This window comes from Pinus tabuliformis, chromosome X (genome assembly GCF_031772625.1).
Source record: "Pinus tabuliformis cultivar Carrire ecotype Pingquan chromosome X, CPIR1, whole genome shotgun sequence".
Taxonomy (NCBI): domain Eukaryota; kingdom Viridiplantae; phylum Streptophyta; class Pinopsida; order Pinales; family Pinaceae; genus Pinus; species Pinus tabuliformis.
In genome coordinates, this window is record NC_142308.1 from 76,755,543 (window position 1) to 77,018,534 (window position 262,992).

A 262,992-nucleotide genomic window follows, 5' to 3' on the forward strand; every position below is an offset into this window, starting at 1 on the left:
GTACAGTAGTGCAACTTCAGGTTTAAGTCATATACAAAAACTTACGACCCTTTCTAAATACATGAAAGGGTCTATAAATACTTGATTAAAACTAACTAACTATGAAACTAAAATCCTACTTAATTGGTACAACTTGATTCGGAATATCTTCCTCATGGCAATCTGGCAGTCGGCAGCATGATTCATCACTTAGGTTGTTTGCCTTTAGACCTGAGCTGGCATATTGCGAGCATTGGTTCCACTTCTGGTGGTCGGTTGAGACGAGAATTGAGTTGGCCAGCATAGGTGGCATCTTGTATATCGGGAATGATACACCCGATTGCATTTGTGAGGCACTTGAGGGCGGCTCTCTGGCTGTATGGTTTGACTAAGAACAACCAATAGGTGTCCCATGTCAAACTGTTAATTCCTGTGATTAATCTCCCATTTTTCTCCAGCTCTTGATAACATGACTGCTCCAATGTTTTATCCAATAGCAATTTACCTGGGGTACATTGAGAGATCATGTTAGATAAGTAGAGAGTATCATTAATCAATTCAACCAAATTACTTGTAGTTAACTTGCATCTGTAAACTGCTCTCTCTGCTTTCATTAACTGGGACTCCCATTCCATAAATAATATCTCTTTATGCGATTCTAGGATTTTTGGCAAATTAGCTGCCTGTCCCTCATCAGTGTCTTGCCACTGAAGAAAATTAGTCAAGGTCTCATCGGCCTGCTCCAAGTCTGTTCTAGCATCAACCGATTTATCACTTATTGATGTTGTTAAGTCACATAAAGGTTCTTCTTGGGCAATTTGTTGACATAACAGCCTTATCTGTGTCACCAATGCCTTGTTTATCTGTAATGCCTCTGCTCTAAATTCAGCTAGCTGTGGAAGATTCTTGGTTTTCTCTATTTGGGCTAATAGTTGAGCAATTTGCTCATCTTTCGATTTCACCATTTGTTCGTTCATTGCTTTTAGTTTTGCCAATGCTTCCGACAACTCTTTCTGCTTTTGAACTGCACTCGAATCAATTCTCTGTTTCTCTTCCTGCAATTGTTTATTCAATTGATTATTTATTTGTTGTTGTGTAAACAATTGTCGTTCTGCTTGTTCTGCCTTCTGTTGTGCCTCCAATAGTTGTGCTTGTAGCAAAGTGATTTCCTGGTCCTTTCCTTTTAATAGATTACTAACTTCTGATGCCTTGTCTATGGTGGCTGCTGAATAGGCTCCAGCATATTGGGACAGTTTCGTTAGGTCATTAGAAGGATCAAACCCCTCCTTCCAAACCACGTTGCCCGTCATTTTTTGTTCAGGGAATAGGGAAGGTTGATCAGTCCTTCTCCTTTTTCGTTGTCGTTTTACTACAACCTTGTGCTTTGGGCTGTAAAAGACATCCAATGGAGGAATTTCTTCTACTTGCAAAACAATCTGATCGGAGGGATCCTTAGGAATTATTTCTATTCCTGTAGAACTGGGTAGGCCGCTGGTTCCACTTGGAACCTGTTTAGGTGTTGTCTCCTATGTGTCAGCTACTTTTGATGTTTCGGCTTCCTTCGAGCTCTCAAGATTGCTTATGATTGAGTCGAATTTCTGCCATTCCTGGAGCAATTTCGGGTCAATCTGGGCATCTACATTCACCTTTGTGCTGCTCTGTTCCTGCTCTTTTCCCTGGGTTTCCTCTTGCTCTTTTCTCTGCACTTCTTCCTGCTCTTTTGCATGCACTTCCTCCTGCTCTTTTGATGTAGCAGGAGGTTCCTTAGTGAGTCGCTGCTCAGGCTCGCTTGATTCTGTCATTGGGGTCGTTGCTAACAGATCTAGAGGCAGAGTTTGCAACCTCTGTTCTCTAAGTCTGTTAAATTCAACTAACCCGTCATCCTGATATTTCATTCTGGCCAGCGATTTAACTTGGAATATTGACTCGGCTGAGGAGAACAGGTCATCAAACATATCTTCTTTATGATCAAATTTAGTTAATTTTGCCTGTTCAAGTGCATTGTAGGCGACTTTGTTTGGATCAAATCGCCTATTAGGAAGAGTGGCTAGACTTAGTGCCTTGATTTTATCAGCTTCTTTCTCTGCATGTTTAAAGTCATGCAGAGCGTAGACACTGCATCTTAGAGGAAAAGGAGGCCAAACCTGCTTCTTTTTGCTCTTTAGAGTCTGTGTAACTCCTTCGGATGTAATCTGATATGTTATCTCCCTGGCTAACAGTTTATCATGTATGTACAAAGGGAGGACATGAGGTTTGGCTTGGCTGCTGAAAACTCTTACATAGGTGAATTTTTCTTCTCCGAACCATCTTCCTACGGATTTCAAGTCAACCCCCGCTTGGTAGGAAATCTTAGGAGCAGGTTTATCAAAAATGGAATAGTGAATGGGTAACATAAAACCGTTGCAAACTTGATATAAATGGTGCTTATAGTGAGCTTTCCATAACTTCTGATGGTACATATGAATGGGCATGGGGTCTTGTGGAGTCCATCTCCAACCAAGCACAGGAAATTCAGAATTAAAACACAGGGTGTCCAAGATATAGGCACTATAGTAGAATGGGGGAATGACCCTTTTAGTAAAGCGGGATTTGTTTCTAAATTCAAGGACTGCGGTTGCTAGCTTATCAGACAATATAGTTGCCCAATCCATTATTTCACTATTACATGCTACCTCCATCAAAGGAACCATTTCTATAGTGAAGTTTGCGGAATTATGTAACCCCCACAATCTAAACATCATTATCCCGGCATAACAATAAGGAGAACACAAAGAATCGATAGAGTACTTACCCGAAGACTCATGCTTGTGTTTTGTTGGGTTTTGCCTCCAATCCCGAATGGGTTCGGATTCAATTTCGTTCTCATTTCTGAATTTCTCCAAGAAGGCCTTCTTGTACTTCTTTTCCGGTATAGGCAAATGGTACATTTGCCTCAAATCATCAGGTTGAAATGAACCGAAGACTCTCCCATCCATGGTACAAAATGTTCTGTTTGTGATTGGGATTTCTTCAATTGCCCACTTCACCACATCAGTATATGGGAGAATTTGTTCCCGGGCTGCTATCCGATGAAGGAAAGAGTCGGCTAAATCCTTTAGAGTAGCATCAGATTTCTGAGTCGTGTCTGTTGTGGCCTGCACTGTTGTTACCTCAGGCTCTTCGGCCTCAATTAAATTATAGGTGCTTAGCCAAGTAGTTTTGCCGAGTCCTAGACATGTAGTGTCGGATATCAGTCCTTTTCTGTTTGTTCCTGGATCAGCAGTGGGTTGCCCTGTAGCTGGCGAAGCGGAAGCTGTTGCGGTCTTCTTAGATTTCTTCCCCATTCTGCTTGAATTTACTGCTTCGGAAGAGCTCTGCACAGGAGTGAAAATGAATGTAATGTGGAGAATGAGATACATCAATCAATGGATAATGAGGATTTAAATTAAGGTGGCCACGAATGCGATCTCCGAAGAGATTTTAGACTTACTGTTTCATTAAATGGCCGTTTAAACCTGGCAATCCTTTAAATGCTCATTATGTCGTTTATTGGCCAAATGATTCACTTAAGCATGGCTTCGATGTTCTGGTGGTTGAGTGCAAGTGAATCGCTATCGGGAAAAGAAAGGCCATTAATACTAAATAACCATAAAATATCCCGGCTTTACCAATCTTTTTTGAAATCTACGCTTTTAGCTTTATCGCAATCAGCAATCGGGGGAAAGCTTAAATTGTTATATTGGTTCCTTTCGGAATCCCCGATTGCCGATAGCGATATCGCCAAGTCGCATCAGGAGTTTTTAAATGAGGGCTTTGAAATGCATGCATGGTACATCTCCGATCGCCGATAGCGATATCGCATCGCATCGGAGCGAAAAGGGGCTTTTGTTATGATAGCTTGCCATTGTCGATATCCAATAACCATTCGTGTATTGTCGCATCGGGGAAAACTTAGTGGGCCTTTTGTTATGTATCCTTTGTTATTGCGATATGCAATCTTACGATCGCTTTATCGCAATAATAAGGGATTATTCATTTTTTATTATAAGACCACTTATGTGATTTATCAAAAGGTTTATAATATTTTATTTATTTTCGGACCTTTTGAAAAATACTAAGTTGATACCAATTTAATTCTAAAAGGGACCCATTTCATATTATAGTTATGAAAATAAAATTTGTATGAAATGGGGGGTTGTTGTAGAGCACAACAGAAACATGCATGTGAATGCACCCCAGTTGTATATGGATTTTGGTGGAAGGCTATGATACCATGCAGATGTGCGAATGTCCAAGGTACATGGAAACAATCTACATGCTACATCATCATACCGTACCTCAAGGGTCTGCAGCTGCAGGTAGAATTTTTCCAAATGGTCTTCTGGGTTCAGTGTGTTGTCAGGGTTGAACTTGATGTTCATTTTCTCCGCTCGCTTTGGCATCTTGTGCAAAGAACCCGGAAGACCTAATGGTTCCTGATTCATCTATTACAGATTTTGGTCAGCCATCTCTTCTTCTTCTTCGTCCTCCTCCTCTTCTTTAGAATTTGATGGTTCTAGCTCTGAGTTTGTTGGTTTGTCTTCGCTTCTGCCTCTCCGTTGCCTTCCCCTTTGCCTCTTGTACCAGAGTCTGATCCCAAGATCACAAGGGTGTCTCATCCCCTTGTTAGAAGACCAGAGGTTCCTCTCCATCTTCAATAGCTTCTGCTAGACCTTCAAGTGTGGCAACAATTGATTCTTCCACTAACGATACAACAACCCCTATGGGAGTGTCTTTTGGCTTCCTTGATGCATATGGAAGATGTTGTATGCCAAGATCAATCCGACTGTTTTCACGAACTAGTGGGTAACAAGATGGACAGAGTGAAGGTGATGATATGGAATTTCATGTTCAGTCTTAGGAGGTGAGAAGTAAACAACTGCAGAGTCGCGCGTAGATAATGGGGAGTGTGAGTTATTGCCTTGACCAGATGGTTGATGAGTGAGTGTGAGAGGACTTATAGCCATATACAATTGGAAGCCCTCCTTCTAGCACCAAAAATGTTGACGGTGTTATCACTCAGGTTGCTCCCCAAAGTTGTAATAAAGGGAATACGGCCGAGGTAACCACAGACCAATATTTTAGATACAGATTCTAGCCAATCTGCATCCAGAGAGGGCTCTCTCTTTATGATTTAGCTTTGTTTTGAAAGTGTTAGGCTAGTTATGAAGTTCAAGGGATTTGTTTTGTGTTTGGATGGTGGAATCCAATAGAACAGTGAGGTAAACTGAATAGTTCAGTCCATTGGGCATGATGGAGTTAAAGAAGGATGGCTTTCTAGATTAAGTTTCTCAACAAAGGGTGGTATCACAGAGCAAGGTGGTCAAACATGGAACAAAATTAGGCTGAAATTAGATGGAATGAACTCAAATGGCTGAAGGGCAGTTAAGAATCCTTCAGTATATCGAAAGAGGGAAAATGGATGATTACTGTTAGGGAGAAATTAAGAATTCCTTAGCAAATAGTCAAAATGTAAGAACCAGGATGCAGGAGCAATTAAGAATTCACTGCTTATACTAATTCTGAGGAAAACACAGAGAATAATAAAGACTGAAAACAGAGTGCAGTCAAGAAAATTCTGGATTAGTCTTTTTCTTTATTATTGAGATCATGAAACATAGATGATATAATAAACGTAGAAAATAGTAAAACACAAGTTAGAAGGGACTTATTGATCCATAAGATGATTCAAGAATTCTGTAACAGGTCCTTAGCATCAATTCCTCATCCAGTAGGCCAGAAAAAATAGGTTCCAACAGCCTTTTATTCCAGAAATTTCAGTATTTACAGTCAAGAGCTATGAATCCCCACCAACCAACCCCAAATACTTCGTTTGGGGGCGTATTTATACAAAATATCAAAATATCTTACAAAAAATCTGAAGGAGATAATATCTAGTGATGATCAGCCCCATTTTAACAAAAAGATAGAGACAAACGGTCTCAGAAACAGGGAAACAATAAATTGATGTTGTGCTGGTCATTCTTTCTTTATTGGATGTACCGGAGATAGGCTCTACGAGTCGGTTTACAGCTGTCTTCCACTGATACTCTACACTGGTTGCTTCGTCATTGCCGGACATCCTTTGACCCTGATCAAATATACTTTGACATGCTTGAGCCTCATTTATCTCTGTTTACCTTTATCACGGAAAAATAGACCAAAATGTACGTCTTACCCAAGAGGAATTTACAGGATCCCCAACATGTCTTCCCACCATTGTTGCTCTGTCAATTTATGCCTCTGAAGTTTGCTCAAGGTTTCATCAGCTTCTGTGTATCTGATAAAATTAGGCTGGAGCTGAAGCAGATGTTTTACTTCATGTTCAATATAAAATAAGCTCTCCAAATTATCATAGAGACTTTGGCCTGAGGGGAGTGCTTTTACTCTTGAAGCACTTGTTGATGAATTAACTTGATCAACAGCATATGTGTTCAACTTATGTACATAATCTGCGTGTTTCATAAGCCGGTCATTATTTCCTAAAAGACTTGGTAGCCCCTTTTTCTGCAAAACTGTAAACCTTTCCATGAAAGAATTAATTTCTGCTTGCATATCCTGGCATCTTTTTTCCAAATTCTACATTAAAGTTCTCTTGGTTAGAACCTTTTTGATTTCCAAAATGGTGCTTGTTCTATTTGGGATGCAACGCTGTTCCAGTTGTTCTTTATTTCTGTAATTCAAAAAATGTATGAGCCAATTGGCTTGATCAAGCATTTGTCCTAATAAAGCTCTTGATTTTTGAATTTCTCCATGTGCTACACTCACTAAATCGACATGCTCATAAATAGTTTGGATAGATGGCCAAACATCACTAAGGGATTGATTGATGTTGGTCCAAAGAATTCCTTTGATTTCTGCCAGAGGCTTATCCAAAGTGAGATCCTTCTCTAGTGTTCTCACTTTATTTTCTAATGTTTTAACCTCTCTTATTTTCTCTGCCACACTTAATTTGGATTTATCATAGCTCTTTTCTACTTTTGCCAATTTTTCCTTTACCTGTTTTAGCTCTGACACTTGGAGTCTCAATTCTTCCGTGGCCTTTATCAATTCTTCTGTGCTCATATTTGTAATGCTGCCAGGTGCTGGTGTTGTTGTTTCTGTACTTGTAATTACTTCTGATGTAGGTGCTGGGACATTTGGAGCTAATGCTAATGCAATTGTTGAGGGGACTGCAGTTGTGACTGTAGGAATTACCTCAGGTGGCTGGGAGGTCGACTCTCCCTGCTTCTCTCTTAATGCTTTTTCCAGTGCCTGCTCTGTATCGATTAATCTTTCATTGAGTTTCATGAGCAGGTCCATCATGTCTTCCTCTGATTTCTGCTGCACAACTTTTGCAGTTTGTGGATGCATGGAAGGGGGCAGTTTCAGCTGCTTCCTCAAGGTAGCAATGTCCTCTTCTTTCTTCTTTATAAGTGCCTTTATGCCTTCAGCATCTTTGGGAACATGTCCCAGTTCAATGATTATTTCTTCTAAAGATTTGATCCTGTTGTCCTTGGCTAGAGAAGAGGCTTTCTCCAACTGTAATTAAGCAGAGGTATTGTCCAAGGAGCTTTGCAACTGATGGGCCAACGTTGCCTTGTCAGCTAGTGTAGAATAAACCATTTCTCCGTCTGTTTATGAAGTTCAATTTGGTCCATTGGATGAATATCTTTCGCTAGAACCTCCAAGTTTATTCTGATGAAATCTGCTGCTGACTGGGGTTGTTGTACCTTTGGCTTAAAATAACTCATTATCATTTTACCCTGTTTGATGTCATATGCAGACATTAATCTTTGCTGGTTTGAAGGGGCCCTTTTTAAGTATTGATTGTACATTTGAATCCTTACAGGCTCATTTTTAGCCTTAATTTCTGTGAAAGTTCGTTTAATGTCTGAGGATTGTTTACTTTATGGCCTAGTGGATGATACCTCTACACTGTGCTGCCTTTCTAGCTCCTGTTTGTGTGAGCTAGTTGATGTATCCACCACTGGGGAAGTCTGCTGGCTGACTACCCTCTCACCTCTTAGACTGTCAATTGTTTCTTCAATAATTTTCTCTTCTGACAGAGGATTTAGCCTTTGTCTCTTTGCTCCTAGCTGCTCAACAGGTCCACTAATAGGTGTGGCTTCTTCTCTGTCTCTTTTCTTGCCTTTTTCCTCATTTAGAGGAGTTTGTAAAGCTGGGATTTCAGCTGCCTTAGATTGGGCTGGAGAAATTTGTACTTGTTCCTGTTCTCTAGACCCCCCTGGCTGATCCGTCATTATTGGCTATTCTGATGTTTCCACCTCTTTGCCCTTTGAAGTCCCTGTGATTGATGTGCTGGTTCTCTGTGCAAGCTGCTGAGAAGTTCCAGCAGAGGATGTCCCAACTCTTGATTGTTGAGGCCACTTGAAAGATACATGTCCAAAAGAGTCCAGGTCAAGGGTTTTTTCAAGATCTTTCATAGCTTTTTCCATCTTTTCTTGTTCACTAACTTCCTCTACTAATGTCCCTTCTACCCATTCTTCTTGATTTGCATATTGTTCAAGTTCTGGGATACTATGATGTACATAAACTGATAGCCTATTTCTCACCCTTCTATCACTTATGAAACTACATAGGTCATATGGCACCCACTGAAAACTCTTCTTGAATTTAAGGTGTTCTTCTAAGATATTTTCATCATCTTTCCACGCATCCCTAGAATTGATGACATAAGGGCCTAACTGATTTCTGATTCTTAGCTGAGCCTCCTTATTTACATTACAAAAGTGGTTTAGGTCTACATAAATGAGCTGCCTGAAATATTCTAATGCAAATAACCTCATAGGCACATATCTAGGCAACTTGAATGGGCATAGTTCACATCCATATATTCTGATTTCGGTGTGATTCTGGTAGAGGTACCAGTCACCTATCCTGTATTGTGTGGACAGCTGTAAAATATTCTTCATATCACCAGTAATTCTAGGAGGAGGAGCTCCTATCAACAGAGTGGAGGTTGGGTGTACAAATAAGTCAATGAATTTACTATAGGTATAAGGGGAGTCACAGTCATGGAAAACTGAGCTCCAAAAGATCATAGACCTCCAATTTCCCTTTGAGTCCAGTTTCCTGATGGGAAATGGAAAGCTGTCTGGCTGATAATATAACAACAAATGGTATATATAAGAAGTGTATTTGAAAACTCCTTATCTATCCAAATTCAAGACTTGGTCATGGATTTTGTTGGCTATAAAAGTGGCATAGTCATATTTGACAACAGGGGGTTGTCCTGGAGTAAAGATAGATAATAGAACCAGGGTGATATCATCCACAAACTCACTAGATCTAAATCCCAAGATCAAGGATATCATGTCAAGAAGGAGTTTTCCAGTCTCAGTGAAAAAGGCGCGCAAATAAGGAGGAGGGCCTGTAGGCTGGTGCTTTGGTGACATGAACATCTGGGCAATGCGAGTTACCTCTGAGTTGGGCAATTGGGAAGCTTTTTTCAAGCAAGAATCCTATGGAAAGGCAAGCAAGGGGCTCAATGGAATGGAAATGTATCATCTCATTGATGGATTCAGCAGTTATGGAAAAAAGGACAGTTTGGGAAGGTGACATAACTGCTCTGTGGACAGGGTCATAGCTGGCACAGCATTGGTGAATGATATCTGGGAAAACATGGACTGAGAGAAGAAAGTACATGCGAAGGTTTGATTCCCATAGTCCAAAAATGTCAGAGTTGCTTAGATGACTATTTCTGATTTGGCAGAAGGTCTGGAGATGATTGTTGTCACCAGTTAAGTCCTTTATTTGGAAATATCTGTCAGCCAAGGGTAGATAATTCAAGTCTTTATGAGGTGCATTCATGGGCGCGATGTTCAGGGCTATGGGGGCTTCCATGTTTGGTTCTTGTGTATTCAAACAGGAATTTGGGATTTCTGTGGAGAATTGGACTAAACAGCAGTTTTAGGAGTCTTTTTACGGATTAAACAGACTGATTTGAACTCAAAGTTGGCTTTTTTCAGGTAGAATTCTCTGTGGAAAAGTGAAATTGGAGGTATGTAGGGTAAACACGGATAAATACCTGGATTCCAGAGGTATAACTGTGAATTTGCAAGTCAAATAGCGGACTGCCGAACACGACGTTGGACTTTCTTGGCCGGGTGATGGGCTAACTACTCGAATAGTAGACCGGACGTGATTTGCATGGAGCACAGTTCACAGAAAATCGGGACGAAAATGACATTTTATCATTTATTTAGAGAAAATCAATTTGGCGGGTATTTTTGGCATTTAATGAGCGAATGATGTCAGCATGACGAGACATGTCGTCGCGTAGTGGAGGGTACGGGACGGTGATGTGGTGGGTGGTCAATGGGAGGGTGGTAAGTGGTTTACCCCAGACTGCTTATGGGCTAAAGCGGTTTTGGACGGGAGGGCCGCGAGCAGTGCGGGAGAGCGACACGTGTCCTGGTACGGGCGACGATACCACTAATCTCTCAGGCGATAAAGTGCAGCGGCGGAGGGGGTCGCGATACAGATCTCGGCCGTTGGATCTCGGGTCGTTGATCTGACGTTTGGTGCTTTATGAACAAGGCAGAAGTTTAATGCGTGGGGCTGATCAAAATTAACGTTAATTAATGATATCGGGCGCAACTTGATTGGTTCGCGGGGTGTTATAGACATTTTTGGGCACTACAACCCCAAGCATGAAATATCCATAAACCAAGGGCTCCTAAGTCCCTAAAAGTGTTTTTCTAACCCCTAAAGGAACAAGGTCAACTGATTACAGCTTCTCCCAGAAGTTCTCCATGAAAAACTGCTCAGAACTGGTCAAAACAGGATCATTTCAGCTGCTCCATAGGCAAAGTGCATTGCATCTCACCTAAATACTCTGTGTGGGTGCGTTTCATTTCAAAAAGCCCTTCTATGGGGTGTGATGGGCGAGAAGTGACAAATGGCAGTGTCATTCCGCGAGGTGGAGAGGCATGGAATCTTCCAGAAACTTCTCCTGTGACACTTGCCTCTCTGAATTTGACCAAGGATGAGTAAGAGATCATCAATCTCCAAGTGGAAGCAAGAACTATCAGAGGGAAGACACTAATCAAATCACAAGCTGACTCATCTCCCTTATAGATATCTATATATGGATCCCTCATCCCAGAGATCCAGGGGCTGGAATTTTGCATATTGTAAGGAATTGTTGTTGGTTTCTTGAGACAACATCAAAATGTTGGGTGATCTAAGCTTTGTATGAGGTGAAGAGGGGCTTACTTGCTGAGAGGATGATGCTGGGTCAGAACAACTGGTTGTAACTCCCTTGGCTTTTTCTTTTTTTATCAATAAAAGCTATTCAAGTTTTCCTCCATACTCTTGTGTCATTTATGTTTTATGCATTTGTATGGTCAATTTACATCTGATCCTAGATTGTTTATGATTATAGATCCATGTTCTTGTATAGTGCTATGCTACTGTGATCTTACAGGTACTCTGTGAAGCTGAGCGTACAAGGGAGCAAGTAGCGAAAGACTATTAAGAGAGAGAGGAATCGAACTAGGAGATTAGTGCAAGACAGAGGTTAGTCTTCTTTGTTCTTCTCTCATCTATATTTCATAAAGGAAAAATGAAAGTAGCTTTACTTTGTTTGTTTCTAAGGTAGCTATCACACCTTAGTGGGATAAGCAGTTCTGTGTAGACACTTTTCCCTGTAACAAATTGGCAACTCCGCTGGGGACGAGTTAGTTTGTTTGTTTATCTTCCTTGTTGTTTATTTTATAAACTTACAGACGGAGCCTGAAGTCGAGCCAGGTAGCTTTCGAACTGCATTTTCTATGCAAATGCAAAGTAGATAAATGTCGCTTCAGTCAATCTCCAGGATTTTTTTATGACTTAAACAACTGATTCACAAACTCTCTAATTGCCCTTGTGGTAGCTCTTAGAGCCTCCTTAGATCTACCCCTGATTGTTGCATTACTGATTACCATTTGCTCGGCCAAAACCCATGAACTGAACTGCAAACTGTGACCTGGAACCCAAGCAAAGTCTCGTCTCTGGCCCAGCGCAGGTGCTGTTCTGTGAATCTGAAATTCAGCGCACTTCCCGAGTGTAGTAGGTGCGCTGCATTTCAAGTTCCCTGTGTTACAGGTGTGCTGATCAGACTAGGCATTGTTCAATTTTGGTTTCTGTGATTCATTCTTTTCAGTTCTATTCATGAATTTTGCTGCCTGTAATCAGTATATCTCTGTTTGAAACCCCTTTTCCTTGCTGTTATTCCGCCTCCATTGTACAAAAGAACTGTAAATGTTTTTGTGTATTTGTTGAGTCATTTTCAGTTCTCCTTTGCAAAAAGTAACGTAATTGTACTGTCGTCCTTTGATTTGAAACTGTCGCAAGTGTCATTTTCAGTCACATGAAAGAGTTTGGTTGCTATTGATAGTCGATTACCCTGTTACTATTGTATTTGGTCTGAATTTTTAGTTTTTTCTAGTGTCGAAAGCAAGTATTCATTTCCAAATCATGAAGTGTTGCGATTGTCTCCATTTTTTATTTTGAAAAGAAACTTGTTAATAATTGTCGCTTGAAAAGTAATTCAGATTTGTGCATCAACTTTCTTTTTACCATTCACATACTAAGAAAGCCGAAAACAAATACATGCATGAGCATTTGCATTTAGACTGTTTGATTGTTTTGATTTAGGACAGTGCATTTAGAGTGTGCTCTTTGCTCTTTGTGAAAGAATATTGTCTCTCTTTCCTTAGTAGCTAGGATTTTCATTGCACAAAGAAGATAAAAGATTGTTTATCATTTTATATTGTATTTTAGGAATTATACATCTACATCTCGCGGTGAACCTGAAAGGCAAATTTCTTAAACAAGATCAACTATAAAATAAATTCAATGAATCTAACAACGCTTTGGAACCTAACGCACAACATTTAGAAGTCTAGGCTAGAGACATATTCCGGCGTCATAAAGCCTGGTAACTGTTGTTCTCACTGATGGTTGGGTGATTCCTCCACTTTGAGACGATAAGTTCCAGTATGGACTTGTGCTCCCACGTACCATCGAGTATATTTTGGGAGACCATAATAGGCTTAATCCTTTATCCATAGGAAGCCGTGTCTGCCGCCCTATCGATCGCAATGCACTGAACACATCATTCGGGAAGATTGACTGCCGTACAGTAAAAAGTATTCTGCAGTTTTGCGATTGGTTTGGTAATCCCTCTACCTAGATTTCCAGAGCAGTCCCTTTCATTCCTTTTCAGACTCCTTAATGGAAAAGGTCCTCTGAGCACTTGTCACTTCAGGCTCATTAAAAGTCGAAGGCGACTAGAGTCATCTTTTGTTTTTTCTTGACTCTTAAAAATTGAAAAAACAAGTTGTGTCAAAGCGTCTAAAATTTATTTTAAACAGAATAATCATCACCCTTTCCTACGTTGATCTTAGGTTGAGAAAATGAAACCCACCAACCAAGGAATTCCCCTTGGAGGAAATCCTAGTCCCTTCTCCTCTTGGGGAGATTTTGGTGCACCCCATATGGCCACGTTGTCGCTTCCAGGATTGACAATCGGCTTGCCCGTATGGCTCTTCTCAACCTCTCTCGTTCAGAACACTGCAATTCCTGAACAATCGAGTCAGCAACTAGACGAATCCAGAGTTACCCACCAACCGTCTACTTCCTCCAATTATTCCTCTCCTCCTTCTTCTTCGCTTGATGGGGTTGGTAAAGCCAAAAATCAAGTACCTGAGAAGAAGAAGGAAAAGAAGAAGAAAGAGAAGAAGAAGAAGGAGCCAAAAGCGAAAGGGGGCAACCAAGCGTCATCTAGTGAAAATCCACACACTGCACCAACCAGGCCTAAATCGCCATGTGTCATTTGCAAAGGAGACCACTATCATAGAGATTGTCCTTGCATCCCTCGGATCTTAAGGGACTGGTCTCCTTATTTTCACAACCCGGTGTCGTCAACCTCTAATGATCATGTTGAAAACACACCGTCGACTAGTGAAAGTGAAGCCCCAGGACAAAAAGGAAAAATATAGATTTCCTTGTAAACTGTGCAAAGGCGATCATGCCGTCCACCGTTGTCCCTTCTTAGACGAGGCTAAAAGAGTTTTGGACGATCATCCGGTTTCACCGTTACAACTCCTCTTGGATATAAAAAACTCTTGCCGAGTCCGTCACTAGTTGAAAATCCGGCTGACCCGCCGAGGTGGTCGGCTGAAGCATCTATCATTGAAGACAAACCATTTGAACCCATACCAGACGAAAGTCAAAAGGTCGAGGCGGCAGTTGACCCGGTCTTGCCTTCAGAGGTTGCATCTTCAAATGATACAATCACAGAAGAGAATAAGGATGACACCGTCCAAATTCTTTTCGTAAGCACAGACTCCGATGAACATGGGGGCAATTTACCCATTCCTTTACCGCAGGAAGGAAGTTCATCAGAGTCGTACTTGGCCGTCTATTCGGTCCCGCCTCCAAGCAACCTAGTTGTCTCCTTCGACTAGAATCAACTAGGCAGACCCCGTTTACCGGCTAGTGTACCATTCCGAATTATTGCTCAAATATATAGAATGGTTATGGATGGTACCATCATAGATGAAGGGGCTTCTGTGAGTATCCTTTCCTCGACTGCTTGGAAAGAGCTTGGTTCACCATCGCTTTTGCCTGAGATGAGAAACCTAACAAGCTTTGACAAAGGAACCAGTCGACCGTTAGGGATCCTTCCCAATGTGCCCATAACATTGAGAGGGAAAACCATTCACATGAACGTAATGGTAGTTCAAGGACCCCTGGATTATAATCTACTCCTTGGATGAGACTATATTTATTGCATGGGAGCGATTGTCTCCTCACTCTTTAGAGTAATGTGTTTTCCGCACGAAGGAAGAGTGGTCAAGCTCGTAGAACAGCTTTCATTTCCTGGATCACGCGGAGCAAATAGTCATATGCCATCCCTGAATGGTCTTTTCACACAAAGAATGTCTCATCAATCTCCAATCCGTCCACCTGATGAGTGCGAGTAATTCAGTGGACATGACTGAAACCCAGGGGGCATGCACCCTGGTCTGCTTCGGCAGGAAAACTTCGGGTATAGGATAGGTTTCCGCAAGAGATATATGACTAGACTGTACTCCCGTCCGTGATTGGAAGAGGGGGTTAGACTGGAACAAGATTTCCTCGTCAAAGTTATGTGAGTGGAGTCGTCTCTGCCACTCGCCTTTGTCTATTTCGGTAGACATCGCCGAGGAAGTGTTTTGTTTGCGCTGTGAACAAAACAATCTTTGGTAACCTGAAAGAGGTATACCTTTCTTGATAAAACAAATGTTTTTTCGATAGAACAAAAGGTGACCTTGAAGCTTTATTTTATACCTGGGGGCATGCAAACCTTTTGGCATGCAAGCGAAGAGCGACTATTTATTTTTTAAAATTTGTAGGTCCTCTAACCCTTTAAACTCGTAGGATTGGTCGTTTCCTAACTTGCATAAAGAAAGGATGTGGGGCAAAACTCTAAAAATTTCCGTTTTTAAATGGGACATTCTTACTATACGACTGGATCAATCGAGCAGTTTTAGCACATATTTCAAGCTCGTTAAAAAATAAACTTAAGTCATGAGCAAATGTTTCTCCCCGCATTTAAGCTCATTAAAAAATGAACTATTTCCCGGTAAAAGACCATCGTGAATGTAGTACTTCAGCCTTTAAAAGCCTTGGTCGTGTTCTCATCATCACCTCCACTCTGTATTGGCCGATCATTCACCTCCATTTGATTGTTTACCCCTTTTTAGGATCAGTTGCGAAGAGTGATCTCACTAGCCATCCTTGTAACACTGTCGTGATTGGAAAATTCCAAACCTTACCTGGAATCAGCTGCTACCCAATTTTATCACTCGTTCCTCAAGAGACGAGTCTCCTTTAAGCTCTTTTCAACTGACTCGTAAAATATGAAAAGATGGCCGAGCCATTAGCCTCTCCAGCTCGTTAAAGGGACCAGAAGTGCTATCCCTCCTCTAAATTTTAATCTTTTTGGACCTGAGGGATTATTACACAAAAAGATCGAGCGCTTGTTTTGTTCGGCACGTTAAAAGTATCAAAAATTCATCCCTTCTGTATTGTTTTATACTTTTTCGGACTTAAGGGATTAGATGACGAAAAAGGAATTTTGGAGTTTCCTTTACGTTCCTTTTCAGACTCTCTAAAATTGAAAAGGACCGAGTTATCTTTGTCGTTAAACTCGTTAAAACTTAATAGCGACAAACTTGTCCATAGCAGACAAGAACGAGTTTCACTATCGCTAGGCTCGTTAAAACATAGCGATGGGTTTGCCCGAAGGGAAAATTATAGAACAAGCACATGTTATCCTCCTCAAGCTTGACAAAAATAAAGAGGTACTGGTCAGCAATGACTGGGGAAAAATTGGGAAGAAAACTTGAAGAAACTTTGTTGGTAGCAAGTCGCTCTTGAACATGACACTTTCACTCCGCATCCAAGTCGGGTTGGGTTGTTTCATTCACCGGTCACATCACCATGGTCCCATCACACCATCCACATTTGGGGTTAATGCTACCAATCCATCACGTTAGTGTCGCCGATATGTTCAAGAGAAGTCATTCAGAGAATTCACCTGTGTCTCACCCGCTACAATACATTTACGCTCCATTCTTTCATGACCGCCACCCTGAACCTTATGTCATCAGATCATTTTCACCTCCATTAAAATCATTTGCTCTGTTCCGTGTCATTGATGTGGGATTCATTAAGGCCCTCCTGTGACGGATCGCTTCTTGTCGACATCAGCTCATTATCCAAGAAGTCGATCTAGGAACACCCCGTTCAGTACTTTGAAGCTTGCATGCCTCGATGGCAAGTTTCTCACTTCCGGCGATAGGTTTACATCAATGGCCTTCGATCGAAAGATTTTGCGTGGTGTTCGACGCCAAGTCCTTTATTCACACCACGTTAATTGTACTGCAGTACCTTGAGGGTCATTATCATTATCGGTGATTCCTCTCGCGCCTATTAACAACTTACATCATTGGCTGGTAATCAGGCGATGTCTTTCCATGTTCGACTCCAGAACATCTCTCACATGGATAGACTTGTACTTCGAGTGAAGATCGAACGAGATTGAAGACCCCGGATCTAGTTTCATCCATCTGGGCTGCGATATATATTCAGGGAAATAAAGACATCAAATGTACATTGCTGCACAGATAATCATCCAATCAAAGGGATGATGGCTCTACCAGAATCATCAGTCTACACTCAGACGATTGTCTGTCCTATGTACATGAAAATGAATTTATAAAGTTGAGCATGGGAATGCCCGCCTCAGCTAGATCATGAAAATATTATGAAGATAATGTATTGTATTGTATCTTATTACAGGTCTCCTCCTAGATTGAAAGAACTTCGGATCCTCATAATAAAGCATTTCACCCGAAATCAAAAGATTAACGACCTCATGCTTTAGGGGGCAACTGTTATAGACATTTTTGGGCACTACAACCCCAAGCATGAAATGTCCATAAACCAAGGGCTCCTCAGTCCCTAAAAGTGTTGTTCTAACCCCTAAAGGAACAAGGTCAACTGATTACAGCTTCTCCCAGAAGTTCTCCATGAAAAACTGCTCAGAACTGGTCAAAACAGGATCATTTCAGCGGCTCCATAGGCAAAGTGCGTTGCATCTCACCTAAATACTCTGTGTGGGTGCGTTGCATTTCAAAAAGCCCTTCTATGGTGTGCGATGGGCGAGAAGTGACAAATGGCAGTGTCATTCCGCGAGGTGGAGAGGCATGGAATCTTCCAGAAACTTCTCCTGTGACACTTGCCTCTCTGAATTTGACCAAGGATGAGTAAGAGATCATCAATCTCCAAGTGGAAGCAAGAACTATCAGAGGGAAGACACTAATCAAATCACAAGCTGACTCATCTCCCTTATAGATATCTATATATGGATCCCTCATCCCAAAGATCCAGGGGCTGGAATTTTGCATATTTTAAGGAATTATTGTTGGTTTCTTGAGACAACATCAGAGTGTTGGGTGATCTAAGCTTTGTATGAGCTGAAGAGGGGCTTACTTGCTGAGAGGATGATGCTGGGTCAGAACAACTGGTTGTAACTCCCTTGGCTTTTTCTTGTTTATCAATAAAAGATATTCAAGTTTTCCTCCATACTCTTGTGTCATTTATGTTTTATGCATTTGCATGGTCAATTTACATCTGATCCTAGATTGTTTATGATTATAGATCCATGTTCTTGTATAGTGCTATGCTACTGTGATCTTACAGGTACTCTGTGAAGTTGAGCTTACAAGGGAGCAAGTAGCAAAAGACTATCAAGAGAGAGAGGAATCGAACTAGGAGATTAGCGCAAGACAGAGGTTGGTCTTCTTTGTTCTTCTCTCATCTATATTTCATAAAGGAAAAACGAAAGTAGCTTTACTTTGTTTGTTTCTAAGGTAGCTATCACACCTTAGTGGGATAAGCAGTTCTGTGTAGACACTTTTCCCTGTAACACGGGGTTTTGGTTTTAGTTATTAATCAACCAAATGTTAATTAATCCTTTAAATGGCGCGGTGGTAAGGGTTATTAAAAGGTTTCAGATAAACCTCTAATTCCCGATTTGTATAGTACTAAGGTTTATAATAAAACCGGGGCCGGATATTAATATTAGGGATTATATTATATATACATATAATACGGGGAAGGGGAAGAATCATAAGGGATTTATATAATAATGTTAACAGTTAATATGAGAAATGATATAAAAACAAGCGCTAAGTTATAAAGTTTAACAACTTAGGCTTAAGGGAAAAAAAGTTTTCCATGTGATTGTGTACAATTACCTGAGTAAAAAGGGTTTTACTTAGGCTTTTTATGAAATGGAATGGAGTGATTTGGTGATATTAAGCAGATCTCAATATCTCTGGGGAGAGATTAATAAGTAATATGGGAAAGGGATGAGGGGGAATTAGTCATGCTTTGCTTGAGTTGCTTCAAAAATATAAAACTACAATAGTGCCTGTGATAGAGGTAAGATTATCATTCTGAGAGACAAAATCAACCACAAGTCTCTTTCTGCAACCTCAAAACTGCCTACCCAGCCCACTGTACCTAACATTTTTTCTCCTTTTTCTTTGGGTGCACTTAGACTGACCAACCCTCATCAATTTTTCTTTTCTTTGCATGATAAGCCTATTTAGATCTGCACTTGTTTCTTCCAAGGGCTCAGATTAAACTGTTGAGCTCCTTTGTTTCTCTACCTATCTATTTATCTACCAAGTTTAAACAGTTTGGACAAATTTTTATTCTCTATCTCTAAAACAGGAAATTCAAACATGAACTGGCCAAGATTAAGCTATTTGACCATTCATAAACTATGATAAAAAAAAGTTCAACAAGCTGTATATGATGCTTAATTTACAGAGAAATGAAATAGTAGTGGCATTTGGACTTGCACACTTTCCTGGTCCTTTCTATTTGGGGTTCACTTCTTTTCATTTTTTTTTTTTGACCATTTATCTTTTCACCCTTTGATTTTTATTTTAGGGTATACCCTCTTTACATTTTTTTAAATTTTTTATTTTTTGAGAATATGAAAAACCTTTGAAATAAGAAAAGGTAGGTACATATTGTGGAGCTAATCGAGTCAATCATGAAATATGACACCTATTGTTATAGGAGCATAACACTGGCTCCACTTGGGCATGGCTTTCCTGGTGGAAAGTCAAGAACAGCAGGTCAGATGGCCTTGTCCATAACTTTGATTGTGCTCTGAAATCTTCCTTTGCTTGAAAGTATAAAACTGTACAAAGGATCATGTAAAATATACACATTTTCTTGAGCTAATTTTAAATAACTGTAGACTGTCTTCTTCTACACCCTGTGATTAACTGAAAATGAAGCAGAGTGGAAATGGTGAAATTCCTTTCTTGTCTTTCAAGATTTTCTGCACTTTCCTTCCTATTCTTATTGTTGTAACAAACTGCAGAAACTGAACTTCCTTATGTACAAGTTAGAGTCAGGATATATTAACAAACTGGATCAAAATAATGTTTCAGCATTCGACCATTAACTGGCCCTTCTTCTGTTTCTGAACCATCCAGGCTTTTCAGAAAGTAATTATTGTTGCCTTATGAAGCCTGGATAATAAAAGGTCCCTTCCATAGAAAGTCAAACTTCCCATGTTTTCCTTTATCTTCTCTCCTGGAATCCCATTTCAAAACTTTGTCCCCTAAGTAAAAATATTCTACCTTGGTCCTCTTGTCAAATATTTTCTTGATTTTTTCTTGTAATACTTGGGATCTTTGGTATACTTCTTCTCTGGTCTGCTGCAAGTGGATGGTCTGATTTATCCTTCTTTGAATGTCATTGGGTTGTACCTGAGCTTCTTGCAGTAATTTCATTACAAGGACTCCTAAAGATGAAGGAAATGCAGCCTCCATACCATAGACTAATTCATAAGGGCTAGTCCCAATGGATCTCTTGGTGATTCATCTGTCTGCTCATAGTGCATTGGTAAGTTTCTTGTGCCAGTTTTTCTTGTTTTCTTCCAATACTTTCTTAATAATATTGATCAGACTTTTATTGGAGGACTGTTATGAAACCAGCTCAAGAAAAGATAGAAAAGATAGATCAACGCCTTAGAATTCAGCCTCTTCGAGGGGGCAACCTCCTTTACATTACATAAATGAATAATTCTTGGATGATACAAATGACAAAACCTCATTTCTATATATAGGAGTCTAAGGAGTCACAATATAATCCAGCCGACCTAACAATAATAATATAAAGCCACAAAAATAACAATAGAGGGATTCTATGGGGCACAGAAATAACAATATGGGGGTAATAGGGGCACAACAATATAAATAAGGGGTATAACTACAATAGTAATGGGGTAATCACTAGTATTATAGGGACCCAACATGCCCCTCTCCTTCAAAAAAGTGTTGTCCTCAACGCTTGAGTAGTTCTGGATACTTCTGCATAAAATTCTCATCCTCCCATGTGGAATCTTCAGCGGATAAGTTCTTCCACTTGATAAGATACTCTGAAATTGATCGATTTCGTAGCTGTCGAGTTCTTGTTTCTGTGACTGCTTCCGGTTCCAATATAATTTTTCCTTCCTCGTCAAGTTCTGGCAATATTGTTTGAATTGGGAGCTTGTCACCTATAACCTTCTTTAAACATGAAACATGGAAAACTGGGTGCAATCGAGAAGCTGCAGGAAGCTCCAATTTGTATGCCATAGTACCAATCTTTTGCAACACCTTGTACGGACCATAATACTTTGGTGATAATTTATTATCCTTCTTAGCTTGCTTTAGGGACATTTTCTTATATGGTTGTAGCCGTAGGAATACCCAATCACCTACATCAAAACTTCTTTCACTGCGATGTTGATCTGCCTGTTGTTTCATTCTATTTGGTGCCAACACGAGGTTATCCTTTAAGAGTTGGAGGACTTGTTGTTGATGTTCGATGTGATGTTCCACTGCCTGAACCTTAGAATTTTCTCTTAAATATGATGTGATGGATGGTGGTTGATACCCATAAAGTGCCATAAATGGGGTCATTTTTGTTGCTGTATGGAAGGAAGTGTTATACCACCATTCAGCCAGAGGCAACCATTTGACCCATTGTGTCTGTTTATCAGATACAAAGCAACGAAGATATCCTTCCAAACATTTGTTTACTATCTCAGTTTTCCCATCAGATTGAGGATGATAAGATGAGCTATGAGCTAACTGAGTACCAAGACAAGAAAATAATTCTGTCCAAAAATTTCCAGTGAAAATGGGATCTCTGTCACTTACAATAATCTTTGGGTTTCCATGTAGCTTTTGAACTGTTTCCATAAATGCAGTAGAAACTGTACTGGCTTTAAATGGATGTGATAATGCACAAAAGTGTGCATACTTGGTAAGTCTGTCAACTACCACCATGATGACACTCTTTCCCTCAGACTTGGGTAAACCTGTGATAAAATCCATTGAAACCTCCTCCCAACGTTGGCTTGGAATGGATAAAGGTTGTAATAGACCCGGTGTCTTAATTGTTTCAACTTTATTTTGCTGGCAAACCAAACATTCCGCCACAAACTTTTGAATATCTGATTTAAGGCCATCCCAAAAAAATTCCTTCTTAACCCTGTGGTAAGTTTTTAAAAATCCTGAGTGCCCTCCTAAGGGAGAAGTGTGCAATTCCATAAGAATCTTTTGTTTTAGCTGGGAATTCTTACAGAGGTATAAGCGATCTTTGTACCATAACGAATCATTTTGCCAGCTAAATGTATCAGAAGTACTGGAATCTTGTTGTAGCTTTCGAATAAGTGCCCACACTTCTTCGTCATTCTTCCATTCCTCCCTTGCTTCGTTTATCCAATCTGGTTGGATAATAGAAATGGCACACAACAATGCTTCCACATCCTCATCCTTTCTTGAGAGTGCATCTGCCACCACATTTTGCTTCCCTTTTTTGTAGATGATTTCAAAGTCATAACCCAACATCTTTGTGACCCACTTTTGTTGCTCTTCAGAGGATAATCTTTGTTCTAAAAAGTATTTAAGGCTATCATGATCCGTTTTTACCTTGAAGTGTCTTCCCATTAGGTAGGGTCGCCATTTCTTAAGTGCATGGAGTATTGCCAACATTTCCTTCTCATAAATAGCTTTGCTTAAAAACTTTCCCTTGATTGGACGACTTTCAAAAGCAATGGGTCTTTCATCTTGCATTAGAACAGCACCAATTCCATTTCCTGAAGCATCACATTCCACAATAAAGGTTTTTGTGAAGTCCAGTGTAGCTAAGACCGGTGCTTGGCACATTGCCTCTTTAAGATGTTCAAAGGCCTTTGTTGCTTCCGGAGTCCATGAAAATGAATCTTTCTTCAATAATGTTGTTAGAGGTGCTGCTATTCTCCCATAATTCTTAACAAACTTGCGATAATACCCTGTCAACCCAAGAAATCCTCGCAGATGCTTTATGGATGTGGGGATTTTCCATTCCTTAATGGCTTTAATTTTGCTAGGGTCTACCTTAACTCCTTCATGAGATACAATATGACCCAAATATTCCACCTCCTGGACTCCAAAGAAACATTTGGATCTTTTTGCATATAATTGTTTCTCCTCCAATAGTTGTAGCACCCTGTCAACATGTTCAACATGATCCTTCCAAGACTTGCTGTAGATTAGTATATCATCAAAAAATACTAACACAAATTTTCTAAGGAATGGTTTGAAAATTGAATTCATCAAACCTTGAAATGTTGAAGGTGCATTGGTAAGGCCAAAAGGCATGACCAAAAATTCATAATGACCCTCATGAGTTCTAAATGCCGTTTTCGGAATGTCTTCAATCTTCATTCTGATTTGATGATATCCCGAACGAAGATCCAACTTGGTGAAGTAAATTGATCCATGCAATTCATCCAGTAATTCATCAATGACAGGAATGGGGAACTTATCTTTAATAGTGAGCTTGTTGAGCTCCCTATAATCCGGACACATGCGCCATGATCCATCCTTCTTGTGCACCAATACTACTGGAGCTGAGAAAGAACTTTGACTCGGTTGAATTATACCAGCCTCTAGCATTTCTGCAACCATACGTTCAATTTCACTTTTTTGGACATAGGGATATCTGTACGGCCTGATGTTTGGAGGAACACTTCCTGGAATCAGATGAATAGCATGATCATGATCACGCATAGGTGGGAGACCTTTTGGAGTCTCAAATACCTTGGAATGATTGTCCAGGACTTTTTGGAGATCTGGAGAAATAGATGATTCCAATGTGGAAACATCTAGCGAACATAATTGTGCAATTACACCTCTTTGCTCCTTTTTTAGAAGCTTTTTCATGCCATTAGAGCTGATTATCTTTCCTGGTTTCCCTGCAATACCCCTTAATTCAACTTCCTTTCCTTCCGTAGAAAATTTGATGAAAAGTTCTTGAAAATTAAAAGCTATTGTACCCAAGGATTGTAGCCATTGGACTCCTAGTACAACATCAGCACCTCCCATTGGAATGGAAAGCATTGGGCTAGTCAATACATATTCTCCCATGGATAGCTTGATATTATGGCACTTTCCAGAGCAATTTATTGTTCCTCCATTTGCAATCATCACTTGACACTCTGGTGCTGGATATAGGAAGCAATTCAATTCTTTTGCTACCCTACAATGAATAAAATTGTGGGTGCTTCCTGAATCAATCAACACTATTACCTTTTTCTTCTTGATTTGTCCTTCTATCTTGATGGTTTGAGGAGTGGTAATTCCCGCCAATGCATTACAAGATATGGTCGGATTTATTTGTTCTTCATCTAGGCTTTGTTCCTGGAGTATATCCTCTTCTTTTGACCTTTCTTGCTCCTTTTCTTCTTCCTCTTCACAATCTATGTAGAATAATTTCTTCTCAGCACACTTATGACCTTTAGTGTATTTGCTATCACAACTGTAACAAAGCCCTTTTGCTCTTTTTTCTTCCAATTGTTGTGGTGTCAACCTTATAGGTTGTGGAAGACTAGGGGCAACAAAACTTCCGTCTTTATAGTTGTGAGTGGTATGCTTCCTGGTTGCCATAATTTTGCTTTCCATTTTTCTTGCTAACCTGAATGCCTTCTCTAATGAATCAGGTTCCCAAAGGCGAACATCATGTTGGATATTATCCTTTAAAGACCCTATGAACACATCAATCCTATGCTCCTCTGGAATATCTTTTACCCTTATGTTCAATTTTTGGAACTCCTCAATGTGCTCCATTATTGAACCCTTTTGTTTGAGACTTATCAATTGGCTAAAAAAAGTGTTGCTTTTTGTATCCTCATAATGTGCTATCAATTCTTCCGTAAAAATTGCCCAAGTGATAAATTGTTTACGAGAGCAAAGCCATTGATACCATACAAACTGATTTGGTTCCAAATATAAAGTTGCCATACGTACCTTTTGTGTGTTTTGCACATTATTGAGATCGAAGAATTGCTCCATCTGTAATATCCATGTGGCGGGATCCTTGCCATCAAACTTCCTCATATCGATTTTTGGAATATGGTGAGTCTTTGATCCAACATTAGCATCTATGGAATCATGATTAACATTTTTTTTATTCTCATCATGAGTTTCCTTTAGTACCCTTTCACCCTTAGTGCCCATTTCTTGTAGCAACTTATTCACATTTACCTTCAATTTGTCCATGTCTGTCTTCAAATCTATCTTCAAATCATCCATCTTAGCTTCCACGTCAATCATCTTAGATTCCACGCCATTTATCTTAGATTCCACGCCACTTATCTTAGCTTCTGTTAGCTTTTGTGAGCGTGACATTTGTTGCACTTGTTCTTGTAATTTTGATATATCGTGTAGCATTTCTTCCTCTTCTTCATGATTCATGCTAGAGCTTTCAAGTTCCTTACTAGGTGTTTGCATTTTATTTCCTCGGGGCATCAGTTACCGATAATAATGCTTTACTATGCCCTTTGAATTCCGTTAAACCAAGCTTACACAAAAATTTAAAAAAAAAACTACACACCTTTTTTCACTTTATAGAAGCCTGATATTGAATTTGATGTATCTCTATAATTTTGGATCATCCAGTTCTAAAATTGCTACCTGTAGTAGCCTTCTGTGTCCTCTTTCCAATGCCACAAGTCTGAGCCAATTTGGATTCTCCAAGGAAGAGTTATGTGAAATCTCCCATAGTGACTTGCTTTTAGACTGGTTCAGTAGAGCGAACTTGTACGACGTGCCATGAGTCACTGTTTCAACCTTTGAATATGAAACACACATAAAAGAAACTACAGTCCGTCCTCTTTCTGTACCTTCTTACGAAATTTCAATCTGATCCCCAGAGAGAAAGTTATGACGATTTTCCCCAGGTCACCTGTTTTGAATGTAATTCAGGAGTCTGTAAAAAGACCAACTTCTTTAGCTCATATCTCCGCAAATATCGCGCGAAAAGCTCTGAAATTCGGACCCAAGGTTCAGTGCGATTTCTTCTCAAATGAGTTTTTTTTGTGACTTCTGAAACATCACAGAAAAAATGTTATAGCGAAAATTCCACGATGACCTGTTTGGAGCAGCGAAACCCTAGAATCCAAAGCTCTGATACCAAATGTTATGAAACTAGCTCAAGAAAAGATAGAAAAGATAGATCAACGCCTTAGAATTCAGCCTCTTCGAGGGGGCAACCTCCTTTACATTACATAAATAAACAATTCTTGGATGATACAAATGACAAAACCTCCTTTCTATATATAGGATTCTAAGGAGTCACAACATAATCCAGCCGACCTAACAATAATAATATAAAGCCACAGAAATAACAATAGAGGGATTCTATGGGGCACAGAAATAACAATATGGGGGTAATAGGGGCACAACAATATAAATAAGGGGTATAACTACAATAGTAATGGGGTAATCACTAGTATTATAGGGACCCAACAAGGACTCAGCTAGACCATTACCTTGAGGGTAATAGGTTGTGGAATGGCCTAAGGTGATGTGATACTTGTGACAGAAACTGATCATTTTCTTGGATTTGAAAGCAACAGCATTGTCAGTTATAATCTTTTCAGGACAGCCAAATCTGGACAAGATGTTGTTTTCTAGGAATCCTATGATCACTGAATCATTGGCTTGTCTACAAGGGATGGCTTCTATCCATTTGGTGAAATAATTTGTGGCAGTGAGGATCCATTTATGTTGGCCTGAGGAGGGAGGATGGATTTCCCCGATGAAGTCCAAACCCCATTGTTGAAATGGTTTTTCAGTGGAAATTGGTCTAAGGGGTAGAGGTAAAAGTTTCCTCTTTCCTTCAAAAATTTGGCATTTATGGCAAGCAGTGACAAACTTCTTGACATCAGTAAACAAGGTTGGCCAGTAAAATCCAGCCCTTAGGATTTTATCTGCAGTTGATTTCCAGTACAGATGTCCACCATAGTCCCCTACATGAAATTCTTTGAGTACCTTATCAGCTTCGTCTTTTATTAAATAGTTCAATAGAATACCTTCATGATTTTTCCAAAAAAGAGCACCATCTAAAATACAAAACTTTGAAGCCTTCATTTTTAAAAACCTCTTCTTTGTTCTGGATAACCCTGGAGGAGCCTGCAGGTTTAATAATACATGAGTTATATCAACATACCAAGGTGATTTTAAGAAGGCCTGACTGATTTGTGGAGTCGCCATCTCCTGTTCATTATCTAATTCATTGATATCCAGGGCTTGGAAATTAGTTTCAATCATGAGTTTAGCCAATCCCTGTCCTTTTATAAGCTTTGTAGATTTTATTTCAATATCATACTCCAATATAGTAGCAATCCATTTACCTCTCTTGCCTTCAATCCCCTCTTGGGTCAGGATATCTTTGACAACAGCATTTGGTACATAGGCTATTATATGGGAGTATAATATGTAGACTCTGAAGTCTTTGATGGCTTTCACAAGTGCATAAGCCTGTTTTTCCATGATTGGGTATTTTAGTGGTGCATCTCTGAGTGCTTTACTAAAGAAGGCTATGGGTTTTTCACATCCTTGATCATCTTTCTGTAGTAAAACAACAGCAATAGTGTGTTCAGATGCAAATGAAAATATTATGAAGTCTCTGTCAAATTTTGGGCTTGTAAGGACTGGTGTTTTAGTCAAAGCCATTTTAATTTCTTCAAATGCTTGTTTAGCTTCTAATGTCCATTTAACCTTGGAATCCTTTTTCAACATATTGTTCAGCAATCTGATTAATTCAGCCAAATTAGGTATGAATCTTCTTAGAAATTTAATTTTTCCGAGGCAAGCTTGAAGTTCTTTGATATTTCTGGGGTGGGGTATTTGTAAAATGGCTTCTATTCTATCAGGATCAATTTTGATGCCATCTTTGAAAATGATATGGCCTAACAGACGGTGTTGGACACACCAACATTTAGGGGATCACCCCAGTATGAAGTCCCAACTAGACCTCACACCATTTGGTGTGGGAGTCCCATCTGGTATGATGGTTCAGTTGCCATTATCTTAAAGATTTGCGTCAACTCTTGCTTGTCAACACAGGGGAGCATTCTGCTTTGTCTTCGAGTAGTGAGGTTCGCATGCCTGGTGATTTCTAGTGTACTTCTGTCAATGGTTCTTTCATTATAGAGGGAGAGGGTGGGAGTGAGTCCCAAGTCGGATGGGAGGAAGACCCAACTATATTAGGAACACACAACACAACAGGATGCGCAAATCTTCCAGAAGAGCGATGCACATGGATGCGGCAGTTACAACACACAAGGAAAGATAACACATACAACACACAACGGAGGAGTCCACGCGAGTGTGATGGTTGTTATAGCAAGTTTACGTGAAAGCTCCGTCTGATGTCTGAGGAGGCAACCAACATGGGCAGGACAGTGTTAACAGTTCATACAACACATTTTCATTAATATATATGTATTACAACAATTGAATGAGTTCAAGTGTTAAACACAGGTTAAAGAAACATGCATTACAAGTGTTCAAGATCATTCTTACAACAGTTACAATACATGTGTGAAAACGTGTTGGCCTGTTAGTAGGCTTCTGAATTAAACGAAAGATCCAAGACGCATCATTACATCATACATCACTAACCCTATGGGTGGAGCATTGGAACCACTACTTACTCCTCAAAGAAAAGATTACAGACTCTTAAGTCTATGTCAGAGGAGCTGAGGCAAAAATTCATTTGAATGTACAAATGAGGGGGTATTTATAGCCAAGGGTGAAACTGACCCTTGTGGTTATTCGACTTCCCTCATCACTATTTCATGACTCTTCATATGACAAGTGGGTCTCTTGGACGTCCACGTTATATTACATTGATTGACATTATGGCCCATAGTAGAGATGTGGACGACAAGACACAACAAGACAGTGTTTGTACATTTGTGTTGCTGTTGGTGTGCATGTTGAGCTGTAGTGTTGTTGGGTGATGTATATCGTCATGGTGTGTCCAAACTTCACCTCCGCATGGCAAAGTGTGTGCAGTCCTCGATGGTCGTTGGGTTCACTTGATGTTGTGTTTCCACGTTGCTCCTTACTTACATGTTGGCATGCTTGACAAGTTCACCTGTTCACGAAAATTTCATGCTCGTCTATCTATCCATCTGCGAACACATCCTTGCATGTTCGTCCGTCCATCCGTCCATGAACATATCTTTGCATGATCCTCCATTCGTGAGCAAATCTCTTTGCATGCATCATTTGTTAGTCCATTGGAAAACATGTCATTCTGCATGTACTCCCTTTGTTCATCCCATCTGTTGTCACGCCATGTTTGTTTGTGTACCTGTATCGACAGTCACTCATGAAGAGACGACATTAAATACATAAACCTCCTAGTCTACCATGATGCATGATCATTTCGGATGCAGGTCACCGAGAGAGCAGACAAGGTTGCGAGTTGCGAGCTGGGATGGAGGCTCCAGGAATTGCTGGTGAAAACTATGCAGAAGTCACTAGGTGACGGAGACAGCCAATCTAGATCGATAGTGATTGTCCACGGGGTTTGGCTCAGTTGGAGGGAAAAATTGTGCAGATTTTTAGACGAGCAATTCGAGTTGCAGGAAAGCTGGGCAGACAAAATCTGTACAATTTTTTGAAGGAGCAAGTAGTGGGAGCCTGGAAGCCTGGAGGGAACTGGTAGTTGGCTCTTGGGACATTGGCAGGAAGAACTATGCAATTCCTAGAGGGAACTAGCAGTCAGCTGCTAGAGCTTGGTAGCAAAACTGCGCAATTCCTGGAGGGAACTGGCAGTCAGCTATTGGCAGGACAAACTGTGCTGATGCTAGAAGGCTAGCCTGCTGGTCACCTCTGTGTAGTTTCTGAGATGAGTGGATTGTTGGGAAGCAAAGGGCTTGTTCATGAAATCTACGCAATTTTCCGGGTGAGTAGCCGGTTGGCTAATTGGTGGGCTGGCTGGAAAAACTACACAATTTTCTGAGGGAGATAGGGATGGACATTGGGTGTCTGTCCAACCTATCTACATAATTTCCTTAGTTAGCGAAGCCGCCAAGGTCTGTAGCCTCTATGCAATTTTTGAGGGGAATCAGTCCCGGGGTGACTGTTGGTCAAATTCTCCAGTTGACCAGCAAGAAAGTTGATTGATCAACTTGTGGGTAGCGCAGCTTGAAAAGGCTTGCTTGGGGCTTCTCTATTGTTCTAGTGACAATCGATTAAGTCAATGGAAGGGTGAAGGTCCAACTGTCAGAGAGGAATCTGGTCATCAGAACTTCAACAAAACAACTAAGTGTGTGAGTGGGTGAAGAGGTGCATACACATACTTGCAAACACAAACTTACATGACTTGACGACGAGACAACTCAAACCATCCAAACACACATGCTCAACATGACTGACCAATGGTGTGAGCGACAAGCCTGACACTTGTGATTTATCGTTGGATGACTACGACGACGCTTGCGCGACAGTGTATATGACTCCATGTGTGAGCGAGACAGATGTTTACATAGTGAACACAACATGTACACACGAAGTGAAGACCTTGTGCATGACCAGAACATGGTCACAAGCATAACATTGACATCAACATGCAAAATTTATTTGTCGAACGATCAAGCAAGGTTGGGGCGAAGACTCACATGATCTCACTGGGTGAACTCAAGTGCATGCAGACATCAAGTAAACTCTCAAAGGAGGCTCCGAAATTGGATGTAGGCCAAAATTTTGGAGGGTGTTGTAGTGGCTACAACATGTAGATGATCAGCTCTGAGGCACTGAAAAGGAACTCTTGTTTGTGGTACATTCTTTGAACAAGTTTAGGCATTACATCACTAGTTATCAAACTTTTTTTCACACTGACTATGCAGCCATTAAGTATTTAGTTAATAAGCCCGATGTCAATGCTAGGATAATTAGATGGTTGTTGTTATTGCAACAATTTGATTTGACTATTATTGACAAACCAGGAAAAGAGAATGTGGTTGTATATTTCTTGTCAATATTAGCCTTGCCTGCAAAAAATACAGAAATAGTAGATGATCAGCTCCCAGATTAACATCTCTTTTTCCATCTCCGTGCTCTCTCCTTGGTTCGTTCATATAGCCAACTACTTGGTTACTAGGAGGTTCCCTCCTAATCTATCCTCCAAGGAGAAAAGAAAGATTGTTAGGAAAAGTGCCCCATTCACTTGGATTGGGGAAAATAAATTCAAGTTGGGACCAGATCAGATCTTGAGGAGATGTGTGAGGGAAGAGGAGGTCTTTGACATCCTCTCAACATGCCATGATGGACCTTGTGGAGGCCATTTTTTCTAAGAGAACAACCTTAAAGATTCTACAAGCAGGATATTGATGGCCCACTCTACATTAAGATGAAAAAAGATACACCACTAGGTGTGATCAATGCCATAGGATGGGTAATCCTACACCTAAGGATGAAATGAATTTACAAACTTACTTGACTCTAAAGCCATTTGAGAAATGGGGCATGGACTTCATTGGGCTCATTGATCCCTCATCAAAATAGAAGAAGTATATCATTTGTGCATTGATTACTTGACTAAATAGGCTGAAACAAACTTAGTTAAGGAAACAACTGAGCAGAAGATAGTTGAGTTTCTGAGGGGGAACATCTTCTACAAGTTTGGTTTTCCAAGAGAGTTGGTCATTGGTCAAGGAACACGGTTCACATCAAATTTTATCGAAGATCTCATGAAGCAACACCACATCAAGCACAGGACATCCACTGCCTATCACCCTTAGGTAAATGGGCAAGTCGAGGTCAAAAAAGAGCATTGGAGAAAATTCTAACCAAGGTTGTTAGCAGTAGCAGAAAGGATTGTGCAAGAAGCCTTGTAGAATCCACTTGGGCCTACAACACCACTTGGAAGACCACCACTGGATTTACCCCATTTGAACTAGTTTATGGGACGAAGGCCCTAGTGTCCTTTGAATTTGAATGCAATACCTTAAGGATGGGAGCTCAATTAGACTTGGACCTCACTATAACACAACAAGCGAGGCTACTCCAACTCAATGGTTTAGATGAATTCAGGCTGCAACCTCTCCTACACACTAGGGTAATCTAGCTACAAAGAAATATTTGGCATGACAAACACATTAGGGAGAGGACATTTCAAGAAGGTGATTGTGCCATGTTGTATGATTCTAGATTTAAGTATTTTAAAGGAAAATTAATGACAAGATGGTTAGGTCCTTACCTGGTGGAAAGATGTCATGATAATGGGTCTGTCCAAATCAGAACAATTGATGAGGAAGGTATTCCCTTGCTTGTTAGATATGTGAAGAAGATAATGAAATATTTCAAACAGAAATTTCCAATCAACTTCATCTTCCGAGAATTGAAAAGTGAGATTACGGAAGCGTTGCCAAAATTGTGCAATAGATTCATCGGGTGCTTTATGTAATTCCAAGATTTTGCGATTGAGTGATTCACAGTGAAAATGAAAGAAATCACGACCTAACTCTCTGATCATGTGATTGAAAGAGTAAATAGAGGATGTGGGCAATGTGAGACACCATTTCTTAGCGTGCCATCTAAACATCTAAGCAAACAACCCACAGGCAATGTCGTCTGAGGGGACTTCATTCTTGTCACAGAAACCTAAAAATGAAACTATGTGTCTTAACAAAGCTATTATGCCTTCACCATCATAGATAACTTGTGACAAGTAATCGATGACATCCTCCGACACTTTGAAATCATGAGCATGAGAAAAACATGTCGGAGTTGACATTGCAATGTAATTCATGAATGATGTGCAAAGATTCAAAACAGACTTTGAAGGCTCGGCTTGTCATCTGCCCTCCTTCTAGCGCCAGAAATGTTGATGGTACTAGACCCACCAACATTCAAGGGGATGTCCCTAATAAGAAGTCCAAACTAGTCATAAGACTGTTTGGAGTAGGAGTCCCAACAATGGGTGGTATATATGAGAGTCATATGTGAGTCATATGTACTTATCACAACCATGTATCTACTCCATGAAGCATTGTATATGTTTGGCACTTCATTGTACATCATTGTAGTTCAGAGTGACACAATGGATATGTTGCTACAATGGAAAAGAGAGTGTGGTTGCAGCTTCAATACATGCTTAGGAGGAGCATGTTCACTATTGTAGATTACATGGCACTGGCTAGATACATGTTGGCAATGGAGTTCCTTGTTCTACATGCTTATCTTGTAGGGGGAGTACTTCTCTAATCCAACACATTATTGGCATTGTTCTTTAGTGTTGGTATGGCCCTTTTCCATTGATGTCAAAGGGGGAGAGAATTTGGATTGTATGGAGATAAACCTCAGATGTTGGAGATTAGGTTAAGGTTGACATCAATGCCAAAGGGGGAGCTTGTTAGCATTATAGTGTTGGCATTGATGTTAACAGGGTCATGGTGTTGCTTGTCATATGTCTTATGTCAACATGATGATGTTGGTAGTCCTCCTCATGGTGTGTGATGAGTGTTGGATTGTTATAATGAACAACTTGTTGGTATTGTTGGTTGGCATTGATGTCAACATGGTTATGACATGACCTAGTGTAGTATGAGTGCGGGAATTAATGTAGGGACTAGAGGTTGAGAAGAGATGGCTATAGGGCATGTTATGTTGGTTTGTTATAGGTTGATGATGCTACTACAAGTGTTGGAGATGTTGATACAGGTGTTGGAGGTGTTGGACATGTTGTTGTTGTTGTTAAAGGAGTTAGAGGTATTGGTCTTGTTGAGGAGTTTGGCAGACTAGGGTTTGCATGTCACTAACTTGTTGCAGAGGTTCTTGACCTATGTCATCCATTGCAGATCATGTCACATAGGTTTGGAGGTGTTTTTAGGAGTTGATGAAGGTGTCCAAGAAGTTTGGCAGAGTTCTGAGTTGAGTAGAGTGAGTTTTCTCTATCGTTTGCCCCAGTTGCATGGAGAGAGGCTCATGCATGCAGCTGGAAGGCTCTAGCTGAAATTTCGCAGGCTTATGAATGCAGATGCAACTGAGATATGGTAGTTCTATGGGTGCAGCTGAGGCATAAAGCAAGTTTCCCTTCACATTCCTCACGCACATCAGGTATGTTATGTGTTTTTCTAGCTTGTCTTATTCAGAACTTTTCATGTAAAGGTTGGAAAAGATCGAGGAGATTATAGAAAGTGGTTAAACTTGAGAATATCCATCATTAAGTGGAGAGAGTGGCTTGATCAAGTAACATAATTGAATCCTGATCAAATCAAGCATATGTACATAGTTTGTGGAGCTCAATAGTTATATTGAGTTGAGAACCTCAGTGCATCTATATATTGGAGAGAGCTCAAAGATAGTTTTGTTGGATGCATTATGAGTGGAGTGAGTGTGAGAGAGGAGGATTGTGTTTAACCTGTGTGAGGGTTGTTATGCAAATTTTCTAAAGCAGTTTGTAGGTGTAGTTGCATATAGTAGGAGTATGTTTCAACCAACATTTTGTGTAGTGAAAAAGGAGATGAATTAGAGTTTGATTGCAAATTTGTTTGGTGTTTGGTAGTAGCTAGTTTATTCTCCAATTTGTGGGTTGTGTGCAATAGTTGTTCGTGAGTAGTTTTTCTATTGCAAAGAGGGTTTTTGTTGATGCATTTATCATATCATTTTATGCAATGTTTGTATTAATTTATTTTATTTTGGAGTTTTAATTTGTGCCTTGAAGAGATTGTTGTTGTGGTGTTCATGTTGAACAGTTATTGGTTCCAATAAGAAAATGTATGAAACGAGAACCACATAGAAGAGAGGAGTTAAAGGACTCTGGTGAAATCAATATAGGGATAAATTTTCTCCATCAAATGGTAGTTGTATAGTTCGGATGAAACTGGGTGAGGCTCGTTGGCCGTGGTGGCTTCCAGCATATAGGAGTCTGTAGAGTTGTATGATAGTTCAGGAGTAAATGGGCGAGGATCATTGGTCGTGGTGGTTTCTAATGGATGGTTGTCCATAAATCTATGTGAGAAAGAGATCTCCATTTGATAGTAGCCAGTTGAATCTCTATGTAAATAATTTGTTTGACATAATAAAGTATTTTGAGTAGCAAAACAACAACAAGGGTGGTTTTTTCCTGGAGGAGTGTTTTCCACCAGAAATACTTGTGTCCCTTGTGTTGAATCTTTTCATGATTTCTAGTTTATATTTGATGCTCTGGTATCCCTTTATGTGTTTGAGTTATGCATGGTTTAATGAATAATTAATTTGGAGAAAATTTTGTAAGTGTCATCACTACTGATTCGCCCTCCCCCCCCCCCCAGTAGTGATCTAGTTTCCAACAGGGTTTCCATGTTATCACTTAATTCCATTACTAAATCTGGCAGTATTTGTATAGAGGTTTCTCTAGGAAAAATTTTAAATATTAATTGAAATATCGAGAAGTCTCAATAATTATAGCTAATGAAAATGTTGCAAAACCATACTACTGCATTTGCATGGAAATACATCGATATGCAAGGCATAAATCCTAATACATGTATGCATCACATTTATATATAGGAGAATGCTAGGCCTATCAAGCAACCTCAAAGGTACAAGAATCTTAGGTTAAGAGAAAAGGTACAGGAGGAATTACAAAAGGTGTTAAATGTAAGTTTCATACATCCAATTTTTTATAGCTAGTGGGTTTCACCATTGGTAATTGTGCCTAAAAAGAATGACAAGTGGCGAGTCTGCATAGACTATCAAGAGTTGAACAGAGCTAATTTGAAAGATCATTTCCCTCTACCCTTCATTGGTCAAGTTTTAGATTCCTTAACAAGAAAAATTATTTCTCTTTTCTTGATGGTTTTAATGGATGCAATAAAAAACATATTACATTAAAATATCAAGATAAGATGGCATTACAAAGTATTACCCTTTGGATTATGGGGAACATATGCATACAAAGTATTACCCTTTGGATTATGTAATGCTCCTACCACTTTTTAAAGAGAATTCTTAGGTATCTTTTTAAATTTAATTCATGATTTTGTAGAAGTATACATGAATGATTTTACCGTCTATGGTAATACTTTTGAAGAAGCCTTGGAAAATTTGGAAAAATTTCTTTGTAGATGTTAAGAAACTAATCTCTCTTTGAGTCATAAAAAATTTCACATGTTATTAAATGAAGGAATTGTTTTAGGGCATCATATTTCAGGTGCAAGGATTTAAGTTGACTCAACCAATATTGAAGTAATTTCTAAACTCTTAGTACATAAAACTCAAATATATGTAAGAAGTTTTCTTGGATATGTTGGCTATTGTAAAAATATTCATAGAAAAATTTACAAAAAAAGCCTCGCCACCCTTTAAATTACTTGTCGAAGATAGTGAATTCTGTTGGAATCATTCATGTCAACTTGCTTTTGAAACGTTGGAACAAAATCTTTCTGAAGAACCTAATTTGAGGGGACCTAATTGGTCTCTTCCATTTCATATTTCTATGGATGCTTCAGACACTACATTGGGAGTTGTCTTAGGGTAGAAAGAATGCCAAAATCCTTATGATATTTACTATGTAAGTAAAAATTTGACTCTTGCATATTTAAATTACATTGCAATGGAAAAGGAGTGTGTTGCAATAGTTCAGGCCATTAACAAGTTCCAAAATTATATTACTAGGTACGAAACCTTTTTCCATGCTAGTCATTTTTCCATTCAGTATCTAATGAATAAATATATAACTAATGGTAGAGTTCCTAGATGGCTCTTGTTGTTACAAGAATTTGATATTACCATATTGGATAAACCTAGGAAGGAAAATATTGTTCCTAATTTTCTCTCTAGGATCCAAAATGTAAATGAATTAGTTCTTGTAAATGATATCTTTCCCGATGAACATCTATTTTCAATTTCTACTAAAACCCCTTGGTATGTAGATATTTCTAATTTTTTGGCCATGGGGAATCTACCTCAATGATTATCACCAAAAGATAAACAAAGAGTTATCAGACTCAGTGCCTCATACTCTTGGATAGATGGAGAACTCTTTTTAACTTGATCTCATAATCAGGAGATGTGTAAGGGAAGATGAGGTATTGGACATATTGAAAGCATGTCATGATGAACCATGTGGAGGAAATTTTGTTCACAAGAGAACTGTATATAAAGTCCTTTCCGATTATTATTGACTTACCATTTTTAGGGATGTTGAGAATTATGTCATAAGTTGTGATAGTTGTCAGAGAATGGGTTGACCAATTCAATCAGATGAGATGCCTCTACAACCTTAGGCACTCATAGATCCATTTGAACAACGGACTCTAGATTTTGTAGGACCTGTTAGAGTCGATCTTGTCAGTGCTCCGACAGAGATCAAACATGCTCTTACAAATTGATTTTAAGGTGTCAAGGTCAAATTTTATCATTTCAGTGAGTCTTCAAACAAAATTTAGTCACTAGGTACTAGGTCTAGGGTTTGCTTTTACTCCGGTCAAAGTTGTCCAAATTTCAGTCCATGTCATCGTTCAGCTGAGTGTACCATCATTCAGAGGGTTTTCATTATCATGTCAAGTTCCACTGGGTCATTTTACACCTTGTTCATGCTTCAGTTGCACCTAGGTAAGGTCATTTCCCTCTCCTAGGGTTTTGAAGGCAATTTCTCTTGGACGGTCAAATCATCGGAAAAACTTGTATCCTAATGTTCATACACCTTCCCCTATCCTTAAAGTACCTTATCAAACACTTCCCATCACTGAGATCCCCCAAATTCCTAATTTTCGCACAAACCCTAGTTTCTTGCTACAACTTGGCAATTTTCTAGGTTGGACCTGTGTTTTGCCTTTTTGGACCCCTTCCCCTCACTAAATATTTGAAATTCCACTTTCCCCTGCTTCTTAACATCCCTCCCTACTTCCAAGAATTCAGAAGCCGCTTATACCCTTCATCTCGCTTCATTTCGATAAATCCCTTGTTCCACACATCGGGATAGGTTTCACTCAAATGATGTTTCTGAGAAATAAAAGATGAATTTTTGAAAACTGAGAGAGGTTTTTGTCCAAAACATGCCAAGGAAGAAAAACCTCCTTCACTTTTTACACAGGTGTCATGGTTTTGGAGAAATGTCAAAAATACAATCGCCTCGGGAGAATTGATGCACCTCTGAAGTGACCTTGGGAAAATCAATTTTTCTCCTAGCTCAGTTGGCCAAATGACTTGCTTGATGAGCCAAATGATAACTAGACACAAAGAGATTTCCAATGAGCTATCATGAGCTCAATTTGGAGTTGAGGAAGGCATTCAAAAGTTGACTGTAACAGCACTCTGCCTTTAGGCAGCCTCATTTGGCACATTTTGACCAGTCTTGGGAGATTTGATTTTTGACAGAGAAAATGAACTCCAAATTGAAAAATTCCAGTTGGGTTGGAAATTAGACTCAAATAAATTTCCAACGAGGTATCTTGTGGCCAATTTTGACATAGGGAAGGCCTCCAAAAGTCACCTGGAAAAGGGCGCGATGCACATAGAGAGCGCGGCGCACAGGGAGAAAATTTCCAGTGTAAATTTACACTGGCGCGACGCACATGGAAGGCGCGTGCATAGAGCTGCCAAGGCTGATTTTGCTCAGAATTTGCAACCAATTGCCTTCAATCCCTTGAATTTTCCAGGTGGGGTCAATCTCTCAGTGTTTCATCCATTTTTATGTTAGTATGATGATAGTTCATGGCGGCTTATGGTTGCACAAAAACTCTTAAACCCTACCACCTAAAAACACCAAAGCCATTGTTGCTAGGGTTGCAAAATTGTGGTGTTGATGCCAAGGCTCCTCTTTCACCTCTCATCTTTTCCCTCCTCTCCATTTTTCCCTATCCTCCCTTTCTCATTTTTCCTATTATCCCTACCCTAAAACACTACCAAACCCTATTCTCTTTCCCCTCCTCTTATTTGTCAAATATACACCCCAAAACCCTACCTTATCAAAACCCCAAAACCCTACCCTATCAAATCCCCAAACCCTCCTATATATCCCTAAACAAAACTTCTCCCCATGACCCCTATTCCCATCATATTATCCCCCTCCTAACACTCCCTTTTTTCATTGTTCCCCTTGGTGGCAGATATCACAAACAACACCTAGCTTCACACCATCATCAAAGGGCAGCCTAAATACAGTACACACAGCAGTCATGGCATCACAGCATTCATCAGAGTATGAGATGGAGACACAAAGTGACTCATCCTCGGAAGAGCAGGCTCCCAGGAGACATCACAAGAGTGGCAAACATGTTAGGGATGAGCCCACTACCCTCACTGAATTACAAGCATGCCCTCTTGCCATGTCATGTTTCCAGCACCTAGCATGTTTTGAATTTTGTCAAAGGGTGGCTAATGTTAGAGTTCATCATGATTTGGCCCATCTTTTTGTGCTTCACCTACATGGAGGTTAGTCTATCTTGGCCGGGGTCACCTTCACATTGACACCCAAAACTATCTCAGTGGCAACAGGCATACCAAATGTTGGAGAACAGTGGCATAAGAAGAAGAAGGTGGATAGGCAACACTATGAGCCTTACATTAAGGCCAAATTCTTGAGTCAGCTCACAAGAGTCTTTCCATTCAGATATTTGAAATATGAGTATGGTCCACTCATGATATTGATCATGAAGTACTTCAATTGTGAATTATGAGTGCAAAGGCCCGGATAAGGAGCTTGAAGGCAAAATTGAGCAAAACAACAAAAGAGGTAAAAGAGCAAGATCGGCTTCGAATCTTGGCTGAAGCTTCTGTGGCCCAGCATAGTGCCTCTTAGAGAACCTCCAGCCCAAATTTCAAGAAATTTGGGGCAATTTTGGTCACATGGTAATTTTTTTGTCAAAACACAAGTTTTTTCTCAGTGGTGCGGCGCTAAAAATTGGGAGCTCCAAATGAAGAATGGTTTGCATTTTTAGATTTAGCATGAAAAATCACGACTATTGGTGCTTGGACAAGAAATTTGGGCAAGATCTGAGTCTCCAGGAGGTCAAAAACACCCAAAAAATGACCTCTCTGCCCCTATTTTGACACACAGGAAGCAATCTTGGGAGAATGAATATTTGGAGGGGAAAATGAGCACCAAATTCAAAAATTCCACTTGGTTTGGAAAGTAGACAGGACGGGCTTTCCAACAAGAACACTTAGGCACATTTTGGACTCCTGTAAGTGCCTCAAAATAGGCTCCAAAGTGGCGCGGCACATATAGAAAATGGCACGGCGCATATAGGAAAGAAGGCCAATTTCACCACCGTTTCGCGAAATTTCGATTCGCGACTTTCTCCTAGTGGGCCCACTCATCTACATTTCACTTTTTCAGCACCTAAGGCAGCATTTAAAGTATTTTCACTCCAGATTGGTTTCTATCCAAGTGGTGAAGGAAGGCGAACAGTCACCTCAAGCCATTTGTCATGTTTGTAACGCTGCACCTGTAGCTAATGGTTGGCTTTCCACATCCATTTTGTAATGATTCGAGTAACTCCCCAGCCCTTGGGAGTTCTATCTCTTCATGGCACATTCTATATATTGTATGCAAACTATTTGCAAAGGGTTGGTTGGCTTGTAACTTCTAGGAGACTGTGGGAAAGAAACTCTGTTTCTTCACTGTATATTTTTGACAGAGAATTAATGAAAGGCAGCGGCTCTGTTTCATGAGATTCATGTGGTTGTGAGTGTAGTAAATGTGTCTCTTATGTTTCATATGTATTTTGTAATGTTCATGGTTCAATTCATATTCATTTCTAGTGAAATTTTCTGAGTTAGCTAAGGTAGAATTCAATTTTATTGTTCTGCCTGTGGGAAAATTTCATGTTCAGTGTTCTTCTTCTGTTGAAAAGGATTCATGTACTTATGCCCTTTTCACTCTCCTAAGAAATCTCTCCATCCTGCGTTATTTCGAACTAAATCACTACACTTTCCGCCTATCTTGCCTCACGGAGTAATTTGTGCCTTTGTATTAAATTCTCTGTTCATTGCTGTTTGTTGGTCCCATAACATACTAGAAGCTCAGTCATTCATAAAAATGGTTTCTTGTATCCATATTCACTTACTAGCCTAAGATAAATATTTCACTGTAAGTCATCTCAGACTGTTTCGTTTATCCATTCACTGAGCGTGACTCGGAGAGAGCCCTCTCCTGTTCTAGTAGGGCTAGCTACCAGACTGAGCATGGTTTGTGGTTACCCTAAATTTTGCCTTCCTTAAGCCTAAGGCAGATTTAGGTGCTAACATAGTGGCGACTCCACTGGGGACAAAAATGGTTTGCTTGTAGATTGTCTTGCCCCAGTACATATCTCAAGTTCAGAGCTGATTGTTGATGGTGAACAGCAATCAGACATAAGAAGGCTGAAATCATTCACCTGGCGACTCCATTCACTGAAGAATCCAGCAATCGATGCTTCATGGTGACTCCACTGCAGAGAGATCAGTACCTTCGAGATTTTCAAGATGGAACGCGTTGCAATAAGATACGCTCCCATGAGCCAAGATCACATTCCAGGCTTTCCAAATAAGATTCCGAAAGTAGATTGGTCAAGGAATTTGCCTACGTTTAAAGATGATGGTAAGAAGGACATTGCTTTACATCTAGTTCGATTTCACATGCATATTCGCAAGTTGAAGGTTGATTTTCCTGAAGATTTCTTAATGAAGATATTCATGGCCACTCTAGAAGGTGAAGCCCAATCTTGGTATGAAAGTTTGTTGCCTGCTTGTATTTACTGTTTAAAGGATTTTCATGCCATGTTCATTGAAAGATATCAAGAATCTTATCCATCATTAAATCTAGTTCATGACTATTACAAACATGCTTCTACTTTTATTGAACACCTTGAAAAATACTATGAGGATGATAATTTTATGGATGATGAGATCATGGAAGCCTTGTACGAGAATCCATTTTAGCAACATGAAGAGAAACTAAAGGAGTCCCATCAAGATGCTCAGGAAACATTGCAGCAGAAGCAAGATTGTAGTATGGTGGAAGATGAAGGAATTTTTCATCTTGACAGTCAACAGGAATTACACGAAATGGATCAGCAGTCTGAGGAAAATTTGTACACTCCTCCACTTGAAAATATTGAAGAAAATCATTGTTCGTGCAAGAGAAAATGAAAAGCCATATCTCCTTTGTCTGAAGATGAAATAGATCAACTCTTGAACAATCATGTTCCAGCTCAAGTTAACACAAATCTACAGTGTGCACCCGGTCAAGAAGGTGATGGTGGAAATTTTTCCTCTTCTGAAAAGGACGACAGTCCTGTGGGTAGCTTTATAGATTAGCAGGCTGAAGATTTCCATACGGCTAGAAATGATGAAAGAAGAAGTTCTGTTTTAGATCTCGTGGAAATAAAAGATGATATGCAAGAAAATGATGTTCCAATCTCAGATAATGGGGATGATAAATCAGATCAAGAGACAGATGGTGAGGAGGAAAAAGAGAGTTGCATGGTTGAGGCTACCTCAAATGGAGAAAACAGAGGTACAGACCTAACTGACCTTATCTCACCAGAACTGGACCTTCATGAGGAGGTAGCTCATTCCCTCTATGAACAGCGAGATGAGATCTTTGTTCAAGTAAGTGAAAAAGCTCTGGGTGAATTTATGGTAGATGATATAAATCCCTTGTTCCACACATCGGGATAGGTTTCACTCAAATGATGTTTCTGAGAAATAAAAGATGAATTTTTTAAAACTGAGAGAGGTTTTGGTCCAAAACATGCCAAGGAAGAAAAACCTCTTTCACTTTTTACACAGGTTTCATGTTTTTGGAGAAATATCAAAAATACAATCTCCTCGGGAGAATTGATGCACCTCTGAAGTGACCTTGGGAAAATCAAGTTTTATCCTAGCTCGGTTGGCCAAATGACTTGCTTGATGAGCCAAATGATAACTAGACACAAATATATTTCCAATGAGCTATCATGAGCTCAATTTGGAGTTGAGGAAGGCATTCAAAAGTTGACTGTAACAGCACTCTGCCTTTAGGCAGCCTCATTTGGCACATTTTGACCAGTCTTGGGAGATTTGATTTTTGACAGGGAAAATGAACTCCAAATTGAAACATTCCAGTTAGGTTAGAAAGTAGACTCAAATACCTTTCCAAAGAGCTATCTTTTGCCCAATTTGGACACCGGGAAGGCCTCCAAAAGTCACCTGGAAAAGGGCACGACGCACATAGAGAGCGCGGCGCACTGGGAGAAAATTTCCAGTGTAAATTTACACTGGCGCGGCGCACATGGAAGGCGCAGCGCATAGAGCTGCCAAGGCTGATTTTGCTCAGAATTTGCAACCAATTGCCTTCAATCCCTTGAATTTTCCAGGTGGGGTCAATCTCTCAGTGTTTCATCCATTTTTATGTTAGTATGATGATAGTTCATGGCGGCTTATGGTTGCACAAAAACTCTTAAACCCTACCACCTAAAAACACCAAAGCCATTGTTGCTAGGGTTGCAAAATTGTGGTGTTGATGCCAAGGCTCCTCTTTCACTTCTCATATTTTCCCTCCTCTCCATTTTTCCCTATCCTCCCTTTCTCATTTTTCCTATTATCCCTACCCCAAAAACACTACCAAACCCTATTCTCTTTCCCCTCCTCTTATTTGTCAAATATACACCCCAAAACCCTACCTTAGCAAAACCCCAAAACCCTACCCTATAAAATCCCCAAACCCTCCTATATATCCCTAAACAAAACTTCTCCCCATGACCCATATTCCCATCATATTATCCCCCTCCTAACACTCCCTTTCTTCATTGTTCCCCTTGGTGGCAGATATCACAAACAACACCTAGCTTCACACCATCATCAAAGGGCAGCCTAAATACAGTACACACGGAAGTCATGGCATCACAACATTCATCATAGTATGATATGGAGACACAAAGTGACTCATCCTCGGAAGAGCAGGCTCCCAAGAGACATCACAAGAGTGGCAAACATGTTAGGGATGAGCCCACTACCCTCACTGAATTACAAGCATGCCCTCTTGCCATGTCATGTTTCCAGCACCTAGCATGTTTTGAATTTTGTCAAAGGGTGGATAATGTTAGAGTTCATCATGAGTTGGCCCGTCTTTTTGTGCTTCACCTACATGGAGGTTAGTCTATCTTGGCTGGGGTCACCTTCACATTGACACCCGAAATTATCTCAGTGGCAACAGGCATACCAAATGTTGGAGAACAGTGGCATAAGAAGAAGAAGGCGGATAGGCAACACTATGAGCCTTACATTAAGGCCAAATTCTTGAGTCAACTCACAAGAGTCTTTCCATTCAGATATTTGAAAGATGAGTATGCTCCACTCATGAAATTGATCATGAAGTACTTCAGTTGTGAGGTATGAGTGCAAAGGCCCGGATAAGGAGCTTGAAGGCAAAATTGAGCAAAGCAACAAAAGAGGAAAAAGAGGAAAAAGAGCAAGATCGGCTTCGAATCTTGGCTGAAGCTTCTGTGGCCTAGCATAGTGCCTCTTAGAGAACCTCCAGCCCAAATTTCAAGAAATTTGGGGCAATTTTGGTCACATGGTAATTTTTTGGTCAAAACACAGGTTTTTTCTCCCTGTGGCACGGCGCTAAAAATTGGGAGCTCCAAATGAAGAATGGTTTGCATTTTTGGATTCATCATGAAAAATCATGACTACTGGTGCTTGGACAAGAAATTTGGGCAAGATCTGAGTCTCCAGGAGGTCAAAAACACTCAAAAAATGACCTCTCTGCCCCTATTTTGACACACAGGAAGCAATCTTGGGAGAATGAAGATTTGGAGGGGAAAATGAGCACCAAATTCAGAAATTCCACTTGGGTTGGAAAGTAGACAGGACAGGCTTTCGAATAAGCACATTTGGGCACATTTTTGACTCCTACAAGTGCCTCAAAACTAGCTCCAAAGTGGAGCGGTGCATATAGAAAATGGCACGGCGCATAGAGGAAAAAAGGCCAATTTCACCTCCGTTTCGTGAAATTTCGATTCACGACTTTCTCCAAGTGGGCCCGCTCATCTACATTTCACTTTTTCGGCACCTAAGGCAGCATTTAAAGTATTTTCACTCCAGATTGGTTTCTATCCAAGTGGCGAAGGAAGGCAAACAGTCACCCAAGCCATTTGTCATGTTTGTAACGCTGCACCTGTAGCTAATGGTTGGCTTTCTACCTCCATTTTGTAATGATTCAAGTAACTCCCCAGCCCTTGGGTGTTCTATCTCTTCATGGCACATTCTATATATTGTATGAAAACTATTTGCAAAGGGTTGGTTGGCTTGTAACTTCTGGGAGACTGTGGGAAAGAAACTCTGTTTCTTCACTGTATATTTTTGACAGAGAATTAGTGAAAGGCAGCAGCTCTGTTTCATGAGATTCATGTGGTTGTGTGTGTAGTAAATGTGTCTATTATGTTTCATATGTATTTTTTAATGTTCATAGTTCAATTCATATTCATTTCCAGTAAAATTTTCTGAGTTAGCTAAGGTAAAATTCAATTTTATTGCTCTGCTTGTGGGAAAATTTCATGTTCAGTGTTCTTCTTATGTTGAAAAGGATTCATGTACTTATGCCCTTTTCACTCTCCTAAGAAATCTCTCCATTCCACGTTATTTCGAACTAAATCGCTACACTTTCCGCCTGTCTTGCCTCACGGAGTAATCTGTGCCTTTGTATTAAATTCTTTGTTCATTGCTGTTCGTTGGTCCCATAACATCCCAGAAGCTCAGTCATGCATAAAAATTATTTCTTGTATCCATATTCACTTACTAGCCTGAGATAAATATTTCACTATAAGTCATCTTAGACCATTTCGTTTATCCATTCACTGAGCATGACTCGGAGAGAGCCCTCTCCTGTTCTGGTAGGGCTAGCTACCAGACTGAGCGTGGTTTGTGGTTACCCTAAATTTTGCCTTCCTTCAGCCTAAGGCAGATTTAGGTGCTAACATGACCAATAGCTCCAATGTTTAAGAAAAAAAGGGTATATTTTTGTCTGTATTGATTATGTTACAAAATGGATAGAAGTTAAACCTTTAATTTGTGCCACTGAAAATGATGTTTTTAATTTCTTAATAGATGCCATATTTACTCATTTTGGTGTCCTAGGAGAAACTATTACAAATCAAGGTGCTCAGTTTACAACAGATTGTTGAATAGTACAAGATCAAATACATAAAGTATTCTCTGTATCATATACAAGCCAATGGACAAGTGGAATCAAATAAACCAAATTCTTAAAGCAATTTTGACTAAGACAATACATTTGCATCACAATTATTGGGTATACAAGCTTCCATAGGCACTCTAGGCATACCGGATAACATGGAAGAATGTTATGGGACATACATCTTATGAGCTTGTATATATAAAGCAAGTTTTTCTTCCTATAGAATTTGAAATCAAGACCTATAGAACAACAACAAGATAGGGATTAGATCTTTATGAGCCTAGGCATTGCAACAATAATGCTGCAACTCCTAGGGCTACCAGCTTTACTTATCAACTCGGGGTTCATACAAACTTGGAGGTGACAGTGTTATATGCACAAGTAGAAGTGAAGGTCCTGCCTGTTGTCACTGTTTGTCTGGCAAGAGACCCCAGGGGTTCCAAGCCAAACTTCTATAGGGTCAGAAGAAGCTTAATTCTTTGATGGAAGGAGATCAAACCTATTCTAAGAGAGAGCTACTCTATTGCAATAATGAAGAAAACAGCATGAAATGCTAAACTTACACCATAACCTAACTAACCAATTAAACAGCTATGCTAAGAAGAATTGCTAAATTAACACTAACCTAATGCTAATTATCTAAGTTGCAGAAGTAAAGAGCATCAAAACTAGACTAAGGTGTAACAAAGAAACTTAGGCTAAATCGGGTTTCAAGCAGAAAAAGCAATCGGAGGTCGAAATCAGTGAAAGGAGGACGTGAGGGAGCAACAGTGCATAAGAACCATTGGATCAGTCGGGTGAAAGGCAAATGAATGGCGGAGATTAGATCATAGGAGGTTATGTAGATAGATGGGTGAATAGGGTTAACTAACAGGATGAACGGTGGAGATCTTATCATGAAGGCTTAAGTGAATGGATGGACGAAGAAGGGAACAAAGCAGATGAATGGCGGAGATTGTGTCGCAAGGGACTAGGTGAGAGGATGGACGAACGATGTTAACAGGAGATGAATGGCCGAGATCTAATCGCGCAGGTGAAGTCAAGAGATGGTCAAACGAGGCTAACAGGAGCGATGAACGGATGCGATCTTGTCACGCAGATGAAGTCAAGAGTTGGACGACGGAGATCATATCGCGGGGAAAAGAAACATGCGGAAATGAGGGAGCGGGTTTCTAAGGTGGTAAGTAGTTTCTCGCGCGCCCTTCAAGCTGTAAGCAGTTTTTGGGAATTTCACGCGATTAGCCTTACTGCGTGACACGTATCATAAGAAAACCACTTTTCTCACGTGATCTCGGGCAGATAACGTTCGTGCACTAATCCGTGTGAGATTGTGCAATAGCCATTGGAACAAGCGGGGCTGATCAATAGTGGAGATCAGCCAAGCTAGTTGGTGATTGAGTGAAGCAACAACCGTCGGATCAGGCAAGGCAGATTGACGATGGGGGTTTAAAGTGCTTAAAGGTGTGGAGGTGATGTGATGGTCGTCGGATCAGGAGAGGCAAATCGACGGTGGGGACTTAAAGTTCATAAAGTGAGTGGTGGACTCCATGCGAGGAAACAGTTGGAGAAAATAGTGAATCGGACAGTGATTGTGAAGGTTTGTTGGTGATCGGACGGCGAGGAAGCGATGCATGAGGAATGTGGTGGAGGCGGTTTCAAATGAAAATGGCAGAGAAAACCAGTGCGGGTGAACAAGCAATTGCATTAAACATCGAACTCCATAGCCCATGCGAGAATCAGAGACTGTTATTTTGGGGTTGCTGAAGGGACTCTTCCTCAAGTCATGGTCCCAGAGGGAGGAGATGAGGCCGAGACACCTGTGCACAACCTGATAGTGATCTTTTTCCTCTAACTAATCTGTGAACTGAAAAAACACAAATGGAAGTAAACTTAAAGCCAATGCAGCTACTAAAGAAAATGAACAGAAACAGGAAGCTATTTAAACAAATGAACAAAACCAGAAAGCTACTTAAACAAATGAATAAGAACCAGAAAACTACTTGAGCAAATGAACAGAAAACCATGAAACTACTTAAGCAGATAAACAGAATAGAACTCTATGCTAGCATATATGTACAATGAAGAGGATCTTTGGCTGCTTGGGTCGGGCCCTAACCCAAGAGCTTCAACCCTTGAAGTTAACTCAGAGCTGGCTTAAACAGAACTCATTCTTATTAGAAAAACCATGGATTACAGAGCAAACTGTCACAAGTCTTTGCAGCTAAGAAATAAAATAGAGTTTTACAATAAAAATTTGAATCCTACTGAGGTCCTAAGCCTCTCTATTTATACAGATCAAGTCTCTAATGACTTCCTTCCCATTAGGGAGGCTTGGCCTCCAACTCAAGAAAAACTGGTTGTTGTCCCTTTCACTTGCTTGGTTGTCTTCTAGTCTTCAAAGTGATGGTGTTTGCACTCTGAGCTGATGGAGGAATATTCGAATAGAGGGGTAGTGAATGAGGAGGATTTACCTCCTATAATTATTCTCCCTTGTCCCATTCGAGTGTTTACCAAGGTCTTTTCCATAGTTCTTTGCTTTCATCCTTTATACCTGCATTTCCCCTTACTTTTATCTTATTCCTGCATTATACCACAAAGCCACAAAGCCAAATATCCAACTCTAACTCATTTCATAAACAAAATATAATCAAGAGTATGTAATAAGTTGTCAGAATAGTTGGTTTGACTAAGCTATGAGGTGAATTAAGGCCAATTAAGGCCCATATAATTACTCAATGATGAGGCTCATCATCACCCCCATACTGAAAGTGTTGCTCATCCTCTGAGCAACTTAGTCAATTTCCATGTCCTTCATGGCTCTAGTAGCCTCTCTGACATCCCATTCTTCTGGTGTGGTCTCTTCTTCTTGTTTATAGAAGCCTGCTTTCCTTTCTACTTCTTCCCACTTCCTCGGTTCCTCTTCTTCTTTTCTCCCTTCTAGCATCCCTGGCAATAGTGGTGGGTTGAATTTTAGGCCTATCCAATTGACCTTCAACATTTGCATTGATTTCTTATACATAGGTGTCCTGTTGAGTGCCTCTCTCAAGCTTTGAGGGAAGTGATATTCTCTGATCTTCAAGTTGTGTGGCAGTGTTTCATCTCCTTTAGCAGGCATGTATATTATCATCTCTTAGTAGCCTAATCATATCCTCAAAATGTGAAATTGCTTGCCCTTGGGTAGAAAGATATCTAAGTGCCAACTGAGGATCATTTGCAATTAGATTATGGGTGTTGAATAGGGCCATGGGATTTGATTGCTTGGCTCTAATGAAAAGAGGTTCATTTTTCTCTCTGGCCAAGATTCTTTCATCTTTGTAGCCCTTGACTTCTCATGGTTCATCCATGATGCCAAAGCCATTAATTGTAGATCTCCTAGCTCTGCATTAAGATCCCAAATATTCATGTCTGTGAGGGCCATGTTGTGCAAGTAAAACTCAGTCATTGTGGCCCTATCATCTAGTGAACTTTGATAACAAAGATCAATAAACTGACTGCAATGTTGAAATGGCATGGTGCTCCTTTGTGCTAGTGTTTTAATCTGAAATTGCATCCATTGTTCTATGAGGTAAAGAGTATAGAATTTAGCTGGCATCCTTCACTGGATGGCCTCCAAGGAGGGGCTGGCCATACATGCTAGTTGGTTTTCCTTTTCCTACAATTGTCCTCTCTATTTTTCTTATCTTCTTCCTTTTGCTGTTCTTTCTCATCTCCATCAATTTTTTCCTTTGTTTCCTCCTCTTGTTTCAACATCATCCTCCTTGTCTTCTTTCAGCATGTTCCTCTGTATTAGTTTCTTATTTTTTCATCTCATCCCATCTAGCTTTGTATCTTCTTCTTGTTTTGCCTCCTCCTCACTGACAGAAGGACTAACATCACAGATGAGGGTTTTGATGTCATCCTCTGCTGGTAAGTCTCTGAAGACTGGCCATTTTATTGGGATCTTGAGGTTTTGGAGGGCATCCTTAATGAGGATTCTGATCAAAACAAGGTGAGCCAATTGTTGGGAATTCCCTTCCTTTACTTTGTTTCTGGAGTCTATTAGTGATTGCATCAAAAAATAGGGTATGTTGAGTCTTTGGTGAACTGGTGTTTCTACCCCAAGTTTCAATTCTTCAAGCATTCTCAAATGGTTGTCATAACAATACTGTATCTATGGACTCTTGGATTCTTCTTTTGACTTATTAAAGAATTTCCTTTTTGCCACCTTTTTACTTATAAACCAACTACCTCTTAACCTTTACAACTTTTGATCAAATGATGCATATGAGTGAGTGAGTAGGATACTTACCTGTGGTCTAGATGCCATGTTGCAGTTTTCAAAGATTAGAGGTGTTGTTGATGGTCATTCTTTTTCCTCCTATGTTGTCTGCTGATGGTTTATTAGCTTTTGAAGGTGTCTGTCACTGAAGATCTGATGTTGTTGTTGTTGTTGTGGAGTTCTTGGATCTGATGTTGTTTCTGCTGTGAAGCTCCTAGATTTGATGTTGTTGCTGCTGTGGAGCTCTTGGATTTGATGCTGATGCTGCTATGGAGCTCCTGGATTACCACTTGCAAATGTTTGGTGTCTTCCTTAGAATTTCTTGATCATGTTGCTGGCTGGTGTTGTGAGGATGTTGTAATGAATGGACAGAGGGAGTAGGAGTGTGTGTGGATGTGGGGATGATGGTGATGGATGAGGTGATTGGTTAGAAAACACAATCTTCACCTGAATTGAAGCAATGAAGTGAAAAACAATGGAATTGATGGAGGGATGCATGGTAAGGAGTGGAGGAGATGAATATATGTGAGGTAGGGTTCCCTTTGGATCTTCGCTTTGCTCCTTTCTTGTCTTTCTCACCCACCTGCAAATAACCATTATTTTTTTTCTTTTATTATTACATTAAAAAAAAACAAACAAACAAAAAAAAAAACAAAAACAAAAACAAAAAACAAAAAACACCTAGGCTACCTCAGAGAGGTTTTCACCCTAGATATCTGCCCTGGGCACCTCAAGGAAGGTTTTCACCCAGGGATCTTCTTACTCTTTTTCATTTTTCTCATCCTCGGGCCGCCTCATGAGGTTTTCAACCCAAAGATGGGACTCAGGCGCCTCATGAAGGTTTTCACTTGAATCCTTATTCTTTTGTTTTTTCCTTTCTCAGTGACCCGATGAGGGAGGAGTTGGAACTTGCTCTACCATCATCACTGTCTTATTGATAATGTCAATGAACTCTTGTTATGATAAAGGCCTCTTGTACATTTTCAATCTATGTCCATTAACTAGCAATGGAATGGCTTCTTCATCAATAGTTCTGGTTTGCACTGAAACATTGTCATGGCATCTTTCCACCACATAAGGTCCGAGCCATCTTGTCCTTAGCTTGCCCTTGAAGTCTTTATACCTTGAATCATATAGCAATTCCCAGTCTCCCTCTTGAAATTTAATCTCCTTGATGTGCTTGTCATGCCAGATCTTCCTCTAAAGTTGTACTATCTCTGTATGTAGGAGAGCCTGCATTCTAAATTCATCCAAGCCATTCAACTGGAACAACCTTTCTTTATGTGCATGACTGAGATCCAAATCTAGTTGGGTTGCCATCCTCAATGTGTTATATTCAAACTCAATGGACAGCAAATCCTTGTTCCCATAGACCAGCTCATAGGGTGTAAGTCCAGTGATGGTCTTCCATGTTGTATTATGGGCCCAGGTGGCCTCAACTAGTCTCTCTGCCCAATCCTTCCTGTTGTTGCTCACTACCTTGGTCAAGATGTTCTCCAGTGCCCTATTGGTCACCTCCACTTGCCCATTAGCTTGTGGATGATAAGGAGTGGAGGTCCTATGCTTGATTTTATGATGGCTGAGCAGTTCTTCAATCATGTTGGAGGTAAACTGGCTGCCTTGGTCTGTGACTAGCTCTCTAGGGTACCCAAATTTGTAGAATATATTCTCCCTTAGGAACTCAGCCACCTTCTCTTCTATTGCTGCCTTAATTGCCTTAGTTTCAGCCCACTTAGTCAAATAATCAGTGCACACAATGATGTGTTGTTTTTGCTTTAAAGGAGGGTTGATAGGCCCAATGAAGTCCATGCCCCACTTGTCAAATGGCTCGAAATTCACTTGAGGTTGTAGGGGCATTTCATCTCTAGGAGTAGGCTTTCCCATCCTCTGGCACCGATCACACTGACTAATATACTTTTTCACGTCTTGATGAAGTGTAAGCCAATAATAGTCTGCTTGAAACACTTTGAATGTTGTCCTCTTTGCTGCAAAGTGACCTCCACAAGGCCCATCATGACAGGTCAGAAGGATGTCAAATACTTCCTCTTCCCTTACACACCTTCTTAAGATTTGATTTGGGCCAAGTAGGAATAGATTGCCCCCAATCCAGGTGAAGGGGGCGCTCTTTCTAACTATCTTTCTCTTTTCTTTGGAGGGCAAGTTTGGTGGGAACTGTGCTAATACCAGATAGTTTTCTATATCATCAAACCATGGGGAGAGAACTGAAATAGCAATCAAATGCTCATCTAGTAACTGGTCATCCACCATTCCTTCTTCACCTGCAGGCAGATTCATTCTATATAGAAAGTCAGCAACAACATTTTCCTTACCAGGCTTATCAACAATAGTTAGATCAAACTGCTGTAATAAAAGAAACCATCTTATGATTCTAGGATTCACATCTAGTTTATTCATTAGATATTTGATTGCAACATGATCAGTATGCACAAATGTTTGATAACTTGTAATGTAATGCCTAAATTTTTTCAATGAATGCACAATAACCAGGAGTTCCTTTTTAGTCACAGTATAGTTTAGCTCAGTCTTGGATAGGTTCTTACTGATAAAATAGATCGCATAGGGCAATTTCTCCCCTTCCTGACCTAAGGCTGCTCTTATGGCTTTGTGTGAGGCATCAACATGAATATGAAAAGGGAGGGCCCACTTTGGGCCTCTAAGGATTGCTGCAGTGGTTAACTTACCCTTTAAAATGTCTATGGCCTCTTGACAGCTCTTTGACCATATAAACTCAGAATCTTTGGCCAACAACCCAAACAAAGGAGAGGCCAACTTGCTAAAGTCCTTTATGAACCTTCGGTAGTATCCAACTAACCCTAAGAAACTCCTGACATCTCTCTACTTTTGTGGAGGTGGGACCCTTTGGATGATTGCTATTTTTTTTGGGTCCACCTGCAGTCCTTGCTGAGATATTGAATGACCTAGCACAATCCCTTCAGTGATTAAGAATTCACATTTTTCTAGACTGAGAGACAGATTCATTTCAATTCATTTGTGTAATACTTTGCCTAGGTTAATCAGGGCTTCTTGGAAATCACAACCATAAGGTGTAAAATCATCCATATAGATTTCTATTGCATCATGTACTAATTCAGCAAAAATACTCAAGACTACTCTCTGGAAGGTGGCAGGAGCATTGCATAGGCCAAAAGGAAGGACTCTATAGGCAAAAGTACCCCAAGGACAGGTGAATGTGGTCTTATCCTGGTCTTCTGGCCAGATTTGGATTTGGTTATACCCACTAAATCCATCTAGGAAAGAAAAGAATTTCTTCCCTGCCAGGCCATCTAGCACTTGGTCAATGAAGGATAGGGGAAAATGATCCTTATTTGTGGCTCTATTCAACTCCATAATATCGACACAAATCCTCCACTTACCATTTTTCTTTGGAACTAGCACTAAAGGAGAGACCCACTCACTGTCTGAGATAGGGTAAATGAATCCTGCATCTAGCAGTTTTTGCAGTTCTTCTTTGACTATGTCTTTAAGAGCTTGATTCATCCTCCTTTGTGGTTTCCTAACTGGCTTGCAACCTTTTTTTATGTATATGTGGTGAGTACACACTGAGGGGTGTTTTCCCTTCATTTCTTTATAACTCCAAGCGAAGGCTTCTAGGTTCTTTCTCAACATGTGGCACAACTTTTCCTCTTCTAAACCAGAAAGAGATGGATTAATGTTCAAAGTCTTCTCTGGGCCAAATTCTATGGTTTTGACACGGAGTGGGTTGGAATTGGCCAAGCATAAGTCAATTGGATGATTGTTCTAGGTTTCCCTTACTTATTCTTCTAATGGTAGTGAACTAGGAGTTGGGCTTTAGAGCAGGTGTTCAATTAAGTAATCCTCATATTGTTGTCCTCCTCCTATGATTGCTTCCAAAGTATAAATTTGGGCATAATAACCCTCATCTTCTTCCTCCTCCTCCAACCAAAGGTAAATCATGCTCTAGAGAAGGTTGAGCAGGAGGGTATAGGACTAATTGTTTGGACATATGCCCATTCTTGATGGTCATATTCCTAACTCTACAGCTAATGTAAGCATCAGTTGTGGCCAACCATGGCCTCCAAAGGATGAGAGGGTAACTAGTAAGCTTAGCCTTAGGCTGGAGAACTAGGAAATTTGCAGGGTACTCCCAAGAGTCAATGGAGACCATCACATCCTCCACAATTCCCTCAGGGGTGACTGTGGAATGGTTTGCAAGTTGCAGAACTATTGTGGTCTTCCTCAATGACCCTTGGAGGTTGAGCTTGAGCATGGTGTCCTTGGTCATCACATTAATGGCAGCCCCAAGATCAATCAGAGTGTGTGGGACAATGGTGCCATTGATGTGCACATCTACTACAGGGCTTCCAGGGTCCAAATATTTTGGACATATTACCTACCCCAGCATTAAGTCAGACAACTGCCCAATGATATTAATGGTAGGGGAATCCATTTTTCTTCTTCTTGGATGCTTGAAACACTTCTCCTTAATCAATTTATTGTAAATGGGAACATCTTTGATTACTTGGAGAAGGGGGATCTTTACACATATATTTTTTAATTCTCCCAGAAGTTCGGTTTCTTCCGAGGGTAGACTGGAGTGGTTGGGTTAATCTCTCAGGAAAGGGTGGATTTACTTTAAGGTTGCTTTCCTGTTTTTCTTCCTCAACCTCCCTATGTGGAGAGGGAGGTTGGTTATCAGGGAGAATTCTCCCAGATCTTAGGTTGATCTCCTGGATTTCTACAGCATAAGCTGGGTATGATGTCTCTCCACTGTATGCTTGTTGAGTCTTCCTAATGTTTGGGTTCGGATTTGGCTGGGTAGGCATCTGGGGTTGTTTGGGTGGAGAAAAGTGCAGGAGTTGTGGTTGGGTAGGTGGTGGAGGCAATAGGGCTGGAACATTGTTGAATTGGGGCCTCCACCCCTGGTGTGGGGTATTCCACTGATGTTGTGATTGAACATAAGGTTGAAATGATTGGCTGGCTGGCTAGGATTGATACTGAGATGCATAGGACCAAGGAGGGGGTGTAGACCAGGAAGGATGAGCAAGGGGTCCCTAAGAAGGTATAGTTGTGGTTTGGTTGGGGTTGTAATATGCACGGACTAACCCTTGCATACCTTGTTGGTATGGCCTAGGCCCAGGAGGTCTTCTTTGGTTGATGTAGCAAAGCTTCTTAGTGACCCCTTCAGCTCCTTGATATACAACTTTGAGTCCAAGTAAAGAAGGGCAGTTCTCTGTGGAGAGGTTTTCTTCATAGACTAAGAAAATCCTAATACAGTTCAATGGACATTCATTCCTAGGATGCCTCCTGGTGCATCTAGGACAAAAGATGGCCAAGGCTCTCTCTGCTTCCTCTTGCTTCCTTTTGATGTTCATGGTGTCTAATTGCAAGGCAAGGGTTTGCATCATGTCACTTTTTAAATATTCTATCATATTTCCAATTTCACCCTTGATGGATAAGTTGGAGGATGATGTACTGGCTATAGGTTGACTACCCCTACCCTTTTTCCCGACTACCCTAAAATGGTTTCTAAAGACAGTCTTAATATCCTCATAGGTTAATTGGTAGACATATCCTCCTACTATCATATTTAAGGTATCTAGAAGATCCTCCCTTACTCCTCTAAGTAGGACCAACTTTAGTGACTCAGGGTCAAGTGTGCACCTGGCCCTTTTGTAACTGAGCTGGAATCTTTCTTCATAGCCTTCTAGGGATTCATCCTGGCCTATGGTCATCCTAAAAATATCTTCTTTAGTATCCTTTGACCTACAGTAGTCCCTATATTTGTTGTTAAAATTTTATTGCATCTGAGCCCAAGTTGTGATGCTATCTCCAAGTAAACCCATGAACCAGCGCAATGTTGCATCCTTGAGGGTAGATGGGAATAGTTTTAACTTTTTCTCATCATATGTATAGTCATAGGTTCAACATATAAAACAAACTCAAATAGGAAAGTGTCAGGGTCCTTTGTGGTCAGGCCATGGAAATGAGGTAGAGCAGAGGGGCTTATATTCTTCATCTTAGTGTCCCCATTGGTTTCCTTGAGGGGGAAGGCACTCTCAATTATCTCTCTATCTCCTCTGTCATTTTGGTTTCCAGCCATTAGTTCAGTAGGAATGGGTTCTTCCTCTTCTTCTTCCCTTGTAGGTTCTTCAAATATGTAAGGTTCCTCACCTAAAGGTTCTTCCACTTCACAGTCATTGAAGAAGAGAGAAGGTTGACTATTGGATGCAGTGGGGGTATTTGTCAAGAATTTACCTGAATTGTCCCTATTCCTACGAGGCATGAAAGGAAATGTTTTTGGGTTGGTTTTTGTAAGATTTTGTTAAAGCTAGAAAGTACTTGCAGAATGAAATTGCTGATAATGACAAATGAAAGAAAGGAAGCTAGATTACTTTTGCAGAAATAAACTAATGGAGGAAAATTGAAGACTAGAAGTAGAAGAAAAGAAGTTTGGAGACTAGAAAATAGAAGAAAGCAATAATTACTTCTACTTAGACACCTCCCTGACAACGATGCCAAAAAGTGATGAGCCTAGGTATTGCAACAATAATGTTGCAGCTCCCAGGGCTACCAGCTTTACTTATCAACTCGAGTTTCGTACAAACTTGGAGGTGACAGTTCTATATGCACAAGTAGAAGTGAAGGTCCTGCCTGTTGTCACTATTTGTCTAGCAAGAGACCCCAGGGGTTCCAAGCCAAACTTCTATAGGGTCAAAAGAAGCTTAATTATTTGATGGAAGGAGAGAAAACCTATTCTAAGAGAGAGCTACTCTACTGTAGTAATGAAGAAAACATCATGAAATGCTAAACTTACACCATAACCTAACTAAATAATTAAATAGCTATGCTAAGAAGAATTACTAAATTAACACTAACCTAATGCTAATTATCTAAGTTGCAGAAGTAAAGAGCATCAAAACTAGACTAAGGTGTAACAAATAAACTTAGGCTAAATCGGGTTTCAAGCGGAAAAAGCAATCGAAGGTCGAAATCAGTGAAAGGAGGATGTGAGGGAGCAACAGTGAATAAGAACTGTTGGATCAGTCGGGTGAAAGGCAAATGAACGGTGGAAATTGGATCGCAGGAGGTTACATGGATAAATGGGCGAATAGGGTTAACTAACAGGATGAACGGTGGAGATCTTATTGCAAAGGCTTAAGTGAATGGATGGACGAAGAAGGAAACAAAGCAGATGAACAACGGAGATCGTGTCACGAGGGATTAGGTGAGTGGATGGACGAACGAGGTTAATAGGAGATGAATGGGCGAGATCTAATCGCGTGGGTGAAGTCAAGAGATGGACGGACGAGGCTAACAGGAGCGATGAATGGCTGTGATCTTATCGTGCGGGTGAAGTCAAGAGATGGACGACGGAGATCATATCATGGGGAAAAGCATTGTGCGAAAATGAGGGAGAGGGTTTCTAAGGCGGTAAGTAGTTTCTCGTGCGCCCTTCAAGCTATAAGCAATATTTGGGAATTTCACACAATTAGCCTTACTGCCTAACACGTAGCACAAGAAAACCACTTTTCTTGCATGCTTTTGGGCAGATAACGTTCATGCACTAATCCGCGCAAGATTGTGTGATATCCGTTAGATCAGGCGATGAAGATCAACCAAGCTAGTTGGCGATCGGGTGAAGCGACAACCGTCATATCAGGCAAGGCAAATTGACGATGGGGGTTTAAAGCGCTTAAAGTTGTGGAGGTGACACGATGGCCATCGGATTAGGTGAGGCAGATCGACGGTGGGGACTTAAATTTCATAAAGTGAGTGGTGGACTCCACGCGAGGCAGCAGTTAGAGAAAATAGTGAATCGGACGGTGATTGTGAAGGTTTGTTGGTGATCGGACGATGAGGAAGCGATGCATGAGGAACATGCTAGAGGCGGTTTCAAATGAAAATGACAGAGAAAACCAGTGCAGGTGAACAAACATCTGCATTAAACAGTGAACTCCATAGCCCATGCGAGAAACAGAGACTATGTTTTTGGGGTTGCTGAAGGGTCTCTTCCTCAAGTCATGGTCCCAGAGGGAGGAGATGAGGCTGAGACACCTGTGCAGAACCTGATAGTGATATTTTTCCTCTAACTAACCTGTGAACGGAAAAAAAAAAACAAAAAAACAAAAAAAACAAAAAATAAAAAAAAAAAAAATAAAAAAAAAAAAAAAAAAAAAAAAAATGGAAGTAAACTTAAAGCCAATGCAGCTACTTAAACAAATGAACAGAAACAGGAAGCTTTTCAAACAAATGAACAGAACCAGAAAGCTACTTAAACAAATGAATCAGAACTAAAAAACTACTTGAGCAAATGAACAGAAAACCATGAAACTACTTAAGCAGATAAACAGAACAAAACTCTATGCTAGCAAATATGTATAATGAAGAGGAGCTTTGGCTGCTTGGGTCGGGCTGTTTAGTCAATTTAGTATGTCCTAAATTGCTACATTAATTATCAATCCGGGAGTCGTAAACTGATGAAGTGTGACGCACTGTATGTGCAAGACAACCTCTTTCTTACTTTTTTCAATTTTATTTTGTTTTGGGGTTTTGTCTTTGTTTGTCTCCTATTGTCAATGGAAATCCTATTCCTAAGTTTTAAGAATACTTTAGAAGGAAAGTATGGATATAGATTCAAGACAAGGTTTTATGTCCCTTATGATAACTTCCAGAGCTTAACACTTCAAAGGATCTCAAAACATACTAGTGATAAAATGAGTACTTGAACAGGAATGTAAATGTGCAGCTATTAAAATCAAACAAATGATGAAATATTGATCATGAAATCACTGTCTTTGCTGCTCATCTAAATACAGAAATGAAAATTAAACTATTGCACTCAAACAAACCAAAAATTGCAGACTAATGAAAGTAAGATCAATTGACTTCACTTATAATCCGATAGCTCGCCAAGTAGCTTTTCGGGGTTAAGCCATGGCTCCGGAGATAATGTCAATAACATGAAGAATTGATGTCTAAATTACTTACTTGCAAATGAAAGTAAAATCAAGTCACTTCACTTATAATCCGATAGCTCACCAAGTAGCTTTTCGGGGTTAAGCCATGGCTCTAGAGATAACGTCAATAACATGAAGAACCTGATATCTAAATTACCTACTTGCAAATGAAAGTAAAATCAAGTCACTTCACTTATAATCTGATAGCTCGCCAAGTAGCTTTTCGGGGTTAAGCCATGGCTCTGGAGATAATGTCAATAACATGAAGAACTTGATATCTAATTGCAGAGATGAAAGTAAAATCAAATAACTTCACTCATAATTCGATAGCTCGCCAAGTAACTTTTCGGGGTTAAGCTATGGCTCTAGAGATAACGTCAAATGACATGAAGAATTTGATATCTAAACTAACTAACAACAGCAAATAAATAAGACTGAAATCAAAGCATAACTGAAATTGAAAAGCTAAGAAAACAAAGTCAGCAGAGAGGCCAATCACATGTCACTATTTGATGCAAAAATTATATGAAAACGCTCGAGCGTAACCTATCCTGAAACACACTGATCAATGTTAGCAAAAATATAAAGTGCTGGAAAATCATGTACAGGAATGAAACGTTAACATCATAAATGAATTAGGAAATATATACACAGATGAACAAGCTATGAAATATTTACAATGGAAATAAGAAAACAATACATGAAGACTTTACAGAAATAAAGAAACAAAACCTCAGCCAGCAGGGGCCCTCTGCACAGCCTTGGTTAATACGTTGTCAATCTGAAATTACGCTCACACAGTCATAAGAAACAGAGTCTTTATATTGCAAAACAGAGGAAGTATCCTCTTGTTACAACAGCAGGACTAATGCTACGACAACAGTATATATAAACTAACAGCAAGACTATATCAAGACTAGCTACATGCGTTTGCAAACGCGTTATTTATAGAGGAAATTACATAATTGTTTTTTCTATGAAAAACCTTCAGCAGAGGACACGTAAAAAGACAGAACCCGTGAGCTTAGCGTCTTGGTTGCCATGATCATTCAATCTACAAAAGGTGGATGTTGGATTTGTGTCGTGGAGACGGTCTATAGCTGTCAAAAGGGATCCACGGATCTAGGAATGATCTCGGACCTTTCACATGCTAAAAACAGAAACCTGTTTGCTGTAGGACTCCTTATTTGACCGTCGTTTGACCAAGGCTTTCCTTTACGAATTTGGTTGAACAGATAGGACCTGGTCCATGTCCAGCTCATTCCTAAACTGCCCACGTGCCTCGTTTTACTTGCCGACACCTGTAACCTAGAGATCAATAAAAACAGCTGCGGAATCACGAGTCAACTGCGGAAAGTGGCTGCATTCCGCAGCTGATGAACAAAATCTAAGTCAAATAGCAAACACAAAAATATAGTTAGAAAACCACTTAAATGCACTCTTATAATCAATATGTAATGATCTTTGATAGCTTATGAGGCACTGGTGAGGGGGAAAAGGTCTAGGAAAGTATGTAGAAGAGAGGTAGTTTTAGGGCTTAACATGGGCCCTAACCGAAGAGCTTCAACCCTCTAAGTTAACTCAGAGTTGGCTTAAACATAACTCATTCTTATTAGAAAAACCATGGATTACAGAGCAAACTGTCACAAGTCTTTGCAGCTCAGAAATAAACAAAGTTTTAGAATAGAAGTTTGAATCCTACTGAGGTCCTAAGCCTCTCTATTTATACATCTAAAGTCTCTCACGACTTCCTTCCCATTAGGGAGGCTTGGCCTCCAATTCAAGAAAAATTGGTTGTTGTCCCTTTCACTTGCTTGGTTGTCTTCTAGTCTTCAAAGTGATGGTTGTTTGCACTCCAAGCTGATGGAGGAATATTCGAATGGAGGGGTAGTGAATGAGGAGGATTTACCTCCTATAATTATTCTCCCTTGTCCCATTCGAGTGTTTACCAAGGTCTTTGCCATAGTTCTTTTCTTTCATCCTTTATACCTGCATTTCCCCTTGCTTTTATCTTTTATTCCTGCATTATATGCACATTAGACCACAAAGCCAAATATCCAACTCTAACTCATTTCATAAACAAAATATAATCAAAAGTATGTAATAAGTTGTGAGAATAGTTGGTTTGACTAAGCTATGAGGTGAATTAAGGCCAATTAGGGCCCATATAATTACTCAATGATGAGGCTCATCAGACCTCTCAGAGGCATAAAATCAAAGGTTGGTGCAACTTAATGAACTGGATAAAATTTGCCAAGACGTAATTCAGAAAAATTGATGCCATCCAACAACAAAGGGAAAAATGGCATGATAATTTCATCAATTTGAAGAAATTCAAGTCAGGTGATTGAGCTCTCTTATTTGATCTCAATTTAAATATTTTAAAGGGAAGTTCCAAACACACTGGTTACGGGCATATGAAATTAAGACAATTCATGACAACGGAAAAGTCAAAACCATTGATGAGGAAGATATATATTTTCTTGTATAGATTAAAATTATATCAAAATCCTTTAACAAGAGAAGAATTTATTCAAAATTTGCTTCGGCATCTAGGGATGGAGTTTACAAATGAGAAAAATTATCCTCCTCTTCCTAACTCGGCTTAATTTTTCATCCAATAATAATAATAATAAAATATAAATAAATAAAGTTGTGAAAACCAGGATATTGGCACAACTATACAAAATAAATAAATGAAGCAAAAACCATAATGATGGCACAACTATACAAAAAAAAAAGTTTGAAAACCAATTTACAGCAAATGGAATTGCCCTTTTCTTCAAGCATGTATTCCAAAGTTTTCTATTTCAATATTCAACATTTTTGGCATTTACAATTCTTTTTAGATTTCAATAATATTGCAGTAGTTGACAACATTATTCAAGGAGTCCAAGGATTAAGTTCTCAAAGTTTCAAGTACTTTAAGGATCAACTTTAAAAGATTTTAATACAAAGAAGAAAGTTTTAATGATTTTTAGACTTTTCATATCTATGGATATTTTCCGTAGCTACTGAAAGTTCTTGAGCCTGTTATATCTCTTAAAATTAGCTTGGAAAATGGGTTTCATAAATTTTATCATGAAGATCCATTGTCTTTCTCTTATAATATTGATCAAAGACAAGTTCAACATGTTTTCTAGAAGGTATAAAGCATCAACATCAATGTTTTCCACTTCATTGACATTCAACAACCCTACTTCAAGAATCAACAAATCATCAAAATCCAGTCAAAGGTAACACAAAGGTAATGAATTTTGAATTATTTTTATTAAATGGAATATAGAACTTATAAAATATGATGATTAATGATTATATAGGATGGATCTGATTTTCCCTCACCATTTCCACCTAAAGCATCGAAGCTTCGAACCCATTTCACCATTCCACCACCTTTACGTTCCATTTTTTGTCATTCCTTCTCATCACTCCTTTTCCATGTTACCCTATAATTGGTGACATAAGAGTAAAATTTGAAGGCGTAGAGTTCTTCAACACCGAGTGATGGCATCGGTAGTAAAATATGAGCCCCTCGGGATTGAATTTTTGAAGGCTTATTTAAAGTGAAAAAGGAGTTTTGAAAAAGTTAGGTGGTTTAAGTTTATAGAAAGTTTCAAGGATATTATATATAAGTAATTAGAGCATTTGTCACAACATTTGATGGAATCTAAGCAGAGATTAGAGATGTGCGGCTCAAGGTGACATAATATTTCTTGGTAGAAGCGACAAAATTTCCCAAAACTAGTGAAAATTGGTTCAAGAATCAAAAGATCAAAGATGTCACATGGAAGAACTTTCTCATAAACCCTGAGATGGTTGTGAACTTGCGTAAGGGTATACCTACATGTGCAATAAAGAAAAAATGGAGAGATATTATGTTTGTTCTTTGGAAATATGCCACCTGTGAGGGCATTTGTGGATTGGTACTCTTTTATCATGTTTTTCTGAGTCTTATTGCATTTTCAAAAAGGCCATGGAATAAATCTACCATATTATCTCCTCAACAGTGTTAAAAAGATGGCTTTTAACATTCAGCGTAGCTCAAGAAACATAGATAGGTGTCTATATCATTTTAGACTAGTAATAATTTTGATTAAGGCTGAGGTATGTCAAGAGTGGATAATTGGGATGCATTCATTGTCAAAAGTTTCTTCAAAGAAGTCTCCAAGACTTCTCAAGAGGTAGAGGTTTGAAGCACAAAGAAGAAATGAGCTAGGGCGAGGGTTTCAACGATGGAAAATCCAAACCCTAAGCCTATAGTTCCTAATTCTCTGGTTTTTGAGCCTTTAGTTCCTGAGTCTATGGTTTCTAATAAGAAGAAAGGAAATAAAAAAAAATTAAGCCCAAAATGACAAGAAGCTAAGGCACAATAAAAAAGATAGAAGAAGAAAACAAGGAAATTGGAGAAGAAAAGTGTAAAAGGGGCAAAGACAAATAAAACCCTTGCAAAGAAACCCCAACACAATAAAACTACAAAGATCACAAAAGAGGAAACTATAGTAAAGAAGGTTCCAAAAATCATAGATGAACCTCAAAAAAATGACTCGCAATATGACTAAGAGATTGAAGGAGAAAGGTAACAATGAAGTGATTGAAGTTGATGAGTATGATGGAGAAAGTAACAACCCACTAATAAATGTCTCTTCAAAAGACAACAAGAAGAGATGAAAAGTATTTGAATCAGTGTTATCCACAACCCCTGAGCCAAGACATAATAGTCCATAAATTGATGAAGCACAACAAAATTTTATGAGTATATTGATGCTCTTGAAAAACACACATAGTTTAATCAGATAACATCTCCTTTTTATAGTCCATTTCCATCTCCTACTTATAGTCCACCATTTGATTTCCATGAGGAAAAAGATACAATAGAGAAGTTGAAAGAAGAAATAAAAGAGCTAGAAGTTCTCAAATGAGACATTAAAAGTGAAAATAAAGTTCTGAAAATCCAGAAGGAGAAAATGTTGAAAAGAATGCAATTTTGGTATGATAAGAATATGAAGTTGAAGAAAGCCAATAAAAAGCTTCAAGGAAAAGTGAAGAATTTAAATGTCAGGATCTTGTTAAGGAAGCCAAAATGGTCTATTGTGATGAGAAAGCAAAAAGCTTCAAGGAATAACTTGGATATCCTAATCCAATCAATAAAGACCACAATGTAGCAAGGATGAACTTCAAAAATTTTGCAATTTTGTGAGTGTATGAGGACATGCAAGATCCTTGTCATGGGTGAACTGTAAAGCCTAAAAATGGAGTATTTTTGTCACTTTGTCATCATTAGTTTTGTCTATTTTATTCCTAGAAGCATGCCATGTCCATCATTCCATATTACAATGTTATCATTTTGGTAAAAAATCATGTCTAAGCCACAAAGGTTGCAAATTGGAGAAACCTAAAATAAACATGTCCATTCTTCTATAGTTTTATATTTCTTTGCAAAAATAGTTTAAAATTTTGCAGTTATAAAAACTAACACATTATGCAGTTGGTCTGTAGGTTTTAACCCTGTATAGAAATTACCTGCAAAATAATTCTTAAAACAAGAAATATAGAATGGCGAGAACATAAAACATATATACACAGAGATTTTCCCCTGGATCCAAAAACTGAGACTACTAGATTGATTTTTCATTATATTCCTTTCAATGTTACAATACATATATATACATGTCAAAGCATTCATAAACCCCAATCCACTAACCCTGGATTAGAACATAACTGAAGTTACCTTCATCGGATCTAAAAATATCATGGGCAAAAAACCATCATGCTCAAAATCATGTGCAAAAACCATGCACAAAACCATGGGTAGGTTTGCCCAACTATTATTGGGTCTGCATATTTTTTTTTTTCGAGACCCCATAACGCGTGGAAAGAATATAACACACACCCAACATGGTCCTTAATTTTGTAGTTGAATCACAAATTTCACATGGTTGCAAACATGGTTCAACAAAAGTGTAGGTTAGAGTACGTGGCAAAAGGAAATCTTAAACTCTTCCACTTGTTGAAGTTAACTAAGTGCCTACCATATCAGCATAGAAACGAGGTCAACGATATAGTCAAGTGATGGCAAAGTAACTACGTGATCATAGAGCACACGAGTTGGAATGGGACTATTGGTGCCAACTATGGATCGAATCCACAGAGATCCCATGATTTTATATAAGAAATTCATGTGTACAACCATGGATTTCTCACATGTTTGACAACTCCATCTCATAAGATCCACCAAATATGATATTGTTATTTTGTTCTAAAAGCATGCATTAAAGTCTCAACGAATTTTGTCTTAAGGCTATATAAATATCTAGAGCTCCAAAGATGGAAGGACACATAAGTCTGGTTGTAAACAATTTGACATTAATATAAACTCTATTTGTTGGTCTATCAATTCTCGTGTGATGTGTTGTTACTTTGTGAATGATTTTATAATTGTGGCTATAGCAACTTGATTTTACCGATTTACTTTAGCACGCGCAACCAAGACAGGAAGGCCTCCCTATGTTAGGGAAGCACGTTGCCCTTTTTTTTTACTTGCCTTATTTAGTCATAAATAGATTCTGATTTTAAAAGTGTGGCAAAGCATTTTTAGTTACTGTTAATTTATATTATAATGTTTCAGTTTGCTTATAGTTTGGTTTGATTACTTATTGCATTCAATTGATTTGTTCAGTTTGCTTATGATTTGGCTTACTTATGGTTTGAATATCAACCGTGGTGTATGCTATTCATATGAACCATCTGATTGAATAGAAATATGTTCATCTTCAATTGCAGACCATTAAACTTTATAATTGGTTTATGACAAATCTTTACATGGTTATGAGGCTTTAAAAATGTCTAGAACTATGACTGGATTGAATTAGTCAAATTGCAATTGTTTTATGTAGATTAGAATTTGCTTTCATGTTGAATTTCAATAGATAAAATTAGAGACTAGACCCTTCACATACTGTGCATTACACTTCACAAGTTTACCATCTCAAATTGATGATTTAAATGTAATAGAATTCTAGCACAATTGAATTAAATGGAAACTTGCATGTATAAGCCTAATTTGTACTTTGAATGATATAACAATGATTTCATAAGCGATATTATATGCTTACTTGCATTTATTGATTAATAGCAAGAAAATGAGGAAAATGGTATCAAAGTTGTAGAATGCTTATATCAACCCAATTACATGGATGGGCATGTGACGAAAAAGATATCAGGACAAAATATTGAGTTAGGGGAAGGAATTTGGAAGTACCCCACTAACCCAATATTGCATAGGGGTGTTTGTGTACAATATAAGAGGGATCCCCCACTTTCATTACTTCTTTATGAATATCTAATATTTGATTTATATCTTCATTCTTTACTTTTATTCTTTCATTATTATCTCTCTTTACCTAAACGAGTGAAAATATTTTGTATTCTCATCAGCTTTGTCAATCATAAGTGTAGGCTAATATGGATACCAACTTTTAGGTTTAAAAGGATGCCCCTTTTCCCTCTTAGAATCACTTTTTGCTTGAGATCAAGGTTATTGTGGATGGTTTATTTGACAACAAAAATGACACCTAAATGTTGTATTTTCATAATCCAAGATTTGAATCCATTTAAAATTTGCCTATTTTAGGGGCATCATATTTGGAAGACCTTTACTAAGATTAATCTCTGAGAATAAGTGAAAAGTCTCTGTTGAGTATGCTAGATATCTGACTTTAAAAATCTGCCCCAAAGCATTTCCAATATCTTTAAAGACTAGAAGATGCCAAAAAGGAAGAGGGATATTTGGAAGTCAAACCCATGTTGACATTTTGGATACTACCATAATGGAGGGGTCAAATTTTGGAAACCATGGGATAACGAAGAGTCCCACTCTTCCTCAAAACTAAGGCCCCTCAATTTTTTTTGTAATCATCATGAGTATTACATTAAACGACAAATAAACCTTTGGAACACAAAAAAAATCTCACAATGTTTAGGCTAGTTGGAACATGTTGACGAGTGAAATTCCATTGACCATGGCTAAAGCCTATTAAACCAATAGATAATTGCAACATATTTAAAGATTGAAAATTATAGTTCATTTAACTTTGTATACTTAAACCTCCAAAGCTAGCATATTGTCCAATTTATCTACAATATATGAACTTTGGATGATAGGATGGTGTGCTATTATAGGAGATACCTTGGATTGAAAGAAACAAGATTAGATGAAGGAACCCATGATCACATTGCTCCTCCAACAAGCATTGTTGAGTCAAATTATAGCCTTATAATTTGATTAACATAAATCATCAACTCGGGCAGGTAAGCTTGTGAGATGCATGCAAAGTATATGTAGACCTAACACTTTAAGTGTTGATTAATCTAACTAGCCAATCACACAAACCAATGACTCTTTCCTACATCAATCACTTAGCAACAAAGAATATAGAGTGGATCAAACTCCCCTCTACAACTCTTAATATTGTTGATGATGATATGGAAAAGATATAAAAATCAACTTACAACAAATTCGGAAATTCAATCAACATGAGAAATCAAATCTTCATTAACTGAATTCCACACATGAACAAAAAACTAATTCATTTAATCCAGTGCTGTTGATATATTAGAAAGAGTGCATTAGCTATAAAAATGAATTATTGCTACATAACAGAAATAAAAAATATATAAACTAAACTATGGGAGTTGTGAGCAAAGGGGGCCCTCCCTTACTCACAACCCCTTCAAATTAGAAGAGCTTGCTCACTGCAATAGACAAAACATATATCTTTATATTAATCTGAAAATTCAGTCGAGTACAATCTGATACACAGTATGTGCTGAAACCAACCCAACACTCTAACAACCCCTATCATTGAAACTAGGACAAAATTTATACATTTACAAAGCCCATATATGGCTCGAAATAAAGGAGACTACTAATCTAAGCCTTCAGCTAACAGATCTATTAAAAATATTGATTTTAGCCATACTGGTTCTAATCCATGACTGAAAGCATGGATTAGACAAAACTCGTTACATGGCTGTAGCTTTTCCTTCAAACGACCAATGAGAGAAGGCTTCTGAATCTGGGCAGTGTTGTTGGCAGATCTGAAAAAGCCAATAGGATACAACCATATATGATATTTTCCCCGCAAAACCCATGTTCCCTTTTGACTTAGATATTCATGGAACATGGCTAACCACTGATGTTGCTGCAAAAAATCTGGGCAGTTACAGGAAACCCGTGATTGTAGGAAATCCGGAGTGTTTGCAGGAAATAGAATCGCACAGCTGTCTGCAAGAATTATGGGTCTGTTTCCGAATCAAAGCAAATCTGCACAGGAACTCGAGATTAGCTGGCATGGCGATAAAATAAAGAACAACTAGCCAAGGAATACTCAAAGTTAAGGTAAAAGACACCTTTTAGTATTAATTTGCATACCTTCAGCCTATGACACCCTTTTGGCAAAAACATAAGTATTATAACTTAAATAAGCATAGTAGGGGTTAAAGATAGTTAAAATGGGAGAGGGAACGTATAGAAAAAGGTGTCAAAATTGGGCAAAACCAAGCCCCAACATCTTCCCCACACCTAACTCATTACATGCCCCTTATGCAAGCAAAACTGTTGCGTCTTCCCAAAAAGAAACAAAAAAGAAACCATTCCTTATCCTGAGCTGCATCTAATGCAACCAAGTGATTTTCTACCTCCGCCAACTGGTTCAATTGGTTACCACTGGATTCTAGAGGAATTTTACCCTTGTACAGTTTGTTCTTCTTTTTCAGATGGTCAATCTTAGCCTGCTTCTTTTTCATAATTCGGGCTGTTTTCTGGACCCACTCTTCATGCTCTTTTTGGATACACAGGTTGATCTCCTTCAAGGTCTCGTTTTCCTTTCTCAGATATCTCTCCGAAATAGTGAGCTCGAGGATGCTTTCTTCCAATTCCTGCAGAGATCGTCTCTTCTGAGTGGTCACTTCCCCTTCCTGATGTCCTTGGAGAGATTGAGGGGATCTGAGGTCCTCCACTGCTTGTTGTTCCCCCTCTGTGTTATTCCCGCTTTCATGCAGCGGGGATTCTTGAAAGGACATTGCTTCCTCACCAATAAACTCAGCTGACTCGATCTTCTCTTTACCTTTGGGTGGGTCGTGATGTTTCTCCTTTTTCTTATCCAATGTCTCGGGCAATACTTCTACATCCGCAATATATTTTATTGCCAACTCAACAACCTGGCTTCTGGTGAATCTTTTTGCTAAGGTGGAAGTTTCATTCTTTGACTTAGGCTATTTGCCCACAATCTCCCTTGTCACCACCACTTCCTCATCTTTTTTTACTTCCTTCATCTGTAGCCCAAGGGTCTGAGGCTTCTTCTTCTTCTTTGGTTTTTCTTAAGGTTTCTTCTCAGTGGGGTTCGGAGAGTTGAGGTCGTCCCACTTTTCCTTCTTTACCAGTGGCCTCTGAGTCTGTGACTTTTTCTTCTCTTTTTCCACTGGTTTTTCTGTTGTAGACTTTGAAGGATCAGTTTTTTTCTCCTCTTCTTTCCCTTTTATTTGTATCCCATGCTTTTGCGGCGTTTTCCTCGGTTTTTCTGCCGGTGCTTCCTCCATGGAATCTGAGGAATCAGAATCCTCATTCTCTAGAAAGTAGTTTTTGGCCAAGAACTCCTCCCATGTCCGCTTTTTCTCTTTCAAAACCTCCACCAAGATCATTTTCACTAGCTCATGGTGGTAGAGGTTTTCCTCTAAATTGGCCCCCCTTTCCTTGGCAGCCGTCGACATCTTCATTAGTGACATCCTCAAGTAATAGGGCAAATTTAACGGCTTGTCATGGAAATGGGCGAGGAGCTGAATATGAAACAGGAATGCAAGCTCGAAGTGACCTTCACACGTGATGTATTTCTACAGGAAAAATAACAAGTTCTGGTACTTACTCTTCAAGAACTCCTATGAGATTCCCTTAGTCCAGTCGAGGTCCAAATTCTCTCTGTGGAGGAAGGGTGCGCATAAACTCTTGTTGAAATGCTAGTTCTTGAACCAACATTCTCCCAACTATGAAATCCCACATGCTCGCGCTACCAAACCCTCGGTCAACCTAAATTGAACATCCCCAACTTGAGCCTTATCATCGTTCAGGTTCAGGGCGAAAGATTTTGTCACCTCCGAGTTGTGGCCACTGAATCGCTGGAAAAATGGTAGCCACCCTACTCTTTCCAATCTCGCCTTGTTGCGAGGGTCGACCTCCAGCAACTCAGGCCCTTGCGGCTCAAAGCAGATGAGGGCATGTAGTTTTGACATGGTGAAAGACTGGAAGACAGGGCGTATGCACTTCTTTGGAAATATCGGCTTAAGATTTGTAACAGACTCGTGCGACAAGGGAGGGCTTATTATAGAAGGTGATTGCAAAGCACGGGATTTTCGAGAGACAGGTCGTGATCATGATTGTCATCATGATCCGACCTATAGGAAGATATGGGGAGTAAGTATAATGGTCGTGTCAGAATCATGGAGATCAGGTGAGGAGATGGAGTCATAATGCACCAGATTGCGGTTGTGTTTTGCCACAAGGGTGACCATAACCGAAAAATCATGCAAATATTAAAAATAAAAATGTTAATTACCCTTTACCTCAAGTGTTATGTTGCCAGCTATACTTTACCTTTATACCTTCCAATGGTCCAGTACTTCGGATGACGCGTGCATGTCCTTGAGATGATAACCCACCTAATAGTTCAATCAGATATATGATTTCACAATTTATGACATCGACTAGTATTTAAAAATCTGTCAATACTTTCTAAATAATTTTGAATTAATGCTCTGTCTATGCTTTTTGTTTTCAGAAAACTAGGGTGCCGCTGCAGGAAATGGAACCGAGACTGCTGAGCTTTCTGTAGGAAATGGAACCGCAACTATTGAGTGTTCTAGAAAATCGAACCACGACTTTCAAAACTTCTGCATGAAATCGGACCATGACTTGCAGAACTTCTACAATAAATTGAACCATGACTTGCGGAACTTCTGCAGGAAATCAAACCACCAACTAACACTTCTCCCTCACTTGTGTACAATTCACTGCACATGAATAAAAGGTGCTGATGTCGAATGTGCAATAAGCTCATTGGATTACCGCCATTAAGGTCAGTTGTTAACCAATGCGAGGCCCATCACCTTTAATGAGAGCGAGGACCAAGGTACCTTGATGCATCCTGTCGAACTCCCCTCTAGGATCCAACAATCAAGGAGCCATAGTGATTCTCCATTGCTGCTGGTGAGATAACTTGTCATTAGGGCATACAAGCTTCAAGGCATCATAAGGCTCTGATATTGCACCCAGATAACTTGCTGATGTCGATGGGCCAAGATTGTTGGAAGGAGGGCCTTAAGAAATCCCACATTAGTCCAACATGAGCGATCTAGATTTAACTCAAAAAAAAATTTTATTGAGAGAACCTACTGACCTGTAATTTTAACGAGCCCAAGGAAGTCCATGCTCACCATATTTCATTTTTAGAGAGTCTGAAATACTTGGAAAAGAAGACTACAGGGGGCTCCTTTTCTGTAATTAGTCCATTGGACCTGGAAAAAGGAATATACTTATACCCAATAGACATTCCTCTCATGTTTTGCCGAGCATAAGGAGGAACAGAGTGAGCTCATTGTGTCAACAGGAAATCAGGAAGAGATAGTGGAAGGAATGATTCCTTCTCTCACCATCTCCAACTCTTGTTTTCTTCACAATTTCTTCCACAAATTCCTCCCTAGATTGGGGTTTTTGATATAACTTGAGTCTGTGCCCATTCACCAAGAAGGTAACACTCCCATCATCAATGGTTTTAACCTGAATAGATCCATTATCAAAGACTTTCTCAATTTCATGGGGGCCCAACCAATGTGCGTTAAATTTTCCTTTAAAGTTCTTAAATTTTGAATCATACAACAATGCCCAGTCTCCCTCTTTGAACTGCTTCTTTTTAATGTATTTGTCATGGCATTTAGCCCATTGTTGCTTAATCAAGTTGGTATGATGAAAAGCATCTTGCCTAATTTAATCCAACTCATTGAGCTGTAGCATTCTTTGCTGCTGAGCTTCATCAAGGTTTATACCCAAATCTGCTGCCATCTTAAAAGTTTTGATCAAAATTCAATGGGCAATAAAACTTGATTTCCATACACCAATTCAACGGAGAAAAGATAGTGGTATTTCTCCATGTAATCTGGTAGGCACACAATGCTTCAAGAAGTCGGTCAGACCAATCCTTCTTATGTAATTGCACCGTCTTGGTAAGGATTGTCTCCAACACATTATTTGTTGATTCCACCTGCCCATTGGCCTGTGGATGATAAGGGGTGGACTTTTGGTGAGTAATATGATATTTCTGCACAATTCCTTGCATAAGCTTTGATACAAACTGAGTACCTTGATCAGTGACTATTTCCCTAGGTACCCCAAATCTTGCAAAAATATCAGAAAAAAAGAAAATCTACCGTTGTTTTCTCTGTTTCTCTCGGTAATGCTCTTACCTCCACCCATTTCCTAACATAATCAATACAAACTAAAATATACTTCTTACCTTTAGACATATGGTTGATGGGACCTACAAAATCAAGAACCCACCTCTCAAAAGGTTCTATGAGAACCTATGGCTACAAAGGCATCTCATCTGAATGTACAGGTCGCCCCATTCTTTGGCAGGTGTCACAATTCCGGACATATTCCCTTGCATCTTTGAAAAGACTTGGCCAATAGTAACCTAAGTGAAGGATCTTCTAAGCTGTCCACTTGTTTGCAAAATGTCCTCCACATGGTTCATCGTGACAGGTTCTCAAAATGTCATAGATCTCATCTTCCCAGAATACCTGCGGATAATCAAATCAAGTCCAGTGAAAAAAATATCTCCCTTAATCTAGGAGTAATCATCACTTTTTCTAATAATTCTCTTTTTCTGATTAGATGAAAAATAAGGAGGCAACTTTCCTGTAGCAAGGTAATTGGCCATGTCTACAAACCAAGGTGTTTTAACAAAAATAGCAAACAAATTTTCGTCAGGAAAGCTATCATTAACAGGAACATCCTCACTTGGATGGTTGAGTCTAGATAAAAAAATGAGCTACCTGATTTTCCTTTGCAGGCCTATCCAATACCGTGATGTCAAATTCTTGCAACAACAAAAGCCACCTAGTAATCTTGCCATTAGTAACTGGTTTATTCATGAGATATCGAATGGCAGAGTGATCGGTGTGTACAAAAACTTCACAGCCTGTGATGTAATGTCTAAACTTATTAATAGCATAAATCGCAGCGAGGAATTCTTTTTCAGTTACTGTATAATTCAGTTCTACAAGAGTTAAGTTTTACTAACATAATAAATAACATGGGTTATAGGATCCTCCTTTTGTCCCAATACTTCTCCTATGGTTGAATCAAAGGCGTCAGTGGAAATATGAAAAGACAATTTCCAATTTGGGCCTCTCAAGACTAGTGCTGAAGAAAGTTTTTCCTTGAGTGTATCAAATGCAGCTTGACACTCATCATCCCAATGAAATTCAGCTTCTTTAGTCAACAATTTAAATAATGGAGAGGCTACTTTTGTAAAATTTTCAACAAACCTTCTATAGTAGCCTGCATGTCCAAGAAAACTTCGGACTCCCTTCTGATTGGTTGGTGGGGTAGCTTTGCAATGACTTCAATCTTTGTCGGATCAACTTTAATTCCTGCAACAGAAACATGATGACCCAAAACAATACCTTCATTCATAATCATAAAACAATTTTCATTACTTAATGAGAGGTTAGTTTCTCTACATCTTTGCAAAAATTTCTCAAGATTCTATAAAGCTTCTTCAAAAGTATCACCCATGACTATAAAGTCATCCATATAAACTTCTACGCAATCATGCAAAAGATCAAGAAAATTCCAAGGACCGCCTGCGGGAATGTGGTTGGTGCGTTGCATAGACCAAATGGTAGTACCCTATATGCATATGTGCCTCAGGGACATGTGAATGTAGTCTTTTCCTAGTCTTCCAGAGCTATCCTAATCTGATTGTACCCGCTGAACCCATCTAGGAAGGAAAAAAACCTTTTTGCCGCTAAAGTGTCGAGCACTTGGTCTATAAAAGGCAAGGGAAAGTGATCTTTCAAGGTGGTCTTGTTTAGTTCCCTATAATCCACACACACTCACCATTTACCATTCATTTTTGGGACAATAGCCAATGGAGATACCCACTAGCTATCCTACATTTAACAATTTCTACAGTTCATCGTTCACAATCTCCCTTAAAGCGGGGTTCATCCTCCTTTGTGGTTGTCTCACGGTCCTGACTTTCTCTTCTATATAAATATGATGAATGCATGTGTCCGGGTGAATGCCTCTCACATCTGTATATTCCCAAGCAAAAGTATCTGAAAAGGTTTTCAATGCTTGAATTAACTGTTTTTCTTGTTCAGGGGTTAAGGCAGAATTAATATTCAAACGTTTTTCAGGAAAAAATTCAACCACCTTACTCTCCCATTCAGTCATGGAATATGCAAGAAATGCATATAATAAGGCTAAATGTAATTTAGTCGCTGTACTATATTCATGAAAATCTTGCAGATTAGTAATGAAATCTAAATTATGACTAGACTGCCCTTCTTCTTGCTGCAAAAAATCAGGATTAGAAATACAACAATTAATCAATTTTTCTTCTGAATTTTCTTTAAGGCTCATGGCTTGGGCGATTGTCAAAACTGGTTGGGCACATTCTGAATCATGCTCTTCTTCTTCAACCCAATGTGTATTTTCTGATCTCAAGAGAGGTTGAGCAGGGGGGGGGGGATACAAATTAATGTGCTTTATTTCAGTCCCACGAGTGATGGTCATATTTCCGGACCTACACCCTATATAAGCATCTATCGCGGCTAACCACAGTCTCCCCAAGATCAACAGATGACCTCCTAAGTTAGTTTTGGGTTGAAGAACATAAAAATCTGCAGGGTACTTCCAGGAATCTAATGAGATGACAATGTCTTCTAATACCCCCTCTGGCTTTACCTTAGACCTATCTGCTAATTCTAACATGGTAGGAGTAGGAAATAAGTCAAAGGTTCCTATTATAGATAAGGTCTACATAGTCATTACATTAATGGTTGCACCTAAATCAATTAAAGTACTTTTTATAGGTTATCCATTAATAAAGGTGGTAACCACGGGGATTCTAGGATCTACATATTTTTTAGTAACAAATCCGATAGACATTAAACTTGCAAGCTTTCTACGTACTTGAATTGTAGAGAGTTCTTTCTTTTGTCTTCCTGGTCTCTTGATACATAGCTCCCTTACTGCTTTAGCATAGATTAGGATATCTTTAATTGCCTGCAACAATGGGATCTTAATGCATACATTTCTTAATTCAGACACAAGATCGAACTCAGGTTGTTTTAGTCTCATTTCCAACCTCTCTAGAAAAGGAGGTTGGATTGTATGGGATGAGGAAGGTTCTTGTGGCCTTGAAGTAGGTTGTTTTGTTGGTTCAAGTGTGGTTTCAACTTCAAGCATTTCTAGAGTGTCTTCCTCTACAATCTCTTCAATTCTTCCAGGCTGATTCACCACTTTTCTTGACCTCAGCTAGATTTCCTGCAGCGACACAGGAAATTCCTGTAACACAGGAACATAAATTTCCTGCAATGACTGTGGTGCAATACAGTAGGTAGGAAAAGTGGGATAGGTGACCAATCCAATGTTGTGAGCAGATTGGATGGTTTTATTATTGGGGTTAGACACTGGCTGGGTAGGAAGTTGCATAGGACGAGGTTGATTTGGTGGGGCAGGCAACTGAAGCTGTTGTTGTTGAGGTTGAATCATTTGTTGTTGTGTGGGTTGCGGAGGATAAAAGTTTTGAGAAGGAAAATTCTGAGTGGTAGGGTAAGAAAAGTTCCCTTGCCAAGGCTGTTGTGGAGGCCAGGTTTTCCAGGGCATTGGAATATTCCACATTTGATTTTGATTATAAGGAACTTGAAAATGCGACTGAGCCATACCTATAGCATGTGGTTGCCATGGTCTTTGAGGTGCCATTGCATAAAGTGCGTTGACAACTCCTTGATCTGCTAGATATGTTGCTTTGATTTCAGGAAGTGAAGGGCATTGATCAGTAGAGTGTTCTGCTTCACAGATTCAACATATCTCTATGCTATCTGTAGGACATTCCCTCAAGGCATGCTTCTTCCTGCATTTCGAACAGAACACAACCAGGGCTTTTTCTAGTTCCTCCTATTTTTCCTATTTCTTCTTAACCTGCAAAACATCCAATTGAGAAGATAATGTGCTAAGAATATCAGTCTTAAAATTTTCAAATAAATTACCCATTTCAGCTCTGGTTACTCCAGCTCCAACAACTGACTTGACAAGCCTGGAAGCAATATCTCTTGTTCCTCCTCCAACTTTAGAATTTCCTCTTGAATATCGATGACATATCTCACATACTTCATCATAGCCCAACTTTGATATGTCACCTCCTCCCATCAGATTCAAAATCTCTAGAGATTCTAGTCTGATTGCTCTGAGCAAAATTGTTCTTTTAGTATCCTTGCTCAGTTGATTCATTTTAGACCTCTACAGATTGTACTGAAATATCTCCACCAAGTCCTCAAGACTCTCCCCCTCCTTCTGAGTCATGCCAAATATCTCTTCTTTGAGGTCCCTAGTCTTGCAATAATCTTGATACTTTCTTAAGAATACCTTTTTCATTTCCTCCCAAGTGGTAATGGAGTTTGAAGCCAACCCCATAAACCACCTGAGAGCTGCATCCTTCAATGTTGCAAGAAATAATTTCAGCTTCTGAGCATTGGAAGAATAGTCCTAGCTCCTGCATAACACATCGAACTCAAATAGAAAGGCATCAGGGTCTTCACTAGGAACTCCATGAAAGTTAGGCATTGCTGAAGGAGGAATATTCTTCATCTGAGTAGCTCCACTAGCCTCCCTGATAGGGAATTCGAATGTGACTAGTTCTTCTTCCTTCTCATCGTACCCATCTATGTGACCAGTCCCCTCTTCATGAGCCATTATGGACCAAAAGGAAGTGGGGGCTTTGTAGACTGCAGATCCTGCAGAATCAATGGTTTGGATTTATGGTCTTGGACAGGCTTGCCAAGGAATTCCTTTTCAGTCTAACCACTGAGCAGAGATGTTGTTTTCCTTGTGATAGGAGATTCAAAATGGGCAGCAACAAAATATTTTCCTGTAGAAGCTGCTTCAGTAGAAGCAGGAATATGTTCTGGGCTCTTTTCAGGACCACAGACCTCCTGACCGGACTCTTCTTCTCTTGCTACCTTATATCTTGCAGACTTATTTTTCCTTGCCAGTGTATTAGTAAATGAAGTGGTGCTCACACCACCACAAAAGACATGTGTAGATGTTGGACCCAATCATCTACTATGAAAAAAATTCAAAATAAACTACTTACCAAACAATCAGGACACGACTTTGGCGAATTTCTGACCTCCTCCGGTGCGTGGGCTTTGCCCTTCGTCTTACCACTTCGACTCCCCCAGTCCTGAAAAATTCCAAACAATGCATGTAATACAAAAACACTTCAGTATTATCCCTTTAGCACCTCCCCGACAACGGCGCCAAAATGTTGAGTCAAATTATAGCCTTATAATTTGATTAACATAAATCATCAACTCGGGTAGGTAAGCTTGTGAGATGCATGCAAAGTATATGCAGGCCTAACACTGTAAGTGCTGATTAATCTAACTAGCCAATCACACAAACCAATGACTCTTTCCTGCATCAATCACTTAGCAACAAAGGCTATAGAGTGGATCAAACTTCCCTCTACAGCTCTTAAGATTGTTGATGATGATTAAGAAAAGATATAGAAATCAACTTACAACAAATTCAGAAATTCAATCAACATGAGAAATCAAATCTTCATTAACTGAATTCCACACATGAACAAAAAACTAATTCATTTAATCCAGTGCTGCTGATATATTAGAAAGAGTGCATTAGCTGTAAAAATGAATTATTTCTACATAACAGAAATAAAATGCATAAAAACTAAACTATGGGAGTTGTGAGCAAAGGGGGCCCTCCCTTACTCACAACCCCTTCAAATTAGAAGAGCTTGCTCACTGCAATAGACAGAACATATATCTTTATATTAATCTAAAAATATAGTCGAGTACAATCTGATACACAGTTTGTGCTGAAACCAACCCAACACTCTAACAACCCCTATCATCGAAACTAAGACATAATTTATACATTTACAAAGCCCATATATGGCTCGAAATAAAGGAGACTACTAATCTAAGCCTTCAACTAACAGATATGTTACAAAATATCGATTTTAGCCATACTGGGTCTAATCCATGACTGAAAGCATGGATTAGACGAAACTCGTTACATGGCTGTAGCTTTTCCTTCAAACGACCAACGAGAGAAGGCTTCTGAATCTGGGCAGTGTTGTTGGCAGATTTGAAAAGGCCAATAGGATAGCAACCATATATGATATATTCCCCGCAAAACCCATGTTCCCGTTTGACTTAGATATTCATGGAACATGGCTAACCGTTGATGTTGCTACAGGAAATCTAGGCGGTTACAGGAAATCCGCGACTGCAGGAAATCCAGAGTGTTTGCAGGAAATAGAATTGCACAACTGTCTGTAGGAATTATGGGCCTGTTTCCAAATCAAAGCAAATCTGCATAGGAACTCAAGATTAGTTGGCATGGCGATAAAATAAATAACATCTAGCTAAGGAATTCTCAAAGTTAAGGTAAAAGACACTTTTTAGTATTAATTCACATACCTTTAGCCTACGACACCCTTTTGGGAAAAACATAAGTATTATAACCGAAATAGGCATAGTAGGGGTTAAAGATAATCAAAATGGGAGAGGGAAAGTATAGAAAAAGGTGTCAAAATTGGGCAAAACCAAGCCCCAACAAGCATTGTGCTAAAATAAGAGTGAAATATTTGTAGATGTTGTAGTCAATCATCTAAGAAGACTTCTTTAGTTATTTACCCTTGTATATAAGGCATTGTTGAATAAAGGGTATCCCTTGACCAAGTCTTAGATTGTGTATATTGTTTGCCACCTAATAGGAATCACTTACCCACAACAATTTCAATTTCCCGTTGAGGGACTTGACTATAATATGATATGTTATAGAGATTTTCGAGCTCACCTTGCATAACTCCACGCTGAGCATATATTGATGCTAGATCCATAACTTGTAGCCATTAAATATGATAAAATCTCCCTAGGGTCAACTCAAATTTGTTTAAATCTACTCAGATTTGGAAGTATAACATCTTTCGTTTTCTCGACCTTCACTTCCACAACTTCCCCTTCCTTCCATGGTCTATTGTAAACCCTGAGAGCCAAAGCATTGATGGCCTTTGCTTGCTTCCATTTATGATGTTATACTTTCCCAAAAATGATAACAATATATTAAGATGATTTTCCATAGATAAGTTTTTCTTGACTTTCATAGTTAGTCACTTGGCCAACAATTACTTATTGTTGACCGCGAGAGGGGATTCATTTGAGCATTTTCCCTTAATTCAGTGAGTGTCTACGTCTTCATTTACCTTTCAACATTCAATATACATGGCATAAATTCTACAAAACCACTTAATAAATATAAAATTTAATTGGAAAACTAAAATTTACCAAAGAAAATTTTACTAAACAATTAAGTTAAAAGTAACTTAAGGTGAAGTTATTACCAAGTTTCTTGATTTAGTTGGTTGATAAAGTGGAAGTGCCTGTACTCACCAATATTCAAATCCCTCTCGACAAATATTCCTGGCTTAGGTCAGAAATCTATACACCATAGGTGTAGGGTTAAGAATTTCAAATCTAATTAACCCATAAAATTTTATAACCCATTTGTCAAATGTTTTAGACATTTCAATGAACTTTTTTTAATAGGTGTTGAGATCATATGCGATAGGAAAATTACCTTTTGGTCAAAAATTTCGCTGTCAAATTCTATTTGTATAGAGTTGAAGACATTTATTATGATTGAAACTAAGTTCAAACCCCAAGAATTTTGAATAAACGCATCCCAAGCACATCAGTAATAAATAAATAAATCCATAGAAGGCCGTTATAATGAGGACAAAAATCTAAAAATATTGGCGGGAATGCACATTCTCAATTTGTATCGGTCAAAGGCGTACTGTCACGCATGCAACACGTGGAAGTTGTTCTTAAATCCCACAAAAAGAGAAAATCAATATTTAATTTCTCTTCAAAAACGACAGTGACGTGGACGGTCAAACCAAAATTTAGGTTTTTGACCTGTAAACATACGTCGAAAACAAATCGTACCGCTTTTCCGTTTTCCATATATTCATCAATCTAAAAAGACTTCCTTTCTATTCCACTAAGTCATATATATACATTTTATATACCCCCGGACAACTGCAATTATTGCTCACTTGCTTCGGCATCAGCATATCTGTATCTTCATCTGACCGCGTTTAATGTGCATGGATAAAAAATCTCTCATGTCCTGGTCAACAACACAGGAAAAGATTATATCTGCAGGTATGGATGTATACACAATGTATATATATGTTTTTTTACAGTATCTGCACAGAGATGGTGGCTGTCTTCTTTTGCTTTTTAAATTTTTTTGGGTTGTCTAAGTGTTTTGTATGTGTTGGGTTGCAGTTCAAAATAAAAGGTGAAGCATGAAATACCTGTAAAGCACATGGGTTCTGCAGATGTGGGGTTTGCAGCATTTTCAATAGTTGAGCGGAACAGCGGCGCAGGTTCGAATCGCAGTAGAAGTTGAAAGGGTACTTGTATAAGTAAATAGTTAGTTGGTCAGGAAGTAAATAGCATTGTTGATGATCGGCTCCCCAAGGCGATGAAGGAGATGAAGATCAGGGAGAATGCAGATGATAAGGGTTCTTCCTGCAAAAAATTTGATGTGGGCTTTTTGTCTCCCTTCTACTTCTTTTTCTTTTTAACAGGCGGAGCTACCGAGGAATGGGGGGGTTTGACAATGTAGGTTTTTTTGCAGGAAATAGTGCCATCAGTTGTGGAGGGAAATGGTACTGAAGCAGGCCATGTAATTTCCACAACCATAGGTGGTCGAGATGGGCAGCCTAAGCAAGTAAGTATAGCTTTTATACCGAGTTCTGAGATTTGTTTTATGATTTTGAGCAGAATCGAAATGGTTATCCAGAGTAACTCAGTCATAAGCAGAAATAAAGGCAAGTTAATAACTCAATGCTCAACCAGAATGGAACAAAACGTAATCTTGAACTTATAAGATAATACCAAATAGGCAGTATAAACCCAAATCGGAGCCTTGCTTATGATATTCAGTACCGCGTTGATAATAGCACAAACCCATCTGAACCTGAGTCTGATATGCACCTCAAGGTTGTCAAATTTGAGGTTGAATAGTTTGAAGTCTACTATTTGGTGGGTTGATCATTTGTGCAAACTTGTGCAGTTATATGCATCCAAGAGCTTCCCAACCTGGAAATGCAGATTAGATGGATGTCTAGATGGGTCTATGTTAATGCCCATATTCAATACACCCAATGCACCAATGCATTGTCTAGATTCAATGTAGATTACATAGATGGTCTCACATATGGAGAGTTTATGAATCATCCCTACCCTTACCCTTACTTGGACTGTAGAATGCACCCTGTGTCTCTGGGTGCAACAAGAATGCAAACCTAATTATGAAGTGGGAATGGATAACTTGAGAACAAAGTCATGTTTGACTAAATCAAAACTCAAAATGGATATTAAGCTAACAAATGTAACTCCGTGCTGATTAGGTGGCCACGTTTTGACCATGACCTGGGAAGTATTAGAGTATGAATTGGGCTTTGGTTATGGTGAAGTTGAATTAAAATTTTGTTGTTTGTTTTCTGAACTTGCAGACCATAAGTTACATGGCAGAGCGTGTGGTCGGTAGCGGGTCTTTTGGAATTGTGTTTCAGGTATGTTGGTTGACTTGGCATAGATACATTAGGTGGAGATATGTATTGATGATACACAGAGTTTAGGCTATTGCTAGTCACTTACTTATTATTAATAATTAGCTATATTTCTGGGTAAGACATAGACTAGCACATATTTGAAGAGACATATTGTTTCTTTTCCTCATACTTCTGCTGTGTGTTCGTATCTTTTATGAATTTGTCTGGGTTCTATACTTTCATACTTGTCAGCTACCTACTGTTATTTCATCCAAACATTCTATTTTTTGGGGGTTGGGATTTAGGGGAGTTGTCATTGAAAACCAATGAGTAACGGATCTACACTGAAGTTATTTTTGTTAACCAGGCTAAATGCCTGGAGACAGGCGAGAGTGTGGCTATCAAAAAAGTGTTGCAAGATAAACGGTATAAAAACAGAGAGTTGCAGATGATGCGTTTTCTAGACCATCCAAATGTGGTTTCCTTGAAGCACTGTTTCTTTTCTACAACCAACAGGGATGAGTTGTATCTGAATCTGGTGTTAGAGTATGTGCCAGAGACTGTTTACAAGGTTGAGAGGCATTATGGTAGGACGAATCACCAGATGCCTGTCCTTTATACAAAGCTCTATACTTATCAGGTGAGTAAATGGTATCCTGCTTTTGTGTAATATTTATTCTACTGTTAGTGGGATTCTTTTTTGATGAAAAGGTTAATTTGTTTCAGCTCTGCAGAGCATTGGCTTATATCCATGGTGGTTTTGGTATATGTCATAGAGACATCAAGCCACAAAATCTTCTGGTATTTTTCTCCCTGTGAACTCTTCTAAGTCTTATTTGTGCTTTTAAATTTTTTCCCATAGGAAACTAATTTGGTTTGTTAGTGTGTGGGTGCCAAATGGTTTTGATGATGTTTGGGTAGAGTTAGAATTACTCATATAAAATAGGTTTGGACTGTATTAGTTAATGTACATGTCCAGGCATGTTTGATACTCTTTGATTATTAGAAAAGCATTTGGTTTATGTTTCTTGAATCTCATCAATTATTTTGGCGACATGCACTTTTTCAACAGGTCAATCCTCACACCCACCAGCTTAAAATATGTGACTTCGGCAGCGCAAAAGTTCTGGTGAGTAAGCAGAGATATGATAGGTAGTTAAAAATATTAGGCTAATGAACTTTTCAGATATCTGGAATTGATACTTTAGTACTAGATTAAAGTAATAAAAGAGGCCTTCGGTTCCATCATCCCTTTCCCCCTTATATGTTTTATTGGAGTGTGATAGCCTATGCTGGTAAGTTGAGCGAGGATCTACTCCGTTGGTTTCTCATAGGTTAGTTTACATGTTAATGTGAAGAATAGGTATCCAATCCTTGGCATGTTCCATCTTAACTGGCAAGTCGTTATTATGGATTTTCACATGCAATTTTATTGATTCAACCTCAAATTAGAATCTAAGCACAAGTAGATCTGAAAAGTAACATTAGGGAACAGTGATCCTGTTTCACATCGTCTGATAAGTATTCGTTAATTTAATTTAATTTAAATAAATTTCATTAATTTTGTCACAGGAACTTCATATACTGGCTTGTTAACTTTTTCAAGCTACTTTAGGAGACACTTGAAGAGATGATCAAAACCTATTGCTTTTTTACAAATTCATTTTGGAGCTTCCAAGCAGAAAATTGACGATTGAAGTTAACTGAACAAGTTTTAGTCCATCTAGCAGTAGGAAGTTGTCTTTACCAAAGTTTTTATGGAGGAGTAGCAACTCTTCCGTTTAGCAGCAAGAAAAAGCTAAACCTGAGGTTTAGATACAGATTTTCTGGAAATACATTGCATCTACAGCTACTTCTAATGAATGACTCATTTTCACAACACAGTTCCTAATAAAATCAATTTATCTGTTACAGGTTAAGGGTGAACCAAACATATCTTACATTTGCTCAAGGTATTATTGAGCTCCTGAGCTCATATTTGGAGCCACAGAATATACCACGGCAATTGATATGTGGTCGGCAGGTTGTGTCCTAGCTGAGCTTCTTCTGGGTCAGGTTAGGGACATGGATCTTACTTCCTAATGACTGAAAACTTAACTTATCTGGTCAAACGAAAAAGTTTGTAAGTGCTTTTATCTTTGTTCAATTCTTATTTATATTTGTGTTATATTTTTGAATCTTTGCAGCCTCTGTTTCCTGGTGAGAGTGCAGTAGACCAGCTTGTGGAGATCATTAAGGTGAAATTTATATCTTTATGGAATATATGTTCCGCCTTTTCCAATGTGCCATATAAACCTTGACTCTTTATAATGCGTGGACTTTCCAAGAATATGGATAAAGGGTCTCACTTTTATATGTTTATCCAGATCCTTGGGACCCCAACTCGAGAGGAAATTAAATGTATGAATCCCAATTATACAGAGTTCAAGTTCCCCCATATAAAAGCTCACCCTTGGCACAAGGTCAGTATAATTCTTATACATGCAATTTCGTTGACTTTTGAACATGAAAGGGGTAAAAGAATAAATATATTTGCTCTTGTAGGTTTTTCACAAGCGAGTGCCAGCAGACGCAATTGATCTTATCTCTAGGCTGCTTCAGTACTCACCAAATCTACGTTGTGCCCCTGTAAGTGGCTACAATCAAATTTGAGTTTTCAAGGAAAGTAAAATGTTTGGATAGTGTGGTGCTCTCAGTTTTGATTGTCCAAGTTATGTAACAGTTGATCCTTGACCTAATTTTATGACGAACTTTGTTTGAATGCAGTTGGAAGCTTGTGTGCATCCATTTTTTGATGAACTCCGCGATCCTAACACTCGACTGCCAAATGGGCATCCTTTGCCTGCTCTTTTTGACTTCAAGCCAGAGGGTACTACCAACAGCCTAGTTTCCTACTCATGTTTTCTAATTTTTGAATATGTTGAACTGATGTTGTATGTGAGTATGTTTTTCTTTCAGGTTTTCTTTCCTTATATTCATCATGGCAATTTGTACATACTATCATATATGTTTGTCTTGCAGAATTAAAGGGCGCCACCCTTGAGCTTCTTCGGAAGTTGATTCCAGAGCATGCAAGGAGGCAATGTCCACATCTTGGCCTTTAGATATTGTTGCATATTGGTTATGGTGAAATTCTGGTATCCTTTTTATCCTTAAGCTTAAGGAGCGCGAGAATTTTTGATGGCTAGCAAGTGGTGTTCACAGATTGGGGTTCAGAAAGGAAACAGAGCATTTTAAAGTAATGAGATCATTTATCCTTTCATTGGATTGGTTATACTCGAAAATTGCAGATTGGTTTTGCAATCAGTCTAACTATAACACCAAATCCCACAAAGAGTGCAGCCTCTATGTATTAAATTAATGCGAAAGTAGATATTTTTACAACAATTTTTTTAGGTTCTAGCTGGGATCTGGACTTGTAGACAAAGGCACATAAAGCACATTTCAGTTTGAGATTCACTTATGGGTGGTTGGTCCCAATACATTTTTGCCCTAGTTTGAGAAACTGATACATTAAGCTTCATCTCACACTCCCACAAAAGTTATGCATGTTTTTTACTGAGCAGCTATTAGCCTATTCAGTATATCTAGAACGAATCGAAGGTGAAGGCATATTGATGTAGCCGGCGAGTTCGAAGTATAGAAAAACGACATTGGATCTTGGCAGTTTCAATGACAAGTATGTGAGATACCTTATTCCTTGCTATACAAATGTAATGGGCCATTGTTCATCTTCGTTATATGTGTTGTAAATTGTAATGTATTTAGGTCTTCGGGCTTTCTCTGTAATTTTGTAGCAAGTATTACATTTGATCTCTTTGTTTGTGCATTTTATTGCAATGTTATTTGACCATTTTGTTTAAATAGGTTCATGTTATTCTGAGTTACCATTACAATGTACTAAGTAGAGTTACGGTGTGACAAAATGAACTTGGTTATCCCTGAATTCACAACGTCTATATTTAGTAATAAGAATATGATAAGAAAAATGAACATCCTTGCAACAAATTTGTATGAATGTGTATTTGCATTTCTAGGTTTAATTGGCTTGTTGGCTCATAACAAAGCAAATGAATGCATTGGCAATAGTAATGTTTTAGGTCTTGAGCTAGGCAACATGTCAACTGACATATAAGACCTCCCTTGGGTGCACGTCCACTCTACCCATCTGGGTAAGCCTTGTGACATAGCCAAGGATAAAATGCACTTTGCCTATATGCAGACACAGCCTCATGGGCCCGCTGAAAGAGAGTATAAGAAGTCACTAGAAGAGGGTATAAGAAGCCTATCTACACTAAGAAAGTGAGCTGCTCACTTAAAAGAAGGCTTGGAAGAGCTCCAACTCTAATGAAAATTTGTAGAAAGGTACTTAACGTTTGAATTTCCTCTCTTCTACTTGAAAGAAACAAGTTGTAGTCCAACTACTTTAGCATCAACGCTAACAAACTCGTTTATTGCAAGTTGAGGCCAAATTGCAAACTAAACCTCTCGAGACATCCTCATGAGCCCATTGGGAGAGAGAAGATGAGAAACCTATATATCCTAGAACGATGGTTTTCTCACTTAAAAGGAAATCTTGAAGGAGCTCCAACTCTAATGAAAAGATGTAGGAAGGTACACGTCTATCTAGCAATGCCCGAATTTCCTCTTTTACTTGGAAGAAAAGTTATAGTCCAATCACTATAGCATCAATATTAGCAAATGCCTTGTTTATCTAGAAAAGTATTTTAAGTCAAGACCAAATTGCAAATTAACCTTTTTATGAAAGTATGGATGCCAAAGGCTTATAATTTGCTTCAACAGTTAGAAAATGTACAGTATCTTGGATGTCAAGGGTTATAATTGCAAATGCCTTGTTTATCTAGAAAAGTATTTTAAGTCGAGACCAAATTGCAAATTAACCTTTTTATGAAAGTATGGATGCCAAAGGCTTATAATTTGCTTCAACAGTTAGGAAAGGGACAGTATCTTGGATGTCAAGGGTTATAATTGCAAATGCCTTGTTTATCTAGAAAAGTATTTTAAGTCAAGACCAAATTGCAAATTAACCTTTTTATGAAAGTATGGATGCCAAAGGCTTATAATTTGCTTCAACAGTTAGAAAAGGAACAGTATCTTGGATGTCAAGGGTTATAATGACAAGAAAAGGTACAGTATCTTGGATGTTAAGGGTTATAATTGCAAATGCCTTGTTTATCTAGAAAAGTATTTTAAGTCAAGACCAAATTGCAAATTAACCTTTTTATGAAAGTATGGATGCCAAAGGCTTATAATTTGCTTCAACAGTTAGAAAAGGAACAGTACCGTACCTTGGATGTCAAGGGTTATAATGACAAATGCCTTGTTTAGAAAATGAACAGTATCTTGGATGTCAAGATCCCAGGGTTATAAAGACAAATGCCTTGTTTAGAAAAGGAACAGTATCTTGGATGTCAAGAGTTATAATGACAAATGCCTTGTTTATCTAGAAAAGTATTTTAAGTCAAGACCAAATTCCAGATTAACCTTTTTATGAAAGTATGGATGCCAAAGGCTTATAATTTGCTTCAACAGTTAGAAAAGGTACAGTATCTTGGATGTCAAGGGTTATAATTGCATAAAATTTTAGTGGCGTAATTACAATTGATAATTTGTGTCAAAGAGTTTTACGCAATCCAGTCTCTCTAATAAGTGTCCTTTGGAAAGAATGTTGATTGAGTTTATTTATGTTTGTTTAGTGGTTGGTGTTAGATGGGAGCTTTGGGTAAATATGGAAACATAGAATCTTTGCTATCTATGGTAGGTTAGGTGAAGATTTTCAAATTTGGATATCACTTGAATCGATAAAAATCCAGCCTCAATATAATCACAATGAAAAACAAAATTAGTAAATGACATGTATTGAAGCATTTTTGCTAGGGACAGAAGCAATAAGAGACTCCATCTTCAATTAAGAACAGAAGTAAATTTTGGAAAAGAAACTCTACTGTGGAGAGCTTAAACATGAATTAGGAAACAAGTATGAACAAGATTTATGAAATTAGTGGAAGTGTCTCAAATTGAAACAAGAGCAAAGAAGCAAATACTTAAAACTATGGAATTTAACAAATGCATAATTATATTGCATATTACAAAAATATAATAAAGTGTATTAAAGAGTGTTAGTATATTTGAAGTAATCAAAGTGTATGTTAGTGTATTTAATAATGTATATTAAGATACACATTAGTGTCTTTAATAAAAGTTAGAATAACCTTACTTTAATATGAGTAGTTACTTGTCCTCTAATTATTGGGTTGATGAATAAAAACAAACCATAATTATTGGGTTGATGAATAAAAACAAACCATAATATTAAAAAATACAAAACATAAAGATATAACATTTTCATTTCTTTACATACACAAAAATAAGTGAGTACATTGGGAAAAAATGAGTGTAAGTGAAGATATATCATTCTCTATGAGTATCTTAAAAAAAGTGCCGGTAATAGTATCATTCTCTATTTGTACATAACAAGAATTGTCAATATTTTATATTTCATATCTCCTTAAAAGACAAAAGTGAACAAAGATACAAGATTCTCATATTGAATATATGTGTACCTTTTGTAATTTAATGTGATATTTGAAAATTTTAATCTAGAAAGCCTAGAATCAACAAGATCAAGTTCACAAGAAAAAGTGAACAAAGATACATGATGCTCATATTAAATAGATGTGTATCTTTTGTAATGTAATGTGATATTTGAGAATGTTAATCTAAGAGGCTATAATCAACAAGATCAAGTTCATAGGGAAATAAAACACTTAAAACATTAATGAAACATGGTATAAATTTGAAGTCAATTTTGAATTTATTTAAAAGTTATGTAAGTTTAATAAATTGCATAAGATAAGAATAAGTTACAAAGGAGTCAAGGACATATCAATGAAGGGTTTCAATAAACCATTTTGCATTGATGTCTTATGAGATCATTTAACCATGATATAGTATCCTAATTGAAGGAAAAGTCATCCTTGTATATTAGCAATAATGGGCAATCACATGGAGACAATTTATCCATAGTGACAAAACTTGCAAAGACAAAGATCATGAAGTCTGCTTTACAATGACACCAAGATGACACCAAGATATCCTTCAAGGTTTGGCAAATGAAAATTTCCTATTTGTAATTGGTGATTGAAACTAGATAAACATGTAAAATTTTATAGATTATGATGCCAATATTAAGAAGGAAGTCGACATTTAGGCAATGTCCCAAACATTATCACTGGTACTTACAAAAACCATAAGCATTCATAATCCCATAAATGTAGAAGATGAAGTGTAAACTTGTTTAATATAAGGTGTCTCATATCGATATGATTCCCTTGAAGATGAAACAACCAATATAAGATAGGGCACTAAAGCCCAAAATGTTTGTAACACCCCACAACCATCTATTGGGCATTTAGTTGTACTTGTTACTCTTGTAACCTAATTTTCTGGAAAATTTTATTTTTATTTAATTCTCTGTACATGTGCTGTGCATTACTAAATGTGTTCTACCATGCAATTCTCTCATGCACAAGTGTATAAATACATGACTATACCATGATTTTCCAAGCATATCTAATAAACATAATTATACAATTATTTACAATATAATTTAAATTAAACATTTCAATTAACATTTATTTGATTTATAGATGACAACTAGTTTAGAGCTCATACATTCATCCCAAACATAGACCATGTTGTTCATTTTCTCTCAAGAATGGGTCACCCCTAAGTTGGAGCTTCGACTCCATGGGGCAACAACTTATCCAACACCAGGTATATGTCCAACACCATAAATAATCAGGGTTAAGGTACCAAATCCCAATGACCTTTAACCAGTAGGCTCACCTCCCCCATCATCCCCACAGTAAAGTAGTGAACCTCCTTTGCCGGACTTGCAGAGCGTAGTGCCACTACCTCCAAGGTGTGTAACTTGGTTAGCCAGGGATGCCTCATAGTCTTCTTGTTCCAAGAACTCCTACTACCCTCTGGGTCTCCAGGTACCCTCTAGGCCCTTACAGTAGGGATCTTGTTCCACTTGTCACAAGGTCATCCCCTATTTTCCATCAAGGTGTCTAGTTCCCTTTTACCCTAGTCAAATTCTATAGAATCTGTGTTCCATAGTACCAACATCCTTACTTTTATGTGCATGCTATTCCTTTAACACATGACACTCCTTTAAAGTCACTTGATGGACTTCAGTTAAAAGCATGTGCACTTTAACAATTATTAAGTCATACAAAGACCCCTTTTTAATATTCATGGAGTCTTAGCCCCACCTCTTTTCATCTAATTTGACATGTAGCAGTAACGTATTTTATTAATGTGCATTAAATTTATTATTTACAAAACTAGGCTCTTTGGTCTCAAAACATATAAAAACATATTCATGGGAAAAGAAAACATATAAAAACATATTCATGGGAAGAGAAAACATATAAAAACATATGCACATAGTCACATCGACCCCAAATCATATAAACACACATGTACATGGGCATGCTTGTCCCAAAGGTATTCCTCAACTTACTAGCATAATTAATATGTACGTTATTTACAATCCAGGGGTCAAGTTGGGGTGTTACATTCCCCTCCCCCTTGTTTATGCACTACCCTTAATGGATTATATATACACATATATACAACAAAATTATCCAAAAAGATGAGGGTACTCTTCCCTCATTACATCTTCATGCTCCCATGTAGCATCTTTAGAACTGAAATATGTCCATTGTACTTTTACCAAGGTGATGGCTTGATTTCACAGCACTTTGATCTTCCTATCCAAAATTTGCACTGACTAGACCTGGAAGCCTACCTCGGGCTCCATGTGAATCATATTTCAATCAATTACATGGTTAGCATTGAGAACACACTTTTTAAGCAATGAAATATGAAACACATTATGAATATGCATAGATGCTGACAGTGCGATCCTATACGCAACTAGGCCAATCCTATCTAAGATTTCAAATGGTCCACAATATCTAGCTGCCAACTTTGCATAGCTACCAAGTTTTAATGAAATTTTTGTTTTCCTTCACTCTCAAGAAGACATGATACCAACTCTAAGTTCCCATAATTTTTTTGTCTATCTTGGGCAACCTTCAAATTTTGTTTGATTTTTATCACTTACATTTCCACTTCCTTGAGAAAGTTTAATCCAACAATGGCCTTGTTCACTGGGTTGTCCCAATTCACAAATGTGTTACACTTCCTACCATATAAGGCACGAAATGAGTTCATCTTCAAAGATGCTTCATACCATTTATTGTAAGCAAACTCCACCAAGTAAAAATTCTATTTCCTTTTGGATCGCTTATCCATCACATACATTCTTAGCGTATCTTCAATCATATGATTAACTCTTTCTGTTTGACCATTGAACTTTGGATGGTATGCTATGCTAAAATTTAAATTAGTTATAAATCTCTTCAATAAACCTGTCCAACATTTTGATGTAAACTTGGGATCCCTATATGAAATAATTGCCTTACGCACACCATGTAGCTAGGTGATTTCCGTATATAGATTTCGACAACATTTGCTGCCTTGTGTGTTGACTTCATTGGAATAAAATGGGAAACCTTAGTGAGTTTTTCCACCACTACCACGATGGAATCATGTTGTATCATAGTGTTGGGTAGATTTGTAATAAAATCAATAGATACAACTTCCCATTTCCACTCAAGAATGGGTATTGTTTGTAGCAATCTAGTTGGATGTCTATGTTTAGCTTTAACTTTTTTCCATTCCAAATATTTGGCTATATAAACAGCTATGCCCTTTTTTGTACCTAGTTAAAAATATTGTTTCTTGACTGCTAAGATTGTCCAACGTTAAGTGCCTTATGCATCTCATTCAACACTAATTTTTTCAGCCCCTGAGATTTGGCACATAAATCCTACTTGTGTACAAAAGAACTTCATCTTTGCCGAATTTATAATTCTTGTACTTTGGATGTAAATTACCTTGTTGTAGGTTTCTTTTCATTTCCATGTATTGTTGATATGAATTGCCGGTCTCAAATTCTAATTTTAAATCAGATTTACATATATTTATGACTATAACATGCATTGTCTACACCCTTATGCTGAGTGCACCAACCACCTTATTTTTCTTACCTTTTATGTGCTTAATTTCAAATTCATAATCAACCAAAAATTCAAGCCATCTAATTTGTTTGAAATTTAAATTTGGATTTCCAAATAAATGCTTCAAACCATTGTGGTTGGTTCTCAATTCAAACTGTTTCCCCATGAGGTAATACCTCCACATTTTTTAAGCATGTATAATTACTACTAGCTCTAAATCATGAGTGGCATAATTTCGTTCATGCTTCTTCAACATCCTTGATTCATAACATATCACGTGCCCATCTTGCATGAGGACTCCTCCAAACCCCTCCTTACATGCATCAATGCATACAAAGAAATCTTCATTTGTATAAACTATCTTCAATATAGATTCACTTGTTAATAACAATTTTAAATGCGGAAAGATCTCTTCACATTTATGATATCATTCATATTTCACACCTTTTTTTGCAAAGAAGTGATAAGGTGGGATATTTTGAGGATCCCTCAATAAATCTTTTATAGTAGCTTGCTAAGCCCATTAAGGATCTCACCTCTATCACATTTTTGGGTGTTGGTAACTCTTTGATTACCTTGATAGATTATGGGTATGCTATCCATTCTTTTGAAATGATATGACCCAAATAATGAATTTTGTTGGCATTGATGTCAATAGGGATTTAAAACTATCTATCCTATCATTGATGTCGACCTGGTTCATGTAGCCCTCATGATTTTTGTCGAGTTATCATTGGTATGATGCAGAGGTGTTGATCCATGCAGTGGTGTTTGGACAACTAGGCCTCCATGTCCTTGACTTGATGTAGAGGTGTTGATCCATGAAGAGGTTGTTGAGGTGTTTAGGTTATCGAGGTGTTCTTTTTGACTTGTCAAGGCTCAGACAAGTCCTATCGATGATGAAGGAGGAATGCCAAGGAAGAGATTCAAGTATGACCAAAAGATTTATGGTATTGCCTAGGTTTGGCCATAGTTGCTGGGAAGACACTCAGTCATAGCAGTTGTAGGATTTCAGCCACCGGGATGCTAATGGTAAGGGTGCGACTATAGTTGTTGGGAGCTAGTAGTCATTCCAGTGACTGTGCTTGTCGGTGAAGTTTCTCCAGATTATGCATGCACCTCAAATGTTTTTATTGTTTTTTCTAGTGATTTTGTTCAGGATTTTTTATAATAAAAAAATGTTAACCATCATCTAGAAGGTGATTAAGTAAAAATGAGGAGGCTTAGTGATGGATATTGATTGCACCTTCCATCAATTATAAAATCCTGGAGTGTGAAGAAGAAATGGTTGGATTGAGAGAGTGTGTTTGCTACAAGAGTGAAGAGTTAGAGAGCATATAAGAGCTTATTCTTGGAGCATATTTCAGAGGATGGTGGAGCTACAAAATATATACATGGCTAATCTATTTTTGTTGCATATTGTGGCTCCTAGTTGCTACTGAGATGGAGATAAGAGACATTGCTATAGCGCTCTAGTTTCAGATTAAAGTTGATAGTAATGATGCACTTATGTTGCAAGGGTTTTATTGGAGAGTTCATTTTTCTAGCTTCAGTATATTGAGTTTTGTATGGATGCATGAGTTTTTATTATCGCTAAATGTGTAGATCAGATTGCCATTATGTGCTACTGCAGGGTTTGATTTGGTTGAGGATATTTAGGTTGAGATTGTGTAGCACATGCATGCACATTGGTGATTGTTTGATGAGTTTGATTCAAGTGTGCAGATTGTACTCAGTTGATGGGATAATGTATTGTTTGAGGTTGTGTTACAGAGATTGTGTTGGAGAGCTTGCATTTAGTGTTGGACGTATGAGTAGGTGGATTGATTGTGATTCAATGTGTTGAAGGGCTTTTATATGCAAATTGTGGATGATATTGTAGGTGTTTGATTCAATTTTTGATGAGTTTAATGTATGATGGACAAAACTGTGAAAATAGATGAAACGAGGTCCACGAGACGTGCTGAAGGTTGTGGATTTCAATGAGTGAGTGGTGGCTTGCATATTCAGGGTGTAGTGGCATCCTTTAGGTGGTGGTTTGATAATGTGGGAGCAGTGGCTGGAGAGTCCAATGGTGGTTGGGCGAGGCTTATTAGGAGTAGTGGCTTCCAGAAGGTGGTGGCCTGCAAAGTCGATAGAGTGGTGGCTTGCAAAATTCTTCATGGTCGTTGTCTAGAGTGAGTAGCAACTTGCATGATTAGCAAGTTGGGGATTGCACAGTGGTTGTGCCCAGTGAATCAAATGTAAAATCACTTTTACATAATATAAGAGAAGATGATGAAGACTATTCGTTGACAGTGGTTTATACCCTTGTGGTTTCCACCTTATATCTTGTGTCTCATGTGGATGATTTGTGTGGTTGTGCTTTATTGGTCTCATGTTGATTATTTCTTATGCATGTTAATCATATGATTTACATGCTTGTGTTGAACTGTTAATGTAATGTTGGTTAAATAATATGTGATTCAATTAAATTTTAAGAAAGGGTAAACATTATTCATAAGTCACACTAGTGATTCACCTCCGCCCCACCCCCCTCTATGTAGTGCTCAAGGTTTCTAACAAGTGGTATCAAAGCGAGGCTCTTGGTTGTAGATTAATAGATAGAGAGTATATCTAGGAAGATTTGGTGGAAATTTGACCTTTATTTATTTATCAGAATGAATCCTCCAGGAGTATTTTTCCTCACTACTTCAAATTTCAAGGTATGGAAAGAAAGAGTGAAACCTAAATTATTGTCTTGTGGATCTACCATTTTGAGATTGGTTTGTTAAGGATGTAGCGAGGATCCACAACAATGTAGCAAGGATCCACATTCAACTAAAGTAATGTAGCAAAATGCTAAAGCGAGATGCATTATTTTTGAGAATCTTCATAATGTAGACTTGGAGAAAGTTGGAGATCTAAAATCTGCAAGGAGATTTGGGAAATACTGCAAGTGTTATTTGGAGGTGATAACAACAACAATGGGGAGGCTGAAAATAAGAGTAAGAAGAAGGAAAAAAAGAAGGCTTATCACATGAAAGAACCTCAGTCAGAGAAGATCAATACCCCTAGTTTGAATGGTGCAATTAACATATCAAAAAATGTAGCCTCAACAGAACCTAATATGCTTCCACGCAAAAAATTTGAAGGTATAACTACAAATGAATTGTTTTAAATCTATGTTGATGTTAGTCTTGCTTATTCAGACAATCATGATGATGAATGTTGTTAGCTACCTATACCTATAGGTTTCATATTTCATGATTGACAAAGAAAGGTCCAAATATGCTCTGCTTTGGTGATACAAAGATCCCATATTTCCAAGAGAAGACAATATGTGTGTATAGCATGATGTTCACAAAATTTTGGTGGCTGGTCCAACAGCCTAATCTGGATCATGCCATGTTTCAATTTTCTGCTATAGAATAGAGAAAGAAGTCTAGCCAAACTGTTTAATCTTGGCAGACCAGTAGCTTAGGTAGAGAAGTAAGGTTCCCAACTGTTTAATCTGGGACCTTGGAAGCAATAAGGGTAGTTCTAGATAGGAAATCAAAAGAAAAAATCCAAACAAAAGAAAAGGCACAGAAGGGTTTGCTAGTCTAAGTGCACCCTCCATGAAGAAACAAAAAATGTTAGGCAAGTAGATGGGTAGGCAGATGGGGTTGCAGAAATGTCATTCCTTTTAATTGAGTGTTTGATAACCTAATCACAATGGAATATCAGTGGATTGAGAAGGTTCTCTTCTCCATCATGTTGCAGCAAAGTAAAGGAGCATGTCTAACTCCCTTCCTCCCCATTCACATTCATTACTAACATCCATTCATCAGTTGTGTTCATGAAAGAGTTCAAGGTTTTATGTTGGTTCTTATCCCTTTAAAAGCCACATTTCCTGTGTAAAAAATCTTTTCATTTTGATCTACTTCCTAAGCTAAGTGGTTTTCAAATAAACTTAGTGATATCACTCCTCATTCATCTTTTCCATCCATATTAATTCCTAACTTCTATTATCTAAATCCCCTATGTTACCCTTTCCCTACTACTATAACACCATGGTGTATAAATCCCAAGCATTGTATAAATATCCTCCCTTTTTAGCACTATAGCTAAATAAGTTTGTCTAAGGGAGACATTAGTCCACCAGGGACTATGGTCAACCCTGTCATGGGATTGCTCTAACCTCTGGTTGGAGTGATAACCTCCCCCTAAGCCCTCACCTCACCTCTGCTCAAGAATTCCACAAAAACCCCTTCCCTCTACTTAAAACCCACTTTTTAACCCTTCTTCCCCCCTCAGATTAACCCTTGCCCCGAAAAACCCACAAAAAGCCCTTAAACCTAAAGTTCTCCGCCCAAAATATTAATTCGAATATTTTAATATGCTGGCGGGAACCCCCCCCCAACATGCATGATCCGTCGGGAGGCCCGCCAGCTGTCCATCGTCTGCCACCCCCGATCCAACGGTGGGCAGGTATTTCCAGATTTGGATTTGTCGTCCTTTAGCGTCCGGGGAACGGTGGTTTTCCGCCCCGTACATGGGACGCGTGGCAGGCGGCGGGGTTGTTCGGAGACCCCCTCCCCGATATCGCCTTTGCCCAAAGGTGGTGCGGGCAAACCGCTTACCACCCTCCCCGTTACCACCTTCCCTCCTACGTCACCTATACGTCACCATGACGTCGGACCATCTCCCTCCCCCGTGCCGCGTGGCCCTCCACGTAGCCCTGCCACCTTATCCGCCCGCCACCGTGTCCGGCCACGCTGGCCTCCACCTCAGCGCCCACATCACCCTCCGTACCCGGGCCCGCCATGACGTCATGCTGACGTCATCGGCGGAAAAGCGCCAATAACCCGTTTTTGCCAAAATTGTCATTATAAACGCCCGAAATAGCCGTTTTGTGTCATTTTCGAGCGAAATACACAGAGCTCTTGTCGCTGCTTCGGTGCCAGATTGTTCCTGAACCTCCAAATTCGAATTTGTGACCGCCCGAGCTTATCAACTCAGCTACATTGAGCCTTCACAGTTCGGCCCGCAGGCTTTTCAAGCGATCTTATCCAGGTATTCACCATAATTCTCCCATTTCGCCCATACATACCATTTCTCTGCAAATTCACCATTAAAGCACTTGTCAAATTCCAAATTAAACTCTGTCTGCTACCTAAAAGTGAGCTAAGGTAACCTGCATTGCCCCAGCACCATAATTTAACATTAAAATAGTCAATTCGCGGACCAAAATTGTAAATTTGTCCTCGAGGTGCCCGGCATTGTTCCCTTTTGCCAGGTGTAGACCAGCTGCAGCTTTTACCAAAGTAAATCTCACATACCCTCTGCAATTCACAATCCCTGTGAATTTACCAAAAACTGCAGAAACAAGCCTGCCAAGCCTGCCTTTTCCACCGTGAAGAAGATTTCAAACATTGTCTGTTAAGCCTGTCACTCAAATCTTTGAGGAACCTTGCAAACCATTGTAATCACCTCAGTTAAATTCAAACTGCATAATGGCTGCTCCTGCACCCTCAGCCCTCAGTGTTGCTCCATTAAATCCACCAAATAAAGACCTGGAGTCCTTGCCTCTTGCTGACAAGGACTACCTCATTGAAGACTTTGTGGGTAGCAGGGACTTTCTGCAGACCTTCAGGCAATTGAGAGATGACTATCTGAATGGCAAGGACACATATGGGATATGGGAATCAAATCTGCCATACTACTGTCTCCCCTCTGTCAATGTTTTTCCTGAGATTATTCGCCTGTGTGCTGAAAACTATGATGTGTAGCAAAGAGCTATTAAGTCTCCATCTGGGAGCATCCTCTTTCACATTAATCCTGAAACCATCAATAAGATGCTCCACTTTGATCAAACTGAGCTGCTGTTCCCATTTTCCATGAATTATCTGCTAGACACTGGGGCCAAGATGACTAGTGAGGATATTCAGAAGATCACCAGGACTTTTGTGAAACCTGAATGTCAGCCTGCAGGGCCTCCTCCCTACTTGGATGTCTATTTTACTGAGGTAGGCAGAATGTTGCTAGACATGATTGCTTATTTGTTGGGATACAGAACCAGTGAGCATGTGGATGAAACAATGCTGGTATTGCTAGCAGCTTACAGCCCAGGCCAACCCCCTGCCCGCAAATATAACTTTGCCAAGTTCATAGCTAACAAGATTCATGATCAGCTGTGCAAAGTAGACAGACAGGGTGTCTTCAAGTACTCATCCTATATCTACCACCTTTTTATGTACTATCAGTCTGAGGCTTTTCCATGCTACATCAAGAAGCTGGACTATAAAGGGGAAAGAAGATCTGTTATCTTCTGGACATCTGTCTATCACCAAGTCCAAACTTCACCCTATTCCTATTGTGAGTTTGTTGACCAATTTGTATACCCTGTCTCTTGCCTATTGATGAGGTCCCCTCCTCCCAGAATATCAACTGAGATACAGAAAGCTCTACAACTTTCCAAAAAGTACAAAATAGGTGATTGGTACCTATATGAGAATCATACAGTCATCAGAGTCTATGGCTGTGAGCTCTGTCCATACAGGCTCCCAAAATATGTGCCTATGAGGATATTTGCCTTGGAGTATTATAGGCAATTGATTCAGTCTGACCTCACTCACTTCCACAGCTCCAAAAAGAAAGCCCACCTCAAGTTCAAACACCAGGTGGGCCCCTTCATCATGAATAAGAAAGAAGGATGGGAAGATGCCGACCTAATCCTCAAAGACAAATACAAGCTGTCATATAGTTTTCGGTGGGTCCCTTATGACCCTGAAGGCTTCATCACTGCTAGAAGAATCAAGTACAGGCTTCTAGGTTATAGGCATTGTAAATACCCACATATTGAAAAATATGCCAACCAGCAAGAATGGCAGCAGGACACTTTAGTCGAAAAATTAACTGAAGAAGAGACAATGTTAAAGAATGTCAGAGAACTGGAAAAGACTCTTGACCTAGATTCTGTGCAGCAGGTACCCTTCAAAAAATCGCATTCAGCAGGAGAAGGGACCTCGGCCTCAAGAACAGCACCAGCCACACAAGCACCGTCTACAGCAGCATCAGGAACAGACAAAGGGAAAGGCATAATGGGTGCTGAAGAAGAAACCGTGAAAGAAAAGTCTGCCCCTTCAAGTGAACAGCAACAAGGGCAGCAACAAGAACAGCCACAAGGGCAGCAACCGGAGCAGCAGCAAGAGCAGACTCCCCCTCCACAAACTGAGCCACCAACAGCTCCAATTTTGCAGACCCCAGCACAGGAGGAGAGGGGTACAAAAAGAGACAGAGAAGAGTCCACTCCTGCTAGTGGATCCTCCCATCAACCTCAGGCCAAAAGGCAAAGGGCTGACTCCCCAGAGGTAGAAGACATCACTGAAGAAATCCTTGACAGTGCAAGGAAAGACAGGGAGGGCAGCCAACATATAGGTACGAGCTCCTTTCAGCAGGAGCAAGGATTACAACTTGGTTTGGAGGTGTCCTCCTCCTCTCAGCAGAGCAAGAAGCCCAAAAGCACTAAGGCTTCTTTCAAGCAAATTAAGGCACAGAATGACTTGCTGAGGGTGGAAGTCTACAAACAATTTTTAAATGCCACACCAGCCCAGAAAGAAAGGCTAATGTCTGTATATGACATTCAAGAGGAGAAAATCATCCTCAGCCATTTCAAACCTACAGTGCCCGATCCAAAATCAGGGGCAGATTATATAAAGACAAGGGTGGAGGTCCTAGCCAAGGACATCCATCCCATGGACCAAATTGAACTCCATAAGCAGGCAGGGGAAATGGTCTATGCAACCTTGGTAGACAGGGCAACCATGGCCCATGAGCTGAAGGAATCACTAAAAAATACCAACACTCAGTTGGATTTTGAGAGAATGTCCTCCCTAGCCAAAGATAACAGAATAAAATCACTTGAGGACATTATTATCGACCTGGGACATGATCCTAAGGATCCAAAGGGTGTAAAGGCCCTTATGAAGAAAAAGGAAGATGACCTCAATGCATTAAAGAAGAGGTTAAAGCTGCTGCCAACAGAACATCCTCAGACAGCAGAGCTACAGAAGGAAAAGCAGGTCGATGAGCAGCTGGACCTCATAATGCAGCTAAACCAAAAGGTCCTTGATTTGGAGAAAGAGCTTGAAGGAGCCTTACAAGATAAACAGGGAGAATCTACATCTCAAGCTCCTCCAACAACTTCAACCACTGCAACAACTACAGAGGCAGCAGTGGCCCCTACAACAGAAGCACCAGCAACAACAACAGCTCCAGATTCCAACACAAGTGTAGAAGAATTGACTAAGGCCATCAAAGAAAGGGAGCTCCAGGCAAATGAGATAAAAAAGGCCAAGGAAAAATTAGCAGAGCTGGATGCCAAGTATGATAAATCAAAAGTGACAGTAGCAGAGCAAGGCAGAGAAATAAAGGCTCTAAAAGAAAAGATAAAAGCCTTGGAGAAAGAGCTGAATTTGGAAAGTGCCATGGCTGAGATAAAAAGAATTCTATGGGCCAAAATTGGCCAATCCATCACTCAACAATGGAGGTCAATCAAAACTATACATGAGCAGATGGATTTAATTGGCCAAGAACATACAGAAATTCAGAGGGCCAAAGCATTACTGGGAGACAAACCTGAACAAGCAAACAGAATGATAGATTTTTTGAACAGGCAAGAAAAGGAGGAACTGGCAGCCATTGGCATTGTCAACAGAACAGAGGCTGTCCTCACAGCCAAAAAGGTGCTAACTCTCAGAAATTATGTACAAACTGTGGAGAGGAAGTGCCACGAGATACAAGCTGATGTGGAGGAGTATAAAGTCAAGATGGCAGTACTGCAAGCAAAAGGACTGCCCAGCCTACTAAGCGGTACAGGAAGACTGGTCTCCCGAGATCAATTTACCAATAGAATGGCAACTTATATTGAAAATCAAATCACTGCATCTGGCAGTACATCTGAGGTATCAGGGCCTCCAACAGGACAAAGCCTATACGATAAACTTGAAGGCCTGTTCTTTATTGAAAATGAGGTAAATCACCTTTTTGAAACTCCTCCAAACTTTTACAGGTATACAGAGGCCGACGAAACTTTGAGAAAGATTAGAAGACATCAGCTGCCAAAGGAGGATTGGTGGCAGGCAATGCTTCAAATTTTGCCACGGTAGCCTCAATTTCTCGGTCACTGCCAGCTCCAGCTCACTAAAGACAAACAGCAGAATAAAGTCAGTATTAAAGGCAGCTGAAAGATGAATCAGCATATGGACCACGACAGCTAGCCCAAAGGATAAGAAAATACGCATATTTTTGACAGCGCATCCTCAGCCGACTCCAACAGCCACCAAGTCAACAGTTTCTGACTATATTGGACAGCTAAAGCACTGAAAAGTTATTACAGCATTAACTATCTCAGCTACAACGCTCCAGGAGTTGGCATAACATCAATGAGCCATTAACTCACTTCCTTGATATTTTTCATGTAAATTTTGTATATATTACCCCCTTAGAAACGCATAAGGGGTTGGGAATTTTCATTCTGAGGCAAATCTATTGTACACTTTCAGATTATCTAATACAAAGGGCTGGACCAGCTCAGTGATTTCCTGGAACTTTGATGTCTTGCTGATGACATACGTGCTGTTGCAGAATTCTTGTGCTATCTGATGAAATAATAAGTTTTCCTTAATCTCTGTTCTGTCTTCTTATGTTATTAACTCATACTCATGTTTCACTAAATCTAGCAATAGGGAAAAGGAATAGTGCAGGATATGTTTGATTACACCTTGTGCTCAATCTTTTATTGCTGTTAATGTTTTCTTCTTCAGAATTAACTATGAACATGAATTCTTAGTTGCTCATGTTGTTCCATTAATTCTGCAAATATGAATGTTATCTAGAAATTCTTCACTGCTTCTAGGCAATATTCTCACTTCTTCACATATCAGTTTATTGGAAGATTCTTAACTGCCTTTCATGAACTGGACTCATCACACTTAATCACAATTTCAAAGCATTGCTTCTCAGACACTTATCCAGCTCTGCAGCATCACTACTGGATCAACACAGTACACCAAACTACTAAAGGACCACTGACTCCATGCCCAATGGCCTAGAACATACTAGTGAACACATATATATCTTGATTGAAATCATTACCCAACCAAATCCAAAAACAAACCTTAAGCATCATAGCTAGCCTAAAATTCTTCTCAAAACAGAGACACACCTTAAAGAGAGAGCCCTCTCTGATTACAGTTGGGCTAGAATCTGTAATCCAAAGATTGGTTAGTGGTTACCCCGGCCGTATTCCCTTGGGAGTCAAAGGGAACAACCTGGGAGTTAACATAATTGGCGACTCAACTGGGGACGAGCATATTATTTTTCAACTGTGGTCTGTCCATAGACTGTGGTTCTAAAAGCTTGAGCAGTCCCTTAAAACAGTCCTAAAATATTCTAAAAATACCAAAAAGACATTCAGAAGCTGGCTCCCAAGAAGAATCCACGATATACAAGGTCAAATCCTGACCCAAATCCACCAGCTGTTTTTGAAAATCCTAATACAATCCCTAAGATCATTAGGAAGCAGCAGGGACAGGAAACTCTTGCTGATTCAAGTCCTAAGACAACTCATCCAAACCCTGTTCCAACTCCGATCAAGGTTCTATTTCGGTCTAGCCTTGATTCCCCCAGTTCACCATCCACATCTCGAAGCCCTCCTTTCACACCTTCATCTACTGCACATATTCCCTTGACCAACACTCTAGTTTCCACCTTTCCCACTACCCCTGTTATACCAGTCATTCATACCATCCAAGTTGTCCCAGTCAACCCTATAAACCCTGCGAATATGGCCAATAGGTATGCACCCTTGCAGTTACCTGCTAATGCTGCAGCTCTACCTCAGGACTATCAGTCCAATATCTCATATTTTGACTCCACTGGCCCTTTCACAGCCATTCAGCATGCCAGAAGAATGCAAGATCATTTTGAGAACTATGAAATAGATGATGACAGTGTGAGAATGAGAATTTTTGTCCAAAGCCTGACAGGTGATGTCAGAACTTGGTTCAGATCACTTGCTGTAAATACCATCACAACCCCTGATGAGCTTTATCAAGCCTTTACTAACAGATGGGAGAAGAAGAAAGACCCCTTGCACATACTTGGTGAATATGATACAATCAAAAGAGGTCCCCAAGAGACTGTCTTGGAGTATTGTGCAAGATTCAACAATGTATATAATGCAATACCACAGAATTTAAGACCTCCTCCTGATTTAGCCTTGTACAAATTTCCTGATGGTTTTGACCCTGATATGGCATACCAGTTGAAGGAAAGAGCCCCTGAAACCCTTGAGGATGCCCAGAAGGTTGCTGTCACAGTAGAGGCTAACCTAATTGCCAAAAGAAACAGGGCAAGATTGGAAAAGAGAACCGCCTTCAAAGAAGAACCCTCAGCCTTTGATAAAAAATTGGATGCAATACTCACTGGTATGAAGAGATTAGGGGATAGAGTAGAGTCAGTTGAGAGAAAATCATCATGGGAAACACCACAAAATAACCCTAACAGGAATCCAAATTTTAGGAGAAATCAAAACCCAAACGTTGGCAAGACCGGTTCTGAACCAGACATAAGACCTCCTTTCCAGGAAAACTATACTGAGGCATCCACTTCAAATGAGCAAGTAGATGACACCCACATTAACCTGATGGGCCTGAATGATGAACAACAAGTTTTTCTAAGTCAAGAGGATCATAAGGGTGATGACATCCAACAATTCCAAACCAGGTCAGGTGAGTCATTTGACTTCAAACAAGGCTATGACACGGCTGTTTATGAAGTTCATAAACAATATAAGCTAAGAAGCAGAACTATAAATGTAACACACCCTGAAAAAACAAAGGATAGCCAGCAGCCCAAAAGAGCCATAATCACAGAACCAAATGACACAACTGATACAGTTACAAGTGAAGTAACCGTTCAAGAAATCACTGAACCATTGCCTTCAAAACAGAAGCCTATGGCTACACAACCCTTGCAGCCCAATCCAAGTAACACTTCTCAAGAAATGAGTAAGGAGGACAAGCCTCAAGATCAAGATAAAAATCAAGAAGACAACTTGGTGAACAAGGAAAAGGCTGCCACCCACAACACCAAGATCCAATTTGAAAGACCCTTTGACTTAGAAGCTGAAGTTGGAAAAATGAAGGTAGCTATTCCTCTTTCAGAACTAGCCAAGCATGACATTTATAGACAACAAATCAAGAAGTCCCTTCAACTGACTCGTAATAAAGATAATGTAAATGTGCTAGATGACACCCCAGAGTTGCTCTTCGGTCCAGAAGTGGATGGAAAGACAACTGTTACAGGTATCTTACCTTTTTATGTCAGTCTGCATATTCATGACAAGGTGTTACACAATGCAATGTTTGACTCAGGTGCCTCTCACAACTTGATGCCTAAATCAGTCATGGAAAGATTGAATCTAGATATTACATGACCATATAAGGACCTATTCTCATTTGACTCCAGCCAAGTTAAGTGTTTAAGTCTCATAAAAGATCTCTGTGTTTCACTCGTCCAATATCCCAATAAGACGATCCTGATGGATGTTGTAGTTGCTGATATCCCACCCAAATATGGAATGCTGTTATCAAGATCATGGGGGGCTAAACTCCAAGGTTCCCTGCAACTAGACATGTCATATGCAACCATCTCAGTCTTTGGTCAACCCAAGAGACTATATAGAGAGTCACTTATGAAATATATGGTTAGCAGTGAAGAAAAACCTCAAAACTTTCCCATATATGCTGTCCATTCTGACATTGACTCCTATATTCTCTTCAATGACAAAACAAATCCCACAAGTGATGAGGAAATCCACACACTCAAACAAGATCAACATGTAAATGAAGAAATTGCTGTTCAAGAAATACTGCTTGAGCAATCATTAAACAAGGCTGCTGCTCTAGAAATCAAGCTGATCCAATCAAGTGATGACACTATCCTAAAGAACAAACCAAATGAAAAACCAGATCTGCAACTTACAATCCCAGCTTACAAAGAAGTCATTAAATCTTCCCTAGAACAAGAGATCCTATGGTTCCTTGAATTTGACGGATCAGTCAACAAATTAGGGGCAGGAGCAGGGGTTTGGATACATAATAAACAAAACAGTCATGCAGAAGGCCGAGCTTATAGATTAAACTTCAGGTGCACCAACAATATGGCAGAATATGAAGCTCTCTTACTAGGCCTCAAGCTAGTAAAATCCTTACAAGCCATAAAAGTTTCAATTCTGGGAGATTCAGACTTAGTTATCCAGCAAGTAAAGGGAAATTTTGTCACTAACGACAAAAGGTTGAGATCTTATAGGTCTGCTGCTGCTGAACTACTAAAGTCCTTCACTGAATTTCAAATTACCAAAATTCCTAGAACCCATAACCTGCATGCCCATAGTTTGGCTACATTTGCAAGTACCTGCAAGCTACCTTTTGAGCCCCACCATTGCTTTACAGCTGAGGTAAAACACAGACCTTCTGTCCCAAACAATGTCAAGGACTGGCAAGTGTTTGATGATGATACACAAATAAACAATTTCTTGACTTTACAGCAAGAATTTTCAGGACTAAACATTGACACTGAAAGAGCAAGTCAATCACAAATACTTGAAAGAGCAAGTCAATCACAAATACCTGATCAACAGAACCGTAAGCCAATATCACTTAAAACAGCTAACCAAATCCTACATCCAACAATTTTCAACAAAGACAACATACAAGAAATTCAACAAATCAGTTGTGAAGAAGTGGCTGATGCTGAGGCTGAAGTAATACAATTGAAGGACAATTTTCTTCCAGCAGGCCTAACTCCACTAGAGGATATTTTTGATTCAAATGATGTCCCTAGAAAACCAAAAATGCAGCCCATTAACTCTGCCATTGAAGAATGCAACATTGGAACCATTGAGAAACCCAAGATAATAAAATTGTCTGCATCCCTACCTCCTGATCAGAAGCCCAAATACATTGACCTCTTCAAAGAGTTCCAAGATGTCTTTGCATGGAGTTATGAGGACTTAAAATCCTATGACACCTCTGTTATCCAACACACAATCCCTCTCAAGCCAAATCAAAAGCCATTTAAGCAAAAATTGAGAAGAATAAACCCTATGCTCCTCCCTGCAATTGAGAAAGAGGTACAAAAAATGTTTAAGGCTGGTATCATAGCACCAATCAGGTTTTCGGATTGGATCTCAAATTTGGTACCTACAAGAAAGAAAACTGGTGAAATAAGACTTTGTGTTGATCTTAGAAACCTAAATCAAGTGTCCCTCAAAGACAACTATCCCTTACCTAAGATGGATCACATTCTCCAAAGAGTGGTAGGAGCATCAAGGATCTCACTACTTGATGGATTCTCAGGTTTTAATCAAATCCTAGTGCACCCTGATGATCAAGACAAAACTGCATTCACAACCCCATGGGGAACTTTTAAATATGTGAAAATGCCTTTTGGATTGAAAAATGCAGGGGCAACATTTCAGAGAGCAATGGACATTGCTTTTGCCAAAGAGATTCATGACTTCCTTGTCATTTATTTGGATGACCTCACCCCTTTCTCAAAATCAGACCAAGAACATTTGAAACATTTGAGACAGATCTTCCTAACATGTAGGAAATATGGAATTTCCTTGAACCCAATGAAGTCTCTATTTGGTTTGGAAGAAGGAAAGCTCTTAGGACATATTATTTCAAAGGATGGCATCAGAATTGACCCAGACAGGATACAAGCTATCTTGCAAATGCCCCACCCAAGAAACATCAAAGAATTGCAAGCCTTCTTAGGGAAGATTAATTTCTTAAGAAGGTTTATCCCAAACTTGGCAGAACTGATCAGATTATTGAACAACATGCTAAAAAAGGATTCAAAAGTGAAATGGACAGTAGAAGCAAATCAAGCCTTTGAAGGCATAAAATTGGCCCTTACCCAAACTCCAGTCTTAACAAATCCTCAATTTGACAGGGAATTTATCATTTTTTCTTTTGCCTCCCAGCATACTATTGCTGCAGTTTTGTTACAGAAAGATGACCAAGGAAATGAGAAACCCATTGCTTTCTTTAGTAGAGCTCTTAGAGATGCACCTCTGAAATATCAAATCATGGAGAAACAAGCCTATGCTTTGGTAAAGGCCATTAAAGACTTTAGGATTTACATCCTTTATTCCCATGTTATAGCTTATGTGCCAAGTCCCATTATAAAAGACATTCTCACTCAAGAAAACTTAGAGGGTAGAAGAGGAAAATGGATTGCCAACATCTTGGAATTTGATATTGAGATAAAACCAACAAAACTAATAAAAGGGCAAGGTTTGGCCAAACTAATGACAGAAGCAAACTTCCAAGCCTTAGACATAAACCAGCTGGACAATGAACCGGAGCTGGCGACTCCAAAGATCAATGTAGCCTTTGAACAATCCCCTTGGTACTCTGATATATGTTATGTGTTACAAAACCTGTGTGCTCCACCAGGATTGTCCAGAACTAAGTGTAGATTCCTAAAAATGAAAGCTTCAAAATTTTGTGTAATGGATGGCAATTTGCTTTGGAAAAACCATGAGGGTATACTATTAAACTGTTTGATTGAGAATGAGACTAACAATGTCACCAAAGAATTTCATGCAGGTGACTGTGGTGGACACTTGTATTGGAAGTCCACTGTGGATAAAATACTGAGGGCTGGTTACTATTGGCCCACTGTTTTCTCTGATGTCAAGAAATTCACCACCTCATGTCATAAATGTCAAGTGTTTGAGGGAAAGAGAAAGTTACTGCCACTTCCTTTGAGGCCTATTGCAACAGAAAGACCTTTTCAACAATGGGGCTTGGATTTCATTGGGGAAATTCATCCCTCATCTTCAGGCCAATATAGATGGATTCTAACAGCTACAGACTACTTTACTAAATGGATTGAAGCTGTTCCATGCAGACAAGCTAATGATTCCACTATCATTCAGTTCCTTGAGACCAATATCCTTTCTAGATTTGGCTGTCCTGATAAAATAATAACAGACAATGCTGCTGCCTTCAGATCAAAGAAGATGGTGAATTTCTGCCACAAATTTCACATTGCCTTGGGCCATTCTACTGCATATTATCCCCAAGGAAATGGCCTTGCTGAGTCATCAAACAAAAGCCTTGTAAACATCATAAAGAAGGTATTGGAAGAAAATAAGAAGAATTGGCATAAGAAGCTTGTGAATGCCTTGTGGGCAGATAGACTAACAACCAAAAGATCAATTGGGATTAGCCCATATGAGTTAGTTTATGGATTAGAAGCCAAATTCCCTTCATCATTAGGGGTTCCTGTTATGAAGCTACTTCAAGAAAGTCAAGCTGAGCCCAATGATATGCAAAGAAGAATCAATCAAATAATATGTTTGCAGCAAACTAGAGACCAAGTTTACAGCAGAGTGCAAGTTTTACAAGAAAAGTTAAAGAAAGCTTTTGATAGAAGGACCAAGGCAAAAGATTTCAACGTTGGTGACAAAGTCCTCAAGTGGGATTCAAGAAGAGAAGATAAAGGAAAACATGGAAAGTTTTATTCCCTTTGGAAAGGACCATTTGCTGTTCAAGCAGTCCAAGGAAACAATACTTACTTCCTTAAAAGTCTTGATGAAGCTGATTTAGATGAAGGTCCTGTAAATGGCAGGATGTTGAAGCACTATTTTGACTACTATCCATAAGTGCAGCCCGAGTTTCCCTTGTACATATTCAGGTGTATATATATTACTTTCTGTTAAAATGTAAAAATGCAGTTTCTCAAGTTTTATAAGTTATCAGCAAAGGGCTAATAAGTTCAGAGATTTACTAAGATGGGAAGAGCATAACTTTGGCATTTCAAAGAGGAATACTCCAAGTTTGATACAAGAAATCAAGGGCCAAGGCATTCTGACCTGCTGTTCTTGGTTTTTCAGATAGAAAAACCATCCCCATGTGGAGCCACTGTTAGCCACCTATACCTATAGGTTTCATATTTCATGATTGACAAAGAAAGGTCCAAATATGCTCTGCTTTGGTGATACAAAGATCCCATATTTCCAAGAGAAGACAATATGTGTGTATAGCATGATGTTCACAAAATTTTGGTGGCTGGTCCAACAACCTAATCTGGATCATGCCATGTTTCAATTTTCTGCTATAGAATAGAGAAAGAAGTCTAGCCAAATTGTTTAATCTTGGCAGACCAGTAGCTTAGGTAGAGAAGTAAGGTTCCCAACTGTTTAATCTGGGACCTTGGAAGCAATAAGGGTAGTTCTAGATAGGAAATCAAAAGAAAAAAGCCAAACAAAAGAAAAGGCACAGAAGGGTTTGCTAGTCTAAGTGCACCCTCCATGAAGAAACAAAAAATGTTAGGCAAGTAGATGGGTAGGCAGATGGGGTTGCAGAAATGTCATTCTTTTTAATTGAGTGTTTGATAACCTAGTCACAATGGAATATCAATGGATTGAGAAGGTTCTCTTCTCCATCATGTTGCAGCAAAGTAAAGGAGCATGTCTAACTCCCTTCCTCCCCTTTCACATTCATTACTAACATCCCTTCATCAGTTGTGTTCATGAAAGAGTTCAAGGTTTTATGTTGGTTCTTATCCCTTTAAAAGCCACATTTCCTGTGTAAAAAATCTTTTCATTTTGATCTACTCCCTAAGCTAAGTGGTTTCCAAATAAACTTAGTGATATCACTCCTCATTCATCTTTTCCATCCATATTAATTCCTAACTTCTATTATCTAAATCCCCTATGTTACCCTTTCCCTACTATTATAACACCATGGTGTATAAATCCCAAGCATTGTATAAATATCCTCCCTTTTTAGCACTATAGCTAAATAAGTTTGTCTAAGGGAGACATTAGTCCACCAGGGACTATGGTCAACCCTGTCATGGGATTGCTCTAACCTCTGGTTGGAGTGATAACCTCCCCCTAAGCCCTCACCTCACCTCTGCTCAAGAATTCCACAAAAACCCCTTCCCTCTGCTTAAAACCCACTTTTTAACCCTTCTTCCCCCCTCAGATTAACCCTTGCCCCGAAAAACCCACAAAAAGCCCTTAAACCTAAAGTTCTCCGCCCAAAATATTAATTCGAATATTTTAATATGCTGGCGGGACCCCCCCCCAACATGCATGATCCGTCGGGAGGCCCGCCAGCCGTCCATCGTCTGCCACCCCCGATCCAACGGTGGGCGGGTATTTCCAGATTTGGATTTGTCGTCCTTTAGCGTCCGGGGAACAGTGGTTTTCCGCCCCGTACATGGGACGCGTGGCAGGCGGCGGGGTTGTTCGGAGCCCCCCTCCCCGATACCGCCTTTGCCTAAAGGTGGTGCGGGGAAACTGCTTACCACCCTCCCCGTTACCACCTTCCCTCCTACGTCACCTATATGTCACCATGACGTCGGACCATCTCCCGCCCCCGCGCCGCGTGGCCCTCCATGTAGCCCTGCCACCTTATCCGCCCACCACCGTGTCCGGCCACGCTGGCCTCCACCTCAGCGCCCACGTCACCCTCCGTACCTGGGCCCGCCATGACGTCATGCTGATGTCATCGGCGGAAAAGCGCCAATAACCCGTTTTTGCCAAAATTGTCGTTATAAACGCCCGAAATAGCCGTTTTGTGTCATTTTCGAGCGAAATACACAGAGCTCTTGTCACTGCTTCGGCGCCAGATTGTTCCCGAACCTCCAAATTCGAATTTGCGACCGCCCGAGCTTATCAACTCAGCTACATTGAGCCTTCACAGTTCGGCCCGCAGGCTTTTCAAGCGATCTTATCCAGGTATTCACCATAATTCTCCCATTTCGCCCATACATACCATTTCTCTGCAAATTCACCATTAAAGCACTTGTCAAATTCCAAATTAAACTCTGTTTGCTACCTAAAAGTGAGCTAAGGTAACCTGCATTGCCCCAGCACCATAATTTAACATTAAAATAGTCAATTCGCGGACCAAAATTGTAAATTTGTCCTCGAGGTGCCCGACATTGTTCCCTTTTGCCGGGTGTAGACCAGCTGCAGCTTTTACCAAAGTAAATCTCACATACCCTCTGCAATTCACAATCCCTGTGAATTTACCAAAAACTGCAGAAACAAGCCTGCCAAGCTTGCCTTTTCCACCGTGAAGAAGATTTCAAACATTGTCTGTTAAGCCCGTCACTCAAATCTTTGAGGAACCTTGCAAACCATTGTAATCACCTCAGTTAAATTCAAACTGCATAATGGCTGCTCCTGCACCCTCAGCCCTCAGTGTTGCTCCATTAAATCCACCAAATAAAGACCTGGAGTCCTTGCCTCTTGCTGACAAGGACTACCTCATTGAAGACTTTGTGGGTAGTAGGGACTTTCTGCAGACCTTCAGGCAATTGAGAGATGACTATCTGAATGGCAAGGACACATATGGGATATGGGAATCAAATCTGCCATACTACTATCTCCCCTCTGTCAATGTTTTTCTTGAGATTATTCGCCTGTGTGCTGAAAACTATGATGTGCAGCAAAGAGCTATTAAGTCTCCATCTGGGAGCATCCTCTTTCACATTAACCCTGAAACCATCAATAAGATGCTCCACTTTGATCAAACTGAGCTGCTGTTCCCATTTTCCATGAATTATCTGCTGGACACTGGGGCCAAGATGACTAGTGAGGATATTCAGAAGATCACCAGGACTTTTGTGAAACCTGAATGTCAGCCTGCAGGGCCTCCTCCCTACTTGGATGTCTATTTTACTGAGGTAGGCAGAATGTTGCTAGACATGATTGCTTATTTGTTGGGATACAGAACCAGTGAGCATGTGGATGAAACAATGCTGGTATTGCTAGCTGCTTACAGCCCAGGCCAACCCCCTGCCTGCAAATATAACTTTGCCAAGTTCATAGCTAACAAGATTCATGATCAGCTGTGCAAAGTAGACAGACAGGGTGTCTTCAAGTACTCATCCTATATCTACCACCTTTTTATGTACTATCAGTCTGAGGCTTTTCCATGCTACATCAAGAAGCTGGACTATAAAGGGGAAAGAAGATCTGTTATCTTCTGGACATCTGTCTATCACCAAGTCCAAACTTCACCCTATTCCTATTGTGAATTTGTTGACCAATTTGTATACCCTGTCTCTTGCCTATTGATGAGGTCCCCTCCTCCCAGAATATCAACTGAGATACAGAAAGCTCTGCAGCTTTCCAAAAAGTACAAAATAGGTGATTGGTACCTATATGAGAATCATACAGTCATCAGAGTCTATGGCTGTGAGCTCTGTCCATACAAGCTCCCAAAATATGTGCCTATGAGGATATTTGCCTTGGAGTATTATAGGCAATTGATTCAGTCTGACCTCACTCACTTCCACAACTCCAAAAAGAAAGCCCACCTCAAGTTCAAACACCAGGTGGGCCCCTTCATCATGAATAAGAAAGAAGGATGGGAAGATGTCGACCTAATCCTCAAAGACAAATACAAGCTGTCATATAGTTTTCGGTGGGTCCCTTATGACCCTGAAGGCTTCATCATTGCTAGAAGAATCAAGTACAGGCTTCTAGGTTATAGGCATTGTAAATACCCACATATTGAAAAATATGCCAACCAGCAAGAATGGCAGCAGGATACTTTAGTCGAAAAATTAACTGAAGAAGAGACAATGTTAAAGAATGTCAGAGAACTGGAAAAGACTCTTGACCTAGATTCTGTGCAGCAGGTACCCTTCAAAAAATCGCATTCAGCAGGAGAAGGGACCTCGGCCTCAAGAACAACACCAGCCACACAAGCACCGTCTACAGCAGCATCAAGAACAGACAAAGGGAAAGGCATAATGGGTGCTGAAGAAGAAACCGTGAAAGAAAAAATCCGCCCCTTCAAGTGAACAGCAACAAGGGCAGCAACAAGAACAGCCACAAGGGCAGCAACCGGAGCAGCAGCAAGAGCAGACTCCCCCTCCACAAACTGAGCCACCAACAGCTCCAATTTTGCAGACCCCAGCACAGGAGGAGAGGGGTACAAAAAGAGACAGAGAAGAGTCCACTCCTGCTAGTGGATCCTCCCATCAACCTCAGGCCAAAAGGCAAAGGGTTGACTCCCCAGAGGTAGAAGACATCACTGAAGAAATCCTTGACAGTGCAAGGAAAGACAGGGAGGGCAGCCAGCATACAGGTACGAGCTCCTTTCAGCAGGAGCAAGGATTACAACTTGGTTTGGAGGTGTCCTCCTCCTCTCAGCAGAGCAAGAAGCCCAAAAGAACTAAGGCTTCTTTCAAGCAAATTAAGGCACAGAATGACTTGCTGAGGGTGGAAGTCTACAAACAATTTTTAAATGCCACACTAGCCCAGAAAGAAAGGCTAATGTCTGTATATGACATTCAAGAGGAGAAAATCATCCTCAGCCATTTCAAACCTACAGTGCCCGATCCAAAATCAGGGGCAGATTATATAAAGACAAGGGTGGAGGTCCTAACCAAGGACATCCATCCCATGGACCAAATTGAACTCCATAAGCAGGCAGGGGAAATGGTCTATGCAACCTTGGTAGACAGGGCAACCATGGCCCATGAGCTGAAGGAATCACTAAAAAATACCAACACTCAGTTGGATTTTGAGAGAATATCCTCCCTAGCCAAAGATAACAGAATAAAATCACTTGAGGACATTATTATCGACCTGGGACATGATCCTAAGGATCCAAAGGGTGTAAAGGCCCTTATGAAGAAAAAGGAAGATGACCTCAATGCATTAAAGAAGAGGTTAAAGCTGCTGCCAAAAGAACATCCTCAGAGAGCAGAGCTACAGAAGGAAAAGCAGGTCGATGAGCAGCTGGACCTCATAATGCAGCTAAACCAAAAGGTCCTTGATTTGGAGAAAGAGCTTGAAGGAGCCTTACAAGATAAACAGGGAGAATCTACATCTCAAGCTCCTCCAACAACTTCAACCACTGCAACAACTATAGAGGCAGCAGTGGCCCCTACAACAGAAGCACCAGCAACAACAGCAGCTCCAGATTCCAGCACAAGTGTAGAAGAATTGACTAAGGCCATCAAAGAAATGGAGCTCCAGGCAAATGAGATAAAAAAGGCCAAGGAAAAATTAGCAGAGCTGGATGCCAAGTATGATAAATCAAAAGTGACAGTAGCAGAGCAAGGCAGAGAAATAAAGGCTCTAAAAGAAAAGATAAAAGCCTTGGAGAAAGAGCTGAATCTGGAAAGTGCCATGGCTGAGATAAAAAGAATTCTATGGGCCAAAATTGGCCAATCCATCACTCAACAATGGAGGTCAATCAAAACAATACATGAGCAGATGGATTTAATTGGCCAAGCACAGACAGAAATTCAGAGGGCCAAAGCATTACTGGGAGACAAACCTGAACAAGCAAACAGAATGATAGATTTTTTGAACAGGCAAGAAAAGGAGGAACTGGCAGCCATCGGCATTGTCAACAGAACAGAGGCTGTCCTCATAGCCAAAAAGGTGCTAACTCTCAGAAATTATGTACAAACTGTGGAGAGGAAGTGCCACAAGATACAAGCTGATGTGGAGGAGTATAAAGTCAAGATGGCAGTACTGCAAGCAAAAGGACTGCCCAGCCTACTAAGCGGTACAGGAAGACTGATCTCCCGAGATCAATTTACCAACAGAATGGCAACTTATATTGAAAATCAAATCACTGCATCTGGCAGTACATCTGAGGTATCAGGGCCTCCAACAGGACAGAGCCTATACGATAAACTTGAAGGCCTGTTCTTTATTGAAAATGAGGTAAATCACCTTTTTGAAACTCCTCCAAACTTTTACAGGTATACAGAGGCCGACGAAACTTTGATAAAGATTAGAAGACATCAGCTGCCAAAGGAGGATTGGTGGCAGGCAATGCTTCAAATTTTGCCACGGTAGCCTCAATTGCTTGGTCACTGCCAGCTCCAGCTCACTAAAGACAAACAACAGAATAAAGTCAGTATTAAAGGCAGCTGAAAGATGACTCAGCATATGGACCACGACAGCTAGCCCAAAGGATAAGAAAATACGCATATTTTTGACAGCGCATCCTCAGCCGACTCCAACAGCCACCAAGTCAACAGTTTCTGACTATATTGGACAGCTAAAGCACTGAAAAGTTATTACAACATTAACTATCTTAGCTACAACGCTCCAGGAGTTTGCATAACATCAATGAGCCATTAACTCACTTCCTTGATATTTTTCATGTAAATTTTGTATATATACCCCCCTTAGAAACGCATAAGGGGTTGGGAATTTTCATTCTGAGGCAAATCTATTGTACACTTTCAGATTATCTAATACAAAGGGCTGGACCAGCTCAGTGATTTCCTGGAACTTTGATGTCTCGCTGATGACATACGTGCTGTTGCAGAATTCTTGTGCTGTCTGATGAAATAATAAGTTTTCCTTAATCTCTGTTCTGTCTTCTTATGTTATTAACTCATACTCATGTTTCACTAAATCTAGCAATAGGGAAAAGGAATAGTGCAGGATATGTTTGATTACACCTTGTGCTCAATCTTTTACTGCTGTTAATGTTTTCTTCTTCAGAATTAACTATGAACATGAATTCTTAGTTGCTCATGTTGTTCCATTAATTCTGCAAATATGAATGTTATCTAGAAATTCTTCACTGCTTCTAGGCAATATTCTCACTTCTTCGCATATCAGTTTATTGGAAGATTCTTAACTGCCTTTCATGAACTGGACACATCACACTTAATCACAATTTCAAAGCATTGCTTCTCAGACACTTATCCAGCTCTGCAGCATCACTACTGCATCAACACAGTACACCAAACTACTAAAGGACCACTGACTCCATGCCCAATGGCCTAGAACATACTAGTGAACACATATATATCTTGATTGAAATCATTACCCAACCAAATCCAAAAACAAACCTTAAGCATCATAGCTAGCCTAAAATTCTTCTCAAAACAGAGACACACCTTAAAGAGAGAGCCCTCTCTGATTACAGTTGGGCTAGAATCTGTAATCCAAAGATTGGTTAGTGGTTACCCCGGCCGTATTCCCTTGGGAGTCAAAGGGAACAACCTGGGAGTTAACAAATGTGATAAAATAATGCTTCTTCAAGTAGAATATGATTCAACTTTAATGGCTATTGAAAAACTATGTATTGAGGTTGGTAAACTAACAACTACATTCAAGGATCAAGATTTTTTTTTTTGTAGATCTGTGATGATAAGGAGGCCAAGCTCAAGGAGGAGATTATTAGCTTGAGGACTCAGTTGGAAAATTTAGAAAGAGTTGAAGAAGGAATGCGGAAACAATACAGAGAAAATCAAGATCAATGTGAGAAATTAGAAGCTGAAGTGATCTTCGTGAGGAAGCCACTGAAGATGGATAAGAGCACCATAGTCTTGGAAAATTTACTTGAAAGCCAAAGATCACCATTGGAGAGATCTAGTCTTGGTTTTCAAAAGGCAGAGTCCGACTCGTGTAAGAAATAATAACATTGTAGATCCCAAAAGGCCTATAGAAAACAATAACAACAACAAGAGTGGAAGTAACCAAGGTAATAAGCAGTTGATCCAACAACAAATGATAGGAAGAACTCAAGGAGCATCTTCATTTAGAATATTTTGCTCCAAGAGAGGATTGTGGTAGATCTATCAAATTTAAAAGGAATCAAAACCCTTTCTTTCCTTTGATGCACGAGGTAGAGTTACATCTGTCACAAGTTTCGTCATGTTGCAACAAATTGTAGGAGCAGAGGGTACAAATCTAGTCAGGAAAGATTATAGCAGTATGAGCAACCAAGGAGACTGGCCATTAGGTATAATTGTGATTTTAATGGTTACTGTTACTCATGCAACTTGTTTGGCCATAAGGTAATTCACTGCGCCCTTGGAGGAGAGACACATTTCATGCAAGACATAGATCTAACATGAGCAACATGAGATTTGGTCCTCTTACTTCATATCTTTTTGATGTGGAGTGTTACGCATGTCATCACATTGTCCATATGGCAAGAGATTGCATGCTTCCTAGTTCTTCAAGCCAAATCCATCAGAAGCAACAAAAAATTCATAGAAGAGCTAGTAGAAAATCAGAGAAGAATGAAAAGAAGTAGCACAAGACCATGTGGAGAAAGAAGGAGCAACAATCCGTGAAGTAGTGAGACCAATTCTCGCTACAGTCCATGGTTACCTCATGCATATTCATAATAGACTGTAGATTTTATGAGAGGTGCATAGCCTCGTGGGAAAAGATATGGCAACATGATTAGTTGGTGGATATGAGTAGTATTGAAATGGTATATGTACGAGTTGTAGCAACAACATCTAATGAGTTCATGAGCCTCATGCACATTCATGTCTGCAAGATCAACCTGTTGAATAATATAGGGCAATTAGGTGTAGTGTGATTCTTCTTAACTTGATAACGATTTGTGGAGTCTTTTTACTTTTTCTTGTTAGCTTAACATTCTTCTTCTTATTAATGCATGTGTGTGTACTTCATCAAACTACTACCAAAAACATAAGAACAAGAACACAAGATGTTGGCTCTCTGCCAGGGCCAAAACCTCTGTTCTCTTGAGAGGAAAACCCTTTGGTAATTTTTCTCTTGTTGAAGCTTCTTATTGATCAATGCCAAACCCTAGACCCCTGACTAGAATATCCTCCAAGCACAAGTCAAGTCCTTCCTTATGTTTGCACTTTATTCCCTGATACTTAGTCTTTCTTCTTTTGGCACTTCACTCCCCGGTACTTCGGCCTCCTTCCAGTTGTACATAGACCTTGTTTATGTGAGCTCTAGATGAAATGCTTCTCTTCTATACTCATTGATATCCTTTACTTATATATATATACTTTCCTTCTTTCAACCAAATGAGCTCATTCTTGAGATGTAGATGTAGACTTGGTGTGGTTGTACAACAGTCCTAGTTGTTTGCACGTGTCAATGGTTTACTTGTATATTATGCTCCATTGATCTTCACTTAGATGAGTCTTTCCTTTGCCAGAGTAGAAGGCCTTATAGGCCTAACTTACTAGCCCAAACAATGGTAGATATGGGACTGCTATATTACTGCTATTATGACCACAACTATGACTCTGTTTCTCACACGTGTGACTATTTTTCACCCTAAAAATAGTCCTTTTGACTTCGATCTTGACTTCTCCTTCTTCGCTACACTAGAGTCTCCTCAAACTCATCTTCTCTTCACCTTTTCTCGGCTATCCTTCTTCGCTGATTTCAGAGGTAAGTGCTTGTCGTTTGAGGGAGTGGACAACCTCTATATATAGAGGTCTGTCCCTCCTTTAGGCCGACTTGAAGACTGCAGGCTGACATGAAGATTATTCATCATTCTTGCTTCTTGAAGGATGTCGTTGCGTGGAGAGGAATTGACTTTGCTTGGAGGCATTCCTTTTTACTCTAATACAATTATATGCATAGTGTAACATGCCTTTAAGGTCTTCAACATTTTATTTTGACTTTTTGACTCACTTATAACACTTTGACTTGTGCTAGATCTATTTCAATGAGCAAGAAACTCATTGATATATATTATAAAAATAATATTTCTTTTCTTGAATAAATACAAATATCAAAAGTACATTTATGAAGACCGAACCTAGTTACATTTCCTTCAACACAACCTACCTATTGGATGTATATTGAGCTTACAACGAACTATGCATGTTATGAGTTTTGCATGACATTTTCTTAATTGATTTCTCTCAGTTATTTGTAGTAGCTACTTATATGTTTCCATGAGTGAAAGGGTACATTTTCAGCCATACATATGTATTTATTCTCATTGACAATTGGTTGAAAAGCATATATACCAACCATGCATAGATGAATGTCATTGATTCAGCCATGCATAGAGGAGCTTGATTGATGTAACAACTATGAAAAGAACTCTTGTATGCATTTTAGAAACCATGTAACTTTCATGTATATTCATGTTCATTCAGATTGGTGGAGTAGCACTTGTAGCAACCATGTATCTTATTGCATATCATTGTTGATTGAGGAGTTATGGTGGATGTCATGTACTTCAACCATATGTATGTACTTGTCATTGTTGGCATGATGGCTAAGTAGTCTTATTTATGGCATGCATTATAGTGAGTTTATTGCTTCAACCTTGTATGAACTCATGTGTGCAAGTTCAACTTTTCAATCTATCATGTATTGGTGCATTGGTTAAGTGGTTCATAACTTAGAGAGAGTTAGGAGTTTTGGTCATGCGTTGGAGAGAGCATTGGGAATAATGTAAAAACCATGCATGTCACATTGTACATCATTAATTTCATCCACATACTCTCATATGAAGCCTTGTAATATGTTGGTTCAACATTTGGTTGTTGGCAGATATGTTCTAGAGTCAAGAGGGAGAGTCATGGGTCATGTCAAGCATGTGTTGATGTGAGTTGTGCTTGAGTTTTGAGAGCTGTTAAAACCATGTTTGGGCTGATTGGTGTCATGTATTTCAGCCATGTATGGGATTTTTGGAGTCATTATGCAACCATGAAATATCATGTATTTCTTATGGGTAAGTGGTTTAGTCATGTGAGTTATGACCATGCATAAGAGAGGACTCATGTTTTAGTAATGTGTTGACTATTTGGAGGCATCGTACAACCATGTACTATCACTCTTGTAGCCATGTAATAGGCCTATGAATCCCTCTAATTTCAATGCATATCATTGGATCACAGTCCTTGGTCAATGTGGAGTGGCCTCTTGTATGTGACAAGGAGACATTGGCAACAGTAGATAAGATGTACACCAGCTTAGAGAGATGGTATTAACCCCATTACACGTTCAGGGGGAGCATTTTCAACTTGTGGTCAACATGGTGTTGAGTATTTCAGGGGGATTACTTCTCTCAGCCCCTCACATATGTTGGCATTGCCATTTTCCATTGATGTCAATGGGGGAGATAATTTAGAGTATCTGGAGATCAACCTCAAAGTTTGGAGATCAGGTTGAGGTTGAGATCAATGACAAAGGGGGAGCATGTTGTCATTGTAGTGTTGGAATTGATGTCAAAAATGATTTATTACTGTCAATATTATTATTAATTTCAACCTAATGCAGGTAGACCTCATGATCTGTGTCGATCCGTTATCATTGGTTTGATGTAGAGATCTTGTTTTGATGCAAAGGTGTTGATCCATGTAGAGGTGTTTGGCCATCTAGGCCTCCATGTCCTTGAATTGATGCACAGGTTTTGATCCATGCAGAGGTTGTTTAGGTGTTTAGGTTGTTGAGTTTTAAGGCTTAGAAAAGTATTACAAATGATGAAGGAGACATGCCAAGGAAGAGATTCAAGTTTGAACTGAAGATTTATCCTTTTGCGTAGGTTTGGCCATAATTCCTAGGAAGACACTGAGTCATAGAAATTGTAGGCTTTTAGTCGTTGGGATGCCAATGGTAAGGGTGCATTTATAGTTGGTTGGAGTTATTAGTCGTCCCACTGACTATGACTGTAGGTGAATTTTCTCCGAGTTATGCGTGCACCTCAAATGTTTTTATTGGTTTTTCCAATGATTTTGTTCAAAATTTTTGATTAAAAGGGTTGGAAAAGGTTAATCATCATATAGAAGGTGATTAAGTAAAAAATGAGGAGGAATAGTCATGGAAATTGATTGCACTTTCCATCAACTATAAAATCCCGGAGTGTGAAGAAGAAATTGTTGGATTGAGAGAGAGTGTACGCTACAAGAGTGTAGAGATAGAGAGAAAATCAAAGCTTATTCTTGGAGAATATTTCAAAGGATGGTAGAGCTACAATAGATCTACATGGATAATATAATTTTGTTGCAGATTGTGGCTTCCGGTTACTGTTGATATGGAGAGAAGAGATAATGTTGCAACTGCTACAATTTCAGATCATAGTTTATAGTACTAATGCATTTGTGTTGCAGGTGTTTTATTGGAGATTTATTTGTTGTAGCTTCAATATATTGAGTTTTGTATGGATGCATGAGTTTTTATTATGGCTGAATATGTAGATCAGTTTGCTATTATGTGCTGTTATAGGGTTTGATTTCGTTGAGCATAATTTGGTTGAGATTGTGTAGCAAAAATATGTAGATTGGTAATTGTTTGCAGGAATTTGATTCAGTTATGTAGATTGTATTCAGTTGATGGAATGATGCATTATTTGAGGTTGTGTTGCAGATATTTTGTTGGAGAGATTGTATTCAATGTTTGATGTATGAACAAATGGATTGATTGTGATTCAATGTGTTGTAAAGATTTTATATGCAGGTTTTGGATTGTATTGTATGTGCTTGATTCAATTTTTGATGAGTTTATTGTATGATGGGCCATAGTGTGAAAATAGCAGAGCATTAACCTTGGCTCCCTAACGTCATCTGTGAATCTGTATCCTACGCCTTGATGGACAACCTCCATATCCTCCTGTACAGTTTAACTCATTTGGACTGCCGTGTGGTTGGGTGTCATGTCAGGCGAAATGAGGTCCACAAGATGTACTGAAGGTTGGGGATTTTAGTGAGCAAGTGGTGGTTTGCATATTTAGGGTGTAGTGACATCCTCTAGGTGGTGCCCTGAGAATGTGGGAGTGGTGGCTAGGCGAGGCTTATTGGGAGTAGTGACTTCTAGTAGGTGGTGGCCTACAAAGTCAATGGAGTGGTGGCTTGCAAAGTTCTTCATTGTTATTTTCTAGAGCAAGTAGTGGCTCACATGATTAGCAAGTTGAGGCTTGCACACTGGTGGTGTCTAATGAATCAGATGTAAAAGCAATTTTACATAATAGAAGAGACGATGACAAAGACTATTTTCTGACTGTGGTTTTTACCCTTGTGGTTTCCACCTTATATCTTGTGTCTCATGTGGATGATTTGTGCGGTTGTGCTTTATTGATCACATGTTGCTTATTTCTTATGCATGTTGCTCATGATTTACATGCTTATGTGTTGATATGTTAATGTGCCGCTGGTTAAATAATGTGTGATTCAGTTAAATTTTAAGAAAGGGTAAAAATTATTCATAAGTCACACTATTGATTCACCCCCCTCTAAGTAGTGCTCAAGGTTTGTAACAAATATGAATTTGATAAAATGAGCACTTACTCAACTTGGCACACAACTAATTCTCTTTAAGTGCCTATAACACTATCCTTAGATGTTTTTCATGCTCTTCCTCACATTTTGAATATACCGAGATGTCATCCAAAAATACAATGACAAGGTTATACAAATAGTTCTTAAAAATGGCATTCATAAGGCACATGAAAACACTTGTTGCATTAGATATCCCAAATGGTGCCACCATGAACTCATAATGCTCATATCAACTTTGAAATGATGTCTTATTGTTGTCTTCTTTCTTAATCCTTACTTGATGATTCCTTGATCTCAAATTGATTTTGAAAAACACCTTAGTTCCCATAATTTGATCAAACAAATAATCTATTCTTGGCAAAGGGTATTTTTTTCTTCACTATTACTTTGTTTAACTGCCTAAAATACATACACAACCTTAGTGTACCATCCTTATTTTTAACAAATAGCATTGGGGCACCCCAAGGTGACACACTTGGGCGTATGTACCATTTCTTTAAGAGTTTTTCTAATTGCATTTGTAATTCTTTAAGTTTCATCATGGTCATCCTTTATGGTCTTTTGGACATCAGGGAAGCTTCAGGTACCAGCTCTCTAAAGAAATCAATATCTCTTCTTCGGTGGTAACCCTTAAATTTCAATAAATACATATTCAAATTCCTTAAGTAAACGGTGGGCTTCAATGCTTGGCGCCCGATCCTTGAATATCTCCTCCATGTGTTTATATGACATATTTTTCTACAATGGCGTAACTTGAATTTTTCCATGTAATCTTGTTACAAACAAGAAAGAAATCAAGTTCCTTGACCCAAATACAAGATTATTATTAGTAGATTTGAATGAGAAAATGGTCCCACGATTTGCAAAACTAAACAAAGCATTGGTTAGGCGGGTTGATGGCTATAATATGGTCAATTTCCTTCCACTTGATATCAGAAAAGAAAACAATATGCAATATATTATATCCCATCTTGATCAATGCTAAGGACATTGAACAACAAGCCTTAGCTACTCTTATTATGAACAAACTTTGTGGTTTTGGTTCTAATGTTTCTCTCAAGACATTTGAAACTAGTATTGCAATGGAGGTAAACAATCAAGAAGATAAGATCAAATTGTCCAAGTTATACCAAAGAAGACATCAATTCACTTTTTACTGTCAGTCTTCTATTGGACTCTAACCATGAAAATTGGTTTGTTGTTCTACAACATTACTTAGAAACCTTGAGTTATACCAAATTTTTCAGATTATGTCCTATAATCATGGAAGCTAGGAAAGCATTTCAAAGTATCTTATGGAGCAGGTTTCATACCTTTTGAAACCAGAATGTATTAACATGGTATTGTAAATGGTAGTGAACAAAGCATTGATGTGTTAGTTCCCACTTCTATATATATTAAACATACCCCCATATTGTAACAATGGAGTAATCCAAGGAACCTTATGTTTTGAAAATGGAGTTACATTATTTGGAAGTTAGACATCATTTGGTAGTCTTTTATTATTATTCCCAACTCAAATGTCGATTCTAATTATGAGTAAAAGACAACAAATTTGATAAGGATTTGAAATGAATAGACCATATGAATGTATAAAGAAAAACCAAATCACTTCAAATCCCTGCATTGGAAAACAAACAGACAACGAGTTTTCTATAAAGATGTATGTTAGGAATGTAGAGCTGCTTGTTGATTGATCTTGTGAGAAACCTGGTTCATGAATTGTTTATAAAAGAGAGAAATACATAAATATTTGAGGAAGATAAGCATAAGAAATTTTGACTTGAGATCGACGAGTAGAGAAGATAAGTAATTGTAAAGGAGAAGAGAAAGAATACAGAACAAAGATAAGGAGGAACTCAAAATTTGAAAACCATGTAAACCAACAAAGTTAATTTTTAATTTATCAAGTGATTGGGGTCTCCTTTCAGGTAGTAGCCTGAAAAAGAATAGGTTAGAGCATGTAATAAGAGGGAGTGGGTTCTCCCAACAAGTTGTAACTTACAAAAGAGGAGCGAGGCTGAATCCTCCTATAGGTAGGAGCCTACAAAATTAATGTAAAAAGTAAGTGGGTGATTGCTTTACGTCACTCTAGCAAAATTATGGGTTTTTTCCCTTTATGGGTTTCCACCTATAACTGGTGTCTACATGTGTTTCATGAGTTGCTTGTGTATTTTCATTTAAATTCATGGTTGATTTATAAACATCTATATAAATATGCTAATTGTTAAAAAAAGAAGAAGTTAAAAGGCTATTAAAATAATTTTAGTTTGATCATTACTAAAAGACACAATTACTAATTCCCCCCCCCCTAGTAATTGCCTAGTTTCCAACATTGTCCTCATTTTGTCTCCTTTGTGAAGGTAGTCCCTACACATGTGTTCTCCTTGACAACCCTAACACCTAATGAGTTGAAATATTGGTCTCGTACTCAATGAATTAACCCACTTTGGGTCTATGGGATGGCTTAGTTTGTTGATATGCTTGAGAATTTTTCTTGAAAAATGAAGGTTTAAACTCATTCTTCCTTTTCTCCACCTTGGCTCTCTTCTTGTCATTCCAAGTCCTTTGTAATATTGGTTTATTTTTTCCCCACTCATAGAGGTACTCTACTACCTAGATTTAGATTTTTGGTCCATTCTAATCTTAATTTATTTAGGCTACTGTAAAATATGAGTGTTAGTTTTTTGATGTTCCCTTATTGACCTCTCATTATCAAAATTGTAGCTAAGCACCTCCATTTTGAGACTCCTCGTGGTCTCCTCCAAGTCTCTATCCTTTGGCCTTTCCATTCCATTCCCATTTGAATCTGTTTTAACATTACCCATGCTAATTTTCATACCTATGACTTCTTCTTCATGGCTATAGGACCCCTAAGCATCTACCATGATTATGGTCCTGATTTTGGTTCTACCCTATAGGCCACCTGCAACCTTCTGTTAAATTTATGAGAAATTTCCTGTCCCAAACCAAAATGATAGGTTGATAGATGTATTCTCCTCTTCAATAGATTTATGAGTTATGAAATGAGAGTTACGGCTTGTAAAAATTTTGGCCCATTTAACCCAATTTCCCTTGTTCTATCATAGCAAACAATTGCCAATTTTCTAAACAATTATGTATAAAAATTTCAAATTCAACTTCATGGATATGTTTTGTATATATATTGCTTCAGTGCCCCAATATAAGCTCTGATTGTAGAGTTATATCTTTTTGAAGTGAATACATATCATATTCTTCCCTTACATTGTTTCAGTCATAACCTATTCATACTATCTCCATTTTGTGATCGTAATATTTTATTGGAAGCTCTCTCTGTGCTATTTTATTTAAGATTCAAGCAATTTCTATACCATTGATACATGTATTTGTCACAGATTTTCACTACTGTAAACATGTTAGTCCAAAGATCACACTGGGGGGGGGGGGTTGTGAATCAATGTAATGGAAAACTTATTAGTTCAAAACATTTCATCAATAAATAACCATACAAAAATGTACCCTAATAATTTTCATCATAACAATAAATGAAACCATCATCACATCAACACAAGAGGACACAAGGTTTTATGTGGAAACCCTTGCAAGAGAAAACCACAAATTCTTTTTCTTCTTCTTCATCAATTCATTTACATAGATTTGTAGGCACCAAAATCCTGGAGACAACCACCCCTAAGATGTGAAATAAACTACTTGTAATAGGCTACAACCTGATTAAGGCACCAACCTCATAAATGTGGAAGCACCCACTTGCAATAGGCTACAATATGATTAAGGTAGCAACCTCAAAAATTTGTAAGCTTCGACTTGCTATAGGCTTCAAATTTATTGAGGAACCAACCTTAGTGGAGGAACCCACCTCCTTCCTCGACTTCGTGTGGACCACTTTTCCCAATATTTCAAATTGGATCCACATGCTCTTAAAAAAATGTAGGTCTTCAAAATTGATCATGTTGTTGTTGTCAAAATGCTGTCATCAACCTATCATATCTTGTTCATGAACCATATCCAATGATTTTATACCTTTTTCATATGTTGTTACAACCTATTCATTAATATGGTCACATAAAACTCTCTGTAGCACTTGTTCTGGCTATATACACAACTCTTACTGCAACTTGCTCATAAGCTCCCAAAACATATAACAATGATTTCGAACATAAAAAATATATCATCGAGGCTTTTCATTCCTTCAAAAATGTTAACAAATGAATCATGATCATCATGCTTCTTCCAAAATGTAATTTGGCTTTGAAATGTGCCCATAAACCCCTAAAAACCATGTAAAACTATATAAAAAGTCAATCAATCTGGGTGCATTATAAAAAATGGCATATTATGGGCACTGCAAAAAATTTAAGTATTCTGCAAATTGGTCAATATCAGTGTGCCAATAACCCATATATAAAAAAATTTAACCGAGTATGACTGGACTTGAACCCACGACATTTAAGGAGAAAACCAAGCCATACAACCAATTGACCTAATTGGAGAGTCGTTAACTGTTAGAACCCATGTACATGTGTACAAAACAATATTCCTCGGGGGCCAAACCACAATGTGTACAAACATCAACATAGCTCGCAGGAGTAGTACTCGCAACCACACTGTATATATATCAAAACCCAGGCTTGTGAGCGATCAAAATGTCAATCAAACACTATGTGATGACTTCATAGATCAACCCAACCATAGAGATCGAATTTGAACTCGTGATAAAGATATGTTAATTTATTTATAAAATGTATCTTTGTTGAAGTTATTGCGTGTGTATATATATTGTTCATGTGGACCTAGGGCTTATGAGGACCGACCTTGGGGCTAATCGATATTCTAATATAAGTACTCTCAATTAGCAATGGAATTGATTGTTGCCCATATGAAAATGGATTGTAGGGCTTAGCCCTTCCATAATGTTATCATGCTAGAATATCATGTCCATGTTTTAAGGCTCTTGGTGCTTAGGATGCTAACCATATGACCATACCTCATGGCCTGGTCCTCAAGGGTCTATGTTCATCGACATGCTGATGTAAGCATGATTTCATCATGCCACATGGTGGCCCATAAGGGAAGCCATGTGGAACACATTTTCAAAATTGCCTTTTGTAATTTCCACATGGCATTCCATAATGGCGCCATGTCACCCTACTAACATGTCAAGCCACATCATTGTTACATCATCTTGTTACCACATCATTTCATTTCATCCTATATCCAGCTGCCACATGTTACTATACTACCATGTCATCGGGCTTGTCCATGCTCAAGTTGCTATTTCATCACTACCACATCATCATATTAAGCCAATAATAACATGCCACGTGTCACTATCGTCATCATTGTTAGAGCTTCCACATCACAATTGACTGTGCAGGGAGTCCATGTGGCATCCCATCAAGGGGTCCATGTGTCGCTATGGGACTGGGACAACATGGAGGGGTGGAATTTTTTAAACCTAGGGCAAGTTGGCACATCCTTTTTCATTCAATTCTTCATTCGATTGCCAGATCCATTGGATATGAGTAAACATGTTCAAATTTTAGTGCTCTTAAAGTTAATGGAGGTTGGGTTGCTATTTGCCATCAATCTATCTAAGAACAAAGAGCCACTTTGAAACATGTGTGATGTTTAACAAATTTGGGGTTTGTGAGTTTTCCCCCATAGTTTAGATCCTTTGCTAATGATGATATTCAAATCGCCATAACTTCTCATTTGGGAGGAGTTTCCCAGTGTGTGATATACTATTGGAAAGGTCTTTGGGAGAACCAAACATACCATCCATAGTCTCATTAGAGAATCACAACATCGACAAAAAAAATAATTTTGTATATGTATATAAATACCACTACATATGGTATGGTGAGAATGATATCCTCTATACCTAATCACATCATAGGTTCCACAATCTTATGCTCTGTGTCTTGTTAGAAATTAAATAACAGAGCAATGAAACACATAAAATATTGTTGAAAAAAAAACATAGAAAATCATGAAACAAGAGAGACACATATATACATGGTTCACCCAATTTGGAATACGTCCACAAAGAAACAAATATCCCTTCCTTTTATATTATCCAAAAAACTGAAGGGATACAACCTACAACACATCTGCTATAACTTCCTCTTTGCTCTCACATAATAATAAACAACCGCATTATAATTCCCTGATATAATCTAAGGGTTGCCTTCTAGGGAAAAAAACCCTAAATTAACATAATTTCTATCGTCAGATCTTCCACCTAATGAACGATCTAGATTGACTACAAAATGACAATAGTTTACAAGGCAAATTTGCTCAAAATTTTGCTTTCCTGCACTTCCTAGCAGAAATAGTGGGGGGGGGGGGGTCAAGCCCCACCACACCCCCCCATTAGGGACTAGGATCCAAACATAGATGAAACAAAACCTATGAATCCAGAAGATATTTAGGCACCACAACCAACATGTCCATACTTTGTACATGAGAAATAATAACCAAAGAACTTACTTTGATACTTGGTAATAAGAGGAGATGTTGATATTTTGGAATTAATTTTTAGAGGAGCCATGTGTCCTTGCCATTCAAACCTTGCACAGGCCATACTCATTTTTGGATCTCCAACACCTAAACTTCAAACCTCTTTGAATTCATTTGATAAAGGCACGCAAGAGATCAAGCTGTCATACTAATTCATGAATCATATTGCTGCTTCATTAGGCATCCCATTTGAAATTAAAAACACTTGTTGTAATCAATGACAACGCTATGTGAAACAATCTCCCAATTTTTCATTGTTGGAAACACCAGCAGACATTGATGGTCATTGATGGCAATGGATAGAACTCCCCCTAATATTTTGTTGGGTACTCCCCTTGACCTACTGCGAATATTATTCCTTCTTTCTCTCCTTCCCGATTTCTCCTTTACTAGATTCCTCTTTAATGTTTTCATTCTCTTCCCCAATGTCTTGCTTGTCAATGTATGTCAATGTCTACATTCTCTCCCCCTTTGACATCAATGACAAAGGAACATGTTTGTTTACCAATTCTTCCATGACTGTGTGTGGACCTAATCCTATTGTAAATGGAGTCTCCCCCTAAGACCATGTTTCCTTTGTGCTTAAGATCTTCATCTATAAGTTTGTTCAATTGCTTTCCAATTGTTCCTAAACTTTACCTATGGACCTGATGGTGTCTTACCCTGGGACCATGTTTTTTTTGTACAAAATATCTTATAAGTACCCGCTAATGCTCTTCAATTTATTCCTATATTTCTTGTGGATATGTGGACCTGATCAATAAAATACCCCCTTATCAATATGTTTCCATCTTTGTGAAAATACTTCCTCATATACGTCTTCCTCTTGGTATCATGTTTCTTCCCTCATACCAATAAATTATTTCCTGCAAATGATCATCCTTACTACATAATATTTCTTCTTTAGGTTTTAATTCAAATAATTATGACCTTGTAGAAGCCTTCACTAAGGGATTAGAGCTAAGGGATTAGATCTAATGTCAGTTCTTCTTATTTAATTCTCCATCCCATAGTGTTCATTCTTGGGTTAAAAGAGAGTCTGTAATGTTCCTAAACATGAATTTAAGTGATAAACCAATTAAACAAACAATGCAACAATGGAAAATTAAAAACATTTAGCAAACACCCATGAAACATTATAATACTAGAACTGTTGAGCCATATATTATGAAATATGAGAGCATGAGTACAATATATAAACGGAGTAGTGCACCTGGGCTTGTCTCAAGGACAAGCTGCACCAAACCCAGGTGGTAGAATAGCTGGAAAGATGGTTGTTCAACTGCTGCTCTACTATGCTTTGCGATATCCTAGTAAACTGCTGATGTACTGACTTTGGCCTGTTGGAAAGTGCCCAAAAGCTACCCAAAAAATTCTTCCTTTTTAGCCTTAGACTCCTTGGATGAAACCCAGAAAAACCCAGAAGGGAATTTCTATGATTTTGACTTTGGATTTTTAGCCTCTTAGGGGCTACTCTCCGACTACATCAGCTGACTTTCGGCCTGCTGGAAAGTGCCCAAAAAATACCCAGAAAATTCTACCCTTTCAGACTTAGACTCCTTGGATTAAACTCAGAAAAAACCAGAAGGGAATTTCTTTGATTTTGACTTTGGATTTTCAGCCTTTTAGGAGCTGCTCTCCAACTATATATATTGGCTTTCGGCCTGCTGGAAAGTGCCCAAAAACTACCCAGAAAATTATTTCCATTTAGCCTTAGACTCCTTGGACAAAACCTAGAAAAACCTAGAAGGAGATTTCTCTGATTTTGACTTTGGATTTTCGGCTTCTTGGGTGGCTAAATCAACCTCTACGTATTTCTGGCTGCCCAGAAAACACGCAGTCCCTTCCTCTACGTGGCTGGCTGAGCTATGAATCGTTGTTGAAAACTCCTGCAATCTCTGTGGAATAACCTCCCTAGGGCGGGCACGGATGGTCCCTGCAGAAGGCTCGTGGCTAAACAGATGGTAGACTCGCTAAGCAACATAGCGTACAAGGGTGAGTTTGTTTGTCAAATATTCATAATTGAAAACAAAATGAGAGTTGATCTCTCTTTATAACTCCTTGGACCCCCTTAGACTCATGTGGGCCCCTCCATCCACCCATTCATTTTTCCCTCCAAGCATATCAAATGGCTAATTCGAACTCCTATGTGGGTGGCCCCCACATTCCACTAGTAGCTAAATAAAGTCGATTTGGCCTCTAACTCCCCAAGTCAAAAGTGTGAGGCCCTCTTCCTTAGTAAGAAATGTGAAAAATTGTGTAGCAACATCCTGTTACTAATGTGTTTAAGAAGGGACATGATAGTCCTCCCCTCCCAAATGAGGGCAAGCCTCAAAGCTGGGTGCTCCAAAATATGCTCACCCTCCCAGGTGGCATCCTCATCTGGTAAGTTCTTCCAATGCACCAAACATCACTTTTCCTCAAGAAATGCCTGAACAAACACTCTCTTTGACTGTGGACTGCCACTATCACTGAAAACTTCACTAGGGTCCCAAATGTGCGATTAGATTGTCCCTGATCGTTGTACTATCCTATAATGAAGGAGTCCCTCGATACCAGGATCCCAAGCCAACCTGATCAATGTGAAGCCCCCCTTGCTCCACTCACTATCCTACTAGATATGGGCATTAGAACCCCTGTGTCTATCACCGATAAGTAGAGCATCCTGACGATGTAAAACTTTGCCCAAATCCTCATGAAGCTGCTCTATCGAATAGTCTACCTGGGCCTCCCCTGATCTCCTCCTATCGATCACCTTACCACACCGATGAAGTTCCCTGCACCATCAATGAATCACTAAAACCAAATGTAAGATCTGCATGACCCTCCCCTGTAGAAAGTAACTCACCTCTATGGGTAGTTGTATTGCTCAACCCTGTTATGCTAGAATCCCCTGCCCATCGCAGAAGGAACCTATCCTGCTAACATCGTGACACTTTGGTCATGAATGACTGCTTAGCATGTTTGTACCAGAACCTCCTCTCCCATAGCTCTCAACCATAATCTATGCGATGATCGAGGCTAGGCCAATCTTGCCAAAGTGACCGAACAATGCGAGCACCTATCACTCCATGGCTAGCCCAAATCCCGAGCAACAATCTGCCTTGTCGTATAGTGAGGAATTTAGTGATCACCCATGTGTCTGCCTGTGAATGAATCAATCTACTTGTTATCCCGACCATGCTCACTGAGGAGTGGAGTATCCCACCAATCCATTGGATCCTTGGATCCCATAACCATACTAGAGGTCCACAAACCCCAATCCTCTCTGTTTGTCGCTATGATATGCTGCTAGTTGTTGGGACCCCTTTGTGCCCTGTCTTTGCCTCCTGTAGGTATCCAATAGGTAGGCACTGAGCATCAAGAACACGTGCTACAAATATCTAGCTGTTCTGTGCCTACCAAATCACATAGCAAGATCTACTATCCCAAATCCTGATGATGTGCTAGGGTACTGCTAGAAGCCTAGGCATCATCCTGCCAACAAGGACTACTGTCCTCTGCACCTCTTGCTCCCCTAATGCCTCAAGATGTCCAACTAAAAAAGCACCATGTAACTCCCTCTCAGTCACTTCCCCAAGTGTGACCGTAGGGGTGGAACATATGCTACCTTAACAATCAACCATGCCATCCCTAAGTCTGTAATCGTCAACTCGTGCACCTACCAAGTGTCTCAACTAGAGAGTCTCCTCTTAGCCCATGACACATGGTGTCTCATCCAAGTGCCCAGGGTGAGTCCCCCATGCTCTGCTGCCTAAATGGAGAGTGTCAAAGTGAAACAACCAAACTCTCTGCAATTGTAAGCAACACTGGATGATGATGGGTGGGTATGTCCCAAAGAGTATGATCAAGAGTCTTCCGAAAATGCTAAAGAGTAATCCTACGAACAACCCTCTCTCTGCCTCGGAACTGTTGATAACTCCCTCGAGGCCCTGCCTCCACTAAACATGGTGTCCCCAAATGCTCGACAATGTCCTCATTGATCCTAGGTGAGTTACGTCCAATGGTACACCTACTATCCCTATCCATAAGTCTCCCTGGAGGCAAAGCTCCAAGAGCCTGTTGCACCGCATCATGTGTCACTGCATACCACCAAGTACCACTGCACTCCATGAAATGCCACTGTATGCCACAACCTATCCTTGTACACCACTGGATACCCCTGACTATGACTATACCATCATGTACCCTCCTGTGTCCTGCTTGTGTCACTGCACCTGTCACTCCCTGCACATCCTCAATGCGATGCGAGTCACTCCTCCTACCCCACAGTGTAAACCAACATGCTATGGTATACCACCATGTATCTCCATGCTCCTCTGCATACCACTACTCCTCGTTGCATAGCCCTGCACATCACTAGGTACGATGGCCTAGAATTGGGTTTGTATGCATCAAGCCACATCCCTCTCTATAATACTGAACACTACGACCTGACTCTGTGTAGTCTTGTGTACCACTGCCTACTATCATACCACCCTGTAACATATGGTATCCTGCATGTGCCAAACTGTCTACCACTCTGATAGTGACCCCACCATGACACACATCATGTCCCCTCGTCCATCCTGGTAGACTTGAGCACCCTAACTCCACTCCTGCTAGGGGGGATATCTCTACTGTGTCGATCGTCTATGACCCCTGAGCCCTAAACCTCAATGGGAGAACATCGTCTCCATACAATATTTGGTCTGGTGGCCTACCCATGCCACCTCCTCAAACCAGCTCCTGCCAGAGAATGTTAATCATCCTACGCCCCTATGCGCAACCAACATGCCAAAACAACCAATGGATTCTGCTCACAAATCACCTGGCCACTAGCATCAACCAGAGCTCCCCTAAGGAATGCATGTGCTCAAGCATGGGGTTGACTACCTCATCAATGCCATAGCCATCCCACATGTCTGATATTGGATAGGAAACCCCACCTGGATCCCAATGCCAACTTGGGCCTCCAACACAAACTCTCGTACGAGTAGTCAAGGTATAGCGATAAATAAGATATAGGGCTTCAGGTGGTCGATTATTCGTTTACCAATGGAAAACATGGGAGATTGTATCGAGATATGATGTATATGATATTATGCTTGCTGCAAGGGCAAGGCATTTTCAAGTTATGAAAAGATCCTCTCCCTTACGGTCGAGCCCTGTCCGGGGCACCCTCTCCCTTATGGTATCTATGGTTGAGCCTGCTTACGCTTCCTCTACCACTGTGTCCCCTCAATGTCTGAGAGCTCCCATTGAGATTTATTCTAAACTACGACCCGCTCCATGAATCTAGCCCACTCCACTGGGTACCAACTCAGAATCTCTCGCCATCCAACCCCAAGAGGGATCGAATGCACAAACTCTAGCACATAGAACAAGCCCGACATGCGGATGTTGCATCTTGTGCAACCTTGATCGTCTCATCCCACTACCCAGGTTAACACATGGGATTTGACTAGGTATGTTATGAAACCAGCTCAAGAAAAGATAGAAAAGATAGATCAACGCCTTAGAATTCAGCCTCTTCGAGGGGGCAACCTCCTTTACATTACATAAATGAACAATTCTTGGATGATTCAAATGACAAAACCTCCTTTCTATATATAGGAGTCTAAGGAGTCACAATATAATCCAGCTGACCTAACAATAATAATATAAAGCCACAAAAATAACAATAGCGGGATTCTATGGGGCACAGTAATAACAATATGGGGGCAATAGGGGCACAACAATATTAATAAGGGGTATAACTACAATAGTAATGGGGTAATCACTAGTATTATAGGGACCCAACATGCCCCTCTCCTTCAAAAAAGTGTTGTCCTCAACGCTTGAGTAGTTCTGGATACTTCTGCATAAAATTCTCATCCTCCCATGTGGAATCTTCGATGGATAAGTTCTTCCACTTGATAAGATACTCTGAAATTGATCGATTTCGTAGCTGTCGAGTTCTTGTTTCTGTGACTGCTTCCGGTTCCAATATAATTTTTCCTTCCTCGTCAAGTTCTGGCAATATTGTTTGAACTGGGAGCTTGTCACCTATAACCTTCTTTAAACATGAAACATGGAAAACTGGGTGCAATCGAGAAGCTGCAGGAAGCTCCAATTTGTATGCCATAGTACCAATCTTTTGCAACACCTTGTACGGACCATAATACTTTGGTGATAATTTATTATCCTTCTTAGCTTGCTTGAGGGACATTTGCTTATATGGTTGTAGCCGTAGGAATACCCAATCACCTACATCAAAACTTCTTTCACTGCGATGTTGATCTGCCTGTTGTTTCATTCTATTCTGTGCCAAAACGAGGTTATCCTTTAAGAGTTGGAGGACTTGTTGTTGATGTTCGATGTGATGTTTCACTGCCTGAACCTTAGAATTTTCTCTTAAATATGATGTGATGGATGGTGGTTGATACCCATAAAGTGCCATAAATGGGGTCATTTTTGTTGCTGTATGGAAGGAAGTGTTATACCACCATTCAGCCAGAGGCAACCATTTGACCCATTGTGTCTGTTTATCAGATACAAAGCAACGAAGATATCCTTCCAAACATTTGTTTACTATCTCAGTTTGCCCATCAGATTGAGGATGATAAGATGAGCTATGAGCTAACTGAGTACCAAGACAAGAAAATAATTCTGTCCAAAAATTTCCAGTGAAAATGGGATCTCTGTCACTTACAATAATCTTTGGGTTTCCATGTAGCTTTTGAATTGTTTCCATAAATGCAGTAGAAACTGTACTGGCTTTAAATGGATGTGATAATGCACAAAAGTGTGCATACTTGGTAAGTCTGTCAACTACCACCATGATGACACTCTTTCCCTCAGACTTGGGTAAACCTGTGATAAAATCCATTGAAACCTCCTCCCAACGTTGGCTTGGAATGGATAAAGGTTGTAATAGACCAGGTGTCTTAATTGTTTCAACTTTATTTTGTTGGCAAACCAAACATTCCGCCACAAACTTTTGAATATCTGATTTAAGGCCATCCCAAAAAAATTCCTTCTTAACCCTGTGGTAAGTTTTTAAAAATCCTGAGTGCCCTCCTAAGGGAGAAGTGTGCAATTCCATAAGAATCTTTTGTTTTAGCTGGGAATTCTTACAGAGGTATAAGCGATCTTTGTACCATAACGAATCATTTTGCCAGCTAAATGTATCAGATGTACTGGAATCTTGTTGTAACTTTCGAATAAGTGCCCACACTTCTTCGTCATTCTTCCATTCCTCCCTTGCTTCGTTTATCCAATCTGGTTGGATAATAGAAATGGCACACAACAATGCTTCCACATCCTCATCCTTTCTTGAGAGTGCATCTGCCACCACATTTTGCTTCCCTTTTTTGTAGATGATTTCAAAGTCATAACCCAACATCTTTGTGACCCACTTTTGTTGCTCTTCAGAGGATAATCTTTGTTCTAAAAAGTATTTAAGGCTATCATGATCCGTTTTTACCTTGAAGTGTCTTCCCATTAGGTAGGGTCGCCATTTCTTAAGTGCATGGAGTATTGCCAACATTTCCTTCTCATAAATAGCTTTGCTTAAAAACTTTCCCTTGATTGGACGACTTTCAAAAGCAATGGGTCTTTCATCTTGCATTAGAACAGCACCAATTCCATTTCCTGAAGCATCACATTCCACAATAAAGGTTTTTGTGAAGTTCGGTGTAGCTAAGACCGGTGCTTGGCACATTGCCTCTTTAAGATGTTCAAAGGCCTTTGTTGCTTCCGGAGTCCATGAAAATGCATCTTTCTTCAATAATGTTGTTAGAGGTGCTGCTATTCTCCCATAATTCTTAACAAACTTGCGATAATACCCTGTCAACCCGAGAAATCCTCGCAGATGCTTTATGGATGTGGGGATTTTCCATTCCTTAATGGCTTTAATTTTGCTAGGGTCTACCTTAACTCCTTCATGAGATACAATATGACCCAGATATTCCACCTCCTGGACTCCAAAGAAACATTTGGATCTTTTTGCATATAATTGTTTCTCCTCCAATAGTTGTAGCACCCTGTCAACATGTTCAACATGATCCTTCCAAGACTTGCTGTAGATTAGTATATCATCAAAAAATACTAACACAAATTTTCTAAGGAATGGTTTGAAAATTGAATTCATCAAACCTTGAAATGTTGAAGGTGCATTGGTAAGGCCAAAAGGCATGACCAAAAATTCATAATGACCCTCATGAGTTCTAAATGCTGTTTTCGGAATGTCTTCAATCTTCATTCTGATTTGATGATATCCTGAACGAAGATCCAACTTGGTGAAGTAAATTGATCCATGCAATTCATCCAGTAATTCATCAATGACAGGAATGGGGAACTTATCTTTAATAGTGAGCTTGTTGAGCTCCCTATAATCAGGACACATGCGCCATGATCCATCCTTCTTGTGCACCAATACTACTGGAGCAGAGAAAGAACTTTGACTTGGTTGAATTATACCAGCCTCTAGCATTTCTGCAACCATACGTTCAATTTCACTCTTTTGGACATAGGGATATCTGTACGGCCTGATGTTTGGAGGAACACTTCCTGGAATCAGATGAATAGCATGATCATGATCACGCATAGGTGGGAGACCTTTGGGAGTCTCAAATACCTTGGAATGATTGTCCAGGACTTTTTGGAGATCTGGAGAAATAGATGATTCCAATGTGGAAACATCTAGCGAACATAATTGTGCAATTACACCTCTTTGCTCCTTTTTTAGAAGCTTTGTCATACCATTAGAGCTGATTATCTTTCCTGGTTTCCCTGCAATACCCCTTAATTCAACTTCCTTTCCTTCCGTAGAAAATTTGATGAAAAGTTCTTGAAAATTAAAAGCTATTGTACCCAAGGATTGTAGCCATTGGACTCCTAGTACAACATCAGCACCTCCCATTGGAATGGAAAGCATTGGGCTAGTCAATACATATTCTCCCATGGATAGCTTGATATTATGGCACTTTCCAGAGCAATTTATTGTTCCTCCATTTGCAATCATCACTTGACACTCTGGTGCTGGATATAGGAAGCAATTCAATTCTTTTGCTACCTTACAATGAATAAAATTGTGGGTGCTTCCTGAATCAATCAACACTATTACCTTTTTCTTCTTGATTTGTCCTTCTATCTTGATGGTTTGAGGAGTGGTAATTCCCGCCAATGCATTACAAGATATGGTCGGATTTATTTGTTCTTCATCTAGGCTTTGTTCCTGGAGTATATCCTCTTCTTTTGACCTTTCTTGCTCCTTTTCTTCTTCCTCTTCACAATCTATGTAGAATAATTTCTTCTCAGCACACTTATGACCTTTAGTGTATTTGCTATCACAACTGTAACAAAGCCCTTTTGCTCTTTTTTCTTCCAATTGTTGTGGTGTCAACCTTATAGGTTGTGGAAGACTAGGGGCAACAACACTTCCGTCTTTATAGTTGTGAGTGGTATGCTTCCTGGTTGCCATAATTTTGCTTTCCATTTTTCTTGCTAACCTGAATGCCTTCTCTAATGAATCAGGTTCCCAAAGGCAAACATCATGTTGGATATTATCCTTTAAAGACCCTATGAACACATCAATCCTATGCTCCTCTGGAATATCTTTTACCCTTATGTTCAATTTTTGGAACTCCTCAATGTGCTCCATTATTGAACCCTTTTGTTTGAGACTTATCAATTGGCTAAAAAAAGTGTTGCTTTTTGTATCTTCATAATGTGCTATCAATTCTTCCGTAAAAATTGCCCAAGTGATAAATTGTTTACGAGAGCAAAGCCATTGATACCATACAAACTGATTTGGTTCCAAATATAAAGTTGCCATACGTACCTTTTGTGTGTTTTGCACATTATTGAGATCGAAGAATTGCTCCATCTGTAATATCCATGTGGCGGGATCCTTGCCATCAAACTTCCTCATATCGATTTTTGGAATATCGATCCAACATTAGAGTCTATGGAATCATGATTAACATTTCTTTTGTTCACATCATGAGTTTCCTTTACAACCTTTTCACCATTAGTAAGTATTTCTTGTAGAAAATTTGTCAAATCTGTCTTCAAATCTGCCATGTCTGTCTTCAAATCTGTCTTCAAATCTGCCATGTCTCTCTTCAAATCTGTCTTTGAATCATCCATCTTAGCTTCCACGCCATTTATCTTAGATTCCACGCCATTTATCTTAGCTTCTGTTAGCTTTGTGAGCGTGACATTTGTTGCACTTGTTCTTGTAATTTTGATATATCATGTAGCATTTCTTCCTCTTCTTCATGAGTCATGCTAGAGCTTTCAGGTTCCTTACTAGGTGTTTGCATTTTCTTTCCTCGGGGCATCAGTTACCGATAATAATGCTTTACTATGCCCTTTGAATTCCTTCAAACCAAGCTTACGCAAAAATTTAAAAAAAACTACACACCTTTTTTCACTTTGTAGAAGCCTGATATTGAATCTGATGTATCTCTGTAAATTCAGATCCTACAGTTCTAAAATTGCGACCTGTAGTAGCCTTCTGTGTCCTCTTTCCAATGCCCCAAGTCTGACCCAAATTGGATTCTCCAAGGAAGAGTTATGCGAAATCTCCCACAGTGACTTGATTATAGACTAGTTCAGTAGAGCGAACTTGTACGACGTGCCACGAGTCACTGTTTCACCCTTTGGATCTGAAAAATGCACACAAGAAACTACAGTCTGTCCTCTTTCTGCACCTTCTTACGAAATTTCAATCCAATCCCCAGAGAGAAAGTTATGACGATTTTCCCCAGGTCACCTGTTTGGAATGTAATTCAGGAGTCTGCAGAAAGACCAACTTCCTCAGATCATATCTCCGCAAATATAGCGCGAAAAGCTCTGAAATTCGGACCCGAGGTTCAGAGAAATCTCTTATCAAATGGGTTTTTTTTGAAACTTCTGAAACATCGCAGAAAAAAAGTTATAGTGAAAATATCACGATGACCTGTTTGGAGCAGCGAAACCCTAGAATCCAAAGCTCTGATACCAAATGTTATGAAACCAGCTCAACAAAAGATAGAAAAGATAGATCAATGCCTTAGAATTCAGTCTCTTTGAGGGGGAAACCTCCTTTACATTACATAAATGAACAATTCTTGGATGATTCAAATGACAAAACCTCCTTTCTATATATAGGAGTCTAAGGAGTCACAATATAATCCAGCTGACCTAACAATAATAATATAAAGCCACAAAAATAACAATAGAGGGATTCTATGGGGCACAGTAATAACAATATGGGGGCAATAGGGGCACAAAAATATTAATAAGGGGTATAAATACAATAGTAATGGGGTAATCACTAGTATTATAGGGACCCAACAAGGTAGCTATGTCTCCCTATCTCCAATGGGCAAAGGTGACCCAACAATAACCTGGTCATCCCCTTTGGTATGTCTAGACAACTCCAACTCTCTCAATCCAATGCGTAAGGATGGGATGATAGCTCTGTAGATCCTGTCAGTGTGCCTCTGAAGTGAACTATGCTGAAATCCCAACGTGTGGTATCTATGTTGCCCCTCATCAATGGCTAGTTTAAGGGATGGCTGCACATCCTCCTCCATCACGGGCTTAACATGAGCCTTCGACTGCTCCTCCATGGACAACCCAATATGCATGATATGCTCACTAGTAAGCTATAGGTGACTGTCATCTGGCAACTTTGTCATAGATCTGGAGGCCTCTATACCTATCGGCTCCTCAACAACAATGGAGCTGTCTTCCATCACTTCACCAATCTGTGGTGCATTGTTATCCCCTGAGAACTCGGTCACAACCCTGAATACCTCATCAATGGATGACGCCTCATCAATGAGTGTATGCTCAAATATCTATTTGCCAACCATGGCCCCTTCAACTACTCTTTCATCTTTTTCTTAATACTTCTCATCATCCCTGCAAAATCCCACTGAATCTCCATTGGTTTGTGCATACCCCTTAGTTCACAGAATTCCCAGAAAGAGAGGGACGCATGAATGCCATGACCCAATGATTGGTATGCCCTCCAATTTTCCCCCAATAACTCCACATCAGTTGCAATCATGTCTGGATTCCCAACTGAGGAATGAATCAACTTCTTCCCCACATCAATCATCATTTGTTGTATCCTCACCACCTCATTCCAGGTGACCGCCATGTTGTTTGATTCTAATATTTCCCACAGGATGAGCCAAGATTATGGCTTTGATACCACTGTAATGTTCCTAAACAAGAATTTAAGTGATAAACCAATTAAACAAACAGTGCAACAGTGGAAAATTAAAAACATTTAGCAAACACCCATGAAACACTGTAATACTGGAACTGTTGAGCCATATATTATGAAATATGAGAGCATGAGTACAATATATAAATGGAGTAGTGCACCTGGGCTTGTCTCAAGGACAAGCTGGACCAAACCCAGGTGGTAGAATAGCTAGAAAGATGGTTGTTCAGCTGTTGCTCTACTATGCTCTACGCTGTCCTAGTAAATTACTGATGTGCTGACTTCGGCCTGCTAGAAAGTGCCCAAAAATTGCCCAGAAAATTTTTCCCTTTTAGCCTTAGACTCCTTAGACAAAACCCAGAAAAACCTAGAAGGGAATTTCTCTGATTTTGACTTTGGATTTTCGGCCTCTTGGGAGCTGCTCTCCGGCTACATCAGCTGACTTTCAGACTACCGGAAAGTGCCCAAAAACTACCCAGAAAATTCCTCCCTTTTAGACTTAGACTCCTTGGACAAAACCCAGAAAAAACCAGAAGGGAATTTCTCTGATTTTGACTTTGGATTTTTGACCTTTTGGGAGCTGCTCTCCAACTACATATGCTAACTTTTGGCCTACTGGAAAGTGCCCAAAAAATACCCAGAAAATTATTCCCTTTTAGCCTTAGACTCCTTGGACAAAACCTAGAAAAACCTAGAAGGGAATTTCTCTGATTTTTACTTTGTATTTTTGGCCTTTTGGGAGTTGCTCTCCAGCTACATCTCTACTGACTTTTAGCCTGCTGGAAAGTGCCCAAAAACTTCCCATAAAATTCTTCCCTTTTAGCCTTAGACTCCTTGGAAAAAACCCAGAAAAACCCAGAAGGAAATATCTCTGATTTTGACTTTGGATTTTCAGCGTCTTGGGTGGCTAAATCAACCTCTGCATATTTCTGGTTGCCCAGAAAACACACAGTCCCTTCCTCCGCGTGGTTGTCTGAACAATGAATCGTTGCTAAAAGCTCCTGCAATCTCTGTGGAACAACCTCCCTAGGGCGGGCGCGGATGGTCCCCCGAAGTAGAGGTTGAATCTTCCCTGCAGAAGACTTGTGGCTAAACAACCAGTAGACTCGCTAAGCAGTAGAGCGTACAAGAATGAGTTTGTTTGTCAAATATTTGGAATTGAAAACAAAATGAGAGTTGATCTCTCTTTATAACTCCTTGGGCCCCCTTAGCCTCATGTGGGCCCTTCCATCCATCCATTCGATTTTTCCTCCAAGTATATCAAACGGCTAATTCGAACTCCTATGTGGGTGGCCCCCACATTCCACTAGCAACTAAATAAAGTCGATTTGGCCTCTAAGTCCCTAAGTCGAAAGTGTGGGACTCTCTTCCTTTGTAAAAAATGTGCAAAATTGTGTAGCAACACCCTGTTACTAATGTGTTTGAGAAGGGACATGACATTCCCTCTCTCTTGTGCCATTTCAAGTTGAGTGAATAGTAATGTGTTGCATGTCCTTCATTATGACATATGTAATATTCAATAATGGGCTTCAACATTGGTGGAAATGATCCATATGATCTTTTAATTGCATCCATATGCCTCAATATAGGCACTTGATCATATCCTCTATACTTGATAACATCATGGGTTTTGCAATCCTGTGCCATGTGTCTAAATTTTGTGCATGAAAAACAACGACCAAACAACTTATATTGATACCTAATGGCATTGGAAGGTCTTGAAAAGACATAAATTTTGAAGTTGTCCCTTAGAAGAGTCTCATCTCCTTTTTAATTTCTTACTCTTGCTCCATTGCTCCTTGTGTATCCTTTGTGAATATTTTTTGTCATGGAGGATTTCATACTTTCATTTTGATTCCATCTCTTTTGTGAACTAGATGTATCCTACTGATTCCTGGAATCATTATGAGGATCCATAGAAATTTGAAATGAAGATGCTTGGGCCGAGTCATCACTTTCTTAGGATCTTCAAATGTTGTGGTTGGATGCAATGAATGTCTGATCGAGTTTCTTGGGATGATCTTCATTTAACATGATTGGAAGAGATTTATTCCTAGATGTCTCACAACCTTCTTAATAACCAAGACCCATTTTTATGAGAGGAGATATTTGAATGATGATAATATTATCCATAGACTCAGACCTTGTGAGAATATTTATGTTGTGTTTAAGTTGTCCCATTACTTCTTTCAAAAGCACAACTTCCTCTTCTAATCTTTCACATTTAGTTCTTCCTTCTTATTTAGCTATTATGAAAAAAATTCCTCTATCCTTTTGGCTTCTTCTAGCTTAACAATGAGGGCAATAATGGACCCTTCATTTATATTTTTGTCTTGGAGTTGCTGCTCTAGTTGAACAACCCTCTTTCTAAGGGTTTTTGTTTCTTTTAATGCACTTCTAAGTTCTCCTTCATAATCTATTTCTATTTTAGTTTCTTCCATTTTAACAAAGAACATTATTTCTCCTCTTTCATCATCAATCACACTTTCATTACTTTCGTAATATCTTTCCTCTTTTGAGAACAAGTTCTTCTTGTCACCTCATTTCTTCTTCATTGGATTCATGGCTAGAATCTGCTTGATTCTCATGCTTTCTTCCTTCTTTGGCTCCTTCCTTGATTCCTAAATTGTCCTTCTCTATCCTTAGTAAATACACTGAGAGTGTTCCATGAAGTACATCCATGGTCATTTTATCCATATCTGATAAAAAAAATAAATTATATATTGATAACTAGTAAATGAATTGTATATTATCACATATTTGAATTTTACATATTATAAAAATATTAGTGTATATAAATATAAATAGATGAACAAAACTCTTTTCTTATGTATCATATACTATAATTAGGTTATATGAATAAAACACATCAACACGTGATCCCTGCGATTTAACGCCCTTTTATGGCCGATCTATCATGGAAATGTGGCTTGAATATCACTCAATCACAATGTAACTATTGCACCCTCGTTCACAATATTTACCTTACGAACTTCCCTCTCTAGCCTAGCCAAGCCTTACTTCCATGATTTCAAAAAAATTTATGTGATTTTCTTATGATGATCCCAAGTGTATTTGTTGGAAATCTTTATTGGAAATTTTTATGATGTGTAATTGGTCCAACATCAAATATCATGCACAAATTTTCATGGTTAATGGATATCATATACGTGTATTTTTCTGAGTATCTTCGATATGATTTGTTTGATTCACAATTGAAAGTGCACCATTCTGGAATAAAATATTTGATTATGAGATGTAACCAAAGCCCAAGTGTAGCGTGAAACTGTAACCAAGTTGTATTCTTTAATATGGAACCACCACTAACCATGAGATCCACGATGCTGCGTTTTCAGATGATTTGTATCCTAAATTTCTAAAGTTGGCTTTGCGACAGAAATAAAATAAGGCATTGACTAAACATCACAAAATACAAATTACTAATTTGGACATGAAGCTCAAGATCGTTGAAGACCAAGTGATGCAGGAGCATCTGACTGAAAAGGTGACAACTAGGAAATGTTTTTTTTTTTGTTTGCTAGAAAGAAAGACAAACATTTTGAATTCTGTTTTATTTAAATTAAGGCTGACACAACCATTGTTCTTTAAAAATTAAGCAAGCAAGTAAAGATAGGATTAGTTAAGAGCATGTTTAAAGAAACTGTTAGATAACTGAAAGGTAACTGAGGAACAGTTCCTCAACTGTAAGAAACTGCTAGTAAGGCATTGAAAAAGAAAAACCAGAGCCTCATGGAAGGGGCTTCCATCCAGAGAGAAGAGAGGACATAGAATTTGTAATTTACAATTTTCTTGAATATCTATGAAAGCAAATGAATCTAGAACCTGTCATTAAGGAAGCAAGACAATTTTTCTTTTCCTGTGCATTAATGTTTCAGACATTGTGTTGAAAGAAAAATAGTGAAATAATTCATTAAGAAGCCGAATGACATCGACAAAATCTTGTGACTGAAGGCATCTCAAACCAGGAACCAGACAAAGGCAAAGCCAGCAAAAACAATACATTTTTTTTCCTCAACAAAAAAAAACAGGTACATTTACATTTAGCATTCAAGCACACTTGTGCATTCATTTTATTTCCAATTTAACAGTTCATTATACAATTATATGACCCAAAAACCGTAGAGGGTTCTGAAACCCACGAAGACCGAAAACCACAAATTGCAGGCCCAGACTAGTCAAACAACGAGGGTATGAAAACCCACGAAACTATACAAATACACAGAGGAAGCGAAACCCCAAGGGTTATACCCAACTAAGGACAGAACAAGTAAAGGAAAGATACAACCACGGAAAGACCCTACCCATTTTTTCCCCAAGCTTGTGAAGACTCCCAAGGATGAGGCTGTGGAGCAACATTCCCCAGGAATGACCTGCACACCACCACAAAAACAAGGCAGTAGTTAAGAAACTGGTAGGGCCAACGAAACCAATAGTATAGTGAGCAGATAAACCAAGAAGGGAGCGGGGATTTACCTGGAGAAGGCTTGACTCCACGCCAGAGGACGAGAACTGAGTCTCTTGCCAGAGGGTTTCTCCCAACAGGAACGCCATAGGAGAAATTTGCCTGCTCACCAAGGAGCCAGAGGGTTAGAGACATAAAAACAAAATGAGGAAATGAAATTGGAACAAGAAATTACCTGAAATTGAGTTCACTGAGCCGTCCACCGCAATAGCAAGGAAAGAACCTGTGGTTACACAGAGTCAAACCATCACCAGAACCAACACCAAGAAAAAAATCATCATGAACAGAGTAGAGACAAAGCATGAGCCGGGTAACAGAGATGAAACAACTTGCAGGTTGAAAGTCGACCTGAAACCTCCAAGAGCCAGCAAAATAAACCACCACAAGGAGCAAGCGAAGGCACAACACTAACAAACCACCACACGAAACAAGCAAGGCACAATGCTAACAAACCATCACAAGAACCAAGCGAAGGCACAACGCACCCACAGAGCTGAGCTAGACCATGGAAAATACAAGAATGAACTCCAATTTACCTCGGCAGGTGTGAAATGTCTGCGTTTGCGAACCCAAGGCCAGTACAAAGGGTAGGCCGAAAACATAAATTGCATTAAAACCTCACACCAAAACCCTACCATTGTTTATTGAAAAATCGACAAGAGTTAAACGGTCATTGCTACGTGTCCCTCCTCGGGTTTGCCACCAATTTTTGGTATCAGAGCCAGGTTAGTTCCTTTCTCTCAGTAAAGATGGAGGTAGGAAGAAGGGGTCGAGGTAAAGCCATCAGAAGAGTAGCAGATGAAGGGTTACGAGAAGAGATTAAGACATTAACCGCACGTTTGGCAGTAGTGGAAGCATGAAGACATAGAGATCCGGAAGGTGGGGATGACAGTGAGGAGGAAAACATAGCCACGATGGATGGGTCAGATGAAGAGGGACCAGAGATTAAACTATTGAGGTCAGTTTTGTTGGCTAGTAGCAAGACAAGACCAGAGCTTTCTAATTATGATGGCAGTTTGTCCATAGGGGCATTGTGAGACTGGATAAGTGAGCTAGATAAATATTTTGAATATGAAGAAATCAACGAAGACAAGAAGATCATGTTTGCTATCACAAAGTTGAAGGGACATGCAGCACTGTGGTGGGATAGTGTGCAGGTAGAAAGGAGAAGATTGAACAAACCATTGATTAAAAAATGGGACATGATGATTGCTAGGATGAAGAGAAAATTTATGCCTAAAGATTATCAAATTTCCCTTTATAGACAAGTACAGAACCTGAGGCAAAGAATGATGACCGTAAAGGAATATACTAAAGAATTTAGAAAGTAAACCTGAGAGTTGGTTTTGTTGAAGATACCCCTGAAAAAACAACGAGGTTTGTAAATGGTCTATGGATGGAGATCCAAGACGAAATTAGTATTCTTTCCCCTAAGACCATAGAGGAATCCTATCAGAGTGCTTTGAAGGCGGAGGAAAAGATTGCCAGGAAATAGAATGCCAAAAGAGGACGTGGTTCTGGAAGAGGTAGGGGACAATCCTTTGGCAGAGGTAGAACTGCCAACAACAATGAAGAGGGTAGTAGTTTGAAGACTTTGGGACAGACTGAAAGGGAAGGTAACACCAGAGGAGGAAGGTCATACCAGTGAGGAAGAGGTAATGGTAGAGGCAGAGGAAATGCCTATCAATGTTACAAGTGTCACAAGTGGGGACACAGGTCCTTTGAATGTCCTGAAAATGAACAAACTGGATAGAGGGGAGCATATGTTTCTCAGCCCGATGAAGCAGAGGCACCACCACAGGAGGTGGAAAATATGCCTGAAACCGGGGAAGCCTTGGTGTTGAACAAGGTATTATTGAAACTAGCTAAGGAAGTAGCTGATTAGACACAGAGGAAAGCATTGTTCCGGACTGTGTGCAAGTCGCATGGGAAACGCTGAAAATTAATCATAGACAGTGGAAGTACTGATAATCTGGCAGCTACTAAAATGGTGGGGAAATTGGGTTGAAGAATTTGAAGCACCCAACTCCATATAGGGTGTCTTGGTTGCAGAAAGGTCACCAATTGCTGGTCGATGAGCAGTGCGAAGTAGAGTTTCATATTGGCAAGTACAAGGACAAGGTGACTTGTGATATCATGCCTATGGACGTGTGCCATATTCTGCTGGGCAGACCATGGCAGTATGATAGGAAGGTTGTCCATGACGGGGAAACAAATTGTTACAAGTTTGTTAAAGATGGGATAAAGCATACTCTGGTGCCCATGAAGGAAGAGGATACTGCAGAAACCAGTGGAACGAAAGCATTACTGTTAGGTGGAGAAGAGTTTCTGCGACAGATGGAGAATGATGAGGTAAAATATGTAGTTTTGTGAAGGCAAAAACCGGTATTGATCCATACTAAAAATACTAACTTACCTAAAGAAATACAGGACATGCTGCAGGAATTTAGTGATATTGTGGTAGATGATCTACTGGATAAATTACCACCAATGCGAAGCATTAGTCACCATATTGATTTCATTCCAGGAGCCAGTTTACCGAACAAAGCTGCTTACTGGATGAGTCCGAAGGACAATGAAGAAATCAGGAAGCAAGTGCAGGAGTTGTTGGATAAAGGACTGATTCGGGAAAGTCTAAGCCCTTGTGCGGTTTCGACTGTTTTAGCTCCCAAGAAAGGAGGTGAGTGGTGGATGTGCATTGATTCCCGGGCAATTAACAAGATCACTATCAGGTATAGTTTTCCTTTACCTTGGATGGATGATATGATGGATTCTTTGAGTGGAGCAACGTACTTTTCAAAGATAGACCTGAAAAGCGGCTACCACCAAATCAGGATTTGAGAAGGTGATGAGTGCAAGACAACTTTCAAGACTAATGAAGGCTTATATGAATGGCTGGTTATGCCATTTGGATTAAGAAATACCCCCAACACGTTCATGCATTTGATGAATGAAATGCTGAAGGAATTCATTGGTAAATTTGTGATTGTATATCTGGATGATATACTTATATTCAGCAAGATGAAGGAAGAGCATTTTTGACATGTGAGGTATGTATTGGAAAAATTGTAGCAAAATAGATTATTGATAAATTTGAAGAAATGTTTTTTTTAAAGAAAAAAATAATTTATTTGGGATTTGTGATTCCCAAGAATGAACTAAAAATGGATCTGGAAAAGGTGCAGCCATAGTTAGCTGGCTGTCTCCCAAGAGTTTGTTTGAGGTACGAAGTTTTCATGGATTGGCGAGTTTTTATCGAAAGTTTATTAAAAATTTTAGTGGGATTTTTGCACCCATGGTGGACACCATTAAGAAGGAAAATCAGCCTTTTCATTGGACAGAATCGGCAGAGAAGAGTTTTCAGTAGCTCAAAAGAAAGATTACTGAAAAACCAACTTTGAGATTACCAGACTTTAACAAACTTTTTCAAGTTCGCTGTGATGCCAATGGAACAACCATTGGTGCAGTGCTCAACCAAGAAGACAAGCTAGTAGCCTATTTTAGTGAGAAATTAAATGAAAGTAGGAAGAAGTACATGTCTTATGAAAAAGAATTTTATTCAGTGGTTCAAGCGCTAAAGCATTGGAGACATTATCTATTGGCCAATGAATTTGTCTTATTTTCAGAGAATTCTGCATTACAATATATTATGCAACAACATAAGCTGAACCATAAACATGCGAAGTGGGTGGAGTACCTGTAGTGTTTTACATTTGTGTTGAAACACATTATCAGTCAAGCCAACAAAGTGGTAGATGCATTAAGCAGGAGGAATTTGATCCTACAGGAAAGTACAATACAAGTATTAGGATTCGAACATCTTAAGGACTTGTATGAAACAAATGTAGATTTTAACGAAGCCTATGAAGCTTGCCAAAATCCATTGTTGAGAGATAACAGTTCATGGCTGGACTATAATATGTAGGAAGGGTTGCTGTGCAAAGGAGGGCAGTTGTGTATCCTGGAATGTTCTATGAGAGAGAACTTAATCCAGGGAAAGCATAATGGAGGTTTAGCTGGGCATTTTGGCATAGAAAAGACCTTGGATCAGTTGAGCCACTTTTACTATTGGCCGAAGATGCATAGAGATGTACAGAGGTTTGTGACTAGATGTAAAGTGTGTCAGCTTGCAAAGGGACATAGCGAGAACACAGGTTTGTATACGCCCTTACCTATTCCGAACAGACCATGGGACTCAGTTAGTTTAGAATTTGTCTTAGGTCTGCCGAAGACATAATGGGGATTCGATTCCATCATGGTGGTGGTGGATCGTTTCACCAAAATGGAACATTTCATTCCGTGCAAGAAAACCAGTGATGCCACACATGTAGCACATTTGTTCTTCACAAAGATAGTCAGATTACATGGCTTGCCAAAGTCTATTATTTCAGACCAAGATGTAAAGTTTATAGGTCATTTTTGGTGGAACTTATGGAAAAAATTAGACACCAAACTGAACTTCAGCTCAACTTATCATCCATAGACCGACAGCAAAACTGAAATGGTGAACTGAAGTCTGGAAAATCTATTAAGGAGTTTGGTTGGTGAAAATTCTTGACAGTGGAATTGTGTACTTGCACAAGCGGAATTTGCTTATAACGATTCACCTAACAGAAGCACGGGAAGTAGTCCTTTCCAGATCCTATACGGAATGCAACCACATGGAATACATGAGTTGTAGAATTTGGGTCAGTTGGAGTGCAGGAGTGCTGATGGTGAAGATTTCGTGAAGTCAATCATCGAAATTCATGAACAAGTGAAATTAAAATTACAAGACATCAGCCAAAGATACAAACAGAAAGAAGATTTGAAAAGGTGGGAGGTACAATTCAACATAAGGGACCTGGTATTAGCACACCTACACAAGGAGAGGTTTCCTAAAGGCGAATACAACAAGTTAAAATGGAAGAAAATTGGGCCTTGCAGGATTCTTCGAAAGTTTTCTACGAATGCTTATGAGTTGAAGTTATCTCCAGGTATAGGAATCTCACCCATTTTTAATGTGGCAGATTTGTACCCATAAATTGTGGCAAATGAAGAAGACAGTTCGGAAAGACGAACATGGGACACCCAGAATGAGAACGACTCATGAATTAAACAGATGCCCCCAACAAAGCTTTTAGAGATTGAACAGATCCTAGACACCCAGGTGGCCAGACGGACTCGAAGAAAAGAATATTTGCGGTACTTAGTCAAATGGAAGGGCCATCCTATTGAAGATAGTTCTTGGTTAGATGTTGGCCAGATTCAAAGTGCTGGGTACTCTATTGAAGAGCTCATGGATAGGAGCCATGAGTTTAATTTACCCCAGGAGCCTGATGGAGGAGCATCCGACTGAAAAGGCGATAGCTGGGAAATGGTTTTTTTTTTTTTTTTTTTGATGGAAAGAAAGAAATTTTTTTTGAATTCTGTTTTATTTATTTTTTGTTTAAATTAAGGCTGACACAACCATTGTTCTTTAAAAATTAAGCAAGCAAGTAAAGATAGAATTAGTTAAGAGCATGTTTAAAGAAACTGTTAGATAACTGAAAGGTAACTGAGGAATAGTTCCTCAACTATAAGAAACTACTAGTAAGGCATTGAAAAAGAAAAACTAGAGCCTCATGGAAGGGGCTGCCATCCAGAGAGAAGAGATGACATAGAATTTGTAATTTACAATTTTCTTGAATATCTATGAAAGAAAATGAATATAGAACCTATCATTAAGGAAACAAGACAATTTTTCTTTTCCTGTGCATTAATGTTTTAGACATTGTGTTGAAAGAAAAATAGTGAATTCATTAAGAAGCCAAAAGGCATCGACAAAATCTTATGACTGAAGGCATCTCAAACCAGGAACCAAACAAAGGTAAAGCCAACAAAAACAATACATCTTTTTTCCTCAACAAAAAAACCAGGTACATTTACATTCAGCATTCAAGCACACCTATGCATTCATTTCATTTCCAATTTAATAGTTCATTATACAATTATATGACCCAAAAACTGTAGAGGGTTCCGAAACCCACGAAGACCGAAAACCACGAATTGCAGGCCCAGACTAGTCAAACAGCGAGGGTATGAAAACCCACGAAACTATACAAATACACGGAGGAAGTGAAACCCCAAGGGTTATACCCAACTAAAGACAAAGCAAGTAAAGGAAAGATACAGCCATGGAAAGACCCTACCTAGTTTTTCCCCAAGCTTGCGAAGACTCCCAAGGACGAGGCCATGGAGCAGCGTTCCCCAGGAACGACCTGCACACCACCACAAAAACAAGGCAACAATTAAGAAATCAGTAGGGCCAACGAAACCAATAGTATAGTGAGTAGATAAGCCAAGAAGGGAGTGGGGATTTACCTAGAGAAGGCCTAACTCTGTGACAGAGGATGAGAACCGAGTCTCTTGCCAAAGGGTTTCTCCCAATAGGAACACCATAGGAGAGATTTGCTTGCTCACCAAGGAGCCAGAGGGTTAGAGACATAAAAACGAAATGCGGAAATGAAATTGGAACAAGAAATTACCTGAAATCAAGTTCGCTGAGCCATCCACCACAGTAGCAAGGAAAGAACCTGTGGTTACACAGAGCCAAATCATCACCAGAACCAACACCAAGAAAAAAATCATCACGAACAGAGTAGAGACAAAGCATGAGCCGGGTAACAGAGATGAAACAACTTGCAGGTTGAAAGTCGACCTGAAACCTCCAAGAACCAGCAAAATAAACCACCACAAGGAGCAAGCGAAGGCACAACGCTAACAAACCACCACACGGAACAAGCAAGGCACAATGTTAACAAACCATCACAAGAACTAAGCGAAGGCACAGCGGACCCACAGAGCCGAACCAAACCACGGAAAATAAAAGAATGAACTCCAATTTCCCTCGGCAAGTGTGAAATGACTGCGTTTGCGAACCCAAGGCCAGTACAAAGGGTAGGCCGAAAACATAAATTGCATTAAAACCTCACACCAAAACCCTACCACTGTTTATTCGAAAATCGACAAGAGTTAAATGGTCGTTGCTACGTGTCCCTCCTCGGGATTGTCACCACCAAGCGACAATTAAAGCCTCTAATTAGTTCATATTTGAAGAATATTTCCAATCCCAAATTCTAATATCTAGTTTGTTATTTTTTTTGCTTGTGTAAAGTCTTGGTATCTTTTGTGAAATATGAGTATCATCTTGTTTTGATTATATTTATTTTATTAGTTACATAGTTCTTATTTTAAGAATAGGTATATAATCTAAAATCCCGTAAAACCTATTTTATTAGTTACATAATTCTCATTTTAAGAATAGCTATATAATCTAAAATCTCGTAAGCCCTTTTTTTAAGGGTACTAGTTATTGATTTAATCTGATTTACAATTTGCAAGTATCTAATGGAAGATGTGTAATAATCTTATCACATGATATTCTTCTCTGGATGCAATTTGTCAATTGGCATGTTTTCATATGCATTACAATAAGCCTATAGATTGTTTGGGTTCTCTCCCAACGATGAACTATTTTTAAAAATTGTTAAGTTTTAGTTAAGTTTCAAAATCATCATAAGAGATTGAGTCACGACCTTCCCAGTTTTAAGGAGATGTAGTTTATCTTTTGTATAATGTAAATATTTGATTATATAAGAGGAAAATGAAATTTTTGGGTAGAGGGCTTGAATCCTATATTTTGGCATTGAAATATTGTTTGAACGATGACTGTAATCCTTTTGTTATTGAATGTTTTTTATAACAAAAACACAATTATTCATATATTAAATATTTCATTGTTATTTTTTCAACTCTATGATTTATTTGACTATGTTTAAAGAGGTTTTAGAGTTTGATTTATTTTTGTGCACTTGACTATGCTTCAATTTGTAAATGTTTTTAAAAAAATGCATCTTTCCACCTTTGACTGAGATTTCATATCAGATTATTTTCTGCGATTGTCATCAACAGAGTTTAATTTGAATATCATATTGTGCACATTAAAGTTTATTAAATTCCTTTCATGAATTGAGATCGTCGCAGATACGCTATTAATGAAAACTAGATTAATACCTTGTCCATTTTGCTGTCTTAATTTCATGTTTTTATCTTTTATTTTATGAACAATTGTCTCTAGTTTATAATTTATAATGAGATATTATTTTATAAATGTGAAAGTAAAACTAGTCGTTTAAATTCATCTTAACTCTGGAATATATCTAGTTAGTAATTCAGTAGTTTATTTTTTTTTATGATTTTTAATTTGAATCAATTAAATAGTTTGAGATTTATTTTGAATTATTTAGAAGAGTCAAGGAGTATAGATGTGACCTTTCTCATTACTTTTTAATTATTTCCACAATTAAAAGTCAATTTCATTTTGTAGTTTAGAATGATTCTTTCTGGTTAGATTCTTTATAAGTTATCTCTCTTCATCAATTAGAGTTTCTTCTGGTGATTTAAAGAGTTGTATATGTGTATATAATTGTTAACCTTCAACTAATTGCAAATACTAATGTAGAACACTTAGGAGAGATTTAACAATTTTCTTCTAGTAATGGAAGGAAATATCTAGCTAACAGAGCCACTAAACTTGTTAAGAAAATGTTATGAAACCAGCTCACAAAAAGATAGAAAAGATAGATCAATGCCTTAGAATTCAGCCTCTTCGAGGGGGCAACCTCCTTTACATTACACAAATGAAATTTTTTTGGATGATTCAAATGACAAAACCTCCTTTCTATATATAGGAGTCTAAGGGGTCACAATATAACCAAGACAACCTAACAATAATAATATAAAGGCACAAAAATAACAATAGAGGGATTCTATGGGGCACAATAATAACAATATGGGGACAATAGAGGCACAACAATAACAATAAGGGATACAACGACAATAGTAATGGGGGAATCACTAGTATTATAGGGACCTAACATGCCCCTTTCCTTCAAAAGAGTGTTGTCCTCAACGCTTGAGTAGTTCTGGATGCTTTTGTATAAAATTCTTATCCTCCCATGTGGAATCTTCAATGGGTAAGTTCTTCCACTTGATGAGATACTCTGAAATTGATCGATTTCATTGTTGTCGAGTTCTTGTTTCTTTGATTTCTTCAGGTTCCAATATGATTTTTCCTTCCTCATCAAGTTCTGGAAATATTGTTTGAACTGGAAGCTTGTCACCTATAACCTTCTTTAAGCATGAAACATGGAAAACTGGGTGCACTCGGGAAGCTATAGGAACCTCCAATTTGTATGCCATAGTAACTATCTTTTGCAACACCTTGTACGGACCATAATACTTTGGTGATAATTTATTATCCTTATTAGCTTGCTTGAGGGACATTTGTGTATATGGTTGTAGCCGTAGGAATACCCAATCACCTACATCAAAACTTCTTTCGCTGTGATGTTGACTTTCCTGCTGTTTCATTCTATTCTGTGCCAAGGTAAGGTTATCATTTAAGAGTTGGAAAACTTGTTGCTGATGCTCGATGTGATCTTCCACTGCTTGAACCTTAAAATTTTCTCTGAAATATGATGTGATGGATGGTGGATGATATCCATAAAGTGCCATAAATGGGGTCATTTTTGTTGCAGTATGGAAGGAAGTGTTATACCACCATTCAACCAGAGGCAACCATTTGACCCATTGTGTCTGTTTATCAGATACAAAGCAATGAAGATATCCTTCCAAACATTTGTTTACTATCTCAGTTTGCCCATCATATTGAGGATGATAAGATGAGCTATGAGCTAACTGAGTACCAAGACAAGAAAATAATTATGTCCAAAAATTTCCAATGAAAATGGGATCTCTGTCACTTACAATAATCTTTGGGTTTCCATGTAGCTTTTAAATTGTTTCCATAAATGCAGTAGAAACTATACTTGCTTTAAATGGATGAGATAATGCACAAAAGTGTGCATACTTGGTAAGTCTGTCAACTACCACCATGATAACACTCTTTGATGCAAGGGCATGAGGCTTAAAAACAAAAAAGGCTTTGTATTATTCCAAAAAGAAAAAGAAAGTATACAAGCAAAGGAGTGGGGCCCTTTAGCTGTCAATTTACAAAGCTTTCTAGTTAGGATTTGAACTAGGATCTAGGATTTGGATGATCATGTAATGAATTCAAGTAGTTAGATGTAGTGGAGATTCTTAAGCAGAATCTCATGCATATTAGATGGGATTAGTCAGTTCGATCCTTTGATTTAGGGTCTGGTTGTTAAATGAACCAGTACTTATGTAAGTTCCAAATCATTATAAGGGGATTTTGACTGATTCAACTTGTTTGGCCATATATGAATAAGTTGCAGAAAACATAACTCTATGTATTTTTGGTGTGAAATTGGTCAATCCCGGAGGTGTCACGTCCCTCTGCAGTGTCTCTGTGTATTTTTGAATTTCCAGGTTGGTTTAAAACTCAGAGTTCTAATTTTTTGTGTGATCGCATTTAATCTTTCTTTGTTGTGTATTAACAACTACGGGGTTTGAAGGTGTATGGATTCCTTAATCAGGTTGAAGTGCCGCACTCATTATTAACCGCTGATTTCATAATCAATGCATTGCGGCCTAGTCAACAGTGGGGGTTGGCATGTTATTAAACCTTGTATTAATTGAAGTCCCATGAACCGTAGATTATGAAAACCTGTCATCGGGCGTTAATCTCAAGTCCGGACCTGAACTGTTATAAATTAGAGTTTATAAGTCTATCGGCTCCATGAGGCGGTAATGTCGCATAGATCTTTTTGCGATATCATAGTGACCATCGGATCACTGATGAATGCTAACCGTTGGATGAATCTCACATCGCATCGGCCATAGTTGAAGGGACCCTAGCCTGGCGAAGTTGCGAAATGCGACATGAAATACGAAGCACGCCGATAAATATCGCATTGCAACGTTAACAAGTAAGGGAACCCTACTCGGTGAGCTTGTGATTGCGATATGCGATGTTTAGAGGGTTTGTAAGGCATTTGACGATTGCGGCTAAATTAGTGGTTCTACTAATTTAGCAGAGTATCTAACTCTGGAGGTAAATGACCGAGACTCCAAGGGAAATCCAAGAAGAAATTCTGCCAGAATTGGAAGAAATAGTTTCCGGATTTGAACGTTTGTCTCTTATGCCTACACCTCGGCCACCATTAGTGGTATCAGAGCAACTTAAAGACACTGAACATGATCTCAAGGATCAGAGAAAGAAATCTAACATGGCTTTCAGAGTTGGAAGAGGACGTGGTAGAAGAGGAAGACTAGTTGCCAATGCTGAAGTGATGGAAGCTATGCAACAGATGCAAGCTAGATTAGAAGCAATGGAAACAGGAAGAGATGCAGATGCTGGAGATGTCAGTGAGCCTAAAGCTGAAGCTGCAAAAGAGGAGGAACCTGTAGAAGTTACTCTTGAGATGAGATTCTTTAAGTCAGTGTTGAGATCCACATCTAGACCCAAAACTAAGGTTTCAATTTATGCAGGAGGATTAAATCCTGAGGAGCTGATAGACTGGATTAATGACATGGAGAAATTCTTCAATTATGAAGAAACAGAGGATGAAAAGAAGGTGAAGTTTGCTGTCACAAAGTTGAAAGGACATGTAGCACTTTGGTGTGATGGAGTGCAGGTAGAAAGAAAGAGAATTGGTAAGCAACCAATTAAGAATTGGAACAGAATGGTGGCAAAGTTGAGGAGTAAGTTTTTGCCAAGTTATTTATCAAATTACATTGTTTAGATAGATGCAGAATCTTAAACAGAGGTCTTTGATAGTGAAAGAATACATAGAGGAGTTCTACAAGGTGAGCATAAGAGCTGGACAAATTCAAGATATACATGAGAAGGTGGCAAGATATGTGAATGGTCTTAGAATGGACATTCAAGATGAGATAAGTGTACTGTCTCCTAAAACAGTAGAAGAGGCTTATCAGATGGTACTGAAGGCTGAAGAAAAACTCATGAGGAAGCAGTCTACTAGAAATAGAGGTACTTTTTGAGGAAGGGGAAGTCAAGGTGGTAGAGGAAGGTCTACAGTAGCTAGAGATGGAGCTAGCAGCAGCTAAAGTCAGCATACACCCACATGAGGTGATGCAAGTGGCAGAGGGAGTTTTTCCAGAGGAAGAGGAGGCAGAGGCAGAGGAAGAGAAGTTAGATGTTACAGATGTAACAAGTTGGGACACAGAGCCTATGAGTGCCCAGAAAATGTAGGAACACCTCAGAGAAATTCAATTGTTGCTCAGACTGAAGAGGAAGCAGCAACGGTGACAAAAGAAGAAAATATACCAGAGAGAGGAGAATCTTTGGTAGTTAACAAGGTATTGCTAAATCCAGCAAAGGAAGTTGTTGAACTAGCACAAAGGAAGACTTTGTTCAGGACTATGTGCAAGGTTCAAGGAAAATGTTGTCAGATGATAATTGATAGTGGAAGCACTGATAATTTGGTCTCGACAGAAGTGGTGGAGAAGTTGAAATTGAAGACAAGGAAACATCCAACACCTTAGAAGGTGTCATGGCTACAAAAGGGACATCAGTTGTTAGTGAATGAACAATGTGAAGTGGAGTCGCAGTTGGGCAAGTATAAAGATAAAATTTTGTGTGATGTGATGCCTATGGATGTATGTCACATATTGCTTGGAAGACCTTGGCAATATGATAGAGGAGCTATGCATGATGGAAAAAGAAACACATTCAAATTTGGTAAAGATGGCGTCAATCATACATTATTGCCTGTGGAAGAAGAGGATGCATCAAGAAAGTCTGATCCGAAGACCCTATTGCTAAGTGGAAAAGAATACTTGCAGCAGATTGAAGAGAATGAGATGAATTTTGCATTGATTTGCAAGCCCAAGGTAATAATTACTTCCACTAAAGTTTCTGATCTACCAATTGAAATACAAGAGATGTTGGACAGTTATTGTGATATCATCGAAGATGACTTGCCTAATGAGTTACCACCCATTAGAAAAATTAGTCATCATATAAATTTGATTCCAGGAGAAAATCTACCAAATAAAGCAGCTTACAAGATGACTCCCACAAAGAATGAAGAAATCAGAAACCAGGTTCAGGAACTGTTAGATAAAGGACTGATTAGAAAGAGTTTGAGTCCTTGTGTAGTGCTAACAGTGTTGAGCCCAAAGAAAGATGGAGGTTGGAGAATGTGCACTGATTCAAGAGCAATCAATAAAATAACCATCAGGTGTAGATTTCCTTTACCTATAATTGAAGATTTGATGGATTGTTTGGGTGAAGCAAGATATTTTACAAAGCTAGATTTAAAGAGTGGGTATCATTAAATAAGGATTAGAGAAGGGGATGAATGGAACACTACTTTTAAAACAAATGAAGGATTGTATGAATGGATGGTAATGCCTTTTGGGTTGTCAAATGCACCTACTACGTTCATGAGGTTTATGAATGAAGTTTTGAAGGAATTTATTGGTAAATCTGTAATAGTATATCTAGACGATATGTTAGTTTACAGCAGGTCTAAGGAGGAACACATGAGACATCTGAATTATGTCTTACAAAGGTTGCAACAAGAGAAGTTAATACTAAATTTAAAGAAGTGTTCATTCATGAAGGAGGAACTGGTGTATTTCGGTTTTGTTGTTTCTGCTGACGTATTAAAGATGGATCTAGAGAAGATCAAGGAAATCATAGAGTGGCCTTCGCCAAAAAGTGTTCTTGAGGTAAGAATTTTTCATGGTATTGCTAGTTTTTATAGAAAATTCATAAGGAACTTTAGTAAGATCAATACTTCTATTATCGACACTATAAAGAAAGATAAACAACCATTTAAATGGACTGCTGAAGCAGAAAGGAACTTTCAGCTGTTGAAAAGGAAGATCACTGAAAAACCTATTTTGATTTTTCCTGATTTTAATAAACCTTTCCAAGTGAAATGTGATGCCAGTGGAGAAGCCATTGGAGGTGTTTTAAGTTAGGAGGATAGACCTATAGCTTATTTCAGTGAGAAACTGAATGAATCAAAGAAGAAATATTCTTCTTATGATAAGGAATTTTATGCAGTTGTGCAGTCATTGAAGAAGTGGAGACATTACCTGATGTCTAAAGAGTTTATACTTTATTCAGACAACCATGCATTGCAATACATTATGCAACAACCAAATCTTAATTAGAAACATTCCAAATGGGTAGAGTATCTTCAAGGTTTTAATTTTGTCTTGAAGCATATAAATGGCCAATCAAATAAAGTTGTAGATGCCTTAAGTAGAAACATACTACTTCAAGAAAGTCAAATTCAAGTGTTGGGTTTTGATTTTCTTAAGGCATTGTATGAAAAAGACTTAGATTTTAAAGAGGTATTTGAAGCTTGTATAAATCCTGTTTTGTTAGATAGAAGTAAGTGGCTTGATTATTTCTTGCAAGATGGGTTGTTGTTTAAAAGAACTCAGCTGTGCATACCAAATTGTTCTATGAGGGAAAATTTAATCAAGGAGAAACATAATGGTGGACTTGTAGGACATTTTGGTGTAGGCAAGACTTATGAGCAGTTGAACAGGTTTTATTTCTGGCCGAAGATGAGGAATGAAGTGGAGAAGTATGTGAAAAATTGTAAAGTCTGTCAATATGCAAAAGGAAGAAGCCAAAACACAGGGTTGTATGTTCCATTACCTATTCCAGATATACCTTGGGATATGGTAAGCAAAGATTTTGTTTTGGGCTTACCAAAGACTCAAAGAGGAAATGATTCAATTTATGTTGTGGCTGACAGATTTTCAAAAATGGCACATTTTATTCCATTTTATAAAACCGGTGATGCTTCTCACATTGCTAATCTATTTTTTAAAGAGATTGTAAGATTGCACAAGTTACCTAAGAGAATTGTTTCAGACAAAGACTCCAAATTTGTCGGACATTTTTGGAGGACATTGTGGAAGAAGCTTGGAACTAAACTGAGTTTTAGTTCTGCTTATCATCCTCAGATGGATGGACAGATTGAAGTTGTAAATAGAAGCTTGGGTAATCTTCTGAGAAGTCTTACAGGTGAACATCCAAAACAATGGGATCAAGTATTGGCACAGGCTGAATATGCATATAATGACTCTCCTAATAGGAGTACAGGGCAGAGTCCATTCCATATAGTTTATGGAATGCATCCAAGAGGAGTGTTTGAATTAAGAAATCTGGGAAAAGCTGAGATGAGAAGTGTTGAAGGGGAAGATTTTGCTTCAGAAATGCAGGCAATACATGAACAGGTAAAACAACAGTTATAGGACAACAACATAAAGTACAAGAGCAGAGCAGACTTGAGAAGGAGAGAAGTTAACTTTGAAGTTGGAGATTTGGTTTTAACACACCTGAGGAAGGAAAGATTTCCAAAAAGAGAGTATAACAAGTTAAAGTTCAAGAAAATTGAATCAAGTAGAATATTGAGGAAATTTTCTGCAAATGCATATGAAATTGAATTACCCCCTGATATTAGAATATCTCCAATTTTCAATGTTGTTGATTTGTACAGGTATGAAGGTGAAAATGCAAATGACACAGTAGAAGACCAAGAGAAACAAGGAATTGATTGGGTAAAACAATTACCTAAAACAAAGGAATTGTAGCTAGAGAGGATTCTGGAAAGAAATTGTTGAAAAAGACAAGGCGACAAGAGTATTTTCAGTATTTTGTCAAGTGGAAAGATCAACCAATTGCTGATGCTACCTGGGTGACAGAAGCCATGCTACTGAAATTGGGCAGTTCTGTAGAAGAGCTCATGGACAGGAGCCCATGAAGAATTTTGTCCTCAGGAGTTTGATGCAGGAGCATGAGGATTAAAGACAAAAGGCTTTGTATTATTAAAAAAAAAAAAGTTTACAAGCAAAGGAGTGGGGTCCTTTAGCTGTCAATTTACAAAGCTTTCTAGTTAGGATTTGAACTAGAATCTAGGATTTGGATTATCATGTAATGAATTCAAGTAGTTAGATGTAGTGGAGATTCTCGAGGAGAATATCATGCAGATTAGATAGGATTAGTTAGTTCGATCCTTTTTAAATGAACCAGTACTTACATAAGTTTCGGATCATTGTAATGGGATTTTGACTGATGCGGCTTGTTTGGCCATATATGATTAAGTTGCAGAAAACATAACTTTGTGTATTTTTGGTGTGAAATTGGTCAATCCCGGAGGTGTCGCGTCCCTCTGCAGTGTCTCTGTGTATTTTTGAATTTCCAGTTTGGCTTAAAACTCAGAGTTCTATTGTTCTATGTGATCGCATTTAATCTTTCTTTGCTGTGTATTAACAACTGCGGGGTTTGAAGGTGTATGGATTCCTTAATCAGGTTGAAGTGCCGCACTCATTATTAACCGTTGATTTCATAATCAACGCATTGCGCCCCAGTCAACAGCGGGGGTTGGCCTGTTATTAAACCTTGTGTTAATCGAAGTCCCGCGAGCCGTAGATTCTGAAAACCTTTGTCATCGGGCATTAATCTCAAGTCCAGACCTGAATTGTTATAAATTGGAGTTTATAAGTCTATTGGCTCCATGAGGCCGTAACGTCACATAGATATTTATTCGATATCATAGTGACTGTTGGATCACTGATGAATGCTGTTGATCTTGCATCGCATTGGTCATAAGTGAAGGGACCCTTGCTTGGCGGAGTTGCAAAATGCAACATGCGATATGAAGCCCACTGATAAATATCACATCACAATGTTAACAAGTAAGGGAACCCTGCCCGGTGAGCTTGCGATTGTGATATGCGATGTTTAGAGGGTTTGTAAGGCATTTGGCGATTGTGGCTAAATTAGTGGTTCTGTTAATTTAGAAGAGTATCTAACTTTGGAGGTAAATGACCAAGACTCCAGGGGAAATCCAAGAAGAAATTCCACCAGAATTGGAAGAAATAGTTTCCGTATTTGAATGTTTGTCTCTTATGCCTGCACCTCAGCCACCACTCTTTCCTTCGAACTTGGGTAAACCTGTGATAAAATCCATTGAAACCTCCTCCCAACATTGGCTTGGAATGGATAAAAGTTGTAATAGTCCTGAGGTCTTAATTTTTTCAACTTTATTTTTTTGGAAAACCAAACATTCTGCCACAAACTTTTGAATATCCAATTTAAGGCCATCCCAAAAAAATACTTCTTAACCCTGTGGTAGGTTTTTAGAAATCCTGAGTGCCCCCCTAAGGGAGAGGTGTGCAATTCCCTAAGAATCTTTTGTTTGAGTTGGGAATTCTTACATAGGTATAACCGATCCTTGTACCATAACGAATCATTTTTCCAGCTAAATGTATTAGATGTATTGGGATCTTGTTGTATCTTTTGAATGAGTGCCCACACTTCCTCGTCATTCTTCCATTCATCCCTTGCTTCATTTATCCAATTTGGTTGGATAATAGAAATGGCGCAAAGAAATGCTTCCACATCCTCATCCTTTCGTGAGAGTGCATCTTCCACAACATTTTGCTTCCCTTTTATGCAGATGATTTCAAAGTCATAACCCAACATCTTTGTGACCCATTTTTGTTGCTCTTCTGAAGATAATATTTGTTCTAAAAAGTATTTAAGACTATCATGATCTGTTTTTACCTTGAAGTGTCTTCCCATTAGGCAGGGTCACCATTTCTTAAGTGCATGTAATATTGCCAACATTTCATTCTCATAAATATCTTTGTGTAAATACTTTCCTTTGATTGGACGACTTTCGAAAGCAATGGGTCTTTCTCCTTGCATTAAAACAACACCAATTCCATTTCCTATGGCATCACATTCCACAATAAAGGTTTTTGTGAAGTTCGGTGTAGTTAAGACTGGTGCTTGACACATTTCCTCTTTAAGATGTTCAAAGGCCTTCGTTGCTTCTGGATTCCATGAAAATGTATCTTTCTTCAATAATGTTGTTAGAGGTGCTGCTATTCTCCCATAATTCTTAACAAACTTGCGATAATACCCTGTCAACCCGAGAAATCCTCGTAGATGCTTTATGGATGTGGGGATTTTCCATTCCTTAATGGTTTTAATTTTGCTAGGGTCTACCTTAACACCTTCATGAGATACAATATGACCCAGATATTCCACCTCTTGTACTCCAAAGAAACATTTGGAGATTTTTGCATATAATTGTTTCTCCTCCAATAGTTTGAGCACCATGTCAACATGTTGGACATGATCCTTCCAAGACTTGCTGTAGATTAGTATATCATCAGAAAATACTAACACAAATTTTATAAGGAAGGGTTTGAAAATGGAATTCATCAAACCTTGAAATGTAGAAGGTGCATTAGTAAGGCCAAAAGGCATGACCAAAAATTCATAATGACCCTCATGAGTTCTAAATGTTGTTTTTGGAATGTCTTCAGTGTTCATTCTGATTTGATGATATCATGAATGGAGATCCAACTTGGTGAAGTAAATTGATCCATGCAATTCATCCAATAATTCATCAATGACTGGAATGGGAAATTTATCTTTAATAGTGAGCTTGTTGAGCTCCCTATAATTTGGACACATGCGCCATGATCCATCCTTCTTGTGAACCAATACTACTAGAGCAAAGAAAGAACTTTGACTAGGTTGAATTATACCAGCCTCTAGCATTTCTGCAACCATACGTTCAATTTCACTCTTTTGGACATGGGGATATCTACAAGGCCTGATGTTTGGAGGAACACTTCCTGGAATCAAATTAATAGCATGATCATGATCAGAAATAGGTGGGAGGCGTTTGGGAGTCTCAAATACTTTGGAATGATTGTCCAATACTTTTTGGAGATCTAGAGAAATGGATGATTTCGATGTGGGAACCTCTAGTGAACATAATTGTGCAATTATTCCTCGTTGTTCTTTCTTTAGAAGCTTTGTCATTTTGTTAGAGATGATTATCTTTCCTGGTTTCCCTGCGATACCCCTTAATTCAACTTCCTTTCCTTCTGAAGAGAATTTCATGAAAATTTCTTGAAAATAAAAAGCTATTGTACCCAAGGATTGTAGCCATTGGACTCCTAGTACAACATCAGCACCACCCATTGGAATGGAAAGCATTGGGCTATTCAATACATATTCTCCCATGGATAGCTTGATATTATGACACTTTCCTGAGCAATTTATGGTTCCTCCACTTGCAACCATCACTTGACACCCTGGTGATGGATATAGGAAGCAATTCAATTCCTTGGCTATCTTACAATGAATAAAATTATGGGTACTTCCCAAATCAATCAACACTATTACCTTTTTCATCTTGATATTCCCTTCTAACTTGATAGTTTGAGGAGTGGTAATTCCAGCCAATGCATTACAAGATATGGTCAGATTCATTTCTTCTTTTTGTAGGGTTTGTTCCTAGTGTATATCCTCTTCTTTTGACATTTCTTGTTCCTTTTCTTCCTCCTCTTCACAATCTATGTAAAATAATTTCTTCTCGACACACTTATGACCTTTAGTGTATTTGCTATCACAACTGTAACAAAGCCCTTTTGCTCTTTTTTCTTCCAATTGTTGTGCTGCCAACCTTGTAGGTTGTGGATGGCTAGGGGCAACAACACTTCCATCTTTATGATTTTGAGTGGTAGGCTTCCTTGTTGCCATAATTTTGCTTTCCATTTTTCTTGCCAACCTGAATGGCTTCTCCAATGAATCTGGTTCCCAAAGGCGAACCTCATGTTGGATGTTATCTTTTAAAGTCCCTATGAACACATCAATCCTATGCTCCTCTGGAATATATTTTACCCTTATATTCAATTTTTGGAAGTACTCAATTTGCTCCATCATTGAACCCTTTTGTTTGAGATTTATCAATTGGCTAAAAAAAGTGTTGCTTTTTGTATCCTCATAATGTGTTATCATTTCATCCGTAAAAATAGCCCAAGTGACAATTTGTTCACAAGAGGAGAGCCATCGATACCATACAAACTGATTTGGTTCCAATTATAACGTTGCAATGCGTACCTTTTGTGTGTTTTGCACATTGTGGAGATCGAAAAATTGGTCCATCTGTAGCATCCATGTTCTGGGATCCTTGCCATCAAACTTCCTCATATCGATCTTTGGAACATGGTGGTTCTTCGATCCAATGTTAGAGTCTATGAAATCATGATTAACATTTATTTTGTTCTCATCATGAGTTTCCTTTACTACCCTTTCACCATTAGTAAGCATTTCTTGTAGAAAATTTGTCAAATCTGTCTTCAAATCTTTCACGCCTTTCTTTAAATCATCCATCTTAGCTTCCACGCCATCCATCTTAGCTTCCATGCCATCCATCTTAGCTTCCACGCCGTCCATATTAGCTTCCACATCATTCATCTTAGCTTCATCATTCGTAATTTTGATATATCATGTTGCATTTCTTCCTCTTCTTCATGAGTCATGCTAGAGCTTTCATGTTGCTTACTAGGTGTTTCCATTTTCTTTCTTGTGGGGCATCAATTACTGATAATAATGCTTCACTATGCCCTTTGAATTCCTTCAAACTAAATTTTCAAACCAAGATTATGCAAAAATTTAAAAGAAACTACACACATTTTTTCACTTTGTAGGAGCTTGATATTGAATGTAATGTATCTCTGTAATTTTGGATCTCCCAGGTCTGAAATTTCTTCCTGCGGTAACCTCTGAGTAATCTTTCTAACCCCACAAGTTTGATCAAGATTGGATTCTCCAATGAAGAGTTATGCCAAATCTCCCATGATGACCTGAGTATAGACTAGTTCAGTAGAGAGAACTTGTACGATGTGCCGCGGGTCACTGTTTCAACCTTAGGTTCTAAAAATGATACCCAAAAAAACTACAGTCTATTCTTTTTCTGTAACTTCTTACGAAAATTCAATCGGATGCTCAGAGCGAAAGTTACGACGATTTCCCAAGGTGACCTGTTTGGAATGTAATTCGGGGGTCTGCAAAAACCCTAACTTCCTTAGGTTATATCTCGGAAAATATAGTGAGATAGGGTTTGAAATTCGGAGCCGAGGTTCAACGCGATCTCTTCTCAAATGGGTTTTGTTTTAGCTTCTGAAACTTCGTAGCGAAAGAGTTATAGCGACAATTCCACGATGACCTATTTTAGATTAAATTCTGGAGCTTGCAAAAACCCTAACTTCCTTAGATCATATCTTCAAAAATATAGTGAGAAAGAATCTGAAATTCGGACCCGAGGTTCAGCGCGATTTAGTCACAAATGAGTTTTTTTGTTAGCTTCTGAAACGTCATAGAAAAAAGTTATAGTGAACATTCCACTGACCTGTTTGGAGCAGCGAAACCCTAGAATCCAAAGCTTTGATACCAAATGTTATGAAACCAGCTCACAAAAAGATAGAAAAGATAGATCAACGCCTTAGAATTCAGCCTCTTCGAGGGGGAAAACTCCTTTACTTTACACAAATGAACAATTATTGGATGATTCAAATGACAAAACTTCCTTTCTATATATAGGAGTCTAAGGGGTCACAATATAACCAAGCTAACCTAACAATAATAATATAAAGGCACAAAAATAACAATAGAGGGATTCTATGGGGCACAATAATAACAATATGGGGACAATAGGGGCACAACAATGACAATAAGGGATACAACGACAATAGTAATGGGGGAATCACTAGTATTATAGGGACCTAACAGAAAAACCACACCAAACGACTTGGGTTATTTAAAGAACCTCTGTCCAGGATGTGTCCTCCTATTGTCGAGTGGTCACTTATTCCCATCAACAAATGACACTGGAAGGAGGGATCTAGGTAAATTAAGTGATTATGGTTTACTTCTCAACATCTAATGCTTCTAGATCTATTAAATATTCCCTTTTGTGTCATTACAAAACACATCAGAAGGCAGGTTTGATGAAAATATAACCTACTTGGAGTCAAGTTCTCTATTGTTACATCTAATCAATGGCTCCTATCCTAATCACTATATGTGAGGATTCTTTTAGTTTTTCATTAGCTGACATTACTCATGAGACAATTTCTCTCTTGTCAAAACTCCAGTTTGATGGTGAAGGTAATATATTTGCAAAATGATATCTTTATAAGTTTTGGTGTAAATGCATCAAATATGATATTACTAATTTAAATATATTATGTAGGTTGTTTGCTTTCACTTTTAGAGGTCAAATCAAGGACTGGGTTGAAAATTTTCTGACCAACTCTAATTTCACTTGGTATTTGTTAACACTCAGGTTGTCCCCTTTGACTCCTAAGGGAATACGACCGAGGTAAGCACTAACCAATCTTTGGGCCACAGGTCCTAGCCTACCTGTAACCAGAGAGGGCTCTCTCTTTATGATTTAACTTTGTTTGTATGATGTTTTAGGCTAGCTATGATGCACAAGGTTTTGTTTTGAATTTGCTGGATGATGATTTCAGTTAGAACAGGTATATTTTTGCAGGGTGATCTAGGCCATTGGGCATGGAGTCACTGATGTTTAATTGCTTGATAAGTCTGCGTTGAAACAACAATGATGCTACAGAGCCAGATAAGTGTCTAGGGAACAATTCTTTAAATCTGTAATTGGATGGGATGGAATCAGGGCGTGAAAGGCAACTAAGGATCTTTCAGTAAGCTGATGTGGGGAACAGTGGGAACATTACTTAGGAGCATTGAAGAATTCCTGAATAACATTCATATTTATAGAACCAATACAAACATGAGCAATTAAGAATTCATGTCCATGATTAATTCTGAAGAAAACATTTTCAACAACATAGATTGAGCACAGGGTGTAATCAAACATTTCCTATACTATTCTTTTTCTCTATTGTTAGACTAGTGAAACATGCATATGATTTAAACAGACATAAGAAGACAAAACATAGTTTAGGAAAACTTATTGTTCCATTAGACAACACAGGAATTCTGTAACAGCACGCAGAGCATCATCAAGAATTCAGGATATAATGAGCTTTTCCAGCCTTTTGCATTAGATCATCTGAAAATATACAATATATTGTCTTAGAGAGAAAATCACCAACCCCAAATACGTTGCCAGGGGAGGTATATATACAAAATTTAGATCAGAAAATATCTAGCTGATGAATTAATGGCTCATAAATACTGTGCCAACTCCTGGAGAATTGTAGCTGAGAGAATAAATGCTGTAATAACTGCTTAGTGTATTAGCTGTCCAAAATTGTCAGAGAATTTTGACTTTGTGACCCATTGAGTCGGCTGGAGCCGTATTGCCCAAAATCTGCGCGTTTCCTTTGTCTTGGCTTGCTGTCATGGTATTTACGCTGAGTCATCCTTTTTGGCCGCCTTGCATGCTGTCCTGATTCTGTTTTTGACTTTGGTTGAGCTGAAGCTGACTAGGACTGACCAAACTGAGATTACTGAGGCAAAATTTGCAGCATTGCCTGCCACCAATCTTCTTTGGGCAGTTGGTGTCTTTGTATCTTTATCAAGGTTTCATCTGCCTCTGTATACCTGTAAAAATTTGGTGGGACCTCAAATAAGTGATTAATCTCATGCTCAATGTAGAATAGATTTTCAAGCTTGTCATAGAGGCTCTGCCCTGATGGAGGTCCTGTTTCTTCAGAAGTATTGGCGGATGCTGTGATCTGATTTTCAATAAAATTTGTCATACTCGTAGCATATTGCTCACGGGGGAGCAGTCTTCCCGTGCTGGTCAGTAGGCTGGGCAATCCCTTGTCTTGCAGTGCTCCCATTTTAAGCTTGTATTCATCCACCTCAGCCTGCATTTCATGACATTTTCTCTCCACAGTTTGTACAAAATTTCTGAGGGTCAGCACCTTTTTAGCTGTGAGGACAACATCTGTTCTGTTGATGATGTTCAGGGCTGCCAACTCCTCCTTGGTCTGATTGTTAAGGAAATTTATCATCCTGTTGGCCTGCTCAGGCCTATTCCCTAGTGCTGTTCTGGATTTCTGGCTCTCAATTTGTGCTTGGCCTATTAATTCCATCTGTTCGTGCACTGTTTTGATTGACTTCCATTGTCTGGTAAGGGAGTGGTCAATCCGGGCCCACAAAATCCTTTTTATTTCTGCAAGAGTATTTTCTAGTTTCAGTTCTTTCACTAAGGCCTTTATTTTGTCTTTGAGGGCCTTAATCTCTTTGGTCTGCTCTGCTACAGTCATCTTGGATTTGTCATACTTAGCTTCCAGCTCTGCCAATTTCTCCTTGGCTTGTTTGATCTCTGTCGCCTGAAGCTCCAGCTCTTTGATAACTTTTGTCAATTCATCCATGTTTAAGTTGGACTCAGGAGTTGTTGTTGTTGCTGCTGCCGCCTCTGTAGTTGTGGCAGTGGTTGGGGCAGTTTGAGGAGGTTGGGAGGTTGATTCTCCCTGTTTGTCTAGGAGTGCCCTTTCTAGCTCCTTCTCCAGATCAATCACTCTTTGATTCAGCTGCATTATTAGGTCCAGTTGATCCTCAGCTTCCTTTTCTTTTTGCAATTCTGCTGTTTGAGGGTGCTCAGTAGGAAGCAATTTCAGTCTTTTCTTTAATGCAGCAATATCATCCTCTTTCTTTTTCATAAGGGCCCTCACACCCTTAGGATCCTTAGGATCATGTCCTAAGTCACAATGATGTCCTCCAGTGTTTTGATCCTGTTGTCCTCGGCCGTGGAGGACATTCTCTCCAAATCTAGCTGAGTATTGGTGTTCTTCAGAGATTCTTTCAATTCATGGCCCATTGTGGCCCTGTCTACCAGTGTGGCATAGACCATTTCCCCCGTTTGCTTATGCAGCTCTATCTGATCCATGGGGTGAATGTCTTTTGCCATGACTTCTAGCTTTGTTTTTACAAAATCTGCAGCTGAGTGAGGTTGCGGAACCTTGGGTTTAAAATGGCTGAGGATTATCTTTTCCTCTTGGATATCATATACTGACATCAGCCTCTCTTGTTTAGTTGGCGTTGCCTTGAGAAATTGTTTGTATACCTCCACCCTTAATAGCTCATTTTGTGCCTTAATCTCTTTGAAAGAGGCCTTGGTGCTGGATGGCTTCTTGCTCTGCTGAGTGGAGGAGGACACCTCTAAGCCAAGCTGTACTCCTTGCTCTTGTTGAAAAGAGCTTGTGGCTGTCTGCTGGCTATCTTCTCTTTCTTTCCTTGGGCTCTCAAGGATTTCCTCGCTGATTTCTTCTATGACTGAAGAATCAACCCTTTGTCTTTTGGCTTCGGGTTGCTGAGCGGATCCACTAGCAGGTGTGGACTCCTCTCGGTCCCGTTTCTTGCCCCTTTCCTCATGTGCAGGGGTCTGTAAGGCAGGCACTGTTGGTGCCTCTGTTTGTGGTGGAGGGGTTTGCTCTTGCTGCTGCCCAATTGAGGAGGCAGGCTTTTCTTTCACTACTTCTTTTTCTGCACCCATTATTCCCTTGCCTTTTTCTGTACCTGATGCTGATGTAGATGGCCCCTGGGTGACTGGTGCGGTTGCAGCAGTGGAGGTACCTTCTCCAATTGGATGCGGCTGCTTGAAAGTTACCTGCTGCACAGAATCTAAGTCAAGAGTTTTTTCTAAATCCTTGACATTTCTTTCCATTATTTCTTCTTGAGTTAGTTCCTCAATTAATGTGCCTTGCAACCATTCTTGTTGGTTGGCATACTGCTCAATTTGTGGATATTTACAGTGCTTATACCCTAGCAGCCTGTACTTGACTCTTCTAGCACTGATGAAGCCTTCGGGGTCATAAGGGACCCACCAGAAGCTTCTCGATAGCTTGTATTTATCTTTGAGAATTTGATCAGCCTCTTGCCAACCCTCTTTCTTATTCATGATAAAGGGGCCCAGGTGGTCTTTGAACTTGAGATGGGCTTTCTTCTTGGCACTATGAAAGTGGGTGAGGTCAGAGTTAATAAGTTGCCTATAGTATTCCAAGGCAAACATTCTCATTGGCACATATCTTGGGAGCCTATATGGATAGAGCTCACAGCCATAAATTCTGAAGACTGTATGATTTTGGTATAGGTACCAATCACCTATTTTGTAGTTCTTGGACAACTGCAGAGTTTTCTGGATTTCAAATGACAGTCTGGGAGGAGGGGATCTCATCAATAGGCAAGAGACTGGGTAGACAAATTGGTCAATAAATTCACAGTAAGAATATGGTGAATCTTGGGTTTGGTGGAAAACTGATGACCAGAAGATGACAGACCTCCTCTCTCCCCTAGAATCCAGTTTCTTGATAGGGCATTGAAAAGCCTCGAACTGATAATACATGAACAAGTGGTAGATATATGATGAATATTTGAACACACCCTCCCTATCCACTTTCAAGAGCTGGTCATGTATTTTGTTGGCTATAAACTTGGCAAAGTTATATTTGTAAGCAGGAGGCTGGCCTGGGCTGTAAGCAGCTAATAATACCAGCACTGTCTCATCAATGTGCTCACTGGTTTTGTAGCCCAACACATAGGAGATCATGTCAACCAAGAGTTTTCCTACATTAGTGAAATGGACATACAAGAAAGGAGGTGGCCCTGTAGGCTGGCGGTCAGCTCTCATGAATGTCTTGGTGACCTTCTCAATGTCAGCAGTGGAAAGTTTGGTGCCTGCATCCAGTAAATAGTTCATGGAGAAGGGAAACAGCAGCTGAGTTTGCTTGAAGTTGAGCATTTGGTTGATGGAGTCAGGATTGATGTGGAAGAGTATGCTCCCAGATGGAGACTTGACAGTTCTCTGAGTTGGATCATAATTCTCAGCACATAAGCGGATGATTTCTGGAAAAATATTGACAGATGGAAGGAAATAGTAAGGCAGATTGGACTCCCATATCCCATACATGTCATTGTTGCTCAAATAGCTGTCTCTCAATTGGCGAAAGGTCTGTAAATGGTTCCTGTCAGCCACAAGGTCTTGGATGAGGTAATCTCTGTCAGCAAGAGGCATGGCCTCAAGCTCCTTGTTTGGTGGATTCATAGGAGCAACACTGAGAGCTGATGGTGTAGCCATTGTATAACTTTCAGGTGTTATCTTTAGAATGCAGCTTCTGAGTGTAACAGTTTGAATATGATAGCTTGTAAGGCTTTAGAAGTAAGGTGGCAAACTAAATGCAGATGGGGCCAGATTTTTCTTTTGGAAGGAGCAACTTGGAGGAGTAGACTTAACTCTGGTTTCTTCTGGTGAATTCTCAGGAATTATGGACAGTGAGGGCAAATTGCAGAGGAGAGCAGGATTATAGTCTGGTGAAATAAAGTCTTTAAATCATACACTCGACAAAAGGCAACAATGCCAGGCAGGCGTGAGAGTTTAGCGTACGTTTAAGCCTAAAACAACTGTGTAATAGTGAAAACTTGAATACAGGGTGCCTTAGATCTTTGAAGGCTACTCATTAACAGGTGAACATTATTAATTTAGGAGTTCTTTAGGCAATTTAGTGGCAAATTCGCAGAGAATGGGAAGAACACGGCAAACGGGTTGGTTTGGCAAAATACCTGGATAATTAGCGCCGAGAGCTGTCGGGTTGATCGACGGGCGAAGAATGTAGTTGAATTTTGCAGGTGGCGGCGTCCAAATCGTTTGAATTCGAAATATGGAGGCAATTTTGGCATAAACGAGCAAAACAACTCCCTCCACTTTTCAACGAAAATGACCCAAAACGGTCCATTTTTGTGCTTATAACGATAAATTTGGCGCATATGGCTTTTTGGCGCTTTTCCGCGATGACGTCATCAGTGGGCCCCGAGTACGGACGGTGACGTGGATGCTGACTTGGATGCCAGCGTGGCGGGACACGGTGGAGGCATGCGGAGTTGGCAAGATGGCGTGGAGGGCGATGTGGCACAGAGGCGAGGGCTTCGGGCGTGACGTCATCGTGACAAGGGGCTGACGCAACAGGGGTGGCAGTTTGCGGGAGGTGGTTTCCGGTTTCCCCGCACCGCCTTTGGGAGAAGGTGGTATTGGGGGGGAGGGCTCCGAACAACCCCAGCGGCCGACGCGTGTCCTGCGTATGGGAGCTAAACTGCCCGCTCCCCGGACGCTAAACATCAATACATCCACCGCCCAGATTACCCGCCCACCGTTGGATTAGGGGCGGCGGAAGATCGACGGTTGGCGGGCGCCCCGACACGGCGTGCAAGTTTGCGGCGGGACCCGCCCGATATTTAATTAATATTACATGGTGCGGGCTCAAAAACTTTGGCTTTGGTGGGTTTTATGGGGTTCAAATGGATAAGGGTTAATGCGACGGGGCTTAACAAAATATTTAAACATTGGGTTTGACCGCGGGGGTGAATTTTCAAAGGTTTTTCGGGTGAATGGTGGGTCAGGGTTTAGTTATAGGCTATTAATCTTAACCAGGGGTTAGATTAATTCCAAGGTAAGGGTTGACTAGAGTCCCAGATGGACTAATGTCTCCCATGACAATGCTACTTAGCTATAATGCTAAGGGGGGGGGGGATATTTACATATTTTTTGGGTTTTTTGCATAAAATGCTATAATAGTAGGGGGAGGGGGAGCACTTAGGGAGCTATATAGTAAGTTTAGAAATTAATATGGATTTGGGATGTGAAAGAGGAACAAGAGCTAAGTTTAATGAGTAAACTTAGATTTAGAAGCAGATGAGAGTGAGGAATGATTTTACACAAGAAATGTGGCTTCTTTTCGGAGAAGAAGGTCACAACTTGATATGAATTTCACAAATGAGAAATGTAAGGAGGGCTGTTTAGGCAGATCCTACAGTCCTCAAGGGGATGTTAGTAAGAAAACTTTTGAAGGGAATGAGGGAAGTTAGAGATGGTTTGGTAGTTTTCCATATAGGTCATTGCTCTTGCCTTTCTCTTATTGGTGAGATCAGATATGATTCTCATATATCATGTGTTTAGATCTTGTTTTCTGCAACCTCTAACTGCCTACCCTGCCTAATATGCCTAACATTTTTTCTTCTTTTGGATGGGTGCACTTAGCCTTGCAAACCCTGATAATCCTCTTTTCTTTTTGCTGCCCTCCTATCTATGTCTACCCTTATGTCTTCCAAGGGCCCAGATTAAGCAGTTGGGCTCCTTCCTTTCTCTATCCAACTAGTCATCTGCCAAGTTTGAACTGTTTGAGCAGGTACTTTCTCTCTAGTCTAGAACAGGCAATTTAAAACATGGTATGGCCTAGCTTGAACTGTTGGACCATCCATCAAGATAACAATGGCATTTTGGCTTAGCCACTTTCATGGTCTTTATTTGGGGTTCATTTCATTTATTTTTTCTTTTGACTAGTTCATTTTCTTGCCTTTTGATTATTCTTTTAAGGCATACCCTCTTTACATTTTTTAACTGTCTGCTTCTTTCACAAAAATGGAACCTTTGTATCATGGAAGATGAACATTTTTGGCACTTCCACTGCCAATCATGAAAAATGAAAACCTATTGGTATAGGAGGCTAACAGTGGCTCCACTTGGGGATGGCTTTTCCAGATGAAAAGCCAAGAACAGCAGGTCAGATTGCCTTATTTCTCCATTCTTGCTGCAGTCTGAATTTTCCTTTTGTTGGAGACTATTGATCTGAATCTTAGATACTTGTATGAAGTATCCACTGAGCTGATTTGCTGTGAAATTACAGCTCTGTTTTTTACCTATTTCTCTGAGTTTCTCCTCATCACCTTGATAGTTCCCAAGTGTTTTCTCTTGCTTTCCAATGATAGGATCAAAACATATTCCAAAAAATGGTGCAGTATCCTGATCCTTCTCAAAATCTGCTCCACTTGGCGCTTTATTTATCTGCTGTAAATGAAAATACTGGAAATACAAATATTTATGTACAACATATGACTGTGCAGTGTTTCATCAAAGGGGGTCAAAATAATGCTTGAGCATCCTCCCATTGACTGGGCCTTCCTCAGTGTTTGAGCCATCCAAACTCTTTAGAAAATAGGTATTATTACCTTGTACAACATAAATGACATAAGGTCCCTTCCATAAGAAATCAAATTTACCATGTTTTCCTTTGTCCTCCCTCCTGGAATCCCATCTCAACACTTTGTTTCCTATAAAGAAGTCTTCAGCTTTGGTTCTTTTGTCAAATATTCTTTTAAGCTTTTCTTGCAGTACTTGGGTTCTTTGATAGACTTCCTCTCTTGTTTGCTGTAGGTGAATTGTCTGATTGATCCTTCTTTGAATGTCATTGGGCTCAGCTTGTATTTCTTGCAGCAACTTGATTACAGGAATACCTAAAGATGAAGGAAACCTTGCTTCCATTCCATAAACTAGTTCATATGGACTTATGCCAATGGATCTCTTGGTGGTCAGTCTGTTTGCCCACAGTGCATTCACCAACTTCTTATGCCAATTCTTTTTATTTTCCTCTAAAACTTTCTTAATGATGTTGATGAGGCTTTTATTGGAAGACTCGGCTAGGCCGTTACCTTGAGGATAGTAGGCCGTGGAATGACCTAAGGTCATATGATATTTGTGGCAAAAGTTGATCATTTTTTTGGACTTGAAGGCGACAGCATTGTCTGTAATAATTTTGTCTGGACAGCCAAACCTGGACAAGATGTTGGTTTCTAGGAATTGTATAATAATGGAGTCATTGGCTTGCCTACAAGGGATGGCTTCTATCCATTTGGTAAAATAGTCTGTAGCAGTCAGAATCCACCTATGCTGGCCAGAGGATGGAGGGTGAATTTCACCAATGAAGTCTAAACCCCATTGCTGGAATGGTCTCTTAGTTGAAACTAGCTTGAGTGGTAAAGGCAGCAGCTTTCTCTTGCCTTCAAAAATTTGGCATTTGTGGCAAGACATTACAAATTTTCTTACATCAGTAAACAAGCAAGGCCAATAAAATCCAGCCCTTAGGATTTTATCAGCTGTGGACTTCCAGTATAAGTGTCCTCCACAGTCACCTGCATGAAATTCTTTGAGGACATTGTCAGTTTCATCCAATGTTAGGCAATTAAGTAAGATTCCTTCGTGATTTCTCCAAAACAAAACATTGTCTATGATACAAAACTTTGATGCTTTCATTTTCAATAACCTTTTCTTGGTTCTGGACAACCCTGGAGGAGCTTGCAGGTTTAACAATACAAAACATATATCAGCATACCAGGGAGATTGCATAAAGGCTTGGTTGATCTGTGGAGTCGCCATCTCCTGTTCGTTGTCCAGTTCATTAATGTCAAGGGCTTGAAAGTTGGTTTCAGTCATCAGCTTGGCTAGACCTTGTCCTTTTATTAGTTTGGTAGGCTTGATTTCGATGTCATATTCTAAGATATTGGCAATCCATTTGCCCCTTTTGCCTTCAATTCCTTCTTGGGTTAGAATGTCCTTGACCACTGCATTAGGGACATAGGCAATTATATGAGAGTACAGGATATAGATTCTAAAGTCCTTGATGGCTTTTACCAATGCATAGGCTTGCTTTTCCATGATCTGATATTTCAAGGGAGCATCTCTAAGGGCCCTACTGAAAAATGCAATGGGTTTTTCACATCCTTGGTCATCTTTCTGTAACAGAACAACAGCAATTGTATGCTCAGATGCGAAAGAAAAAATGATAAAATCTCTATCAAACCTAGGGCTTGTTAGGACTGGTGTGTTTGTCAATGCTCTTTTAATATCCTCAAAGGCTTGTCTAGCTTCCATGGTCCATTTGACCTTGGAATCCTTTTTCAACATATTGTTTAACAGTCTTATGAGCTCAGCCAGATTAGGAATGAATCTTCTCAAGAAGTTGATCTTTCCTAGAAAGCCTTGTAGTTCTTTGATATTTCTCGGGTGAGGCACTTGGAGGATGGCTTGAATTCTGTCTGGATCAATCCTAATACCATCTTTTGAGATGATATGCCCCAGGAGTTTACCTTCCTCCCAGCCGAATAGTGATTTCTTTGGATTCAAAGATATGCCATATTTTCTGCAAATTAAGAAAATTTGCCTTAAATGTTCTAAGTGTTCTTGATCTGATTTTGAAAAGGCGGTAAGATCATCGAGATAGACAACTAGGAAATCATGGATTTCTTTGGCAAAGGCAATATCCATTGCTCTTTGGAATGTGGCCCCTGCATTTTTAAGCCCAAAAGGCATTTTGACATATTTGAAAGTCCCCCAAGGTGTTGTAAATGCAGTTTTGTCTTAATCATCCGGGTGTACTAAAATCTGATTGAATCCAGAGAATCCATCCAATAATGAGATCCTGGAGGCTCCCACTACCCTTTGTAGGATATGATCCATTTTTGGTAAGGGGTAATGGTCTTTGAGAGAGACTTTGTTCAAATTCCTTAGGTCAACACATAGTCTAATCTCTCCCGTCTTCTTCCTAGTGGGCACTAGGTTTGAAATCCACTCTGAGAACCTGATTGGAGCAATGATTCCTGCTTCATACATACGTTTAACTTCTTTTTCAATGAGGGGGAGGAGGACCGGATTCACTCTCCTAAGCTTCTGTTTAAAAGGTTTTTGGTTTTCTTTCAAAGGTATTGTGTGTTGGATAACTGTGGTATCATAGGACTTGAGGTCCTCGTAACTCCAAGCGAAAATATCTTGGAATTCTTTGAACAGTTCAATGTATTTCAACTTCTGATCAGCTGGTAATGCCCTGGATAATTTTATCATTTTGGGATTGTCTGTGGTTCCAATGTTACAGTCTTCAATTTCAGCATTTAGAGGTTGCATTTTTGGTTTTCTTGAGATATCATTTGAATCAAACAGATCCTCCAAAGGGGTTAAACCTGTGGGCAGAAAATTATCTTTTAACTCAATTACCTCTGCTTCTGTTTCAGCCAGTTCATCTTCATCTATTTGCCTCAACTTTTGTATACTTTCGTTGTTAAAGGTGGTAGGATGCAAAACCAGATTTGCTGTTTCAGCTGACATATTCTGTGTAATTGTGTATGCCTGTGATTGATTATCTCTAGTGCTAGCATCAATGTTTATGCCGGAAAATTCTTCCTTTAAAGTGAGGAAGTTATTTATCTGTGTGTCACTCTCGAAGACTTGCCAATTCTTGATGTTATCTGGGACTGCAGGTCTATGTTTGATTTCAGCAGTAAAAGTGTGATTGGGTTTGAACGGTAGCTTGCAAGTGCTGGCAAAGGTTGCCAGGCTATGAGCATGTAGATTGAGCTCTCTAGAAATTTTAGTTAACTGGGATTCTGAGAAGGTATCAAGTACTTGGATAGCTGCTCCTTTATAAGCCCTTAACCTTAAATCACTCGTGATAAAGTTTCCTTTCATCTGTTGTATGATCAGATCTGAGTCTCCTAAGATTGAAATTTTGGTTGCACCTAAATTCTTTATGAGTTTGAGACCTAACAGAAGGGCTTCATACTCAGCCATATTATTTGTGCATCGAAAATTCAGCCGATATGCATGACCTTCAGCTCTGTCATTCTGCATATTGTGGATCCAGACTCCTGCTCCAGCTCCTAACTTGTTTACAGAACCATCAAATTCTAGGTACCATAAGGTTTCATGATCAAGATTTGGATTGAGATCTTTAGAAAATTGGATCATGGGCAGATTGGTTTCTTGCAAGTTACTTGATACATCATGTTCCTTTGTTATCAGCTATACCTGCAGTCCTTTGGTCTTTGGAGGCACATTGTTCATTCAACTCCTCTATCTCTGCTGTCATTAATAGTTCAGAATAAGCCTTACTGCAGATGTCAGCATTGTAGAGAATAAATGAATCCATGTCAGAGTGTATTGAATAGATTGGGAAGTTTTGGGGCTTCTCTTGACTGCTTACCACATATTTCATCAATGTTTCACGGTATAATCTCTTTGGCTGCCCAAAGACTGAAATAGTAGCATAGGACATGTCTAATTGCAAAGATCCTTGGAGTTTGGCCCCCCAGGATCTGGACAAGAGCATACCATACTTAGGAGGTATGTCAGCTACTACTACGTCCATCAAAATTGTCTTGGTTGGGTATTGGACCAGGGAGACACATAAATCTTTGATCAATCCTAAGCACCTGACTTGGCTTGAATCAAATGAGAATAGATCCTTATAAGGTCTTGTGATGTCTAAGTCGAGTTTTTCCATTACAGATTTGGGCATTAAATTGTGTGAGGCCCCGAATCAAACATTGCATTATGTAGAACCTTATCATGAATGTTTAAACTGACATAAAAGGGTGGAACCCCTCCATTTTCTGTTTTTCCATTAACTTCAGGACCAAATAGTAACTCTGGTTGATCATCTAGGACATTCACAACATCTTTATTGTCTGATATTTGGAGTGACCTATTAATCTACTGTCTGTACACTTGATGTTTGGCCAATTCAGAAAGAGGGACCGATATCTTTAGCTTACTTATTTCTGTTTCCAAGTTAAAGGGCTTTTCCATTTGGATTTTGGCATTAAGTGCAGCAGATTTTTCCCTTTCAGCTGGGTTTTCAGTAGTCCTTTCTTCATGGTTGGTATGATTTTGAGTGAAATTGGTACCATATTTATTTTCAGAGGTGGTATGTGACCTTGCCTTTGAAGGATGGGGTGGGCCTGGCTGGTTTTCAGAGGGCTGTTGTTCTGAGATATCCTCCACAGTGACTTCTGTGGTATGTGGGTTTGAATTGCCAGCTGATTGTGGAAGAACAGTCTTGTCATAGGTCTTTTTTGGCTGCTTACTGTCCCTTGGTTTAAGAGGTTCAGGTACATCTATAGTTCTACTCCTTAGTTTATACTGTTTATGTACCTCATAGACTGCTGCATCATAACCTTCTCTAAAATCAAATGATTCTCCTGACTTAGTGTGAAATTGATTGTCATTATAAACCTCTTGATCTTCTTGTGTTAGAAAGACCTGATGTTCACTGTCTAAACCCATTAGGTTGATGTGAGGCTCCTCAGTTGGTTCACTAGATGTTGAGGCCTCAGCATAATTTTCTTGGAAAGGAGGTCTAATGTGCTGGTCAAGATCAGTCCTTCCAACATTTGGATTTTGATTCTTTCTAAAATTTGGGTTTCTAGCAGTGCTTGATTGACCTTCCCATGATGATTTTCTTTCTATGGTTTCTACTCTGTCCCCAAGTCTGTCCATACCTTTGATGATTGCATCTAGCTTTTGCTCAAATGCTGAGGGTTCTTCCTTAAAAGTAGTTCTTCTTTCAGCTCTTGCCCGATTTCTTTTGGCAATCAGATTTGCCTCTACACTTACAGCTATGTTTTGCATGTCTGCCAGGGTCGCAGGGGCTCTTTCCCTTAGTTGATATGCCATATCAGCATCAAACCCATCCGGAAATTTGATTAAGGCTAAATCAGGTGGAGGTCTAAGATTTTGAGGAATAGCATTATAAACAATGTTAAATCTGGTGCAATAATCTAGGACAGTTTCTTGTGGGCCTCTCCTTATGGTGTCATATTCAGATAAAATGTGTAGAGGATCCTTTTTCTTTTCCCATATGTTCAGGAAGGACTGATAAAGGGCGCCCGAATCAGCTATAGAATTTGCAGCAAGTGCTTTGAACCAAGTTCTTACTTCACCTGTTAAACTTTGGACAAAAATCTTCATTCTCACATCATCATCGTCTATTTCATAGTTTTCAAAGTAATCTTGCATTTTCTTGGTATGCTGTAAGGCAGTGTATGTATTGGTTCCATCAAAATAAGTGATCTTACTTTGGTAGTCCTGAGGCATAGCCCCAGGATTAGCAGGTAGCTGAAGGGGGGCATATCGATTAGCCATATTTGCAGGGATCAATGGGACAACAGGTAGAAGGGGAACAACTGGAACAACAGGGACAACAATAGCAGTTTGTGTATTGGGTGGAGGTGTGAATAGTATGTTTTGGGAAGTGGATGAGGAAGAGGGGGAAGACTGGGTTATATGAGGATGAACCGATGGTTTAGCAGGGGTTGGGATATAACTTTGCTGGACTGCCTCAGGGCTGGAATCAACAAATTCTTCTGGTTCATTTTGGTTCCTAAGAGTCTTGGGAATCAAATTAGGATTATCGAAAACAGGTGGAGGATTTGGGTCAGGATTTGACCTGGTATGCCTAGTTCTCTTTTTAGGAGCCAGCTTCCAAACTTGTTTTTGGTATTTTTAAGAATATTTTCAGAATTGTTAAGGAACTGCTCAAGTTTTGGAACCGCTATCTAAAGCAGACAGCAGTTGAACAATTCGTTCTCTCCCTAGTGGAGTCGCCAATTATGTTAACACTCAGGTTGTCCCCTTTGACTCCTAAGGGAATACGGCCGAGGTAACCACTAACCAATCTTTGTGCCACAGGTCCTAGCCTACCTGTAACCAGAGAGGGCTCTCTCTTTATGATTTAACTTTGTTTGTATGATGTTTTAGGCTAGCTATGATGCACAAGGTTTTGTTTTGAATTTGCTGGATGATGATTTCAGTCAGAACAGGTATATTTTTGCAGGGTGATCTAGGCCATTGGGCATGGAGTCAGTGATGTTTAATTGCTTGATAAGTCTGCGTTGAAACAACAGTGATGCTACAGAGCCAGATAAGTGTCTAGGGAACAATTCTTTAAATCTGTAATTGGATGGGATGGAATCAGGGCGTGAAAGGCAACTAAGGATCTTTCAGTAAGCTGATGTGGGGAACAGTGGGAACATTACTTAGGAGCATTGAAGAATTCCTGAATAACATTCATATTTATAGAACCAATACAAACATGAGCAATTAAGAATTCATGTCCATGATTAATTCTGAAGAAAACATTTTCAACAACAAAGATTGAGCACAGGGTGTAATCAAACATTTCCTATACTATTCTTTTTCTCTATTGTTAGACTAGTGAAACATGCATATGATTTAAACAAACATAAGAAGACAAAACATAGTTTAGGAAAACTTATTGTTCCATTAGACAGCACAGGAATTCTGTAACAGCACGTAGAGCATCATCAAGAATTTAGGATATAATGAGCTTTTCCAGCCTTTTGCATTAGATCATCTGAAAATATACAATATATTGTCTTAGAGAGAAAATCACCAACCCCAAATACGTTGCCAGGGGAGGTATATATACAAAATTTAGATTAGAAAATATCTAGCTGATGAATTAATGGCTCATAAATATTGTGCCAACTCCTGGAGAATTGCAGCTGAGAGAATAAATGCTGAAATAACTGCTTAGTGTATTAGCTGTCCAAAATTGTCAGAGAATTTTGACTTTGTGACCCATTGAGTCGGCTGGAGCCATATTGCCCAAAATCTGCGCGTTTCCTTTGTCTTGGCTTGCTGTCGTGGTATTTACGCTGAGTCATCCTTTTTGGCCGCCTTGCATGCTGTCCTGATTCTGTTTTTGACTTTGGTTGAGCTGAAGCTGACTAGGATTGACCAAACTGAGATTACTGAGGCAAAATTTGCAGCATTGCCTGCCACCAATCTTCTTTGGGCAGTTGGTGTCTTCGTATCTTTATCAAGGTTTCATCTGCCTCTGTATACCTGTAAAAATTTGGTGGGACCTCAAATAAGTGATTAATCTCATGCTCAATGTAGAATAGATTTTCAGGCTTGTCATAGAGGCTCTGCCCTGATGGAGGTCCTGTTTCTTCAGAAGTACTGGCGGATGCTGTGATCTGATTTTCAATAAAATTTGTCATCCTCGTAGCATATTGCTCACGGGGGAGCAGTCTTCCCGTGCTGGTCAGTAGGCTGGGCAATCCCTTGTCTTGCAGTGCTCCCATTTTAAGCTTGTATTCATCCACCTCAGCCTGCATTTCATGACATTTTCTCTCCACAGTTTGTACAAAATTTCTGAGGGTCCGCACCTTTTTAGCTGTGAGGACAACATCTGTTCTGTTGATGATGTTCAGGGCTGCCAACTCCTCCTTGGTCTGATTGTTAAGGAAATTTATCATCCTGTTGGCCTGCTCAGGCCTATTCCCTAGTGCTATTCTGGCTTTCTGGCTCTCAATTTGTGCTTGGCCTATTAATTCCATCTGTTCGTGCACTGTTTTGATTGACTTCCATTGTCTGGTAAGGGAGTGGTCAATCCGGGCCCACAAAATCCTTTTTATTTCTGCCAGAGTATTTTCTAGTTTCAGTTCTTTCTCTAAGGCCTTTATTTTGTCTTTGAGGGCCTTAATCTCTCTGGTCTGCTCTGCTACAGTCATCTTGGATTTGTCATACTTAGCTTCCAGCTCTGCCAATTTCTCCTTGGCTTGTTTGATCTCTGTCGCCTGAAGCTCCAGCTCTTTGATAACTTTTGTCAATTCATCCATGTTTAAGCTGGACTCAGGAGCTGTTGTTGTTGCTGCTGCCGCCTCTGTAGTTGTGGCAGTGGTTGGGGCAGTTTGAGGAGGTTGGGAGGTTGATTCTCCCTGTTTGTCTAGGAGTGCCCTTTCTAGCTCCTTCTCTAGATCAATCACTCTTTGATTCAGCTGCATTATTAGGTCCAGTTGATCCTCAGCTTCCTTTTCTTTTTGCAATTCTGCTGTTTGAGGGTGCTCAGTAGGAAGAAAGTTCAGTCTTTTCTTTAATGCAGCAATATCATCCTCTTTCTTTTTCATAAGGGCCCTCACACCCTTAGGATCCTTAGGATCATGTCCTAAGTCCACAATGATGTCCTCCAGTGTTTTGATCCTGTTGTCCTTGGCCGTGGAGGACATTCTCTCCAAATCTAGCTGAGTATTGGTGTTCTTCAGAAATTCTTTCAATTCATGGGCCATTGTGGCCCTGTCTACCAGTGTGGCATAGACCATTTCCCCAGTTTGCTTATGCAGCTCTATCTCATCCATGGGGTGAATGTCTTTTGCCATGACTTCTATCTTTGTTTTTATAAAATCTCCAGCTGAGTGAGGCTGCAGAACCTTGGGTTTAAAATGGCTGAGGATTATCTTTTCCTCTTGGATATCATATACTGACATCAGCCTCTCTTGTTTAGTTGGTGTTGCCTTGAGAAATTGTTTGTATACCTCCACCCTTAACAGCTCATTTTGTGCCTTAATCTCTTTGAAAGAGGCCTTGGTGCTGGATGGCTTCTTGCTCTGCTGAGTGGAGGAGGACACCTCTAAGCCAAGCTGTACTCCTTGCTCTTGTTGAAAAGAGCTTGTGGCTGTCTGCTGGCTGTCTTCTCTTTCTTTCCTTGGGCTCTCAAGGATTTCCTCGCTGATTTCTTCTATGACTGGAGAATCAACCCTTTGTCTTTTGGCTTCGGGTTGCTGAGCGGATCCACTAGCAGGTGTGGACTCCTCTCGGTCCCGTTTCTTGCCCCTTTCCTCATGTGCAGGGGTCTGTAAGGTAGGCACTGTTGGTGCCTCTGTTTGTGGTGGAGGGGTTTGCTCTTGCTGCTGCCCAATTGAGGAGGCAGGCTTTTCTTTCACTACTTCTTTTTCTGCACCCATTATTCCCTTGCCTTTTTCTGTACCTGATGCTGATGTAGATGGCCCCTAGGTGACTGGTGCGGTTGCAGCAGTGGAGGTACCTTCTCCAATTGGATGCGGCTGCTTGAAAGTTACCTGCTGCACAGAATCTAAGTCAAGAGTTTTTTCTAAATCCTTGACATTTCTTTCCATTATTTCTTCTTGAGTTAGTTCCTCAATTAATGTGCCTTGCAACCATTCTTGTTGGTTGGCATACTGCTCAATTTGTGGATATTTACAGTGCTTATACCCTAGCAGCCTGTACTTGACTCTTCTAGCACTGATGAAGCCTTCGGGGTCATAAGGGACCCACCAGAAGCTTCTCAATAGCTTGTATTTATCTTTGAGAATTTGATCAGCCTCTTGCCAACCCTCTTTCTTATTCATGATAAAGGAGCCCAGGTGGTCTTTGAACTTGAGATGGGCTTTCTTCTTGGCACTATGAAAGTGGGTGAGGTCAGAGTTAATAAGTTGCCTATAGTATTCCAAGGCAAACATTCTCATTGGTACATATCTTGGGAGCCTATATGGACAGAGCTCACAGCCATAAATTCTGATGACTGTATGATTTTGGTATAGGTACCAATCACCTATTTTGTAGTTCTTGGACAGCTGCAGAGTTTTCTGGATTTCAAATGACAGTCTGGGAGGAGGGGATCTCATCAATAGGCAAGAGACCGGGTAGACAAATTGGTCAATAAATTCACAGTAAGAATATGGTGAATCTTGGACTTGGTGGAAAACTGATGACCAGAAGATGACAGACCTCCTCTCTCCCCTAGAATCCAGTTTCTTGATAGGGCATTGAAAAGCCTCGGACTGATAATACATGAACAAGTGGTAGATATATGATGAATATTTGAACACACCCTCCCTATCCACTTTCAAGAGCTGGTCATGTATTTTGTTGGCTATAAACTTGGCAAAGTTATATTTGTAAGCAGGAGGCTGGCCTGGGCTGTAAGCAGCTAATAATACCAGCACTGTCTCATCAATGTGCTCACTGGTTTTGTAGCCCAACACATAGGAGATCATGTCAACCAGGAGTTTGCCTACATCAGTGAAATGGACATACAAGAAAGGAGGTGGCCCTGTAGGCTGGTGGTCAGCTCTCATGAATGTCTTGGTGACCTTTTCAATGTTAGCAGTGGAAAGTTTGGCGCCTGCATCCAGTAAATAGTTCATGGAGAAGGGAAACAACAGCTGAGTTTGCTTGAAGTTGAGAATTTGGTTGATGGAGTCAGGATTGATGTGGAAGAGTATGCTCCCAGATGGAGACTTGATAGTTCTCTGAGTTGGATCATAATTCTCAGCACATAAGCGGATGATTTCTGGAAAAATATTGACAGATGGAAGGAAATAGTAAGGCAGATTGGATTCCCATATCCCATACATGTCATTGTTGCTCAAATAGCTATCTCTCAATTGGCGAAAGGTCTGTAAATGGTTCCTGTCAGCCACAAGGTCTTGGATGAGGTAATCTTTGTCAGCAAGAGGCATGGCCTCAAGCTCCTTGTTTGGTGGATTCATAGGAGAAACACTGAGAGCTGATGGTGTAGCCATTGTATAACTTTCAGGTGTTATCTTTAGAATGCAGCTTCTGAGTGTAACAGTTTGAATATGATAGCTTGTAAGGCTTTAGAAGTAAGGTGGCAGACTAAATGCAGATGGGGCCAGATTTGCCTTTTGGAAGGAGCAACTTGGAGGAGTAGACTTAACTCTAGTTTCTTCTGGTGAATTCTCAGGAATTATGGACAGTGAGGGCAAATTGCAGAGGAGAGCAGGATTATAGTCTGGTGAAATAAAGTCTTTAAATCATACACTCGGCAAAAGGCAACAATGCTGAGCAGGCGTGAGAGTTTAGCGTACGTTTAAGCCTAAAACAACTGTGTAATAGTGAAAACTTGAGTACAGGGTGCCTTAGATCTTTGAAGGCTACTCATTAACAGGTGAACATTATTAATTTAGGAGTTCTTTAGGCAATTTAGTGGCAAATTCGTAGAGAATGGGAAGAACACGGCAAACGGGCTGGTTTGGCAAAATACCTGGATAATTAGCGCCGAGAGCTGTCGGGTTGATCGACGGGCGAAGAATGTAGTTGAATTTTGTAGGTGGCGGCGTCCAAGTCGTTTGAATTCGAAATATGGAGGCAATTTTGGCATAAACGAGCAAAACAGCTCCCTCCACTTTTCAATGAAAATGACCCAAAACGGTCCATTTTTGTGCTTATAACGATAAATTTGGCGCATATGGCTTTTTGGCGCTTTTCTGCGATGAAGTCAGCATGACGTCATCAGCGGGCCCCGGGTACGGACGGTGACGTGGATGCTGACTTGGATGCCAGCGTGGCAGGACACGGTGGAGGCATGCGGAGGTGGCAAGACGGCGTGGAGGGCGACGTGGCGCAGAGGCAGGGGCTTCGGGCGTGACGTCATCGTGACAAGGGGTTGATGCAACAGGGGTGGCGGTTTGCGGGAGGTGGTTTCCGGTTTCCCCGCACCGCATTTGGGAGAAGGTGGTATTGGGGGGAGGGCTCCGAACAACCCCAGCGGCCGATGCGTGTCCTGCGTACGAGAGCTAAATCGCCCACTCCCCAGACGCTAAACATCAACACATCCACCGCCCAGATTACCCACCCACCGTTGGATTAGGGGTGGCGGAAGATCGACGGTTGGCGGGCGCCCCGACACGGCGTGCAAGTTTGTGGCGGGACCCGCCCGATATTTAATTAATATTACATGGTGTGGGCTCAAAAACTTTGGCTTTGGTGGGTTTTATGGGGTTCAAATGGATAAGGGTTAATGCGACGGGGCTTAACAAAATATTTAAACATTGGGTTTGACCGTGGGGGTGAATTTTCAAACGTTTTTTCGGGTGAATGGTGGGTCAGGGTTTAGTTATAGGCTATTAATCTTAACTAGGGGTTAGATTAATTCCAAGGTAAGGGTTGACTAGAGTCCCAGATGGACTAATGTCTCCCATGACAATGCTACTTAGCTATAATGCTAGGGGGGGGGGGATATTTACATATTTTTTGGGTTTTTTGCATAAAATGCTATAATAGTAGGGGGAGGGGGAGCACTTAGGGAGCTATATAATAAGTTTAGAAATTAATATGGATTTGGGATGTGAAAGAGGAACAGAGAGCTAAGTTTAATGAGTAAACTTAGATTTAGAAGCAGATGAGAGTGAGGAATGATTTTACACAAGAAATGTGGCTTCTTTTCGGAGAAGAAGGTCACAACTTGATATGAATTTCACAAATGAGAAATGTAAGGAGGATTGTTTAGGCAGATCCTACAGTCCTCAAGGGGATGTTAGTAAGAAAACTTTTGAAGGGAATGAGGGAAGTTAGAGATGGTTTGGTAGTTTTCCATATAGGTCATTGCTCTTGCCTTTCTCTTATTGGTGAGATCAGATATGATTTTCATATATCATGTGTTTAGATCTTGTTTTCTGCAACCTCTAACTGCCTACCCTGCCTAATATGCATAACATTTTTTCTCCTTTTGGATGGGTGCACTTAGCCTTGCAAACCCTGATAATCCTCTTTTCTTTTTGCTGCCCTCCTATCTAAGTCTACCCTTATGTCTTCCAAGGGCCCAGATTAAGCAGTTGGGCTCCTTCCTTTCTCTATCCAACTAGTCATCTGCCAAGCTTGAACTGTTTGAGCAGGTACTTTCTCTCTAGTCTAGAACAGGCAATTAAAACATGGTATGGCCCAGCTTGAACTGTTGGACCATCCATCAAGATAGCAGTGGCATTTTGGCTTAGCCACTTTCATGGTCTTTATTTGGGGTTCATTTCATTTATTTTTTCTTTTGACCAGTTCATTTTCTTGCCTTTTGATTATTCTTTTAAGGCATACCCTCTTTACATTTTTTAACTGTCTGCTTCTTTCACAAAAATGGAACCTTTGTATCATGGAAGATGAACATTTTTGGCACTTCCACTGTCAATCATGAAAAATGAAAACCTATTGGTATAGGAGGCTAACAGTATCAAGTTGTGGATGAATTTTTAGATGCCTTTGAGAATTATTATTTTGATAAATTATGTGAAGAGTTCAAGGCTCTGTTAATCAAGGATGATTTATATTTAGATTTTTTTCAACAAATATTAGTAATGTTCTTTTTAAGTTTCATCTTAACGATTTATCCTTTTTATTAGGTCTTATTTCGATGGTTGTGCCCCTTTCATTCATCCCAATTCAATTGCATGTGGTAAATTAGATGCATATCATAACACCAAATTGTAAGATGAATCTTGTTTACAAAATGAGATGGATCCTTTATTTATAGAAAATTTCGATTCTAAAAGTTCTATTGAGTAAATAGAAGGCGTAGAACCCATTTAGAATAATTCTACTGACAAGGAAAATAGTCTTACTTTCAAATGATCTTTTATGGATAAATGGAAGAGCGTGTGGTTATAGATCAAGATCTAGGTTTATCTTCTTCTAACTATAATTCGTTCTTGAGTTCAATTATTAAAGAACATATAGATGATGAAAATAATCTTAAGTGTTATAATGTTTTAATACAGAAGATTAAAACTATTTCCCCTCAAAAAGAAGAAGAAAATGCTAATCTTGATCAACAAGTTCTACCACATTTAGGAGAGAGGCTTGGTACATGCCATGAAGTTGTTCATGAAAGTTTTGACTTGTAAATCATACAAAAGATAAGTTCAGACGATCATATAACAATTGAAAGTTCATCACCAAATCATAGTGAATATGATGAAGCATGAGAAGAGGAATCTTTTGAAAATGCCACTGACAATAACTATGATAGTTAAAGAGAAACTTTTCATTCACTTGTCTCCCACTCCTTTTACTCTTTATATCTTGACATGCTATTATATTTTAGTGTGCATTACCTTTTATCTACTTTATCTCACATTGTGCCATCATAATTTGATTCTTTTGATATATCCAATATTCATGATGGATCTTTCAAACATGACATAGGGTTAGATGCTTTTTCACTTTAATTATTCACAAGGGAAAAAGGTATGTCACAAGATGATTCTTTTTCATTGATTTTTGATAAAGACCATATAATCATTCTTGTTGAAATTGAATATTCTGGAGTGTGTATTCATCCATTGATTAAATCAAAATTTCATGCTTCTATTTCACATTTTGAACCAATTAATTTCATCAATGGGAAGACTCAAACCAACAAATTGATTTCTCTAATGAATCCTCATATGATTTATTTATCATTTGAAAACCTAGTTCATCAATGTTATAATTTACACTCTTAGTTTTATGAAAGGATTGTAGATTGGTTTGATGATTCATATCTCAAGAACTTTTGAGAAAATAGTAATGTCATACTTTGTTTCTGTATGAAGATGAAAAAGGTATGTATGACTTGTTTATTTTCCATTTTTAAATACGCCAATACTTTTACTAATTGGGAAATTCTTTGTCTTTGTAGTTGGAGCTATTCAACTGGTTGCTTTGGAAATATGACTTCATTTAGTATTGTGGTTATTTAAGTAGTATAGAGAAGGTTAATTAGTATAGTTTTGTTTCTTTATTCGTAAGTATATTTCCTTTCTTTATTTGAATAATGTAGTTATGATAGCAACTAAAGATGATTCATCATCAGGATACCATCAGACAAGTTTACTTCACTTTCTTTCATTCACTTTTTACAATCTCGTTCATTATGTTTTGAGAAATGCTTAATAGAATCATTATTCTAAAATCATGAAACAAAAATATTTAAAGTGAAATATATTATATTTGATAACTCATAAACTTCTCTTTTCGTTTCACATGAAAAGAAAATGTTAAGGACCTCGTTAGTTTTGAAATTGATTTCATGGCTGCACAATTACTTTAGATTTTGGTTTGTTTAGAATTTTATTTTTAAATTTTGGTTTCTTTTAATAAATATCCAAATCCGTGAAACAAATCATACATGGTTTAATGAAATTTTTCTATAACAATAATTATTTAAAGGCAAACACCTATTTACACCACTAAAATATAAAATAGGGACACAATATATTAAATTTTCAAAAAATACATCTTATCCCTTAAAATTTGATTCTTTTCACTCTTGACATAATCATTACATTGTTGGATGTTCATTTAGTCGTGGCATATTTTTATGCTTTTGTGTTTTTTTTTTTGACATTTGTAGGCTCTCCCAATTTTTCTTTTTGATTAAGTCTTAATAAGGGTTGATTTCATTGTTTTCGAGTTTTTCTTAGCATATTCATTGGGAAAGGAGAAGACACTTTGATGTACGAGACTAAAATCTAATCTTTAAGGAAATCCTTAAGTTAAAGGTTTCTTTTGTGCTGACACTTAAATTCTCTGATTAGTTAGTCCTTGATTTTGGAAACCTATTATGGACTATGCTTAATATTTGTCTAATTTTTTATATCATTATTTAAGATCGTTGGTTTTAACCCAATGGTAATTAAAGAAAAAAATATCTTACAAAATAAGTGTACTTTAAGGTAATGAGTTTTTGGGAAAGCATGATTAATTAGTAAATATTAGTAATCGATAAATTTTTATGCTATCACTTGATCTTAAGGAGTCTTTTAAAATTTTCTTCCCCATCTATTAAGTAATCTCTCATAGATTAACAATAATCACAGTTTGATTTTAACAAATTAGTTAATTGAAGGATAAGAAGTCTCATCATGAGCCAACCTACCATGATCATGGCTTCTAACAAAGTGACATTACCGTTGTCGGTCACCAAGCTAGGGTAATGGGTTTTAGTCACAAGACTGAAAAACAAGAGGTATCATCATGAGCCGACTTGTTCACTTTCATTGGTTTTGTGAATGACACTATCATTAGTTGGTTACCAAGCCAAGGCACTAACCTTCAGTTGATTTCTAAGAAAAAACATAAGTAATGAAATAAAATGATCTATAGATCTATATCTAATATATGGGATAAAAGAATTTGATAGGGTTAAAATATATCCCTACCAAGTCTATGAATGGTTGTTGGTTGCAGTGGCCATGCCTGTGGTATTCAAGTCATTACAACACTCTAATTTACTTGATTAACTTGTCTTTCCCAAGACTAATTCCTAGTAAAGTTTATTATTTTCATATAAAACATGAAAAAATAAATGTTCATGGGTTCATATGGTACCAAGTTTTTGAATTATGATGGAAATGATTTGGGTATGTTGAGAAAGAATTTAAGTCAGAGATGGTACTTTTCAGGTTATTTGTTTTAACTTTTCAAAATATCTAATTTCTATTCCTTGAATTTTATGGATTTTGTATTGTTTAACCATAGATCAAATGCCATTTGTTGGCCTGCCAACAAGTCCCTTCCATTTTTCCTAAAATGGAAGGCCAACACACATTGATTCTCATGAATATTGCCGGGTTTCCACTTTGATTGCTAGGTATCGAGTGGTTTTTTACATCAATTTCAATCACCCCATCGACCCCCGCTTTTTCTATAGTTTTCCAAGGAATGAAATTTCGATGGATCTCGACTCATGAGTGTAATATTTGATTGTTTTACATTGATTTCATCATTTTAGCAATTGAATTTGATGAACTCCTTCTTTTGAATTATTTTGTATTAGTTCATCTTTGGCTCCATGTCGCTTTCCCATAATTCACAATAGCTTGAAAACATGTAAAATAAATTGTATATCAATAACTACTAATTGAATTGTATGTTATCACATATTTGAATTTTATATTATAAAAATATTTGTGTATATAAATATAACACTAATAAATATAGATAAATAAATAAATCCATTTTCTATATATTATAATTAAATTGTACACTTTAATATATATGTGGTGACACACACATTTTATGACTTATAATATGTAATGGTGTTATATATATAACACCATTGCATATTATAAACCATAATATATATATATATATATATATATATATATATATATATATATAATATATATATATATATATATATATATTATCTATATATATATATATATAAACATGAAATATATACATAATAAAACTATACATATTGCAGTGCATATATATATATATATATCAAATATTGGAGTTGGTGTTAGTGTGGTAAATATGCATTATTTGTAAATAAAACATATGTTATAATGATAGAATGCTATAAAAGGGAGGGGTCACCATGAATTTTTCCACAAGACCCTTGACATTCACTCCATTCATAATGATTAAAAAAAATATAACTCATATGTAAAAGAACACGAAGCAATACAAATCACAATTTCCTGTCACCGAGGCCGAGATATAGTATCATGTCATAAGACAAATAAAACACCGACCATCTCAGAGCTCAGAACTCTTATGACATTCATAAAAAATATGATATCGTAGGACATCGGGGCGCCATTTAACACCTTTTCTATGGTCAATTTATTGTGGAAATGTGGCCCGGATATCTCTCAATTCCCATGTAGCTATTGCACCTAGGCTTGCAATATTTACCTATGCACTTCCCTTGCCAGCCTGGCTTGGCCTTCCACGATTTTCGCTAAAATTTATGTGATTTTCTTATGATGATCACAAGTGTATTTGTTTGTGATATTTGTATCTAACATTTTTGTGATGTGTATGTTTGGTAATTTAATTAAATTTTGCATAAATTATTGACCAGTTCTAGTAAGTTGATGAAGTGTAAGTGCATTGTATGTGTTAGAAGTCTTTGGTTATTCACACTTGTAAATTAAACTGAGTTATCGAAATATAGATTCTAAATTAAGTTATTGGAATGCACATGATTAGAGAAATTTTTCCTAGAAAATAAAATGATCACACCCTTTTATCAATTGCTTCAAAATAAACTTTCACAACTCTGCATAAAGGTAAATCAATCCCATACTTATGAAAATTAATTTTAATTATGAAATCTACACAACTTATAAAAATCTCAGAATTATAAATCACTCTCACACTTGTAAAATGAATTTTAACTCAGAAAATCACACACTCTCTCTCTCTGTTGTATGTTTGAATTATGCTTTGAAAGAAACTCAATTATCTAAAGGAATCAAATCATCTATCATACCAATACACTTTTGCATGAAAATCCTAAATGAATTGAAAATGCATTCTCACTTGCTCAAAATCATAAATTATTCTTGCTTGAAATAAAATCTATAATTAAATCCTCTGTTTTTAAGAATCACAATTTTAATATAAATCTAAACTCTCATCATTGTTATCATTACTCATTAAAATCAATTCATGTGCTTCTGAATCAATAAAGAAAATGATTTAATAAGACAATCACACTGCTACTATTTAACTCAGAAATCAACAAAGGAAAATGATAAGGAAATTCTACAGGATGCATCTGGAAAATAAACTTACAAAATGTTATAAGGAAATTCACTTAAAAACATAAAATGACCTTACTACTTGAGGGGGCCCTCCACAAGCACATGGTCACGAGATCCAATTGAACAATCAACCACACATCCAAATAAGAAGGATTCTTTATAACTGAATTGAAAATAGAGTTCTAGTTCTCACTGTTGCATAATAAAATCAGTGTGTTTTTGCTTGCTTACAAAGTCCTTTTATAAAGCTCATAGCATTAAATGTTTAGAACTTCATGCCTAGCTTCGCTTAACAAAATACTAAAATTAATTATGAAAGATATCATAATGAAATTCGCTAACAATTTGCTATTTAACAAAGAAAATCGTTAAGCGTATATATCATTCCTCGCTCGCCTGTATAGCTTACAAAGTTGAATTTTGCTTTTGACCATGTAACTGGAAGCTTTCTTGATCGATCTGGTTCATGAAGGTAGGAAGGAATCATAGAGTGCATTGATTGCTATCTTCTCATATATTTCTCGCTCTAGATGACACCTTAGAACCTATGAAACAATGGACTTAGCTGCAAAATTAGACATTACCTGCAGAATCATCCCAATCTGGTAGCTAAAACAAATATTAGACTAATAATAAAGAACATTATTAACTTATGAAATACAAGACTTTCATATACATGCCATGCCATGGATTCTATGATTTGCTTCCCATTGAGTGATTATGATGATAAAAAATGAGTAAAATAGGTGGAAAAAGGGTGTAAAAAAGGAGCAATTATGAGGCTTAACATTCCCCCACACGGAGGTCATCGCGTGTCCTCATGAAAAAATTCAAAACTGATAGTATTTCTCTGTCACTGCACTCCTTTAGAATCTTGAGCTAAAAAATTCAAGTTTGTTTTCCTTACCTTATTCTTAGTAATTTCCATCATGGGCTTCTTCATCAAAAATTTGTATTTCAAACTTATGACCTTTCTCTTGAGAGACTTTAACTTTTTCTTTCTTTCTTTCCATACCATAAGCCTAGATGCAATAGAATGTTATCATTTTTGGTTCTTTGAATTTAATTTTGCACTTTTAATGTATCATGTCCCTGTTTTAGATGTTTGTTTAGTGTCTCTAGTTCAAAAATTTCTTGCTTCAAAGTATTCATAATTAGAGGTTCTTGTGGACTGTCAAACTGAATTTCTCTTCCATGAATTGAAGAAGAAGATACTTTTACTATAGCCTTTTTCTCTAGAGACTCAATGTAGTCATATATATCTTGCTGTACTAGATCAATCTCTAGTGTTCTTCTCACTGGATTATCAATTGGGGATGACACTGGTGATCAATCTGGTGATGGAACCTCTGGTTCCTCTTCCTCTTCTAGATTAACAAACTCCGTGAATTGTTGAGATGAATTCTTTACCATTTTGTTAAGTCTCACACTTCTCCTTATGATAGATGAGAGAGGAGTTTGCTTTTTTTTTTTTTATATTCTATAGTGGCCTTCTTTGTTTCCTCTATTTTCTCCTTGGGTGTATTTTCTTCTTTTTCACTGAATTTCTTTCTTCTAACAATTTTCTTCTTTAGATTTTCCAAAACATTTTCAAGATGAAGTTCATCTTCTGAATATTGTTCTGGTTAAGATGGGTTATCAGTAGAGTTTAAAGACAATTTTCTTCTGCTCCTCGTTATCTTATTGCTACTTGGTTCTCCTTTCTCAACTTATTTAAAATGATTTCTAATTAAGAAATTCTCCCAGTTATCTCCTAGATTCTCAAGATGGGGTTCAATAAGCATCTTTACAAGACCATGATGATATAGAGTTTTTCAATGGAATGAATTTTCCTTTGTGTATTTCCAGACATCTTCCTCAATATAGAAAATAGGGTAAATTGATGTCATTTCCTTCAATAAAGTTCATCATTAATCAAACATGGTAGAAAACACATGCTACCAAATCTAGCCTCACAAGTAATGAACTTTTGAATTACTAACAATAAATCTGTCCATTTACCCTTTAGAGATGTGCTCAGAGTACCCTTTTTAAAAGTAGTAGTATCCATACCTAGATTCTTTAGAAATTCCTTCCATTCATTCCCATAAATACCCTTGTTTTTGAACCACCTTTCGCCAATTCTGGGTAGTCCAGCCAATTTTTCCATGAAGGACTCTGTCATGACAGTTTTGATGTCCCTAATTTCTGCCTCAGCTCCATGAAAGGCTCGAGCAAAATGTTTGGTTACTTATCTATCACAAGCATCAATTTTTTCTATAAAACCTAGCCACTATGCTTGTTGTAGCATTTGCTTGACCTATGGGTAACCTTCCATAAATTTCTTCCCATTCGGTTCTACTCTAACAATGACTCCCATGTTGGTAAATTCTCGCTTCACAATTTCTTCTTTGACAAGGTTTTGGAATGGTATTAAGTTCATAAATATGAGTATGGATAGGAGAGTGAAATGGAAAATGGCGACGAGTGAGATGGCTAAGGGAAATGAGTGAAATAGCTCTTGAGAAGCAAAGTATAATGGACACAAGTGAACGAAATTATCAATGAAGTAGGGTTTTGAAAATGATGTGTTTGCATGATGACGATGAATAGAAAATGGGCTTTTCAGACTAACGTCACTGATATGACATGATATTTATAACTCATTTAGAAGTTAGATCATTAATCATTATTTTGAATGGGGGTACAATGCCTATATTATTTCATAATGTAATGTTTTTACCTTTATTATTAAATCCAATATTTGCATACTTTTAACTTGTGATTCTAATACTTGATTGTTCTCATGAAATTGTCTTCAGGTGCTTTCACTGTGGAATTGATCATTTCCTTTTGCTACAATATTCAATCATTCCAGTCGGCAATTCTTGTCAATATTAACTGCAGAATTTCATCAAAGCTGCATATTCTCAAAAATTCTATAGCCACTTATTCTAAAAAGAAAAAGAGGGACATAAAGAAAATGGGAATTAGAATAGGATTGAAAAAGAAAATTTAGGGTGACAAAATTACTTGGTTTTCGCCCTAGATTTTCTGTATAAACATGCCAACAGAGTTGGTTTTCATGTTTATACAATTTTATTATATATTTTTATTTTTATTTTATTTTTAATATATATATATATATATATATATTAAGAAAAACAAAAAGCTTTACAAATCAAGTTCAAGAGGAAGGAAAATCTTTCCTAATCATCTTCAATGAATTTGAAATTTTCCTTGAAAATCTTTAAACTTTGAGTCAAAAAGTAATGCCCAATCTCTTGGTTGCAATTTTCTTTCCTTTATGTACTTGTCATGCCACCCGAATCCTTATTGTTGAACTATGTCGCTTCTTTGAATAAAATCATGTCTTATCTCATCTAGTTCATTCAACTGCTCCATTCTTTGTTTTCATGCTTCAGATAGATCAAGAGCCAATTTGGCTACTATCTTGAAGGTCTTTACCTAGAACTCAATAAGAAATAAGACTTGCTTCCCATAAAAAAGTTCATAGGGAGTATGTCATATAGTGTTTCTCCATGTGGTACGGTATGCCCATAAAGCTTCTGAAAGCTTTTCTACCCTGTCTCTTATATGCAGATGCACAGTCTTAGTAAGAATTGCTTTAATTACTTTATTGGTGGATTCCAAATGCCCATTTCCCTGTGGATGATATGGAGTGGACTTCCGATATTTGATTTTATATTCCTCCATTATCTTTTGTACCAACTTGGATGTAAATTGAGTTCCTCGATCTGCCACAATCTCCCTTAGAACATCAAAAAGAGTAAAATTATCCTCGAAAAGAAATGAAACTACAACATTTTCAGTTGCAAAAGAAAGTGCTTTAGCTTCTACCCATTTTGTAACATAATCAATGCAAACAAGAATGTACCTTTTTTGTTTAGATGGTGGATTAATTGGACCAACAAAATCTAGAGTCCATTTCTCAAAAGGTTCAATGAGTACCTAAGGTTGCAGAGGCATTTTATCTGAAAGAACATGTTTCCCCATTCTTTGACAACTATCACATATCTTTACATATTCTTTTGCATCCTTGAAAAGGGAAGGCCAATAGTATCCTAAGAGAAGGACTTTGTAAGCAATTTTTTTATCAGCAAAGTGTCCTCCACATGGCTCATCATGATAAGATTTATTATTCCTAGTACTTCATCTTCTCTGACACATCTTCGAATAATCAGATATGGCCCTGTTTTGTACAATTATCCATTTAACCATGAGTAAGATGCACTAATTTGAATTACCTTTGTTTTCTCTTGAGGAGACAAATATAATGGTAACATCTTTGTAGACAAATAGTTAGCAATATCTGCAAACCAAGGAGATTTAGTAGATAATGAAAATAAATTATCATCAGGAAAAATGTCTTCTACAAGTACATCATTATTATCATTTTGATCCTAGATAGAAAGTCAACAACTGTATTTTGTTTTCCAGGTCGATCCAAAATAGCAATATTGAATTCTTGTAACAACAATAACCATCTTGTAATTATGCCATTAGTAATTGATTTATTCATTAAGTATCTAATTGTAGAATGATCTGTATGTACAAAGGTTTCATAGCCAGTGATATAATGTCTGAATTTGTTGATGGCATGACAACAGCTAAAAACTCCTTTTCTGTTACATTATAGTTTAACTCTGCAAGAGTCAAAGTTTTAGTGGTATAATAAATGGCATAAGGAGTTAAATATTTTTGTCCTAGTACAACTCCTAATGCTGTATCCGAAGCATCTTTTGAAATGTGAAAAGGTAATTTCCAATTTGGCCCTCTTAGAATAGGTTCTTCAGAAATTTTTTCTTTCAATGTTTAAAAGGATTTTTGGTAATCAAAACTCCAATTGAATTCACAATCTTTTGTGAGCAATTTAAAAAGTGGAGATGCAATTTTTGTAAATTTTTCTATGAATCTTCTTTAGTAACCAGTAAAACCAAGAAAACTTCTAACATCTCATTGACAAGTTGGAATTGGAAATTTAGAAATAGCTTCTACTTTAGATGTGTCCACTCTAATTCCATTTCATGAAATATGGTATCCTAAAACAATCCTCTCAGTAAGCATCATATTTTTTTTTTGATGGCTTAATGAGAGATTTTCTTCCTTACATCTAATGAGAATTTTTTCCAAATTTTTAAGAGCTTCTTCAAAAGAATTTCCATAAACCATAAAATCATCCATGTAAACTTCCACACAATCATGAATTAGATCAGAAAAAAATCATAAAACTACCCTTTGGAATGTTGCAAGTGCATTACACAAACCAAAAGGAAGTACTCATTAAGAATAGGTTCCCCACGAACAAGTAAAAGTGGTTTTATCTTGATCTTCTGGAGCTACTTGGATCTAGTTATATCCATTAAAACCATCTAGAAATGAGAAATATTTCTTTCCTCCTAATGTGTCTAAAACTTGATCTATGAAAGGAAGTGGAAAGTGCTATTTTAAGGTAGCTTTATTCAATTCCCTATAGTTAATGCATACTCTCCATTTTCCATTATTTTTAGGAATAATTACCAATGGTGAAAACCACTAGCTATATGATATTGGATAAATGAAATTCAAATTTAACAATTTTTGTAATTCCTTTTTAACAATTTCTCTCAAATATGGATTCATTCTTCTTTGAGGCTATCAGATTGGTTTAACATTTTATTCAATGTAAATATGATATATACAAGTATTAGGATCATTTCCTTTCATGTGAGTGTATTCCCATGCATAAGCAGAGTAATTTTCTTTTAACATCTTTATTAAATATTTCTTTTGAAATTCTTCGAGATTATTATTGATATTCAAAGTTTTTTCTGGAAAGATTTCAAGATAATTGATGAGATGATAAATATTCAATATTGCATTGTTCTTGAAAACTTTGATTAGATTCATAATATGAGGAAGACTCGTTATTTTCCATTAAATTCAAAATTTGATCTTCTTCATCTATTTGTGAAGTAACAAAGATTGGTCGTATATCAATATCGTCATCTATACATTATTCACTTTCTACTTTTATTGTTGTTTTTGAACGAGGATATAATGTGAATTTCTTTGTTGAACTTCCATAAGAAATAAACATATCACTAGATCTACAACATATAAATGCATCAGTTATATCTAACCATGGTCTTCCTAAAATCAATGGATGTCCTCCTAAATTACTCTTGGGTGTTAGAATCATAAATTCAATAGGATACTCCCAAGAATCTAAGGATACAAATATGTCTTCTAATACACAATCCAGTTTAATAACAGATCTATCTATTAATTGCAATAATGTAGGTGTATATTGAAGATTATAAAGTTTCAATTGATTCATATTTTGTTTACTCATGATATTTATAGCAACTCCTAAATCAATCAATGTATTTGGAATTTCAATACCATTGATACATGTTTTCACAATGAGACTTCCTAGATCAAGGTATTTCTAAATTGTTGTTTTTCCTATCATGATATCTACAATTTTCCCAACTAACTGAATTCTTTTGATTTATTTTCTCTTTCTCCCTAGTCTTTTAATACTCAACTCCCTAATTGTCTTTGCAAAAAGCAATATTTCCTTAATGGATTGTAGCAAAGGAATTTCTATACAAACATTCTTCAGCTCATCTAACATATCATAATCAAGAAATAAATTTTGTTTTTCTACCCCTTCATCAATTTTTAATCTTTGAGGAAAAGGTGGTTTTGAAACAAATATTGAAGGTTGTTCCATAATAGGAGTTGGAATGTCATTAAAATGTGTATGGGTGACTTGTTTTTGAAGTTTTTCTTTCTCATTGAGAGGCTTCTCCTTTTCATAGGCATTCTCTTCTTCATATTCATGAACAACAACTGTCAGGGACTTCTTTTCCAATACTCTACTAGATTTAAGTTGGACATTGATTAGATCTAGTGGAGTTATCATGTAAGTTTGGAAATTCTGTCCTTCCATATTGTAAACAGGTTGTGAATTTGTATTATTATTTGGATTTGGAAGTGGTTGAGCAAGAAATTTATTTGGTCTTTGTGGAAATGGTAATGAAAGTTGTGGATTTGGATTCTGAGGTTGATTTGGTTGAACATGTTGAGGAAAATATTGTGGTGGAAAAATAGGATAAGGTTGTTGATATTGAGGATATTTTCCACAAGGATTTTTTCATCCTTGTTTAAGGTTGAGGCCAAGATTGCCAAGGTATTGGTGGAGTCCAATTGTTTTGTGATCATTGTGCAAATGATTGAGTGTTAAATCCCTGAGTCATATCTGGTTGTGAATTTTGCCATGGTCTCTTAGCAATAAAATAGAGGGGATCTATCTGATCTGGTATCATTTCCTCTTGATAAACTACTTTAAGGTCTGGTATTGAAGGACATTCTTTTGTATCATGATTTTTTTCACATATAACATAGGTTTATACACTTTTTAAATCAAGAGGGAATTCTCTCAGAGCATGTTTCTTTCTACATTTGGGACAAAAAATTGACAATGCAACATTTTCAACATTTTGCTTGTTTTTCACTTTAAGGGTATCTATTTCTTCACTAACTTCCCAAAATGTCTATTTTAAAGTTGTCAAGAAAATTACCTAATTCATCCCTACTTATAGTCTCAACTACAGACTTATTAATCCTAGACATGAGAGGCTCTCTTGGATTTTTCCGAGTTCTTGCCTTACCTCTTGAAATGTGTATGCATAACTCACAAATGTCTCCAAATGAATATCTCCCTTACCCATCAAATTGAGGAGATCAATCCACACATCTCTGATGGATTTTAGTAAGAGAGCTTTCAAAGTTTCTTCATCTAGTTCATGCATTTGAGCCCTTTTAACATTATAAGAAATTCTTTCAATGAAATCTTCAAGATAGTCATCTTCCTTCTACACCATTTTAAAGAATTCATCCTTAAGACTATGAGGCATACAATAATACTTATATTTCTCTAAGAATGTAGTTTTCATTTCTTCCCATGTTCTTATAGAGTGTTCTCATAAGCCCATGAACCATTTTAATATCGCATGCTTAAGAGTTGCTGGAAACGATTTCAACTTTTGAGGGTCAAGCAGATAATCATAATATTTACACAAGACTTCAAAATAAAAGAGAAATGTTTCACTAACCTCAATTCTTAATCCATAAAAGTTTGGAAGGATGGAGGGTGAGATGTTTTGATTATAGTTGTTGTATCTTCATTAAGGATAGGAAATCCAAAGGGTTCTGGATCACCCCTACATCCTCCTATCCCTCTTCCTATACCTATATTTCTTCCTCTTCCTCCTCCAATCCTAGGTTGTTCACCATTAACATTATGTACCTCTCCTTCCCCTTCTCCAACCATTGTAGATTCTTCAGAACTAATATAAGGTTCCAAAATTGGGTTTTTTGGTTCTTCTTCTAGCTCTTCTAGTTCTGGTTCTTATATCAGTGGTAAGTTAAAATAAGTTTCTTCATGCTATTCTTCATTAGGGATCTCTAGCTCTTTTCCTAGAAGTATTTATCCAGTTGAAGATAGGAAAACTAATCCTTGTGTTGGGGATGTAGGATCTTCTTCTTCTATTACTGCTTCGGTTGATGAGGTTGGTGAATCTTTAGATTGGATTTCATATCTAAGTACCTTAGGAAGTTTATGTTTGCCTACAAATGATGGAATATGAGTTGGAGTGGGTGGTGTGGCACAACGAGGTCGTGGTGGGGTGAGTGATGTTGTTGGAATTAAACGTTTACTTCTTCCTAAAAATATACCTCTAGAATCTCTTTCCCTATGCATATCATTTTTGGTTTTTTTTGTTTTTTTATTAAAAGAAAAGACTCCTATTTACATTTCCCCAACAATGACGCCAAAATGTGTGGCAATTTAATTAACTATAAATTACTTGCATAAATTATCGGCTAGAGATGGTACGCTGATGAAGTGTAAGTGCATTATTCACACCTCTAAATTAAATTGAGTTATCGAAATATAGATTCTAAATTAAGCTATTGGAATGCACATGAGTAGAGCAATTTATCCTAGAAAATAAAATGATCACACTCTTTAATCAACTACTTCAAAAGAAACTTTCAAAATTCTGCATAAAGGTAAATCAATCCCACACTTATGAAAATTAATTCTAATTATGAAATCCACACAACATATGAAAAAATCATAATTATAAATCAATCTCACACTTGTAAAATGAATTTTAACTCAGAAAATCACACACACTCTCTCTCTATTGTATGTCTGAATTATGCTTTGAAAGAAACTCAATTCTCTAAAGGAATCAAATCATCTATCATATTAACACACTTTTGCATGAAAATCCAAAATGAATTGAAAATGTATTCTCACTTGCTCAAAATCATAAATTATTCTTGCTTGAAATAAAACATGTAATCAAATCCTCTGTTTTTAAGAATTAAAATTTTAATCTAAATCTAAACTCTCACTGCTATTATCATTACTCATTAAACTCAATTCATGTTCTTTTGAATCAATAAAGAAAACCAGTTAATAAGACAATCACACTGCTTCTATTTAACTCAAAAATCAACAAAGGAAAATGATAAGAAATTCTACAAGATGCATCTGGAAAATAAACTTACACAATGTTATAAGGAAATTCACTTACAAACATAAAATAACCTTACTACTTGAGGGGGCCCTCCATAAGTATATGGTCATGAGATCCAATTGAACAATCAAGCACACATATAAATAAAAAGGATTCTTAATAACTGAATTAAAAACAAAGTTTTAGTTCTCCCTATCGCATAACAAAATCACCGTGTTTTTGCTTGCTTAAAAAGAATTTTTATAAAGCCCATAGCATTAAATGTTCATATCTTCATGCCTATCTTCACTTAACAAAATACTAAAATTAACTATGAAAGATATCGTAATGAAATTCGCTAACGATTTTCTATTTAACAAAGAAAATCATCAAGTGTATATATCGTTCCTCGCTCACATGTATAGCTAAAAAAGTTAACTTTTGCCTTTGACCATGTATCTGGAAGCTTTCTTGATCGATCTGGTTCATGAAGGTAGGAAGGAATCATAGAGTGCATTGATTTCTATCTTCCCATATATTTCTCACTCCAATTCACACCTTATAACCTATGAAATAATGGGCTGCAAAGTTAGAAGTTAGCTGCATAATCATCCCAATCCGGTAGCTAAAACAAATATTAAATAACATTATTAACTTATGAAATACAAGACTTTCATATACCTGCCATGCCATGGATTCTGTGATTGATTTATTTCCCATTGAGTGATTATGATGATAAAAAAGGAGTAAAATAGGTGGAAAAAGGGTGTCAAAAAGAAGCAATTATGAGGCTCAACAGTGTAATTGGTCCAACATCAAGTATCGTGCATAGGTTTTCATGGTCGTGAGAAATCATAAACACATATTTTTATGAGTATCTTCGATATGATTTGATTGTTCATGGTTGAAAGTGCACTATTCCGAAATAAAATATTTGATTATGAGATGTAACCAAATCCAAGTGCAATGTGAAACAACAAGCAGGTTTCATTCTTTAATATGGAACAACCACTAACCATGAGATTCGTAGTGGTGCATTTTGGGATGATATTAATCATAGATTTATAAATATGGATTTGTGACAGAAGTAAAATAAGGCATTGACTAAGCAATACAAAATCCAAACTATTAATTTATACAAGAAGCTCAAGATCAGTGAAGACAAAATAGTGGTTAAAGCCTATGATTAGTTCATATTTGAACAATATTTCCAATCACAAATTTTAACGTCCAATCTATTTTTTTGGCTTGTTTGAAGTCTTGGTATCTTTTACGAGACATGAATATCATATTGGTTTTATTTTGTTTATCGTATTAGTTCCATATTGATTGTTTTAAGAATATATACAAAATCTAATACCTCCTAGCTCCTCTTTTAGAGGTTATTAGTTATTGATTTAATATGCTTTTTTATTTGCAGATATCTAATGGAAGATGTGTGACATTATTATCACATGATATTCTTCTCTAGATGCATTCTATGAATTCACATGCTTTGATATGCCTTACAATAACACTTTAGGATGTTTGGGTTCTCTCTCAATGATGAACTATTTTTAAAAATTGTTAAGTTTCAAAATCCTCATAAGATATTGAGTCATTTCCTTCCCAGTTTTAAGGAGATGTAGTTTATCTTTAGTGGGGGCACGTATTTTTTATAATGTAACTCTTTGATTATATAAGAGGAAAATGAACTTTATAAGCAGAGGGCTCGAATCTTGCAGGAAAGGGATGAAAAGACTCATATTATGGTGATGAAATATTGTTTGAACAATTATTGTAAGCCTTTTGATATTGAATGTTTTTAATTAAAATTTTACAATTATTTATATATTAAGTATTTTATTTTTATTTGTTCAACTCTACGATTTCTTGACTGTGCTTCAGGATATCCTAGAGTTTGATTTACTATTGTGCACCTTACTATGTTTCAATACATAAATAGTTTCATAAAAAAATGTCTTTCCACCTTTACTAATTCTATTTTCCTGAGATTTCAGATAAATTATTTTCTGGGATTGTCATCAAGAAGGTTTAACTTGAATCTCATAATTTTCACATGAAAGTTTATGACATTCCTTTCATGAATTAAGATCATCAAATATAAGTTATTAATGCAAACTAGATTAGTACCTTGATTGTTTTTCTTTCTTGATTCAATGTTTCATTCTTTTATTTTTATGAACATAGGATTCTAGTTTATAATAAACGAGAGATTATTTTATAAATGAAAAAGCAAAACTAGTCATTTAAATTCGTCCTAGCTCTTGGTCGAGATATATCTAGTGAGTATTTCTTTAGTTTATTTTATTTATGATTTTTAATGTGAATCGATAAAATAGTTTTAGATTTATTTTGAATTATTTAGAAGAGTCAATGAGTATAAATCTGACCTTTCTCGTTGCTTTTGCTACTTATTTCCACATTAAAAGTTGATTTCATTTTGTAGTTTAGAATGATTTTCCTGGTTACGTTCTTTATAACTTATCTCTCTCCACTAGTAAGATTCTCTTCTAGTGATTTAACAAGTTGTATATTTTTATATAATTGTAAGCCTTTAGCTAGTTGCAAATACTAACATAGAATAGAGATTTAACTCTTTTATTCTCGTAAGGGAAGGAAATATCTGGCTAACGAAGCCATTAAACCCTTTAGGAATAATCACACCAAAGGGATTGGATTACTTAAATAACCTTGGTTCAAGATATCTCCTCCCATTGACAAATGGTCACTTTTTCCTGTCAAAAGGGCCTTATGAGCTATATTTGTAGGAGGAGTATCAAGAACCTTTTAATTGGTATCAACATATGTTCAAGCATCAAAACTCAAAGAAATGAGATAAGTTTCCATTCTTATCTTCCATAAAGAATATTTGAATCCATCAAACAAAGGAGGCTTTCCTGATAATTTGATAGTGGCCATTTTTCTTGAAATCAATCTTCGAGTAGTTAACTGTTCCCGAAGGCACCCATTTTAATACCACTTGTTAGTCCAAAGATCACATTGAGGGGGGTGGGGTGAATCAGCGTAATGGAAAACTTATCATTTCAAAATATTTCATCAATAAAAAACCATACAATAATGTACCATAAAAATTTTCATCATAACAATAAATGAAACCATGCATCAAGAAGCCATCATCACATCAACACAAGAGGACACAAGATTTTACATGGAAACTTTTGGAGGAGAAAACCAAAAAATATTTTTCTTCTTGAGCTCATTTACATATATTTGTAGGAAACTACTTACTAAAGGGACCCACCCCAAAGATGTGCAAGCAATTACTTGTAATAGGCTACAACATGGTTGAGGCACCAACCTCAGAAATGTGCATGCACCCACTTGCAATAGGTTACAACCTGATTGAGGCACCAAAATAAAAAATATGCAATATTTGAATTGTTGTAGTATTTTAAATTGATTGAGGTACCAACCTTAGTGGAGGCACCCGCCTCCTTCCTCGAATTTACGTGGGACACTTTTTACAATATTTTAAACTAGATCGACATACTATTGAAATAATACAGGTCTTCAAAACTGTTCATGTTGCTGCTATTAAAATGTCGTCTTCAACCCATCATATCCTATTCATAAACTTGTAACAAATTTTCATACCCTATTGATACCTTGTTACAACCTATTCATTAATCTGGTCACATCAAACTCTTTTCGGAACCTATTCTAGCCATATACATAACTTTTACTGCAACCTGCTCATAAGCCCCCAAAACACATAAAACTAATTTTGGACATCAAAAATAAATCATCAAGTCCTTTCATGCATTAAAAAATGTTCAAAATTGAATCCTAATTGTCATGCTTCTTCCGTAATCTAATTTGGATTTGAAATAAGCCCAAAAACCCCAAAAACCATATAAAACTATATAAATGATTAATCATTAAAAAATGGCACAATTCAGGTGCATTATACAAAATGGCATATTACAGGTGCTACAAAATGTTTGTATGTTCTACAAATTCGTCAATACTAGCATGCCAATAACCCATATATAAAAAAAATTAATCGAGTTTGATTGGACTTGAACCCATGACGTTCAAGGAGCAAACCAACACATACAACCAACGAATTTGATTGACGATTCATTAACTGTTAGAACCCACATACATGCATACAAAACATTGAAGTCTGTAGGGGCCAACCCACAACATGTACAAATGTTAACCCAACATAGCTTGCAGGAAAAATACTCGTAACCACATTGTATAGATATGCAAAAACAGGCCTTTGAGGGCATGAACCATCAACCAAACATTGTGTAATGACTTCATCGATCCACTGCAATTGTGGAGATTGAACTTAGACTCATGAAAACGTTATATTAATTTGTTGTTTGAATGTATATTTGTTGGAGTCATGATGTGGCGTATATATATTGTTCATGTGGAATCAGGACTCATGAGGACCAACCTTAGGGCCAACTGGTGTTCCAATATAATCGCTCTCAAATGACAATGAAATTGACTACCGACCATATGAAAATAGACTATAGGACTTAGCATTTCCACAATTCTAACATGCCATACAATAATGTCCTCTTTTTTAGGCTCTCGGTGCTTATGATGCTAACCATATGACCATAACTCATGATCTAGTCCTCAAGGGTGTTAGGGTCCCACCCTAACCCCCTTATTTATGTAATGGGATCAAGTCATAGTCAAGAGTCAATAAAGCCCATATTAATAATTGTAAGTGGTTAACCCACAATTAATGACGGGACCACAGTTAGTTGCAAATGGGCCGTAGTATTAGATAGATGGTATTAATAAAACCATGGTATTGATCCTTGGTATTGCATGTATGAGTCATATATAAAGGATAGAGACTCCCTGCGAGGAGCATTGTGTCTTATTTTTGTATCGAGCTCTGCTCTATTGGAGGTTGCCCCCTCGAAGAGGCCAGTGAACATTGCTTTCTGAATAATAAAATATTTGCTGTTGTCTCTAACTATTCTATGTTTTGGGTATCTTTCTTCGCATATTCTATATTTGGGTATCTTTTTGCAGGTTAAGAGCATAACAAGTGGTATCAGAGAACTTTCCAGGGCTAGTGGGATCTCCATTTCCTAGCAAATTTTTTTTTTGGCTAGAGACGTGTTCCAGCGTCTTTAAACCACGGGATCTGTCGTTGAGCGCATAAACCTGCGGATTTGGGGAGGCATGCACGTACGAAATACAAGAGGTGGTCATGCTTGTTGGACTCCCTTGTAACCCCTGTGGGTACCCCTTCGAGTAGTAGCGCATTAGACAGAACCGCGTACGGACTGTCTTCCAAGTACCTTCTGGGTATATCGGAAGCCCCTTAGCTACTTTGCAACCTCGCTATAGATAAACCGTCGGCCATCTTGCTGCTACAGTACACCGAGAACAACACTCGGAGAGATTACTCGCCCGTACGATAAGGTAGTCAGGTTGTACGGCTAAGGGTACGGTTGATCCTCCTTAGTTAGAGCCCTGAAACATTGGGCCGAGTACTACTGTCAGACCCTTATGTATATTGTGATCTGTATCACCTGACACTCCTCGAGACCATAGTTCCCTTTTCTATCTGGGGATCACGCATCAACTTTGCCAGATCAGCGCGCAAAGAGGTGCAGCAGTAGTAGACATCAGTCCCACAGTTTTCGAGTTAGTAGACCAGGCATTCCGATCTATTAGATCCATCAGATCCTCAACAACAGTCTGTTCAGCCGCCTAGAGCTATCCGATCCACCATTCATATCTCTCAGATCCACCAGATCTGAGTAGTTGTGTGGGGTTCCTATACCGGGGTATAATTTTTGTAGGACTTTTGGCCGCATTGACATTTTGAGGATTTGGCGACTGCAGTATTCATAAGGAAGGAGTAAAACTCCATTAGGAGTTTTCAAAAAAAAAAAAAATGACTGCAATATTCATAAGGGAGTAAAACTCCGTTAGGAGTTTTTAGAAAAAAAAAAAGTTTGAGATCTCCCGGGGCGCTTATTGGTGATCTAGCCCATCAGAATCGGGACGACGAGTTGAGCACGGTGGTACCATTCAATTCTTAGTGAATTTTTTTTTTTTAGGCGGTCCCAATTTTAAAAAACATCAGGTCGGTGCATGGTAGAAACTAGAGCTCAAGCTATGGCCAATGAAAGGATGGACAAACTTGAAGAATCCTTGCAATCCCTCCACATTCAGCTTGACCGACTAAATAGCCTGATCCTGAGCATAATCTCGACGAGCAAGGAGGAAGCCCATGAGGAGGCGTATATTGGCAATGGACACAGTGAGGGTGAGTCTAGCCACTCTCCTCACCTCGGGGGCCCCCACCAAAAATCCCGTCCGCGACCTCCCAAGTTGGATATGCATAAATTTGATGGTTCTCACCCGGCAGCATGGATAGCACAAATGGAGCAGTATTTCAATCTGAATAACATCTTAGATAATGAGACTGAGCTTATGATGGGGAGCATGTACTTGGACAATGAAAGGTGGAAACGGTGGGAATGGCATCAACGTTGCAATGGACCTTTTAGGACTTGGAACTCCTTCAAAAAAGCTCTTATAGAACGCTTTGACTAGGAATCTTCTTTTTTGGGTCGTCTTACTAAGCTCTGACAGACTGGCACAGTGGATGAATATATTACAACCTTTGAAGCCTTAGCCTTCCGCACTAGGGGTCTCACAGATGTGTTCTACACGGAGTGTTTTATCAGTGGTCTTAAAGAAGCCATAAAAGCCCACGTCTTACTACACCACCCTCCCACATGGACGGAGGCTTGTAAGGTAGCTCGTAATGTGGAACGTGCGTTAGCAACCCAGTACAATCGCCCAAATTTCACCGCTAAGGGTCGCCCCCCACAGGCTCACATCACGACTCAAACACTTAAGGTTCAAAAGGTGTCACCTGCAGAAATGGCCGAAAGAAGAAAGCAAGGCTTATGTTACTATTGTGATGAAAAATACTCCCCAGGTCATAAATGCAAGGAGCCCAATTTTTTTCAAATTGATGCCACTAATTATAGCTCATCGGAGGAAGATTCACCATTGGAGGAACATGAGGCGGTGGAAGAGGACAACCAGAAGGACAATGTCCCTGACGAACCAGTTATTTCGCTGCATGCTTTGGCAGGGATTTCTTCACCTCAAACTCTCAAAATCAGAGGCTTTATTAAACATCGCCCTGTAGTAGTCTTGATTGATAGTGGAAGTACACATAATTTCATCCATCAAAAAGTCGTGGAAGCATTGCATTGTTTTGTACGAGCAGTTTCTAGCTTCCAAGTCCAAATTGCGGATGGGGGCACAATGAAATATGAAGGCCGTTGTGAAAATGTCAAACTTCAAATGGGGGATTATCAGTTGAAGACCCACATGTTTGCCATACACATGGGAGGGTGCGACATTGTCCTCGGTGCTGAATGGCTTCCCACTCTTGGGCCAATCACAATGGATTTCCAGGAGTTATATATGAGTTTTAAGCAGAACAAATCCACACATACCCTCCGTGGACTCCAGGCGGGAGCTCCCTCTATCATCAACTCGCATAGGATGGAAAAATTGCTAAAAAAGGGCCATCATGGAGTTATAGCTCAATTTAATGCCATCCAGGCAGTTGAAACCAAGTCTCTACCGATTCATCCTGAGATGCAACAGATTTTAAATAACCATCTGTCGGTCTTTGACAAGCCTCATGAGCTTCCACCCTCGAGAGGGGAACATGATCATAGCATCACCTTGGTTCCACGGGCCCAATCCCCAAATGTACGCCCATACAGATATCCGTTCACCCAAAAGAATGAAATAGAAAAAATAATCAAGGAACTTTTGGAAGCAGGTGTCATTCGTCCCAGCATTAGTCCTTATTCATCACCGGTGGTCATGGTGCTCAAGAAAGATGGGGAGTGGCGGATGTGTCCAGACTTCAGGGCCCTTAATAAGTTGACAGTCAAAGATAAATTTCCCATCCCGGTGGTTGACGATTTGCTGGATGAACTCAATGGGGCTCAATTCTTCACTAAGCTGGATCTTCGCTCAGGCTACCACCAAATTCACATGAAGGAAGTCGACATTCCAAAGACTGCTTTTAGAACTCATGAAGGCCATTATGAGTTCTTGGTCATGCCATTCGGTCTTTGTAATTCCCCATCTAATTTTCAGAGCCTTATGAACCACATTCTCAAACCATATCTCAGGAAATTTGTCCTTGTCTTCTTCGATGACATCCTCATCTATAGTTGCACTTGGGCCACACATCTTCAGCATGTAGATCTACTCTTGCAACTGCTCCGCAAGCATAAATTATTTGTCAAGATGTCCAAGTTTTCGTTTGGCATGGAAGAAGTTGAGTATTTGGGCCACATTGTGGGGTGTGAAGGTGTCAAGGTGGACCCCAAAAAGATCCAGGCAATGCAGGATTGGCCTCAACCTAAGACCTTGAAGAGCTTGAGAGGATTTTTGGGTCTCACAAGCTATTATCGTAAATTTGTCCACAACTATGGTCGCATAGCGAAGCCCCTCACTCAACTCCTAAAGAAAAATTCATTCTTCTGGAATGAGGACGCACAACAGGCATTTACAGCTCTCAAAAATGCCATGTGTTCCACTCCAATCTTAGCACTGCCTGACTTCACCAAATCTTTTGTCATTGAATGTGATGCTTCAGGTACAGGTATTGGGGCGGTCTTAATGCAGGAAGGGTTACCTCTGGCCTTCACAAGCCAACAACTAAGTGGGAAGAATTTGGGCCAATCTACCTACGAGAAGGAAATGATGGCCATCTTACATGCAGTAGAGACCTGACAACCTTACTTATTGGGGCGACGTTTCCAAATCCGCACAGACCATCACAGTCTTAAATATTTTTTGGAGCAACGCCTATCTTCCCCACAACAAAATAAATGGCTTGCAAAAATGCTGGGATATGATTATGAGATCATTTACAAGAAAGGGCAAGACAATAGGAGGAAAGTACTCTGCTAGCAATTTCCCTCCCCATTCCAAAATGGATTGAAGAGGCTCGTAGGGAATGGTTTTCACATCGCGGGCTCTCCCAACTCATTTCTGAATTGCAGGTAGATCCAAATTCCACAAGGCCTACTCGTGGTAGGATGAGATTCTTCGCTATAGGGACAGAGTCGTAATATCACCAACATCCACCCTCAAAAGTCGCATTTTGGCAGAATTGCACTCATCTCCCATTGCAGGACATTCAGGCTTTCAGAAGACGTATGCTCGCACCAGAAGATCATTTTTTTGGACAGGCATGAAAAAGGACATCCTTACTTTCGTAGCAGAATGCGATGTCTGTCAATGCCACAAAGGGGAGACCGTCAACACACCAGGCACATTACAACCGTTGCCCATCCCGGCATCAATTTGGACGGAGGTTTCTATGGATTTCATTACAGGTCTTCCAAAGTCAGGAAACAAGTCAGTCATCATGGTGGTTGTGGACAGACTTTCAAAGTATGCTCATTTCTGCACCCTACCCCACCCGTTTACACCGACTTTGGTCGCTCAATATTTCATGGATCAGATCTTCAAATTGCATGGCATGCCCACTTCTATTGTGTCCGATCGCGACCCGATCTTCACCAGTAATTTTTGGCAGGAACTCTTCAGGCTACAAGGCACTCAACTAAAACTCAGTACTTCCTATCATCCGCAAACAGATGGTCAAACTGAAGCTGTCAACAAATGTCTGGAAACCTACCTTAGGTGTTTCACTTCAGAAAAGCAACATCTTTGGGTACAATGGTTACCTCTGGCTGAATGGTGGTATAACACCAACTATCATGCCACCACCAAAATGACTCCCTATGAAGCAGTATATGGTCAACTCTCTCCTTCCCCTACTTCTTATATCAAGGGGTGCTCAAAGGTACAAGTAGTGGATCAACTCCTACAACACCGCGCAACCATGCTCACCCATCTTAGAGAGAATCTTCATCAAGCTCAAAACCGCATGAAGCAACAGGTAGACCAGCATAGCTGAGAGCGCCAATTTCAAGAAGGAGATCAGGTCTTTTTGAGGCTGCAACCATATAATCAAACATCACTCAAAGACAAGGGTTGTCAGAAACTATCTCCAAAATTCTACGGACCATATCAAGTACTTCAGCGCATTGGAGAAGTGGCTTACAAGTTGGCTTTGCCACCTACTGCAAAAATCCATCCAGTTTTCCATGTCTCATGCCTCAAGAAGGTGATTGGGAGCAATTGCAGAATTCAAACCAGTCTACCTGAATTGGATGAAGAAGGGTCAATCTGGCTCCAACTGGAACAGGTCCTAGACACACGAGACAGGCACCTGCGGGGCCGCATGATTAGGGAAGTCCTCGTCTAGTGGAAAGACACCTCTCCAGAAGATGCAACTTGGGAACCAACCACTATTCTTCAGCAGTTTCCGCAGCTTCAGCCTTGAGGACAAGGCTAGTCTTAAGGGGGAGGGCATGTTAGGGTCCCACCCTAACCCCCTTATTTATGTAATGGGATCGAGTCATAGTCAAGAGTCAATAAAGCCCATATTAATAATTGTAAGTGGTTAACCCGCAATTAATGACGGGACCACAGTTAGTTGCAAATGGGCCGTAGTATTAGATAGATGGTATTAATAAAACCATGGTATTGATCCTTGGTATTGCATGTATAAGTCATATATAAAGGATAGAGACTCCCTGTGAGGAGCATTGTGTCTTATTTTTGTATCGAGCTCTGCTCTATTGGAGGTTACCCCCTCGAAGAGGCCAGTGAACATTGCTTTCTGAATAATAAAATATTTGTTGTTGTCTCTCACTATTCTATGTTCTGGGTATCTTTCTTCGTATATTCTGTATTTGGGTATCTTTTTGTAGGTTAAGAGCATAACAAAGGGTCAATGCTCATTGACATGCTAATGTCAACATACCATGTGGCAACTCATGAGGGGTGCCATGTGTCACACATATGTGGGCGTTTGAATAGTTTGAAAGTGCTATTTGTGCTTTCCACATTGTAGTCCCTAGTGGTTCCATGTCACCTTGATGACGTATCAATCCATGTCATCTCCACATATTCTTGCTGCCACACCATTTCCTTTTAGCCTGTAGTCAACTACCATGTGTCACTAAACTTCCATTTCATTAAGCTTGGCCATGCTCGAGGAGATATATCATCACTACCACATCATCATCCTAGGACAATCATAGCACATCATGTTTCACTATCATCATCATTGTCAAAGTTTCCATGTCACACTTGACTATGCAGGGGAGTCCACGTGGAATCCGATCAAGGGGTCCATGTGTCATTGCGGGATTGGACTAGTGTGGAGGGGCACCGTTGTTAAACCTTGGGAAAGTTGATCTCCATCATTCAACTCTTCACTCGATCACTGGATCTATTGGATCTGAGTAAACATGATCAAATTTTAGTGCTGTTAAAGTTCATGCAAGTTGGGCAACTATCTGTCATCAATCCATCAAAGAACACATATCCACTCTAAAACATGTGTTATATTTAACGAATTTGGGGTTTGTGGGTTTTTCCCCATAGTTTATATCCTTTGCTAATATTTATCTTCAAATGGTCATAATTCTCATCCAAGAGGAGTTTTTTAGAGTGTGATATACCATTGGAAATATATCAAAGAGGAATATCCAACCATACTATCCATAGACTCATTATAACATCACAAATTTGACAAAAAATCAATAAATTCAAACTTATTTGACTTCACTTACTAAGGGATTGCAAGGCATCAAGCAATCATACTGATTCATGAATGACACTGCTATTTCTTTAGGCATCCCCTTTAACATCAATGACATTTTTTTTCATCAATGGAAACACTTTATGCAACAAAACATCATTGGGGGCCTCATAAACACCTTGTAAGAAGATTAATTGAAGAATAGATGAATTGAAGAATCACCTAAAATTTCAAAAAATTGCAAAATCTTCGGTTGGTTAACTACTCGTTGTAGCAAACAACAACCCCCATTTTTGTTTATGTCATAATAAAAATGAGGACCCTTCTAATTTTTCAACCCTAATTTTTTCTTTAATATTTCTTTAAAAAAACCAAAAAAATCTTGAATTTTATATTAATATATATTTCAACCCTAGGCTTTATTTCATGCATCATTAAATAATAATGAAAAAATATATTACTAAGGCCATAGGTCAAAATCACCACAATTGAGTGCTATTTGAATAAAACCAATTTTTTATGCTCATAAGTGTTATAAAATATTTTATTTAAAAACCCTTGCATTCTTCATTTTACCACTTGACACATTGCCCATATGTTCTTCCCCGAAGCTTTCAAAAACTCCACTTTCCAATCCTTCTTGGGATCACCTTTTGGGGTGATGCAATCATACACTGCATCATATCCTCTTTCACATGGATTTTGTTTAAAATTTTCCTTCCGCACTCTTCATTTGACTGTTATAACATGTCATATCATCTTAACATTCCTTGGAACTCTTAATGTGCAATCCCTTTGTTCTTCCGAGATCTTATCCCTAAGACGAATTAGATCTTCCACACGACCTTACAATTGTTCACATCATTTTCAAATTCGACCACATGTGACTACCTCCCATGTCATCCTAGATCTAGTGACCCTGATGATTTCTTAAGCATGCACAATGATTACCAAATCACGAACCCTTCGAATCAAACTGCACCACCTGTTATCCTTGAGAAACTATCTTTTATACGTGGTTATTTGGAAAACTTGCTCATAACTAAATTTATTTTACTCATCACCTCTTGTGTTATTTAGTCCTACATGCAAAGTTGGAAGTTTGTATGGCTTCCTGCAGTTATATTAATTTACAGGTTTTATTGTAATAACTTGATGAATAACTCTTTAACCTTGGTTTTTCTATGTAATAACATAATGTCTGTGTAAGATATTTATCGATTTCAGGATGGTGATACCAATGAAGAAGACACCGGTTCAACAACCAACAGGGCCATTACGAGATGGTGATGCCAATGAAGAAGACATCGGTTCAAGAACCAACAGGGCCATTTCCGGAGATAAATGATGAAAAGTTGATAGATTCTTTCCTTTTTTCTGATACCGTATGCAAAATGGATTCTGATGTTTAGTCCTAAATTGTGATTTATAAGTTATTGGAGGAAGAATTACCAATAGAAGAATATGTAAAGCTGACAATGAAAACTGCAGAATAGGGTGGCAATAAAATTTGAGAAGAAACACTCCAGGACAATGCTAAATCTTGCCTGCATAGAATTATTTCCCATCTGAGACATTTGCCATATAATAATATGATTTTCTAGGTGGTCGAGAATGTGGACATCATTGAAAGGTTCTTGCAGGACAATTATTGGTTCCTTCAAACTAGCTCACCTCCATGGTATGTATTATGTTCTCGAGCCACAACTTGCGTATAATTCCACGTTTGTAGATTTATGAAAGAAGAATGTAACAGTAAGGAGAAAGACCTCCCTAGTTTGGTTAGAGACTAGAGGAGAGACCCTAACAAGCATAAGGAGGAGTTGTCGAGTAACTATTCCATTCAATCTTTAAATTATCATTAATTCTATGTTGCCTCCATTCTATGTAGGTTATTTACGTACCAGAATCTCTCAAAGTTCCCTAAAGACTGGGTCCCTCTAATTCATAAGGCTGTTGGTGGGTTTATTTTTATTTTGGCCCAAATTTTATCTAACAATCTAGCAAAGAATATCCTTCATTTCCACTCTGAGTAGACAATCACCCATAATCCTCCTTTTTATATGTCTGCCTTTGTAATGGACACCATCTGTTTCTCCTTAGACTTTCCAGCTATGGGCTAGAAATGGACACTTGTTGATCCTCTCCCCATCCACATTTATCATAGTATATTATGGGAAGAGAATTATTTTAATCATTTTTACTGAATCTGTCACCTTGTTATGATTCCCATTTATCGAGCCATTTTCAATTCCAAGCCTCCAAGAATGTCTACATCCACAATGGATTTTCTATTTATAATTGGGGACTAGTTTGTGAATATTTTTTTACCTATATTAGGGTTTTGGGAAGTAACAACCATATGTTTTACCCTTGTGTGATCTGGGTAAACTCTTATGTGGGTAAGTTTCTCATCAAATATCCAGAATAAGGATAACCCTTGAACTAAATTAATCTTCCAAGAAACCCTGGCCCAAATTCCCTTTGAATATTGTTCTGTTTACCCTTCAGAATTATACTCATGCTAGAAAGGAATTGAAACCTTTATATGAGTTTAAGTTAGCTACTAGTCCTGCAAAACCACATGATCCTTCTAAGTTGGTAAAAAATTTAACTGTTGATGCAAATATCAGGAAATATTTCATGAGACCAACCATTATGATGAATTATTTTGTGGATATTCTTCTTATTTATTTGTCTATAATAAAGCCAAACAATTGTCCCTATACAATTGTCAACAGTTTTTTAGCTTCCACAGACTCTAGAAATTCTACCTCACCTTTGCATTTTCTCAAACCACCGAAAGGAGAAGGTATATCAGATAAGTCGCTAGTTCTTAAACACAATAGGTCACTCCTCAAATTACCTCTCATGTTCAATTTTTTTACGTGGATTCTCGAGAACAAACTATTGCAAAGAACCAAGTGCTCAACGATATTGTTAAAGATTGACAATCATTTGGAGAGATTACTTCAGAATCAGTCAAACCAGTGAAAGAAAAAATAATGTCTAAAACAAGTGCTATAGCCAACTTTGAACTATATAAAGCTGATGTCTCTCCTAATACCTCGAAGAATACTCTGACAAATCTAGGCTTAATTACTAAAACACCTATTAATTATTGGTCTAGCGTAGAAATAATTCCATCATTTCCAACTACTACAATTCATCTAAAAATTGAGGAAATTCCACCAACATAGGTGTTCTATAGCCCACAACATAAGGCCATTCTAAAGAAAATCAGAAAGAAGAGGAAGGTTGCTAAAACACAGGTCTTAACAACAAGTACTTCTTTGCAATCTCCCTCACTAGAAGTAGTTTTGAAAGGAACATCAACAACACCTAATGAATAGCTTGAGGAATTGACTCAATATGCATGAGATTATGCTACCGACAGTGTATATAAAGAATCTAGAGTTAGAAAATTTATTAGGGAAAATAATGAAATAATATAACAGTTGGAACAAGAATCCTCACAAGTCGAAGCACACATGTAGGCACAAGTTTCCCTAGTTAGAGGCCAATATGAGACTGAAATCAAGAAAATAGGTGAAAAAATAGAAGAAATATAAGGGAAGATAAAGAAAGAGGAAAGTGCTTTGGACCTTTTTAAATTTAAGCATAAATCTAAAGAATTAAACCAACAACTTCAACACAAGAAACAACTTCTTTGCAACAATTTAAGTATAATTCAGGCTTAAGAAAAACTGGCCAACTATTTCCTTGATGTTGTCATTGATATTGAAATCCAATATGATGAAGCTAAGTGTAAGCACAATGAGATTTTGAAATGGCAAGATGATCCCAAAATGTTCTATCCAAACCTACCCAGGATTGATGAAATGCAAAAGTATATAGTGCTTCGTATTTGGAAAGATGAGATACACTTCGTTAAAAAAATAGTAAGAGATGTTGAAAGACTTTCTAATTCAATTATTCAACCCATCAATGAGTCACTTAAGGAATAAAATATATTATCATTCGATTCATAAGATACTCTCTCGAAGGTAGAGATATTAAAAGAGAATTGGAAAAATGATAGGGCATAATGCTGTAAAAGGATTGAAAAATTGTAAAAGGTGGATTTTGAGTTAACTTGGGAGCTCCTAATTAAACCTCATGGTTACCTACAAGAAACTAAGGTCATTATTGAATAGGTAACTCAATTATTTCCTTCATTGCGAGCTCAAGTATTTAGACGTGAAGTGAGCATTAAACCTCATTGTCCTCCCAAGCGGGCACATCTTCTAGAAGTTTATCAACATTGGAAAATGCCCACTGGCTCCTTGTTTGCAACTATCCCTCCAAGTTGAATATTTCATTTTAAATTGTAACTAATGTCTATTTTATTCTAGTTTTTTTTCTTTAGTTGAGAGAATATAAAACTTGTAACTATTCTCTCTTTTATTTGAAAAAACTATTTGAAGGAATCTCACGCTCAAAACTAGGGGTTCTGAAAGTTTGCATGAAAGGCCTTGTTACACTTTTTTACTTCTCTATTTCTTTCATATATGCTCTAAACCATTTGTGGATTCCATGTTGTAAAGGAGAAAGACATAGTTGTACTTTTATGAGCTGTGTTTTCCTTTAATTTATAATTGGAATAATTTCTTATATGTAAATTTTACTTATGCTTATGATTGATTGATATAATATCATCACTTTTGATATATTGCTATTTATTGATTACAAGCATAAGTGAAACGAAATCATATGTGAATAATTTATGAAATTAATTCAATTAACTATTTAATTGAATTAATTTATCTTTAGATTGTTTTAATTAACTATATAACTTGGAAATATATATTTTTAGTTATAAGTTATCTTTCTTTTTCACATATAAAGTATCAACACCCAGGTTAATTAGTATATAATATAATATAGTTTACATTCAGTTTACAATTTTCATTAAGCATTACCAATCCATTCCCATCCTTTCCCCATATCTTTCACATATTTCAAGCCTCCATCCACTGGAGCAATTTCTGTATGAGTAATTAGACCTAATTTAAAACTAGTTGGAACCACCAGAACAAGCAAAGAAGAGTCTAACTTGGGGCTCTGACCAAGTGGTCTCCAAAATGTTGATGAGGATAGTTTTGGCCATCAAATTTTTTGGCACTAGAAGGAGGGCCATTAGATTGTGAATGGAAAGATCTGATAAAAACACTGCAAGCCATTCAAAGAGTTCATCTCCTCCCTTGATCTCTCCTACAACTTCTAAATCCTTTTCATGATCACCTCCCTCATAATCCAAAGTTGCATAGCCTTCTCACACACTTCCTAGTACTATTTGTAGATCCTCCAATGAGCCTTCAGTCAATACACCTTTACCTCAAGGTCCATCTGCGTCACCTGAAATTCAAATCATTATTCAAAATATCAAATGATTATCAATTTTAGGAGAGCAACCCCAACTGTCTAAAACCTATGAAGGAAATATTATGTCATCAATGAAGAGTTTTGGCATCTCGACTAGAGCTCAGAGTGAGAAACTAGGAGTCAAACCCTTTGAGTTTCCTTTAGATACTCACTGATGAAATAAAACTATCACAGGTTCTAGTACAACAACTAGTGAAACCATAAATCCTAGTTCACCTCCACGTACACATATTGTCACTTCAACCACTACTCATCCATCACAAACTCTTCCTCTCTAAACCTTATTGATGTTCCCTTCTTCTACTCAACCTATAATATCTTCCACTATTACCAGTATAACATATCCTTCATCACCTATTTTTCCATCATCATCCACTGCCACCACATTTGGTTCTATAGCTAGTACAACCTCTGACACTACCATAATGGTATAAAGGCCATAGGAAACCCCAATATCTCTCAATATACAGGGTCAATTATATCCTCTCCCTAAAAATCCTAAACGATGGCTACAAAAATTTCATCCCGATAATGATGTTCCTACTAAATAAAATATTCATAACTTTATGCATGCTATTAATCTGGACAATTTCTCTAAAGAAGATGTAGTTTGAATATTTTCCATATATTTTTGAAGGAAAAGCTACTTCATTGTACTTCTCTTTACTTGCTAATTCCATTGCCAACTAGAATACTTTGGAATAATTATTTTTAAAAAATGTTGGTGATGACAAGACCCTAACCTCATTAATAATTGAATTATCTAATATAAAGATGGGCCCTGATGAGAGAGTCAAAGAATTCAATTTGAGATTCAATAAAATTTTAAATAAGATACCGGGAAAATCCAAACCAAGTGAAAATGTGCAATTCGATTGGTATATTGGTGCTCTTCCCTCTTCAATGGATATGTTCATAGACAGAGTTGGAAAGACTCCCCTTGCAAATACTATGAAAGAAGCATTAAGTGTGGAGAAACAAATGCTAACTCTTGCGAAAAAAAAGGATTTGTTGAAGAAAAGAAACATGCTTCTCACTCAGCCAAAAAGATTACATTCAAGGAAGATGAGAAAAAGAAAAAGAGCACTAAATATGTGTTTGACATGGAAGAAATTTAGAAAGTTATTCAAACTGTTGAAACTAGCAACAAGAAATGCTAAAAATAGAATTGCTAAAAATGGCACTGCTATAAATAGCAATTCAACCAGTGTTGATCTTAGCAACAATGGATGGAAAAATGGAAGTGCTAAAAGTAGCATTCTTTAAATAGCATTTCAGGATACCTTCCTATTTTAGTCAATCCCTAAACTAAAATAGTGAAGTAAAATTTGAATTTTATCTTAACAACAGTTTGTAAAATAATTAATTAATTCATATTGAGTTAATTAGTTAAGGAAAATCAAACTTGAAGTCTATGTTGGGACATGCAATAGTTTATCCATTAATTGAGGAATTTATCCATCAGTTAAAAAGATAAGGATGAGTTCTAAATTGAGTTGTAATTAGTTGGCTCAGTTAACTGAGTCAAGTCCAGTTAGATTGATTTAAACAGTTTGTTTAAATTAATGTGAGTTCAGTTAGTTAGTGCTTTCATGCATGTAACTACTACACTTTAGATAATTTATGATTCTCTCATAAATAAGTTATGCATATCAGTTCAGACAGAGACCCAGTTGAGATCAGATGGAGGGGTAGTGTACTAACAGTTGCTAGAATATTCCATTGTGAATATTCCTTGCATGCAGAACGAATACTTTCCTTGAGGATTGCGCAATTACTTCTTCAAGTTTAGTGAGTGTGAGGAGGCCAATTCACACATGTGGCTTCACTAGACCCCAAGGAAAACTGTGCAAGGAAATAGGAGGCTTGGAGGGCTTGAGGAGGACATATATAGTGTCTATTTAGTCTGTGAGCTGTATTGTTTGATTGCAGAGAGAGCAGGATAGCTTGAGAGCTGATTCTTTTTGTAACTTGAACAAGATTTCCACTTGTATGATAATACAAAGTTGGGGTTTTAGGCTGAGGCTTTCCCTGTGATATTTCTTCTGTGTTATGTGTGATTGATTTCTCATTCTCAGTTATATGTGTTCTCTTGATCTTGCTCAATTCGATTAAGCTTCCACAAAGTGTTGTAGAAGTAGATCTTGCATTGTGTTTTAGTATATTGCATAATCTATTGATATACAATGGGAATTTCTACATGGTATCAGAGCAAAGGTGATCAAGGCGAAGAACAATATACAAGAAGGAGAAGTTCAAAGTTTGGTTCCTGAATATAGAAATATAGTTCTTATCACATCTCTATTTCACCTATGGCATTCAGTGGTTTAAGACTCAAGTATGCCCTTGATGGCAGCTCGAATTATATAGCTTGGAAGGATCGCATGGAGGCAGTGTTAGAGGATAATGGTTTAAAGGACTTCATTGATCAAGAAGTCCACAAGCCGACTGATGCTACTCAACTGGCGAAATGTAAGAAATGTGTGGCTAGAGAAAGGAGAATCCTCTGGGAGTGAGTTTGAGACCACATTGTCTCGAGCCTCCATGGGAAGGAGAAATTATTTTTGATGTGGAAAACATTGAAAGATTTATATCAGAACAATAGAGATCAAAGGAAGCTGGCGTTAAAAGACAATCTTCGTAAGATCAAGTGTGAAAAGGGCGACATGATCTCTATATATCTAAACAAGCTCACCACCTATAGGGATGAGATTGGAAGTGTAGGGATGATGACCGCTGATGATGACATGGTGAGTCTTGCACTCCTTGGTCTCCCTAAGAGCTGGCATAGCTACCAAGACTCGGTTAATGGGAGAGAAAAATTTCCAGATTGGGAATGACTTTGGTCGGATTCGACGCGGGAGGAAATAAGAAGAAGCACCAGAGATGGATCCTCATCGAAGCAGGATGATGAGGAAAATCTAGCCTTAGCTAGTAAGGTGAGGAAAGGGAAAGGGAAGGCATCCCATCCCAAATCTGGTTCTTCCCATGGTGGGAAGAATATTGACAAATCAAAAGTGCGATGCTTTCATTGTCATGAAGTGGGCCATTATGCTACGAATTTTCCACAAAAGAAATCCAAGAAGGGTTCCTCAAAGGGATCTGATGGTGAGGCACTATCCTCATAGTTTGAGCTAGACTTCTCGCTTATTACATGCATGGTTTCATCCATGGTGGGATGTGTGTGGTACCTAGACAGTGGAGCTTCATTCCACATGTCAGGTGACAAGAATATTTTCAGTACCTTGGAGGAGAAGGATCTCCAGATGCAGATCGAGATGGGCGATGATGGAAAGTACCGTGTTTCAGGTGAAGGTACGGTTGTGTTTCAGAGGGAGCATGGAGCTCCCCTCACCCTGACTGATGTAAAGTATGTACCAAGTCTAAAGAAGAATCTTGTGTCTACCACTATGCTAGAAGATAAAGGCTATGATGTAGTCTTTAGTCAAGGAAAGGTATTCCTGAGGCATATCTGTACTGGATAGACAAAGTGAATAGGGATTCGAGTCAAGAATCTCTACAAGCTAGAGGTAAACGACTGTGTTACTTTGAGTTCCAAATCTGAGATGGTGTAGAGATAAGATATTAGCGAGCTATTGCATAGAAGACTGGGCCACTTGCACCATGGAGCCCTGAAGATCATGCAATAGATTCCTACTGGATTACCCAAGGGAAAACTTGAGCAGAAGACTACATGCAAAGGTTGTACCTTGGGTAAGTATGTGAAATCTTCCTTTCCGAACCGAGACAGTAGAGCTGGAGCATGTTGGGTCCCTATAATACTAGTGATTACCCCATTACTATTGTAGTTATACCCCTTATTTATATTTTTGTGCCCCTATTACCCCCATATTGTTATTTCTGTGCCCCATAGAATCCCTCTATTGTTATTTTTGTGGCTTTATATTATTATTGTTAGGTCGGCTGGATTATATTGTGACTCCTTAGACTCCTATATATAGAAAGGAGGTTTTGTCATTTGTATCATCCAAGAATTGTTCATTTATGTAATGTAAAGGAGGTTTCCCCCTCGAAGAGGCTGAATTCTAAGGCGTTGATCTTTCTTTTCTATCTTCTCTTGAGCTGGTTTCATAACATTTGGTATCAGAGCTTTGGATTCTAGGGTTTCGCTGCTCCAAACAGGTCATCGTGGAATTTTCGCTATAACTTTTTTTCTGTGACGTTTCAGAAGTTGCAAAAAAAACCCATTTGAGAAGAAATCGTGCTGAACCTTGGGTCTAAATTTCAGAACTTTTCGCGTGATATTTGCGGAGATATGCTCTGAGGAAGTTGGTTTTTTTACAGACTCCTAAATTACATTCAAAACAGGTGACCTAGGGAAAATCGTCATAACTTTTTCTCTGGGGATCGAATTGAAATTTTGTAAGAAGGTACAGAAAGAGGACGGACTGTAGTTTCTTGTATATCATTTTCAGAACCAGAGGTCGAAAATTGTACACGTGGAACTTCATACAAGTTTACTCTTCTGAAAGGTCTATAATCAGGTCATCTTGGGAGATTGTGCATAACTCCTTCTTGGAGAATCCAATTTGGATCAGACTGGTGGCATTGGAAAGAGGACACAGAGAGCTACTACAGGTCACAATTTAGAACTAGATGATTGGAAAGTACAGAGATACATCAGAGGCAATATCAAGCTCCTACAAAGTGAAAAAAGGTGTGTAGATTTTTTTAAATTTTTGCTTAAGCTTGGTTTGAAAATTTATTTTGAAGGAATTCAAAGGGCATAGTAGAGCATTATTATCAGTAACTGATTCCCTGAGGAAAGAAAATGCAAACACCTAGTAAGGAACCTGAAAGCTCTAGCATGACTCATGAAGAAGAGGAAGAAATGCAACATGATATATCAAAATTACAAGACCAAGTGCAACAACTGTCCCTTGCACAAAAAGGAACAGAATCTAAGATGGATGGTTTAAAGAAAGATGTAGAAGCTAAGATGGACGGTTTAAAGAAAGGTGTAGAAGCTAAGATGGACTGTTTAAAGAAAGGCGTAGAAGCTAAGATGGATGGCATGGAAGCTAAGGTGAATGGCATGGACGCTAAAATTGATGGCATGGATGATAAGATGGAAGAATTGAAGATAAATATGAATAAGTTGCTACAAGAAATGGTCACTAAGGGTGAAAGAGTACTAAAGGAAACTCATGATGAGAACAAAAGAAATGTTAATCATGATTCCATAGACTCTAATGTTGGATCGAAGACTCACCATGTTCCAAAAATCGATATGAGGAAGTTTGATGGCAAGGATCCCGCCACATGGATATTACAGATGGAGCAATTCTTCGATCTCAATAATGTGCAAAACACACAAAAGGTACGTATGGCAACTTTATATTTGGAACCAAATCAGTTTGTATGGTATCAATGGCTTTGTTCTCGTAAACAATTTATCACTTGGGCAATTTTTACGGAAGAATTGATAGCACATTATGAGGATACAAAAAGCAACACTTTTTTTAGCCAATTGATAAGTCTCAAACAAAAGGGTTCAATAATGGAGCACATTGAGGAGTTCCAAAAATTGAACATAAGGGTAAAAGATATTCCAGAGGAGCATAGGATTGATGTGTTCATAGGGTCTTTAAAGGATAATATCCAACATGATGTGCGCCTTTGGGAACCTGATTCATTAGAGAAGGCATTCAGGTTAGCAAGAAAAATGGAAAGCAAAATTATGGCAACTAGGAAGCATACCATTCACAACTATAAAGACGGAAGTGTTGTTGCCCATAGTCTTCCACAACCTACAAGGTTGACACCACAACAATTGGAAGAAAAAAGAGCAAAAGGGCTTTGTTACAATTGTGATAGCAAATACACAAAAGGTCATAAGTGTGCTGAGAAGAAATTATTCTACATAGATTGTGAAGAGGAAGAAGAAAAGGAGCAAGAAAGGTCAAAAGAAGAGGATATATTCCAGGAACAAAGCCTAGATGAAGAACAAATAAATCCGACCATATCTTGTAATGCATTGGCGGGAATTACCACTCCTCAAACCATCAAGATAGAAGGACAAATCAAGAAGAAAAAGGTAATAGTGTTGATTGATTCAGGAAGCACCCACAATTTTATTCATTGTAGGTAGCAAAAGAATTGAATTGCTTCCTATATCCAGCACCAGAGTGTCAAGTGATGATTGCAAATGGAGGAACAATAAATTGTTCTGGAAAGTGCCATAATATCAAGCTATCCATGGGAGAATATGTATTGACTAGCCCAATGCTTTCCATTCCAATGGGAGGTGCTGATGTTGTACTAGGAGTCCAATGGCTACAATCCTTGGGTACAATAGCTTTTAATTTTCAAGAACTTTTCATGAAATTTTCTGTGGAAGGAAAGGAAGTTGAATTAAGGGGTATTGCAGGGAAACCAGGAAAGATAATCAGCTCTAATGGCATGACAAAGCTTCTAAAAAAGGAGCAAAGAGGTGTAATTGCACAATTATGTTCGCTAGATGTTTCCACATTGGAATCATCTATTTCTCCAGATCTCCAAAAAGTCCTGGACAATCATTCCAAGGTATTTGAGACTCCCAAAGGTCTCCCACCTATGCGTGATCATGATCATGCTATTCATCTGATTCCAGGAAGTGTTCCTCCAAACATCAGGCCGTACAGATATCCATATGTCCAAAAAAGTGAAATTGAACGTATGGTTGCAGAAATGCTAGAGGCTGGTATAATTCAACCGAGTCAAAGTTCTTTCTCAGCTCCAGTAGTATTGGTGCACAAGAAGGATGGATCATGGCGCATGTGTCCAGATTATAGGGAGCTCAACAAGCTCACTATTAAAGATAAGTTCCCCATTCCTGTCATTGATGAATTACTGGATGAATTGCATGGATCAATTTACTTCACCAAGTTGGATCTTCGTTCGGGATATCATCAAATCAGAATGAAGATTGAAGACATTCCGAAAACGGCATTTAGAACTCATGAGGGTCATTATGAATTTTTGGTCATGCCTTTTGGCCTTACCAATGCACCTTCAACATTTCAAGGTTTGATGAATTCAATTTTCAAACCATTCCTTAGAAAATTTGTGTTAGTATTTTTTGATGATATACTAATCTACAGCAAGTCTTGGAAGGATCATGTTGAACATGTTGACAAGGTGCTACAACTATTGGAGGAGAAACAATTATATGCAAAAAGATCCAAATGTTTCTTTGGAGTCCAGGAGGTGGAATATTTGGGTCATATTGTATCTCATGAAGGAGTTAAGGTAGACCCTAGCAAAATTAAAGCCATTAAGGAATGGAAAATCCCCACATCCATAAAGCATCTGCGAGGATTTCTTGGGTTGACAGGGTATTATCGCAAGTTTGTTAAGAATTATGGGAGAATAGCAGCACCTCTAACAACATTATTGAAGAAAGATTCATTTTCATGGACTCCGGAAGCAACAAAGGCCTTTAAACATCTTAAAGAGGCAATGTGCCAAGCACCGGTCTTAGCTACACCGGACTTCACAAAAACCTTTATTGTGGAATGTGATGCTTCAGGAAATGGAATTGGTGCTGTTCTAATGCAAGATGAAAGACCCATTGCTTTTGAAAGTCGTCCAATCAAGGGAAAGTTTTTAAGCAAAGCTATTTATGAGAAGGAAATGTTGGCAATACTCCATGCACTTAAGAAATGGCGACCCTACCTAATGGGAAGACACTTCAAGGTAAAAACGGATCATGATAGCCTTAAATACTTTTTAGAACAAAGATTATCCTCTGAAGAGCAACAAAAGTGGGTCACAAAGATGTTGGGTTATGACTTTGAAATCATCTACAAAAAAGGGAAGCAAAATGTGGTGGCAGATGCACTCTCAAGAAAGGATGAGGATGTGGAAGCATTGTTGTGTGCCATTTCTATTATCCAACCAGATTGGATAAACGAAGCAAAGGAGGAATGGAAGAATGACGAAGAAGTGTGGGCACTTATTCGAAAGCTACAACAAGATTCCAGTACTTCTGATACATTTAGCTGGAAAAATGATTCGTTATGGTACAAAGATCGCTTATACCTCTGTAAGAATTCCCAGCTAAAACAAAAGATTCTTATGGAATTGCACACTTCTCCCTTAGGAGGGCACTCAGGATTTTTAAAAACTTACCACAGGGTTAAGAAGGAATTTTTTTGGGATGGCCTTAAATCAGATATTCAAAAGTTTGTGGCGGAATGTTTGGTTTGCCAACAAAATAAAGTTGAAACAATTAAGACACCGGGTCTATTACAACCTTTATCCATTCCAAGCCAACGTTGGGAGGAGGTTTCAATGGATTTTATCACAGGTTTACCCAAGTCTGAGGGAAAGAGTGTCATCATGGTGGTAGTTGACAGACTTACCAAGTATGCACACTTTTGTGCATTATCACATCCATTTAAAGCCAGTACAGTTTCTACTGCATTTATGGAAACAGTTCAAAAGCTACATGGAAACCCAAAGATTATTGTAAGTGACAGAGATCCCATTTTCACTGGAAATTTTTGGACAGAATTATTTTCTTGTCTTGGTACTCAGTTAGCTCATAGCTCATCTTATCATCCTCAATCTGATGGGCAAACTGAGATAGTAAACAAATGTTTGGAAGGATATCTTCGTTGCTTTGTATCTGATAAACAGACACAATGGGTCAAATGGTTGCCTCTGGCTGAATGGTGGTATAACACTTCCTTCCATACAGCAACAAAAATGACCCCATTTATGGCACTTTATGGGTACCAACCACCATCAATCACATCATATTTAAGAGAAAATTCTAAGGTTCAGGCAGTGGAACATCACATCGAACATCAACAACAAGTCCTCCAACTCTTAAAGGATAACCTCGTGTTGGCACAAAATAGAATGAAACAACAGGCAGATCAACATCGCAGTGAAAGAAGTTTTGATGTAGGTGATTGGGTATTCCTACGGCTACAACCATATAAGCAAATGTCCCTAAAGCAAGCTAAGAAGGATAATAAATTATCACCAAAGTATTATGGTCCGTACAAGGTGTTGGAAAAGATTGGTACTATGGCATACAAATTGGAGCTTCCTGCAGCTTCTCGATTGCACCCAGTTTTCCATGTTTCATGTTTAAAGAAGGTTATAGGCGACAAGCTCCCAGTTCAAACAATATTGCCAGAACTTGACGAGGAAGGAAAAATTATATTGGAACCGGAAGCAGTCACAGAAACAAGAACTCGACAGCTACGAAATCGATCAATTTCAGAGTATCTTATCAAGTGGAAGAACTTATCCGCTGAAGATTCCACATGGGAGGATGAGAATTTTATGCAGAAGTATCCAGAACTGCTCAAGCGTTGAGGACAACACTTTTTTGAAGGAGAGGGGCATGTTGGGTCCCTATAATACTAGTGATTACCCCATTACTATTGTAGTTATACCCCTTATTTATATTGTTGTGCCCCTATTACCCCCATATTGTTATTTCTGTGCCCCATAGAATCCCTCTATTTTTATTTTTGTGGCTTTATATTATTATTGTTAGGTCGGCTGGATTATATTGTGACTCCTTAGACTCCTATATATAGAAAGGAGGTTTTGTCATTTGTATCATCCAAGAATTGTTCATTTATGTAATGTAAAGGAGGTTGCCCCCTCGAAGAGGCTGAATTCTAAGGCGTTGATCTTTCTTTTCTATCTTCTCTTGAGCTGGTTTCATAACAGAGCAATCCTAGAGTGAGTTCACTCAGATGTTTGTGGGCCCTTATCTACAGCCTCCACTGCTAAACAAAGGTACTATGTTATTTTTATTGATGATTTTTCTCATAGATGATGGATCTACTTTATGCAAAAGAAGGATCCAACCTTCTTGAGGTTTTGTGAGTTTAAAGCCTTGTTAGAGAAAGAATCTGGAAAGAAAATAAAAGCCTTGCATAGTGACAATGGTGGAGAGTATGTCTCCCAGCAGTTTAAAGAATTCTGTGCTGCAGAAGGTATTAAACAGGAATTGACGGCACGCCATAACCCATAGCAGAGTGGGGTGGCCGAAAGGAAGAACAGATTGATTGTGGGATCAACTTGAGCGATGTTGCATGACCAAAGCCTACCATTGCATTTGTGGGCTGAGGCATGCAATACAACAGTATACTTGTAGAATAGAAGCCCTCACCGTATACTGGGAATGAAGACACCTATGGAGGCCTATTCTGGGAAGCAACCTGCTGTAAGTCACTTCCGAATCTTTGGATCATTAGTTTACTATCATGTGACCAAAGATGGCAGGAAGAAGCTAGACCCAACAAATAAGTTGGGAATACTTGTGGGGTACACAGATACACCCCACAACTATCAGGTGTACCTTCCTTCCACTCAGAGGACTGTGGTACGCAGGGATCTGAAGTTCAATGAGCAGAAAGCCATGCACTTATCACTTGAGAGGGAGCTCGAGTTGCATGCGGATGAGGAACTTTCAGTTCCTAATGATGAGGAGCCTCAAATTGATGTGGAGCAGCCGCATGCAGAGGGTTCGGGCGTGGAGACATCCACTCATGCTGATACTTCTAGAGATGGGCAGAAACACTCAAGGGAAACTAACAAGTTGATGCTAGATGCACGGGAGAATGTGGGACAACCATCTTCTCAACGCAGATAGAGGAGGTCACTTGAGCGGTACACTGGGTACATGGCCTTGGTTGGGGAGTGTGTAGATATCGAACCTTCTTCATTCGACGAGGTAGTGCAGCAACCAGTCTGGGTTGATGCAATGGTAGAAAAGTACGACTCTATCATTCGGAACAGTGTGTGGGATGTTGTCCCAAGGCCTCAGGGAAAGTCAGTGGTGAGTTCTAGATGGCTTTACAAGGTAAAGCAGGTAGCTAATGGCAGTGTTGAGAAACATAAGGCAAGGCTTGTTGCTCGGGGTTTCTCATAGGTTGAGGGGATCGACTACGATGAGACCTTTGCTCCCATAGTAAGGTACTCATCGATTAGATCGGTGTTGGCACTATTAGCTCAGATGGGGTGGAAGATCCACCAGATGGATGTGAAGACAACATTCCTCAATGGGAAGATTGAGGAGGAGGTGTAAATTGAGTAGCGAGAAGGTTTCGAAACCTTCGATCATGAGTCGCATGTGTGTCGACTCAAGAAGGCTCTGTATGGGCTGAAGCAAGCACCCCGTGCTTGGTACACCAGGATTGACAACTATTTCACTGGTTTGGGCTTCACCAAGAGTGAAGCAGATGCGAACCTTTACCACATCATGGTAGAAGGTAAACCATTGATAATTGTTCTTTATGTCGATGATCTGATTTTGACAGGTGATGATCAACTGATACAGTCTTGGAAGGAGGACATTGCAAGAGAGTTCAAGATGATGGACATGGGCTTTATGCACTACTTTCTAGGCATGGAGGTGTGGTAGAAAGATGGGGAAGTATTTGTGTCTCAAGGCAAGTATGCCAATGAGATACCCAGGCGCTTTCACATGGAGAGGTGCAAGCCCATGCAGACTCCTCTACCTGGGAACTGGAGGAAGCAGGATGCTACTTCAGGTGAGGTAGTAGCTACTACTGTTTATCGGCAGCTGGTGGGTTCACTTATGTATCTGGTGAACACATGACCCCACTTATGCTTTGCGGTGAACCAACTGAGTCAAGCTATGGTTCAACCTACCAAGCTGTTTTGGAAGGCAACGAAGCATGTGCTGAGATGCCTCAGAGGCACATCTCAGTTTGAATTGTGGTACAGATGGACAGAGGGAGTGAAGCTTCAGGGCTTCACAGATATGGATTAGGTAGGGAGTCCATCAGACTGGAAGAGCACTTCTGGAGGAATCTTCAACCTTGGTTCAACTGCAGTTTCCTAGTACAGTAGGAAATAGAGGTCAGTTGCACTTAGCTCAGCAGAGTTTGAATACATGGCTACTAGTCAGGCTACATGTGAGGTCATTTGGACGTGGAAGATTCTAGTGGGATTGTTTGGTCAGATGATGGATCCTATAGTGATCTACTGCGATAACCAGAGTTGTATCAAGCTATCGAAGAATCCAGTTTCTCATGATAGGTCCAAGCACATAGGTATCCGGTATGACCATCTTCGAGACTGTGTGGTTAAGAGGATCATGTTGTTGCTGTATGTTTCAACTGAGGAACAATATGCAGATATTTTGACTAAGGCATTGTCAAAATGCAAGTTCAATTTCCACAGAGACAGGATTGGGGTTACTGATAATCCCTTTCTTGTTGAGAGGGAGTATTGAAAATAGCAACAAGAAATGCTAAAAATAGAATTGCTAAAAATAGCTCTGCTATAAATATCAGTTCAACCAGTGTTGATCTTAGCAACAATGGATGGAAAAATGGAAGTGCTAAAAACAACATTCTATAAATAGCATTTTGGAATACCTACCTATTTTACTCAGTCCCTAAACTAAAATAGTGAAGTAAAATTCGAATTTGATCTTAACAACAGTTTGTAAAATAATTAATTAATTCATCTTGAGTTAATTAGTTAAGGAAAATCAAACTTGAAGTCTATGTGGGGACATGCAACATTTTCTCCATTAATTGAGGAATTTATCCATCAGTTAAAGAGATAAGGATGAGTTCTAAATTGAGTTGTAATTAGTTGGCTCAGTTAATTGAGTCAAGTCCAGTTAGATTGATTTAAACAGTTTGTTTAAATTAATGTGAGTTCAATTAGTTAATGCTTTCATGCATGTAACTACTGCACATCAGATAACTGATGATTCTCTCATAAATAACTCATGCATGTCAGTTCAGACAAAGACCCAGTTGAGATCAAATGGAGGGGAAATGTACTATCAGTTGCTAGAATATTCCATTATGAATATTCCTTGCATGCAGAAGGAATTCTTTCCTTGAGGATTGCACAGTTACTTCTTTAGGTTTAGTGAGTTTGATGAGGCCAATTCACACATGTGGCTTCACTGTACCCCAAGGAAAACTGCGCAAGGAAATAGGAGGCTTGGAGGGCTTGAGGAGGACACATACAGTGTCTATTCAGTCTGTGAGCTATATTGTTTGATTGTAGAGAGAGCAGGATAGCTTAAGAGCTGATTGTTTTTGTAACTTGAACAAGATTTCCACTTGTATGATAATACAGAGTTGGGGTTTTAGGCTGAGGCTTTCCTCGTGATATTTCTTCTGTGTTATGTGTGATTGATTTCTCATTCTCAGTTATATGTGTTCTCTTGATTTTTCTCAATTCAATTAAGCTTCTGCAAAGTGTTGTAGAAGTAGATCTTGCATTGTGTTTTAGTATATTACATAATCTGTTGATCTACAATGGGAATTTCTACACAAACCTTGTCAAAATAAGTTGTTGATCTTAAGAAAAAAGTTGCTGAAGAATCTTCTTCTAGAAGACCTTTTAGACCTTTCAAAAGGACACAACAAACCCCCCATGCAACTTAGATTTCTGCAGTAGAATAAGATGATGATCCAGGTGGCTCCAGAGAGACACACCAGACAAAGAATGCTCAAAAATCAAAGTGCTCAGAATGACTTCGACCCAGGATTAGATTGTAGATCTCGTCATCCTGATCATGGAGGTGTGAATGGTTCGCCAAACCGAGCTCGTATGCGAAAGATAAAGCTCTTCAAAGTTTGACATGACAAGGGAAAAGAGGGGCCCACAGTGTCCCACATGGCATCCCAGTAAGCAAGTGGGACCCACATGGCAGCCCATCAGCCATTAACACTTGGCATTCTTTCATTAGTTTAATAACCCCTTTAAACAACCATCACATGTATTTTAAGGTTGATGGGCCACAGCTTCCCGCCGACCTTATTGCAATCGCAATAAGTCAATATATGGTTTCAGGATCGGCGGCCATAACCCCCGCCGAACCCTTCTCCACAACCCTTTGCATATATATAGTATAAACATATATCATTAAAAAACATTGTATTATGGGGGCTGGCGGGCCACTAGCGGTGGACCCGGCCCACACCCCATCGCCCTGACCCTTTATACATATCTGATCATATATATCGGTGAAATCCTGCAAATCGCGCTGATATTTAATCTGCCGACATATGTTAAAGTGCCGAACGCCAATATATATATATATAGGCCCAACTCCGTTATAATCACCGGTACATACGCAGTGCCAATCACTAATTTAATCGGCACCGATCAACACTGATCACCGATATATGGGCCACCAATACAGCGCTGATCACCGATATTTAGTAACGCCGATAAGGTTGTTAGTGTGGGGATTAAGGGGCAGACTGCCCAATGCGGACCCGACCCCCATTTCAAATATATTTTTGGTTATAAAAATACATGTATAGAGGGGTGGGATTTGATCCCTCGACCTGTACACATAGCTCCCTCTACACGTAGCTCGAGAAAGAGGAGAGAGACTGCAAGCATAAATTTCGAGGCAAAAGGTAGGCATGGATTTTGAGGCAGTTAATTAATATTTTAATGCAGGAACCATGAATTTTGCAGGAGGGAAAAATTTTCACTTTGTGAGAATTGATAAATTTTATATGGTTTTTAGACCTCTTGTCACCACGAGCGCAATGGTGGTGTTCGTTTCTTCATCAGAGTTATTCTTTTTCGGTCATTTTCAGACTACACGTGGAACCATGATTTTAGCAAAAACAGGGAGTGAGACCATGAGCCATGAAATTTTCCCAAGGAGGTAAAATTTTGATATGTTAGAACATAGTTATGTTTATACTTGTTTTTCATGGTTTTCCACAGGGATCACAATGGCGATATCAGATTCATCATCTGAGTTGTAGATTTCCAGTCCATCCATGGAGTAGAATCTTTGAGGAATCCTGGGGGAATCTAAAATATTCCTTGAACCCAGAATTCTCAACTTCTCATAATTCAGATTTTGGACAGTCGATTCAACACTACTCGATGCCACAAATCTGATGGTGTCTTTAGATTTCTTATTCTAGTCACTTTTATAAGTGCCAGTGCAGATGTCCACATTCTTGTGCGAGCAGCCATCTTCATACGATCGATGCCTTGAGATCGATGGTCTGAGCAGCTTCAGCAGTGTGACATCCACTTCTTCAAATGGCCCTTGGTTGTGAGGTATATGATGTGTTCATGTACTTCTTCTTTCTGCATTATGTTGCACAGATCCTTGATTGATGTTGATGCAGGATCTTGTTTATTACATGTTGTCATGATTCCTTGCTTGATTTGATGTGGAATCTTTTATGTAATGTACTTGTTTTCATAACTCATCATATTATGCTTTGAGATCCCTTGTTGTATGTTGCTGGGATACTCTTGTTGTCATAACTCATCATGTTATGCTTTGAGATCCCTTGTTGTATGTTGCTGGGATACTCTTGTTGTCATCATGCATGTGTTTTACATTGAGATCCCTTTTGTGCCATGTTGGTGGGATGCTCACCATGCATGTTTTTGTGTCATACTGATAGGAGTCTTTTGATTGAGAATTCTGGTTGTGGAATATCTCTTAGAGCCACTCCTGCATGAGGGAATTTTTCCTTGTATGATCACAACATCATCTCTTGTGTACATCACCTTTATTGACAACACTTAATGCAGCGGCCTATCTTAGGCCCCTATACTACTAGTGTAACCCCTTATTGTTATTAGTACAACCCACTTATTATATTGATGTACGCCTGTAGTGCCATATTGTTACTATTGTGCCCCATCGAAACCCACTATTGTTATTATTGTGCCCCTACATTATTATTGTTATGTCAGCTCTGATTATGTTATGACCCCTTAGACTCCTATATATAGAAAGGAGGTCTTTTCATTTGTATCATCCAAGAATTGTTCATTTATGTAATGTAAAGGAGGTTGCCCCCTTGAAGAGGATGAATTCTAAGGCGTTGATCTATCTTTTCTTAAGCTGGTTTCATAACATTTGGTATCAAAGCTTTGGATTCTAGGGTTTCGCTACTCCAAACAGGTCATCATGGAATTCTCGCTATAAATTTTTTTTCTGCGACGTTTCAGATGCAAAAAAAAACCCATTTGAGAAGACATGACATTAAAGCTCGGGTCCAAATTTCAGATATTTTCGCAATATATTTGCGGAGATATGATCTGAGGAAGTTGGTATTTTTGCAGACTCCTGAATTACATTCCAAACAGGTGACCTGGGGAAAATCATCACAACTTTCTCTCTGAGCATCAGATTGAAATTTCGTAAGAAGGTGAAGAAAGAGGACTGACTTTAGTTTCTTGTATATCCTTTTCAGATCCAAGGGTCCAAATAGTGACACGTGGCACTTCATACAAGTTCACTCCTTTGGAAAGGTCTATAATCAGGTCATCTTGGGAGATTGTGTATAACTCTTTCTTGGAGAATCCAATTTGAATCAGACTGGTGGCATTAGAAAGAGGACACAAAGGGCTACTACAGGTCACAATTTTAGAACCTAAAGATCCAAAAGTACATAGTTACAGTCGTTTCAAGATAGAGCTCCTAAAATCAAGAAAAAACAAGATGAGGAAATTTGATGGCAAGGATCTGGTAAATTGGATACTTAGATGGAGCAATATTTTGATCTACATGGTGTACCAATGTTACAAAAGGTATGTATTTCATATTCATATTTATAATTGGATCAATTTTTATGGTATGAAGGGCTTTGTTCTCGTAAACAACTTGTTACGTGGTCAATTTTCACGGAGGAAATGATAGCACATTATGAGGATACAAAGAGAAACACCTTCTTTAGAGCAACACCACAACAATTGGAAAGAGTAAAAGGGCTTTGTGACATAGTGGAAAGCAAAATTATGGAAATCAAGAAGCATACCCCTCACAACTATAAAGATGGAAGTGTTGTTTCTCCTAGCCTTCCACAACCTACAAGGGTTACACCACAACAATTGGAAGAAAAAAGAGAAAAAGGGCTTTGTTACAATTGTGATAGCAAATGCACTAAAGGTCATAAGTGTGCTAAGAAGAAATTATTTTACATAGAATATGAAGAGGAGGAAGAAAAGGATCAAGAAACATCAAGAGAAGAAGATATATGCCAGGACCCCACCCTAGAGAAAGAAGAAATGAATCAGACCATATCTTGTAAAGCATTAGCAAGAATTACCACTCCTCAAACTCTCAAGATAGAAGGACATATCAAGAAGAAAAAGGTGCAAGAAGTGAAAGATCACATTGAGAAAGAAGAAATTAATCCAACCATATCTTGTAATTCATTGGTCGAAATTACCACTCAAACTATCAAGATAGAAGGACATATCAAGAAGAAAAATGTTCAAGAAGTGAAAGATCACATCGAGCATCAAGAAATGAATCCAACCATATCTTGTAAAGGATTGGAAGAAATTACCACTCCTCAAACTCTAGAGATAGAAGGACATATCAAGAAGAAAAAGGTTCAAGCAGTGAAAGATCACATCGAGCATCAAAAAAAAGCTCTCCAACTTTTAAAGGATAATGCCACTTTGGTGCAAAATCAAACAAAACAACAGGTAGATCAACATCGTAGTGAAAAATGTTTTGATGTAGGTGATTGGGTATTTTTACTGCTACATCTCAAGCAAGCTATTTATGAGAAAGAAATGTTGGCAATACTACATGCACTTAAAAAATGGCGACCTTACCGAATGGGAAGACTCTTCAAGGATGAGGATGTGGAAGCATTGTTTTGTGCTATTTCTATTATCCAACCAGATTGGATAAACAAAGCAAGGGATGAATGGAAGAAGGACAAAGAAGTATGGCCACTTATTCAAAAGTTGCAAAAGATCCCAATTCAAACAATATTGCCAGAAATTGAAGAGGAAGGAAAAATCATATTGGAACCTGGAGCAGTCACAGAAACAAGAACCCGACAGCTACGAAATCGATCAATTTCAGAGTATCTCATCAAGTGAAAGAACTTACCCGCTGAAGATTCCACATGGGAGGACAAGAATTTTATATAGAAGCATCAAGAACTACTCAAGCGTTGAGGACAACGCTTTTTGAAGGAGAGGGGCATGTTAGGCCCCTATACTACTAGTGTAACCCCTTATTTTTATTATTACAACCCACTTATTATATTGATGTACCCATGTAGTGCCCATATTGCAGTAAATCAATCATTGTCTCCCACCATTCTGCATCAGGTGACTTTATATTCATGATCTTTCTATAGATTTCGTCAGCCTCAGTATACTTGGCAAAATTGGGCTTGGTGAGGAATAAATGTTTGATCTCATGCTCCAGAAAAAACAAGTTTTCAAATGTATTGTACAAAACTTTGCCTGTTGGCAATGCTTTTATTGATGAAGAGCTGGCTTGCTCCTTTGCCAACTATATGAGTCTGGTATCATAGTCTAATTGTGTCATTAGTTTGTCATTGATAACCATAGGACTGGGCAAACCTTTCTCCCTCAAAATCTGGAATTTAGCCATGAACCTATCAATGGTTCCCTGCATATTGTGACACTTTTCTTCTAAGTTAAGTATAAGATTCCTTTTGGAGAGGACGTTCCTTATTTATAAAATGGTCGCAATCCTATCTTCTATATTTATCTCATGGAGCTCATATCTATTCTTGCTGTTAAGGAAGTGGATGAGTCTATTGACATCCTATGGCTTATCTCCCAACTCCTCCTTCACTTTCTGGATAGCTTCTGTAGCTATCTTTACTAATTCTGTTTGTTCAAAAATAACTTGAATTAAGGGCCAAATATCCTTGATGGAGTCAATGATATTGGCCCACAACATTTCCTTGCTATGGGTTTCTCCAGTGTCAAGTCTTTCTCTAGGATTTTAATCCTTTCACTCATCCTTTGGGCCTTTTGTGCTTCTTCCATTTGTTTGAGTTGGGCAAGTTTGTAGTCAGTTTTCAAACTAGCAACCTTTTCCCTTAACTTGTTCATCTCAGTAGCCTGGATAGACATCTTCCATGGCTTTAATCAGTTCTACTGCTTTCTCTCCTGATGCACCTGCTGCTGATGTAGATTCTATTGTCGTTGGCAAGGCTATTGCAAGTGGAGTTGTAGGTGCCAAAGATGCTGTTAATGTGGATGGGACTGCTGTGGGGACTGTTGGAATAACATTTGTTGAAGAAGTGGCCACATTTGATTGTTTTAATTGGATTAAAGCATCCAATTCCTTTCTTGTCTCTTTTAGTTGATCATTAAGCTTTAAGACTAAGTCCATTAGTTCTTCATGCCCCTGTTGGGCTTCCAGGACTTCCAATGTTTGTGGATGCTACAATTGAGGTATTTTTAGCTATTTCTTCAATGCATTTATATCATCGTTCTTCTTTTTAATAAGCTTCTCTGTGGCTTTATTATCATTCAGATCATGCCCCAATTCAATCACTAAGTCCTCTAAGGATTTGTTCCTAGTATCTTTGGCTTGTGAGGAGGCCTTCTCTAATTGAAATTGTGCTGAAATTTTGTTTAGAGAGTTTTGGAGCTGGTGAGGAGCTATGGCTTTACCTATAAGGGTGGGGTATATAATTTCTCCAGCCTGTTTGTGCAGTTCAATCTGGTCTATGGGGTGAATATCCCTTGCCAACACTTTGAAGTCTACCTTTTTGAAATCAAAGGATCACTTTGGCTGCTAAGTTGTAGGTTTGATGAATAGCATCTGCAGATTCCCATCTTTAATGTCAAAGGTTGAAATTAGCCTTATTTGATTGGCAGGGGTCAACTTTACATATTGAGCATAAGTTTGGGCCTTAAGCCTCTCATTTCTTGCTTTGATTTCTATGTATCTTTCCTTGATGTCCTAGTCCCTGTCAGCAGGCCTGCTAAATGAAGAGACTTCCACACTAAGCTGCCTTTCCAACATCTGAGTTTGTGATGTGGAAGGCTCTTGTATGCCTTGAGATGGAGTGTTAGGCCTGCTTTTGTTCCCTTCTATGTTTGTGACCTTAGCTGAGCCGTCTGTATCCTACTGTTCAAAGACAAGATTCATTTTCTGCCTTTTTGCTTGGCTTGTTTCTGGCTGAGTGTATGAGGTTTCTCTTGCTGATGTAGTGGCCTCCTCCCTACTTCTCTTTAGGTTCTTCTCCTCATTTTGAGGAGTTTGCATAACTGGAGGGGTACTCATGGTTGTCTCTGGTTGGTCTGATTGCTCTGATACCTGCAGGAAAGAACCCTCATCAAGTTGTCTTTATAGATCAATGAGAGCATTGTCTATGTCTACTTTGGTGCTCTCGTGGTCCACTAGGGTACCTTCCACCCATTCTGTTTGGTTGGCATAGGTTTCTATTTCAAGTATGGGATGGTGAATGAAAGGTCCTAGCTTGACCTTTTGTCTCTTCTTGGTAATGAATTCCAAAGGGTCATATCTCCAAACAAAACTTCTTTGTAACTTCATTCTCTATAGAATTAGGTCTGCCTCTTTGCCTACCTCCCTGGAATTGCATATGAAGGGACCTAATTGATCTTTTATTTTGAAATTGGCCTTCTTCTTGGCATTGACAAATTTTAGTTCATTTGCATTGATGATTTGTCTGCATTATGCTAATGCAAACAACCTCATTGGGAGGTACCTTGGTAGCTTGTATGGTGCAAGCATGCAACCATATATTATGATTTCTGTGTGGTTCTGATAAAGGTACCAGTCACCCAATTTGGACTACTTGGAAAGCTAGAGGACTCTCTTTATTTCTGGGCTTATCCTAGGTGGAGGACTTCCAGCCAACATTGCCATGACTAGGTGTACAAATAAATCAATAAAATTAGAATAAGAGTATGGAGACTGAGATTGGTGGACCAATGGGGTCCAAAAAATGACTGACCTAGGCTGACCCTTGGTGTCCAGCTTCTGAAGGGTGAATGGGAACTTATCAGGTTGATAATACAAGAACATATGATATAAGACTAAGGAATACTTGAAAACTATTTCATTGCTCATTATAAGGAATTGTTCATGCACCCTATCAGCTATAAATTGGGCATAGTCATAAATGACAGCAGGAGGTTGTCCTAGAGTGTAGATGGACATGAAGGCAAGGATTAACTCATCAATGTATTCACTAGTGGTGTAACCCAGAACACAAGATATCATGGCTACAATGTTCTAGCCCCATGGAGAAAAATAATAGCTACATATGGAGGGGAATCCTTAGGGATTTGTTTTTCTTCTCTGATGAAGGTTTGGAACAATTGGACCAATTTTGCAGAACTAAGCTTGGGATACTGGTCCAATAGGTCTCCAATTGAGAGGGGAGTTAGGTTTGGCCCTGGTTGGAGCTGCAACATTTCATTAATGGACTCAACAGTGATGGTGAAAAGTATGGTTTAGTTTGGGGACATGACTGCCCTTTGACTAGGATTGTAATTGACATGGCAGTAGTGGACAATCTCTGGGAAAATGTGCACTTGGGGGAACTGGTATTTGGGAAAATTTGGCTGCCAAAGGCCAATCTCATCAGCATGTTTGAGGTATCTGTCCCTACTTTGGCAATGTACTTTGAGCAGGGACTCCATGGCAGTGGTATATTTTATTTGGAAATCTTTATCAGTTAAAGGAAGGTGGTCCAGTTCCAAATGGGGGGTGGTAATGGGTCTCACATCCATGGTGGTGGGGGTATCCATACTCAGTTCTTGTGGATTTGAGTGTGGGGGGTAATTCAGAGTTTTTAGGGCAATGACAGTCTTTGCAGATGGTTATGACTCAGAGTGTAAAATCAAAGTAAATTTGATATTTTTTCCTTAATTAATAGTGTTATGTGGGTGAATTTACTTGGAATTTGACAATGGAGTTGGTTTTCCATGGTTAAATACCAGGAATTTGGCAAAATTGACTATAAATGGTGGTTGATGGGGGCTACAGAGGTTCGTACAGTTGTGGTACAAAATGGTGAACGTGCTGGGCTGTCTGCAGTTCCTATGGAGCAGTGGTAGAGGTCTGTGAGTGAATTCTCAGTTTGCAAGGGTTGCAATGACCTTTTGGCCTCTGAATAACAAATGTGTGAAAAGAGTGAAAAGAGGGATAATGAGGATTTTATAGAAAACGTTAATTTTTGGCGGGTTCATTATTTGATGAACAATGGCAGTTTTTCAGTTAAAATGGGGGAAGCAGTTTATGAGGGCCATCATACCACTTTTCAGAGGGAAGTGGTTTTCGAGAGAGGTCACTCAATTCCATACATCGTGTGACACGTAACGTCGGGGGTCAAGGGGAAAACCACCTTATCAGGCGGGTAAAGGATGGACATCGGGTGTGGCTGATATGATCACTGGCCATTGGATGAGGGGGAGGGATGATCAATGGTGGTCGGGTAATGGACCTGCACGGTGATTTACACAAAATGTTTTCGGGGGGCCCATGGGTCTAATCACCAATGGTATAGGATTAGATTAACACTTAATCTCATTGGGGTTGCCTTAATACAAGGATTAAGGACTGAGGGCAGGACTTTAATATATTTTGTAGGATATGGGGTAGTCATATAGTTTATAGCTAAACTAAGGGGAGGGGTTATTTTATGTAAAGTAGTTAAATATATACGTGTTAATGGGTTTTTCGGAATTTTTTTATATATTTAATAAAAAGTTAATATGAGGTGAAATAAGCGGAAGGGGTATTGAACTTAGGTATTTGAACATTATGTGCTTTCCATACACTTAGTACTTAGGATAAATGCATTTGATGGGTTTCTTGCATAAAATATGTTTATCATGGGGTTTTCCTAGGCAAAAAAAGAATTTAACCTTAGGAAAAGGGATTTTGTGAGGGGGATGAATGAATTGCACGGGAATTTAACCCCTTTCCTTCTTAAGTCATAAGGCTGAGGTTCGGTCCCACCAGAGGTCAGAGAAATGATCTGAGCTTCTTTGACTTAAAGAAATATAGGTATTAATATTTCTATTATGAAAGGGAAATTAGTGAGTGTTATATGGGTTAAAATGAATGATGGGAGTGTTAAATAAATCATATTGTGAACCATTGCCTTTGCTTTGTTTACCACTTATGCGTATTTGAAAATTGCATTTAAGATAATGACATAAGTGTTTTTGCATAATCACATGATATTTCTGCAACCTTTCTACTACTTACCCACTTACTCATCCTACCATTTTTTCTTCACTTTATTTGGGTGTATTTAGGCTAGCAAACCCTTATCAATATTTTCTTTTCTTTACATAGCAACTATATAAATCTAACCTTATATCATCCTAGGGCTCAGATTAAACTGATGAACTCCTTTTATTTACTCTACCTATCTAATGATCTGCCAAGATTATACTATTTGGTCACATTTCATTCTCTAACTATAAACATAAAATTTAAAACATGAGATAGACAAGCTTAAACATTTTGACTATCATGGATTGTGGCATGAGTAACAAGCTGCACACAATCATTTATTATGCATAAAAAGGTAAATAGTAGTGGCATTTTTACTTGCACACTTTCATGGTCTCTTTTTGTTTTTTGGGGTTCATATATTTTCATTTTTTTGACCTTTTTCATTCTTTTTGTCCTTTGATTATTCTTTTAGGACATACCATCTTTACATTTTTTAATTTTTTAATATGGAAAACATTTGCAGAAAGCAAAGGTATGTACAATATTACAAGGCTTAACCTTAGTCATTCAAAATTATGACTCCTATTGGTATAGGAACCTAACAGTGGCTCCACTTGGGGATGGCATTTCCTGGTGAAATGTCAAGAACTTTGTAGACCAATAGCCTTTGAATTGTTGTTGATGTTACCTTGCAATATTTCTCTCCATGTCTCTACATTATTGATACTTATGACAGTAAATCCTTAAAGCTTAGGGCCTTCTCTTCAGGCTTCAACTTCAAAAATCACCATCCAATCCAAACTATACTTTTTGAAAAATGAAATATGTACAATGGAAAATAAAAATCAGTAGTTAGGTTCAAAATAGTGTTTGAGTGTTCGACCTTTCACTTGTAAACCTTTTGCTTCTGTACCATCCATTTCCCTTAGGAAGAAAGCATTATTACCTTTGAAAGCATAAATGACATATGGGCCTTTCCATAGGAAATAAAATTTCCCATGTTTACCTTTATCTTCCCTCCTTGAATCCCACTTTAGGACTTTGTCACCAAGGTAGAAATCTTCAGCCTTGGTTCTCTTATCAAAAACCTTTTTAATCCTTTCCTGAACATCTTGAGATTTGATGTAGACCACTTCTCTAGTTTGTTGAAGATGAATTGTTTGGTTGATTCTTCTTTGGATACTGTTTGGTTCAACCTACATTTCTTGAAGCAACCTCATCACTGGTGTTCCCAAGGAGGATGGAAAAACAACGTCCATCCCATAAACTAGTTGGTAGGGAGAGGTACCAATTGATTTTTTAGTGGTAAGTCTATCTGCCCATAAGGCATTGACTAGCTTTTCATTCCATGTTTTCTTATTGTCCTGTAACAAATTTTTGATGATGTTTACTAGACTTTTGTTTGAGGATTCTGCCAGTCCATTTCATTGAGGATAATAGGCTATGGAATGGCCCAGGGTTATATGGTACTTGTTGAAGAAATCTATAATTCTTTTGCATTTAGAGGTTGCTGCATTATCAGTAATGAGCTTAGTTGGACACCCAAATCTTGATAGAATGTTGGTTTCTAGGAAGGTTATGATAACAGTGTCAGTGGCTTGCCTTGAAGGTATGGCCTCCATCCATTTTGTGAAGTAGTCTGTGGCTGTAAAGATCCATTTGTGTTGTGCAGAGGAGGGTGGGTGAATTTCACCAATGAAGTCTAGACCCCATTTTTGAAAAGGTGTTTTAGCAGAGATTGGCTTGAGGGGTAAATGTAGAAGCTTTTTCTTTCCCTCAAAAATTTGACATTTGTGACAGGAGGTCACATATTTCTTTACATCAAAAAACAAGGTAGGCCAGTAGAAACCAGCTCTAAGAATTTTATCAGCAGTGGTTTTCTAGTAAAGGTGTCCTCCACAGTCACCTGCATGAAACTCTTGCAATACTTTGTCAGATTCATCATTTAATAGGCAATTAAGAAGAATACCTTGATGATCTCTCCAAAACAAAGCATTGTCTAATATACAAAATTTTAAGGATTTCATCTTTAAAAACTTGCTTTTAGTTCTAGATAACTCGGGAGGAGCTTTTAAGTTCTGTAAAGCATAAATGATATAAGCATATAATGGTGATTCAATAAAAACGTGGCTGATTAGTGGAGTCTCCATCTCCTCTTCATTATCTATTTGTGCAATAAAGTTTATATCCAGGGCCTGAAAATTCGATTCAGCCATGAGCTTGGCTAAACCTTGGCCCTTGATTAACTTAGTTGGTTTGATTTCTATGTCATATTCTAGAATAGTAGCAATCCATTTTCCCCTCTTTCCATCTGGACCATCCTGAGTTAGGATGTCTTTGACTAGTGAATTAGGAACATGGGCTACTATATGAGAATATAAAATGTATAGCCAAAAATCCTTGATAGCTTTGACCAAAGCAAAGGATTGTTTTTCCATTATGTTATATTTCAAAGGGGCATCTCTGAGGGCTTTGCTAAAGAAAGCAATAGGTTGTTCATAGCCCTGGTCATTTTTCTGCAGTAGAACTACAGAAATTGTGTGCTCAGAAGCAAAGGAAAATAAGATGAAATCTCTGTCAAATTTTGGATTGATCAAAACTGGTGTTTTAGTTAAGATCAGTTTAATGTCTTCAAAGGATTTTTTAGCCTCAACAATCCATTTTATGGTCGAATCTTTTTTCAACATATTGTTCAGTGATATAATTAATTCTACAAAGTAGAAATAAATCTTCTAAGAAAATTAATTTTCCCTAAGAAAGCTTGTAATTCCCTAATGTTCCTTGGATGTTGTATCTGTAAGATGGCTTCTATTCTTGCAGGGTCTATTCAGATACCATCTTTTGAGATTATGTGGCCTAATAACTTTCCTTCTTCTAACCTGAACAAAGACTTCTTGGGGTTCAAAGAAATTCCATATTTCCTACATTTAATAAAAACTTGCCTTAGATGATCCAAATGTTGACTATCATATTTTGAAAATACAGTAATGTCATCTAGATATATTACAGGGAAATCATGAATTTCTTTGGCAAAGGCTATATCCATAGCCCTCTGGAAAGTGGCTCCTGCATTCATCAGTCCAAAAGGAATTTTCACATACCTGAATGTGCCCCAAGGAGTAGTGAAGGTAGTCTTGGCTTGGTCATCAGGATGAACTAAAATCTTATTATGACTAGAAAACCCATCTAATAATGAGACTCTGGTTAATCCAACTACCCTTTGTAAAATGTGATCCATTTTGGGGAGAGGGTAATTGTCATTCAATGATACTTTGTTGAGGTTCCTAAGGTCCACACAAAGCTTGATTTTGCTAGTTTTCTTCCTAGTTGGCACCAAGTTTGAAACCCAATCAGAAAATTTGATTGGTGCAATTATTTTAGCATCATACATCCTCTGAATTTCTTTTTCAATTGAAGGTAATAAGATAGGATTAATCCTTCTAAGCTTTTGTCTAAAGGTTTTTGATTTTCTTTTATAGGGATTATGTGTTGTATGATGTTGGTGTCATAGGATTTGAGGTCCTCATAACTCCAAGTGAAAACATCTTGAAATTATTTTAATAATTCAATGTATTTCACTTTTTCAGTGGGAGGTAATGATTTCGAAAGTTTGAGCAATTTTGGATTTTCATCAATGCCTATATTACGTTCTTCTATATCAGACCTTACTGGTTCCATTTTAGGTTTCCTAGGAACATCATTGGAATCAAATAAATCTTCCAAAGGGGTTAATCCCTTAGGTAAGAAATTATCTTTGAGATTAATTACTTCAGTGTCTTCGTTAATTATTTCATCAATCTCAGCTCGCTCTAGGTTTTCTACATCTGATTTAGTAAATTTAGTTGGTTTATATCTATCTATTTCATCACCTTCTATCTCATTTACTTCTAACTCATCCTTGGAGTGAGGATCTATAGATGTATTAGTGTCTATGTTCTGATTTGCAAACTCTTTTTCTAAAATTAAAAAGTTGTTTATCTGTTTATCATTAGAAAATACTTGCCAATTCTTCAAATTATCTAGAATTGCAAGTCTGTGCCTAAATTCAGCAGTATACTAATGATTAGGTTGAAAAGGTAACTTGCAGGTGTTGACAAACATTGCTAAACTATGAGCCTGCATATTATGTTTTCTAGGAATTACAACAAGCTTGGTTTCTAAGAAAATGTTTAGTATTTCTACAATGGTTCCTCTATAACAACTTAATCTAGGGTCTTTGGTCATATATACAACATCAATTTGTTCTATTACTATTTCAGAGTCCCCCATGACAGAAACTCTTTTAGCTCCTAGATTCCCAACTAATTTAAGACCTAAAATTAGTGCTTCATACTTGGCCATATTGTTAGTACATTTAAAATTTAGTCTATATGCATGGCCTTCTGATTGATTGTTCTCCAAATTATATATCCATACTCCTGCGCTTGCTTTGAACTTATTGAATGACCCATCAAATTCAAGATGCCATAATATCTCATGTTCATAATTTTCATCATCTGGTGCAACAAACTTTTCCTCATTTAGAGCAATTTGGTCACCTTGTTTATTGGAAAGTTCTAAAGTTTGGCTAGTTTCATTTTGAATAGAAACTACAATTTCTTTTGGTTATGTATCAATACTATATAAAAGAGTTTCTTTTGTTTGATCAACATTATATAGAATGAAGGAATCAATGTCTAAATGTACGGAGTAGATAGGAATGTTTTGAGGCCGATCCTAGCTACTTACCATGTATTTCATTAAAGTTTCTCGGTACAGCTTCTTAGGTTGTCCAAAAACAGAGATTGTTGCATATGACATATCAAGTTGTAAAGATCCCTGAAGTTTGGCTCCCCATGATCTGGATAATAGCATGCCATACTTCGGTGGGATGTCAACAACCACAATATCCATAAGGATGCTTTTGGCAGGATATTGAACTAAGGTAACACAGAGGTCTTTAATCAATCCTAGACACTTTACTTGACTTGAGTCAAATGAGAATAAGTCCTTGTAAGGCCTTGTAATGTCTAGGTTCAATTTCTCCATCACTGATTTGGGCATTAAGTTGTGGGAGGCTCCAGAATCCAACATTGTGTTATGTAGGATTTTGTCATGGATGCTAAGGCTAATGTAGAAAGGTGGTACTCCTCCTTCTAGTGGTTTGCCATTAACATCTGGACCAAATATAAGTTCTAGTTGGTCATCAAACAGGTTGAATGAATCCTCATTTTCAGCAATGTTTAAGGTCTGGTTTATCTGTGATTTGTAGGTTCCATTCTTGATTAGTTCTATTAAAGGGATTGAAATCTTTAGCTTAGCTACCTCTGCTCCCAAATTGAATGGAAAAGGGACTCTTTTGTTTGATGGTTTTGAATTTTCACAGTAGGTATTTGAGTAGGATGGTCTTCTTTTCCTTTATTGGGGACCTCTTTATGTAGGTTTTTAGATCTGGTGTTTTTAGGTGTGTCAACTGGTTTTTTAGGGGGAATTGAAGTGGATGGCTGATCATCATAGGGTTGATTAGGGGTTATATCTACAATGGTGGGGCCATAAATATTCTTGTTCTATCTGGGGAGAATCTGGAGGATTTTAGAAACTGGGGCTTCTTTGATTTTCCTGGTTTGATTTGGCATTATTTTCTTAGTTTGGTTAGGGATATCAGAGTTCTTTTTACTCCTTAAGTTATACTGTTTTTGCACTTAAAAGATGGCAGTATCATAACCTTGTTTATAATCAAATGACTCTCCAGACTGGATTTGCAATTGCTACAACATATGCAATTCCTGATCATCTTAGGTCAGAAAAACAACATCTTCATCATCTAATCCCATCAGGTTAATCTATGTGTCTTGCTCTGGGTCTTCAAGATGGGATGTTTCTACATAATTTTCTTAAAAAGGAGTCCTAATATTCTGATCAGGTGCATTTTTTCCAGTGTTTTGGTTTTGGTTTTTCCTAAAGTTCGGTTTCTAACTGGAGGTGCTTGTTGATTATCCCATTGGGGTTTCCTTTCTCTGTTATCTATTCTATCCATTATTCTCTCCATACTTTTAGCTAAACTATCTATTTTGATGTCAGATGGTGAAGCTTCATCTTTAGCAGTTCCTCTCTTTTCATTTCTAACTATAGCTCTTTTAGCTAACAAATTAGCTTCAACACTAACATCTACGCTTTGCATTTTATCTAATGTTGGGGGGTTTCTTTCCCTAAGTTGGAATGCCATATCTGTGTCAAATCGATCAGGGAAATTTATTAAGGCTAAGTCAGGTGGGGGACTAAGATTAACTGGGATTGCATTATATATACTGTTAAATCTATTGCAGTAATCTTGAAGAGTGTTGTTAGGTGCCCTTCTAATATTTTCATATTTTGAAAGGATTTGTAGGGGATTTTTCGTCTTTTCCTATCTATTCAAAAATTGTTGATGAAATACTTCTAAACTATCAATACTATTATTGGGCAATGCTCTAACCATTTCCTAACATCACCAGCTAAAGTCTGAGTAAATAGTCTCATTTGAACATCCACAATATCAATTTCATTTAGTTCAAAGTAATCTACCATCTTATTGACATGGTGTTGTGCAGTGTAGTGTCTGGTGCCATCAAATTGAACAATTTTGCTTTCGTAGTCTGCTGGCATAACGCCAAGTGGGGCAAGTAAAACAAGAGGATCATATTTGTTTTCCATGGCTGTAGGCTGGGAGGGGTTCATATGTGGATGAAGAATGGATGAAGAACCAGGACTAGTAGGTGGTAACTAGGATATGATAGGTTGGTGAGGGAGTGAAGGTATAAATGGTGGTGGAGAATGGACTTCAGAATTTGAAGGGAACAATGGTGAACTGAAAGTGGTGGACAATTGTTAAGGAAGCTCAAGAATCTTAGCAGTACTCAGGGATGATTATGGAGAATTTAGAATGTATTTATTAAAAAATTGGTTGGCTTTTTGGACTTCAAGGTCTGCAATGAAATCAGGGTCTAGAACAGTATCGTATATTTCACTTCCAGACTTTGATTTAAATAGTGACAAATCAAATTTCTCACCAAAGGGAAGATCTTATAAAAACAACCACTCATCAGGACATGAATTAGCTTTAATTAATGGTGTGTGACTAGCTGAACTTTCTTCTTTTTTGGATTTTCTTGAAATCAGTTTGGGATTATCAAATACTGGGGCAGGGTTTGGATCTAGGTTAGCCCTAGTATAATGAGTTCTCCTTGAAGTCAAAATTTCAAATTTTTTCTAATTGTTTTCTTTTGTGAGATATTTCAAAAATAACTTCTCATAGATTAATTTAAGAGGCTCAAAATGCAGATTCAAAATTTCTTAAAGATTTATTAGGACTGAGGGTTTGAAGTCCCCAGTATGGTCGCCACTATGTTATCACTTAGAATTTTCCTTAGAAGTTATCAGAAGAAGGAATAAACCAAGGTAACCACAAACCAATATTTTAAGTATAGGCGCTATCCAACCTATGACTTTGAGAGGGCTCTCTCTATATAATTTACCTTTGTTTTACTGGGATTTTAGGCTAGTTCTTAATGTTCATTGGGGTTTTGGGTTTGAATTGAAGGCTGGGTGGTGGAATTCTTGGAACAGATGAATAGAACAACATCTTTAAGCCATTTGGATATGGAGTCAACAAATGTATAGTAGAACTGGATCAATTCATTAAAGGGAATGTTCACAGGGTAGGTTAGCAAAGCAAAGTGCAAATCTTTAGGTCGCATGGGTGAAATGATCCTAACCAAGGTGAGAGAGCACTTAAGAATTCTCAGACCGGGGATAGAATGAAGAACAGAGGATAATCATGAATAAAGGGTGATTAAGAATCCTTTGCTATAGACCACAAGGAACTACCTAAACTAAGGAGCAATCAAGAATTCCTTAACTTAGATTAGTGAATAAAACATTTAGTATGCATAAAAGTCAAAACATAGTGCAGCTAAGAAATTTATGAGATATCATTCCATGTTATAGCATTCAGATTTTTAGAGATACAAGTAAGACTATGGAAAAACTTAAAGAAAAATAACATTGAATGTGAGAGAATACTTATTTGAACCTTTCTTTACATAAGAATCCAGTGAAATATCTGATCTTTATTCCTTGATCCAGCTAGCTGATCCAGTCGTTGATACAATAGAATTTCAGACTTAAGAACAAGAAGTCTATAGAAATGTTTTGGAATCCACCCTAAATACTTTGATTTATGAAGTATTTATACAAAAAATTATTACAAAATATCTAAAAACAACTTGAGATTTAATCTAGGAAATACAAATTTCTTCTTGCAAGAAGATAGAGACATCAATTGAACTGCTTCATGCTGTCCCTTTTATTATGGTTGTTCTGGCCTTTATTGTTGAAGTGTAGCCCTTTATGCTTGCTTGCAGTTGTGGTGTTTCACGCTGGAATCTTCTTCAAATTTTACCTTTCATCTGATACTCTTTAACCCTCATACTCTTTGACCCTGATGTGCTATTTTTACCTATTTTACCTGGCTGTTCTGTTTTTACTGTGTAGTAACTTTTTCACAGTAAACCAGTCATTGTCTCCCACCATTCTGCATCAGGTAACTTTATATTCATCATCCTTTTATAGATTTCACCAGCTTCAATATACTTGGAAAAATTGGGCTTGGTGAGGAATAAATGTTTGATCTCATGCTCCAGAAAAAACAAGTTTTTGAATGTATTGTACAAAACTTTGCCTATTGGAAATGATTTTATGGATGAAGAGTTGGCTTGCTCCTTTGCCAACTGTATGAGTCTGGTATCATAGTGTAACTATGTCATGAGTTTGTCATTGATAACCATAAGACTGGGCAGACCTTTCTCCTTCAAAATGTGGAATTTAGCCATGAACCTATCAATGGCTACGTACATATTGTGACACTTTTCTTCTAAGTTAAGCATAAGGTTCCTTTTGGAGATGACCTTCCTTATTTCTAAAATGGTCACAATCCTATCTTCTATATTTAGCTCATGGAGCTCATATCTATTCTTGTTGTTAAGGAAGTGGATGAGTCTATTGGCATCCTATGGCTTATCTCCCAACTCCTCCTTCACTTTCTGTATAGCTTTTGTAGCTATATTTACTAACTATGTTTGTTCAAAGATAAATTGAATTGTGGGCCAAACATCCTTGACGGAGTCAATGATTAAGGAATTTAGACTTCTGTGATCCATAACATTGTTTAGATAATCTTCGGCAAAATCACATAACCAATCTTTTGTCGACGCGTTTCGAACCAACCAGTGTGGTTCATCGTCAGGACAAGTTGAAGAACCAATCCGGTTTAGCGAGATTAAATAGAGTGTGCAGAGACTCCAACAGCTATAATGCTAACGGCTAATTTTGACCTAATGATCCTGGTCAAACCACTAAATTAGTTAATTAATATTTCTCGAAAAAGCTAAATTAGGTAAATAAAGGAATTCATTTGTCAATTTAAAAATAAATAGGTATATTATTATTATTATCCCAAATATTAAGAGAAATCATAGTATAATATTAATATTTTAATTATAATGGTCATTAATAAATTATATCTCATAATATATATTAATTAATCTATATTTAATTATTATACCAATATAAAATACAAGTAAAGGTAATCCATTACTATTATTTTTAGAATTTAGTTATACTAGGTAATTGTGTCATAATTATTTAATGGTCCTAGGTAAATTAGATCTTGTTCTTTAGAATATATAATATTTTTTATTTAAATGTAATGGTCCATTAAAATGATAAGTTATATAAAATAATATATGTTTATTAAATAATCTATATCTACTAATAATTAATAATACCAAACAAATTATTAAACCATTATTATTCCTAGAATTTAGTTACATTAGGTAAATCCATAATCTAGGGTTGTTAAAACTAGGTCTATTAATAATAGTATAACTAATATCATAACTAATCCTTTAAACCTAATGGTCAAATAATCAATATTAGATCTATATTTATTTATTCCAATAAAATATTAAAGGTAACTAAGACTTTAGGTAAATATATTATTACTTACAAGATGAATATCATAATTTAGGGTTGATATATCATAATTTATCCTTTAAACTTAATGGTCAAAATTCTAATAATAATCAATATTTATTCAATATTTATTTATTCCAAAAATATTAAAGTTAACTATGTCATTATTATTTGTAAGGTTTAAAGCGGGTCTTTTTTAATCATTAGTTAAAGGGAAAAAATTATAAATGTATAAAAATGAAATTATGGAAAAAATCAAATATAGTATCATAAACAGGTAAGGTTAATACAATAATTAGCCCGAAACTAATTCAAAACTTATTAATGACCCAAACACTCCATAATAACAGGACAAATCTGCCAAAGGAGAAAATAAAGGAGGGGGAAGACAGAAACCCTAAGACCTAGAAAAGGAAAGGAGGCTAGGAAGACAAGGCTGGGACCCAGCAACTGCTAATCTTCCAGCCATCATCCCTATTAAGATTGTTCGGCCTTTTCTCAATCTCCAGGGCCTCTCTAAATTTGCGATGGTGAAACTGCGCAATTTTGGCAATGACTTGAGCCTCCTCTATACATACATGATGCATAGTCTTTCCCGCATGCTCAGCTAGGGCCGAGGACTTGGTCCTCCCATGTCTTAAGTCAGCCGAATGCTCGCTAATCCACTGATTGATAGAGCGACCAGTCTCACCAATATAAGGGGTCCCACAGGAACAAGAAATGACATAGACGCCCTTCATGTCCTTAGGGTCAATCGGGTCTTTCACAGACCTGAGGGATCCACGGATAGTATTGAGAGGTCTAAAAGTTGTGGGCACATCATACTTCCTCAGAATCCTCGCAATCCTGTCCGTGGTTCCTGTTAGTGTCAGTCTTTCCAGCCTTCCTACAGTGATCAAATATGCTCTTACAAAGTGATTTTGAAGTGTCAAGGTCAAATTTTGTCATTTCAAAGAGTTTTCAAGCAAAATTTGGTCACTAAGCATTAGGTCTAGGGTTTGCTTTCACTCTGTTCAAGGTTGCCCAAATGTCAGTCCATGTCATCATTCAGCTGAGTTTATCATCATTCATAGGGTTGTCATTATCATGTCAGTGTCAAATGAGTCATTTTACACTTTGTTCATGCTTCAGTTGCCACCCAGGCAAGGTCATTTCCCTCTCCTAGGGTTTTGAAGGCAATTTCTCTTGGATGGTCAAATCACTGGCAAAATTTGTTTCCAGATGTTCATACACCTTCCCCTACCCTTCACCTACCTTATCAAACACTTCCCAACACTCAGATCCCCCAAATTCCTCATTTTTGCACAAACCCTAGTTTCTAGCTACAACCTGGCAATTTTCTAGGTTTGGCCTGTGTTTTGTCCTTTTCGACCCCTTCCCCTCACTCAATCTCTGAGATTCCACTTTCCCCTGCTTCCTAACATCCCTCCCTACTCCCAAAAATTTCCCCAAGAATTTAGAAGCCCCCTATCCCCTTCATTTCGCTTCATTTCGACAAAATCCCTTGTTTCACACATCGGGACAAGTTTCACTCAAAAGCTGTTTCTGAGCAATCAAAGATGAATTTTGCAAAACTGAGAGAGGTTTTTGTCCACAACATTCCAAGGAAGAAAAACCTCTTTCACTTTTTACACAGGTGTCATGGTTTGAGAGAAATATCAAAAATACCGGCGAGAAACGAAGGTGCTCCAAGGACGGTTGGCTAAAGCACAAAAACGAAGGAAAACGCCCAATCCACTCCAAACTTTGGCCAAAGCCTCTTTGACTGAGCATAGTACTTGATTGGGGACTCCCAGCCCAAATTTCAAGAAATTTGAAGAAAATTTTGTCATTTGCGAATTTTTTGTGTAATTTACAGGTTTTGGCCGTGGAATGGTCTCACCCCGGGTGAGACCATTCTGGAGGATTGCTCGGAATTTTGAAAACTTGGCATTTTTGGAAAGGGCATGCAAAGAGAAAAATTACCAATACTTGGGAGAAGCCTAATTTTGAGATTTGAGCCTCCAAAAGCTCAAAATACATCAAAAAAATGACTTTCTGCCCACTTTTTGAGTTGCAGAAAGTGACCTTGGGAGAAATGGTTTTTGAGGAGGCAAAACAACTCCAAATTCAGAAATTCCACTTGGGATGGAAAGTAGACAGGTCAAGCTTTCCAATGAGCCATCTTGCACCTGATTTGGACCAGTGGAACCCACTCAAAAACAGCTGTGAAGGGGCGCGACCAGAACTTCCAGGGGCGCGACCAAAACTTCCAGATTTGCCAGAATTCACATTTTTGGTCAAAAAAACACTGTTTTGACTATGGTTGACTATTTTTACTTGTAGATGATGGATAAATGTAATATGTTCATGGCACTTTGGTAGATTTTATCTTTCTTTACTCTTCTAGAAGCTTCCATGATGTAAAAAGTGAAAAATTAATGCATGGATGAGTTAGCTAAGTAATAGAGGCAAGTTGTTTCGCTGCCTATTTTCTAGTTCTTAGTTTAGAATTTGTTCAAACTGCTCCTAGGAAGCTGAGCTCGACCCCTAGAGGTGGGGAAAGGAGTTAGATGGTCTAGATGGTCTATATTATGCTCTCTCCTTCTCATTTTCATGGTTGGACTCTTGTGGGAGAAAGCATTATTGTGTATTGTACATCTACTTCTGCAATTTAAGGAAAGGAAGGCCAGGGTTTTGCAGACTTCATTGTGGATTCTTGTGGATCATTGTGTTGATGGTGTGTCTTCTAATTGTTACTGTAAGTTTGTTTATGTGTTACATCTCTCTTTCTTTGCTGCTAATTGAACAAGATGAAGTGATAAAGTTTGAATTCATGCATGCCATGCTCAGCTTTTAATTCTGTTCAATATCTATGTTTTCCACTGTTTAAAGAGGATTCAAAGTCCTTGTTTGCCCTCTTTAACCTCCTCTCTTTCTTCCCTGATCACTCATCCAAGCCAAAGGCATCAGCACAAGTTCCTACCTTGCCCCAAAGATTCCCTGCAAAAACTGTGCTCAATCCCCGCACCCTAAATTGCACTCCCTCCAATTGCCACCAAAAACCAAAAATCTTTAAATCAACCCCCCTTTATCAATTTACTAGCCTAATATCTTTGATCCTAATTGGTCAGCCTAATTATATTATAAGATCTATCAAATCTGACCCGAGAGAGCCTTCTCATACCTCGTAGGGCTAGCTACGAGGTGAAATGGTTTGATGTAGCCTTGAGAGTTTGTCTATCTCAGCCTAGGTGAATTCCAAGCGCTAACAGTTCCTTGGATGTAAGGAAGGTTCACACCCATGATATGATCATTAGGAATCCTTCGGATAGAAGGCTCCTTCTGATAGAAGGCTCCTTCTTGGCCCTGAGGAAGGCTATTTGACCGAGGTGCCTATTGTAACCATTCTTCTCAAAGACTTCAAGGAGGTGAGCCTTCTCCTTCTCCGGGCTCTCCTCATCCGAAATTCTAACAGCACGGGTGGCAAGCGTGCTAAGAACCCCTAACTTCTGAGCGGGGAAATGATGAGAAGAAGCATGCAAGTATTGCTCAGTATGCGTCTTCTTTCTATACACCTGATGAGAAAAGGAACCATCCACCTTTTTAGAGATGAGAACATCCAAGAACAGAAGACAACCATTATCTTCTTTTTCCATCGTGAATTTAATGGCGGCGGATTGGTTATTGAGGTGACTGAAGAAACGATCCAGCTCGTCAGGACCATGAGACCAGACAACACCAGTGTCATCAACGAATCTTCTCCAAAGCTTAGGTAAGAGACGAGAGGAGGCCAAAGCCTTAGACTCAAACTCCTCCATGAAGAGATTGGCGACGACAGGGGACAAGGGGGAGCCCATGGCAACTCCGCAAGTTTGCTCATAGAATTCTCCCTCGAAGCTGAAAAAGGTAGAGGTAAGGCAAAGCTCAACTAACTTAGCCGTATCAAGGTCAGTTAGCTTATTAATTACCTTCAAGGCCTCATTGATAGGAATGCAAGTATAAAGAGAGACCACGTCGAAACTTACCAAAATGTCCTCGGGCTCAAGATTAATTTTCTTAAGATCCTCAATAAAAGAAGCCGAGTCTTTGACAAAGGACTCAGTCTGCCCGACCAAGGGTCTCAACTTTGCAGCGAGGAACTTGGCCAGGAGGTAAGTCGGACCACTGATGGTATTGACAATGGGTCTCAGGGGGACCCCATCCTTATGGATTTTAGGAAGACCATAAATCCTAGGAGTGATGGGGTTACCCTCAATAAGTTTCTGGGCTAGAGGAATCGTGGAATTGCACGACTTGATCGCAAGAGCGACCGCTCTGGAAACCTTTTTGAGGGGATTCTTCGAAAGCTTCTTATAACTCCCATTGTTACAAAGATGGTCAAGCATCTTATTTCTGTAATCCTTTCTATCCATGATAACAACAACCCCACCTTTATCAGCTTTTAAGACCATGACGTCACGATTTCCGTTCAAGCTCTTCAGAGCCTCAAACTCAGCCTTGCTGATATTGCTACGGGGAGGCTTAGCCCTCCTCAGGGTAATGGCACAATCCTGCCTAATCGTGTCTTTAATCTTATCAGGAAGGTTCTTAATGCCATATTCCACATCGCAAATGATGTCTTCAATCGGGATTTTTCTAGGTGCTAAGGCAAAATTAAGACCTTTCCCTAAGAGATTAAAAACCGCAGGCGGGAAGGAAAAACTCGATAGATTCACCACTTTATTGTCCTGAGGTAGGGAACTCGAATTACCCACCGACATACCCTTAATATCGGTCTTACAATAACGGCTATCAATCCCATCCAATACTTTATTACCACGACTACTATTATTATTATATACTTTAATAAAATCATAAATAGGAATATCGACTTTATCATTGTTACTTTTATATATTACAGCTTCATTACTATAATCACAATTGTTTATACTACTATTATGCTTATCGCTATTCATATTACTATTAACACTACAAACCTTGCCCGAAATTGGTTTTTCATTACTTAAAGAGAAACTCACGGATTCATTACCCACCAAACCGCTCCGCTGGAAAGACGAACCTGGTAACACCGACTCCTGCTCATCGACGGCTGTATCACTCCGCTCATTACTCAAAGAGATACTCACGGTTTCATTACCCACCAAACCGCTCTGCTGGAAAGACGCACCTGGAAACACCGACTCCAGCTCATAGACGGCCGTATCACTCCGCAAGCCACGCGCATTAGAACGGCCTGATCTCTCCGCGCCTATCAGCTCATCAGAGCCACCGCGCAGATCAACAACCGCTGACCCACTAATAGCACTGCCACCCGGAGTCAATGATATTGGCCCACAACATTTCCTTATTTTCCCTAGGGGTTTCTCTAGTGTCAAGTCTTTCTCTAGGATTTCAATCCTTTCACTCATCCTTTGGGCCTTTTGTGCTTCTTCCTTTTGTTTGAGTTGGGCAAGTTTGCAGTCAGTTTCAAAACTAGCAACCTTTTTCCTTAAAATGTTCATCTCAGTAGCCTGGATAGACATCTCTTCCATGACTTTAATCAGTTTTGCTGCTTTCTCTCCTGATGCACCTGCCGCTGATGTAGATTCTGTTGTTGCTGGCAAGGCTGTTTCAAGTGCAGCTGTAAGTGCCAAAGATGTTGCTAGTGTGGATGGCATTGCAGTGGAGACTGTAGGGATAACATTTGTTGAAGAAGTGGCCACATATTCTTGTTTTAATTGGATTAAAGCATCCAATTCCTTTTTTGTCTCTTTTATTGAGCATTTAGCTTTAAGACTAAGTCCATTATTTCTCCATGCCCCTGTTCGGCTTCCAGGACTTCCAATGTTTGTGGATACTACAGCTGAGGTATTTTTAGCTGTTTCTTCAATGCAGCTATATCATCGTTCTTCTTTTTAATGAGCTTCTCTGTGGATTTTATATCCTTTGGATCGTGTCCCAATTCAATCACTAAGTCCTCTAAGGACTTGATCTTGGTATCTTTGGCCTATGAGGAGGTCTTCTCTAACTGAAATTGTGCTGAAATGTTGTTTAGAGAGTTTTGGAGCTGGTGAGTAGCTATGGGTTTACCTATCAGGGTGGAGTATATCATTTCTCTAGCCTATTTGTGTAGTTCAATCTAGTCTATGGGATGAATATCCCTTGCCAACACTTCGAAGTCTACCTGTTTGAAATCAGAGGATGTCTTTGGCTGTTGAGCTGTAGGTTTGGTGAATGACATCTGTAACTTCCCCTCTTTACTGTCAAAGGCTGACATTAGCCTTATTTGATTGGTAGGAGTCAGCGTTAGATACTGAGCATAATTTTGGGCCTTAAGCCTCTAATTTCTTGCTTTGATTTCTTTGTATCTTTCCTTGATGTCCTGGTCCCTGTCAACAGGCCTGCTAAATGAAGAGACTTCCACAATAAGCTTCCTTTCCAAAATCTGAGTTTGTGATGTGGAAGGCTCTTGCATGCCTTCAGATGGAGTGGTAGGCCTGCTTCTGTTCCCTTCTGTGTTTTTGACCTCAGCAGAGCACTTTGTATCTTGATGTTCAAAGACAGGATTCATTTTCTGCCTTTTTGCTTGGCTTGTTTCTAGCTGAGCATATGAGGTTTATCTTGCTGATGTAGTGGCCTCCTCCTTGCTTCTCTTTAGGCTCTTCTCCTCATTTTGAGGAGTCTACATAACTGGAGGGGTACTCATGATTTTCTCTGGTTGGTCTGATTGCTCTGATACCTGCAGGAAAGAACCCTCATCAACTTGTCTTTCTAGATCAATGAGAGCATTCTCCATGTCTACTCTAGTGCTCTCTTGGTCCACTAGGGTACCTTCTACCCATTCTGTTTGGTTGGCATAGGTGTCTATTTCAGGTATGGGATGGTGAATGAAAGGTACTAGCTTGACCGTTTGTCTCTTCTTGGTAACGAATTCCAATGGGTCATATCTCCAAACAAAACTTTTTTGGAACTCCATTCTCTACAGAATTAGGTCTGCCTCTTTGCCTACCTCTCTGGAATTACATATGAAGGGACATAATTGATCTTTTATTTTGAGATTGGCCATCTTCTTGGCATTGAAAAAGTTTAGTTCATATGCATTGATGATTTTTCTATAGTATTCTAATGCAAACAACCTCATTGGGATGTATCTTGGTAGCTTGTATGGTGCAAGCATGCAACCATATATTTTGATTTCTGTGTGCTTCTGATAAAGGTACCAGTCACCCCACTTTCGACTGCTTGGAAAGCTGGAGGACTCTCTTTATTTCAGGGCTTATCCTTGGTGGAGGACTTCCAACCAACATTACCATGACTGGGTGTACAAATAAATCAATAAATGAGAATAAGAGTATGGAGACTGAGATTGGTGGACCTATGGGGTCCAAAGAATGACTGAGCTGGGCTGACCCTTGGTGTCCAGCTTCTAAAGGGTGAATGGGAACTTATCAGGTTGATAATACAACAACATATGATATAAGACTGAGAAATACTTGAAAACTATTTCATTGATCATTCTAAGGAATTGTTCATGCATCCTATCAGCTATAAATTAGGCATAGTCATAAATGACAGTAGGAGGCTATCGTGGAGTGTAGATGGACATGAAGGAAAAGATTAACTCATTAATGTATTCACTAGTGGTGTACCCCAAAACACAGGATATCATGGCTACAATGTTCTGGCCCGATGGGGAAAAATTAGTAGCGACATATGGAGGGGAATCCTTAGGGATGTGTTTTTCTTCTCTGATGAAGGTTTGGAACAATTGGGCCAATTTTGCAGAACTAAGCTTGGGATACTAGTCCAACAAGTCTCCAATTGAGAGGGGAGTTAGGTTTGGCCCTGGTTGGAGCTGCAACATTTCATTAATGGACTCAGCAGTGATGGTGAGAAGTATGGTTCGGTTTGGGGACATGACTGCTCTCTGACTAGGAATATAATTAGCATGACAGTAGTGGACAATCTCTGGGAAAATGTGGACTTGGGAGAACTGGTATTTAGGAAAATTTGACTCCCAAGGCCAATCTCATCAGCATGGTTGAGGTATCTGTCCCTACTTTGGCAATGTACTTTGAGCAGGGACTCCATGGCAGTGGTATCTTATATTTGGAAATCCTTATCAGTTAAAGGAAGGTGGTCTAGGTCCAAAGGGGGGGTGATAATGGGTCTCACATCCATGGTGATGGGTGCAACCATACTCAGTTCTTATGGATTTGAGTGTGGGGGGTAATTCAAAGTTTTTAGGGCAACACTGGTCTTTGCAGATGGTTATGGCTAAGAGTGTAAAATCAAACTAAATTTGATATTTTTTCCTTAATTAACAGTGTTATGAGGGTGAATTTACTTGGAATTTGACAATGGAGTTCATTTTCCACAGTTAAATACCTAGAATTGGGCAAAATTGATTGTAAATGGTGGTTGATGGGGGCTGCAGAGGTCCATACGGTTCTAGTACAGACTGGTGAACGAGCTGGGCTATCTGCAGCACCTGTGGAGCAATGGCGGAGGTCTGCGAGTGAATTCTTAATTTGCAAGGGTTGCAATGGCTTTTTGGCCTTTGAATAGCAAATGTGCAAAAAGAGCGAAAAGAGGGATAATGGGGCTTTTATATAAAACACTAATTTTTGGTGGGTTCATTGTTTGATGAATAGTGGTGGTTCTTCGGTTAAAATGGGGGAAGCAGTTTAGGAGGGCCATCACACCGCCTTTGAGAGGGAAGTGGTTTTCGGGAGAGGTCGCCTGATTCCATACATTGTGTGACACGTAGCGTGGAGGGTTAGGGGGAAAACCGCCTTATCGGGTGGGTAAAGGACAGACATTGGGCACGGCCAATATGATAATGGGCCGTTGGATGAGGGGGAGGGATGATGAATGGTGGTCGGGCGATGGAGCTGCCTAGTGATTTACACAAAAGGTTTTCGGGGGGCCCATGGGTCTAATCACCAGCGGTATAGGATTAGATTAACACTTAATCTCATTGGGGTTTCCTTAATACAAGGATTAAGGACTGAGGACGAGACTTTAATATATTTTGTGGGATATGGGGTAGTCATATAGCTTATAACTAAACTAAGGGGAGGGGTTATTTTATATAAAGGAATTAAATATATATGGGTTAATGGGCTTTTCAGGATTTTTTATATATCTAATCAAAAGTTAATATGAGGTGAAATGAGCGGAAGGGGTATTGTACTTAGGTATATGAACATTATGTGATTTCCATACACTTATTACTTAGGATAAATGCGTTTGATGGGTTTTTTGCATAAAATATGTTTATCATGGGGTTTTCCTAGGCAAAAAAGGAATTTAACCTTAGGAAAAGGGATTTTGTGAGGGGGATGAATGAATTGCAAGGGAATTTAACACCTTTCCTTATTAAGTCATCGAGCCGATGGTCCGGTCCCACCAAAAGTTAAAGAAATGCTCTGAGCCTCTTTGACTTAAAGAACTATAGGTATTAATATTTTTGTTATGAAAGGGAAATTAGTGAGTGTTATAGGGTTAA

At 38.6% G+C, this 262,992-nt stretch overlaps 1 pseudogene across 1 annotated transcript; it reads left to right on the top strand.

The window, feature by feature from the left end:
• The first annotated feature begins 80,609 nt into the window (after positions 1-80,609).
• Positions 80,610-216,530, top strand: LOC149138446 (shaggy-related protein kinase epsilon-like; annotated as a pseudogene). The gene is made up of 16 exons (XR_016265039.1): positions 80,610-80,790; positions 80,917-81,178; positions 81,272-81,364; positions 82,152-82,211; positions 82,558-82,830; positions 82,917-82,991; positions 83,263-83,319; positions 84,105-84,245; positions 84,377-84,427; positions 84,557-84,652; positions 84,735-84,818; positions 84,957-85,059; positions 85,212-85,327; positions 147,829-147,912; positions 148,003-148,292; positions 216,410-216,530. The product of XR_016265039.1 is annotated as a shaggy-related protein kinase epsilon-like (transcript).
• Positions 216,531-262,992: the final 46,462 nt, after the last annotated feature.